At 40.2% G+C, this 242,984-nt stretch overlaps 6 protein-coding genes and 2 long non-coding RNA genes across 17 annotated transcripts; 4 read left to right on the top strand and 4 right to left on the bottom strand.

Moving 5' to 3' along the window:
* Positions 1-4,969: 4,969 nt before the first annotated feature.
* LOC119872892 lies at positions 4,970-21,130 on the top strand. The gene is made up of 4 exons (XR_005363487.1): positions 4,970-5,070; positions 18,249-18,682; positions 20,662-20,803; positions 20,894-21,130. It is a non-coding gene; the product is annotated as an uncharacterized LOC119872892 (long non-coding RNA).
* TTC9 (tetratricopeptide repeat domain 9) lies at positions 14,186-48,271 on the bottom strand. The gene is given in 4 exon segments (XM_038545106.1): positions 14,186-18,610; positions 20,773-20,955; positions 47,859-47,935; positions 47,937-48,271. Coding segments are annotated over 4 exon segments (675 nt in total). The 3' UTR covers positions 14,186-18,530.
* Positions 48,272-50,798: 2,527 nt separating this feature from the next.
* LOC106559176 lies at positions 50,799-83,163 on the bottom strand. Of its 5 annotated transcripts, none has more exons than XR_005363489.1 (8): positions 82,669-83,163; positions 79,435-79,667; positions 75,851-75,935; positions 73,166-73,958; positions 72,408-72,619; positions 55,971-56,047; positions 53,137-53,198; positions 50,799-52,468 (listed from the first exon to the last, which is right to left on the bottom strand). It is a non-coding gene; the product is annotated as an uncharacterized LOC106559176 (long non-coding RNA). The 5 variants fall into 5 exon arrangements; XR_005363490.1 differs by having other exon boundaries at positions 50,799-53,198; positions 73,166-73,335; positions 73,768-73,958; positions 82,669-83,148; XR_005363492.1 differs by having other exon boundaries at positions 50,799-53,198; positions 73,166-73,335; positions 73,849-73,958; positions 82,669-83,147.
* Positions 82,640-103,003, top strand: MED6 (mediator complex subunit 6). The gene is made up of 8 exons (XM_038545105.1): positions 82,640-82,788; positions 85,004-85,163; positions 86,422-86,513; positions 88,589-88,671; positions 88,994-89,102; positions 90,314-90,429; positions 101,957-101,984; positions 102,589-103,003. Exons 1-8 carry the CDS (start codon positions 82,767-82,769, stop codon positions 102,717-102,719), a joined length of 741 nt encoding a protein of 246 aa, XP_038401033.1. The 5' UTR covers positions 82,640-82,766; the 3' UTR covers positions 102,720-103,003.
* A 32,258-nt stretch (positions 103,004-135,261) lies between these two features.
* Positions 135,262-166,131, top strand: ADAM21 (ADAM metallopeptidase domain 21). 4 transcript variants are annotated; one of them, XM_038545099.1, is made up of 2 exons: positions 135,262-135,401; positions 163,591-166,131. In XM_038545099.1, exon 2 carries the CDS (start codon positions 163,732-163,734, stop codon positions 165,889-165,891), a length of 2,160 nt encoding a protein of 719 aa, XP_038401027.1. In that variant the 5' UTR covers positions 135,262-135,401; positions 163,591-163,731; the 3' UTR covers positions 165,892-166,131. The 4 variants fall into 4 exon arrangements, with proteins under 4 accessions (XP_038401027.1, XP_038401026.1, XP_038401029.1 ...); XM_038545098.1 differs by lacking the exon at positions 135,262-135,401 and adding an exon at positions 161,534-161,683; XM_038545101.1 differs by lacking the exon at positions 135,262-135,401 and adding an exon at positions 161,801-161,818.
* On the top strand, positions 138,228-141,052 carry ADAM20 (ADAM metallopeptidase domain 20). The gene is made up of 2 exons (XM_038545976.1): positions 138,228-140,404; positions 141,004-141,052. Exons 1-2 carry the CDS (start codon positions 138,228-138,230, stop codon positions 141,050-141,052), a joined length of 2,226 nt encoding a protein of 741 aa, XP_038401904.1.
* Positions 165,974-193,246, bottom strand: LOC119876501 (peptidyl-prolyl cis-trans isomerase A-like). 3 transcript variants are annotated; one of them, XM_038545102.1, is made up of 4 exons: positions 193,112-193,246; positions 185,702-186,059; positions 185,303-185,418; positions 165,974-166,529 (listed from the first exon to the last, which is right to left on the bottom strand). In XM_038545102.1, exons 2-4 carry the CDS (start codon positions 186,024-186,026, stop codon positions 166,413-166,415), a joined length of 558 nt encoding a protein of 185 aa, XP_038401030.1. In that variant the 5' UTR covers positions 186,027-186,059; positions 193,112-193,246; the 3' UTR covers positions 165,974-166,412. The 3 variants fall into 3 exon arrangements, with proteins under 3 accessions (XP_038401030.1, XP_038401031.1, XP_038401032.1); XM_038545103.1 differs by lacking the exon at positions 193,112-193,246 and adding an exon at positions 191,910-192,059; XM_038545104.1 differs by lacking the exon at positions 165,974-166,529 and adding an exon at positions 184,308-185,081.
* A 19,756-nt stretch (positions 193,247-213,002) lies between these two features.
* LOC119872999 (rho GTPase-activating protein 20-like) lies at positions 213,003-234,122 on the bottom strand. The gene is made up of 8 exons (XM_038545096.1): positions 234,048-234,122; positions 224,416-224,476; positions 221,462-221,650; positions 219,738-219,913; positions 218,262-218,423; positions 216,388-216,497; positions 214,366-214,476; positions 213,003-213,396 (listed from the first exon to the last, which is right to left on the bottom strand). The coding sequence occupies exons 3-7, from the start codon at positions 221,622-221,624 to the stop codon at positions 214,464-214,466; spliced, it is 624 nt and encodes a 207-aa protein (XP_038401024.1). The 5' UTR covers positions 221,625-221,650; positions 224,416-224,476; positions 234,048-234,122; the 3' UTR covers positions 213,003-213,396; positions 214,366-214,463.
* Between the last annotated feature and the right edge of the window lie 8,862 nt (positions 234,123-242,984).

Below are 242,984 nucleotides of genomic sequence, written 5' to 3'. Positions count from 1 at the left end.
CACCCTACAAGGGGCTTGAACTTACCAACCCTGAGATCAAGAGTCGCATGCTCCACCGACTGAGTCAGCCAGGCACCCCTCCTTCTTCTTTCTTAATTGGCCATCATGGTACATGTCCCAGCCCTACCTTTAGGGGAGCCTGACAGTGAAGACAAACATCTCTATATCCAAGGACACATTTCCTGGGAAAACAAACCTGCCCCACTGGGGTCAAGTTTCTACCCTGGCCCCTGGCCTGAGGAGTTGCTGGTGTGTGCCTGATAACAACATGCCAGCAGAAGCCCACCCTTATGGGTAGATGGAAGGTTCTCAGAAAAGAGAAAAAATAGGGTTGTGGTCTCTTAGCATCAATTTTGTCATGTAAAAATGGGAATAACATTACCGATTTCATAAAAATTAAATACTCTACCAAAAACACTTAGCATCACAATTAATACATAGTAAGTTTTGTTATTCATTGAACAATTGCTCTTATTCATGGTAAGGTTCTCTGGACTTGGCAGGTGGGTTTCTGAGCTGGGCTGGTCCTGTGTGGAAAAGGAAGCTCAGAAGGCATAGGTAAGGGGAGGGTTTTGAGTATGGGGACTGTGTCTCCATTCATCTTCTATTTGGGGAGACAGAGTTGTAAAAATCTAGGGAAAAGGATGCTTGAATGTTCTTGTTTGAGGAGGCCTGACTCCTAATTCCCAGCTGGAGGGCAAGTCAGCGCTACCATGTCAGGGGCTTATGCTCTCAAAACATGTTTTCATTCCTTTTCTCATTTAACTGACATCAGTTGAATACCTACTGTGCGCTAGGTACTGTTCTGGTTGCTGGAGGTCTAGCAGCATCCTGCATGGTATTTGTGTTCTAGTGAGAAAACAAGATAATAAGTAAGATAGATAAGTAAAATACGTCATATGTTACAGGCCACTGCTAAAGAGAAGAGAATAAAATGTGAAAGAAGTATGTGAAATGTCAGGCAAGTGGAGTGAGTGTTGACATTTGAAATGGAGGTAGTCAGGGAGGGCCTCACTGAAAGGTGTCTTTTGATTAAAGACCTTGAAAGAAGTGATAGGGCTATCCATGTTATGGGATAGGGGAGAGGATCCCAGATAGAGGGAACAGCCAGTGCAAAGGACCATGAAGGAATCACAGGGAGGCCAGTGTCACTGGAACAGATGGAGAGTTGTAGCGATGAAATCAGAGTATTACAGGACCAGCTCTTGTAGGATCACATAGTTCATAGTAAGGATTTCAGCTTTTATTCTGGGTAAGAGGGAAGCCATTGGAGGGCTTTAAGCAGAGGAATGACATGCTCAGACTCAAGTTTTAACAGAATAATTTTGGAATAGACTGAGGAGGTCAAGGACAAAAGTAGGGAGTCTAGTTAGAGTTTTGCTAGGATAGTAGAGTTCATATTTTAGACTGGAATGGTCATAGTAGGAGTGGAAAGAAGTGGTCAGATTCCAAATATATTTTGCAAGTAGCACTGATAGGATTTTCTCAACTTAACTACTGCTTTGTTCTACTAGCAGTGACATAAATTCCAATTCTGGGCCCCAAAACATAACTTGGCACATGGTCCTTCTTCCTGCCAGCAAATCCTTCCAATCCATGTCACTGCAGACATGTTCAAAGGTCACCCCTTTCCATGGAGACCTGAGGCATAGAAGACTTTCTTTCTTCTTTCTTTCTTTCTTTCTTTCTTTCTTTCTTTCTTTCTTTCTTTCTTTCTTTCTTTCTTTCTTTCTTTTAGATTTTATTTATTTATTTATTCATAGAGACACACAGAGAAAGAGAGAAAGGCAGAGACACTGGCAGAGGGACAAGCAGGCTTCATTCAGAGAGCCCGACGAGGGACTCGATCCAGGGTCTCCAGGATCATGCCCTGGGCTGCAGGTGGCGCTAAACCGCTACGCCACCGGGGCTGCCCCCATAGCAGATTTTCTAAGACCTCTAAGGTCACAGCCATGGCTCCTGGGGACTGGAAGCTCTAAATCCAAGTCCCCAAAGAGGAGATGTGAAGAATCTTCACAGTGGTGGCAGCTATCTTTCTTTAGTGACCTGACAGTGAAGCCCAAAAGTCCTTCCCTTCTTAGTTTTGAGGTACACATTTGGGGATCCCAAGACTGAGTTTCCATTCCAGGAAACAAATTGCCAATTTATCAAGACATGGAAGAACTAGCACCATTACAAAGAACTGAACTTGGACTCCAAAGAACTAGATTTGAGTCCCAATCCTCTCGTTATGGGCCTCAAGTCTCTTTATAAGGGGGTTCAATTAGATGAGCTCCTTTTAAGCTCTAAAGGCCTGTGAAATTTGTGCAATGAAAGTATTTTGTTTATCTGAGATATTTACTTTTCCAGATTTGGCTTCTTCGGAGTCTTCACTCTTTTAACTTTAACCTACTATAATTTAAGAGAGATAGGTGAATGACGTTTTTGCAAAATGGCCTGATGTCAGAAAGGGTGCCTTTAAGCTAGGTGACCAGGCTATGACCTGGAAATCTCATCACCCTCCTGTCAATGGGCCTCACTTGGGGAGCCTGAGCTAATGATCCTCATCTCTGAAGGGAGAAGGAGTGAGTCAGCAGAAATGAGGGGTGAGAGAAGGTGACACTGCAGAGTTTACTTTCTTTATTCTCATGTTTCTTGCGAGTTGTCTTTCAGAAAGCAAATGAAACTTCTCTGTAAGCTCCAGGGCTATACACATGACATCTAGGTGACAAAGGGGCAACTCTCAGTTGCCAAGATGCAGACTTATCCACTTCTTGGGTGTCACCCTTCCCTCATTAGCTTTGTTGGGGGCCACCAGCAGGGGCTGTAGAAAAAGAATTTGAGCTCTCCTCACTTTGGACAGAGGGGGAGTCTCTATTCTGTGGTAACACAGGACCTGCCAGCTATCTTTAAGCCAGCATTGGAGTTATTCCTTCAAGCCAGTGATGTGAAAGCCCATATTCCTTTTCTCTTTTTTAAAAGATTTTATTTATCTATTTGAGAGGGGGCAGAGCAGAGGGAGAGGGAGATAATCTCAAGCAGAGTCTCCAGGGAGCAAAGAACCCAACAGGGGCTCAATCTCATGATCCTGAGATGATGACCTGAGCCAAAATCAAGAGTTGGCCATTCAACCTACCAGGTCATCCAGGTGCCCCTAGAATAGCTAGTTCTTTGGTCACTGTCCAAACATTCTGTGGATGAGAACCTTTCTTTTGTTTATCTGGAAAGATGCTCTACTGGTTCAAAGACTTGGTTCAAATATTTGTGATGCTCTTATCCCACACTTGTTCAGACTTTTCCTTCTAAACATCTGTGCTAACACATTCATCTTGCCCTTTGTTCTTATACATAGGCTCTTACTGGTGAAGCATCTCTGGTTCCCAATCCAAGAGATAATGGGGAAATGTTTCAGGAGATGTTTCTGAAGATGATAAGAAGGGAACTGACTGTTTGTCTGGGCCCTTATTCCTTGGCCCATACATATGGTCCTAGGGCATCCCCAGGTTCCCATTCTTCACACTTCTATCTTCTATTCTAGTCTAATATACTTCTACTCAGAGGTGCAAAGGCATAAACTAATCCTGGATCCCTCAAGCTGTCTGAAATTCGCCTCAGAGCTGACTTTGCTACTATCTTATTGCTTGCTTCTCTCTTAGAGGAGCAGCACAGGTCCCCGTAACTCACAGAAGCTAAGGAGTTAGAGAGTGAAGGCAAGAAAAATGAGCTACAGAAAGAAAATGGAGGGAACTGCCAGGTCACACATTGTGTTGTGTGCCCTCCCCAGCTGTAAGTTCCGATTCCCATTCTTGATAATGCCCAGAGGTCAGAAGCCAGACTCCAAATGACTATACAGCAATCCTAAAAGGAGAAACTGTATAGAGGTCCAAGTAACTGAATGAACTGGTGGGAGGGTAAGGGAACCTACACCAACTAGTTCTGTTGATATAAGTGCCTTTTGGTTGAAAGTCATAGATTTCCTCTTCTTTAAGTAGTATCTGGTGTAAGTATTACTTTACTTTTAGAATATCATTTAAGGAAAAATCAATCTATAGGTCCAGGTGAAGAAGGAAGACACCACATATGAACCTTTTTTGTCCTGCTCTTTCTCTTAGATTTGGACAGAAAGACTCAGGAGGGGAGGCTAGGGTTTTTGCAGGGAGATCTCCCCCTGATCCCAGTGGACGTAAATGTGCCCTTCTCCTCCTCAGTGTTTCATCCACAGACATTTAATGAGTAACGATGACATGCAAGAATAGGTCCTCCTGCCCAGAATGTCCTTCCCACTTCCCTTTCCAGCTGGGGCCTAATGAACAAGCATTAATCTTTTGGACCTAAGTTCCCTGAGACTTTTCTCCCTTGGTTAAATGATAAGGCTTATAATGCAAACTGCCTCAAAAAACCGATGGATGTGGAATCACTAGTAAGTGTTTTCAGATCTTTCTCTAAAAGCCACTTTCAAAGCGGAAGGAAAAGAGAATAGAGAACAAAGAGAGACAGAAGCTCCTGAAGAGAGTAGAGGAGGGGGCCATAAAGTGGTCCTATGGAGGGTAGCAGGTGACTCGGTAAGGGGAGCCTAGGGTTCTTGGAGATCACTCTAGCCAATTTCTCATGTGCTGAAGATGCTCAATATAGGATGGGATTGTTTTGGAGGGAGAAAATGAGGAGTGAATAGGCTTGAAAGAATGAATTATAAGGGATGGATTGGGGTGCCTGTGCAAAGAAGGATTTAGGGGTTAGCAGAAGGGGTTGGAGGTAGAGGTGGGGCATGGAGTTCTTATCCTGATTCTCAAGATGTTTGGGGTGGTGGAAATACCCTAAAGTCTCAGTAACACTTAAGAATATAGTGGTTTATTTATAAATAATACATGGCTAGATAAAGATATGGTCAGTGGAGGTCTCTGAATACAGAGTTGGGAACTATTTGACTCTGCAGACTGGCTGCCTCTACTTAGCAGTGGGTTCTCTGTTCTCTCCCTACTCAGAGTGTGGTCCACACATCAGCTGCATAGCATCACCTGGAATCTTGTTAGAAAGGCAAAATCTTGGGCCGTGCTCCAGACCTACTGAATCAGAATCTGTGAAGATTCCCAGGTAATTTGTGGGCATATGACAGCATGAGAAGCACTAGTGTTCTGGTGCTGACAACCACCCAGCTCAGTCCCAGGCTGTCCCCACAGTAGGATATGTGAGCTGCTGGGATTTTTAAACTCTTTGTTCCAGGATAGAATGGCATCACGTGAGGCTAAGAACCAGATTCCATTCTAAATTTAAATCGGCTTTATACTTTAGTGGGCTCATCTTTAAATAAAGTCTTTGTATATATGGTAAGAAGGGAACCACATCACCAATAAGCCTTTGACATATCAAATACAAACTTGTGTATATAAGCCTTCCTTGGCTTATATACACAAGTTAACATCAGCAATATTCAGTACAAGCTTTTTTTAAAATCACAAAACATGGGATCCCTGGGTGGCGCAGCGGTTTGGCGCCTGCCTTTGGCCCAGGGCGCGATCCTGGAGACCCGGGATCGAATCCCACATCGGGCTCCCGGTGCATGGACCCTGCTTCTCCCTCTGCCTGTGTCTCTGCCTCTCTCTCTCTCTCTCTGTGACTATCATAAATAAATAAAAATTAAAAAAAAAAAAATAAAATAAAATCACAAAACATAATTTCTCTATTAGTGGATTCACGAGACATTCCCTAATGGGTAACTTCTATAAATAGTCTTATTTGAAATTCACCTATTGCCACCTGCCAGTGGATGCAGGAAATCAATTCAAGCAACCTGTAGTAACCCTGAAGGGAGACCTTGAGGTCTCTGTGTAGTGAATCCCTGAAGGAGCAAAGGTCAGGTTGGCAATGCTCTTGCTGTGTCCATCATAGTTCCTTGGACCCATCACTGCTCTGTGCCTCAGTTTCTCACCAGCAAAATGATCAACATGATTGACCAAAAGAGCCCATTAAACAGCTCTCAGCTCCTTTTCTGCTTTCTTTTTTGGGTCTCAGAACAAAACTAGAAGCTGATAGAAATCTAAGCAAGTGCATGATGAGACCTAGGCCAGGACAGCCGACTTAGTAACTCCAGAGGTAGCTGTGGTCACAAGGAGTGGAAGGGAAATGAAGGAAGCTAAGGAATGTTTCCCTTCTAACAAACTCAGGCTCAGTTCTGATGGTACCTGAGAGCCCTGGGTTGCCTCGGAGGTTACACAGTCCAGTCCACTGGCAACGAGGTATCAGTACCTTCCTTACATTGAATCATGTGCCAAATAGGAGCACGGGCAATGCCTTTTTAATCTCTTCATTCCCTTATTATAGAAATGTCTACCATGCCTGATGGTCAAACACTCCAGTGTCTTTATTTCTACCCCTTGATGTTCTCTCAAAAAAAAAAAAAAAAAGCCTTTCCTATCTTTGATTAACAAGCTTATTAATTCAAGCAAATACAGGAAATAAGCACATGGATCAGAAAGGACCAATTCTGTTTGGAGTCAGCAAAGACACCCTACTACATATTTATAGAATATTAACACAATTCAGTGATTCCCAAATATCAGTCTATGGACCAGTAAAGAATTTTAGCTTTTAAAGAAATGTAATTTCCTGAACCTCTCCATCTGTATTTTTTTAAAAAATGCTGGCTGGGTGATTCTGAGACCCAGAGAGATTTTTGACCCACTTCCACCCATTTATAGATGAGGATGAGGTAGTGGAGGCCTGCCGCAGACTCAGGGTCCGGCAGCCAGTGAAGGCAGATCCAGGGAGGGTCAGGTCTCCTCGGTCACAGGTCTTTGTTTATCTGCATTTCCAATCCCACATGTATGTGTCAAAGAAACAGGAGCCCTATTGTGCTGAATCCAAAGTAATCAAAAAGTAAACATGCAAGTAACATTTTGGTAAGGTGAACTCTATTGTGGCAGAGTTGTCCCCTGGCTGAAAGATGAGAAGAACCACCATGTTCCAGTGTCCTTCCCCTAGTCCCAGCCCCAGCTCTGGCCCTCAGCCCAGGCCCTCAGCCCACATGCAGCCTGGACCCAAAGCCTCACTTACTGCTTTGGAGCTGAGGGAATGAGAGGAGAGACGAAGAGCTCCCTGTGGTTTTCGCAATTTCAGCAGATTCTAAGTCTAAGAAAATAATTTTCCTTGTAAGCTGCCAGACTCCACTGAGAGCTTAACAAAACAAATAAAACAAAACATAAAACTAGACCTACCAATAACATTAGCCAGGACCCCTGAGGCGACCATGGAAAACATCCTGGCTCTCTAACCCCAGGTGACTGGCCTGGCCCTGGGATCTCCTCCCTGTGAGCTCTTTTCCTCCTTGGCCTCTGTGCTCAGAGTTATGCATGTGACCCGGATCAGACCTTCCCAGGCAGCTCTGCCCCTTCCCAGCACACATCCCGCTGGAATGTCTTGTTGCCACCTCCCTCTTTCAATGCATTCCAAGCAGAACCCAGTCCTCCCATCACCATGGATCATCTCCCCATGCCTTTTGTTGGCCAATGCTTCCACAATGCTTTCCATCTCCTAAGCTTGAAAACCAAAAGGAGGTTTCTAGTTGAGTGCTGCTATACTCTACATCTTTGTTCTTATTTTTATGTTGGATTAAGGACAGAAGGAATTGTTGTCAAACCTGTAGATGACACAACGTTGGGGAAATTAGCAGATATGGGTAACAGAACCCAGATGAAAACATTCAGCACAAACTATAAAGGACAGACTGAAATCAATGTGGTTAAATTTATTAGGAATAAAACTGTGCATTAAGATAAAAATACAATGTTACAGTACTGTATTATTCCATTTATATGAATTTCAAGAACAAGTTTTGTTTTGCAAAACTTATCTATGGGGCTAAAATCAGAACAGTAGTTACTTCTAGGGTTTCAGGAAGGAGACTGATGGGAAAGGGGCATGAGAGAACTTTCTAGGATGAAGGCAATGTTCTGTATTATGATTGTTGTATTAGTTGAAGGAACGTATTCATGTTTAAGATGTGTCAGCTGACACTTGAGATCTGTGCATTTTATAAGTTACAGAATTATAACTCAATAATAAAAATTTTGAAATCAGTGGTATGAATGGAAGACGAAGCCACACGTATACTACAAACCAGCTGTGAAATAATCTGATAAAAATGCTAGGCACCTTTGCAGTAGAGATGCACAGAGACAATGTGGGTCCCCTGTTTTCTTAGCTGGCAGGTATGGTTCTGTGTGTGACATTTTAGGAGGAAAAGGAATAGATGGAAAAACAAGGGCTAGCGCTGGAAAACCTGTGAGGGAAGAATTGTTGAAGGAACTGGAACATAGAGGCCAGAAAATAGAAGACTTTAAAGAGAATCCAGATGGAGGAATGTCATGTTGAAGAGAAGGCCTGGCTGGCTCCGAAGAGTGCCACATGCAGGTTGTGGATGGAAGCTACTGGAAGACAGGTTCTAGTCCAATAGAAGAAAGTAGATTCTAACAAGTATTACTACCTAAAAATAGAATGGGCTCTTTGATACAGAACTTCCTTTCCAGTCCTTAAGCAGAGAATCTACTGTTGGGGATACCATAGCTCCTGGTGTAGAGAGGTATGGCTTCCTGTGCGTATGTTATATCTGTTAGTATCTGCTGTGTGCCAGGCACTCCGCTAAAACCTAGAGACAAAATTAAGAATAGTAATTTCCCTTCCCCACCAAGAGAATAATTTTCTTCTTATTATTCCTGTTCTCCTCCTCCTCTTCACTATTATTATTATTATTCAATAATTAGTTAATACTAAACAATGCTTAATTTGTACCAGGCATCATCCATAGCAGTTTATATACATGACCACTTTTAATCTTCATGATAACCATATGAGAGTGGTGCTATTATTATCCCCAGTTTCAGAAATGAGGCACACATCTAATAGGTGTTAAAGTCTGAAGTTGAACCCATAGGACAGGACTTGACCCACAGGACAAAGGGTATATGACCACCATGGGGTCAGAAGTAGAGGCCCAGGGAGCAGATGACTGAACCCTCTGCTCCCCTGGCCCTCTCCCTCCTGCAATCCTGCAATCTTTGCTCCTCTGCCTTGGTTCAGTGACAGTAGCTGTGGAAGATCTAGGGGTGGGGACATAGAAACCCCATGAAGAAGCAGGGTTCAAAGAACCGGAAGGTTAATCTGGTGGCTGATCAGATAGGATATTTCTTGAAGCTCTACAACTCTGCTGTGCATTATAGTCACCATTAGCCACATGCAACTTTTGGATAATCAACAATGTAGCTAGTCCAAATGGAGAAGCACTGTTTGTGTAAATGACACATTGGATTATGAAAAGAGAATGTAAAATATATCATGAATAATTTCTGTGTTGATTATATAGAATCGACATAGATGGTAATGATCTATGTAATGGTAATGATATTATTTTAATAGTTTTATTGATATAATTCACTCATTTAAATGGTAATTATATATTATTTTAATAGTTTTATTGATATAATTCACTCATTTAAAATGTACACATCAATGGCTTTTATATTCACAGACGTGTATCCATTACCACAATTGATTTTAGAACATTTTCATTACTTTTCAACATGAAACCCTGTACCCTTTACCCATCAGCCCCCATCTTCCCACCACTACCCCCCATTTCCTGGCTCTAGGCAACCCCTAATCTACTTTCTGTCTCTAGATTTGCCTATTCGGGAAATTTCATATAAATGAGATCCTACAATATGTGGTACTTTGTGACTAGCTTCTTTTCACTTAGCATAATGTTCACAAGGTTAATCCATGTCATGACATGCATCAGTACCTAATTTGGTTCTACGGATGTACCATATTTTATGTATACATTCATTAGTCGCTGAACATTTGGATTCTTTCCATTGTTTAGCTATTATGAATAATACTATTATGAACATCATTGTGTAGTTTTGTGTGGATATGTGTATTCAGTTCTCCTGAGTATATATCTGGGAGTGAAATTACCAGGTCATAGGATAACACTATATTCAACCATTCGAGGTACTGCCATCAGCCTATTACCAACAGCAGTGTATGAGGATTCCAATCCTCACCAGCACTTATCTGTCTTTTTGATAATAGCCCTCCTAGTGGGCATGAAGTGGTATCTTGTGATTTTGATTTGCATTTCTCTAGTGGCTAATGATGTTGAGTATGTGTCAATGTGCTTAGTGGCCATTGGTATATTTCCTTTAGACAAATGTCTATTCAGATGTTTGCCCATTTTTAAATTGGGCTATTTGTCTTTTTATTATTGATTTGTAATAGTTCTTTATATAGTCTAGATACAAATATCAGATATATGATTGCAAAAGGTGGGAGATTCTCTCCCATGTTGTGGCTTGTCATTTTGCTTGATGGTGTCCTTTGAAGCTCAAAAGGTTAATTTTTAATAGATTAAAAAGTTCATTTTGTCTATTTTTTCTTTTAAAAATAAAAAATTGTGCTTGTGCTTTTGGTTTCATATCCAAAGAAACATCACCTAACCCAAGATCACAAAGATTTACACCTATGTTCTCTTCTAAGAGTTTTAAAGTTTTAGTTCTTACATTTAGGTCTTTAATCCATTTGAGTAAATTCTTTGTGTGTATAATGTAAGGTAGTGATCCAAATTCATTCTTTGGCGTGTGGCTATCCCATTGTCTCAGCACCATTTGTTGAAAAGACTTTTTTCCTCCACTGAAATATCTTAGTATCCTTGTTGAAAATCAATCTGCCATAAATGTGAGGGCTTATTTCTTGACTATCATTTCTATCCCATTGATCTATTGTCTATATGCTAACACCACACTGTCTTGATTACTATAGCTTTGTTGTAAGCTTTTGGGAATTGTGGGTCCTCCAACTTTGCTCTTCCTTTTTAAGATTGTTTTGGCTATTCTGGATCCCTTGAATTTCTGTATGCAGTTTAAGATCAGTTTGTAAATTTCTGTGAAGAGGTCGTTGGGCTATTAATACAGATTGTGTTGATCTATAGATCAATTTGGGAGGTTAACATCTTAGCAATATCAAATCTTCCAGTTTGTGAATATGGGTTATCTTTCCACTCAGTTAAGTCTTTAATTTCTTTCAGCAATGTTCTGTGGTCTTCAGAGTTTAAGCTCTGTACTTCTTTTGCTAAATTTATTCCTGAGTATTTTATTCTTTCTGGTTATTTTCTTAACTTTATTTTTTTAGAATATATTATTGAAAGTAATTTTTCTGCCTACTTTTACTTTTTTAAATGTGGCTGCTAAAAAATTTAAAATTATGTAGGTGGCTCACATTTTATTTCAGATAGATAATGCTGTTCTAGAATAAAGAGGCTGAGATCAGAGGAAACAAAGGAACACAAAACAATGGTATATATCCAAGGCATTCATGATGCTATGCCTCTGGAGCTACATTTGTGAAACTTTGTGTAGAATTTTTGCCTATTATGGAAATCACTAGTCTTAAAGAGCTTCTGACTGCAATCAGAGACAACATGTGTAGTCACTTGTCCTTGTTCCACACAGAGGGGATTTAATCGGGTATAACCTGCAAGGTCTTCTGTGACTTCTCAGCCCTTGGGCCTACATAAATGGTAAAAGTGACATTGCCTGAGCCCAGGCTTGAAAAACTAGGAAAGGGGTAAGAAAAGATAGGTAGGTCATGATGACTGTCTCAAATCCTTTTATGTTACATCCAAGAAAAGGAGTAGCAGAGCCTTGCCATTGACCTTGACATTCACTCATCTCTCACCTATTCTGCTCTACCAATTGGTACCCACTCAGGAAAGTCTTCACTGATCTTCCAGGATTGATAAAGATGCCTCTTCCTTCTATGCCCTTGGTGTTTTGTAGCATTTATTACACAGATTTGAAGTTGCCTGTTTATTTTTCTTCCTTCTCTACAGACTCTGAGCTTCTCAAGCAGAGAAAATACTTTATTAACCTTTGACAAGTGAGGCAATGAATAAATGAATGTGAATGGGTGCTCTGTTCCTTCTTTCTCTAGAAGAGAATAATTTTACAGAATCACTTTTTTTTTTTTTTTTTTAAAGATAGGTGTTGTTTAAGTGTATTTTGGCCTCGGGGACAGAATATTACATTTGTTGTCAGTAAACTCACCTCGTTCCAGTTCTGGCTTTGTTACTGACGAGCTGTGCGACCTTGAATACTTACCTTCTTGGGACTTGATCCCTCAGAGGTAAGATGAAAGGTTAAACTAGTGAGCTTTAAGATTCTTCCCAGCCCTAATCTGCTGTGAGATGCTGAAAACAGGGCATACTGCTTTCAGCTGCAGGCTTGCTTCCAGACAAGCAATTCAATTGAACAGCTGAGATCCCCAACCTTTTGCAGGGGCCTCCTCCCCCTCCCCCTCCTCCATGTCTTCACAAATATTAATAGCCAAGGGCCTCACTGAGTGTGGTTTTTAATAGAATCCAATTTCGGTCCATTTAGAGTGGGACTTTTCATGCTGACTTGGTAATTTGAACTCTGTCATGCCTGATGGGCTGAATGTATTTTCCCTGGCTATGTGGCCCGCCCTGGGCTGGGTGGAGAGGGCAAGTAGGTATTAGGAGCAAGATACAGGGGCACCTTCATCAGAGCAGCTGCAGATCAGCTGTTTCAGCCTTACAGCCAGTTTTGTCTTTCCTGCCCTGAGGCATATAAGTAGGATCCCAGGGCATTGGGAGGAAACAGGCTATGACTACTCTTTCCTGATGGTCACCTTCCTCCTGCAGCCCAGCAGCCACTGGCCTCTGCATGGAACCACAGGAAGAAAACTGGGTTGATCTTTGGGTGTGACTAGAAGACACTTGGTTCTGCATACCAGCAGATATATTCCATCTGATTGTTGTGGAGTCTCTGACATGTTAGCAGAGTGCATGTGAGAGAGCATGTGTCTTCCTCTGCCCCAACCTCCTAACCAAGTACTCATCCTGTTTGATGAGAGAGTCCTCTGAGGGCCTACAGGAAGTTCCTTCCTTCTAGAGTGCTGGGTGGGAGAATGGAGGATGAACGTAAAGATATTAGCCATAACATCACTGAGGAACCTGGGGCTCAGGAGGAGAAGGGAAAAGAATGTTTATCCTGTGCTTATTCTGTGCAGGGTACTGAGCTAGGAGGCAGTTATTTCTTAATCCTCCCAATGGCCTTTTAAAGAATATAAAATTATTCTCATATATGCGGGAGGAAAATGAGGATCAGAAAAGTCAAGCAATGGCCTCAAGGTCACACAGCTAGTGGATGTCAAAGCTGGTATTCAAACAAAGCTCCATCCGTCCACTCCAGGAAATCACGTGTTTAAAAATGGTGGAGCTGAGTGCTCTGATTTGTCAGCTGGTCTACCTCACAGCATTCCTTCACTTCGCTGGTTGTCAGAAACACTTTAGGAAGTCAAAAAAGCTATAGTATGTATCTTGAGTATTATCCGTGGGCGTCTGATTCAATGGATCTAAGGCAGAGGCTGAGATTATGTATTTTTAAAAAGCCACTTCAAGTAATTCTGATGTTCTGGAAAGCACAGCCCTGGAGCACGTGGCTTCTCTTAACCCAAGTCTCCCAGGGCTTCTTGGTTCTCAGAAGCACAGAGCCAGTCCAAGCCTGCATTTTCTCCAAGTAACATTTGCCACTGAATCCATTGTTCATTCTATTCCAAGTTCAGGGCTCAGCATTTATTGAGCATTTACTGTGTGTCATGCACTGTGCTCAGCATTCTGGCTGCAAAGAATGAATAAACCCCAGTGTCTGCCTTGAGGAACATCTAGGTAGCAGACAAGACAAACATAAACAGGAAGTTCCAATTCCTTGTAGCAAATGCTAGGTAGAGGCAGGTTCATGTTGCTTTGGGAGTACAGACCATGGGGTCAAGGAAAGCTTTCAAGCAGTGATGCCAACTGCTTGAAAACTTGGCCAACTAGGCAGAGGGAACAGCATGGAAAGGCCCAGAGACCCAGAGTAATGGGTTTGGGGAATCTCAAGGGGTTGTGCAACAGTGGATTGCAGGGTACTTTTGGAAGAGGATCAGGAGGGGAGCCTGGAAGAGTCAGTGGGAGAAATTACATGGAGGACCTGTGTGTTATGCTGAGCTTAGGCCTTTATTCTAAACATGGTGAGGAGCCACTAAAGATGTTTAAGCTGTGGATGACATAATGAGATTGTGTTTTAGAAGGGGAACTCTGACGGAAACAAGAGGGTGAACCATAGACAGAAGGAGCTGGCAACAGAGATACAAATTAATTGCAGAATTAAGAATTTATGTGTGTCAAAAAGCACCATAAACAAAATTTGAAAGCAAAGCACTTGGAAAGCATTATTTGCAATGTTTCTTGACAAAAATAATATTCTTAATAAAATTACATATTGATAATAAAGGTAAACATACCAATATCAAATAAATAGAAAAATCACAAAGAAACAAGTACAAATGGTCAGTAGGCATTTGAGGATGTTATTCACTAACAGTCAAAGAAGTGTGAGTTCAAATAACATTGACATACTATTATTTTCATACCGGACTGGTAAAGATTTGGTAAGTGACAATACCCACTGTTAGTGAGGTTGCAGGGAACAGGGCACTCTCAAGCCTGAAAATAGGAGAGTGTAAAGTTTAGTACAAACTTTCTGAGGGCGGTTGGCAACATATATCAAAATTCTTAAAGATAGCCAAGCAATTTCCTTCTTGGATTTTATCCCAAGGAAATAGCCATAGGTGTGTGCAAAATTTAGCTATAAGAATGTCTGCTGCAACATTATTTACAATAGAGAATGGGAACAAATGAAATAATCACTAGAAGGAGACCAATTACAAAATGAGAGTCTATCCGCATAATGAGGATGCTGTTGAAAAAGTTTGAGAGACGCACAAAAAATGTTTCGCTCATGATATAGTAAGTGAAGTAGCAAAAGGTGCAAAAAGTGTGTCTGATATGCTACCATTTGTGACAAAAGAATATATACACATATATTTGAAAATGCATAAATGTTTCTGGAAGGATGTACAGTACAAGTAATTGGAGGGAAACTAGATGCTGGCAGACAGGGTGGGAAGGAGATTTACTTCTTACTGTAGGGCTTTTTGTCCTTTTTGAATTTTGTATCTGTGTATGTACTACATATCTAAAATATAAATACACATTTTGAAAAGTAAATTACTAAAGAGTATATACAGTGTAATCCAGTTTTTGTAAAAACAAAGCAAAACAAAACTGCATGGCATGTGTACATTTATACCAAAAAGAACTGAAAAATAAGTCCAAAAGAATAGCAATGTTTGTCTTGGGTGATAGGATGACGGGTTGGGGTTTGTCTTTTTCTTCCCCCCACTAAAATTTCTACAATACACATGTGAAGCTTTCATGACAATAGCAAGAAAAGTATAATTTTTTTCCCCAGAGAGTCTATCACAAAAGTCCAAGCAGGAGATGACAAAGCAGGTCAATTCCAGGATTAGTGCTCCAGGTATAGTTCAGCAGTGACATCTGCAAACAAAGCGTGTAATTAAATCACAGTCCCTGTTTTGGAGAGGGATGGGAAACAGGAAGCTGGAAGGTCTGCTGAGGTGAATAGACTTGATTTTGCTTAACAGCTTTCTGAAGTCTCTGATGGACAAACACAGCAAATTCAATCACTCCACCCCAAATATCGAACAATACCCCCCAGGCAACTTTTTACTTTGGGATCACTTAACTTTGGGTCACAGTGAATGGATTCCAGTAAGCATGTGTAAGTGAACCACCAGATGGGCAGATGGCCTGTGCCCAGGGTTGTCCTCACCTGGTGCTGGTTTTCCACCTTTCTCTGTAGAGGGATGTTGACAAACTTATCCCCATCTGTCCAGCTCTGCCTCAATTTACTAGCTGAGGCAAGACCTCTCTCTTGCTCCATCTTGGGAATAGCCTGATCTTTCCTGATGGTATGAAGACCAAAGGAAACCCTATTACTCTGAACTGGTTCTGCAGTCCGCCTCTGACCTACCTCATCCTCATCCTTCAGACCCTGACAAGCAGTTTGTCAACTCACAAGCTTTCTGGGCTGGAGGCTTGGGAGCGGGGGAGGGGCAGGGGAGGTTTGCACATCTGCCTATGCTATGTATGCTGCAGGAGGGTTCTGAGTGGGGGACGTGTGGAACCATTCTGGAAGAAGAGAGCAGAGGGAAGGATATGGTAGGGGTGGGGAGAATGTGGCAGCTATAACAGCATTTTCCTTTTCCTCTTCCCCAGAAGTGAGCTATAGGCAAGCAACTGTGGGCCCCTGGATATTTCTAGCACCTTCTTGAAGCCCCGTTGGAAGCCTTTCAGGAGCTATGTGAATATAACCTGGACTGCTGGCTTCTGGGTCCCTCAGCAGTGATTAACTCCTGCAGAGGTAGAACCTCTGATTACACAAAGAACCCATAATTAACTTTGTGTTTCTTTTCAATCTCTACCTATAATTGTGAACCTTCCCCAATGCTGGGGGGGGGGTGGGGAACCTCTAGGTGGGTTTGGATAGGCGCTGACATCAGAAAGTAGAATGAATAATACACAGAAATAACTTCTAGGTCTCAGTTGTCTTTTTCCTGGCCTGTCACTGCCCTGACCACTAGCGAGTCTGGTGTTAGGGATCTTTTTTAACCTTGGGCTAAATACAGAGGCAGCCCACGTATCATCATTCGCATAGTCAAGGCTCTTCAACTTAATATGCACTGTCCTGCTCTCCAGTGATTGTAACGGCTCAATATAATACTTTGTAGAGCAGCAGCTAACTTTAGCATAGTTAGTAGCTAGAGCTCTGGAGTCAGACAGACCTGGTTCAAACCCTAGCTATGTCACTTAAGGCCATATAACCTTGGGAGAGTTAATGTTTCTGGTTTTCAGTTTCCTTATCCACCTAATGGGAATAGTATCTCACAGGGTAATAGCAGGAAAGAAATGAGATTATACATGTAAGGGTCTGAGGATAGTGCATTTAATAAATGCTAACTATTAACATTATTGCATCTGTATATATTTTAATTTGTACAATATTGTCTCACTAATCACACAAAAAAATACACGAAAGTGCTTTGAAAAATTTAAAGCATCATATAAATTAAAGGTGTCATTGGTGATAATCTCATATGAGTATTTCTCAACTGTTCCATCTCCTTAAAGACCGGGACTACATCCTATGTCCCACGGCGTATTGCACAATGATAGGCAAACAATAAGCCCTCAGTAAATGTTTCGTATTTGACTGAAGCAACATGGCAGAGCGTAAAGAGTATAGATATCAGGAGACTAGGCTGGGATAAAATTAGTTTAAGGCAGGAGAGCCAGTCTGCAGTATAACTTATTCATTCAACAAATATTTGTTGAACACATTCTATGTGCGAGATATTGAGTCCAGATAATTTCATCAAAGGGAGGCTGTACAAGTTCCCACAAAGCCAAGTCCCTGGGCAGTCTCCACAACGCCAGCCCACTCTAATGCACAAAGGCAGCAGCCAACATTGTTTACCACTGGACAAATGGCCCCTTGCTTTGGGGGAAGCCCCGTCCTGCCTGGCTGTAAGTAGCTCTGACTCAGAGTTGGGGGAGGGAGTGACAGTGAGGGAGCGGGCTGCTTCCCACAGAAATGACAGGAATTGCTGCCTGTTAATTTATTTTTATTTACACTCACTCAGTCCACAGTTCAAAGCCCCAGGCTATACAATGCTCCTTCCCCTAGATGTCCTCTCCCCTCCCCTGCGTCACCTGTGTACGCGCTCAGGCCTTGGCCCGCTTCACCCTGCCCCTCCGCTGTCACAGCTGCCTGCTGGGTGGGAGCACGGGGAGATGGTATGTGTGGTCACCAGAGGGCACTGAGAGTGGGCTTCAATGGCATGTGAATCCTGGCAGTCTCAGATCCCCGAGTGGGGGAGAAGCCAGCAGGGGCGAGACAACAAGTGGAGGGAGGGAGGCAGGGGGTGAGGTTACCGGGGCTGGGCGTGGGGAATCCAGTGTACAAATTCACAAACACCAATGCTTCTGGTGTTTGTCTCATCCCTGGATTTGTCACGGCTGCCTTGAGATGCTCTGGTGTGTCCGGAAGGTGTGGAGGGATCCGGCCCGTGGGCCGCAGCCTCTGGGGTGGTTGTACCTGTCGGGCTCTGTCTCTGTCGGAAGCACTGGCCAAAGTCAAAGCTGCAACAGCACGCTCAGCCCGAGTAAGAGTCCTCTCCAGCTGTCCCTGAAGAAGTTAGGTCCCTCTCTGCAGCGGACTCCCTACCAGAGAGGGGGAGTCTCCATGGCAGGCCACCCGCCAGACCCCAAATCTGCACGTCTCCTTTTCACACAGGGAGCGGACAGATTGTTGAGGGCAGCAGGAGGAAGAAGGAGGAGCCGGAAGAAACGGGGAGAAGGGAACAAACCCCAGGAGAGGCCCTTCACCAGGGGCCGCCTGGAGGTCCCCGCCCTGGCGCACGGCTGCAGCTCCAGCTCTGGCTCCAGCTCCAGCTCCGGCTCCAGCTCCGGCTCCAGCTCCGGCTCCAGCTCCAGCTCCGGCTCCAGCTCCGGCTCCGGCTCCGGCTCCAGCTCCAGCTCCAGCTCCGGCTCCAGCTCCGGCTCCAGGGAGGTGCTGTTACATGGCTTCCTTCTCTCTCTGGGAGCATCTGCTGAGCTTCATCTCCGTCAGCTGGATGTACCGAATCACGTTGGTGTCTGCGAGGAGAGAGAAACCTTAGGGAACACCCGTGGGGGCAACTGTTGGGTCTACGCAGAGTCGGGTCGGAGGTACGTCTGCAGATGGTGGCCCGCTGGGTCCAGGCACGGGAGGGGGCCGCCAGGACTCCGGCCCTCTCCTCCACCGCCCCCTACCAGCTGCAGTCGCTGGGTCCCAGGGGGCAGACAGTTAGGAGAGGAGGGCGGGACTCTGGCTTCCGTCGCTGTAGCAGCCTATACCCCAGTGGCGCTCCATGTGCGCAGCCGGTGGGGACCCTGCTTGGGCTTCGACCTCAGGCACGTCGCCCACTTCTCCGAGCCTCCATTTCTGAACATCCACTTTGTGCTTGTTACCTTCATCCCCTACTTAACCTCATCACAATCCTGCAAGTACGGAGCCTCATCCTGGCCGGGACAGAAGGGAGAACTGAGCCCTCGGGGAGAGTGAGACGCCAGGGAGACGCACGGTTAAGTGGTGCAGCGGACTCTGCAGCCTGCCTCTCCGGGGGAGCATAGCACCTTCTTCATAAAACTGCTGTGAGGATCAGACCAGAAAAGTCTAAAAGGGCTTCATGCCATGAGCAATAAATATTAATTGAATGTAAATTTTTTTAGTTGAAGAGTTTAAAATGACTTTGCTTCCTTGTCTTGGTTTTGTCCTTATCAGTAAGGTCAGGCAACCACCTCACCAGAAACGGAGGTGTTTCCTCCAACTCTAGGCATTAAATTAGTGAGTAGGGCATGGCTGGGTCAGTGGCCTAGCTCTACACACACCCGAATATGAGGGTTACGGGGCTGCCTGGCATGTTATACTTTGGGAAGCAGAAATGAATGCTGGCTAATACTCAAAAATGCCAGGTGTAGCATCCAGAACAGTGCTGGCATATATAGGAGGTGTTCAAGAAAATTCTGTTAAATGAGTCCAGTGCTCAGTCCTCAAGTTGCTTATGTAGAACATAGAACAAATCGATGACACATAAAAACAAAGATATGGGCATTCGTTAAGGATATAGAAATGAGTAGACATTCGGATATTTTGCAAACTGATCCTGAAGTTCTTAAATTCTTCTTGGAAGGATAATTACATTTAAAAAAAATCACCTCTGTGAATAACAATGGTAACACCAAGTCACACTCGTTGTTTAAATATTACCTCCTCTGAGGGCAGCCCGGGTAGCTCAGCGGTTTAGTGCCACCTTCAGCCCAGGGCATGATCCTGGAGTCTCAGGATCAAGTCCCACATCGGGCTCCCTGCATGGAGCCTGCTTCTCCCTCTGCCTGTGTCTCTGCCTCTCTCTCTATGTGTGTCTCTCATGAATAAATAAATACAAATCTTTAAAATTAATTAATATTAAATAAATAAATAAATATTACCTCCTCCGAGAAGCTGTTCCTGACCACCTGGCCTAAAACAGCAGCCCCTTTACTCCTGACTCTTTTACTCGGCTTTATTTTCTTCCTAGCACTTACCACGGCTAACTGTAACATTATCTATCTCTCTGTTTGTTTACTGCCCATCTGCCTCCGATATAACATAAACTTCTCGAAAGTGGGAGCTTCCTTTAGTTCACTGCTATCTACCCAGCCCCTAGAATAGTTCCTGACCCATGATAATGACCCCGACCATGATTATGACCCTGCTCATAAATGTCTGTGGAATGAATGAATGGCTGAGCTGGTGGATATGACTTTGAGTGAACGGTCCAGGTAATGCAGACTCTAAGAAACGGGACCTGACCAGAGAAGTCAGAGCATGCCTTCTAGAAGATGCTAAGCTTAGCACCAAGAGTAGCCATTCCTATTCTGTCCTGCCAACTGGAATGTGAGATCCTTACAAGTTAGGGGCTCCATCTTCTCATCTATGTCCTTGGTGCCCAGCACAAATCACGGCACCTAAGAATTCAATATGTAGTTATTAAGTGGAGAAAGCTGGATTCTGGATTGGAAAAAAAACACAAAGAATTCCCTATTCTCTCTGAAAAGGGGTACGCAAGCCCCCCGGGACCCGGACCCCAGGCAGATGCATGGACTGTTGACTCTCCTCATTTCAGGTCCCGGCCCACGCCTGGCCCTGCTGGCCATGACAGCATGCACCACAACGGGAAGGCCTTTGGAGCTGCCAGAGGAGACTGGTGGTACAAAAACAGCAGTTGCCACCTTACCTGTTGGCTGTCGAGTCCTCGCTTCTTTCAGGTAGTAGAGTGCTTTGTCATAGTCTCCCAGGTGGTAGAAGGCCACACCGGACCGGTAAAGGGCCTTAAAGTTCTCTCCTTCCTTCTTCAGGACTTTGAGGCAATACTCCTTGACTCGCTCGTAATTCACCAGCTCAGCCTGGAGCAGGCACGCTATGGACGCAGGGAGAGAGAAGGGAAAATGCTATCAGCACGCCAGACTCTCATTGTCTTTCTGTGGGTCTTTCTCCCTGCCCAGAAAAGATTTAGTAGTGTTGGGGCTTTATGCTGGGGGTACATGCCATGGGATCTGTCATCAAATAAACCAGGGTCTGGGACCCACCTTCAAGCTGTGTGACCTTGAGTGAATTATTTAGCCTTGTATTATAGGTTGAATTGTGTCCTCTCCAAAAAGATGTGTTGGATCCTAACTCCCAGATCAGAATGTGACCTTATTTGGAAACGGGATCTTTATAAAAAGATAATCAAGTTAAAGTAAGGTTGTTGGAATGGGTCCGAATACAATATGAGTGGCATCTTCACTATAGGGGCGCCTGGGTGGCTCAGTCGGTTAAGCGTCTGACTTTGGCTCAGGTCATGGTCTCAGGGTCCTGGGATGGGGCCTGCAACCTGGAATGGGACCTGTGACCTGGGATGGGGCCTGTGTCATTGGGCTCTGCACTCAGCAGGAAGTCTGCTTCTCCCCACCACTCTCACGGTGAGTAGGTCATGAGGGCTGAACTGTCATGATTGGGATTAGCGCTCTTTTAAGAAAGACCTTAGTGAGCTCCCTTTCCCTTGCGCCATGAGAGGACACAGTAAGAAGACGACTGTCTATGAACCAGGAAGCAGATTCCCCCCAGACTCCAAATCTACTACCTTGATCTTGGACTTTCTAGCCTTCAGAACTGTGAGAAATAGTTTGGTTTGAGCCTCCTAAGTCTCTGCTACTGTCATAGCAGCCCAAACAGACTAAGATAAGGGAGAAGTTTGGACAGAAGACGGAAGTACACAGGGGTGACACGATGGGAAGAAACACAGGAAAAAGATGGCCAGCTGAGGCTGGCAGGGACCCATGGTGGGGACCCTTCCTATTTTCTATCAGCCACCTTGGAGTAAATCATCTCTTGTTGAAGCTTTCTCTCACCAGCAATCAGCTACGGGGCCAGGAAGCTCGCGAGACCCTGGAGAGTGATGCCCTCTTCCCCTGTGTGCCCAGTGGCCTCCCCTACTTCCCCCAACTCCCCGCCCTGAGCTACGTACCCCTCCATGTGATCACACACATGGTTAGTAGGGATTGAGCAAAGATTGTGTTATACACATTGGAAGGATTACTAGAAAGGAGGAGGGGGAAAGGCAGGGAAAGGCACTTGTCTGCTTCTTCGAAGTGAATAAAAAGGGACATAGGTGGCATGGGTGCCGGGGTGTCTCAGTTGGTTGAGGTTAAGTGTCTGTCTGCCTTAGGCTCAGGTCATGATTCTGGGGTCCTGGGATCGAACCCTGCGTCAGGCTCCCTGCTCAGTGGAGAGTCTGCTTCTCCCTCTGCTCCTTCCCTTGCTCATGCTCACTCTCTCTCTCTCTCAAATAAATAAAATCTTTTTTAAGAGAGAGAGAGAGAGAGACGTAGGAGGCGAAAGTGCTCTTCCCGCCAAGACCAGACTGGGTGGTGGGAGAGAAGGCTGATGCCCGCTCCCTGTGCTCAGATTCCTCCCACGTGGAAGGAGCCGTTCTCTCTTTGGGATAGAAGCAAGTCACTGATTTAAATCTTCAGAGGTCTAACTTCAGCTGTTTTGATCCTTTAAATAACTCCCAGAGATAAGAATTGCTGATTAGGAGATCAGACCTTTCATTGGACATTTTGGGCAAGAAAAAAATACCCACCCACATCCTTTTTGCCGACTGAGGGGGAGGTGAACCACACAGTCTGAAGTTGAAGGTGTGAGAACCAGGAAGTGCAAGAGAATCAGCCCAGATCTAGAAACTGACCCATCAGGTTTCACAGGCCCCAAGGGAGAAAACCAAATAAATAGACAGAAGTGATAGGCTGCTACCCTCCTTGGGCGTGGGCATCTGTGGTCACAGAAAACCCGGATGGGCTGGCAGCCGAGAGTCCATCCCACTGAGCCGATGCCACCAGTTCCCTTTCTTTCCTCTCCTCCCCTCCCTCCGCTGTGGGGACCCCTCCCACCCCCAAGCCCTTGGAGCCCACCCTGGGGCTCCACACAGCTCTGCGGATGGGAAGGGGTTTCTGTCAAGAGGTTCTTGTGCAGCAATCTCACTGCTACCTGTGTGGGACTCAGCTCTAACACCTGATCCCAGAACTAAAGGATTTCCTGTCTGGGCTTCCATGTGCCGCATCTGGTGTCCTCTCTGCCCAGGCAGGGCAAACCTCTTCCTGTCCATCTTCAGACAGACACTTCTGTTTGCTGACCTGAGCAGTATAGGAAATGGGCCTTCATTTCTTTTAAAAACAGCTTTCAATTGCCTAAAATGAGGGTGGGGTGGTGGGGGAAAGGAAGCAAAGAGGCCTGGAAATGGAAAAGATCTTCCTCTCCCAGGGGAAAAGAAAGGCTAGCCATCAAATTCTGGGAATCCTTTATTGAAAATGTTTTGAATTCCCTTGTAGATCCAGATCCTGTGGGAACTGTGATACCTGGAGGTGGACCAGGTTTCAGATCTCATGGGAGGTGGGGCCAGGCAGGTTGCAGGGTGTGGGGCCCCTGCTGACACCACAGGCAGAGTCCAGGAAGATGGACAAATCTAGAGTCAGCCTGGGTCCAAATGGGCTGCCGTCCTGAAAGCTGGGCCGGGGGTGGAATCCAGGCAAGACACCTGTGGTGCCAGCCAGAGCTCTTAAGAGGGTCTGAGATGGAGACGGTAAGAAACAATCTGGAAAGCTACCCTCAACCCTACCTATAGGTGATTTTTAGATGCCCCTGTAGTTTGGGTGGGGAACTATTTGGGGTTCATGTAACAAGCCCAAGGGAGAGGTAAGATGGGATGTTTATAGGCACATCCTTAGAGTGGAGAAAGTTCAGGAGAGGTTGCCTGGCAGTCTCCTGATGTTCCTTCTGCATCCCTATGTCCACTCCCCAGAGCCCATGGGCTGTGGTCACATAATCCCCTTGCCCTTGCTTCCCCTCACTGGTTAATCCCTCAGCCTATGTCAGAGGTGGTGCTCAGTACCTTACTTGTACTATGTCTTTGCATCTTCACGGTAACTATGAAACAGGTTCTATTTTGATGCTTCTTTTGTAGATGATGAAACCCATTCCAGAGAATTTAAGTAACCTGCTCAAAGTCACTCAAGTAGGGTGGAAGAATTATGATATCTATCCCTTTCTGCCAGGATCTCCAGACTATTCTCTTGACCATGGGTATCTGTGGATCTGTGCCTGAAGCCTTCCAAAAGCCATGTAACCCCCGGTGAAAGCCACATCACCTGCGTAAACTTTCTCTGTGTTCCAGGGTCGACAAAGTGAAAAAGCAATAGCTAACTTCACTGGGACCCTGTACAGAGTGCTGGGGTCAGTCAGTGTTGAGCCGAAGGCTCCGTTCTGTCCTGGAGCTAATAGGCTGGTGGGGAAGGTAGATGTTCTATTATCTCGAATATTCCCATGTGCCAAGACTGAGAAGAAGGGAAGAGAGGGAGTATACTGAGGAGGGGCCCTCAACCAACATAAAGTATCATGGGAGGGCATCATAGAAGAAGCGGTATTTAAGCAGGGCTCTGAAGACTGAATGTTTCTCAACCTTAGCACTCTAAACATTTTAGGCTGGGGAACTTTTTGTAATAGGGGGATGCCCCATGACATCCCTGGCTTCTATCTACTAGATGCCAGTTGTGACAACCAAAAATATGTGTCTAGATATTGCAAAATGTCCTGTGGGGGGACAGTGATCTAGGTGGAAAGGAGCAAAAGATTTCTAGGCAGAACCAATAGAGAAAGAGGTTGGAGCAGGGGGCGGGGGGTAGAATGACTTATTCAAGGAGTTTTGAGGAACCATGCCTGACTGGAGCAGAGAGACTGAAGGGAAGGGTAAAAGGGAGGGAAGTTGGAAAAACAAGAGGAGACCAGGACACCCAGACCCCTCTGGTCCATGGTGACGATCTAGGACTTTATTCTTAGTCACTCTGAGATGATGAAATGGTTTCTCTAGGTTGATTCAAGTGGAGGCAGAAAGACAGGAGAGAGGCATAGGTTTAAGAGGCATCTAGGAGACAGAATTGACTAGCATTAGGGAACCTCTGAAATATTTTCCCTCCACTGTTACATTCATGTGGTTAGAGCCCTTCATTCAAGAGGGCTTACTTAGACTGCCATTTTGGATTCACTGATGATTCAGAAATTTATTCCACATTGTTGTAACCTAGTCTGTATTTGAATTAAGGTTTATGTACACAGTCTATGTGCTCTGCTATATGGAATGGATCAATATTTTAAAGAGTACTAGGCTGGGAATCAGAAGAGCTAAATTCTAGCCCCACCTTTGCCACTAGCCAACAGTATGAAAATCACTTTCCCTTTCTGGGCCTCAGTTTCCTAGTTATAAAAGGGGGGACCTTCACTTGGCTGAATAATCTCTACTCTCCATTTCAATCTAACAGCCTATGAATACAAATGCTGGCCACGTAATAGAAGGACGACATTGTTTCACTGGTTCCCTTTCAAAAGGAATTCTGTTCTCCCTACTACTTATGGTGAGGCATCTTCTGTTGGGGATGACACTCAGAACTTGTAGGGTAGTGATCAAAAGGGTTTCTGTAAGACAATTTTCCCTCTACATGGAGCCTGTTTTTGGTATTGGTTTTGGTTTTGGTTTCGCATAGAGATTCCCAAGGCCAGGCTCTGGGGCAAGATCTTCCCAGAAGGAAGTAAGCTCTGCCTCTGTCAGTGTCTCAGCAGAGGAGGCTATGAATTTGGGAAGGCAGGTCTCATGCTGGATGGAGAGGGAGCTTGTTCTCACGTATGGCCTCAACTTTGGGTATATATATTTGGATTCAAAGATGTAGTCATTCGGTGGCAGAAGGGGTACAAAATGGGGAGACATGTCCACAGCGGACATGTGAAGATGGGCCTGGGCTTCCAGACAACCATATTTGGAAGCCCTTTTGAGAGAAATGTTATTAACCTTCTGGTCTCTGGGACTTTCAATGTGTTTAAATAAATGCTACAGCTTGGAATCAGCCAAGCTATGAAGAATTCAGAGAAGCTTACAGTCATGGGTGAGAAAAGGTCCTAGAAGAGAAAAGCCTTCCCCAAGCTTGCAATGGGGACAGACATGGTGGACAGTGAAAGTTACAGGAGAAAGTTAAATTTGGGGCAGCCCCGGTGGCGCAGCGGTTTGGCGCTGCCTGCAGCCCGGGGTGTGATCCTGGGTACATGGGATCGAGTCCCACATCGGGCCTCCTGCATGGAGCCTGCTTCTCCCTCTGCCTGTGTCTCTGCCTCTCTCTTGTTCTCTCTGAATAAATAAATAAATAAATAAATAAATAAATAAATAAATAAATCTTTAAAAAAAAAAAAAGAAAGTTAAATTTGGGGGCAAGAATTGGGCTGTAAATGTCTAATGATCCTTTGTACATGGAGAATCTTCCACTGTGAATCTTGGGTGGTTAGGGTATGGTTTTATGAAAGGAGCTGGTGGTCTTCCTTAGCTCCACAAAGGGAATCCATGGTAGGAAAGGCTAGAGAATCAGCAACTGAGAACCCTGCTGCACAGTCATGTACTCGGGACAGTGGAAATCATATGTTTGACGTTCCCCAAAGTAGCCACACTGAGACCTCAGGCTAAAACATGTCAGGTTCTACTGGCTCTGGCACCTGCTTTGTTTTTATTTTTCCTGGTACACACAAGGCATAGTGACTGCCTGGGCAAAATGCCACTCACTGGCATGAGATGAAGGGAAGCTGGATGAGAGGAGGAAGAACAAGTTCATGCAGCCATTGGTTTTCTTCTTACAACTGATTCGCTATAGTTGCCCCGCTGCCCAGAAGGGAAAAATGAGCTGGATGGGCGGGAAGGAAAGACCAGACTGGGGCCAGGAGAAGGAGGTTGCCTCATTTTGCGGGTTGAATTGTGTCCTCCCCAAAAGAGATGTTGAAGTCCTCATTCTCAGTATCTTAGAATATGATCCTATTTGGAGTAAAGGTCTTTACAGAGATAACGAAGTCAACATGAGGTCACTAGAATGGGCCTTAATTCAATACAGTTGGCTTCTTTATACAAAGGAGAAATTTGGACAGAGACACACACATATAGGAAAGACGATGTGAAAAGACATAGGTAAAAGGTGGCCATCTATAAGCCAAGGAACACTAGGCTACCAGAAGCTAGGAGAAAGGCATGGAACAGACTCTCCCTCACAGCTCTCAGAAAGAACCAGCCTACATACCTTGACCTTGGACTCCTAGCCTCCAAAACCGTTAACAACAGCCTTCTGTTATTTTAAGCCAGTTTGTGGTGCTTTATTATGGCAACCTTAGGAAACTAATACACTGTGCCGGTTATTCCTTCGAGAGGTGGGCTCAGGAAGTGGCTATCACATTACTTGGGGGAAAATTTCTCAAAAGTGGGTAAAATCTTTGGTTTTCAGTTTTATTTTAAGGAGCAATGGCATAGTAGTAAAGTGGATGGAATTTGAATCTGGATGTAGGTAACACTCAGAATATTTAACAACTGGAACAGGTCATAGCCAAACCAAAGAGGCATATAATATTGTGCCAGTTCTGGGGTGTCCTGGCTGAACATCAATTGCGGATCTGGAGATACAGTCCTGGGCTGTGGTCCAAGCTCTGCCACCTACTAGCCCAGGCCGTTGGGCATGTTACTTAATCTCCCTTGGCCTCATTCTTCTCATGTATTAAATAGAGATAATAATACCTATTTTCTGGGAACTCTTGTGAGGATAAAATGAGATAATTCATGTATGTTATATGCTTCACACAGTGCTGGGCACAGAAACGGATTCTGATAAATGCTAGCTCTTTAGGAAACCATTTGTCAAACATGGTTTCCCCAGCAACAATGTACATTCGCAGGAGAGAATCTCCATTTTGAGTCCTACATGTAGTGTGTGATACATACACAGAGCTAAAGCATGATTTAAAAGCAAATTTTCAAGAATAGGTCAGAGACATTGTGGTGGGTGATTTAGAGGGTCTTCCTATGGCAGAGCAATGGGAATTTGGCCTGTGTGGTGAAATGACAGAAATTATACTTGTGAGGCTCCAAATCCAGGACTGCAATGACCCACCCATGAAAGTGCTGGTTTTCCCCTCTACACACATAAATGATTGCATTCAGGGTTCTGAAAACAACTCTCTTCTTTTGATTTCTCATTTTTGTTTCATGATCGAGGGTGTACATAAACTCACATTTGCTCCAAGTGTTACCCAAACCTAGGTTTGATGCTTAGCATTACCTATCAGTTTTCTTTTCAAAGGTGTATTTTTTCTATTGGGAGCATGTGGGTACATGCAGAGAATATGACAAAAGTAGCTTTGCAGGGATCCCTGGGTGGCGCAGCGGTTTGACGCCTGCCTTTGGCCCAGGGCGCGATCCTGGAGACCCGGGATCAAGTCCCACATCGGGCTCCCGGGGCATGGAGCCTGCTTCTCCCTCTGCCTGTGTCTCTGCCTCTCTCTCTCTCTCTCTCTGTGTGTGACTATCATAAATAAATAAAAATTTTTAAAAAAGTAGCTTTGCAGCCAGAAAAGTGGACTTAAAGGAAGGCATGAAGAGGGGCTCGGGTCTATTCTCACTTACACATGAAACAGCCCTGAGTTAACAGGTGGTTCTACCCTCAGCTCTCTACACCCCCCAACAGCAAAGAGTAGTGCTGCTGCCCACACCTGCACCTGCTCCCTCACTGCAAACAGATGAATGGGCTCCATGGTCAGTAACTGGCTGACATCTTTATGGATGGGGAGGGGATGGACCCAAAGTAGCTGAGCTCCTCTGGGGTCCTAATAATTCAGGAGAGGAAAAAAAAAAAAAAAAAATTCAGGAGAGGTAGGAGCTCTAAACACCAGCAATGGCAGGAAAGTTAATAGGCCTAGATCTTGACTCTATAGGGCGTTAGAGAATCTGGGAGGGAAGAGGAAAGTATTTTTAGCAGAGAAATTGCTGGCCAGTTTCAGAGCCTCTGAGCTAGCTGATTCAAGACAATGTCCCTGGCACTGGCATTCATGCGAGTGTCCTTGGGTTAAGACATCTCACCTCTCAGGACTGAACTTGCAAGTGCATAAACATAAAGATCATTATGGTTGCTATCCACCTTTTCCTTGAAGGCTTGCTAGCAGGATGAAAAAAGTCTGACATCTGAGGAGAACCCTCGAGACAAATGTTTCACATTAAATCATCTGTGGAAACTTGTTTAACACGGAGATCCTGGACCATATGCCCAGTCATGCAGGTTCCAAAGGAATAGGGTGGAGCTCACTAATACACATTTTTCATTAAGTCCCCAGTGGGCACCTGCAGGGGCCCTTTACCTCCTGAGCTGGTAGTTTACGTTCTAGCATTTTGGATATTAGTTTCTTAAGGACCATGTAGTTGGTTAAAACTTGAGAACCCAGCACAGCCGTGAGGAGTTCGAGGATTACCCACGAGGCCAGACAGGTCCCAGATGGCCAAGTCCTAGAGCTGGAAAAAATCTGCACATGTGGGAAAATAATTGTTCTCAGACAGATGATCAGCTGGTGACATTTTGTTTTTTTCTCTTCCTAGTGATTAGAGATTTCTGACTGGAGGACAGAAGCCCAGGCCAAGGAAATGGGGAAACACAGCAGAAGGCTAAGATGCTCCATGATGAGCTCAAGAGAATCTAGCCTTGTACCAGTGGGCAGTGTTCCTCAATCTTTCTAGAAAGATAATAAGAGTAAGAGCAGAAAACTTTTATTAAGCATGAATGGGCCAGGCACCATTCTAAGCATTAACTCATTTCTTCTTGATAACAATCTAAGAGGTAGGTTCTAGTATCTTGTCCATTTTCTAGATTGGGAACCTGAAGCCCAAGGAAGTTCAGTCACTTGCTCAAGGTCACAAAGTGACTAAGTGTCAGGGCCAAGGTTTGAACCTAAGCCATCTGGCACCTGAGACTGTGCTCCTGAGCATTACACACACTGCCCTCCTAGTATGCTCAGCTGCCTGTAATTTATTTTATTTTATTTTATTTTATTTATTTATTTTTTTTTAATTTATTTATTTATGATAGTAACAGAGGGAGAGAGAGAGGCAGAGACACAGGCAGAGAGAAGCAGGCCCATGCACCGAGAGCCCGACGTGGGATTCGATCCCGGGTCTCCAGGATCGCGCCCTGGGCCAAAGGCAGGCGCCAAACCGCTGCGCCACCCAGGGATCCCTATTTTATTTTTTTTTAAGATTTATTTATTTATGATAGACATAGAGAGAGAGAGAGGCAGACACACAGGCAGAGGGAGAAGCAGTCTCCATACCGGGAGCCCGACATGGGACTCGATCCCAGGACTCCAGGATTGCGCCCTGGGCCAAAGGCAGGCGCGAAATTGCTGAGCCACCCAGGGATCCCCTGTAATGAATTTTAACTCATCTCCTTCATTGGACAGATTTAAGGCATGAGTTTTGCTTCTCATGAGACATAACTGTGAGGCCTTGACAGCGCCAAACTGTGCTCACTTGATATGTCTACTTCTCATCATATCACAGTTATATCACAGTTATATAGGAAGATTGCTGGAATCTTCCTATATAACTCTCTAGATCTAGAACACTCTACACTACTTGTTTCTCTGTATCAAAAGGGAAAACAAACAAACAAAACCAAGTGCAGAGTTTCCACCAAGGCTTTTTTTTTTTTTTTTTTTTAAGTTCTAAAACCACCAGCATCTCCAATTCCATCGAGAGCCTACTGTTATCCTAATACGGTTGACATGACAGGTCTCTGGTTTCTTCCTGAAACAACCCCTACCTTAGCTGGTGTTTGTAAAACTAATCCCCACAGTATTATTTTTTAATTGAAATTTTTGTGGAGAGAACTGTAGATTCACATACAGTTGAAAGAAATAATACAAAAGCTCCCCTGTACACTTTACCCAGTCTTTCCCAAATGGTAACATCTTATAAAACTATAGTGTAATATATTAACATAACATTGACACTGATACAATCCACAGGTTGATTTTTACAGCTTTATTTGTATGATTTTTACAGCTTTACTTGTATTCGTGTGTGTGTGTTTAGTTATATACCATCTTATCATAAATGTAGATTCCTCTATATACCTCCAAAGTTAAGTTATGAAGCAGTTCCATTACCTCAAGCATCTCTCCTACTGCCCTTTTAGAACCACATCCATGTCCCTCCTGTATCCCTAACTCCTCTTTAACCCCTGACAACCACTAGTCTATTCTCCATCTCGAAAATTTTGTCATTTCAAAGTATTACATAAAGGGAATCGTACAGTGTGAAGCCTTTGAGAACCAGCTTTTTTTTTTCACTCTGCATAATCCCCTTGAGATACATCCAAGTTGTTGCATGGATCAATAGTTCATTCCTTTTACTGCTGAGTAGTATTCCACACTGTGGGTGTAACCATCGTCTGACCATTCACCTGATGAAGGACATCTGGACTGTTCCTGTTTTTTTTTTTTTGGCTAATGTGAATAATGCTGCTACGACAGCTTTCATTTCCCTGGGACAAATGCCCAAGAGTGCAGTTCCTGGGTCATGAGGGAAAGCATTCAATCTGTCATCATTTAGTATGGTGTTAGCTTTCGTTGTTTTGTAGATGCTCTTCATCAAGATCAGCTAATTTCCTTCTATTTCTAACTTGCTGGGAAATTACTGTTTTCCTAGTACCTGATGATAGTGGTTTCATGTTGGGTAGTCTTTTTCCAATGAGGTCAGATCTACAGGTACAATCATCAAATTAAGCCTTTAGTTTTCCAAAGAATATAATTATTTTTCATAGTCACAAACTCAGATCATGCCTATCATTGCAGTTATTCATGAAATTTGTCTTCTTTGCCCTTCCAGACAAGCATCTGTAGGGCATCTTTTTGGGGGTTTTTTGTTTGTTTTTTTTTTAAGTAGACTCCATCATGGAGCCTAATGTGGGGCTCGAACCCATGATCCTGAGATCAAGACTTGAGCCAAGATCAAGAGTCGACATTTCACCAACTGAGCCACCCAGGCACTCCTTGTAGGGCATCTTTAAATCACCACACAGCAAAATGGCATCATTGTGGTTTGCATACATTGTATGCTCAATAAGTAGCAACACCTAACATTTGTATATTGTTTTCTAACTCACTTGACCTTCATGATGACTATGGGAAATAGATATTATTAGCCCTGCTTCTAGAAGCTGAGGCTTAAGGAAGTTTAGTGACCTGCTAAGACCATCTAACTTGTAATGAAAGAGCCAGTGTTATCTAAACCCAAGTCCCATGTTGGTTCCACTCCAGCTGAGCTGGTGATAAAGAATGGAAACCTGGACTCCATGATTTCTAAGGGTCTTTTCTGAGTCCAGTGCCCCGAGAAGCTCTAAGAGCAGGAAGACGGCAGTATCCATTCATACCAGACTTGCCCAGCCTGGTGCCCAGGCAAGAGTTCTCTACTGATGCCTCAGCTCCCCCTTCCAGGAGTCATGTGGCTCTGTCTAGTGGGCTAAACCTCCTCCGATTCCATTCACATTCACTTCTGACCTTCTGTTTTTCCAGTCCATCACATGCTTATTTGATTCAAACAAACATTGCCAATGATTTCTTTTGTTTTCCTTGTTTAGCAACACTGTTTTTGGAGATGTCTACTTTGCCCACCCTTTGAGTTCATCACATGGATGTCGCCAGCATTCAAGAACCAGGGATGCTGCATCCCTCCGACCATCACCACACAATGTTGGGCAGAGGCTCTTAGTAAACTTATTTGATAAAGAGTCATTCATCATGGCCTATGCCTGGGGCTTCATAAGGAAAACAGAGAACGTTGAAAAGATACTGATATTTTTAAGGAACTAATATTCTTCCTTTTCACCCTCTTTTGGCCAGCACTGAGGTGGCAAACTGGCAGGTGAGAGAGTTAAAGTGAAAAACCCACTGAAGATGCTATATGTTGAAGGCTCATGTTGACAGTCCTTTTGGAGATATCAGAGTCTGCTCAACAGAGTTGTAAAGCCAGAGCCTGAGGTCCCTTCCTGTTGTTGATGCCCATCAGATGCCACTGTTCGTGAAAGAAGCACCTGGGTGCTATGGCAGTGTGCTTACGATTTTTCCCCCCTGGCCCCAAGCTCTCACTCTTGACCTCATTGTGATACACACAGAGACAAAGAAGTAGAAGGAAGAAGGTAGGACATGATTACTGCATATTGGAGTCTTCATTAATGCCCTTTTGTTGGGTTAGAATTGGAATGGGAGATGGCCAGCTGGGCCATTTGTAATGTGATGATGAATATATACGCAGCAACAGAAGAAACCCATTGCCCAAAATTATCTTTATGTGGCTGGCTCTGGCCAAGATACATGTCATGCTTACTGGCAGGAATTCTCAGACAGGATGAGGGGAAATCCCAGAAGCCAAAATCCCATCCTGTTCTCCTCTGGACTTTAAAGGACTCTTTTCCTGGTCTAATCACCTCTCCCAACACCCCTTTGCGACCCAGCAATATCTCTCCTATTCCTATTGCTTTTCCCAACATCCTCCCATGACACCAGTGTAAACATCACATCACTAGATACTTTGGGGGTAAGTTAGTTAACAGGCACATATGTAATAGAAAGAGCACCTCTGTGGCCTCTCTGTGGCAGCACCATACGTAACAGCAAAGTGTGGGAAATAACCAAAATATCCACCAGTAGGAGATTGGTTAATCTCCTTGGCCAATGGACCATGACACAGACATTAAAATCATACTGAAGAAAAATACTTTATGACACCAAAAAAATGTTTTTAGTGGAAAATATTGGTGGAAAAATAAAAATTGTAAACATTTGTGAAGCACAAATAAATTTTGTGAAAAATAAATGTGTGTTTATATCAGGGTGAGGAATTTTAATAGCAGGCATCAGAGTTCCTCTTAGGGAATAAATTATTATTGTTTTAAGAATACCCTCATTAACTGCTGTAGTGGGTAAGGTGAAACATCGAGATCAGTGAGAAGCAAATAAGGTAGCAAAAGATGCAAAAACTGCTCTGCTTTTGAAATGACTCGCATTTGAGAGTGGAAGATCCTAAGAAACAGAGAAGAGCTAGAGAGGGGGTAAAAAAAAGAGCCTGAGAAGCATGGTAGGTTGTTGCAACCTGCCAAAAATGTTCAGCAGTCACTAAGAAACTCCTGGTAGTCCAACAGCCAGGTGAGTTTTAAGAAAAAGAATTCTGAATATTCAGTTTTTGAGATGTAAACTCCTCTGTATCTTGTAACCGTCAGGAACTCTGCAGCCTGAAGTGGTGGTACCATGGCATGTGAAAGGGAAGAAGCAACAGAAGGAAGCAGATCTGCCCCTCAGCTGACACTCAGGGAGAGTGAATGGCATCCTGAAGGATGGGGGAAGGAGACTAGGGATTCCTGGCAGTGGCCCCAATACATATGTCACAAACTCCTTGTTTCCTAAATAAACTGGAAAAAGGTAGACCTCAAAGGGAGCTAGCTGATACATGTTTATATGGACACAGAAGAAAGACTGGAAGGAAATAAACCCAAACAGGAAAGAGTTGGCTGGATGACAAGTGAGTTTTACTTTCTTCTTTGAATTTCTTTGCAATATCTCCTACAATTACAATGTCTTATTTTTGTAATAAGAAAACAATGTTAATCCTCCCCCCCCCCCCCCCCCCCGCCATTATGTCTTCAAAGAGAGCAAGGGTGGAACTCTGAAGAGATGCAGAAAAGGCTGAAGGGTTTCCTGAGCAGAAAGCACCGCCTGTTCCCTGAGGCCCTGCCTTGGGAAGACCTGGGGACATAAGAGGGCTCCGGACATCACGGACATCACGGCAGAGGTGCACCTCCAAGAGCAGGATCACAAGGAGGGGCCAAAGGACATACCTTCTAGTGCTTTCACTCTTGGATGCCTGAGCAAGCCAAGGGCTTTCCTCATCCGACACCAGGGCAGAAGCTCAGGAAGCTGGCCCCGGCATGTGACACAACAGGGCAGACAAAGCAAGCGTGAGGCTGCCACAGATATCTCCCTCTCAGAGAGGCCTTGCTTTCCTCCATTTCCCCTCCCCACCAGTAAGCTTTCTTGCTCATTAAGCTCCTGAAGGAACTCAACTGATCACCACACATATCTTCTCTTCTGGCAAATCCTGTACTCAGCTCTCAGATTCTGAACTGGTCTTGCTTGTGAGAGACCCCGGGTTCTTCAGCTACTCAATTGGTTCAAATAGAGGGCAAGAGGATCCTGAGGCAGAGGATGGAAAGTGGCAGAGAATAGACTCTAATTGAGGCTTATTCGCTTGCACAATCTCAGGCCAGAGACATGTCTGCCTAGAACCTAGCAGTTTCTAAACATCTCCTGGACCAACTTGTATTCTAAGAAGCTGGAAGTAGGCACAGACTCCATGGCCCAAGGGCCCGTGGTTGTGCTGGAGTTCTGCTGCGCTTCAAAGGAAGCCGGATGGGTTACCGGTTCACTCAGCCTCCTGGGCCCAGGAACATACCAGGTAGGCAACACCCACACAGAAGGCTGTTAGTTTACACCTTCTCACCTCCCCTGCCTGGAGCCACTGACCTCTCTTTTGTCCTCTTCTGTTTCCTCCCTTGCTTCCCAGATTCCAGAATAACCTCCTTTGTGGAGTCCTTTTTTTCCTACCGTCTCACATGCTTTCCTGTCTTAGTGCCCCCTGGAGTGGGAGTTAGATTCACATAAGCCATCACTTATTAAGTGTCTGTTGTGTACCAGGCCCTGTGCTAGGCATGTGTGCATGTATCGCTTCATGTCAATCACCGTCACAATCCTGTGTGGTGCATATTATTGCTCTTATCCTATAATGGGAACAAGCTCAGAGAGGTCGGGACCTGTCCAAGGTTAATGATAGGGTCAATAGGAAGTCAGGACTCAAACCTAGTTCTGTTTATGCTAAGTAAATTTCTCTCCCATTAGGCCACATTGCCCTGCAGGTTTTCTGCCTGTCTGTTCCTCCGTGTTCTCTTCCCTCCCTCCCATACTCAATGGCAAACACAGGTGGCAAGCCCTTCTCCCTACATAGGTGTCAGGGAAGAGTCCACACATGTTCCCAATGACCCGATGGCCTCCACAGCCTGAGGGTGGAGGCCCATTCGAGCAATGAGCTCAGTTCTGACTCAGAGTGAGCAATAGGCCCAGAATCAAATTCCAAAATGCTTGGATCTGGCCCAGACTCCTGAGGGATCTTTAGCTTTGCGGCAAGAGTGGCAACTATCTGAGACACTACAACTTAGCCACCTGTTGCATCTTTCTCTCTTTCTCTCTCTCTTTTTTTTTTTTTAAGATTTATTTATTTTTAGAGAGAGAGAGAGTGGGGGTGGGGCAGAGGGAGAGAGAATCTTCAAGCAGACTCCACACTGAGCACAGAGCCTAACTCGGGGCTCGATCTCTCGACCCTGAGCCAAAACCAAGAGTGGGATGCTCAACCCACTGAGCTCCTCAAGTGCCCTGACAGTCTGTTTCTTAAAACTTTTTATTTTTCTTGCCACCAGGACTTCCTAACCTAGTATGACCAGCATTGCTAGGTTTCTGATGGTGAATGACTGCCTGCTCAGAATCCAAGTCTGAATTTTGGAATAATCTGGAAAGATCTAGCAGTAATAGGTAATATTTGGTGACATTGTTTTAGATTCCAGAGCCCAGATATCATTTGAAATAGGCTTCACTCCTTACCCTGGTTTTTTTCAGAGACCCTCTTTTGGATTCTATCATCCTGGAAGGCTGTGAGGTGCTTTATTTTGGTTTACCCCACATTTGCAAGGGTTGCCTTGGAAATCTTAGTTGGGATGTTTTATGATTATTTGTCAGCACATACCAGTAAACTAGAATAAAAGAGAGCTTGTTTCTTGTCTCTTTCCTAATCTGGCTGCTCCCAGAAAGAGAGGCTGGGGGAGGCGGGTAGCTAGACGGCCTTCAAAATCCTAGACGGTTCAGTACTCGTGAAAGGACACTGAGAGGGCACTGACCCAACCCCGCTGTTTACGTTTGGGGAAACTGAAGCTCAGAGTGATATGACTCGTCCAAACTCAACAGAACAAGTTAGCGGTAGACTCTGGACTAGAACCCCAGTTCCCACTACCCCCATGCCATAGCGAAGGCTTAGATTTGGGCTGTAAGGAGCCATGGCAAGTGTACAGTAAAAATTCAGTGAATAAGTGAGTTCCCTTCCAATGTTGGGGCTGCTGTGTCTGAGGTACCAATGGTCAGGATTTCTGAAATTCAGGTGCCAATCAGAATCTTGGACACTAGGTACACATGCTGTTCCTCAACACCAGAGGCACATTACTCATGTTCAGGATCAATTTACATCACAAGCTCTAACTGAACTCTCTTTCCTACCTCACCGGCAGATTCAAACAGTCACCAACATGCTGAGTCCAGAGGGACAGGCATCCTTCTACTGGGGGTTCCACACTGTCAGGATCTAGTTCTGTGTGTGGATAGGGGCGGTAGGCACTGCAGAAAGGGGGATGAATCCTACTGTTGAATATTAAGAGAAGTTTGGGGGCTTGGGATTATTTTGCTTGACATCTTTGGTGTTACTGTCTGACAAGGCTAGACAAGACATAGATAATATGCAGAATGGCACTAAACATTATGTTTATAAGGTGGGTTTTCTTCAGGAAAATAAAAAGAAGAAAGCAAAACGACCCATGATTTCTCTAACAGATAACCCTGTCATCATTTTTTTTAAATAAAAGCAATCATGCCTATAGTTAGGAAAGTCCAATAGTATAGAAAGATTTAAAATAAAAAGTTAAAAAAGACATGGAGGAACTTTAAGTGCGTATTGCTAAGTGAAAGAAGCCAATCTGAAAAGGCCACATACTGTATGATTCCAACTCTGTGACATTCTGGAAAAGGCAAAATTATGGAGGCAGCAAAAGACGAGGGGTTGCGAGGGTTGTGGGGTAGGGTGTAAGAGATGAACAGGCAAAGAATAGACGATGTTTAGGGCAGTGAAAACATTCTGCATGATACCCTAATGACAGATACCTGTCATTACATATTTGTCTAAAGCCATAGAATACACAACACCATCAGTGGACTCTAATATAAACTGTGGACTTTGGGTGATTACAAGTGTCAACATAGGTTCATCGTTTGTAACAAATGTCCCACTCTGGTAGGGGATGCTGATAATGGGCGAAACTGTGCAGGTGTGCAGGCAGGGCTGTATGAGAAATCTCTATACTTTCCCCTCCATTTTGCTGTGAAAACTGCCCTAAAAACAATGAAGTCTTAATAACTAAAACAAAGAAAAAGTTAAAGTCTCTCCAACTCCTCTGTCCAGTCCCCTTTTCTTTCTTTCTTTTTTAAGATTTATTTATTTATTCATGAGAATACACAGATAAGAGAGAGAGAGGCAGAGACACAGGCAGAGGGAGAAGCAGGCTCCATGCAGGAAGCCTGACGTGGGACTCGATCCCAGGTCTCTAGGATCACGCCCTGAGCTGTAGGGGATGCTAAACCACTGAGCCACCGGGGCTGCCCCCAGTCCCCTTTTCAAGTGAGGTTAACAGCTTCACTCCAGGGGCACCTGGGTGGCTCAATCAGTCAGTTAAGCGTCTGCCTTCTGCTCAGGTCATGATGTTGGAGTCCTGGGATCGAGCCCCACATCACGCTCCATGCTCAGTGAAGAGTCTGCTCCTCCCCCTGCTCATGCTCTCTCTCACTCACCCTCTCTCTGAAATAAATAAGTAAAATCTTAAAAATAAAACAAAACAACAGCTTCACTGGAATGATTTCAGATAATCTTCTTGACACCTATACATTTATGCCAGTTTATCTTTTCTTACACAGGGAATCATATAAAACACTGTTCTGCATTCTACCTTTTTATGTAGTAACAGCTTCTGGAGACTGGTCTGTATTTGCTCCACAGAACTACCCCATTCTGTATAAAGGCCACACAGTTCAGAAAGAATGGCATGAAGACAATCTTTCTTAAGAGCTGGAAAAGACCTTGGAGACCTTGAAATCCAACCATGGTCTTTGTAAGTAAGAAAACTGCAGAAGAGAAGACTCCTTGAGCCAAGGAACCAGCATGTAGAGAACTTGGAATCCAACTCCTTGTTCACCAAGTCATGCTTTCATTGTGTTCTCAAAGGTAGGGATGTCAGAAGAGAAGCAAGGAAATCTCAGCCTTGAGAAAACACCCTTCCCATTCTCTATCATTAGATGATTTTTTTTTAAAGCAAGTGTTTTTGTGTGTGTGAACTATGAAGCAACCAGCATTTGGGGGACTGTTTTAGTATATGTGTGCTTGAAACAATATGGGAGAGTCAGTGTGGATAGATATTTAATACAGAAACCGGGCATCAAGAGAGTTTTCCTCATGGATTCTATTCAAGTATCCCTGTTATCTTAAAATTGTTAAAGTTGGAGATGAGCATTTTCCTTCATTGGGTAGGTCCCACTTTCTTTCTATTTTTTTCCCTCCTACATATCCCTATCCATTTACAATGCTAATTTACACTTCTAATACTTTATAGTTTAGGAAATACATTCACATACATTATCTTCTTGTTCCTTGCCTTTATCCTGTGAGTCAAGCTAGCATGATTATACCCATTTAATAAGAGAAGAAAACCAAGGTCAGGGATCTTGTGAACAGATTAAGTTCACGTATGGTGAATGAGCCACCAGCTGTCATATAAGTCTACCTCAATTAATGTTCCAATACACACAGGGCCAGCTGGTCTCTTTAGCACTGGCTTTGGACATTCTTTGTTTTTGATTCTTGAGAGATGAAGTCTTTGCCCACAAAGCCAGAACCTAGTATCAGCCAGTCATAAAAACACAAACTAAAAAGTAAATATTACTTTCCAGGATGTTAGGAGAGCAAATGTTCCACACCACACAGAATAATATGTGTCCAACTTCACTTGGCACTAAAACTGAATAATATTTTTAAATGATGGTATATCACTCTTATGACATTAAAACGGACTAGGTCTAGGGTAATGTATTTGGGGTATTCTAGATTTTATCATCTAGTGGGTCATTTCTCATCATTGAGCCTGCGATGATTGAGACAGTAGTGGCTGAAGTGAATTCTCACTCTCAACACTTCCACTCAAATTTCTCAGGACCTCTTAACTGGAATTTGCATGAGCTGAAGCAAGGGGGACAGAAAAGAGGAGGAAGTAGGGTGGAGCTACTGAAGCCTCTTAGGCTCACTGGAAATTGTGACTCACCAGCTACTCACACCTCTCTGTCCATACAAATTCAGGTCACCTTCCTAGTGACAAAAGGGAAATTCTGACCTGGTTACAGAATGCAGGACACTTTCCTCTTACCCACCCAGGATGGTCATGGAATGGGACTCCTAATCATACAAGGCACAATCACAGTAAAAGGACCTGCAGAATATAAGATGGGAGGATCTGCAAGCGAGTTGCCCTAGAAATGCCAAGGCTTGTCCTTGTTACAAGGCTGATGAGATGAGGTCTGTGAGATGAGATGTAGTCTATGCTGCCGCAAAGGGTATACCTGAGTGGCCTTTGATTTCAGCTCAGGTCATGATCTCAGGGTTGTGAGATGGAATGGAGCCCTACGTCAGGCTTCTGGCTCAGTGCAGAGTCTGCTTGTCCCTCTCCCTCCTTCTCTGCCCTGCACCTCCTCCCTGCCCCACCGCCGCACATGTGTGCTCTCTCTCTCAAATAAATAAACAAATAAGTAAGTAAGTAAGTAAGTAAATAAATAAATAAATATAATCTTAAAAAAAAAAAAGATTGATCCATATAGATGGATCAATGAAAATTTCAGGGCGGCAAATTTTAGTATTTTAAGGAAGAAACTCCTAAAAGTGGAGGTCGCGAGGTGACTGGTTAAGATGACAGGCTTTGGAATTATAGAGTGGCAGATGAGAAATCCCAGCTTGCCACATACTGCTTTGTGACCATGGGTGAGTGACTTAACTGTTCCAAGTTTGAGTTTTCTGTCTCACAAGGTGAGATCAAATGAAGTTATATATATTAAGTATATATATTTATAATATATTATAAATTAAATATATATAATATAATTTAAATTATAAATTATATATAATTTATATAGATTGTTTATATGCTTATATACATATATGTAGTATATGTGTATGCATGTGTATATATATTCATTAAAGGCAGTGACCTTGTCCTTCATAGTCAGGCTTCATGCCCAGGGTCTACCACTTATTAAATGCATAATTAATATTCATGGAATGATAGAATTTACTGGATTCTTAATATGAGACAGCTGTTGGAATAAGCATTTTCATTCATTTCTAACACATTCATGAAACATTGAATGGGTGCTAGGAACTGGGTTTGTCATGGTAGACTTTACTGCCATTACTGCTACTATGATCATTATTATTATAGTTGTTTTGTGGTGGTGGCTGTTAAATGGGTCACTTTAGGTGGTGATGAGTACCTCTATTGTTGGACATGCCTAAGCTTATGCTAGATGACAAGCTGGTAATGTTAACAAGAAAATTCACACACCTGTGTAAGGTTTGGGGTCACATCAAGTCTGAAATTGCAATTCTGATTTTACATAAATCTTGTCTTGAGACAGCTAGTTAGCACCACTTCTCACTTTTGTTCTTTACACACAGAAACATGATGGGAGGGAAGCATTTGTCCCTTGAGCTTCCTCCATGTAAACCTTGTCTATAATTTGAATGCTCTTTTAAAGTCCTTTTGGCAGAATGGAAAGGGAAGATCTGCTTGGATACATTTCAATCTGAGATTCTTCTAGTTAAAGTCAACCTTCTTTGGCACTACATATCCTGCTTTCTTTTCAAAAATATCTAGGAACTGTTGGTTTGGGTCCTACTAGATATGGCATCATTTTACTGCTGATATGAAAATATATATGTACAAAAGAAATATAATGAGTTTTACATTGCTAATGAATGATTTTGAGGCCACATGAATACCACCAGGATGGCTAAACTCCTTTAATCTTCGATAGCTTTATATTTGGTTATTTTATGTCTGATACCATGGTCAGTGCTAGAGGTTTTTGCTATGTGGTTGGGGCAGGACTAATTATCTTGGTGAAAATGGAAAACTGTCTCCAACATGAATATCTGACTTCCTAAAGTCACTTGGGAATTAGGAACTTGATGACTGGTTGGTTGAAACATTTGGTTTTGATCTTAGCTATCTGGAGTAGGCATAATCTGGTGGTAAAAGAGAAGAGCTGTAAGAAGAGAATGTCCCATCTGGAGGTCACTCCCAACTTGCAAAGCTCTGGGACCAGCCTTTAACTGTTCCAGATCTTGGCCTTCCTGTCCTCACTGCAGCTGAGTCCCCTGGCCTTTGACACTCCCATGTATTTTGGCTGTAGGGACTCTGACTGTAAAGCATCCTAAAGAGTTTCTGGCTAAGAGCCACCCAACTCATTTCCCTTGCAGGTAGATGAAGGACCTTCAGAATCTACTTTAGAAACTCAGCCCAAAGTCTACATTCAGAATGTTCTTTCCTTGAAAGCACCCTACAAGTTTCAATTCTCACATCATTTCTTGGAAAATGATCTTAGAAGCCACATTTACAGGCAGAGATTAATTGGCAAAGGTGCTGCCCAAGGAACAGCCTCAAAGCAACAACGGCTTGGCCAGTCAAGCTCTCTCACCCAGATGGCAAGCTCTTGGCTGAGCATCTCAGCATGAAGCCTCTCTTCTTTCCCTTTCCTTTGATCAAGTCTTACTCTCCAAACTTATCTTCTGGCTACTGGGTTACCAGTTGTCTCTAGGTATTCATGTCCTTTTTACCACTGAGCTCTTGGATTTGTAATTTATTGATCTTTATGCTTGGTTCTCTGGTTCCACATCCATTTCTGTTAAGTACCCTTTGTTTTAGAACCTGCCTCAGAGTCTATATCTAATTTTGTCCACCTTAGATGTATCTACACAGTCATCTTCTGGTACCCCATTGAGGGTGACTTCAAGAGTGGGTGACATATGTAGTCAGAAGGGTCCTGTATTTGGTTTAATGCTCTGTTGTTGCTCCCTTGAAATTCCTAACAATTTTTATCTTTGGAATAGTGTTTTGTAAGTGAAGTTCAATGGAACAATGGAACATGAACATGAGCAGAGGAGACAGGCACAACCTTTCTTTGCAGCCCCTCTTGCATACAGCATTCATGATGCTCCATGAGCACAAAATTTTGTGGACCCACAATGCGTGAGAATTCAGCAAGACCCAGCTTGAGGATAAGATAAGATCGTCAGGTCTATAACTACGTAGGCAGACATGCTGACAGCCCCAAGAGGCAGGCTTCCCATTCAACCTAGAAATTGCTTCAAATACAGAAGGAAAGCAAAAAGAAGCATGAATGACCTAGAGCCCCATCATATCCTTTCTTACTTATGTTACCATGCTGTACTAGCCAACCACTTATGCTGAAAATGATGACATGGAAGGAAAGAGTAGGGTAAAAGTAGGGAATAGTTTCTTTTCCTTCCCTTCCTCACTAAAAAGCCAAACTTGGTGGAAAGTGCACGCAGACAGAATGCATATAAGGAAATGAAATAAAAATAGTTGAGTTTGTTTTGTCAGCATTTTCACTGTTTTAGTAAGAGTAAACTACATATGCCTGTATAAGCTACAAAATGTGAATTGTGTAATTTACGTGATTTCACATACAAGGTAAGTACTTTCACATTTCCATTTAAAATTAGCATCGTGCAACATGAGGATGTACAGTAAAATTCTTGCCAATAATTTAAATTTTTAATTTTCTTGTAATGACATTAAATAGCAAATAAAAGCACCATGTCAAATCAAGAGAGAGAGAAATCATGAAAGGAAAAAAGCTTTATCTTCTAACACCTTTAATGATATTCCACCTCCACCCCCACTTTTTGAATAAGGAGCTCCACATTTTCATTTTCCACCAGGCCCCACAAATCATATAGCCAGCCCTGGTCCCATGGCTTTAACACATGTCCATTCCAGGCTTTTTCCCAGTGTGTCCTCTCTAGGCCTTGTCATACCTCTGTCCTGGGGCTTCAAATAAAATCAGTGGATATTATCTGCCCCTTTGGTAACATAAACAACAACAACAAAAATCTCTTAAACACAGCTCTAAATGGATGGGAAAATGGGTAAGTGACGTGGTAGGGTCTTGACCAAAGTCACAGGGTATGCCAAGAATAGAGGCACAAGCTGACTCTCATCTAGCCTTCAGATCCAATGCCACGGCCTCTTGGCACTTATCTTCACTCCTGGCATTTGAGTCTTGACTGTCATTTGAAAATACCAACAAAGTCATTACATGTTGCAACCTTTTGATCACAACCAGCTGGGACTACCACAGCCCCATAGAAACCATGTGGAGCAAAAGGCTCTGCCTTTCAAGAGATTCTGCATGAAACATTCCAGGGCCTCAGGGGAGTCCTGTGTCTTGTTCAAGGTCAACAACAGTCTATCAACAGGGCAATACAAGTTTCCTTTGCAGCTTTGGTAGGGATTAGAGTCCTACATTGCCCCAGGCAGGTCAGAATATCTTTACAATCACTATCAAAGTCATATGAAATTCTGAAAGAATAGAATACCTCACATCTTTTGTTTGTTTGTTTGCTTGTCTTAATTCCTTAAAGAATGAGACAGGTAAAATCAAGTCTAGGGGTCTTGCAGTACTGGCCAGATCCCTCCTAATCAGGAGGAACTCCAAGCCAGAACAGACCACAACCATGGGCACTTTGACAACTGCCTGCACACCCTTCATGTGAGCCTCTCAAGTCATCCAAATGGATTTTTAGACTAACGTCTTTCGGCATGATGCACATTCTAGCTGCCCCCTTGTTATTCATTTGGAGCCTTCGGTGAAGAGTACCAGACCTAGGTTTTCTCCAGAAGCCTCACAACAGCCTTTTGTTTGGTGCTGAGATGGCCTTAGTAGCATAGCCTAATCCTCTGGCTCCTTCTGAACTAGTCCAAGTTCCTTCCAAACCCCAAACATCTCTCTCTATGGACAGCTGCGCAGAAGGACAGATCTCTGGGAGCACAAACGTCTTCAGATTGCTTCCACCAGGAGCTGGCTGGGCTGCTCAGCTGGCACTGCAGCCGGGATGGAAGGGTCAGTTGCCTTTCTGCCAGAAAGAATGTGCAGCTGCTGTCTCCTTCCTATCAGCAGGCACCAGGGGAACAGGGTATCTTAGGGACTACACTGCACTGTTCTGGCTCTGACAACAATAATAGTTTTTCTTCCCTTTCTATCAAACGATAATCATAAACACACACTTAAAAAATTTTGTGTCGCCATTTCAAATAATCTTCACTAAAATATTTTAATAGGATGTAAAAATGCTTCGGATATAATGGTAAGTGGGAATAAAAGTAGGATACAAGAGGTCCTTGCTTTGTGAACAGTTTACATTTATGCACAAAAAAAATACAAGGAGGAAATACATCTTTAGTGGGATTAAGAGTAATTTTGCAAAAAAAAAAAAAGTAATTTTGCATTTCTTCCTTAAACTTTTTGATATTTTCTGAAAGAAAATACATTTTAAAGGCATGTATTACTTTTGTAATCCAACAAGAAAGGATATTATTTCTATTAGCTAGGATTTCTGAGACAGTAGTAAAGATTTTCTACATTATCCCAAAGGAAACCAACATCAAGCTTCTACTTCCTCTCCAGGTGACTTCCAGGATCCCTTCTCCCAATTGAATTTTGCATACAGGATACAGATTTTGGCTTTGACACGACAGCTCAGCTTGTAATTACTCTTCTTTTCTCTTTCATTGAAACTTGAAAATATTGAGAAAGAGCCCTATCAGAGTTTTGAACTAAGGTAATGTATTTCTTTCTCCTGGTTACCAGGGCTCAGAGCTCCAAACAGAATTTTCCAAGTGTAGAGCTTTAGAGCCCGCTTGAGACTGGATTCAGGGAGAGAGAGGCCTAGAGACAGTGACTTTGTGCTCAAAGTGTGATGTGCAAGAACCTTGATTTTGGAATTGAAAGGCTCTGGAACCTTGGGTTTTTTGGGTTTTTTTTCTTTGCCATCTTTTAGCCAGTTGTTTTAAAGACGAAAAAGTGCATTGTATGTAGAGTGCCTAGCACCATGCTCACAACAAATTATTAATACGAAGAAGGGGAGAGTGCTGGAGAAGATAGCAGAGGGGAAATGTACTACTACTCTCCATTCTCTCCCCACCGAAGTTTTCCGAAGTGCCTCTGGGGTGGGAGTGGAGGTGGAGGAGTTGGCTGGATCCTAGCCCCACCCTGACTGGGCTTGCCTGACCAAGGACACATCTTTGGTTTCACCATGGAAATGTAACCACTCCTCGGGTAGGAGATAGGCAGTGCTAGCCACAGGCCAGCAGCCAAAAGCCTGGGGTGAAGAGCAACCCTAGAATGCCCATGGACAGTACTAAATATAAGACTCCGTTACCACTCTGAAATCACCGCATTAGTGATCCAGAGTGCCTCTTCCTCCACCCATGGCCACTCTCCCCTTTAACTATTCATCAGGCAGAAGCAAGTTGCCAGAGGCTTACAGGAAATAAGGAGAATCAAGCTGTACATTATGATGGATTGAGATAGTCCCCCTTTGCTATACTACTACTTTATCTACTGCCGTTATTACTAGCACTGCTATCGGCACCACCATTTTTACAACTACTACTACTAGTCTATTAATCCCTTACATTTGTAAACTACAATTGATAAAGTGGATGGGTTTTGCCCAATTAAAGATGATACTGGGCATGGCATTATGGGAACAGAGAGGCAGGCTGGCACTAAAAACCTCAAAGGTAACAGAGCAGAATTACTGATATTTTTTTTTTCATCCCCCAACTTCCTGTGCCCAAAACACATTCACCATCCCCGGCCACACCCAGTCACTCTCCTGAAGCTACTCCGCTCCAACTGTCCAGAGCTAGTTTAGGCAACTTCAAGGGTTAGGGACACTAGGAGTAATGGCCTTTTATTGGGCCAGAGGAGCTGGAGCATGCCCCCAAATCCCACCAAACGAGGTGAGAGAAGAGTACAGAATGCCTTTCAAATCTAAGGCCACTGCACCTGCCAACATCTCCCACCTTCTCACAGGAAGGCCCTGGAAAGAACCAAGCTCTTCCTGTTTGTTTTTTGATTTTTTTTTTTTAAAGACACTTTACATTTCCTGTGCCAAAGTAAATTCTTAAAAAAAATGCTTGACTTTAACCTAAATCCCCGAAGTGAACTCTGGAATGTACACCTCACTTTCTCATCCCCACCTTGGGTCCCCTTCCTCCGCAGGCCCGGCAGCCAGCTGGGGAGAGGACCAGGGCTTCACCGAGCGAGCGAGCGCGGATGTTGCCCGCAGCTCAAGCCCAACCAACTAGGTTCCCTTTGAGATCGCTCTTCACCTGGCAACCGGGGGCCCCAGCAAAGCTCAGAGACAAGAAAGTGGCGTTCTGGAATCCATCTTGCTCAAGATGCTGAAGGCATCGCAGCAAACTGCCCTTTGCCACCGAGGCCGAAGGAACGTGGGGAAGGGAGGAGCGTACCCGCTGGGATGCGGTCAGCTGGGGGCAAGGTGAGGGCGAGCTCTGGTGCCAGTGATCCCGGAGGAGAGCGGCCGCTGGCACGCGGTGGGTGGGGGTCCCGCATGTGGACCCAGGCTCAGCGGCGAGCAGGAGCAGCGGCAGACGCCACCAGGCCAGCTGGGGCTCCTTCTGTCTGTCCAGTTATTTTTAGGTGAGATTTACGCCGGATGAGGGGGAAGGGACAACGGGATGACAACCGAGTTTGGGGAGCTATCACCGCCAAAGTCACTTTTTCCGAAGCGCCCCCCTCCCGGGCCTCCTTCCCGGAGCAGCTCGGGGCGGGGGGGCGGGGGCCGGGGCCGGGGCGGGGGCGGGGGCCGGGGCGGGGGCCGGGGCGGGGGCGGGGGCCGGGGCGGGGGCCGGGGCCCGGCGCGGCGCGGCTCACCTGCCAGGCTGTTGTAGCAGTCGATCTCGATGGCTTCCACCGTCTTGCTCTGCTCCTCCGAGAGGCGGCCGGGCGGGGGGGGCCGCGGGCGAGTCCCGCTCCTGCTCGCCGGGCGCCGGCAGCAGCCCCTTCAGCTCCAGCAACGCCCGGTGGTATTTGCCGATGGCTTCGCGGAATTTCTTGTCCTTGTAGCACTGCGCCCCTTGGCTCTTGAACTCGTGCGCCCGCCGGATGAACTCGGCGGGCTCGGCCGCCGCCCCAGCCTGGCCGCGCGCCGGGACCCCGCCGCCGCCGCCGCCGCCGCCGCCGCCGCCGCCGCCGCCCGGGGCGCACATCGGCGGCCGCTGCGCCTCGCCGGGCGCGGGCGGGCTCGGGTTCCCCTTGGCCGCGGCCGCCGAGCCCTTCCTCTCCATCCGGCCGCCGCCCGGCGCCCCGCGAGCGCCGCGATCCGCCCGCCGCAGCCGCCGCGCCCTCCCGGGTTTAAAAGCGGCGGGCGCCGGCCCCGGCCCTGACACCCCGCGGCGATCTGGCGCCCCGCACTCCCATTCTCCGCGCCGGCTGCCGGAGGCTGCTCCCTCCTCCCCCTCCCCCTCCCCCTCCTCCCCCACCCCTCCTCCTCCTCCTTCGCCTCTTCCCCCTCCTCCCCTTCTCCTCCTCCTTCACCAAGCCTCCTCCTCCTCCCCACCCCTCCTCCTCCTCTCCCTCCTCCCCCCTCCTCCTCCCCACCCCTCCTCCTCCTCTCCCTCCTCCCCCTCCTCCTCCCCACCCCTCCTCCTCCTCTCCCTCCTCCCCCTCCTCCTCCCCCCTCCTCCTCCCCCTCCTCGGATTGCCGTCCCCTCCCTCCCTCCCTCTCTCCCTCCCTCCCTCCCCCTGTCGCGCGCCGCCCGCCCTTCTCGCCCTCCTCCCCTCCGGCAACCTGCGGGCGGTGGCGACCTGGTCCGCGCGCGCGGGGCCAGCGGGATGGGGGACCGCGGGCCCGACCGGGGTGGCGGCGACTGTCGCTGACCCGGAAGGAGCTGGGCTCGCCCGAAGGAGGGGAGGATTAATGACAAAGACGGCCCGGTTCTTGCCCATTCAACCCAACCCTCGGAGACGCGCCTAGTCTGAAAGAGACGCAGGGGGGAAGGGTGTGTGTGTGTGTGTGTGTGTGTGTGTGCGTGTGTGCGCGTGTAGCGAGGGGGTCCACCAGCGAGCAGACGCATGCAGACTCACCCCCGATAGACTGAAAACTAGAAAGAAAGGTGCGGCCGGGAGCAAGGGGCGTAGGCACAAGCCCTAGCCGCTTGCTCGCGGCGGTCGGCATCAATACGTGTAAGGGGGCAGAGGCTCCCCCAGGTTGTCGCCGCCCAGGTGTGTCTCCGCGTGCGGCCGCCCAGGCGTCCGGGACACCGTGCACAGGAGGGTGTGGGGCGTTGTCTTCTGGGAGCCGCGGACACCTCTGTGGGCGGGCAGCTGTGCAGAATGAATCACAGATACTGGAGATGGAAAACACCTGTTACCGTGGGTCATCAGGCTGGGCTGCATGCGACCCGGTTCCCATTTACAGGACCGTTCCGTGCCCTTCCTCCGGAGGGTCCATTCTTTCATTCACTCTTCCAGGCAGCCTGAGTGCCCGCTGTCTGTCACATGCTGGGAACTGGCTGAGGTCAAGGGGCAAAGATACCTGAGAGACTCCTAACTCTGGGAAACGACCAAGGGGTGGTGGAGAGGGAGGTGGGCGAGGGGGAGGGATGGGGTGACTGGGTGACCGGCACTGAGGGGGGCACTTGACTGGATGAGCACTGGGTGATATGCTATATGTTGGCAAGTTGAACTCCAATAAAAAAATAAAATTTAAAAAGGGGCAAAGATGTTAGAGGGTTAGAAGCATTGCCCTAGGTTTGCAAAGTCCAGAAACCATGGGGAGAAACCCCCAATCCTACCCCATCACCCAGATATATTCTTTGCCGCTATTTTGCTGTAATTCCCACCCCTTGTTTTCTCCACATCCTTATTTGTACAGTGTTTTTTTTTTTTAACAAACATGAGTGGTATGGGGTGATATATACAGTTGCCTGCTTTTTACTTTCTATGTGATTAAATAGTATTTTAAAGCCTCGTTTTTAATGACTTTGTAATATTCATTTTATGTGTGTATCATGGTATTCTTAGCTGTTTTTCTATGGTCAGATACATTGATTCCAACTGTTTGTTATTATAAATAATGCAAAGATAATAAAAATAATAGATCCACTTATATATAGTGCTTTCTTTGTGCCGGGCACTGGGTTAAGTACTTTACATATAATAATTCATTTAATTCTCATAACAACCCAGTGAAATAGGCACTATTATTACCCCCAATTTGGACACCAGGAGACAGAGACTTTCCCAAGGTCACACTGCCAGTAAGTAGTGGAAGTGGGATTTAAATCCAAGCAATCTGGCTTCAGAATCTATGCTCTCAACTATTTTTATACTTAAAATTTTGTCCTAATTTATTTTTCCTTACAAGAAATTATGTCGATTTTTTAAAATGTCTCAAGCCAGGGCGCCTGAGTGGCTCAGTGGTTTAGCGCCACTTTCAGCTCAGGTTGTGATCCTGGAGACCTGGGATCGAGTCCCATGTCGGGCTCCCTGCATGGAGCCTGCTTCTCCCTCTGCCTGTGTCTCAGCCTCTCTCTTTGTGTCTCTCATGAATAAATAAAATATTAAAAATAAAATAAAATGAAATGTCTCAAGCTCCCACCAGCAAGGTAGTAGTTTCACAACATCATTGCCAACACTGAGGGTTAAACTTTAAAAAGTATTTTCTAATTTGATGAATGAGAACTGTACATTGAATGACCTGGGGTAACTTTAGTTACAAGGGTGAACATTTTTTACATGTATAGTTGCCATTTGTATAGTACCAAGGGCTTTTATTTGGACATGATCTTAACATACTAAATTATACCTTATATGTTACAGTATCTTACTTTTCTAGGTGCGTTAACATCTTTAATCCCATTTAATCCTTACATTAGCCCCAGAGAAGGAAAATGATTCTTTACCCACACAGGGAGTTCGCAGTGTTTTTTGACAACTGAAACATTATATTATTGTAGTGGTTGAGAGGCTTTGTACTTAAGATGTACGTGGGGTTTTTATCTTTGCTGCTTCCTGGGTAAGTTACTCAATTTCTGAAAACTTCAAATTCCCTCACTTGTTATATGGGGATACTACTTACTTCATAAGGTTGTGGTCAAGTACATTATAAGTGCTCAGCAGATGGTAATTTAATCATTATTCATTAAATCCTGTCATTATTGGATCCCCTAATAATATGATGACAGACTTGTTAATCCATAAATGTTTGTCAGCCTGTGGCGCTTTTTACTATAAGGTATTATATCAGGTAGAGCAAAGAGAGGAAATTGGGAGTTGAGTGCTCTTCCTACTCAGGCAAATGTTGGACAAAGATCCAGGCCTGGGATTTTGGTACTGTTGGAACTAAGGTATGCGTTGGGTCGTGACAGTCACAACTATTTAAAGGTGACAAATACTGCTGTGCCAAATTGCTTTTTGTTATCCTACCATATCCTGGCTTAGTGGTGCAGTATCTCATTCTTAGATTTTGGGTTTGAGGACTGGGCTGCAAGAGACATGTGATGCATGTGGTTCTATACTGTGTGTGAGACAGAGCCCAACACAAAAGCTTCTTAGTAGCTTGGATGAAGGAGAGCATGAGTGAGGAAGGGAGAAAATATTATGGGTGGAGGGATGGAGTGACAGGAAATTTACTATGCCCATCTGTCCTACTCTGCGGAGCTGTGTGTGTGTCTACAACTGTTTTGTTTGCTTGTCTTCAGTGTGCTTCTGTCTCTAAGCCACTCACTGGTGAACGTGTGCTGGTTTCTCAGAAATGAGCTTCTCCCTTCACATGGAATTAAATAGGTGCCAAAGAGAATTTCTCAAACATCCTTTCATTAACTCTTGACCATATGCGGAGCAATACTTTTGGAAGCAAGCAAAGATCAAGATGACAATTTGGGCATGGATTTAGGATTCGGAAACTCAATACTTCTCAAGCTTTAATGTGCATGTGAATCCCTTGGAGATTTTATTAAAATGCTATTCCCAGATTCCGTTCATCTAGGGCGAGGCCCAAGATTGTGCATTTCTAACAAGCTAGATGATGCTGATACCGCTGGTCCAGGGCCCACATTTTGAGGAGCAAGTATTTAGAGAAAAGAGCACTCTCATCTCTCCCCTTCTCTCCGGACCTTTGTCTTCTCCCAGGGAGGACTTGTTCATTAGATTGGTCAGATTCCAGGAAATTAATTGGGCCATATTGAACAAGGGCAGGGCTAGGAACCTCCATGCAGCTTTTTCTTCGACTTCCTGCAGCAGGAATAGGTATGCTAAACCAAGGCCTGCTCTTGGGGATCTGGCCATCTTGTTTTCTCTTCTTCAGTTGCATAGATGAGCATACTTTTTATTGCTTCCATTTCTGATCCAATATGGCAGGACAGAGTGTGAGAAGATTTTGGTGTGTAGTGGGGAAGGAGAGGCTTGGGCAGGCCTTTACTGTCAGCTGCTTGCTCTGACTTTGTTTTCACAAGAGAGCTCTGCACTAAGAAATTCAGCATCTATTCAGGTGAAAATAAAGTAGTATTTTGACTTCTCATCTGTCGATGGCTCTTGAACGTACTGTGTGCTGGTGAACCTCACAGGGGAGAAAGGTAAGTGACCCACAGTAGGTTTCTACTACTTGAGGTCCTTTGGCTCAATGTCATCAAAACCTCCCCTTTCATCCCTAACAGGTAAGCTCTGGGCGAGAGCCAGTGAATCCTATGGATGACCTTACCACTAATGGAATAGCTCATTACTGCTGGGATACGTAGGGAGGTTTCTTAGAGAAGATGTATGTGGAGCTATTTTGTGGCAAGCACTTGGTATGGTACACAGCAGAAGGCATGGTGCTCCTGCTGGCTTTATGGGCCTCAGATTCTGTCCTGGGTTCTGACCTTGTTTCTGCTTCTCTGAGCCTATGCCTTTCTCACTGCCTACTGGTCTTAAGAGACTAAAGCCCCTTTCCTGCTTTCACCATTTCAGGCTCTGAAGCTTACATAGCTCCTAAACAGATGGCATGTGCTGCTTCCCTCTCCTTTCAGCTCAGTTTCCTAAGCATATGCGAAAGACATATATTTGAATCTCTTTTATACTAATCTAAGCTGTTCAGGGTTTGGTCACATGCCAACCAAACCAAAGCTATTTTGGGGATGTTTTTCTAATTGCATTCAACTTCACAATTTACCTGAGAAAATTACAGCATTTCCATCACCAGAATTTATCCATATTGAATCTTCAATCATCCCCCTATGGAAAAATGGGAGATATTTAACCACTTCATGCCCAAATGTAGCATTAGCCATAGGAGGCTAATATGAGCTTCGTATTTTCATTCTTCCCACATCTGTCCACTCACCCCCAACCAAACAACAAATTTCTCCAGTCTAGACATTAATAATTAATTTAATAATTCCAATCTGGCCTTATTTAGAAAAATAAGGCCTCTCTACCTATCCCTACCTTTTCCTACTGCTCAATCCACTCAGCATGCCACAACCTTCTCATACCCAATATCAATTTTGGCCCTCTGTGGGAGCCAATATGTCAGCTTTTTGGATCCACTAGCATCCCTTCCTTAGGGGACCCTTCCTTCCCCTATTCCATATGGTCCTGGTGAAGCTATCAGTCATGGTGTCTGAGGTTTGTCTCCCCTCCCCCCAACTTGCTACCACTTATTCCAGGCTTGGCCAATCATATTATTTCATCTCCCTGTTCCACAGTGATTGGTTAAGGAAGGGGAATCAGATCCAAATAGAGACAATCAGTGATTTCCAGGAGATTTACATCCAGTCCTTGGGAGAGAAAAGTTCTTTAAGTTGGGAGGATTTGAGGTGGAAGCTATCAATGGCTATCTCTCCCACCACCTGGAGGAGTATCTGAAAAATGAACAGAGGCAAAAGGATATGAGGGTAGACAGAGCTCTGGTGGTATCAATAGAGTTCTTCGATCCAGTAGTTTTTAAGGCCAGGTACACCCTGTGCTCCCTAGTATGTGAACCAATGAATTCCTTTTTATATTTGAGCTAGTTTGAGTTGTCATTTACAGTTAGAAGACTGTTGATTTATATATTCCTTGTCAGGTATTTACCTCTCTCTCTCACGCCTATTGCCACCCCAGTTTGGCTGCTGCTACATGTGGCTGGTAAATATAGCTATGCCCCCCTGCTTACAGCACATACATTTTTAAAATTCTTTTATACTCATTAAAAAGAGTTTAGTTATTCATTGACTCTTAACTTCATGTTATGGAAAATTTTAACATAAAGAAAGAACAGTATAACAAATCCTCAAGAACCCATCACCCAGCCAACATAAACAACTACCAGCAACCAATATTTATGGCCATATGTTTGATTCTGCATATATACATTCTCTCTTATATCTCTGTGCCTTGGGACTTGACTTTCCTGTGTGTTTCATCTCTCTGTATTTCATCTCTCTGTATTTCTTGTTTGCTTGCTCTTAAAATATTAGGTCTTTCAGTCAAAGGCACTAGGCTTGCTTCAAGATTTGTCATCTCTCCTGTGAAGCCTTGCTGACCTCCATATACAAGTTCAGTGGGTTTTTTTTTTAAGATTTTATTTATTTATTCATGAGCGACACAGAGATATAAGGCAGAGACACAGGCAGAGAGGGAAGCAGGCTCCCTGTGTGGAATCTAATGAGAACTCAATCCCAGGACTCTGGGATCACAACCTGAGCCAGAGGCAGACACACAACTACTGAGTCACCCAGTTGCCCCAAGTTCAGTGTTCCTTATGCTTTGCTCTGGTAGTTCCTTTTTCATGCTTTTATGTTACATAGCAATTATTCTTTCAACAAACATCTACTGAAAAATTTCACCATTTTAGGCATTGGAGATCTACCAATGAACAGAACAGGCAAAAATTCTCATCTTCCTGGAGTGGAGGGAGTCTGACAATAAACACCACAAATAAACAAGTTATGTAGGATGTTAGAATGTGATAGATGCAACCAAAGAGGGGGTAGTTTAAGTGTGTGTGTGTGTGTGTGTCTTTAAATTTTAAATAAACACTTAACTACTCTGCATGATGATTATCCGCCTGCTTTTTTGTCCCTGCAACTGAACTGTGGCCACTTGAAAGCAGGGGTGGTATTTTAATTTTTTGGAACCCTACACCTAGTATAGTAGTAAGCATTTTAGTAAGTAATAGTTGTGGAATAAATGGAATAAGCAGCAGAATATGAGACACAGACTAGGAAGACTGTTGGTGTCAAGGGAGGTTTTTTTTTAAGATAGTACATATATATGGAAAAAATTCCAACAGTACTTTCCATAAAAGAGCATATAATAAAAATTAATTTTTCCTTCTTTTTTTTTAAAGATTTATTTATTTATGATAGACACAGAGAGAGAGAGAGAGAGAGAGAGAGGCAGAGACATAGGAGGAGAGAGAAGCAGGCTCCATGCCAGGAGCCCGACGCAGGACTGGATCCCAGGACTCAATCCTGGGACTCCAGGATCACGCCCTGGGCCAAAGGCAGGCGTCAAACTGCTGAGCCACCAGGGACTCCCTTAAATTTTCCTTCTACCCTAGACTCATTCCTCCAAAATTCTTCCCAATGGGCATTCACTGTTACTTGTTTCTCATGCATCACTCCCCAATTTGTCTACCTACCTACCTATGTATATTAAATTATAAGTATTATAAATCTCCTCACCTCTCTGGATATTATTTAATTTTACCATAACCCTATTAGGTTATCATGATGCTCATGTTACAAAAAAAGAAAACTGAGATTTTCAAAGGTGAGGTAATTTGCCCAAGATCACATAGTTTGGAAGGCTGGCTGGACTCCAAAAGCCATGCTTTTTGCCACCTTTGGAATTTTTGGACTTCTGCTCTAGGGATGAAACTAAGAGAATTTACACAGGCTGGTGGACTGGCTTAGATGATTTTTAAGATTTTTTAAGAGTCTGAAAATGCTCTGCTGCTGTGTTACCCCACCATCCATTCTCTGCTGTTTTTCTGTCTGGCTTTTTCCCTGGAAGACTGACCTCATGTACCAAGTGGGCTCCTTTGTCCTCTTGCTTCCGGTCAGCTTTGCCCAAAGGAAAGCATCCACATGATGAGACTGGAGGATGAGAGTAGAGAGAGATTAATACATTTCTTTCCCATTTCCTTCCTGCCTTGACACCATGGTTCTGGGGTGGCTATGTCCTCTTATTACAATAGTTATGACTGGTCGCCCCCCTACTTCTGGGTCCACCTGTCAGTGGACTCTCCTAACACAATTTCTTGCCTTTTGCCCAAATACCTTCCATAGCTGGCTAATCTCTGGAAGCTTCAACATTCTTTCTTGGTTCCTATAACCATGCCCACACTTTTGTAAATAGTCTCCATGTTATAAATCTCTTCAGATGAATCATTAGTTAGCTTTTATTCCCTGTCATGACCTTATGGTGAATGCTATTTTAAGATGTTATGCTTTCCAGAAGACTCTCAAAGACCTGATACTATAAGACCCAGTGAAATTTATCTCTACTGGTAAAATTTCAGGTTAGTAGGGTAAGCTATTTGGAACTAATCTGGACCTTTTTACTCTCAAAAATCTACCTATTTGGCAGCAGCCTATTTGATCAAGTGCTGAGAGGGGCTCTGCTTTTGGTATGTGAGATTATGAGTATGCATTTTTTGGTCATTGTTCCATTTCTCATAATTTTACATATGTGTCAGCAAGCATTTAATATTTTAACAGCTTTTTCTGAAACACACACACACACACACACACACACACACACACACATTTCCCTTACAGAATTGCTGGAGAGATGTACTGGCTATGTACAGCTGCATAACAAATTATCCCAAAACTCAGCAGCTTAAAATATCATTTATTATTTTTAAACAATTCCACAGTTTCAGTGGGAGCATCTTAGTTGGGTATTTCTGACTCAAGGTGTTTCAGAAAGTTGCAGTCAAGCTGTTGGCTGGCACTGAAGTCATTATCTGAAGGCTCTACTGGAGAAGTTTTCAGTTCCAAGCTTACTCACATCCATGTTGGCAGGCCTCCATTCTTTGCTATCTGTTGGCTGAATATCTTCATTCCTTACCAGGTAGGTCTCTCAATAGGATTCTTGAGTATCCTCATGGTATGACACCTGGCTTCCCCCAGAGTGAGAGATTTAAGAGAGCCATAGTCTTTTAAAATCTAATCTCAAAAGTGACATACCATCATGTCTGCCATATTCTGTTGTTCACACAGACTAACCCTGGTACAAGGTGGTAGGGACTACACATGGGCGTATATATTAAAGGAACATTTTGAGGGCTAGCTACTTCAAGAGAGAAGTAGGTATTATTTTTTTTTTTTATTGTATGTAGCTACTAGCTAGAACTTCAGAGGGTGTTTATATTATGTTAAAAAAAATGAGTTAAGCTAACTATTGATTACGATATGTATAAAAGCATGCATTTTTATCATAAAGGTCAGGTGAAATTCAGGTCATTGAAAGGAATTTGAAACTCAAAGCTCTTTAGGTTTTCGGGTTTTTTTTTCTGTAAATTTAACCTCCTCATTGTAAAAATGAAAAATATTATCAATGCATGTTTAAGGTGTTACAATATCATTAGTTCCTAGAACATTGCTTTGAAGCTAATATGCTAATAAAATTATTTTGTTGATTGCTACTTTATGGTTCATTTGGTTCCTAGTCTTATGGGGGGACAAGGTGTGGACTGCTTTTGACAAGTGTTGTCAATGACAGAATCTAGTGGTAGGGGTCAGGTGGCAGTATCCAGTGCCTTGTGCTGCCAATATTGTTCATTTATTTCATGGCATGAGTTGGGGACATTGTTCTTGCCTGTGTAGCCCTGAATCTAGCCCTGGTGATTCTGTAACCTACCCAATAGCAGTTTTTTGGGCAGTATTTCATTCATTTCTATTGGCAAATCTTTGGGAATATTATGTAATGGATTGTGAATGTGCTATGCCAGGGAAAGTGGAACACAATTTAGGTTGAAGTGTATTCATTGATATAATCACACTCATTGGTTATTTTGGACTTAGTGCATTTTTAAAAATTGTGGTAAAATACACAAAACATAAAATTTACCATCTTAACTATTTTTATGTATACATTTCAGTGGCATTAGATACATGCACATTATTATACAACCATCACCACCATCCATCTCCCAAATCTTTTCATCTTGCAAAACTGAAACTCTATTCCCAATAAACACTAACTCTCCCCTCACCTCCTATAGTCTTTTTTTTCTATTGTGGTAAAAAATATAAAATATACCCTCTTAATCATTTTAAAGTCTATTTTCAATTGTGTTAAGTATATTCACATTGCTGTGAGACAGATCTCCAGAACTTGCTCATCTTGCAAATATGAAACTCTATACCCATTAAAAGACTCACCTCCCCCCTCCTCCCAGCCCCTGGTAATTACCTTTCCATTTTTAGTTTTATGAATTTGACTAGATATCTCACAGAATATTTTATTTGTGGCCTCAGCAATTACATAAAACATCTTAAAGTTATAGCATTCTATTTTAAACTCATAACAACTTAACTTCAATTGCATATAAAAATTCCACTCCTTTACAACACCACCCCTCCACTTTTACTTTGTCACAACTTCTATTTTTATTACTGTATATGAGTTCACATAAATTTATAGTTATTTTTAAATATTTTTGTCATTTAAATTCTATGTACAATATTATAATAGTACAGGTTTCTATATTTGTCCATGCATTTACCTTTACCAGAGAATCTTATATATTTCACTGCAGTCTACTCTCCTTTGATTTCAACTCAGACTCTTTTTAATAATTCTTGTAGAGCAGGTCTAGTGGTAAAAATCCTCTCAGTTTTTGTTTATCTGAGAAAGTTTTAATTTCTCCCTAATTTTTGAAGGACAGTTTTTTTTTTGAATACAGTATTCTTGGCTGACAATTTTGTGTTTGTTTGTTTTCCTTTCAGAATTCTGAGTATATCATGCCACTCTGTTCTGACCTATAAACTGTCTGCAGAGAAATCCATTGATAATCTTATAGAAGGTCCCTTGTAGGTTACAAATTACTTTTCTGTTGCTGCTTTCAAGATTCTGTCTTTGATTTTAAACAGCTTGATTGTAATGTGTCTTAGTGTGGTTCTCTTTGGATTTATCATAGTTCACTTTAAAAAAAGATTTATTTATTGAGAGAGAGAGAGCATGAGTTGGGGGAGGAGCAGAGGGAGAGAGAATCTCAAGTAGGCTTCATGCCATCTGGAGCCTGATGTAGGGCTTGATCTCACAACCCTGAGATCATGACCTGAGCTGAAATCAAGAGTCGGACACTTAACTAACTGAACCACCCAGGTGCCTGTTCATAGCAGGATTCTTTAAGCTACTTGAATCTGTGTGTCCATTTCTTTCCTCATATTTGAGAAGTTGGGGCCATTACCTCTTCAAGTAAGCTCTCAACTCCGTTCTCTCTTCTTCTGGATTCCCTAATATGTGTATTAGTTCTCTTGATAGTGTCCCATAAGCACCTTATGTTTTCTTTGCTTTTCCTCATTCTTTTTACCCCTCTGACTCAATGATTTCAAATGACTTGTCTTCAAATTCACTGATTCTTTCTTCTGCTTTATGAAGTCTGCTATTGAGCTCCCCTCAATGAATTTTTAAGCTCCATCTTTTCTGTTTGGTTATTTTTTATAGTTTACATCTCTTTGTTGATATTCTCATTTTATCCATTTCCCTGATATTTAGTTGTCTGTGTTCTCCTTTGGCTGATTGAGCATCTTCATGACAGTTATTTTAAATTCATTGTCGGACAGCTCATAGATTTTTTTAAGGGGTCAGTTTCTGGGGTTTTATTTTTGTTTCTTGTTTGCCTTATAATCTTTTCTTGGGATTTGGGCATTTAAAGAAGCAGCCACTTCTCCCAGCAGTGCTGGTCTTTGTCTACTCATTTTGTGCAGGAGAAGACTTTCACCAATCAGCTCAGCTGCAGATTCTAGGACACCTTGAACCTTTTCTAATCTATTGCTCTCCATGGTGTCTACCCGTGGTTCTGCAGCTCTGGCATGCTCTCATCTCTGTTTTCAGTGGCTTCTAAATGAGTACCAGCTTCTTAAATGGTCCAAGTCAGGCAAGATAGAAACCAGTCACTCAGGCAACCCCTGGACAAACTAAAATGTTGGGCACATGGTCCACTCTTTTGTTTCTATCCTGATGGTCTGAGGGATTTCCTCCCAGTTGCTCAGCATTATTCTGCATGAGGGAAGGGCGAGTCAAATACTGCAAATTTCCATACCCTTTATGTTGGAACTCTTTCTTGGTTTTACAATGCCTTGAGTGCTGTAGCTTTTTATCTGGTCTCTAGAGTTGTCATAAAAGTATTGTCAGTATATTGTTAATACGGTATCTCTCTGGGGAAGGATGGCCTGTAGCCTCTTAGTTCATTATCCTGCTGTTGTCTTTCTCTCCGTCCATAGCCTTTAATGAACTCTTTTTACTCAAACCAGTTGAATTTGAGTACCTGACTCATATGATATTATTCCCTTGGCATCATAATGTTAGAACCAAGGAACTATCACTTTTTGATGAATGAGTTGGGAATTTCAGGCTGAGAACTTTTTTTGATCAGGTAACTCTTTTCATGCACTTCAGATAACACCTTTGACCACCACAAATGTTTGGAGTGGGACTGTGCTAGTTTCCTTATGATAACTGTGAAGTGTGGGTTTATAATTATGGAGCTGCTGAAGACAGCCAGAGTTTCTTTCCCTTCTCTTGTACTGAAGAGCTCTTCAGATCTGCAGAATTGCATTTAAACTCCTGCAGATTCTGCTGCTGTTGCAACTATATGTCACCAGCCAAACTTATCATCCATTATTTATTTCCTTTCTTTACATTCTGCCCCAGCCCTCCCACTCACAGGCTGCAGAGGTTTTGTCAGTAAATGCAGGGCTTAAGTGAGAGCCTGGGAGGAAGGTATTTTAACACAGGGTGGGTAGTGTGGAGAAAAAGAATGAAGATGAACATACAGCTTCATATACACTTGTTTCCCAGATAATCTTGTAATGGGAGTATAATATATCTACCTTATCAAGACCAAAGATTCAGGGCTCTGAACTTTCTCAGCAGAGCTCAGGCTAACTGGTGGGGACTAAGGCTTCTTAAGCCTAATATTAAGAGAGTAACAGATGAAAGCACGTATCACACCACATAGAGGAATTTACTTTCCTTTTTCTCTCTTTCCTCTTCCTTTATTTCTATTTTCCAGCCACTAAATTGCACTATAGTTGATACATTTGTTCCACAGCCAAGTACCTTTTTTGCTGAGAAGGTAAGGTATTACATTGTTTCAAGTTGGCTATTACTGGCAAAGTGCTAGCATTAACAGGGGTGCCTTGGCAGAAGGCAGAAGACAGGGAAGGTCTGGAGAAGAGTACAGAATCAAAATAGATAGGCCTGAATTGGGGTGAGGGAGGGGATGGAAGGGCAGGACAAAAATATTGTCGAAATGGAGGATGATCAGATAGCTAGAGTACAAGTACAAAAAAAAGCATGCCAAATGTACATTTCCAAGTTTAGTGTATTAGCTTGGAGACTTGGGGGGCATCATACTCAGGATCTATCTTAAAAAATTTTTGGAATTATAGTTGCCTGTTACTAATCCTTTCTAAGTTAAAAAAAAAAAAAAAAAAAAAGCCAGGGGCAGCCCTGGTGGCTCAGTGGTTTAGCTCCACCTTCAGTCCAGGGCCTGATCCTGGAGACCCAGAATCGAGTCCCATGTCAGGTTCCCAGCATGGAGTCTGCTTCTCCCTCTGCCTGTGTCTCTGCCTCTCTCTCTCTCTGTGTGTGTGTCTCTCATGAATAAATAAATAAAATCTTTTTTAAAAAAGCCAGAGAAAGGTAAAATATTGTCTCATTTTGTTTGTGCCTTTTTTTTTTTTTTTTTTTTTTTTTTTTTTTGTCCTAGTAAATCTGGGTTCTCGTGTTCCTCCTGAGCACTGAGAATAAAATCCAGTCTCCTGTTTCTGGATCTAAAAGAAGAGCCAATAGGATATTGTTTTGTGAAGCAGAGACCCCTGCTGGCAAAGGTGGCTTCTATTATATGGTGAGGCACCAGGCTGTCTCCCAAGCTGTGGAGTGGGAAGCCCTATCTCTGCACCTTCAGGGTTGAAAAATCTCACTACCTCAACTTGGCCCTGGGCCAGCCTATTTCTGGCTCTATCTGCTTCTTCCTTAACTACTTCCAATGCTTAAGCTAGACAAAAACCTGTTAAACCAGAAAACTCAACACAACCATTCAAAACCATACTTTTAATGGTGTAACTTATGTGAAATAAAATGTGATAAGGCTCCATGGTACAGAAACAAATCACTGACTCTTTGAACAGGTGGCAGCAGGGGGTTGGGTGGTGGGAGAGGAACCTGAGAGGTTACCCCAACCAGAGTGGAGTGATCACAGAGAGGATTCTGAGGTCAGGCTTTTGTGTTCAAATCCTGGTTACCTGTGTGCATTCAGCAGGTGCTAACTTCTCTGGGCTTCAGAATCCCCATCTCAACAGTGGAGACAACAGTGCTTTGTAAAACTGTTGTGGAGATTAAATGCCAAATCTTTGCAAGATATTTTGAGTTTTGGGGGCATAATAAATGTTCGATACATGTTAGTTATTTTTTGTGGTAATTATTGACACCATCAAGATTAAGATATTAGACAGAAAACGGGAGCCAATATAGCACTGTTGCTAAAGAATGTGGGCTCTGTGACCTTGGGAAAGCTATTTAACTTCTCTCATCCCCAGTGTCCTCTCATAGGATTATTGTGAGGTTTACATACCAAAAAGAAAAAAAAAAAAGAAAAAAAAGTCTCTCCTTAGCTCAATCTCTGACCAATTGAGTTAGATACAGAGACGTTTGTTGCCAAACTAGAAAATCACTTCAGTACTCTAAAAAGGAGTGGGGGATGTAGAAGAGGTTGGGGTTTCAAGAAGCTCAGCATGCTTTGAATTCAAAGGTCTAATATGTTTCAAAAGCCATACACGTCAACCTAACTTATGTTTCTGCAAGAGCTACCATCATTCTAGTCTAGGCTGGACCTTCCCGGGAGAACACCTAAGTTTGCAGGGATGAGTTAGGGTTCCAGGAGGCACTTATGGAACTGTTTGTGTGCCTGCAGCAGCTATACAGGACATGAGACATCACCCTTTCCTAAATACTTAAACAGTTAGTTGTCATTGTTTGTATTGTTTTCAACAAGCATTATGACTTCCATTACTACTGTCTTCCAGTTTCCTCTGAAATGTAGCCCAGGGAGATGCCTAGAAAGAAAAGGATCTGGATTTTAGCAGTTGTAATCTGCTTCATGACAAACACCAGGTTTTGATGTTCAGCAAGTATGGCCAGGAAGCCAGGACAGAAGATTAAATCAATGTAAGCCCATGATGGGACCATAAAAAATATCTACCAAATCCATTTCCTCTAGCATTTTTAACACAGCCCCAATATTCTACTATAAATTCAGTGGCTGCAAGGGTACCTAACTTTACATATGTCACTCATAGATTTTCCTTAGTTTTATCTGCCCTATACACTTCTTCACTTGTATCATTCACCAGCACTTCAAACACAACTAAAACAAAACCCAACTAGTCTACCCCCTTCCCCAAACTGCTCTTCCATATGTTTTCTATCTCCGTAAATCATCCCACCCAACTGCCAAACTAGCTTTCTTAAATTCTCCTTCTTCTCACCCTGGGCTCTTCACCAATTCCTATCAATTGCACCTCCTAAATATAGTTCATTTCTTTCTATCATTTGCTTAGCATAGGTCATCATCTTTTCAGGCTTAGATTATGATAATATATCTAAATCCAAATCTGACTTTGTCACTTGCCTCCTTAGAATCTTCCTCTAGCATCCCACAGCTCTCAACCCCTTGATGTAGTTTTTCAATAATCTTGCTCCTGATTTCCGCTCTAGCCTTATCTCTCCCAACCTTCTTATATATTCTGTGCTCCAATCATTCTGAACATTTTTCAATTTCTTGTTCTCTCTTGCCTCTTGGCATTTGTTCATGCTCTTCCTTCTGCCTTGCATTTTCTTACCTCTCTTGTTCATATGGTAAACTCCTACTTCTCTTTCCTGTCTCTGCTTAAATATCTCTTCTTCCAGGAAGCCTTCCCCCATTTCCATCATGTGTTTTATACACTCTTTTCATGCTCTTAGACCACTTCGTTTCCTCCATCATGGCTCTGACTCAATTACCACATTCTTATTATCAGGTTCACATTAGACCAAAATGTTGAGACTATCTTTATCTTATTCAGTGTTATTTCTCTGTCACTTCACACAGTGATTGGCACAGGATGTTACATTCTAAATATTTTTAATGAACTATGAATAATAACACAAAAATGTCATTTTTGTATACTGTAGCTGTCTTAAGTTTAAATCACCTATATTTGGTGAAATCAACATGTAATAGAAAATTGAAAGATCCTGAAGTTCTCTCTTGATCTGCATCTTTGGCAAGTCCATCTTTGGGACTTTTCAACCCATCACACGCTCAGGCCAGTGCATGTAGTCTAGAGAAAAGAGTGAGCCAGGTGCTTGATTTAGGAGTGTTGAAATTCTGACTATAGTAACAGTCAAAAGTTTTCATGCCTTACAGATTCAAGAACCTATAAAGTCACTGGACTTCTCATTGAAATATTTAGGAATGACATTTGACACACAAAACACACTGAACAATCAACAAATATTTACTGAACGCTTACTATGTGCTGGACTCTGTTCTGAACATCAGACAAAAATGCTTTCAGAATCTCTCATTCTTGAGGCTTACTTAATCCTCTAACAAACTAAACCTGCTTAGCCCTCATTACTAATCCTAGAGTAGCATCTGTGAGAAACACTTGGTTAAACTTGTGTGTTTGGTTGGCATGTGGATTGGATTTCTTATAACCTGGAAAAAGGAAAATTATTCCTGTATCTGGGACATTTGTGCAGCATAGCTAAACTGACAGAGGATATCTTTCCAGGAAATTTCCATTATTATTCTTTTTTTTTTTTCCTGTTCCTTCTATGAGGTCCACTGAATTGGTTTCTGATAAAGAATTCAGTGGTGCTTTCTTTTCCAAGAGACAGAATATAAGTAGAAAAAGGAAATGTGGCTGAAAAATAGAAGTTTAATAACCAAAGCAGCCCCAATATACCTGTGTAAGGTAGAATGGTAGGCAGTTGAAAAGACTTGAGATTCTTCCCCAAAGAAGACAAGGAACAAAACTGCAGTCTATCTTTTAAACAAACCTTACTATGGGAAGCAATGGAAATCTCATACTGTGCAGGTGGGAGTGTAGAGTAATAAGTTACTTTGATAACAATTTGGTATTTTCTTCCAAAGTTGAACACATGTGTACCCCATGACTCAGAAATCCCACTTGGAGGTTTATACACTACAGGACTGCGTACACATGTGCACCAGGACACAGGTTTAAGAGTAATGCATAGCAGTGTTACTCAAAATAGCCTCAAAATGAAAACAATCCAAATGTTTACCAAGAACAGAAAGTATAAATTATGTAATATTAATACAACTGAACACTATTCAGGAGTAAAAATGAACAAAATACAACTATAAGCATTTAGATCAACTTAAAACATAAAGTTAAGCAAATAAAGACTCAACATGTAAAAAGAGTTATTATATGATCTCATTTATATAACACCCCCAACTACCAAAAAAGGCAGATCTAATCAATTATGTTTAGGAATGCATTGTTAGGTGGCAAAAATAAAGACAACCAAGGAAGCCATTATCATAAATGTCAAGACTGTGGTTACCTTCAATGCAGAGAAGGAAGTTGGGATAAGAAGAAACACAAGGGTAGCCACATTCTATCCTTTCACCTAGGTGGTGGTTAAATGACATTCACTCTGTAATCATTAAGCTTTGTAACTTTTTTTATACACACATATGCAAATACACACACACACACATATATATATTCCTCCTCTCCAATAAACAAGGTTAGGAAGGCAGTCTTCCGTGGTTTGGGGCAGTCAGTAGTAGTGGTTAAGAATGTAAGCCTTCCGAACCTTGGATTATTGTGAACTTGGCTATGAAAATCATCTCTAAAGTCCTTATTTACAAGACTATTTGATCCAGACATACTACGACAGTTGGTACTATTCTGATAAGTTGGGGATGGCTGTTTTTAAACGACTTTTCCAAGGACTGATAGTTAGGAAAGAAACCCTGGTCAGGGGGTTAGACTGATATTAATCAGGAGTTTTGAGTTCCATTTTCAAATGAATCAAAACAGGTACATTCCTTTCTTCCTCTTAAACTGTGCTTCTCAATCCCGGTTATATGTTGGAATCACCTGGGGTTGCTTTAAAATGCTGATGCCCAGGATCCATCCTCAGAGATTCTAATTTAATTGGTTGGGGTTGTAGCCTGGGCATCAGGATTTTTAGCCTAATTAAATTAAAATCTCCAGGTGATTGTAGTGTGCAACTAGAGCTAATAATCAGTGCATAAAGCCTAATTTCATTTTGAGCACATAAGTCAAAGTACACGGTATTCCTCATTGATGAATGAACCATATAGAGTGAGAAATTCTGAATATTATTTCTTTTTTTAAAGATTTTGTTTATTTATTCATAGAGGCACAGAGAGAGAGAGAGAGGCAGAGGGAGAAACGGGCCCCATACAGGAAGCTGGACGTGGGCCCCATACAGGAAGCTGGACGTGGGACTCGATCCTGGGTCTCCAGGATCACACCCCAGGCTACAGGTGGCACTAAACCGCTGTGCCACCAGGGCTGCCCCCTGGATTTTATTTCCAGACTTGCTCCTAACTAGCTCTGCAAGTTCTTCCCTTTCCTGTGCCCTAATTTACTTATCTGCAGAGCAGGGAAAATGGGCCTCATGACATCTAAGGCTTTTTTCTATCCTGACTTTCCTTAGTTAATACTAATGGTTTCTTCCTATTTTAAAGTTACAAATGACCCTTGAAACCTTTGTAGGATTTTGTATGTTAGATAAATAAAATGAAATAATAGTGCCACCATTCTTCTTTGGCCACTTAATTTTCACTGAACAACTTTAGAAAAAATATATTTATCAACTAAGTAATAGGTGTCAGGCACTGAAAAAAATTAATATTTTTTCCCTCTTAGAGTCTGTTGGAGATAACACAGGAGGAAGAAAATGGTGAACAAATGGAAATATTTGTAATCACTGATAGATGCCATGCAAACAAACAAACAAGCCCAGCAGGAAGCTCATGTAGAATTAAAGGGGGGAGGGAGGCTGCCCTCAGATAGTGTGATCATGGGGATCACAATGAAATATTGACAGGATAGGAAGTGTTAATTCACTCAACATTAACAAATATCTATTGACCTCTTCCTACAGGCCAGGCACTACTCTTGGTCTTAGAAATAGAGCAGTAGGAAAAACAAAAACAGAAACAAAAAAACAAAGTCTGGGCCTCAAGGAGCTTGCATTTTGGAGGTGACAAGAAGGGAGAGAAAATTTGAAGTCTGTATGTGTATACAGGAGTAGTGAGTGGGATGGGTAGGTATTTCAGGTCAAGGAACTATCTACTGTAAAGGTCCTGCAGATGGCAGCTGGGTATTTCAGGAACCTAAAGCAGGCTAGTGTGCCTGGAGCACAGAAAGGGCAGTGAGACTTGTTTGGAGAGGCAGACTGGAGCTAGTTTGTAAGAGGTCTCCCAGGCCAGGAAATGAGTTAAGCAAATATGGTTTATGCAAAGCACCTAGACTGAATTTGAATGGAGTCTGCTGAATGTAGGTTTAAAATCACTGTTCTGGGTTAGTATCTTAGCTGATGATTGAGCCCCACATCCATTCCTTCATCAGCTATATTCTGGAATCTGAAAATGCAAGAACTACTGCAATGTCTGCATATTACCCATGGGGCTGTTATTTTACCAGTTACTTGGTGGGGTCATGGAGTGGTGCGTATGTGTGCATCCCTGGGAGGGAGGATAGGGCTGTAGCCTGTCTGGATCCTTAAAAGTCAAAGATCTGTGACCCATAAATGAAGAGGCTTCATGAAAAGATTTGGGCCAAAGAGATCTACAATAACACCAAGAATATATTGGTCATATATTCATTTCTTAATTCCACAATGGACATTTATTGAAAACTTATGACCACAGGAGTTACCCCAAAGAAGAGAGACAGACAATCTGATTATTATAATATAATGTGGAAAGTGTTGCAGAGATGGGTACATGGAAGAGAGCTACTGTTATAACTCACAGTGGTGATGGGAAGGGTCTGGGAAGAATTCCAACTCAACTAACTTGAGTTGCTTCAACTAAATTTTGAAGGGTTTTTAGGAGTTGGCTGGATAAAAAAACAGAAGGGTATTCTAGGTAAAGAGAACTCCTAGGGCAGAGGGATCAAGATGAAAGAGCTTAAAGTGCCTTGCTAGAGACAAAAGGTAGAGAGATGGGGTTGGAGAGGAAAACAGAGGCCAGGTCATAAAGGGCGTTGTAATCCATGTCAAAGAATCTGGAATTCATCCTGAGGTCATTGGAAAACCATTCCATAACTTTAAGGAAGGGAGTGACCCATGATAACTTTAAAAATGAATCATAATAATTAACAATGATTGATTCCTTATTGTGTGCCATGCAGTCTTTTGAGGCCTGCCAATGTACAATGACTCACTTAATCTTCTCTAAATTCCTTTGAGTTGAGGACTATTATTAGCATCATTTTGTAAATGAGGAAGCTGAGGCACACTTAATGCAGGAACTTCTCTCAGGGTGGCTCAACTAATAAGCGGTTGTACTAGAATCCAGAACCAGGCTGTTGGCTCCAAAGAGAAGCACATATAAGTACTATGCTATCTACTTAATTCCTTGTCACCAAAGTAGGGTTCCTGGACCAGGGGTGTTAGCATTACCTGAGAACAAATCCTGGGCCTCACTCCAGAACTACTGAATCAAAATCTGAATTTTAGTAACATTTACCAGGTGGTTTGTATGCACATTAATGATTGAGAAGCATCAGCTTAACCCACATGAGGCAACTGGGCCAGAGATGATGAATTGGAAGCCAAATACCCCATCTAAAGAGAAATACCGTTCTAGATCCTGTTGATTGGTGAATGCTGAAAAGTACTGAGCACCCCCACTCCTACTGCAAATTCATTTTTCACATTTTGATGGTGGGGAAGGGATATGGATTTTTTAGAAAAGCCATTTTGTGGGGGCATCACTGTATTGGCCGGCAAAAGATGTTTGCAAGTAGAATTTGGCTAGCAGCTGCCAGTGTAAAATCTCTGGCTCACAGTTTAGAGATTTAGGGGCAGGGAGAAGCTTCTGTCCCCTTGGGTCACTTTAAGTAATTTCTTTGTCTCTAAGCTGACAAATATTTGAGAATAATGACTAGGAGTAATAAGTCTAGGAGTAAGGAACCAAAGAAGCCCCTTCATCTGTGTTTCGCCTAAAGTTTTGAGAGCTGCCTGTTCTAGGTGGTGTTTATGTTGGTTTGGGACCAAATCCATAGTTGGTAAGAAAAAGCAATTATTTTCTTGGTGTGTCTTATGGTGACAGAGGAAGACAACTTGTCAAGAATATAGGGTTGGGGATTTTGACTGTCTGTCATTGTCTTTCCAGAGACTAGTCAAAATGCGTATGGGTTTGGGAACCCAGGTACCTTGGGAACTCAGATGAGCTTCTAAGTCAGTGGGGTGGCCATGGGTGAGGGAGGTCCTCTGTGTCTGAAGCTGGGTACCAGAGGGGGACCTGTGGTCTGCTTGCCTGCCACAGGAAGCCCAAGCGGCAGGTTCTAACCTGCTGTTCTCCCCCAGGTTAGACCCTCCCTCTGCATCCAGCTGGCGCTCCCCAGAGGTGGGTCTGAACCCTCCTGGCCCCATGTCTGTGATGCAGGCACAGTGGCTTCAACTGGGGACAGGGGGCATGGAAAAAAAAAGTACCTTTGGAATAACTGTACAATAGGTACAATAATGTACCTTTTATGATGTATGCTATAAAAAACAGGTGTTTTTTAGTGAGATTGCACTGTTCTCTGCCAAGAAACCTAAAGTAAGCAGCACAGATTTTCTTTTGCAGACTTGTAGGTAGCAACTAGAAGTTTTAAGTGATACGATATATATAAATTTTATTTTAGAAGTATCATGGGAATATGGAGAATAAGCTGGAAAGGGTAAAGACTGATGACCAATAAAGAGGCTATTTGAATGGTCCAAGAGAGGAGTGAATGATATCCATGCATTCACTCAAGTCAAATAACTGGGAGTCACCTTGGACTTTCTCATTCCCACAGCCATTCAGTCACTGAGTCCTTCAAATTATACTTTCTTGATGCCCATCACATTCATTCCTTCCTCTTACTTCCATTGCTATTTTCCCTATTCAGGTCCATGTTCTTTTTTTACTTAGACTGTAGGCAGAAGTGTCTCCAGTCACTCTACTTTACAACCTGTCTTTCATGTAACTACCAGAATGGGCTTTCTAAGACAAAAATCTGACTTTTTCATTACTCTAAGTAAAAGAATTCTCCAGGGGCACCCAGATGGCTCAATCAGTCAAGCATCCAACTCTTGATTTCTGCTTAGGTCATGATCTCAGTCAGGGTGGTGAGACTGAGCCCCACATTGCAGCAGCCTTGGCACTCAGCTGGGAGTCTGCTTCTCTCTCTTTCTCCCTCTCTCTCTCCCTCCTTCTGCCCCTCCCCCACGCATACACACCCTCTCTCTCTTTCTCTCTCAAATAAATAAATAAATAAATAAATAAATAAATAAATAAATAAATCTTTTTAAAAAGTTCTCAGGGCGTCTGGGTGGCTCAGTCGGTTAAACATCTGTCTTTGGCTCAGGTCATGATCTGGGGGGGGGGTCCTGGGATTAGCAGGTCTGAGGCTCCCTGCTGAGCCCCCTGCTTCTCTTTCTCCCTCTGCCCTTTTCCTCACTCATGCTCTCTCTGTCTCTCTCTCTCAAATAAATGAATAAATATTTTAAAAAATAAATAAAAATTAAAATTAAAACATCACAAATTAAAAATAAATTTCTCCAGTGGAATATAAGCACTTCAGGGACTGGGCTACAATTTGCTTCTTTGCTGTATCTTCTACTCATTCATCTTACTCATTACCCACTTAACCCCCAACATCCAGATATTAGAGAAATGTTTGCAAAACTTTGAATATGCCAGGATGCTTCATGTTTACATTTTTCCATTTCCTTTCCTTTTTCCTACCTTCTCCCATCTTTTCTCCCCTTTCTGCCTCATTTGGAAAAACATGTTCATCTTGCCAATCAGCTTTTGCTGAAAACTCCATCCCAATGCCTTCATTATTTCCTGGGAAGAATTTCCTAACTTCTAGTGTGTAGCAACAGCATAATAAATATTTTTAATAATTATTTATTGAATAAATGAAAACATGGGTGTGTGCTTTTTTCCTAATTCATTAGTGTAAGAGTTTGGTGGTTGTTTCCTAATCCCACATCACTGTTTAGGAGAGCTTGTTCATTCCCATGGGCTTCAATTATCACCTCTACAGAAGTAACTTCCAAAGAGGCTTAAATTCTGTGTCCCTTATTGCTTCCTAGATATTCTAGTGGGAAAAATAAGCCCCAAGCAGGTCAGTGACCAGAAGTCTATTACAATAGTCTAAGTGAGAGGCAGTGAGAATGAAAATTAGGCAACAAATTGAAGAGACATCTGAGATGTAAGTTGCATCCAGGCCAGATGGGGAGACTCTTGCTAGTGTTCTGTAATGACACAATATGTGCTGTTGTCTGCTTTTCCTGTGATGAAGGCTGACACAGGGAGTGCTTGCAGGACTGAGGAAGGACAGACATTGTCAGAGCACCCCTCCTTTTTCCTTCCCTTTTTTTCTCAAAGTCGGATTTACAGATGAGTGAGAAACCAATGGAGTTGGTTACCAAGAAGGGAAAATTCTAGTTTCTCCTCTAAGCTCTAGGTCTAATCTTTGGTCTCATGATTCCCAGGTCTATAAAATCAAGACTGCCAAGTACTTTTAGTAATTGCATGACATTAGACCAAAAAATGTCCTTTATGCCCTTTATTCACAATTTATGGCTTTGGCAGATTGGCGTGGTGGACAGCTGAATCTACCTCAATTGACTACCAGATCTGCTGTCTCCTGGATTCACCTAGAGGACTGTAGCTCCAGGACAAAAATCCAGGCAATTACAAGGCTTTGCCTGGCAGGCATCCTGGGGGAAGCTGCTCTTCCCACACCAGACTTGGTATGCCGCCAGTGCATCTGGAAGAAGTTGCAGTCAAGGACTCAAGCCATTTTTGAGCCAACCATACTCATGTGCCTATCTGCATTCCCAGTCTAGGAACCTCTATTTGGAGGCCCCTTTATGGTGAGGCTTTTGTTGATACACTGTTCAAGCACTTCCACCAAGACCTTGGCCAAGGCAGTTTTCTCTACTTGGACTCAGTACCTTTTCACACCATGCTCTTTCCCCTCTTCCTTCCTGTGGTCCCATAAATCCATAAAAAAGCAGGAGCTTTTTTGTTGTTGTTGTTCAGAATTCCTTGGCAGTGAGATGATATCCCCATTCGTGCTTCCGTTTGATATATGCCTCATGCCATTCCATGGGGAGAAATAGAACACTAGTGAGTTAGTGTCTTCCTCCTTTCCCTCTTGCCTGCACTGTTGTAGAAAGCAAATAAAAAGGTTTGCTTGTTATTTTCATTTTTGGCCTGTTATCCTAATGAACCACCTCAACACCTGGCAGCTTGGCCCACATCTGTTTAGGAGCCCTGTTGTTTAAATAGGTGTAAGAATATTCCATCCCAACTCCCTTCTGCTAGGGCTCTGGGCTCTTGAAATAAGAGCTTCTTATTATACATGCTATAGATTCTGTGTTTTTCCTTTCACTATAGCAAGATTCAAACATGTTGAGAAAAGGAGAATGGATAATCCAGATGCACATTAGATTGCATTAGAAAAAATATTGAAACTTCTGAAACAAAACTAGCATTTTTGCTTGGCCTACAAAATAATGTGACTAATTTTGGCCAGATGGAGCATGATTATGAATTAGCTACATGTAGACTGGATTTGAGACACTAAACAATGACCCACTACATTGCTTTAAATTACACAGATGAGACTCTTTGCCCATGGTAGTTTAATTATTTTCTTGGAAGGCATTACAATTCTTTATCCAGAAAGCCTAATGAATTTTATAATTACCTTTTCCTCCAAAGTCCACAAATGATGATTCCCCATTTGGATTGGTAAAGAAGAACCCTCAGTGGGAAGCATTACTGATGTGTAAAAAACTCAGGACAGCATTCCTTTGCTGACCATTCCCATTTTTTACACATATCCAAGAGTCAATTGAGGTCTGTGCACCTCTGGGCCTGGGGGAGGAGCAGAGCAAATTTCTTTTACCCCGCCAAGGCTCGTATCTTTATTACTTTCAGAGCTCCTGCCTTGGATTAGTCCAGCACTTTTGTCTGGATTGTTAGGAGCTATTGCTTAGTAGGCATCCAATTCGCCCTCCACATTGACATCTGAGTTCCCATTATCAAATACAAGCCTCTATTGACTAGCCAATGCCTTTAGGATCAAATCAAAACTCCTAAGCAAAAAACAAACAAAAAACACCTAAGCAAATAAGATCTGGAACACCAGTCTCATTTTCCAGCATCATCACATTGTATGCTCAAGGCATCATATCCCTGCTCTCTTTGAACAAAATCCCTTCTACTTCTGTGTCTTTGTACCAATTATTCCCCTGGCTAGAGCAAAGTGCCCATTCTCATTCCTCTTCTAGGAGCCATCATACTCACCTTTTGATTCCAGTTTGAATTTTAGTTGTTATGTTCAATACATTAAAGATGGAAGAGCAAAATGGGAGAGAGTAAGGGTACCTAAAGCTTGGACTGCACCACCCATCGCTGTGAATTTGAGTGACTTGTTTATCTTCCCCAAGCTTCTGTTCTCTCAAAAGTAAGTTGGCAACTTTTTCCTCCCAGCTTCACTGAAGTAAAATAGACAAAAAACTATATATATTTATATTGTAAAATGTAATGGTTTGATATATGTATAGATAATGAGGTATTTACACAATCAAGTTAACACATCCATTACCTCAGTTACCTCTGTGTGTGTGTGTATAGTGAAGACATGTAAGATCTACTCTCTTAGCAAATTGCAAGTATATAATACAAATTATTAGTTATAAACCATCATGCTGTACGTTAGATCCCCAGAACTTATTCATCTTACAACTGAAAGTTTATACCCTTTGACCAACATCTCCCTATTTCCCTCAGCTCCTGGAGACCATTCTACCCTCTGGTTCTGTGAGTTAGAGATTTAATAGTCACTACGTATGAGACTGTTGGGAGAGCTAATTGCAACAACCTTTTAAAACTGCCAAAAAAAAAAAAAAACTGCTTAACACTGTGCCTGACATATAGTAAGTACTTCATATGTAAACGCTATTATGTCTATTTGCCGACATTTTCTCCAATTCAGTTGTATTTTGACTTGTTATGCTTTAGCTTAACTAGCTTTTATGCTTAGAATTGTATTAGTTTGCATGAATTGAATGACCAAGGTAATAGTCATTATCACTTCTAGTTTATTTAGGCCTTAACATTTACCACAGCTGTATCTTATGAAGTATGGTTGAAGAACTTGTATGGAACTACCATGTGATAGTGATATTGTAAATTTAATTCTATCAAGAACTATTAAGCCAGGATCAAGTTTTTGTATATTGGGGATTCTTAGAGTCCAGTCAGGTATATTTAGTACTTTGCATTAATAACAAGCAACATTTACATAATCAAATAACTTAAAGACTCTACCTTTGTAAATTCTTTCTATTTATGTTCGCTATGCTTATATAAAGAAAAGTATTTTTACTGAATTTATACACACGAGTGTTATTTTGAATACCATTTTGGACTTATTCATTCTAATTTCAAATTTGACTTATTTCAATTACACAGCAAGGTCGAATTTATTTCCATTCTATATCAAATGCCCCAGATTTAATAGTGATTTCTTTAAAAAAAAAAGATTTTATTTATTTATTTGATAGAGCCAGAGAGCACAAGCAGGGAGAGCAGCAGAAGGAGAGGGAGAAGCAGACTTGCTGCTGAGTGGGAGCCCTTTGAGGGGCTCGATCCCAGGACTCTGGAATCATGACCTGAGCCAAAGGCAGATGCTTAACCGACTGAGCCACCCAGGTGCCCCTTATTGTGATTTCTAAACTAGCTTTTGAGATCTGATCAACTTTTATATATAAATAACAATTTTCTGCCAAGAGGGGTAATATAATTTGCAGTAAAAATTATTTTTGAATGACTAGCTTCATTTTTGAGTGTATACATGTGTACAACTATGTTTCACTCATCTAAAATTACAAATTTAAATGTGTTAAGAATAGAAACTCTCCCCCATTATTCCACAGCTCCACAGGAGCTTTACAGTTACTGACTTTTCTTCTACAAACCTATAATAACTTGTAGTACCTCACTTTTCACTTTGTATCACAATATTGGTTCACAAGGCCATTCTGTGCCCATCCACAACTGACAACTGAATGAATAAATAAAAATGAATAGATGAGTGAATACTTAAAAGCCAAATTGTTTCTTCGAGTGATCTATCCATGAATCAGACAGATGTTCTCAGGTTAGGCTATGGCATATTAAAATACAAAGTCCTGTTTGACTGTTGTACCTGATCCCCTGCCCGATATCCTTCACCCAGCTGAATATGACAAATTTTGGGAAACTATGGAAGGGCACAAAGCCAAAGTTGGCCTAAGATCCCCAACTTAAACAGTAGTACCTGCTCTGGCACAACGACCCCAGCCACCAAGGGCTCAGTGAAGATCCTGTCTTGATCAATACCTACCCTAATTTCAGACCCGCTTCTGAGACCTCATTCTTAGGAGTTCAGGTTGGAATCTGGTCCCTCTTCTCCTGGTATGTTTTCAAAACTGACAGAGATAGAAAAGAAAAACTTACTCAGGGAAGAAAATTGGATCAAATATTTAACACCGCACATTAAGCCTGGTAATAATGACTAGATGTATCACTGTCCAAATAAATTTTATATTAATCATTAAGAAATAGCAAAATAAAATAAAATACAAAGCAAAATAAAATAAAAAATAAAAAATACAATAAAATAGCAAAATAAAATACAAATGTGAGCACATGTATAATATGGTTTCACATTTTACATGGATATACTGTATATCCACATGGTATATGCATTGGTACTCTTCAAGTCCATGTAATTTGGGAATGACTCATATCAGGAACTGGTGACAAGAACAGGCACTGTATTACAAAGTCTGGCATTTCAAACATTTTTGCTGTTTTGATTTTTAAAAAATTCAAAAATATTTTATTTATGTATTTGAGAGAGAGAGAATGAGAGGGAGTGTGAGAGGCACTCTCCCTGCTGAGCAGGAAGCCCAATGTGGCAACTCAATTCCAAGACCCTGGGACAATGACCTGAAGCCAAGGCATCTGCCTGAGCCACCCAGGTGCCCCATATTTTCTATTTTTCAAGTCAATTTTTAATCTTTTTAAAATCTGGATCTGTGAAATGACATTGAATCTTACGTTTGAGCACGGGAAAGTAAAGAATTAGCTCACATTATATGCCAGGTTCACATAAATCCATACTCACAAGGACAGAGCTCTGTTAAGGAACGGGTCATTTTATCTGGCAGGAGATAGAAAATGAACCCAGAAATTTTCTTTCTACCAATAAGTGTTTGGTAATGGTAACATAAATATATTCCATATGTGGTGCTAAGAAAATAAAATTACTTTTTTTTTGTCCATGTATTTTAGATTTAGAAATAAAATGCAAACCGCAGGAAAACTCGGCAGGAGATAGTTACTGGAGAATACAAAGAGCATAATTATTAGGAAGGCAAGCCTGGTATCAAAGTTACCAGGCAGCCAATCCCAAGAGAAAGTAACATGAAAGTGGATTGGGAGGGTCATCCAATCATCTAATCCGACCTTGCTGTGTAATTAAAATTGCCTGGGCAATTAGGTGTTTGGGGAGAAGTGGAAATGAACCTCTTATTTCATGGGGACTTAAGAAAATTTCCTAACAAGTCAGCAGAGAGCAAATGAAGAGAAGGGGACTATTTGCCAATATAGGTACTATTAACCATAGCCTGCCTTCTCCCAACTCACCTGCTGTCCTCCAACTAAAGTCACATTAGTCCTAAATTGTCAACATCTGCAGAACAATAAACTTAAAAATACTTTCTCCTTCATCCTGATATTGCTTACAAAGGGGTAGGCCTTTCCAGAGGGGGTGTGTGTGCATGTGCATGTGCATGGGCATGCATATACATTTGCTTTCCTAGATATGGAGCTTAGGGTGTGAGTGGGGGAGGAAGAAAATAGCATGCAAAGTTTTCATGTGGAACCACTTCCAAGGGCTCAAAGACATAACATCCTGTGCAGTTCCAGAATCCATGAGAAGCTCAGTGTTGTAGGGGTTCAGTGTGTGGGGTTCTGGTTTGGGGTTGGGACATAAAGCTGAAAAGAAAGCTGGGTACCACTTATGCCCTGTGGGCAAAAAATAAGGAGTCAGTAGAAATTTCAGAACAAGAAAACATTTCTTTTAAGATTTTATTTATTTATTAATGAGAGATACAGAGAGAGAGAGGCAGAGACAGAGAGAGGCAGAGGGAGAAGCAAGCAGGTTTCATGCAGGGAGCCTGACATGGGACTCAATCCCAGGTCTCCAGGATAACATCCTGGGCTGAAAGCAGCACTAAATCGCTGAGCCACCCGGGCTTCCCAGAAGGCACCTTTAAAAGCAAAGCTCCTCTAGCAGCAATGTTGAGGCAAGACAGAATGGATGTTGGGATTAGAAGAGCAGCAGTGGCAATGCCAAGGAGGAGCCTCATAGGAGCTTGAGGAGAATGGACAGGACTTGATGCTACACTGGATGCAGGCAGTAAGGAAGAGGGATGGCAAGTCTTCTTAGCTAAGAGCAAGAAAACAGGCAAGAGAGAAAGTCTTGCAATCCAGGGCATAGAACAGCCAGTTGGAGCTGTCTAGTTGGCCATTGTAAATATGTTTCTGGAACTCAGAAGAGAGGTCTGGATGAGGCTACTTTGTAAACCATGATAACACAGATGGAAACTGAAGACCCAGGATGAATTAGATCATCTAAAGAGGAGAGTAAAAACCAGAAAGATAGAAAAGAAGAGGCATGGAACTAAGGATTAGAGAATCTGTGGGTAAAACAAAGGAAGAGAAGCTGCTGTAAGAGATAGAAAAGGAATGGTCTGAGCGGCTGCTGCTTCTAGCACAATAGAGAACAGGAAACACAATTTTGAGAAGCTGGGGTGTCTCATGCTTCCAGATTCTGTATTCAACACTTAATGGATACATACTCTTCTTAAGTACAGATGATCATATAAGACATAAAATAAATCTAAACAGGGCAGCCCGGGTGGCCCAGGGGTTTAGCACTGCCTTCAGCCCAGGGTGTGATCCTGGAGACCTGGGATCGAGTCCCATGTCAGGCTCCCTGCATGAAACCTGCTTGCTTCTCCCTCTGCCTGTGTCTCTGCCTCTCTTTCTCTCTGTGTCTCTCATGAATAAATAAATAAAATCTAGAAAAAATAAATCTAAACAAATATTAAAGAATAGGCATTATGTAGAATACGTTTTCTGAGAACAATGTAATTAAGTTAGAAGTTAATCACAAGAAGATAGGTTTAAAATTCTACATGTTTGGAAGTTAAAAACACACTTATAAGTAATTTTTCAAAGAAGAAACCGAATTAGAACTTAATGAACACTTAGAGCAAATGATAATGAAAACACTGTACATCAAATCTTGAGGTTTACAATGGAAATGTTCCTCCAAGGAAAATTTATAGCCTTGCATGCTTATTTTAAAAATGGACAGAGGCTGAAAATTAATGAGCTAAATATTTATCTCAATAAATTAGGAGAAGATTTACAGAATAAAATCAAAGAAAATAGAAGGAAAAATAAAAATACAAGCAGAAATAAGTGAAATACAAAAAGATACCATAGAGTGAGTTGATAAAACAAAGTTTTTCTTTAAAAAATTACAAATTAAAAAAATAAAAAATACAAATCAGACAAACCTTTGGTAACATTAATCATGAAAAAAGAGAAGAAAAAATTATGGCTAGAAATGAGGATATATGGACAGAAATAGACTAGATTAAAAAAACTATATGAGAATACTATGAACAATTTCGTTACTAATAAGATCTAGGAATTACTATTTTCTTCTTCCCTGTTATCTTATTTAGGAAGCCATCTAATCCTCCATTTGAAGAGCCCTAAGAATAAAGCAAGGTCTGCCAGCAGATTTCCAAGCTATTGCCACAACCACCCCCCTCCCAAAATTTGCTGGGGTTGCCACTTGAGATTTAGCAATTTGACTTTCAGCATCACTGTTGGGGCCCTACTTACCGTATCAGTAGTCAGTCAAGGATCTTCCTTGGGATACTTCCTTTGCTTCACGCTGGAATTAGCCAAGCATCCAGGGGCATACACAACCCAAAGGGTGTGAGGATTCTTAACTGTCTTTGAATGCCATACGGGAATCTGATCAATCTAGTCCACCTTTGCTATTGCTTTTTGATGCATCATGGAGTCTTACGAGGTTTAGTGCTACACAATCTCATGAATACATGGTTACTGTCCTGCAATGAGAATAAAAATCCAATGAGAGGTTCTTGGAAGGATTCTGTGTCCCTCTGTGTTAAGCTTATCTATGTTTGGGATTCTAGGATTGAATTCTTAGTAATTAGATTTTTTGAACTGCTGCCTTCAGAGGTACTAACCCAGGTCAGCTTTTGGTATTTGCCATGAAGGGTGGTGTAGATTTCCTCACAATCCTTAAACTATAAAATATTTGGTACCATATCTCTCCCTGGACCATCAAGGCCATTCTTAGGGGTTCCCGGGTAACTTTTCAAAGATACCCCCTAAGTAATTCTGAGGTAATTTTCTGCCCTGGTCTACATTATAAAGTAGCTGGCTTTTTCCTCATTAAATAAGAGAGAGAGAGAGAGAAAATTCACATATTTAATACTTGCTAAAACACTTTCCTGGTAGGAAACCACACAAAACATAGTCATGTGTTTATCTTTTTAGTCTATGGATTTCCAGAACATTAGCATACAAAAAGAAGCAGTTGGTCTACATTGTTCTAAGATCAAGAGAGATTTTAAGGAGTTTTCTTGTCATTTCTCATAAATCCATTTCCATTTCATAATCATGCCCAGGAGCTTGTGAGGCACAATGTCAGGAGTAAGGAAGGAAGCTCCGATGCCCAGTTCCAAGAGATAAACCAAATCATATCATCCCACCCTCTCTCTGCCCAAAGGCTGTCCTTTTACATAAATAGAACAGCCCCAACATTGTTACAGAGATACGTGTGTAGAACAATATTACAGCCCAGATCTTCTTCCAACCCCTTTGTTTTAAGCTTCTAAGAGATCCTGAAGAACCAGGAAAAAAACTAGAAGATAGAGATGCTGCTAAATATCCTACATGGCAAAGGACAGCTCTCCATATTGCCAGTAAAGAATTGGCTGGCCCAAAATGTCAACAGTACAAAAGCTGAGAAACCCTAGTGTACAGAATATCTTGCAGAGACTTCATGTACAACATTGTTATGGACATGCTCAAAAATGAATCGTTATTCCTTTTTTTCACCTACTCACTTTTGTCACTTGTCATTCCTAATCTGATTAATGGTATCTAGTCTTATGAATGCATATCTTGAAAATAATTTTTATTTTCTCTCTCTCCCTCATCTTGCTTATGTTAGTTCCCTTCCCATTTTATCTCCTAAATATCTGCAATCCTTCCTCCTCCCTCCGCTACCAATCCTTTGTGTGAGTGTAGGCATCCTTTAGTTTGCAACTGTCTCCTAAATGGACTCCCTGCTCTGAGTCTTATAAATGCCTCCAACTCATATTCCTTGAGTATTCTAAAATGGAAGCCTAACTGCATTTCTCTCACTGTCTACAAGATAAAGGCTGAGCTCTAAGGTCTGGCTTACCATGATTACCATGTGTTTTATTATCTGCAGATCCATGTTCTAGTGCTTTTTCCCAATCTCCTTCCTTTCTAGTAAAACCCAAGAAAACAAAACCAACAAAACAAAAACCTTCACACTTCTGTTTATTGGACATGATGTTCCCCCTTTTTTTGGAATGCCCTCTCCACTAGCACCCCCCCTCCCGCCCCTCCTGAAAGTTTCCTCCTGGAAAAATGTGTCTTTTTAAAACTCTGCTCTGTGCATGTGCATACTTCTATTGGGACACATACCACCTCAGGTATAACATCCTAGTTCAAAAGTTGAAATGTGACAAAGCAACATGGTCTATTTTTATTCCACTCAGATTTTAAAATTTTGAATTTCCATGATATAAGGTGAAACAGTCACAGTAAATTCATGGTCCTCTCCCTTTGCTCCTCAGTTGTGGTTAAATTCTGGGGGAGCCCTCATAGTATCTAAGTTTTGGAGGTGTAGGCACTCACGCCTCATCCCTGTACATAGAGCTCCTTCAGATTTGGAGGTTCTTTTCTTAAGTCAGTGTCTTGCTTGTTGATAACCTCATCATTTTGCTTTGAGAATTTTTCTGAGGCTTTCTACGGCTTCCTTATACCACACAACTATTCCCTTCACAGGGCTGCTTCCTACCCCAAATTACCTGGACATTAAATCCTTAATCAGAGACCTAGAGGTATTCCTTTTCTTATAATCTTGTTAAAAATCTTCCTTCAAAAATATTTCCTGTCTTGTGAATTTTTTGTCTTAGAGGCATCAAATACTTTCTTTCATGGGTTTAGACTTTTAATAGGTTTAGTCCCTTAAAAGCTAATGACTCTCAAATTGTTTCTGCTTAGTTCTGTAGCATCCCATATTTGAGGCAGGACGAAAAACAGAACAGAGTAGCTCCTAAATCTAACAGCCCTTTGGATACACCCGGGGGAACTTTTAAAATTGAAGATGCGGGCAGCCCGGGTGGCTCAGCGGTTTAGCGCCGCCTTCAGCCCAGGGATTGATCCTGGAGACCCGGGATCGAGTCCCACGTCGGGTTCCCTGCATGGAGCCTGCTTCTCCCTCTGCCTGTATCTCTGCCTCTCTCTCTCTCTTTCTCAAGAATAAATAAATAAAATCTTTATTTAAAAAAATAAAATTGAAGATGCTCCCCTGCAACTCTGCATCATCAGAATGTTTTTTAAAAATCACAAAATCTCTCATTGGTGGGAGTGGGGCAGGACTCCGCTCAATTCCTTTTTCCTTAAAGTCTCCAATTATTTATTTTATTATTATTTTTTTTTACCTACAATGCTTACTCCCTGCAGGTTCCCCAACCTCCACAACCCGGCTCCTCTCCCTCCTCCTCGCCCCGCCCCTCACCTCTGCGCTTCCAGTTCACCTTCCAGCCCCGCCCCGCCCCGCCCCGCCCCGCCCCAACCCCGCCTCCCCTCCCGGCTCCGCCCCTCCCATTCCCAGCCCCGCCCCCTTTCCTAGCCCCGCCCCTCCTCCCCGGGCCCGCCCCTCCCGCTCCCAGCCCCGCCCCCGGCCGGCCCCGCCCCTCTCCCAGCCCCGCCCCCTCTCCCAGCCCCGCCCCCTTCTCCTTCTCAGGCCTCTCTCCAGGCGGCGCAGTCTCCGCCCCTCCTTACGTTCCCGCCAGTCCCTGCGGTCCGCAGCGCGACGCTTCCGTCGTCCGTGTTACGTTCACGGGGCGCCGGAAGGAGGAGCCGTGAGCGCTTTTGGAATTATGGCGGCGGTGGATATCCGAGGTAACCTGCGCGGTTACCCGTTGTTTCCTGATTGGCTGGGGGCCTGGGCTGGGGGTTTATAGCTCTCGGGGGCAGGATCCAGGTTCCTTTGTGGTGACTCCCAAGCGCGCATGAGTGGTTTCTGCAGACGACCCAAGGCTCCAATCTGGCGAAAACTCGTTTTCCCCGGCTCCTCAGGGGTCTCTTACAAGCTTCAAAACCGAGGAGTTGGAAGAAGCTCTGGGTCCCGAGCCGCCAGGCCTGCAGTACTGTGGCAGACACATATCTCTACGACGATACGGGGTGGTTCTGCCTGGGTGGAGGGACGGCCTTTGGGCCGAGAGTGGGGCGTGATGACGTGATTGGTTCATCTCCGGGGACTGGGCGTGGGGGCCGCCTTACTCCTGACCCTGCGCCCCCCGCGTCCTTGGGCAGGAATCCCTAAGATTTTCTTCTGTAAGTTTTATTTTTGAGTCTGTAATACCTTCCATCGAACACCCACTATTGAGGGCAGGGATCGGTCCTTTTTCGCAGCTGAATTGGAAAGGTGCCCAGTTATTTGTTTAATCAGTAAAAAAAAAAGAAAAGAAAAGGAAAAAAAAATACAGAGTGGGCAGCCCGGGTGGCTCAGCGGTTTGGCGCCGCCTTCAGCCCAGGGTGTTATCCTGGAGACCGAGGATCGAGTCCCGCATTGGGCTCCCTGCATGGGGCCTGCTTCTCCCTCTGCCTCTGTCTCTGCCTCTCTGTGTGTGTCATGAATAAATAATACAATCGTAAAAAAAAAAAAAAAAATACAGAGAGGCACAACCCGTAAATTGCTACTCGATTTCCGTATCCGGCCATACGTGCACACGCATCTTTTTCAGTGCATTCGTAAAAACAACAACAAACCAGCCTAGGAATTGTGCTCTGTGATTCCAAAGAGTGAACGAAAGGGTATTTAAAATATAGCTTGAAGCGTGAGAACTTAGTTTCAAACAGTCCAGGTTCCTCCAGGTTGGGAGGAGGTATCGTGGAAGTGACCTGTTAACGAGAGTGAGAAAAATTTATGAGACTGAGAGAGCGCCTGTGAATATCTTTATTTTTTTACTGTTGTGGTGGCTCCCACAAAGCTTATTAAACTTGTATCAAGACTCTTAACCTGTACTTGTTTCTATTTTAATTCTTATTATTTCTAAAAAGTCGGAACACGTTTGTATTTCTGGGTTATAATATGATGAGTATTAATAAAAGCATAAAAATTGAGAACTAGAGAAAGAAGCCATTATTTTTGTCTTTCAAAGTAGAGAAAGGCTTCGTAGATGTATTGACATTTGAAATGAGTTCAACCTAGCATGACTAAATTTTCTGCTAAACTTACACCTTTTTGAGAGTGAAAGGGTTCTCTACTTTTTTAAAAAAAGGCATAAACTGTACTAGTGGGATTTAGTACTGTCAGTGATATGAAACATTGCAGTCAGTAGCCAATAAAAGCTCTTTAATTAAAGCTCTCTAGTTCCATTTACCATGTCTTTTTTTTCTTTTTGCATTTTGAAAAATTGAGTTAATTCTATTCTGAAGTATGAAATTGTATGGATGTAATTAAGGGCATTCTACTTCTCATTTGCTTTATAACTTTTACACCATTATCTCCTCTATATAAGCTTCCTAACTGATTTCTGTCCCTAATTGGGAGGTCTCAAACTGGTGGCTCTGACTGTGTTTCCTTTGGGATACATGTTTGAAAATTTTTGAACATATGAAAACTCAGGATTTTCTTTTTTCTTTTTTCTTTTTTTTTTTTTTGAGATCTTTCTAGGTTTCAAGTCCTCTCACTTCACCTAATCAAGCTATTCTCTAACCATATACATCTGTATTTCTCTACCTTTGTATGTGCATTCTCTCTGCTTGGAATGACTTTGCCCCCTTTTGGTACATGATGAGCTTCTATTTATTTTTTAGTATGTAGTGCCAAAACCTGCCTCCTCCTTACCCTGTGAAAAATCATTCCTATTCCTTCAGGTAAGGTGTTCTCCCTCAATTATGCTCTGATAACACATTTATTCATGCCTTTGTTATAACACTTGTCGTGTCATCTTGTCATTGCTTTCTTGCACACTTAGGTCTTCTGTGAGAATATGTAGGTTAAGATCTATGTCATTTTTATATTCATAGTGCCTCCTGCATTAGATGCATAAATAATGTTGGATTGGCTTTCTTTTTTCTCATCCTTTATCATTTTGTTTCTTTCCTATAGATAATCTGCTGGGAATCTCTTGGGTTGACAGTTCCTGGATCCCCATTTTGAACAGTGGAAGTGTCCTGGATTACTTTTCAGAAAGAAGTAATCCTTTTTATGACAGGACGTGTAATAATGAGGTGGTCAAAATGCAGAGGCTGACATTAGAACACTTAAAGTAAGTTATTGTAAGAAGGTAGCAAGCATCTTTGCCAATTAGAGGTTTTGAAATGAATGGTTCTTTCAAGCTATGGATAGTGAAGTACAGAGCAGAAGTTTTGGAAGAAATGGAGTTTTGGGGAGGTTTGTACAAATTTGACATTCAACGAAGTTAATCACAGGCACTGATAACCTGGGAAGGCTTTTCTGATAATTTCATATATTACTGTCCAGTTAAAATATACCTATGAGGTTTAGATGCGGATCCAGTTAGTGATCTTAGCAATGCAACTGGTCTCTACCAGATGACCATACTTACTGTCTCTCTCTTTTTTTTCCCCAAAGAGTTTAGTCATTCATTAGAGAGTGCACACAAGCAGGGGGAGCGGCAGGCAGAGGGAGAGGGAGAAGCATGCTCCCTGTGGAGTAGGTATCTGGTGTGAGGCTCAATCCCAGGACACTGAGATCACTACCTGAACCGAAGGCAGACCCTCAACCCACTAAACCACCCAGGCACTCCCTTATTGTCTCTTACATCAAATTTAATGTCTTAAACCATAGTCTGACTTATAGTAGATTTTTCTTTGTATGACAAAGTTTTAGCTTGACGATTGCAAAGTAAGAGTCTTCAGACTTCAGATGCTAAATAATAAAGAATTTATTGCTATCACAAAAGTTTCTGAAGCAATTGTACAATAGTTTTTCATTTGTCACCTAATATCAGGGAGGGGTTCTTGATAAATTTCTGAGGTATTTTAAATAGCTTTTCTTAGGAGGCAAATATTTATGATTATTAGGACAACTGGCTTTTAAATAATACATCAGGTCAAAAAATTTGTCGGAGGCAAGGGTAAGGTTTTTGATGTTTTATAGTTGAGTATGTATAGTTGAAATACATGGTCAAAGCATGTATAGTCTTCATGTACTATGTATTTTTAGATTTTACATATATTTATATGTCTCAGGAAACATTGCAGTATTTTGGTTGTCTTTTTTGAAAGGTACACTCTTCAACGTACTTTCATGAGTGAATACTCAGATTTAAGTTTATTGTGAATTTTTGTAGAGAAATTTTGTTGTTTAAAAATCAAATCTTACTTTATCTATATTCCACCTACCTGGGAAAATAGCCAGTTTTATTGGACAGCTAGTTCTTAATATCAAACATAGTTTTAATCTGGTTTACAGTGTTGCGTACTTTTATATAATAATCTGAATGTTCTACACAATTGTTTGTAGGGCATTCATAGATCTCTGGATGTCTGTTCTGTTTTCAGTCAAATGGTTGGAGTGGAATACATCCTTTTACACGCTCAGGAGCCCATTCTTTTTATCATTCGGAAACAACAACGGCAGTCCCCTACCCAAGGTAAAAATGTGTAAACTTGAGGCATAATTTTCTTCTTAAAATACCATGATTTATTTAACCTTCTGAGCTACATGTTCTTACTTTTTTGGATTGGGTTCTGTTTTGGGGATCCCTAAGACCACATACACGTTCAGTGCTTTGCTAAGAGGACTCCGCAGATTCAGCATATGGGTCTGTTAGTTATACCTGAGATTTGTTATGATAGCACAGTAAAGATCCACTGATGAATCAGTAAGGGAAAAAGCTACATCAAGTGGGACTGTAGGAATCCATGTGTAAGCTTCCTTTGCTTTCCTTTTTGCAAGGGGACACACCAAGTGCATTCTTCTTCCAGCAGCCCCCACACACATATTAGGTGTGTAACCTATCTGTTTAGGGAAATCCTTTTGATCCTCGGAGTCCAGAATTTTTATGAGAGCTAATCTTTTTTTTTTTTTTATAACAAGTTAAGGAATTTATTATCTTGTATAACAAAAAGTCCAAAGGAAAAGCAGTTCCAGGATTGGTTAATTCAGAATCACAATTAAGGTGCTTTCTATCTGTGCACCCTGCTATCCTCAGTATGATGGCTTTCATCTTTATGCTTGTTCTCTCTCAGTTATCATCAGATGGAAGAGGAGATGACAAATGTACTATATGAGCACTGACCCCAACCCACTGAGAAGATATGGTCTAATGAGAATTGGTGTGCCTAATCCAATTGTCTACCCCTCTGCTCTTGGGAAATAGTAATTAGGGAATAAAGATAAGGAACCTTCAACCAGCCCTTCTACACATGGGGAGAGAAGCTGAAAGTCCTCTGCCTACCAAAATTCCAGACTCTCAGAAGGAAATGAAGTTTCTACTACAATATCGTTTGTACAAATTGTTGAGGCACACTAGTAGAGCAGGCATAAATTTACCACTTAGGAAATGTTTCAGAAGCCAAGTTCCACTAGTTCTGTGCTTGTACACTAGAGTCTAGGGACAACTCTCCAAGCACTAACAAAGTAACTCACTACATTGAAGCCATCTCTTCTGTGAGAATATCTGTTGGGAACCTCGAACATCCCAAGTAACTTCTTATCTCAGTCTACTATGTCTAATTCTATTAAAAAATGCATGGTAGATGCAGTTGTACCAAATTCATAGAGGATCCATTGAAAATCCTCATTGACATATTCAGCCAAAATTCTTACCTGACTTATGTTATCAAACATAAACTTGGTTTAGAAATCACACTGAAGAGTATAGAATTCAGATTTGACTTTGAATCAAAGAGCTAGTTACTATTCCAGAAATGACCAACTGCATTTCCTCATTAGATAACCTCATTAAGACATTTAAGAAAAACCTTCAGCCTGGTACTGATTCCAGGGAATGACTTGATAGAGAAGCTGTGCTTCCATAGTTAAGAATCCACATTTAATTTCAAACACAAAGGATCTAGAATCCTTGCCCAGAGGGAAAAAATAACCTTAGAACAAAGGCAAGGCCAGGAACAAGATTTCCATGATGAGAGGGTTCAGGTCATGGGAAGTGATACAAGGTGGTACCAGCTTTACTAGCAGCTGGTTTATTCCTTAGGACCCAGGAACGGGGCACAGAGGCAGGTTTAGTGCATCTGATATCTTCATCCTAGGTGCTAAATCTCTCACTCTGAGGTCTTATTCCCCAAGCTGTAACTGACTAATAACAACATTGGATGATCTGGGAACTTGTTAGAAATGCACTATCCCTACTGAGTAAGAATCTGACTTTAACAAGATACTCGGGTGATTCAGATATACATTAAAATTTGAGAAGCATTGCTCTAGTTGGCAAACTGTTTCTGTGATGGTCCAGAGAATAAATATTTTAGGCTTTGTGGGCTTCAGAGTGTCTGTAATAGCTATTCAACTAGTGTCATAACAGTCTTAGATAATATAAATGAATGATTATGGCTGTTTTCCAATATAAATTTATTTACAAAAATAGGAATTGCCAAACCTCGCCTTAATATGGGAAAATACCAAATTTTAGTTGTTCTTTTTATGAAAATATTTTTATTTGTGGCATAGCTATATTCATGAATATTTTTATTTTCACTGCTTCAGTTATCCCACTGGCTGATTACTATATCATTGCTGGAGTGATCTATCAAGCACCAGACTTGGGGTCAGTTATAAACTCTAGGGTGGTAAGTGTCTTCACATTCTTGAAACACTAAAGAAAACTTATAATCGAGCTACTTTGTTTCCAAGAATTCAACAGAAGCTTCTCTCCCTTGTATATGTTGGCATGAAGTGTTGATTATTAAAATGTCTTGAACACTATGGGCCAAGTCCATGTTGAAAGTACGTATTATAGCCCCAGCTGTGTAGTGATTCAAGTTCTGGGGGGAAAAAGAAAAACAAAATTGGAAAATTGCTGCCCTCGCATATGTAGTATTTCGTGGGTATTTACTTTGGAGATTTTAGTTGATCTAATGAGAAATTCAGAATTTGTGTTCTTTTTAAAAGCTTACTGCAGTACATGGCATTCAATCAGCTTTTGATGAAGCTATGTCATACTGTCGATATCATCCTTCCAAAGGGTATTGGTGGCACTTCAAAGATCATGAAGAGCAAGGTGGGTAGAACACCTAGACCTTCTAAGAACCCTTTTTGGTAATTCTGAGACTGAAGCTGTTTTCTTTAGGAAAACAGCTATTGATTTCTAGGTGTGTTTTATTTATTTATATATTTTATTTGATTTTATTTCTTTAAAGACTTTATTTATTTCTTCATGAGAAACACACGGGGAAAGACAGAGGCAGAGGCAGAGGGAGAAGCAGGCTCCTTGTGGGGAGCCTGATATGGAACTTGATCCCAGGACCCTGGGATCACAATCTGAGCCAAAGGCAGACGCTCAACCACTGAGCTACCCAGTGCCCCTCTAGGTGTGTTTTAGATAAGAAAACTTCATAGGATGGTGACACTGTCATAGCTACAGTTCCTGTAACTAGATGTGGTAACACTAGTTTTCCCATAGGAACAGAAATTTTAATGTGTAGGTAACTGGTAATCTTTGGTAAGTTGATTCAAGGTTTTAAAATATTTGGAACATAGGATATTAGTGATTAATGTATCCTGCTTACCTAACTGTTGAGTCTTTTAAAATCTGGAACCTCAATCTCCCTAGTATTTCAAAGTAGGGGAGATGCTTTTATAGCCTTATCTCCAGATGACCAGTTTATTTTCTGATCTTTCCATGTTATTACCTGTTGTGATGCCAGGACCTCTAGTTTCCATAGCTGCTAGTCTGCTATTGGTTCTGCACCATATTTTACAATAAAAGTATTCTGTACTCTGGAAATGTGTCTGTGGCAGTATACCCATATTCTGAATTTCCTTCTTTGAGAAATAACAACTCAGAATAAATTACTGAGGGAAAAATAGCCTTTAAATGGAATTCAGACCTGTGAGATGAATGATCTTCCAAATATATTTATTCTTAATAGTAGGTACAGGGGTAACATCATTTGACATAGGATTTAGGTAATTATGGAAAACTTTAGCCTTGAAAATTTTAATGTCTATCTATGCTTACATATTAAAACTGAAGTATCCTTAAAAAACTTAATCAGTTTTTTAAATGTTAAAATGTTAACTTCATTTAAGAGCGAAGAGTTAAGAACACTTGTTTCTGTATGTTGTGTTTAATTTATTTGGAGGGATAATCTTTGGAATAGCAGCCATTAAAAATAATGACATTTGAGTATATTCATGGCAGATAAAGATTTGTAAAATGTAAGACACCAAACTAGGCAGTGTTTTGATTTGGACTTCATATTTTAATAGATAAAGTCAAACCTAAAGCCAAAAGGAAAGAAGAACCAAGCTCTATTTTTCAGAGACAACGTGTGGATGCTTTACTCCTAGACCTTAGACAGAAATTTCCACCCAAATTTGTGCAGGTAATGAAAATGCATGTGGTTAACTTTGATTTGACACTTTTTCCTGGAATATTTATTTTTAGTTGAGAACTGTTTCAGATGTGGCCTAAAAATAGTTATTTTCTTCATTAGTTAAAAATGGTCTCTGGGGGAGAGAAAAGGGTCTCTGAATCAAAGGAAAGGTTTTCAAAGACTTAATGGAAGAAGTGGGCAAAGGAAATGGAATTAACAGTTTTATGCTCTTTAAGGTTATTTTCTCGTTAAATCTTCATAAAGACTGCATTCTCATTCCAAAGTTGCTAAAAGTGTCACAGATGGTAACTAAACTAGAATATGAAAAAAACAAAACAAAACTAGAATATGAAACTCATGCTGTTTTTATTCTGTATGCTGCCTTTCAGCCTGATGTAGTAGATATCTAAGTCCTTAAATGATAGACTAGTTAAAATTTTTTTAACAAGTGGTGCTTAGCTGGCTCTGTCAGTAGAGCATGGGACTCTTGTTCTCAGTGTTGTGAGTTTGAGCCTCACACTGGGTGTAGAGATTATAAGTAAACTTAAAAAACAAAAACTTCTGTAACAAAAAGAACAGAACATTTGAGGTGAAGGGTTTGGCATAATAAATGGAGGAGTAAAAAACAGACTTCCATTTTTTGGTGATTAAGTTATATGAATTCTAGTATGTTATTTAGCGTAATAGTAATAGCAAAGCCACCTGCCATTCTACTCAATGAGCTTCTGAAGTGAAGTAAGTATGAGATGGAATATGTGTACGTTATTCTCCTAGTTAGTCTCAGTTCATATATACAGGGCTGTACGCACAAGATCATGTATACTATTATTCTTGTGGGGGGAGGGGACTAAGATTTTCAGGTTGGTTTTAGATTAAATGAGATTTTTCACACTTTGGGATGACTTTAGAACAGGCCTCACCTTCTCCTTTTCCTGACTCCACTGTGTGAGTTATGTGCTGTTGGAGTGGTGATGTGGTGAAGGGAATGGAGGTCAGAATGGAATGTGTGACAGGGAAGTCAATTTAGAGAATTCTCATGAATTGCATTTGAAGATAAAATAGTGTCTGTTGAATAAGTAAATAAATTATAGTGTGTGTAGGGATATGAGTAACCATGATAGTGTGGGAGGTTAGTTGTGGTTGACCATTCAGCGAGTACGTAGTTTATATGAGGGAGGCTGAGGGAAGAACATCTTGACCTATACAGTACAGTATCCATTCAGCACATGTGACTATAGAACATTTGAAACACAGCCAGTCTAAGTTGAGCTGTGATAATAGTGTAAAATGCATACTGGGTTCAAAGACTTGGGGGGCAGGGTGCAGAGTAAAAAAATGTAACTACCATCTTGCATTTGTGGCTCACATATTTCTTTTGGATAGTGCTCATCTAGAAAATGGGAACAGCACACAAAACCAGAAATATGAAAGAGTATTAATGGAGATATTAGTATTCATATTAATTAGTCGACATACTAATAATAATAATGGGTAGATTTTTCAGAAACCAGAAATCCTTAGTTTGTTGTTCTTTTTCTAGTTCCTTGATCTGTAAATTTAAGATTACTTATTTGAGAATTTTCTTTCTCTTTAATGTGGGCATTTATTACTATAAATTTTACTCTTAGTACTGCTTTTGTTGCATCCCGTAAGTTTCGGTATATTTTGTTTTCATTTTTATTTCTTTCCAGATAATTTCTGATTTCCTTTTTGATTTCTTCTTTGACCCATTGGTCGTTTAGGAGTGTGTTGTTTAATTTTCACATATAAGTTAGCAAAAGGAAGGAAATGAAAAAGATAAGTTGAAAAACAAATGAAATAGACTAGAAAAACTCTAGAAAAAAATGAAACTGTTGGTGTTTTGTAAAGATAAAATTGACACTTTTTTTTTTTTAGATTTTATTTATTTATTAATGAGAGACAGCGGCAGAGACACAGGCAGAGGGAGAAGCATGCAAGGAGCTCGACATGGGACTCGATCCCGGGTCTCCAGGATCATGCCCTGGGCTGAAAGTGGCGCTAAACCACTGAGCCACCGGGGCTGCCTAAAATTGACACATTTTTAACTAGATTAACAAAGAGAGGAAACTCAAATCAAATTAGAAATGAAAGAGGAGATGGAAACAAAAGAATCACAAGAGACATATCTAATTATGTGTCAAAAAAATGGAAAACCTTAAGAAATTCCTAGAAATGTACAACTTAACCCAGACTGAATCATGAAGAAACAAAATCTGAACAGACCAAAAATGAGTAGGGAGATTAAATTAGTAATCACAATCCTCTCCATGAAGAAAGGTCTAGGACCAGATGACTTCGTAGGTAAATTCTACCAACATTTAAAAACATGAGAATTAACACCAATCCTTCTCAAACTCTTTTTCAAAAATTGAAGAGGAAGGGAACATTGCCAGATTCATTGTGTGAGGGCATTAATCTGATACCAAAGACAAAGACACTACAAGAAAAGAAAGCTACTATATTTAGTATCTATGATGAATACAGATCCAAAAATCCTTGATGAAATACTAGCAAACCAAATTTACCAGCACATTAAGAGAATCATGCACCATGATCAAGTGGGATTTATCCCTGAAATGCAAGGATAGTGCAACATAACTGAAATCAATCTTGATGGTATACTGCGTTATCAGAACAAAGGTTAAAAATCACACGATCATCTCCATAGATGCAGAATGAGCATGTGACAAAATTCAACACTCTTATGATAAAAACATTCAACATACTCAATAAGAAAGGAATGTGCCTCAACATAATAAAGGCCATATGTGTGATAAACCCACAGCTAACATACTCAGTGATGAAAAACAGTTTTTCCTCTAAAATCAGAAAGAGGACAACAGTATCCACTTTGCACAGTTCTAGTCAATATAGTACTGGAAGTTCTACTAGAGAAATTAGGCAAGAAAAAGAAATACAAGGCATTCAAATAGGAAAAAAAGTAAAAGTGTCTCTTTACATGACCCCTGATATGATTTTTTACATACCAAACCTTAAAGATTCCACTAAAAAGCTTTTAGAACTAATCAGCAAATTCAGTAAAGTTGCAAGATGCAGAGTCACTCAAAAATGGGTTGCCTTTCTGTATACTGACAACAAATTATCTGAGAAAGTTACCTGAGAAAGATATTAAAGTTGGTAAATTCCATTTACAGTATCATCAAAAAATACTTAGTAATACAGTTTTTGTGGTAAATTCCATTTACAGTATCATCAAAAAATACTTAGTAATAAAGTTTTTGTTTTCATCTTTATTGAGATATAACTAGTATATAGCATTATGTACATTTAAGATACAGTGTGTTGATTTGATACACATATATTGCAAAATGTCAGCTGACCCCATAGTATTAGGTAGCCTCCATCACATCACGTCACATAATTACCATTTCTTTTTTGTGTCAAGATCATTTATGATTCACTCTTTTAGCAACTTTTGAGTATATAATATGTTATTAACTATAACCACCATGCTGTAATTGGATCCCCAGAACTTATTTATGTTATCAGTGGAAGTTTGCACCTTTTGACCAACATTTTCCCATTTCTCCTGCCAACCTCCACTCAAGCCACTGATAGCCATCACTTTACTCTCTTTATGAATGTGGCCTTTTTAGATTCCACATATAAGTGATACATAGAGTATTTCATGTTCTCTTTCTGGTATATTTCACATAGCCCTCAAGTTTCATCTTTATTGCAAATGGCAGCATTTCCTGCTTTCTAATAGCTGAATAATATTCAATTTCATACCACATTTTCTTTATCCATTCATCTTTTAATAGATGGTAGGTTGTTTCTTTATCTTATTGTTGTGAATAATGCTGCAGTAAACATGGGAATGCAGTTATCTCCAATATCTTGTTTTCATTTCCTTTGGATACTTGTAAGTGGACTTGCTGGATCATGTATTTCTATTTTTAATTTTTGTGGGAACCTCTGTACTGTTTGCCATACTGGCTATACCAGTTTACATTGCTACCAGCAGTGTGTCAGGGTTCCCTCTTGACATCCTCACCAATACTTATAATCTCTTGTCTTTTTGATGATAGTCATTCTAATACTTGTGAAGGGATATCTCATTGTGGTTTTGATTTGCATTTCCCTGATGATTAGAATCTTGAGCACCTTTTAATGTACTTGTTTAATGTAATGTAGGTCTTCTTTGGAAAAACATTTATTCATTTCCTCTGCTCATTTTTTAATTGGGTTGTTTGGGGTTTTTGTTTTGTTGTTCTGCATTGAGTTGTAGGAGTTCTTTATATATTTTGGATATTAACTCCTTATCAGATATTTGTAAATATTTTCTTCCATTCTGTAGGTTGCCTTTTCATTTTGTTGATGGTTTTCTTTGCTGTGCAGAAGCTTTTTAGTTCGATGTAGTCCCACTTGTTTATTTTTGATTTTGATAGGTTTGCTTTTGGTATCAAACCCAAAAAATTATCTCCAAGACTGATGTCAAGGAACTAATAGCCTGTTTTCTTCTAGGGTTTTATGGTTTCAGGTCCCATGTTCATGTTTTTAATCCATTTTGAGTTAATCTTTATGTATGGTGTAAGATAGTGGTCTAGTTTTATTCTTTTGCACATGGTTGCCAGTCTTCCCAACACCATTAATTGAAGAGACCATCTTTTCCCCATTTTCTCCATTGTATATTCTTGGCCCTTTGTTGTAAATTAATTGACCGTATATGTGTGGTTGATCTTTGAACTGTTATGTTCCACTGATGTATGTGTCTGTTTTTATGCCAAAATCATACTGCTTTGATTACCACAGCTTTGTAGTATAGCTTGAAATTTGAGATACAAGCATTTTTACATTTATTGCAGCAGTATTCACAATAGCCAAGATGTGGAAACAACCCAGATGTCCCACCACAGATAAATGAATAAAGAAACTGTGGTGTATACACATAGTGGAATATTATTCAGCCTTTAAAAAGAAGGAAATTGTACCATTTGTAACATCATGGAAGGACCTGGAAGATGCTGTTAATTGAAATAAGTCAGTTGCAGAATGATGAGTATCATATGATTCCACTTATATGAGGTATATAAAATAGTCAAACTTTAGTAGTCAAACAGATGCAGAAAATGTGGTGGTTGCCAGAGGATGGAGGAAGGGGGGGACATAGGGAATTGTTAAATGGATATAACGTTTCAGTTATACAAGATGAGTAAGAAGTTCTAGCGATCTGCTGTACAACATAGTGCCTATAGATGGCGTTAAACACTTAAAAACTCTGTAAGAAAGTGGATTTTTTGTGACATGTTCTTAGCGCACAATAAAACCTAAAATCATAGGAATATAAAGAATCTTTTGGAAGTAATGGATGTGTTTATTACCTTGATTGTGATGATGATATCACAGGTATATGTGTATGTACTCATCAAATTGTACACATTAAATAAGTGCTGTTTCTATATATCAGTTATACCTCAATATACCTGAGTGGAGGGTGAGGTAGAAACAAGAAAATACTCTGAAATTTTACTCTATGTGATTGTGGTAGGGAAGAGTAATGAAAAAATACAAGACATGAAAGATGGTTAGGGTTAGATTGAAGATTTTGTATGCTAAACAAAAGAATTTGTGGTTAATTCTGTAGCCTAGTACTTAAATATTTGCTATTTTAAATCCATAACCACTTGGACAAATATAACAGGTTTCTAGCTGCATTAAGTAATTTGAAGTATTTGAACTATCATCACTACAGACAAACCAAAGCAGTAGCAATTTTTGTATATTCATTTTAAAATACATGCTCTCTAAGGGTGCCTGAGTGACTTAAGTGCTCTAGGAGTGCCTGAGTCAATTAAGCATCTGACTCTTGGTTTTGGCTCAGATCCTAATCTCGTGGTCATGAGGTGATGGAGCCTTGTCTTAGGCTTTGCACTCAGTGCAGAGTCTGTTTACATTCTCTGTCCCTCTCCTCCTGCTCTTGCTCTCACACTCTTTCTCTCAAATGAATAAAACCTTTAAAAACCTTTAAAAAAAAATAGATACACCCAGTGCTCATTACATCAAGTGCTCTCCTTAATGACCATCACCCAATTATCCCATCACCCTTCACTTCCCCTCCAGCACACCTCAGCACTTCCCCTCCAGCACACCTCAGTTTGTTTTCTGTAGTTAAGAGTCTGTTATGATTTGTTTCCCTGTTTTCATCTTATTTTTCCTTCCTTTCTCCTATATCCATCTGTTTTATTTCTTAAATTCCACATGTGAATGAAATCATCTGGTATTTGTCTTTCTGTAGCTGACTTATTTTGCTTAGCATAATATGCTCTAGTTCCATCCATATCATTGTAAATGGCAAGATTTCATTCTTTTTGATGGTTGAATAATGTTCCATAGTATGTGTGTGTGTATACATATATATGTACTCTGTATACACACACATATACATACTCTGTATACACACACACTACATTTTCTTAATCTATTAATCATCAGTCAGTGGACATCTGGGCTCTTTCTGTATTTTGGCTGTTGTGGACATTGCTTCTATAAACATTGGGGTGCATGTGTCCCTTTGAATCACTATTTTTATATCCTTTGGATAAATACTTAGCAGTGAAATTACTGGGTGGTAGGGTAGCTCTATTTTTAACTTTTCTAAAATAAGTTTTATTTGTCTGTTGGCTATTTGCATGTCTTTTTTTTTTTTAAGATTTTATTTATTTATTCATGAGAGATACAGAGAGAGAGGCAGATACACAGGCAGAGGTAGAAGCAGGACTTGATCCCAGGACTCCAGGATCATGCCATGAGCCAAAAGCAGATGCTCAACCACTGAGTCACCCAGGTGTCCCTGTGTGTCTTCTTTAGAGAAATGTCTGTTCGTGTCTTCTGCCCATTTCTTGACTGGATTTTTTTGGGGGTATTGAGATTGATAAGTTCTTTATAGATTTTGGATGCTAGCCTTTGATCTGATTAGACATTTGCAAATATCTTCTCCCATTCAGGAGGTTGTTTTAGTTTGGTTGACTATTTCCTTTGCTGTGCAAAAGCTTTATATCTTGATAAAGTTCTAATAGTTCATTTTTACTTTTGTTTCTTTTGCCTTTGGAGACCTGTGTAGCAAGAAGTTGCTGTGGCCTAGGTCAGAGAGGTTGCTGCCTGTGTTCTCCTCTATGATTTTTTTTTTTTTTTAAGAAAGAAGCTCTTTTTTCTTTTTTTTTTAAGATTTTTCTTTTTTTAAAAAATTTATTTATTCATGATAGACAGAGAGAGGCAGAGACACAGGCAGAGGGAGAAGCAGGCTCCATGCTGGGAGCCCGATGCGGGACTCGATCCCAGGACTCCAGGATCGCGCCCTGGGCCAAAGGCAGGTGCTAAACCGCTGAGCCACCCAGGGATCCCCGTCTCCTCTAGGATTTTGATGGATTCCTGTCTCATATTAGGTCTTCCATCCATTTTGAATTTATTTTTGTGTATCTTGTGAGAAAGTGGTCCAATTTCATTCTTCTGCATGTGGCTGTCCAACTTTCCCACCATTTGTTAAAGAAACTGTCCTTTATCCATTAGATATTCTTTCCTGCTTTGCCACAGATTAGTTGACCATAGAATTGAGGGTCCATTTTTGGGTTCTCTATTTTGTTCCACTGATCTATGTTTCTGTTTCTGTGCCAGTACTACCATTCTGTCTTGATGATGCAACTTTGTAATACAACTTGCAGTTCGGAATTGTGATGCCTCCAATTTTGTTTTTTTTTTCTGACACTGCTTTGGCTATTTGGGGTCTTTTCTGTTTCCACACAAATTTTAGGATTGTTTGTTCCAGCTCTATGAAAAATGTTGATGGTATTTGGTAGGAATTGCACTGAATGTGTAGATTGCTCTGGGTGGCATAGAAATTTTAGATCCTTTACCTCTTTTGTTAGGTTTATTCCCAGGTATCTTACAGTTTTTGGTGCAGTTGTAAATGGTATCGATTCCTTGATTTCTCTTTCTTCTGCCTCATTGTTAGTGTATAGAAATGCAGCTGACTTCTGTGCATTGATTTCATGTCCTGCGACTTTGCTGAATTGCTTGAGGAGTTCTAGCAATTTTGGAGTGGAGTCTTTTGGGTTTTCTACATAGAGAGTATCATGTCTGCAAAGGGTGAAAGTTTGACGACTTTGCCGATTTGGATCAAGCTTAGATTTAGACTTGGTTTTGATTGATAACTAAAATTTAGAATATAGGAAAAGAAACAGGTTGTGCTTTAAATATTAACTGTTAAGGGTTCTATTTTCATCAGTCAGTCTCCATAGCATTTAGTAGCTTATTGCTGTGCCTGGGTTCTTAGGTATTTCCAGCCAAATGGCCTCTTTTTTTTCTGACCTTAAATCCCATATGCTTTCATATCCTGATGAGCTAGGCTGGACCGTGTAGAAAACTCAAAGACTCTCTTGAATCTTAAACAAAGCAAAACATTTTTTGCTTTATAGAAATTTAAAATAATATATGAAAGAATAATTAAGAACGAAACCCCCATATGCCTGTTACCTGGCTCCAACAATTGTCAAACGTGGCCAGTCTTGTTTTGTGTCTTCTTTCTCTACTTCCAATTATTTTGAAGCAGGTTGTAGACTGCATATCATTTTAGTGAGGTTTTTATGTTTTATCTTTCATTTATCTTTCAAGATTTATTTATTTATTTTAGAGAGCGAAAAAGAGCATGCATTCATGTACATGGACGTGGGGTAGAGGGTTGAGGGAGAGGGTGAGAATCTCAAGGAGACTCCCCACTGAATGTGGAGGCTGACACAGGGCTTGATCTCACAACCCATGAGATCACTACCTGAGCCAAAGCCAGGAGTTAGATGCTCAGCCCACCGATTCACCCAGGTGCCCCCATTTTTCTTTTAAAGTTTTAGCCGGAGTCCTACGTCAACTGTCATTTTCTAGAGCCCCCACCTTCTTTTAACCGTCCAAGGGCCAAAGCCAACTCCCAAAGAGAATGTCTAACTCTATATAACAGAACTAGGAGAAAGATAGCTCTCTCTAGAATTGTTAATCCCTTTGCTCCTACCCAAAACATTTCTCAGATCTAGAGAAGAAAATAGATTCTTGGTTTACTTGAAGTCTCCTACAAACTCTATTTACCCATTGTATCTCCCAGAACTATTTGTAGCTCAGGACTTCTTCTTACTTATCTATTGTATTTGACAGTTGAGCTTCTGGGTTACCCCTATGAGGAGTGCTTAAAAGAATATTAGAAAAGTCTTGCCTGCTTCCTTGGAATTCCTTTTTCCATATTTTAATTCTCATTACTACTGAAAGTTACACTGATACTGATGTGATGGGAGTTCAGGTCCTTTTACAGTGAATGTCTTTTCAGTGCTATTTTCAGAAACTGCTAGAATACCGTAGTGTTTAGCTAGGTTTATCACAAGGTTACTAATTAAATTTTGTCAGAAAGGTGCCCCCATTCTGCTTTTCTATCTGAAATCATATCCTATTAGTTTGTCTGACAGTATTCACTAGAAAAGATGAGAGAGTGTATTAGGTACATAACGACATTATTCAAATGTTCAGATAAAGTCCAGTGTCCAGTATAGTTCACATGATTCAGTAGCAGATAATAAAACTCCCTCTCAATTTCTCACTTCCTCAGTGTTATGCCAGGTATTTCTCTCCTGTTATAAAGTAAGAAAAATTCTTTGTTCCTTCAGATTACTTTAGACATGCTTAAATCCTAATATGTTCATAGGATATGTGATAAGGTAGGTGTGTTGGAGGTTACCATGAGCACCTTCATGTTTGGAGATTTGCTTAAAGGACTCACTGGATTTATTACAGTGACATAGTAAGGATATACAGCCAGATTTAAGGAAAAAGACAAGTAGAGTCTGGAGGAGCCATGTGCAGGCTTATATCCTCAGTTTCCCATTAGGGATTACACAAAGTGCATTCTTCTTTTAACAGTGAAAATGAGGCAATATGTGTGTGGTATTTTTGCCCAAGGAAATCCAGGAGAGACTTGGTGCTCATGTTTTTTTTGGTAGAGGGAAGAGGGTTCATCACGTAGGTACTCTATCTAGCTCATACCAAAATTCACATTCCTGGAAGGGAGGTAAATATTCAGCATTAACAGTGTTGTACAGTCTAAACACAGTGAGCCACCACTATCAGGGAATGATGGGAACCTTCTGAAATCCAAGTTCCTAGTCATTAGCAAGAGCCAGCCTTGCAAGCTGGCCTAAGGATAGCAGCCTTGCGCTTTCTATGTTAGTCTTTTCTATATAGTGGATAATATGGAGCTGAATTTTGTTCTTATTAAGTGTAATGTTCCCAATAAGAGACAGCTAACTCTGGGAAATGAACAAGGGGTAGTGGAAGGGGAGGCGGGTGGGGGCGATGGGGTGACGGGGTGACAGGCACTGAGAGGAGCACTTGACAGGATGAGCACTGGATGTTATGCTATATGTTGGCAAATCGATCTTCCATAAAATATATATATATATTTAAAAAAAAAGTGTAATCCCAGAACTTGCAGTTGGAATGGGCTGGTACACAGTTGATAGCATGAATCTGGAACATATGATATCAGGAGATTTTGTAGTCTTTAGTCCTAGGAATTGATGAGAAAGCTTAGGGAGGGCATGTAAATTCAGAAAGAAATTCAGAAAATACCTGGAAACATTAACCTTAAAAATAAAACATTTTTCTTTTGGGATGTTGGAGAAGTCTATAAAGCTACTGTGTGTGTGTATTTATGTATGTGTGTATGGGTAAAGGAATAATAAGTTTGAAGGAGTTAGATGGGAGGGAACTTGGGGTGTTGACATTCTTATTTAAAAAAACGGGATATAGAGTCATTGGCTGCAAGTGAAGAGTAAGTTGTGATCCTTGAGGATGGAGGAGGAGGACAGTGTTTTAAAGCATTTAAGTTAGTTAATAGGAAAAAGGAGATGACAGTAATCGGATAAAAGAACTGCTCTACAGAATGGGAGGATCTGATCTTTTTCCTGACTCATGATCCCCTCATCATTTCTTTCCTATACTTTGATTTTTAATAGTACTTTCATCAGAAGCCTTATGTTCATAGAAAAATACTTTTTTTTTTCCTCTTTGCTTCCCATACCTGCCAACTTTAAAAGTTGGAGTGTTCTTCTGTATTTCATTCTGCTTTCTTCAAGTTCATTATCTCCTAAACAAATAAGCCTCTGGAATTTTGAAAGACTCCATTATTCTCTCCCATTGGATTTTACTTACTTTTTGTAAAGCATTACAGCCTGGGTGCAGAGGCACAGGGCTATGTAGATAGATGTCCAAGGGAGGATTGTTTATGTTTGACTCTTTTTGTTCTAGTTATAGTTTTGTGTCTTTTCTGGAACAAAGAAATAAGTAGAAAATGATAAATTGACTCTTTATGGTATGGGAATAGTAGTTTCTCTTTATGGAGTCATTTTTAATATACTTTAAATGAATGTATAATTTTAATAAGAATTATGAAGTCAAGAAGAAGAAAACTTTGCTAATCTGCCCTATTTTTTCCTCTCCCCTCCTTTTTTTAAAATTATAGCAAAAGTCTGGAGAAAAGCCTGTCCCAGGTATGGTTCCCGATATTCTTATTAAACTTGAAATAAAACCAGTCTGTTTAACTCAGTAACAACTGTAGCATGTAAGATGAGCTGTGGTCCTTTTGTCCTTCTAGACCTTCATGGTAATTCATTAGTCCTAATTTTTGAGATCTGCTGAACTACCAAAAGATGGTGCTTCTGTGATAGTGGTATTAGTATTTAGAAGATTAATTCAAGTGGAAGAGTAAGTATTGAGCAGGTGTGGAGAGGCCGAGATGATTTGAGTTTGTTTTTAGTTCAAATCTCAGTATGAAAAAAGGTGTTCTATTTCATCATTGAAAACAGGTATTGAAATATCTGTTCAGCCTGGGAAAGACTATATATCTTGTTTATGCATATTGTCTTATTTAAATGTCATGTGTTTCTGTCTACAATCACAAATTTTCCTGGGTTATCAGGTTTTTAGGTTTGTAAATAGGTTCTTATATATTTGCCTGATGGAACAGCTAAATTTAGAACTTGAGATAGGCAGTTCTAAATGAACTTGAGCCTGAACCGTTCACATTGTTGTCTAAATTGATCTCATCCCTTCACTTTCCTCTCCCTTCCAAAAATACCTGCTTTTGATGTCTAGTGGATCAGACAAAAAAAGAGGCAGAACCTATACCAGAAACGGTAAAATCTGAGGAGAAGGAGACCACAAAGAACGTCCAACAGATAGTGAGCACCAAAGGCCCCCCTGAAAAACGAATGAGACTTCAGTGAGCAACGGATAGGAGAGAAGCTTGCAAGACTCCTCTTGCCCATTATTGATACCTCATTACTGTGACAGGCTCTTGAACTTTAAAATTCTTTACCACAATCCTTCCATTTGTATGAATGTGTTTGTTCTTTAAGAAAGGATGTAAGGATCCTCATGCTTTTGATATAAATATTTTTTATGTATGTTTTGTAACCTTTCCCCTACTGGACTTGAGCAGCCTCCTTACTTAAATGTATACTGCTATATACATCTAAAAACAAAATAAAGATCTTTGTATAAATCACTTTATCATGACTTCTTCCCCTTATTTCTCTTGCCGAAATGTTTCTGGATGCACTTTGTAAACACAAAGGATTAACGTGAAAGGAGTAACTAAGCTCATTTTTTCTTTTATTAGTTGTGTACTTCTCAGTATTAAAATAATAAAGTTACTGACAATTTGAAAGATAAAAGGGAAAAACGTCCCCCTACTAATACTATAACAGTGTTGTGAAATTTCTTTGTGCACATTTTTAAAACTGTAGTTTGTAATTATTCTGTTCATGCAATTTTACTTTTATCGTATAACTATGTCTTTTGTAAGTACTTCTCCATGTTTACTTAGTTTTCATAGACTTTTTAGTGACTGAATAGTTTCCATGAGTGACTGTTTTCTTTAAGCTCTCCCTGTATCCTACTTAGGACTATAGTGATCACATTTGTGTATAATGACTTTTCAGTATTTTTTTTTTAAACATTTCTTTTAATTTATTTATTCATAGAGGCACACAGAGAGAGAGAGAGGCAGAGACACAGGCAGAGGGAGATGCAGGCACCATGCAGAGAGCCTGATGTGGGACTCGATCCAGGGTCTCCAGGATCACGCCCTAGGCTACAGGCAGCGCTAAACCGCTGCACCACCAGGGCTGCCCGACTTTTCAGTATTTTGTGTTTTTCCTTTAGGATAGAGTCCCACTAGTAGAATCATTGGAATTTGAAATCTCTTCTGTCTCTCTCCCTTTTTTTTTTTAACTCTTCAGTTCATATTGTCAACTGGTTTTTCTCAAAAGATTTGGAACCGGTTGTCATTCAAACAGCAAAGTATGCAAATGCCAACTTCTCTAGAATCTGGCTACTACTGAATATTGTCATTTTTGTTTTTAGTGTCAATTAAGTAGCAAAAAAATATTTTAAGTGATTGAATAATTTCTCATCTTTGATTTTGCTTTTATGAACTATCTGATTTTTTGGTTTTTTTTTTGTTTTTTTTTGTTTTTTTTTTTTTTATTGGTGTTCAATTTACTAACATACAGAATAACCCCCAGTGCCCGTCACCCATTGATTTTTTTGTATGGTAAGATTTTTAGCTTCTTATTTTGACATAATTTCAAGCTATAGAAAATTTGCGGAATAGTATAAAAAAATCCTACATATATATCTTTTGCCCACATTCCCCATATATTAACATTTTTCTATTCGTGTTTTTTCTTTCTTTCCTCTCTTACTGTTGATTGCTTTATCACTGCCTTTCTATTTATTGCTCTCTCTATATATTCCTCTCTCTATATATATATATATAGTTCACCCATATATATATATATAGATATATACACATACATATATATAGATTACACATATCATAAGGCCCATATTCCCTAAGTGCTGTAGTGTGCATATCCTAAAATCAAGGACAGACTCTTACATAACCACAGTACAATTATCAAAATTAAGCTGGCATGATATTACTACCTAATCTGTAGATTATTTAGATCTTGCCAGTAGTGCCAAGAAATTACAGCAAAATAATAAATTCACAGCAAAAGAATATCTTGAATTATGCATTGGATTTAGTTGTCTTATGTATTTAGTCTCCTTTGATATGGACCAGTTCTTTAATCTTCCTTGTTTTTCATGACTTGATATTTAAAGGGTTTAGGCCAGTTATTTTGTTCACTGTCTTTCAATTTGGGTTTCTTTGATATATTTTCATGATTAAATTCATTTCACTCACTTTTGTCAGGAATACCATGAAAAGGTACTTATGGAGGCACAGGCTGTCAATTTGCCCCATTTTGGGCACTGTTAACTTTGATCTCTTGGATAAGGTAGTGTTTGTTAAGTTACTCCATTGTAAAGTTACTATTTTTCCTTTTGTAATTCATAGGTATCATGTGAGGGAAATAGTGTAAGGCTCATAAATTCCCTATTATTCCTCAACCTTTTACCCAGTAAAAGCATCCATTGGTCATTTTTCCCTGAGTCATTTATTACTGTAATGGTTGCCAAATGTCCATTTTCTAATTCCATCATTTCTTCTATATTGTTTTGTTTTTTTAGTTTGTTTTTTGCTATAAAGAATAGCTTTCCTTTCTTCCCAGCTTATTTACATGATTGTGGGCTTGTGGACTCTTTGATTCTTAACATATTCAACAAGTTATATTTCTTTACTATGATTATTTGCATTGATGCTCACGTTGTCTCAGATTGGACCAGTAGGTGCCCTTTCAGGCTGATTCCTCTGTCCTTTTGAAATGACCCTGTCATTTATTGAGCGTTTTCTTTATCTTTTGGCACAGTAAGATATTTCAGGCTTACCCCAACCCTGTAGTCAGCCATTTCTCTAAAGATGTCTCAGACCTTTTGGTGGAAAATGCATTTGGAAACCCAAGATCTGTGTGCTCTGTGTGCTCATTTGCTACTGGCATGTCGTTCATACTAGGTCTTCTCAGTTGACAATAAGGAAATAGATATAGACATACATATGTGAGTGAATATGCAGTACATCCACATACATCAGTATCTGTCTATTGTCTGTATATAAAAAGCCATTAATTCACATTGATACCATCAATTGCAGTCCATGACCACTGAGTTCATTGTTCTCTTCCATATTTATAATTCTCTTCCACATTGATAACAATTCTGGTTTCTTTTCTTTGTAATGTTCTTAATTTGCTTAATCCTAGAATAACAAAGTTTTAGAATTGCTAACCTATACTACTGCAAAAAAGAAACCTAATGTAAGAGCTCGGTATTTGCTTAGCGTTCTTTTTGTCTTTAGCTCAAAGATTATATATATAGTTCAGACATTGTGTTTAAAAATTATTTGGGTTAATTTTTCCCCCTCTTCATTGTGGTTACATTAGTCACTCATTAAATGGTTCATTTCATTTGGTTCTGTTTTGAATTCCATTTTAGTTTTCCCCTTCATCTTACTGATTCTTTCTGCTTTGTTGTTGTTCTAGTATTGTTTTGAGGTGTCTGAGATAATAATGTGGCTCTAAATGTCGGAGCTGTCCAAAAGAGATTCTCAGTACCACACCCCTTCTTTCTCACCCCCCATTCATTTCTTCTGTCTTTTCCACCTCATTCCTACTGCCCTAGAATAACCAGTTAGCCTCTAGTTTACCTTTACCAGATTTCTTTTCTACAAAGGAATAGATATTTTCTCATTTCCCCTCTTCTACAAAAGGCAACATGTTTTATAAAATTTTGCACTTTGCGTATTTTCCATGTATTTAAAAGTGAATGAACTTGTAACATAAAGATATTCTTTGTCATATTTGCTTCAGGTATTTTGCCAGCAAAGCTCCTTTTCTTTCAACTACATTATGAAATATCACTTACAGAAAAGTAGTCCAAATAATAGAGTACAGCTTATTATACCTGTGTGAATCATCATGCGAGTAAAAAAATTTGAACTTTGCCAGTACCCCAGAATCTCCATTATGTCCTCTCTTAATCACAACACTTGTCCTTCTGATCAGAGTTCACCCTTATTCTAGTTTTATGGTTAATCACTTATTTTCTTTAAATTTTTACCATGTAACCGTCTCTAAATAAGTGTATATTTTTGATTGCCTATTTTTTATTTTTGATGTAAATAGATTCAGTGTTTCGTGTATGTCTTCTTTTGTTTAATGTTTGTGAGGTTCATCAAAGTTGTTTCATGTTATTTTCATTTCTGTGTAGTAGTCCTTTACATAAATATATTACAGCTTTTAAAGTGTATTTTGATGGTAGTAGACATTTGGATTGTTACATTTTTGGGCTATTATGAAAAATTGCCTTTATGAATTTCTTGTACTTTTGTATATCATCGGCTGAATTGTGTGTCTGTCCCCCAGTACCTCAGAATGTGACCTTATTTGGAAATAGGGTCATTGCATATATAATTAGTCAAGATGAGGTCATGCTAATCGTAATTAGGCTCAGCCCCTAATCCAATATGACTGATGTCCTTACAAAAAAAAACAAGAAGGCCATGTGAAGAGACAAAGGGAGAACGACACCATGTGAAGATGAAGGACTGGAGTGATTCATTCATCTACACGTCTAGGAATGCCAGAGCTTGCCAGCAATTCACCAGAATCTAGGAAGAAGCAAGGAAAAATTACTCTATAGGTTTCAGGAGGAGCATGGCCCCATTGACACCTTGATTTTGGACATGTAGCCTTCAGAACTTTGAGACAATAAATTTATTTTGCTTTAAAGTTTGTGGTACTTTGTTTTAGCAACCCTAGGAAACTAGTAACTGTACATATGCTGCTCATGTTATTGTTTTACTCGAATTGCTGCGTTATAAGTATGCCATTATATACTACTTATATTGATAATGCTAAAATATTTTCCAAAGTTGCTGTGTCAGTTTATACTCATCAGCAGTTTATGAGAGTTTCTGTTGTTCTCCACCTTGGTTGACCCTTGATACTGTCAATTAAAGAAAAATTTGGTCATTCTGATGTGTGTTGTTGAGGCTGAAAATTGTATTCCCTGGTATTGATGGCATTAAGCATCCTTTCGTTATTATTGGTGATTTGAATGTCTGTTTTTGTGAAGTGTGTCTTTTGTACGTTTTTTTGGTTTTGTTTTTGGGTTTTTTGTTGTTTTGTCTTTGTCTTATAGAGTCGTAATCATTCTTGGTATGCATTGGATAAGAGTCTTACTTTTACCCCTTATGTATATTGTATTTAAATGTATTTTTTTTCCATTCTGGCTTGCCTTTTTACTCTCTTGATGGTAGCCTAAAAATGAACAGAAGTTCTTAATTTTAATGTAGCCCAGTTCATCAGCTTTTTCCTTTGTTAATACTTTTTTGTGTCTTATTTGAGGTTTTTCTTCTCATTTTCTTCTCATTCATCACATATGGAGATGTGATCCTCTGTCTATTTAGAAGCTCCATTATTTTACATTTCACATTCAAGAGTGTGGTCTATTTGGTAGGGAATAACCAACAGATCAATTTGGGGAGAACTGACATTTTACCAGTATTACATCTTCAGAACCACAGACATGCTATATTTCTTCATTTAGATTTTCTTTAATTTCTCTCTTGTGCATGTTTTGTTAAATTTATTCTGAGACATACATTTTTTTATACTATTTAAAATTTTTAAATAACTTTTAAAATTTACTTGGAAGTTTTAATTTACATTTGTTTGCCTTACTGTATAGACGTATAGGTGGGTTGTTTGTGTGTGTATTTGACCCTGTAGCCTGTTACTTTAACTTTACTAAGTTCAGTTATTAGTTGTGGTGGGGTTTTTTTTGTACATTGCTTAGGATTTTCTATATCCATGATAATGTCATCTGGGAATAAACAGTTTTGTTTCTTTTCAGTCTTATACCTTCTTTAAAAATTATGGTAAAATATAAATAACATGAAATTTACCATTTTAACAGTTTTTAAGTATTTGGTTGAGTGGCATTAAGTTCATTCATGTTATCATGCTACGGTTGCCATCCATCTCCAGAACTTTTTCATCATCCCAAACTGAAACTCCATACTTGATAAACAATAACTCCTCTTTTCCCTTTCCCCCAGATGCTGGCAACCACTGTATTACTTTATGTCACTGAATTTGGCTACTCTAGGTACCTCATATGAGTGGAATCATACAATATTAGCCTTTTTGTGTCTGGTTTATTTTAGCATAAGATGTTTAATCTTCATCTATGTACAAGTAAGTATCAGAATTTTCTTTTTAAGGCTAAATAATACTCCATTGTATGTCTGTCTGTCTGTCTGTATATACGTACATTCTGTTTATCCAGTTGGTGGACATTGAGTTTCCACTTTTTTTTTTTTTTTTTAGATTTTATTGATTTATTTGAGAGAGAGTAGAAGCATGAGCAGTGGGAGCGGCAGAGGGAGAAGCAGGCTCCCTGCTAAGCAGGGAGCCTGATGTGAGGCTCCATCCAGAACCCCAGGATCATGACGTGGGCTGAAGGCAGCTGCTTGACCAATGCAGCCCCCCACCCACTCCATTTCCATGTTTTGACTCTTGTGAAACATGCTGCTACAAATGTTTATGTACATATATCTGAGTCCCAGCTTTCAGTTCTTTTAAGTGTGCACCTGAAAATGATAATGGGGTTTTTTTTGAGCAACTGCTACTATTTTCCATGGCAGCTGCATCAGCTTTATATTCCAGCCAACTATGTGAAAGGGCTGTTTTCTCCACATCCTCACTAACATTTGTTATTGGGTTTTGTTGTTGTTTTTTTAATTAGCTATCCTAATTGATGTGAAGTTGTTATCTCATTGTGGGTTTGGTTTTTATTTACCTCATACAGTTCTGCCATCAATTCCAATGTGTATATTTTTTCTACACCACCAAGCAATTCTGAGACACCAGCTGGGTGTCCTACAATTCACCTCAGTTCTGACACCATCTACCTGGACACAGTGTCAGATCCCACAGGTTAAGGCTTCAGTCTACAAAACTACCCACTTTGGGTGCCACTTACAAGTCCAGGTTGTCTCTTGGGCTCTGACTGGCTGTAAGAGGTGCCCATGACCACCTCTTCTAGTTAGATTAATTTGCTAGAGTGGCTCACAGAACTCAGGAAAAACTGCTTAACTAGATTACCAGTTTGTTTTTGAAAGGTGACCATATAATTCAGCAACCACCAGTTGGAGGAGATGTGTAGGCCAAGGTATGTGGGAAGGGGTACAGAGCTCGTATGACCTTCCTGGGTGTGCTGCTCTTCTTCCCAGATCTCCACATGTATACTGCCAACTTGGAAGTTCCCTGAACCCTGTCCCCCTGTTCTTTTGGGTTTTTATGGAGGCTTCATTACATGGAGATGATGGGTTAAATCATTGACCATATAATTTCCATCCCCTTTACTCTTAAGGGTAGGGGTGGGACTGAAAATTCCAGCCCTCTAGTCACATGGTTGAATATTCAGGTAACCAGCCCCCATCCTTAGATGACCTCAGGGCCTTCCAGAAGTCACCTCATAACATCACAAAATGCACTGTTATGGCTCTCCTCACTTAGGAAATCCCAGGGTTTTTAGGAACTCTGCCAAAAAGAGAATGAAAATCAAATAAATATTTCTTAATAAGAATCACAATATCCCACCCATCTAATGATCAGTGATGTTGAACATCTTTTCATGTATCATTTGTGTATCTTTTTTTTAATTGAAGTATTTTACTAAAAATCTTACAAAATGATAGGGAAGTTTCACATTTTTTAATTGTTTTTTTATGGAGTTGTAGGAGTTCTTTATATATTCTAGATATCAATCCTTTGACAGATACATGATTTGTAAGTATTTTTTCCTATTCTGTGGGTACAACCTATGCCCACCTCAACATGGAATAACAAAGCTCCCCTTCCTATTCATCCTAGCCCTAAATAAAAGAAATCCACTCACCCCCATGGGAAGTTATTCCCTGTGATCTCATTTGTTGCAAATAAAGTTTCCTTTGTGTGACAACTCCACCTGGCGTAATCTTTATCTGTAACTCACCAAGTAGCAAATTCATGTTAGTTGGTCATAAAATCACATCCCTATACATGTAATCCTGTGTTCTGTTAATGAAGTTTCTGCTCTTTCTTGGGCGGAGACTTTAATGGTATAATGAACTAGAAGTAACTGTCAGACACTTCATGGTCCATCTGTTCTGGTGTGAGTCAGTGGTCAATCTCAAACTGGTCTAGGCCTGTGGAGCTCTTCCTGTTGTTTCCCTCTAAAAGATAAGATTAAAGAGGTATTGGTAGGGGTCTCCCTGGTAATAGTTTTAACCTCATTAACCCTTTGGGGCACAGTTCTTAATTTCGGTGTCATTTCAAAGAAATCATTACCAAATCCAGTGTCAAGTGTTTCCCCTGCGTTTTCCTTGAAGTATTCCATAGTTTTAAGTTCTTACTTAGGTCTGTGCTCCATTTTGAGTTAATTTTTATATTTGACATTAGATAAGGGCCTACAACTTCATTCATTTGCATGTGGGTATACAATTTTCTGAACACCATTTGTTGAGAAGACTCATTTCCCCACTGAATAGTCGTAGCACTCTTGTTGAAAATCATTTAACTCTATCTGTGAAGGCTTATGTGAAGGTCTGGGCTCCCTATTCCATTGATCTATTGAGACTTCACTCCTTGGTGAGTTACAGATAGATATTATACCAGATAGAGCTGTCACATAAAGTAATCTTTATTTGCAGCAGATGAGATCATGGGGAATAGTTTCCAAAGTTCTGACTCCCCCAGCAGGGGGTAAGCAGAGTTTTTTTTTTTTTTTTTAAATTTAGGGTTTAGGATGAATATTCAGAAAGGGGAACTTTGTCATCACATATAAAGACAGGTGTAAGGCTGTGCAGGCTTACTTAGAAAACATGCCTATACACACATCATATGTTAATGAAGCTTGCGTTTCTCTTAGGTGGAGACTTTTTAACATAATGAAGCAGAGGCAGCTGTGGAACACTTGGCTCATCTATGGTAGCAGTGATTTGATGGCTGAGCTTAGGCTGGTTTTTGATGGCTTAGGGAGCGTAGCTCTTCATCTGCTAGTAGGCAGTCTGTTCTGTGGTCTAAGACCATTTAGGCTAAGGGATTTAGACCTTGCTTGTTCATAAGCTAGAACCATATTAGTTGACCTCGAGTCCAGGCTACTGCAGAGAAATCTAGTATAATTGTTGGTGGGGTCTGAAAAGAAACAATAGCTAGCTGATTAGGGAGAGACGCTTCTCTGGAAAACAAGCTTTAAGTTTTTTGCTAACTTTTGCCTCATTAACCCTATGCGGTGCAATTTCAAACTCAGAAGTATCAGGCCTCCAAACTGTTCTTCCCTTTCAAGATTTAGGCTATTGGGGATCTCTTGAGATTCTATGGGAATTTTAGAGTTTATAGTTTTATATTACCCATATTCTGTGGTCTTTTAATATCTGCAGGATCTGTAGTTAGGTCCCCATTCTTGATAGTTATAATATTAATCTTTTCAAAGAACCATTGTTACCAAAACCCAAATTCCGCTGCTTGTTGCTGTAAAGTCCAATACTCAAGAGACAAGTTTTGATTGGAAAGGAATTATGAGCTTTGTTCAGGAGGCTGGACACCTGGGGAGAAGGTGGACTTTTGTCCAAAGGCCAGCTCCAAGGTTTCTTCCTAGTTCCGGGATTATTAAAGGGGTTTAGGGCAGTTAATCAGTAAGGGGAACACAGGGATTTTTAACACTTTATGATTACATGCATATTCAGTGGTGCCAGCTACCGACATTATCTCACTGTTGGAGATCGTGCAAAGGGGTCTGGTTCCTTTGGTAGCCAGAGGTTGTCCAAGGGGGTCTGGTTTTGTCTTTTTTAAAAAAATATTTCCTTATTTGACACAGCACAAGCAGGAGGAGTGACAGGCAGAGGGAGAGGGAAAAGCAGGCTCCCTGCAGAGCAAGGAGCTCCATGTGGGGCTCGATCCCAGGACGGTGGGATCATGACCTGAGATGAAGGTAGATGCTCAACCAAATGAGCCACCCAGGTGCTCCTGTGCACACTGTCTTTATAGCATTTATCCTACCAGTGTAATTTTGTATTCTCATGTCTACTTACCCAGCTAAGGGGAGGAGAGTCCCCACAATTCTCTACAGTGTACTTGGCACTACACACACACACACACACACACACACACACACACACAAATATGTTTGAAAGGTAATTCATCAGTACTATTGCCCACAGACATCCAATTGGATGCTAAAGGCAACCAGGGTCACCAGGATTCCTTTCTAGCAGCCAGGATAGTAACTATACTGTTTGGCCTATATATTATTTTTATTTTAGATTACATTTTTCCTTACCAGATTCCTTTGTAAAATAATTCACTGGAGACTTTTTCAGGCCATTACCTGCTTCCATAAAAACCATAAAAACAGATTTTCCTTTGCTTTCCTTTGACTCATGACTTTTGCTTTTTTTATATCTCTTTATGAAGGATTTTTTTTCTTTAATCTCTTTTCTGGCTATTTTATGTATTAGCCCCATTCTTTCCTCTGGTTTCCTGTACTGTTTCTCCCTCAGATATTGCAAAGGGAGCCTGGACCATTTAATGTTTTGTCTCCATGATTAAGCCACACAGTTATTTCCTATGCCTGGTTAGAGGGGGTTAGCTACAGTGTTAATATGAAGGCATTGGGACACATTTTCAGGGTTTCCTACTGAATGTCACCTTACCTTAACTTAAATGAAAAGAACTGAGTACTTACAAAGGAAAGGCAAAAGACATTTAATTTCAGAAGTTAACTGCCTGTTAATCTTTCAGTTAAACACAAGGAACCAAGAAAATTTGCTTTTGATCAGACTTTCTAAATTAGAGAACTGTGCGTCATTGGATGATGATTGGACAGTGACCATTCAGTTGGTTTCCCTTTCAAATACGTTTTTCTTTGTTTTGTTTAAGATTTTATTTATTTATTCATGAGAGACACAGAGAGAGGCAGAGACATAGGCAGAGGGAGAAGCAGGCTCCCTGTGAGGAGCCCAGTGTGGGACTTGAACCCAGGACCCCAGGATTGCAACCTGAGCTAGAGGCAGATGGTCAGCCACTGAGCCACCCAAGTGTCCCAAGATGTTCTTCTTTGAACCAGTGAATATTCTCTAATCCTATTTCTTTTTTAAGTTCTAAGAATATTTTCTTGAGTAGGGACTCCATTAAAATCAGTGTTCTGATAAAAGCATAAGTTATAAGGCAAAAGAGTTTGAGTAGAATTAATGTGTCAAGAATTGTTAAGAGCAGAGGAGGGATCTGCCTCTTGGAGGTGGGCCACTGTCTGAGCTTCATCCATAGCTTGTAAATTCATGCCACCTATAAGTGCTATGATAGTTCTTCATTGTTGCATACTTCTCTCTTAGAACATTTTTCTAATTTGCAGTTGTAGTTTAGGACCCAATAATTGACACAGCTCCTTCTTAAACATATACCTTGCCTAGACTACAAAAGATGCCATCTTTTACTTGTCTAGTATCAGCTATATCCCTCCCAAAGTTGTAGTTGGTTCCTCAACACTTGGTACCATGAACTGATACCTGAATTATGGCATTCTGTTTTTTTATATAAATTTATTTTTTATTGGTGTTCAATTTTCCAGCATATAAAATAACACCCAGTGCTCATCCCATCAAGTGCCCACCTCAGTGCCCATCACCCATTCACCCCCACCCCCCGCCTACCTCCCCTTCCACCACCCCTAGTTCGTTTCCCAGAGTTAGGAATCTTTCATGTTCTGTCTTCCTTTCTGATAATTCCCACTCATTTTTTCTCCTTTCCCCTTTATTCCCTTTCACTATTATTTATATTCCCCAAATGAATGAGAACATATAATGTTTGTCCTTCTCCGATTGACTTACTTCACTCAGCATAATACCCTCCAGTTCCATCCATGTTGAAGCAAATGGTGGGTATTTGTCATTTCTAATGGCTGAGTAATATTCCATTGTATACATAAACCACATCTTCTTTATCCATTCATCTGTCGATGGACACCGAGGCTCCTTCCAGTTTGGCTATTGTGGACATTGCTGCTAGAAACATCGGGTGCAGGTGTCCTGGCGTTTCATTGTGTTTAAGTTTGGGAATTGTTTGTATATTCTCACACTGCACTCTCCCACACAAAATATTTGAAGGGTGGTGTGTTTTGTGTGTTAAACCATACCACAGTGGCCAAAATGATCTTGCATGTTAATTGTCTTACAGCAGCTCAGGGAGGCATTCCTTGCTGTTTGGCCAAAATATATTGACATTGTTTATTGTGACTGTTGCCCATTTTGTGTTAACAGTAGGCACTGTTACCACAAGGCATCCTCAGGGCAGCATCTTGAATTTCCCATTGCACCACTTGAGAAGGCCACACTCACTGATAGATGCTCTACAGAGCTTTCTGGAAGAAGCAAACTTACATTTTATACATCAAGGTCCAAAAGCACATACCACTTAAGGTTTCAGTTTATAATTAGAGGTACAGCAAGGATCCTTTCTGCAGTGACATTCTGACTGGCCATTATACCCTTCCTCACCTTTCACTACCTTGTTACCTCATTGTTCCAATGGGATAACATTTCCAGAAGCAGGTGTATTTATCACATAGACTCCCCTGTGGTTAATGAGGTTAAAATAATTTCCATAACTGTAATTGCTAAAAGCTCTAGTATTTGTACTATAAGCATCCATGGTGCAGAGTTTTTCTGCATAAACAGAATTCCTTTATGTGAGACATACCAAGATTATGGTCCAGTTGGTGAGCAATGACTACTGTAAAATGGAAGAAATTCTCTTTGAGGAATTTGCAAACTGCTGCCCCCAAATGAGGGTAGCATATTTCTGAGATCCAAGCCAATCCAAATATATTAGAAAAATCCTAGCCCACAAACAGATGCCCAGAATCGTGTGGCAAACGAGGATCAAGATGAACACTTTACCAGTTACTGAAACTGTCAAGAAGTTGACTTGTTCAACATTGATAAATTTGACTGGTTCCAGATCTCAAAGTGAATTAAAGAAACACGAAGGCTGGCCTACATGTGGACAGATGGAAACTACTAAATTGATCACATTTAATATATCTTTTTCACCCTTGAGACATTTCTGTTCAACTAGTTGTAACTAGAGCTGTCCACCACTATAGCTGACTCCATGAAGGACCAATGGGTCCCCCAGCCATGGGAACTTTGGGGCAGTTGTGAATTCTCTGCCTTGACATCAGCTTATGATGTTATCTCCTCTTTTCATTAAGCTGCATTTCATGGCTGTAAATTGAGTCTCATTGCTACCTGTCATATACAATTACTCAAATGTGGTAGAGTGCCTTGTGGCCATTTATCTGTAGCATCCCTCAAAAGGTCCCTAAACAGGTCCTGAGGACGATCAGGGACCTCCAGCAGGCTCTTCAACATAACCACGATGGTAGCAGTCATCCTGGATGAAGGACTGATCCGTGTAGAGGGCACGCATCTCCGTGTGGAGGACCACTGGTAGGTCCTGGAAACCAAGAGCTTCTTAGGCTATAGACAAAGGACAAGGGTGTGGGCCTCCAAGCATAGGCTGTAGGTGATCCCCCAAGAGATAGGTGGAAGGCTTGGCCAGTGCTGCGGGCTGGGTGGTGGCCTTCTGAGGAATCACCACTTGGGTGGGGCTCAAGTGCCAACTGGATTCCCTCTAGAAAGACTAAGAGGGTGTTGTTGCTTTTTGTTAAATTCCTAGGGTAAATATTAAATTGTGTGTGTGTGTGTGTGTGTGTGTGTGTCTGTGAGAGAGAGAGAGAGAGAGAGAGAGAGAGAGTAAATTCTCTAATATGGTATACTTTTTTTAACCTAATTACTTTAAAATTTTATTTTAAAAAGTTTTATTGCTATTTATTTGACCTACCAACAGACTGCACATATTTAACTTGTGTGTTTTGCTAAGTGTTGACATATGTGTATATAGTTGTGAAATCCTCACCATGATCAATAGTGAACATATGTGCCACCCCTAGAAGTGTCCTCCTGTCCCTCAGTAATCCTTCCTTTCAACTATTGATCTGCTTTGACCAATACAGGTTAGTATTTTCTGGAGTTTTATATTAATGGAGTTAGGCAATATATACTCTTTTCTTGGCTTTTGATTCAGCCTAATGATTTTGGGAATTATCTATGTATTTGTGAATATTAATAGTTCACTCCTTTTTATTGCCGTGTAGTATTCCATTGTATGTATATACAACAATTTGCTTATTCATTCTCCTGTTGATGAACATCTGGTTTGTTCCAAGTTTGGAAGCTACTGTGAACCTTCATGCACAAATCTTTGTGTATGCCTGAGCTTTCTTTCTCTTAATAAAAACTTAATGAATAGAATTACTGGATCATATAACAGGTGTATGTTTAATATTTTAAGAATCTAAAAAAAATAAATAAGAATCTGCAGAGCTGTTTTTTCAAAGTAGTTGTACCATGTTACTTTTACTTTTCTGTCAGTAGTGTTTAAGATTTCTAGTCCCTCTATCCTTGCCATAAGTTGGTATAGCCAACATTTTTTATTTTAACCATTCAATAAATATATAATAATATCATAATATGGCTTTAATTTGCATTTTTCTTACAACTAGTGATATTGAGTGTCTTTTGCTGTGCTTACTATCATCTTTGTATCTTCTTAAGTGTATTTTCAGATCTTCTGTCCATTTCTTCAGGGGTTCTTATTGAGTGTTGTGGTTGTTATAATATTCTGAATAGCCTTTTCGCTCATATATACTTTGCAAATATTTTATTCCAATCTGTGTCTTGACTCTTCATTCTCAAAGTTTTGTGAAGATAATTTTGTAATTTTGATAAAGGTCAACTTATTTTGTTCTTTTTATGGATATTGTATATCCTCCATCATATCTAATAAATCTTTGCTTAACCTTTATATTTAAAAGGTTTCTTATAACCTTTCTTCTAGAAGCTTTACAGTTTTTGGTTTTACATGATAATCTATGATCCATTTTGGATTACTTTTTTAATGTGGTACAAGTTATTGAAGTTCTTCTTTTGTTTTCCATTCAGTTGTTCCAGCACCATTTGTTAAAAAGACTGTCCTTTCTTCAGGGATTTATTTGCCTTTGCACTTTTGTCAAAAATCAGTTGTCCATATTTGTGGGGGTCTATTTCTGTTCTTTCTCTCCTATTCTTTTGATCTTTTTGTCTATTATTACACAAATACCCCACTATCTTGAGTGTTGTTCCTTTATAGTAAGTTTTGAAATCAGACTGGTAGTCCTCTAGTTTTTTTCTTTTTTAAAGTTCATTTGGCTATTTTAGATCCTTTGCATTTCTATGTAAATTTTAGAATAAGTATGTCAAGTTCTGTAAGAAAAATACTGGATTTTGATCATTTTGGAGAAAATGGTTATCTTAATGATGTTAATTATTCAGATTAGTGAATAAGGTTTCTCCGCATGTTTAGGTTATTGTTAATTTCTCTCAGTGATATTCTGTAGTTTTCAGTTAGATCTTTCACAACATTTGTCAGGAATATTGCTAATTATTTATAAAAATAAAACATTTTGGGGATCCCTGGGTGGCGCAGCGGTTTAGTGCCTGCCTTTGGCCCAGGGAGCCATCCTGGAGACCCGGGATCGAATCCCACATCGGGCTCCCAGTGCATGGAGCCTGCTTATCCCTCTGCCTGTGTCTCTGCCTCTCTCTCTCTCTGTGTGACTATCATAAATAAATAAAAATTAAAAATAAATAAAACATTTTGTGGGGGGGCGGGGCAAGATGGCAGAAGAGTAGGGTCCCCAAGTCACCTGTCCCCACCAACTTACCTAAATCACTTTCAACTCATCCTGAAAACCTACGAATTCGGCCGGAGATTTTTAAAATGAACAGCTGGAACGCTACAGACAGTTGCTTTTCTAACAAGGTAGGAAGACGGGGAAAAAAAAGAAATAAATAAAAACAGAATCAACTGGGGGAGGGGCCCCGCGAGGAGCTGGGCTAAAGGGGGTGCGGCGAGAGCCTCCAGGACAGGAAAGCCCAGCCCCGGAGAAGCAGGAGCTTTAAAAATCTGCACCGTCATGAATAAATAAATAAAATCTTTAAATAAATAAATAAATAAATAAATAAATAAATAAATAAATAAATATAGTACAGCACAGTAAAAAAAAAAAAAAAAAAAAAAATTCTGCACCGGATCCTTCCCGGAGGGAAAGGCGCTCGCAGGGAACTCCAGCAGGATCCCAGGAGGGGCAGTGGAGCCCCGAGGCTACCAAGGTCACTAACAGGAGGGGCGCCCGGGGAGCACCCACACCCTGCCGGCTGAGCTCCCTACAGGGCTGGAGCACAAGTCGGGCGGGGCTGGGGAGCCGGATTTCAACGGCGCAGGCCCCAGAGCCCAGGGCGCAGGGGACACAGCCAGGATCCTGTGCTCCCCCCAAGGCGGAGGCGGGGAGGGCACAGGACAGCGAGGACACACCTGCTGCTGGGCGCCCCGAGCTGTGCAGGTCAGCGCCCCCCCCACCTGAGCATCCAGGCCCCTGCGGACTGGGAGCTGCGGGAGTTACTGCGGGAGCTGACTCCAGGGCTGGAGAGCTGGCCACCGCCAGTGGGGTTGTTCCTCCTGGTGCCACCTTGTGCCAGGGACGGAGTGGGGCTGCCAGGGAGCAGGGGCCTCACGGGTCAACAGCTTCCACCGAGCTGTGTACCTGGCAGGGGACGGGGAAGCTCCCCCAGGTGCATACACCTGAGAGTCAGCACAGCAGGCCCCTCCCCCAGAAGACCAGCTGGAAGGACAAGGGAAGAGCAAGTTCTTGACCAAGCAGCACTGGAAAGCTCTAGGGGAAGTCGAGGGATTTACAGTATATAGAACCAGAGGATACCCCGCCTTGTTTTTTGTTTGTTTGTTTTTATTTGTTTTTTCTTTCTTTTTTTTTCTTCCTTTTTCCAGTACAACTCGTTTTTAGCCACTCTGCACTGAGCAAAATGACTAGAAAGAAGAACTCACCACAAAAGAAAGAATCAGAAACAGTCCTCTCTCCCACAGAGTTACAGAATTTGGATTACAATTCAATGTCAGAAAGCCAGTTCAGAAGCACGATTATTAAGCTACTGGTGGCTCTGGAAAAAAGCAAAAGGATTCAAGAGACTTCATGACTATGGAATTTAGATCCAATCAGACCAAAATTAAAAATCAATTAAATGAGATGCAATCCAAACTGGAGGTCCTAACGACCAGGGTTAATGAGGTAGAAGAACGAGTGAGTGATATAGAAAACTGGTTGATGGCAAGGAAGGAAACTGAGGAAAAAAGAGAAAAACGATTAAAAGACCATGAGGAAAGGTTAAGGGAAATAAATGACAGCCTCAGAAAGAAAAGTCTATGTTTAATTGGGGTTCAAAAGGGCACCAAAAGGGACAGAGGACCAGAAAGTGTATTTGAAGAATCATAGCTGAGAACTTCCCTAATTTGGTGAGGGAAATAGGCATTCAGATCCAGGAGATGGAGAGGTTCCCCCCCTTAAAATCAATAAAACCCTTCAACACCTCATCATTTAATAGTGAAACATGCAAATTCCAAAGATAAGAGAAAATCCTTAAAGCAGCAAGAGACAAGAGATCCCTAACTTATATGTGGAGAAATATTAGATTAACAGCAGAACTTTTCACAGAGACATGGCAGGCAAGAAAGGGCTGGCAGGATACATTCAGGGTCCTAAGTGAGAAGAACATGCAGCCAAGAATACTTTATCCAGCAAGGCTCTCATTCAGAATGGAGGGAGAGATAAAGATCTTCCAAGATAGGCATAAGCTGAAAGAATATGTGACCACCAAAGCAGCTCTGCAAGAAATGTTAAGGGGGACTCTGTAAAAGAAAGAGGACACCCAAAGAAATAATCCACAAAAACAGGGACTGGATAGGTATTATGATGACACTAAATTAATATATTTCAATAGTAACTCTGAACGTGAATGGGCTTAATGATCCCATCAAAACACATGGGGTTTCAGACTGGATAAAACAGCAAGACCCATCTATTTGCTGTCTACAAGAGATTCATTTTAGTCCTAAGGACACTTACAGCCTGAAAATAAGAGGTTGGAGAACAATTTACCATTCAAATGGTCCTCAAAAGAAAGCAGGGGTAGCAATCCTCATATCAGATAAATTAAAGTTTATCCCAAAGACTGTAGTAAGAGATGAAGAGGGACACTATATCATACTTAAAGGATCTATCCAACAAGAGGACCTAACAATCATGAATATTTATGCCTCTAGTGTGGGAGTGGCCAAGTATATCAATCAATTAATAACCAAAGTAAAAACATACTCAGATAAAATACACTAATACTGGGAGATTTCAACATGGCGCTTTCTGCAAATGACAGATCTTCTAAGCACAACAACTCCAAAGAAACAAGAGCTTTAAATGATACACTGGACCAGATGGATTTCACAGATATTTACAGAACTTTACATCCAAACGCAACTGAATACACATTCTTCTCAAGTGCACATGGAACTTTCTCCAGAATAGACCATATACTGGGTCACAAATCACATCTTAACTGATACCAAAAGATTGGGATGTCCCCTGCATATTTTCAGACCATAATGCTTTGAACCTGGAACCCAGTCACAAGAAGAAATTTGGAAGAAATTCAAACATGTGGAGGTTAAAGACCATCCTGCTAAAAGATGAAAGGGTCAACCAGGAAGAATTAAAAAGATTCATGGAAATTAATGAGAATAAAGATACAACCATTCAAAATCTTTGAGATACAGCAAAAGCAGTCCTGAGGGGAAAATACATTGCAATACAAGCATCCCTCAAAAAATTGGAAAAAACTCAAATACACAAGCTAACCTTGCACCTAAAGGAACTGGAGAAAGAACAGCAAATAAAACCTACACCAAGCAGAAGAAGAGAGTTAATAAAGATTCAAGAGGAACTCAATGAAATAGAGACCAGAGGAACTGTAGAACAGATCAACAAAACTAGGAGTTGGTTCTTTGAAAGAATTAATAAGATAGATAAGTCATTAGCCAGCCTTATTAAAAACAAAAGAGAAAATACTCAAATTAATAAAATCACGAATGAAAAAGGAGAGATCATAACCGATACCAAGGAAATACAAACGATTTTTAAAACACATTATGAGCAGTTATACGCCAATAAATTAGGCAATCTGGAAGAAATGGACGCATGTCTGGAGAACCACAAACTACCAAAACTGGAACAGGAAGAAATAGAAAACCTGAACAGCCCAATAACCAGGGAGGAAATTGAAGCAGTCATCAAAAACCTCCCAAGACACAAAAGTCCAGGGCCAGATGGCTTCCCAGGGGAATTCTATCAAACATTTAAAGAAGAAACAATACTCATTCTACTAAAGCTGTTCCAAAAGATAGAAAGGGATGGAATACTTCCAAACTCATTCTATGAGGCCAGCATCACCTTAATTCCAAAACCAAAGACCCCCACCAAAAAGGAGAATTATAGACCAATATCCCTGATGAACACAGATGCAAAAATTCTCAACAAGATACTAGCCAATTGGATCCAACAATACATTAAGAAGATTATTCACCATAACCAAGTGGGATTTATCCCTGGGATGCAAGGCTGGTTCAACACTCGTAAAGCAATGTGATTGATCATATCAATAAGAGAAAAAACAAGAACCATATGATCCTCTCAATAGATGCAGAGAAAGCATTTTACAAAATACAGCATACTCTTCAGAGTGTAGGGATAGAGGAAACATTCCTCGACATCTTAAAAGCCATCTACGAAAAGCCCACAGCAAATATCATTCTCAATGAGGAAACACTGGGAGCCTTTCCCCTAAGATCAGGAACAAGACAGGGATGTCCACTCTCACCACTGCTATTCAACATAGTACTAGAAGTCCTAGCCTCAGCAATCAGGCAACAAAAAGAAACAAAAGGCATTCAAATTGGCAAAGAAATCAAACTCTCCCTGTTGCAGATGACATAATACTGTACATAGAAAACCCAAAAGACTCCACCCCAAGACTGCTAGAAATCATACAGCAATTCGGGAGGGTGGCAGGATACAAAATCAATGCCCAGAAATCAGTGGCATTTCTATACACTAACAATGAGACTGAAGCAAAAGAAATTAAGGAATCAATCCCATTTACAATTGCACTCAAAAGCATAATACCTAGGAATACCTAGGAATAAATCTAATAATCTAACCAAAGAGGTGAAGGATCTATACCCTAAAAAATACAGAACACTTCTGAAAGACATTGAGGAAGCCACAAAGAGATGGAAAAATATTCCATGCTCATGGATTGGAAGAATTAATACTGTGAATATGTCAATGCTACCCAGGGCAATTTACACATTTAATGCAATCCCTATCAAAATACCATGGACTTTCTTCAGAGAGCTGGAACAAATCATCTATAATTTGTGTGGAATCAGAGAAGACCCCCCAATAGCCAGGGTGAATATTGAAAAAGAAAACCAGAGCTAAGGGCATCAGAATGCCAGATTTTAAGTTACACTACAAAGCTGTGAGCATCAAGACAGTGTGGTACTGGCACAAAAACAGACACATAGATCAATGGAACAGAATAGAGAACCCAGAAATGGCCCCTCAACTCTATGGTCAACTAATAATCGACAAAGCAGGAAAGAGGATCCACTGGAAAAGGACAGTCTCTTCAATAAATGGTGCTGAGGAAATTGGACAGCCATATGCAGAAGAATGAAACTAGACCATTCTCTTACACCAGGCACAAAGTTAAACTCAAAATGGATGAGAGATCTAAATGTGAGACAAGAATCCATCAAAATCCTAGAGGAGAACACAGGCAACACCCTTTTTGAACTTGGCCACAGCAACTTCTTGTAAGATACATCTATGAAGGCAAGGGAAACAAAAGCAAAAATGAATTATTGGGACTTCATCAAGATAATAAGCTTCTGCACAGCAAAAGAAACAGTCAGTAAAACCAAAGACAACCTACAGAATGGGAGAAGAGGATGTGGAGAAAGGGGAACCCTCTTGCCCTGTTGGTGGGAATGTGAACTGGTACAGCCACTGTGGAAAACTGTGTGAAGGTTCCTCAAAGAGTTAAAAATAGAGCTACCCTACGACCCAGCAATTGCACTACTAGGGATTTACCCCAAAGATACAGATGTAGTGAAACACCAGAACACCTGCACCCCACTGTATGATTTATCCTTAGATAAAGCCAAGCTGTGGAAGGAGCCTCAGTGTCCATCGACAGATGAATGGATAAAGAAGATGTGGTTTATGTATACAATGGAATATTACTCTGCCATTAGAAATGACAAATACCCACCATTTGCTTCGACATGGATGGAACTGGAGGGTATTATGCTGAGTGAAGCAAGTCCATCGGAGAAGGACAAATATTATATGGTCTCATTCATTCAAGGAATATAAAAAATAGTGAAAGGGAATAATGGAGAAAGGAGAGAAAATGAGTGGGAAATATCAGTGAGGGTGACAACATGAGAGACTCCTAACTCTGGGAAACGAACAAGGGGTGGTGGAAAGGGAGGTGGGTGGGGAGATGGGGTGACTGGGTGATGGGCACTGAGGAGGTCACTTGATGGGATGAGCACTGGGTGTTATGCTATATGTTGGCAAATTGAACTAAAAAAAAAACATTTTGTCAGAATTTTTTTGTTGTGGTGTAATATTATTCTTTAATAAATATCCCCTCCAGTTGCTTGTTGTTAGTATATAAAAACAAAATTGTTATATATTCATCTTACATCCTTTGAGCTTTCTAAACTAATTTATTTAGTAATTTTTTTGTAAATTCTATCAGATTTCTACATAGCGATCTAGTATTACCTATAAATAAAGGTAATCTTAGATCTCCCTTCTAATCTGGATGCCTTGTATTTCTCTTTTTCACCTGATTGCACTGGCCAAAATCTTTAGTAGTATAGTGTTCAATAGAAGTAGTGGCAATAGACATTCTTTTCTTGTTCCTGATCTTGGGTGGGGGTAAAAGTGGTAGCTTTTAATGGTAAAAGATTTTTTCCATAGATTCCCTTATTGTATTGAAAAGTTCCCTCTGTTGCCAGTTTTCTGAAAGTTATTAGGAAAGGATATTGGATTTTGTCAGATGATTTTCTGATCATTTGATTTGATCATATGATGATTCATTTTGGTTTGTTAATATTAATAACTTACATTACATTAACCTTTTAATATATTGTTGAATTCAGTTTGCTAGTATTTTGTCGAGGACTTTTCCCCCTATGTTCATCAGATATATTGGCCTGTAATTTTCTTTTCTTGTAGTGTCCTTGTTTGGTTTTCGTACCGGGTAATGCTGGTCTTGTATAATGAGTTTGGAAATGTTCCTTCCTCTTCTGTTTTTGGAACACCTTGAGAAGGATTGGTATTCTTCAGATGTTTGGTAGAATTCACCAGTTAAGACATCTGGTCTTAGACTTTTCTTTGTTGGGAGGTTTTTGATTACTGATTCAAACTTCTTACTAGCAATTGGTCTGTTCAGTTTTCTATTTCTTCATGATTCAGTCTTTGTAGTTGTATGTTTCTAGGAATTTATCCATTTCTTCTAGATTGTCTAGATTGTTGGCATATAATTGTTCATAGTAGTCTCATGATCATTTGCATTTCTGTGGTATTAATTGTAACATCTCTTTCTAGTTTTACTGATTTGAGTCATTTTTCTTCTCCATGAGTTGAGGTAAAAGTCTGTATGTTTTGTTTATGTTTTCAAAAACTCGGCTCTTCATTCCATTTATCATCTGTTGTCATTTTAGCTTGCATTTCACTTATTTCTGCTCTGATCTTTGTTATCTCCTTTCTTCTGCTAACTTTGGGCTTAGTTTGTTTGCTTTTTTTTTCTAGTTCCTTGAGGTGTCAAGTGTGGTTGTTTAAGATTTTTTCTTGTTTCTTGTTTTTCTTTTTTTAAGTAGGCACAGTATTTGAATTCATGACCCTGAGATCAAGACCTGAGCTGAGATCAAGAGTTGGATGCTTAACTGACTGAGCTACCCCAGCACCCCAATATTTTTCTTGTTTCTTAATGCAGGCATTTATTGCTATGACTCTTCCTCTTAGAACTGCTTTTGTTTCATCCTATATGTTTTGGTATGTTTTATTTCCATTTTCTTTTTTTTTAAAGATTTTCTTTATTTATTCATAGAGATGCAGAGAGAGAGAGAGAGGCAGAGACACAGGCAGAGGGAGAAGAAGCAGGCTCCACGCAGAGAGCCAGACGTGGGACTCAATCCAGGGTCTCCAGGATCATACCCTTGGCTGCAGGCGGCGCTAAACTGCTGCGCCACCAGGGCTGCCCTTATTTCCATTTTCATTTGTCTCAAGATATTTTTTTTTAATTTCTCCTTTGATTTCTTTTTGACCATTAGTTGTTCAGTAGCTATTGTTTAATCTCCACATATTTGTGGGTTTTCCACTTTTCTTCCTGTAATTGATTTCTCCTTTCATACAACTGTGATTGGAAAAGATGCTTGATATGATTTCAGTCTTCTTAAATTTATTAAGACTGGTTTTATGCCCACTGTATGATTTATCCTTAGAGAATGTTACATGTGCCTTTAGGAAGAATGTGTATTCTTTTGCTTTTGGAGGAATGTTCTGTTACTGCCTGTTAAACCTATCTGGTCTAATGAGTAGTTTCAGCCCAGTGTTTCTTTATTGATTTTCTGTCTCAATTATCTATCCATTGATGGAAATGGGGTATTGAAGTCCCCTACTCTACTTTATTGCTGTTTTTCCCTTTTTTTCTTAATATAGACATTTAGCACTATGAATTTTCTCCTAAATACTGCTTTAGTGGCATCTCACATATTGTGATTTATGTTTTTATTTTCATTCAAAATACTATCTAATTTGGGTTTTATTGTTGTTTAAATTTTTAATAAACTTTTTTCACAGCAAAATTGAGTGGAAAAGTACATTGTTCCTGTATACCCACTGCCTCTACACAAGCACGGCTTCACCCATCATTGGTATCCTGCACATGAATGGTACATTTTTTACAGTTGATGAACTTACATTGCTGTTGTTCTCATCCAAAGTCAATAGTTTACATTAGGATTCATTCTTGATGTCATAAATTCTTTGGATTTGGACATATGTATAATGACATATATTTACCATGTAGTATCATATAGATTAGTGTCTCTATTCTAATAATCCACTGTGCTCTAACTGTTCAGTCTCCTCTCTGACCTTGGCAACCACTGATCTTTTCTACTGTATGAAGTTTTGCCTTTTCTAGAATGTCATATTGTTGGAGTTATACAATATACAGCTTTTTCAGATGGACTTTTTCACTCAGTAATATGCATTTAAGTTCATCCATGTCTTTTCATGTCTCTATACCTCTTTTTTTTAAGGCACTGACTGATATTATGTTGTTTGGATATAACACAGTTTATTTATCCATTCACTTACTGTAGAATATCCTAGTTACCTCCACATTTTGACAGTCATGATTAAATTACTATAAACATCTGTGTACAGGTTTTGGTGTGGATATGTTTTCAACTTTTTGGGGAAATATCAAGGAGCATGATTCCTGGATTGTATCATAAGAATATGTTCATTTTGTAAGAAACTGCCAAACTGTCTTCCAAAGTGATTATACCATTTTGCTTTCCCACTAGCAATAAATGGGAGTACTTTGTGCTCCACATCTTTGCCAGCATTTGGTGATGTCAGTGTTTTGGATCTTGGCCATTCTAATAGAGGTACAGTGAGTGATATCTCGTTTTAATTTGTGATTCCCTGATGACATATGATATTGAGCATCTTTTCATATGTTTGTTTGTCATCTGTATATCTTCTTTGGTGAGATGTGTGTTTAAATATCTTGCCTATTTTTAAATTAAGTTGTTTTTTATATTTTAATTTTAACAGTTGTGTATTTTGAATAATATTAATTTATTAGATACGTATTTTGTAAATATTTTCTCCCAGTCTGTGGCTTTTCTTCTCATTTCCTTGACAAGCTCTTGCAGAGCAAAATATTTAAATTTTAATGAAGTTTAACCTATCAATTCTTTCTTTCATGAATTATGCCTTTGATGTTATATCTAAAAAGTTTCAAGATCACCAAACTCAAGGTTATCTAGGTTTTCTTCTATGTTATCTTTTAGGAGTGTTACAGTTTTGCATTTTATATTTAGGTCTATAATTCACTTAGAGTTAACTGTTATATATATATATCTAGATTCATTGTTTTGCATGGGGATGTCTAGTTGCTCCAGCACCATTTCTTCAAAAGACTATCTTTTCTGCATTGATTGCCTTTGCACCTTTGCCAAATATTAGTTGACTCTATAGTTGACCCTTGGACAACACAGGTTTGAACTGCACAGGTCCACTTATATACAGATTTTTAAAAAACAAATGCAATATAGTACTGTAAGTGTATATTATCTTCCTTTTTATTTTCTTAAAACACTTTCTTTTCACTAGCTTACTTTACTCTGAGAATAAAGTGCATATTATGTATAACATACAAAGTATATGTTAATCAACTGTTTGTGTCATCAGTAAGGCTTCTGATCAACAGTAGACTATTTAGTAAAGGTTTGAGGGAGTAAAAAATTGCGTATAGATGTTCGACTGGTCATGTTATTCAAGGGTCAGCTGTATTTGTATGGCCCTTTTTCTGGGCATTGTATTCTGCTTGTTTGATCTACTTTTCTGTTATTTTACCAATACCACACTGTCTTGATTACTATGATTTTACATAAGTTCTTGAGGTCACGTAGTGTCAGTTTTCCAGTTTTATTCTCTTCTCCAACACTGTGCTGGGTATTCTGGGTCTTTTGCATGTCCATGTAAACTGTTGAATCACTTGTTGATATCCACAAAAAATTTTAGGGGATTTTATTGGGGTTGTGTTGAATCTACAGATCATTTGGAAAGAACTCCCATCCTGACAATATTTCAGTCCTATTTATAAACATGGAATATCTCTGCATTTATTTGGTTCTTTGATTTCATCAATTTCATACTTTTCCTCATATAGATTATATATATATTTAGTTGATTTATACTTCAGCATTTCATCTTGGAGGGGGGCTAATGTAAATAGTATTGTGTGAAATCTCTACAAATCTGAGATTTCCAGTTACTTTGTTATTAATTCTAGTTAAATTCTATTGTTTTCTGAGAGTATGCATTATATCATTTCTATTCTTTTAAATTTGTTAAGATGAGTTTTATGACCATGAGATTTGGTTTATCTTGGTGAATGTTTATGTGAGCCTGAGAAGAATATGTGTTCTGTTGGTGTTGTTTGAAGTGTTTTATGAATGGCAATTATATCCTGTGGATTGAGTATTGTTAAAATTCAAATATGTCCTTACTGATTTTCTACCTGCTGAATCTGTCCATTACTGATGGAGGGACATTGATGTCTCCAACTGTAACAGTGGATTCATCTATTTCTCGTTGCATTTTATCAGCTTTGCCTCATATTTTAATGCTCTGTTGTTAGATGCATACACACTAAGATTTATTATGTCTTCTTGGAGAATTGACCCCTTCATCATTAGGTGATGTCTCTCTTTATCCCTGATAATTGGGATCCCTGGGTGGCGCAGCGGTTTGGCGCCTGCCTTTGGCCCAGGGCGCGATCCTGGACACCTGGGATCGAATCCCACGTCGGGCTCCCGGTGCATGGAGCCTGCTTCTCCCTCCGCCTGTGTCTCTGCCTCTCTCTCTCTCTGTGTGTGTGTGACTATCATAAATAAATAAAAATTTAAAAAAATATATCCCTGATAATTTTCCCTGCCCTGAAGTCTTCTCTGTCTGAAATTAATACACTTTTTGATTGTTTCTTAGAGTTTCCATTTTTCTGCTTATATTACTTACCTTTTTAAAAAGATTTTATTTATTTATTTGGCAGAGAGAGAGAGAGAGAACAGAAGAAGGCAGAGTGGCAGGCAGAGGAGAGGGAGAAGAAGGCTTCCCACTGAGCAGGAAGCCCAATGCAGGGCTGGATTCCAGGACCCTGGGATCATGACCTGAACTGAAGGTAGATGCATAACTGACTGAGCCATCCAGGCACTCCGCTTATTTCTTCTTGTATATTATCCACTTTTTTTGGTTATACCCCTTAGCATATTAATAATGGTTATTTTATTTTATTTTATTTATTTTATTTTATTTTATTTTATTTTATTTTATTTTATTTTATTTTATTTTAGTAGAAGATGATCTGAATTTATTCAAACCCCAAAGCTTGATTTAAAAAATTTTTTTAATTTAAATTCAACTTAGTTAACATATACTGTATTATAGTTTCAGAGATAGAATTTCGTGATTCATCAGTTGCTTATAACACCCAGTGCTCATTACATCAAGTGCTCTCCTTAATTCCATCACCCAATTACCCCATCCCCCCATGTCCCCTCCAGCAACCCTCAGTTTGTTCCCTATAATTAAGAGTCTCTTATGGTTTGCCTCCTTTTCTGTCTTTATATCATTTTAATTTTCCTTCACTTTTCCTATGTTCATCTGTTTTATTTTCTTAATTTAGTTTCTTAAATTCCACATAAGTGAAATCATATGGTATCTGTCTTTCTGTGACTAACATATTTCTCATAGCATAATACCCTTTAGTTCCATTCACATCATTGCAAATGGCAACATTTTGTTCTTTTTGATGGCTGAGTAATATTCCTCTGTGTGTGTGTGTGTGTGTGTGTGTGTGTGTTCTTTGTCCCGTCACCTGTCAATGGACATCTGGACTCTTTCCATGTTTTGGGTATTGTGGACTTGCTGCTATAAACATTGGGGTGTATATGCCCTGTTGAACCACTGTATCCTTTAGATAAATACCTAGTAGTGCAATTGCTGGATCATAGGGTAGCTCTATCTTTTAATTTTTGAGGAACCTCCATACTGTTTTCCAGAGTGGCTGTACCAGTTTGTGTTCCCACCAACAGAGTAAGAGGGTTCCCTTTTCACTGCATCCTCGAATCATGGTTATTTTAAATTCCCATTCCAAAAACTCTACTATATCTGAGTCTGGTTCTAATGCTTGCTTTTTCTTTTCAGACCGTGAGATGTTTTTTTCCCTCATTCAAGTTTAATAGCTCTCAATGTTAAGAAATGCTTCTTTATATTTATCCCAAATCTTTCACATTAAAGATAACTCATTTCTCTTGTTTTGGCCTCTGGAGACAAAGGACAATTGGTTATGCCTTTGAAGACAATTTCTCAATCACCCCACAGTCTGTTCTTCTCTAAATTAAACAGTCTCAGCATCATTGATCTTTCTTTAAAGGTCTCATTTCCAATTCCCTTGTGGCTTTCCTCAGGATGCCCTTCACTCTCCTTCATCCACCTTTAAATGTGGAACCTAGAACCAGATAAAATCCTCTAGTAAGCATTGAATACAATGAGAGGCTTCTTTTCCAGTGATCAGGTGGTTTTGCATAAGGTTTTTTTTTTTTTTTTGACATTTATGATAATGGCCACATTCTTGTTATTGGTCACTAAGGTTGTTTTCCATATTTTAAAAATTCAATTAGCTAATTTTTGTACATCATTAGTTTCGGGTGTAAAGTACAGTTATTGGTTGCATATAACACACTTAGTGCTCATCACATCACATGCCTTCTGTAATGCCCCTCACCTTGTTACTCCATTTCCCCACCTACCTACCTCCCTTCCAGCAACCCTCAGTTTGTTTCCTATAGTTAAGAGTCTCTCATGGTTTGTATCCCTCTCTGATTTCTTCTCATTCAGTTTTCCCTCCCTTCTCTTATGATCCTCTGCTCTGTTTCTTATATTCCATGAATGAGTGAAACTATATGATAATTGTCTTTCTCTGATTGACTTACTTTGCTCAGTGTAAGACTGTGTTTTTTCTTGCATTTTAGCATGCTTTGTAACTTTTTGTTGAAAGCCAGACATGATGTATCTGGGCAATAGAAACTGAAGTAGATAGGCCTTTAGTGTTTATCTGACCAGTAGTTAGGCTATGTTTACTTTTTCTTGTAGCTGCAGATGTCAGAGGTTTCAGTTTCCTCTAGTATCCTTTTTTATTTTTATTTTTTTTATTTTTTATTTTTATTTTTTGGTCTTCTACATTGTCTTAGGATTTCCTGAGAAACTCCATCTTTAATAGTGTTTTATAGTTTGTTCAGGTGTAATCCACTTATACAGAAGCCCTTTTGATGTAGTGAAAGAAGTGGGAGAATAGGAAGCATTCTTTGGTTTTCAATTAGGTCTCAGTCTAGTAGTGGTCCTATGCCCCTGGGCTGTAAACTTCACATGGGCATTTAAGCTCCCCTATCTCCCACCCTCGAATTTAGGTGATGTAGAAAAGTTAGAGGGGGCTGGAGTTGGGGAATTCCACTTCCTTCAACTTGAATAAGGCTTTGGTGAAATCTTTCCTCTGGCTGGTTTAGACCTTTGTTTTGGGGACAACTTGGTGTGTTTCAAGATGGTTACTGTTACCTTCACCATATTTCCAAGAGTCACTTTTCTCCTCTTCTTGGTCAAACATGTGGTGATTTTTTTTTCTTTACTATGAGAACATGGTAGGGCTTTTGGAGATCAGATTTATGACAGTAAAAAGACTGCCCTTAGAGCCCCCAAGAGTTTTTAACAATGAGGTTAGTCGACACTCCAGGAATTCACCAAAGTCACCATTTAAGTCTCATTGGCTCAAGCCACTTCTGCTTCAGAGAAGCTCATCCATATCCTCTTTATCAACCTGCCTCTCTATAGTCTGTCCTGTGGTCTCATTTGTCAGATGCATCTAAGAAGATCATTGATTTTTTTCAGTTTGTTTAGCCTTTTGTTTTTACGCAGGTGGGAGTGATGATTTTCAAGCTCTTTACATGCCAGAGCAGAAGCCAGAAGTACATCTGTTGTACAATTTGCATTCTTTTAGATTTGCCTTATGGCTATGAATAGCCATCAGTTTTGGTAAATGCCCTACATGCATTTGAAAATAGTGTATAGGGATCCCTGGGTGGCGCAGCGGTTTGGCGCCTGCCTTTGGCCCAGGGCGCGATCCTGGAGACCCGGGATCGAATCCCACATCGGGCTCCCGGTGCATGGAGCCTGCTTCTCCCTCTGCCTGTGTCTCTGCCTCTCTCTCTTTCTCTCTCTGTGACTATCATAAAAAAATAAAAATTAAAAAAAAAGAATGAAAATAATGTATATCCTGCAATTTTTAAGTATAGTGTTCTGTATCAATTAGGTCAGTTTGATTAAAGGTTGTTTAATTCTGTCTTATTTTCTACTTGCTTGTTCTGAGTAAACATCTGCAAATATGATACTGGATTTTTAAATTCTTCTCTTTGATCTCTCAACTCTTCATATATTTTGAAGCTCTGCTATTATGTGCATATGAAATACTGTGGAATAATCCTCATATTAAATATATTCTTTACCTTGATTAATACCTCTTTATCTTTGCCAATACTTCCTTTATTATCTTTTTTTAAATTAAAAAAAATTTAATTCCAGAGGTGCCCTGGGGGGCTTAGTCAGTTAAACTGTCTGACTCTTGATTTCGATTTAGGTTGTAATCTCAGGGTCGTGAGATCAAGCCTTGCCTCAGGCTCCACACTGGGCATGGAGTCTGCTTAAGATTCCCTCTTACCCTCTGCCTTTGCCCTCCCCTGTTTTTCCTCTGTCTCTCAAAAAAAAATTAATTAATTCCATTATAATTAATGTAGTGTTTTATTAGGTTGAGGTGTACAATATAGTGATCCAATAGTTCTGTTCATCTTGTCATCTTCTAATATGTTTTCATCAGATTTATTTTTGTTAATATATGCAGTGTTTACTTTTTCATATCTTAGAGATCATATGACTTATCTTTTTGCTTTTAACCCTTAATAACTTGCTACATAATAGATTTGGCTGTGTTGGGTTGTTTAGTAAAAGAAATCACAACTGAAATAGCAGGTGTAATTATAATCACCTCTGTTTAGTTTAGGAAAATTAATAATCATTCTTCAAGATAAACACGATTGCACATGCAAAACAGGTGAGTTAAATATGGATGTGATTGGTTATCATTATCTCTGTATCTTTGAAGCCTTTGAATGGCACAAATACCTGTAGTGCCCAAACATTCCGTCATTGCTCTTAGGTTACTACAGTTGAAGCAATTGTTGAACCTGAATTAGTAAGGCTTGATTAGGATATATCTCTGATTTATTACTATCCAGTCATTTGTATTACCTCAGAAACACTTTGAAAACCCACTGTGCCAGAGATTTTGTGAAAAGGTATATTGCTTTTAACTTATATTTTTTTATATAGATTCAATGTTCGTATAGATTCAGCAATTCAGTAATGTTGAACTATTTCGTTTTTCTTACTTTTTAAAGTTTTGTTTGGTTTTCTATGGAATTTTCCCATGTTGCTTAAATTTTCAAATTTACTGATGAATTTATTCCCATGTTTAAATTTTCATTATTTTTTTATGCTAGAAACTATTATGGGGGCATCTAGGTGCCTCAGTTAGCTGAGCATCTGACTCCTGATTTTGGCTCAGGTCATCATGTCGGGGTCATGAGATCAGCACCATGTCAGGGTTCTTTTTCCTATACAATTTTTAAAAATTCTGTAGTTAAGGAACATATATTATGCAATTTTTATTTTTACCATTTGTTGAGACTTCCTTTATGATCATGGATATTATCCATTTTGCTAAATATCTCATGTGCAGTTGAACTTAATAGGTATTCTGCAATTGACTGTACTATTTTATATGTCAGGTTAATTTGATTAAGTCTTCTTTTTCCTATTAATTTTATTGTCTGATTTTTCTCAGTCACTGAGAGAAGTATGTTAGTATCTGCAAGTAGATTTTGGGTTTTTAAATTTATTTTTGATTTCTCAATGTTTTCTTTAGGTTTTGAAGCAATTTACTAAATAAATACAAATCCTGGTTGAATTTTATCATACTAAATATATCTTTATCTCTGTAACTATCTTTTCTGCTATTGATATCGTTTGTTTCCTCCCCCCCCCCTTTTTTTTTTTACTAACATAAGTTAGTAAGATACCATTATTTTGGAGTAGAGGTTCCTTCCTCTTAGTTCAGATGCTGAATTTGTTCCTCTGGAGCAGATTGAATTAGATTCTGATTTGTATCTAGAGCCAATAGAGGAGGTAGGAATATGTCTTGAGGAGACTAAGTATCTCCTTGCAGGGTAACTTCCCCAGAAGAGAGAATTACAGGGTATCAAGCTCTAGCTGGCTAGGCTTTTCAGACGGGAGAAGTCTGGCTTCTCCCCCTGGTAAAGGAGACTCAGGAATACTTGGGAGGATGGAGATAATCAAATACTCAGATCTACCTGAAATTCTTTTTTGCAAGTGTCAAGGTTTTTTCCCTTCTCCGTCAATGTCCTACTAACTTTCCCACTAGAGTATTGGCAAATCTATGTTTTCAGCTTACATTGTGATTCTGTAACTCCACAATTAAAGTCTGATATTTTTGTAAAACTGGCTCTGTGGCTAAAATAAATGAGAAATTCTTTTAGGTCTAACATTATCAGCCCTCTGAGCTGAGAGCTTAGTCTTGAGCTTTACTGTCTCCAGTAGACCAGTCCTTGAGGTACTTAATGGTCATTATCACACTTAGTCCTCCACACATTTGCTTCAGTAGTGCACTTCATCATAATAAACATTGAGTGGTAATTTAATTCATTGTGATGCCACTGTATGTCCATTCCCTATTGGACAGGAGTTCAACAGTGTGTAAAGCCATGGACATGCCCGTACAATCTGAGTCCTATTTTGTCTGTCTCTCTTGGCAGTACTCTTGGTACGAAGTCCTGTATCTGTCAAGATCCAGTCCAGGAAAGAAAAACCCACCAAGAGTAATTAATATAAAGAAATTATTGAAAAGGTTTTTAGAGGACCAAAAAGATGAAAAGAGTACACCAAGGTACTTAGAGGTATGAGTTGCAAGAAAAAGCTCTACCCCTAAGATTGGGGGGGAAAGGGAAGAGGTTGGGGTTATCATAGCTAGATACTTTGATAATGGGCCTCATATAGATCTGGACTGTAGAAGACAGGGCATTGCTTAGGTCATGTGGGTTACAGGAAATCAGAAAAGGGTTTCTGTAGAGCTAATAGCTGTACTTACAAGGTCATGCTGAACTGGTACTGGTTCCTTAGGAATTTGGAAGAAGGTCCTCCAGAATTGTGACTCACATTTCAGAGACACACATGCTACACACATGGGGCTTATACTGAGGTTCTTTGTGGTGTGCCCAGAATACCTGAATAAAGGACACTGGCTAGCTGGTATAGGTTGCCCAGGGTACTGGAAAATGGCTCTGAACATCTGGTACTCAGACTTCTGAGTACGGCACACTGTTCATCAAGTACTCATACTTTTGTTAAGGGCTGATGGAGCTGGTTCTGGGAATGTGGTAACCAACTCTCACCACCAGAGCAAGACACCAGAGTTGGGGATTCATAGAAAGTAACAGCAGGCAAATAGATAATCACAAGTCCCTTATCCTCTTTTTTATTTTATTTTATTTTTTGCATTTTATTCTCTCTCCTGTGTCCTTTTTGATAAAATTTCAGGAAGCCAAATAACAATGGAAATATAATGTGCAGATTCCCATTTCTAGCTTCATAGACAAAGTATAAATTTTAGTTTTGGAGTTCAGGAAATAGCTGATAATCAGCATAAGAAATGTCAGTAGAATGCTACTAGAACTTCTATGGTAATGGGTAATAGCAGATGACAGTGATCTGTGTGAAGCTCTCTGATATGTAGTAACATTTTAGTATTGTTTCAATTAGTTGTGGCTCACTAAATTGATTTTATGACCCTGTGTGGTTTGTGACCTAAGTTTGAGAAACAGTGAAATGAGGTTGTGATTGAGCATGAGAGGAGACTTGGCAAGATACAGATTTGAGAAATTTGAAACAGTTGCTGGAAATAGAAGAACTAAGGATTCATACAGAGGAAAATCTCACACTGCTTGAAGTGCTGGTAATGGCAGAAAGGAAAGGCTTTGGAGAGACAGCAGTTCACATAGTTCATGGTCATGCAGTGTTCCTTCAGGGCTTCTTTTTGGAGCCATGCAATGGTTACAGACTAGTATGTCTCAAAAATTCTCAGCTATGAACTTTTCTGTTATTACCACGTCATATTTCTGAGAAAACTTAATATAGGTTATTTTCCTCTCTGTAATGCTTTAATAGTCCTCTTCCAAACCACACATTCTCGTTTTAATAGTCCCAGATCTGTAGCATATACCAAGGATATCATGAAGAAAGAAATGGAAAGGAAATCCAGTAATTAGGATTTCACCTCAAGCAGAGCTACTTCCCCTAAGAAGATTAATCTAATATTATTGGCTTCCAGTAGCTATCTATTAGTTCTAAAAAAAGTATCCAGGTGTATACAAGTGTTCTCAACATTATAATGCTGAAGATATTTCTCATACTCTATACTACTGATCCTATTTGTGTTGTGTTCTGAACCAGTATGTGTTCAAATGCGTCTCCAAATTTGTTTTAACTTTTGCTTTCAAATATTAAACAAATTGATACTTTAAAAAAGATTTTATATATTTATTTGAGAGAGAGTAAGTGGGAGAGAGAGCACAAGCCAGGGGGAGAGGCAGAGGGAGAAGCAGACTCCCTGCTGAGCAGAGAACCTGATGCAGGGATCATGACCTGAGCTGAAGTCAGACACTTCACCAACTGAGCCACCCAGGCACCCCTAAATTATTGGTACTTTTAACTTAAAGTCAGTGAGTAAGCAAAATTAACTTTTAATTGAACTAAAACTTGTGTTTTCAACATAAATGGCGTAAGTCCATTTGAACTGTGGGCTTTTGAACATTTTAATGAACTGACTTTAGGTATGAGCTCCTCAATCCACCCTTCTCTGGAGAACTCAGCTAATTTGCCAGACATGAAAAATATAGACTAGAATCTATATTTACACATCTAAAATGAGTCTCTTTTGATTGAAAACATGATGATGCAACTGGGCTGGGTAGAGAGAAGGTTGCTGCCTGCACACTGTGATTTGGGGCAATTGGGCTATTTGCCTTGCCCTCAAATAGCAGCCCATTCCCTGTTTCTCCTTCCTATGGCTGCCTTTTATGGATGTCCAGAGTTTTTCTACAGATAAGAATGAATTATAAAATAAAAATTTGGCTTGTTTGAAAGAGGCATACCAAAATTAATATGTCCCTTAAGTGAGGCTTACTTTGAGTGCGAACCTTAGGCAGAATGGGAGCTCAATAAGATGTCCCACACAGGACAGGGGAGGTACAATAAAGAATAAAGAGACTAGAAAACAGTGCTTTTTGGATGGGTTGTCTACATGCTTTTTGAAGATGGTAGGGTACTGGTCAATTTTTGAGAGGAGAAGCAATGTGGAGGTCAGATACCAGTCTTTTTTAATATGGAAAATTTTATGTCAGTTTACATGTTTAGAAAACAGTATATAACCATTACCCATCCATAACCAACCTCCTTCATCTCCTTCTCTGGGGACCTGTGCTCCTCTAACCCTTTGTCCACATATATATGTATATGTACATGTACATGTACATGTACATGTATACAACAGTCTCAGGCATTTTATTAATTCTAGCCTCATTCCAATTGAAGAATCACCTTTGCCTTACTTTCTTTTCTGTCCCACTCTCTCTACCCCACCAACCCCATCCTAGCTCTTTTTTTGTATCTTCACTTGCAGCACTACAACTTTTATGGTCCATCTCTTCCAGGACATAGATCCATAAATGTCAGCCCTGCACCCTAAGCAGCTCACAGGGAGGAGCCAGACCAGCAGCACCCCACACCCTGCCCTCTCTTCTGCCCTGGACAGATGGCTCCATGATGACAGCTCCATAATGGCACTGGGTGAGGCCCTGGTGCACATCACGGTCACTCTTCTGCTACTCTGGGTAGGAATGTCTCTGTTCATTTCTGGCCACTCTCAGGCAATGCCCTCCCAGCACTTCTCCCCAGAATTGGTGATCCCCTTGAAGGTGACTGGCAGGGGCAGAAGTGCAAAATCTCCAGGCTGGCTCTCCTACAGCCTGAAGTTTGGGGGCCAGAGACACATTGTCCACATGAGGGTCAAGAAGTTCTTGCTTTCCAAACACTTCCCAGTGTTCACCTACACGGACCAGCACGCCCTCCTCCAGGATCAGCCTTTTGTTCCTGATGACTGCTACTATCATGGTTATGTGGAAGGAATCTCTGAGTCCCTGGTTGCCCTCAGTACCTGTTCCGGAGGTTTTCGAGGAATGCTACAGATTAATGACCTTGCTTATGAAATTGAGCCAATTAGTTTTTCTGCCACATTTGAACACCTGGTGTATAAGATAGACAGTGGTGATACACAGTTCCCACCTATGAGATGTGGGTTAACAGAAGAGGAAATAGCACGCCATTTGCAGTTGAGGGCATCATATAATTCTACTCTGATGCAAAATTCTTACTTGGGCTGGTGGACCCACTTGCGGTTTGTTGAGCTGGTCGTAGTTGTGGACCATTTTCGATACCTTTACTGTAAAAGTAATGTGTCATTAGTACAGCGTGAAGTATTTGATACTGTCAATATAATTGGTATCTTATATAGCCCTTTGGAGGTTGAAATAGTTTTGAATGGGATTGAAATCTGGAGTGAAAGAAACCTGATTTCCACTGATACTATAGAACAGATTTTGGGGGATTTTTCTGCTTGGAAGTTTTCCAATCTTGATGACCGACTGCCCCATGATACTGCCCATCTTTTCATTAAAAAAAATTTTGGTATAAAGCTTGGAGTTGCCTACGTTGGAGGAATATGCCATCGTCTTTTTAATAGTGGAGTTGATGTCTTTGAAGAAGACCGTCTGTATCTTTTTGCACTTACTGTGACCCATGAACTTGGTCATAATATGGGTATGACTCATGATACTAAAGAATGTAAGTGTGGGCTTCCGTGGTGCATAATGTATGACTCCCAGAGTGTGACAGCTCGGTTCAGCAATTGCAGTTATGCCGAGTATTGGAACAATATTCTCACTAAGGGATTATGTATTCACTCACCTCCATATCCAGGGAATGTCTTTAAGGTACAGTACTGTGGGAACCTAGTGATTGAAGAAGGAGAGGAGTGTGATTGTGGGACCACAGACCAGTGTGTAAATGATCCCTGTTGTCTGTTGAACTGCACTCTGAAGCCTGGAGCTGCTTGTCAGTTTGGAATTTGTTGCAAAGACTGCAAGTTAATGCCATCAGGGACTTTGTGCAGACATCAGATCAGTGAATGTGACCTTCCAGAATGGTGCAATGGGACATTTCATCAATGCCCAGAAGATGTATATGTGCAGGACGGGATTCCCTGTGGTGACAATGCCTACTGCTATGAAGGGAGATGTAATAACCATGATAAACAGTGCAGGGAGATTTTTGGCAAAGATGCAAGGAGTGCATCTCAGAGTTGCTACAAAGAAATCAACACCCAAGGAAATCGATTTGGTCACTGTGGTATCACCAACCTAGTATACGTGAAATGTGAGGGCCCTGATATTCTGTGTGGGAGAGTGCAGTGTGAAAATGTAGAAATGATTCCTAATCTGATCCAACATTCTACAGTGCATCAGCTTCACATCAATGATACCACTTGCTGGGGCACTGATTTTCATTTAGGGATGTCCATACCTGATGTTGGTCAAGTGAAAGATGGCACAATATGTGGTCCAGAAAAGATCTGCCTCCATAAGAAGTGTGTCAATATGACCTATCCGCCACGAAAGTGTCATTCTAATGAGACCTGCCACATGCATGGAGTCTGTAATAATAAACAGCATTGCCACTGCAAGCATGGATGGGCACCTCCCTACTGCAAGGACGCAGGCCTTGGAGGCAGCGTGGACAGCGGGCCACCTCCTAAGGAATACGTGGCAATGCTCGAAGCAAAGGCATTGTTGGGTTACCTGTCATTATTGTGGCTTATTCCTTTTACTGCTTTCGTTTTATTTTGCCTTCTCGTAGTTTGTATGGAAAAAAAAAGAGAAGAAGAGGAAAACTAAATCTCTTGCCTCGGTAAACAAATCCTTAGTTCTTCTTGTAATAGTAGAAAAACATTAGGGCATGTCTGACTGTTTAAAGAAAAATTCAAGGACCCCTCATACCAGGATCATAAGCATTAATATCACACCAAAGGATTTCTTACTCTTCAGTGTTAATAAGCAATATTAAAACTTTACTCCCCCCCCCCGGATGTTGTCTATTTTCTGGGCAAAGGCACACCAGAGAGACATTTTTAAGCTGATGTCTAGCAGTTCTAAACCTCCTCCCATTTTTGTACTTTAGGATGTAAAGTACAAAATCTGCTGCTGCAGATCCCGTTTCTGTTTTGCCTATTCTCTTCAGGGTAACTGTGCCTAAAGGGGGCAGTAGAAGTAGAGGGGAGAAGGCAGTTTACTTTCCTGTGTGCTAAAAATTACTCTCTGTCATTTTGGCTGGGGCCATTCACTCTGGCAGCTGTGTTTGTTTTGGACTCCAGTTTTGTTGGCTCTTTAGAACCACCTTCATTCTTGCTGAGAAGTACCGGCACCCTCAAGAGATCTGACTTGTAGCTCTGAGGTTACCAGTTCCTCATTTGAGTTCTGCCCAGCAGCTGGTCACTTGTGCTCCTTGTAAGTCTTGTTCCCTGCTCTGCAGAGGGTCTCCTTGAATCACCAGCACTCTGATAAACTCACTTTCTTTCCTGTGTTCCTCTTGCCCTAGGGCTATCAAGTGCTTTCAGTAGTTATTTCATTGTGATAGTCTGAGTTCTGTAGAAGCAGACGCTGAGAGTTTAGAGTACAGGATTTTGATAGGGAGGAACCACTGTGAAAAGGTGAGGAAGTCGGCTGTGTGATGAGAAATGGTACTACATTGCAGCCTTGGCCACCTAGCAGCCAGTTCCTCTGGAATAAATATTGCCTGAAATGGGCCAAAATGGCCTGATCTTCACACCTTCCCTTGCTCATTCACTGTATCTGGAGTCCATGGGAATGGCAAGAGGTTGGCCACACTTCTTTGCAACTGAGGCTATTCCAAGGAGCTGACATCTGGAGGCTCTCTGTTGATTGTAATCCCTGCAGCTGTGCTCAGCAAACTTTCCTTGAAGGAGAATCCAAAGTGGCCTATTTGGATATTCCACGGTCTAGGCTTTGTACTGCCCTGATCCACTTTTCCATTTATGTTTTGGGAACAGCTCATCCAGGATTCTAATAGGCATCTCTGCCTATGAGGAACCTTACAAGAGGGAGGTTAATGAGATGAAACACAGTTCCTACTGCTGTGTTTGGTATTGGGGCTGAAATTGATACTTATTATTTCTTTTCTCCACTATCCTTTCTAGTTTTCCTCTCTTTTACATTGCATTCTGCTGGCTTTGGATGATAACCGTATGTCATTACTCAGGTCCTTGTTTCCAAGGCCCCTGAGTGTCTAGTCACCATTCTCAGACTGGGATTGCTGAATCTATCTATTTACAGTCACAATGGGACTGGAGAATACCAAGAAGCATTGAGGGAGATCACCTGGGTTCTACACATATTCTTTGTATCTCATGATATAACGGCAGCCCTACCTCTTCTCAGTGATTAGGCACGGTTACACCTGCCAAGACCATTGACACTGCTTCTTGCTATTGATGAAGGGACACAGGAGCCCAAAATGCCCAGGTAGCAGCTTTAGCTTATAATTCCATTGGGACTCTTTGTTCCCTGGTGAAAATGTGACTCTTTTGGGGACCAGAACCTCTAACCCTGGAGAGTTGAAGGGGACAGGAAGCACAGACCACCCTAATGGGTCATAGAGAATAGTGGTATGTAGTGCCACTCTGCTTCTAGTCCTTGGTTCCCAGACCCAAGAAAAGATCTTTGGTTCAGTGCATACAACCCACCCTGGAATGGTGTCTGTATTAGGGTTCCCCAGAGAAACAGAACCAGTAAGATATGGCATTTACATATTTACCCCTTCCCCAGAAGAAAACGTAAAGCCCTTCAGTGATTTTTACTCTTCTTGATATCCCATAACTTAAATACTATGATGTGAAATTAACAATATCCAAATGCTATGATATAAATTCAATTATCCCATGCTACATGATAAGGGAATAAGGAAAGAAAGAGGAAAATGGAAAGAAGACAATAGGATATATGAATACAAATGTATTCATGACAAAATAAAGAGGAAATAGTCATGATACTTACAGCCCTTGTTTCTATAACTGGCCACCTGGTTGCAGCTGGTATTTGTAACCATCTTTTACTCTCCACTCTATTCCCTTTGCCTTTGGCAAGCACTTCATCTGATCATAGCTCTTTATCTGATGGTGTGACCCAGACATTCCCTCTTAAAGAGTCTGGGCCATTAGTAGTCCTGCCTGGATTGGGTTGTTAAGAGTTTTCCACTGACCTTAGAAGCAGGGCATAGTAGTACAGAGAGACACACTAAGGGAGCTATATTCCAGATTCTCTTCTTTACCTTTTTACTCTGCCTTCCTTGCTGTGAAGTAGTAGTCCAATTTCCCTTTCGTTATCAAGGTCAATCACCCCAGCCATCACCATAACTCCCTTCACTGCCTGTTGATTCAGAGACATGAGGAGCCCAAAGTGGTCAGGTGGCAATCTTAGCTTCCAGTCGGTGGAATCATTGTTTGTCTCCTGGCAGAAGTATTCTTCCCTCCAGGACTAAGACCTCTAAGGCAGCAAAGCATGGAGTCATAAGGGTGGGAAGCAAAAGTTTTGCTAGTGAGTCATTAGGTTTAATAGTAAGTGGTGCCACTCCTATTTCCAACTCTTGATTCCTGGACCCATCCATGAATCTTATCTATGGAAGAAACAGCATCATATATTGGACACTAATTCAGGGCATATACAGCTTTCTGGAGAGCCTTGCCCTAGCCTTGCAAGATATTGCCACCTAGCTGGCACTGTCATTAGTCTTGAAAAGGCTTTTCCACCGTTCCAGTAAGACAGCTGCTTCAAGGTGGTGGGGAACGTGGTAAGACCAATGAATCCCATGACCATGGGCCCAGTGCCACACTTCTTTTGCTGTGAAGTGAGTTCCTTGATCAGAAGCAATGCTGTGTAGACTACAATGATGGTGAATAAGGCATTCTGTAAGTCCATGGATAGTAGTAGTTTTGGCAGAAGTTATTGTGTACAAGGAAGGAAAATCTGTATCCAGAGTGTCTAATACAGTAAGAATAAAACGTTGCCCCTTCCATAATGGAAGCAATCCAATATAATGAATCATCTTCTGACATGCAGGTAGCTGGCTGATAACCCCAGAGAATGGTGACATACTGGTGACTCAATGTTGGTCTCTGCCCCTGCAGATTGGTCAGTTAATGGTGGCTGTAGTCTGGTCATCCTTGGTGAGTGAAAATCTGTGTTGCTGCTTCAAGTGTAATTGCCACCCTGTAACCATAGCTACTTTGTTCATGACCCATTGGGTCATGGTGGGTGATTAAGGAAAGAGGTTGGTACCCACAGAATGGGTCGTTCTGCTTATTTTTTAAAAATTTAAATTCAATTTATTTAGCATATACTGTATTATTAGTTTCAGAGGTAGAATTTAGTGATTCATCAGTTGCATATAACATGCATTGTTCATTACATCATGTGCCCTCCTTAATGCCCATCCCACATTTATCCCATCCCCCTCCTGCCTCTCCTCCAGCAACCCTCAGTTTGTTTCCTATAGTTAAGAGTCTCTTATGGTTTGCCTCCCTCTCTGTTTTCATCTTATTTTATTTTTCCTTGTCTTCCCCTATGTTCATCTGTTTTGTTTCTTAAATTCCACATATGAGTGAAACCATATGATATTTTATTTTCTATGACTGATTTTGCTTAGCATAATACCTTCTAGTTCCATCCACATCATTGCAAATGGCAAGATTTCATTCCTTCTGTTGGCCAAGTAATACTCCATTGTACATAGTCTATCTGTGTATTAAAATCCTCTTCTGGGGTAACCCTTTGGTGACTACATGGGACAAAAATATGTTTGTGGTTTGTTTGGTTTTTTTTTTTTTTTGAGATCTTATTTATTTATTCATAAGAGACACAGAGAGAGATAGAGAGAGAGGCAGAGGGAGAAGAGCTCTCTGCGGGGAGCCGGATGCAGGACTTGATCCCAGGACCCTGGGATCACACCTGAGCCAAAGGCAGATGCTCAACCACTGAGCCACCCACGCATCCCTGTTCATGTTTTTTGGCCATTCAGAGAGGTCTATCTATATACCCCCTTTCCAAATTTCTTTGTTACTAATTTTCAAATCAAGTCCCTTCTATGTTCCTGATTATGCAGTCACAGCCCATGAACTGTTACGTAATTCCACATCTGGCCATTTCTCCTTCCAAGGAGAAATGCACTGCCCCAAGTTCTACCCACTGGTAGGATTTCCCTTCACCACTTCCTTCAGGGATGTCCTTGAGAGGGGCTGCAGTGCTGCAGCTGACCACATCCAGGTGTGCTTGTATATATCATACAGAACCATCTGTAAAGCAGGCCTGAGTCTTCTCTTCCCCTGTCAGCTGATCACAAGGAATTCCCCATGAAGCTATATGTGTAGGCTGGCAGAGAGAAGACAGTGGAGCAAGAATGGGGACTTTGGACATTTGGGCCACTTCTTCATGTAAGTGACTTCAGGGCCTGCTCAGGCCTGATTTTGAATATATACCTTCTATTTGGTGGAATGTTGGTGTGCAAGCCCACTTTTGGGTTGGTGAATACCCAGTTCATGGTGTTATCTCAGGTCACATGGTAACTTGGTAGCCCATGAGCAAGCATTCAGCTTCTACTGAGGCCCAGTAATAGACCAAAAGTTGTTTCTCAAAAGGAAAGTAGTTTTATGAAGGTGTTGGCAGAGTCTTGCCCCTAAATCTTAAGAGCCTGCATTGCAGTTCATCTCTAGAAACCTTCCCAAAGCTCCAAACAGCATCTTATCTGAAACTGACACTTCAAGCACCATTGAGTCTGCTGGATCATAAGGCCCAAGTGGAAGAGCAGCTTGCATAGTGGCCTGGACCTATGGCAGAGCCTTTTCTTTTTCTGGGCCCCACTTAAAACTAGCAGCTTCTCAGGTCACTTGGTAAATGGACTAGAGTAACACTCAAATGAGGAATATGTTGCCTCCAAAATCCAAAGAGGTATTGTGCTTCTTTCTTGGCTGTAGGAGAGCCAGCTACAACTTATTCTTCACCTTAGAAGGGATATCTCAACACACCCTACGTAACAGGACCCCTAAATATTTTGGGGTAGAAGTGAATTTTAGATTTATTTCCCACCCTGATGTGCAAGTGTCTTACTAATAAGCCTAGAGTAGTTGCTACTTCTCACTCACTAGGTCTAATCAGCATAATGTCATTAATGTAATGGACCAGTATGATATCTTGTGGGAGGGAAAGACAATCAAGATCCCTGCAAACTAAATCATGACCTAGGGATGGAGGGTTGCTATAACCCTAAAGAGGTATTTGTATATGTATTTCTGGCCATACCAGCAGAAATCACACTGCTTCTGGTGGGCCTTATGGACAGGTATGGAAGAAAAATGCATTTGCCAGATCAAAAACTGCATACCTAGGACCAGGGGATGTGTTAATTTGCTCAAACAGTGAAACAACATCAGGTACAGCAGCTGCAACTGGAGTCACCACCTGGTTAAGCTTACAATAAAATAATCCATTGGCATTCTCTAAGATTCATCTGTTTTCTGCACAGCCCAAATAGGAGAGTTGAATAGGAATGTGATGGGAATCACTACCCCTGTATCTTTCAAGTGGTGGCACTAATCTGCAATCTTTCTTGGGATGTGGTACTTAAATGGCTTCCAGTTGGCCTTTTCCACTGTAATAGCCCATATTCCACAGGTCAGGGAACCAATGTGAAGATTTTGCCAGCTGCTAAGTATGTCTATTCCAATTATACAGTCTACACCTGGGCAAATAACCATAGGATGGGTTCAGGGAGCCACTGAACCTACTGTGAAACAGACCTGGACCAATAACCCATTAATCACTGGACTTCCACAAGCTCTCCTACTGTGACTGGAGGGGCACAGTGACATTATGGGTCTTTTGGAATCAGTGTCAGTTCAGAGCTAATGTTTAGTAGTCTCTGAAAGGTATGATTATCTCCTTTTCCCCAATGTACAGCCCTGTTAAAAGGCCATAGGTCCCTCTGGGAGGCTAGGAGAAAGATTAGCCATATAAATTTTCATTGCTGTATCAAGGCCTTCCTAAAGGGTACCTGGCCTCCCATTCATTCAAGAGGTTCTTGGCTTCTAAACTGATTCAACTTGGGAATTGATTGAAGGACTGTCATTCACTGCTTTTATGACTTGAGTTAGACTCTGTTGACTTGACTTAGAACTTTTTGCTTATATAGATCAAATAAGAATTTCTGTTTCACTTCTAGGAATATCATGATTAACTAGACAGCACCATAGCTGTGCATGAGTCGGATTATTGTGATTGCTGCTTTGACTCTTTTGTTTATTATGGTAACCATGCCTACCTCGTCTTTGGTGGTTGAGTGCTGCCACTTGACTCCTGTTGCCCGTTGCCCTGGGATCCATATGTTCCCAATCTTTAAGGTTTTCCAATTGAGTGTCTGTGGTTCCCACTCTAAAGCCTAGCCTACAGAGAAGAGCCCCTGAAGAGCCCTCTTCAAGGGGCTCTTCAAGGATGCTGGACTCCCTTCACAAATTTATTCCTCAAAGCATTAGTCCTGTGGACCCTCAGTGTGGGTGAGTAGGTCTTAAATGAGTACACTGTAACATTACAGTCTCCCTACACCTCTGAACTCCTTCCTCTATATTAAAACAAAGCAGGTCAGCCATTTACAATTGGCCTTCTTTTGGTCCATGTTTCAGCCAATTAATCAACAAACTGTTAGAGCCCTTTCTAACTCCCCTGCAGCATTAAATGCAAAATCTCTGGTTAGTGATCCCATATCAATAAATTTGGCCTGACCCAACTTTGTGCTTCTTTCATGTTATCCCACATCCTCAATATCAATCCATGTTCCCTGGAGTCTGTTGGTATAAATTAGAAAACTTAAATAGTTCTTTTGGAGCATATTGTACCTCCTCATGGGTCATGTTTTGTATCTCACCATTAGGGGTCCTCTGGGATTTGACTCCAGTTATAGGTCTAGAAGCAAAGTGGGATGATGGGGATGGATCCTGAAGAGAATCAGCACTGTCTTGCATGCTGGTTATATCAGAAGAAATCATTACTGTTTCCTCAGGTAATACCAGGTTAGCCCCTCAAATGTAGATGAAGAAGCTGCTACCACCTACAGTGGAGGTAGAAAAAGCTCTTCCCCTGCAAAGAAGACTCATCAGAGTACAGGGGTTCAATGTTTCCAGCTTCATCAGAGTCTTCCCATATGTCCCTAGTCCCACTTACAGGATCTCATTCTTCCCCAATCAATGCCTTTGCTATAACAGTAAACACCTTGTGAAGCTGGGAGTTCAGCTTACATTGTAATACAGCTAATAACAAAATGAGGTTCTGTGTTTGATTTTCACCAGTTTCAGCCCTGTGGCTGGAGGAGATAAGATTCTCCTTCAGGGCACACATAGGAGCTCTTAGGTCATTTATGGGATGCTTGAGCTGAGAAATGGGATCCCTTAGTTCATCCTTTTCTTTCACTACTTGTCCAACAATGTTAGAGGCAACCAACCAATGGCATTATCCCTTAGTTTCCAAAAAATGTTCAGAAGTATCATATACAGCATCACTTATCTCTTTGCTTCATATAGTAGTTGATCAGAAGTACCTAGTGCAGATATTTTATGTATCTCTATACATAGCTCGCCATGGACTATTAGTCTTTATATAAGATTAGAGAGCCAGTTTCAGAAACCCCAGAACCAATTCAGAAAACTCATTCTTAAAATTCTGTTCCTCTAGAATCACTCCTGGTATCAAATCTGTATTAGAGTCCTTCAGAGAAATAGAACCAGCAGGCTATGTGCTTACATGATTATGGAGCCTAAGAAGTCTCATGATCTGCCATTTGCAAGCTGAAAGCAAGGGAAGCTGGTGGTATAATTTATTCTAAGTATAAAGGCCTAAGAATCAGTGGAGCATATGATTTAGGAGTCCATCTAAATCTGAAGGAGCAGTGATATCCAAGGGCAGGAGAAAATGGGGATGTCTCAGCTCAGAGAGAGAGAGCAAATTCACCCTTTTTCTGCCTTTTTGTTCTCTTTAGGTCCTCAGTGATTGGATAATGCACACTTGCATTAGTGAGGGTGACCTTCTTTACTCAGTTTATTGATTCAAATGCTGATCTCTTCCAGAATCAAATGCTAATCTCACCAGCACAGACACACCCAGAAATAATATTTTACCAGCTGTCTGGGCATCTCTTAGCCCTGTCAAGATGACACATAAAATTAACCATCACAGGGATGTTATATAGACTCCACGTCTCGAGGGGAGGAATGCCAAAGAATTTTCAGCCTTCTTTAATCTGCCAAATGTAGCATACTTTGTTGGTGAGATTAAAGAGAACATAGATTTGCATATAGTGCAGGGGGTAATGGCAACTGGTGAAACCGATATGGAGTCAAATTGGTTAATAGCCAGTGAAAACACATGCATTTAGCTTTGGACCCAGCAGTTCTTCTTCTGGAACTCTATCCCAAAGATATATTTCAAAACTATGAAATTACTTTGGTGTAAGGCTATTTATGGCATTATAATAGCAAAAGATTCAGGAGCCACACCAATGCCTACCCATAGAGGACTGATTGAATAAAATACGGTATTTCCACACCATGGATACATACAACTCTAAAAACAAATAAGCAAGATTTCCTTACAGTGATATCACATGATCTCCAAGACCTGTTCTTAGGGATAAAAAGCCAGATTTATGATATTATATATATATATATATATATGTATATGTATATGTATATGTATGTATATATATGCTGCTACTCTTTTTTGTAAGAAAGAGGATTGATTCAGAAAGGCACACTTAGGGCAGCCTGGGTGGCTCAGCGGTTTAGCACCACCTTTGGCCCAGGGTGTGATCCTGGAGACCCTGGTTTGAGTCCTGCGTTGGGCTCCCTGCATGGAGCCTGCTTCTCCCTCTCCCTGTGTCTCTGCCTCTCATTCTCTCTGTGAATAAATAATAATGAATAAATCAATAAAATCTTTTTTAAAAAGGCACACTTATTAGTTTATATTTGCAAAAAAAGATTGGAAAAATAAATCAAAATCTAATAACATGATTACTTAGAGGGGACTAGAGAGAATAAGATAAGAGACAGTCTAGGATACAAATAAGACTCGGTTATATGCTTTCAATTTAGGATCATGTAAATGACATATAAGCAAACATTGATTCCCAAAATACCAATTAATCAAAATGTATATTATGAACTTAAATGCATATCATGTTGATGACATAACCATACATATAAAAGAATTGTTTCAAGTGACTTTCAAATGCTGTTTTTTTATTTATAAGTGATAGTAATATTGGTATAATTATTTTAATTGTATTTGATATATAATATAAGGTAAAGCAAAAATAGTCACGTTAATGTAAGAGAAAAAAGTTACAAGTAAACAAGCCAAATAAAAGTTCATAATCTTCCATTTTGAAGGAAAATGTTAATATGAACTCATGATTTGTAATCAACTTTATTCATGCATAATTTACATATAATATCAGGAATGCATTCATTATAAGTGTAACAGTATGAAGAGATTTGACACATGTATACACATATATCAAGATATAGAACAATACCATACCACCCAAATTTCCTTGTGCGCCTTAGCACTACTCTTTTCTGCTTTATGCAGCCACTGATTTGATTTCTGTCACTATACAATATTGCCTATTCTAGAATTTCATATAAATTCAATCGAATGGTATTCTTTGGAGTCTTGCTTTGTTCACTCAGTAATTTCTTCCCCCTAAGATTCAACCATGTTGTTGCTCATAGCAGTAGTTTGTTCCCTTTTTTTTTTTTTTTTAAATTTTTTTTTAAATTTATTTATGATAGTCACAGGAGAGAGAGAGGCAGAGACATAGGCAGAGGGAGAAGCAGGCTCCATGCACCGGGAGCCCGATGTGGGATTCGATCCCGGGTCTCCAGGATCGCGCCCCGGGCCAAAGGCAGGCGCCAAACCGCTGCGCCACCCAGGGATCCCAGTTTGTTCCCTTTTTATGCTGAGCAGTATTCCATTATATGATTCTAACAAAACTTGTTTTTTTCAGCCATCTGTTAAAGAATCTTTGGGATGTTTCCAGTATTTTGGCTGTTTTATGAATAAAGTACTGGACATGCATATACAGGTGTTTTGTAGAACATGTATTTAATTTCTGCTAGGTAAGAGGAGGATTATTGGACATAGAATAAGCCTCTATTTAATTTTGTAAGAAACTGCCAAAAATGTATTGCAAAGTGGTTGTAAAGTCATCAGCAAGGGATGAGAGCTCCAATTGCTCTATCCCCCAGACTTCTGGTACCCTCAGACTTCTAATCTTTACCATTTTAATTAGTATGTAATGGTATGTGATTGTGGTTTAACTTGTATTTCTCTGCTGACTAATGATGCTGAACATTTTTTCATGTGTTAACAATTTTTATGTCTTCCTTTGGAAGTGTTTTTACATTATGTATAGTTGAATATTTTCGCCCAACCATTTTCTTAGCAGTGTCCTTGGAAGAACAGAGAATTTTACTTTTGATTAAATCCATTTACCAGTTATTTTAAAGTTAGTGCTCTTTAGACACTGTATTAAAAGTCATTGCTAATGTTATCTTGATTTTTTTAAGAAGTTCTATTTTTTTTAGAAGTCTTACTGTTTTAACTTTTATAGTTGCATCTGTGATGCATCTTGAGTTTACTTCTCTATGCTATGAAAGATGATGGCAATTTTTTTTTCAATAAGAATATTTAGTTGTGCCGGAGTCACTATTAAAATGATTTTCAGGGACATCTGGGTGGCTCAGCGGCTGAGCATTTGCCTTCGGCTCAGGTCATGATCCTGGAGTTTCGAGATCGAGTTCCCACATCAGGGTGCCCGAGGGGGAGCCTGTTTCTTCCTCTGCCTATGTCTCTGCCTCTCTCTGTTTCTCATGAATGAATAAATAAATAAATAAATAAATAAATAAATAAATAAATAAATCTTCTTAAAAAATAAAATGATTTTCATTTCCTCATTGAATTACCTTAGCAAATTTGCCATAAAAATCAATGGAGTATTTATGCATGGACCTCTTTCTCAACTCTCTCTTCTGTCTCATTGATCTGTGTGTCTTTGTTTATGCTGATGTTATACAGTCTTGATGAATAGGTAACATATTACCTATTCATAGATAAATCTTAGAATATATGCTGAGTGTTGATAATGCTGCTACAAATATTGCATGAATCTCTTTGAATTAGTATTTTTGTATCCTTTGAGTAAAAACTTAGTAGTTGCAGTTGCTGAGTCGTTCTTTTTAACTTTTTGAGGAATGTCTATACTGTTTACCAGAGTCGCTGCACCAGTTTGCATTTGTACCAACAGTGTTAAAAGGATTCCCCTTTGTCCACATCCTCACCAACACCAGTTGTGTCCTGTGTTGTTAATTTTCACCATTCTGACAGGTGTGAGGTGATATCTCAGCCATAAAAAAAAAAAAGAAAGAAATCTTGTCATTTGCCACAACATAGAAGGAGCTAGAGAGTATTATGCTAAGCGAAATAAGTTCATCAGGGAAAGACAAATACCATATGATTTCACTCATATGTGGAACTTAAGAAACCAAACAAACATGGAGGTAGAAAGGAAAACCATGAAACAGACTTTAAACTATAGAAACAAACTGATGATTACCAGAAGGACGTTGCGGGGGGGGGGGGGGGGGGGGGGGGGCGTCGGAAATTGGTGAGAACAATCAAGTAAACAATCAAAGAAGCCAAATAAAATTTCATAATCTTTCATTTTGAAAGAAAATGTTAATATGAACTCATGATTTTTAAAACTTAAATTCAATTAATTAACATAGAGTGCATTATTAATTTCAGAGGTGGAGCTTAATGATTGATCAGTTGCATATCACACCCAGTGCTCATCCCTACATGTGCCCTCCTTAATGCCCATCACCCAGTTACCCCATCACCCACCCACCTCCCTTCCAGCAACCCTCAGTTTGTTTCCTATGGTTAACAGTCTCTAATTGTTTGTCTCCCTCTCTGATTACATCTTGTTTTATTTTTCCTTCCCTTCCCCTATGATCCTCTGTTTTGTTTTTTATTTATTTTTATTTTGTTTTAATAATGAGGTTTTTTTTTTAAAGATTTTATTTATTTATTCAGAGAGAGAGAGAGAGGCAGAGACACAGGCAGAGGGAGAAGCAGGCTCCATGCAGGGAGCCCGACGTGGGACTTGATCCTGGGTCTCCAGGATCACACCCCGGGCTGCAGGCGGTGCTAAACCGCTGCACCACCAGGGCTGCCCCTGTTTTGTTTTTGTTTTAAATTTTTTTTTATTTATTTATGATAGTCACAGAGAGAGAGAGAGGCAGAGACACAGGCAGAGGGTGAAGCAGGCTCCCTGCATCGGGAGCCCAACGTGGGATTCGATCCCGGGTCTCCAGGATCGCGCCCTGGGCCAAAGGCAGGCGCCAAACCGCTGCGCCACCCAGGGATCCCATGTTTTTTAAATTCCACTTATGGAACTCATGATTTTTAATCAACTTGATTCACGTATAATTTACAGACAGTGTTGTATGGGAAGTGTTGAATCACTAATTTCTACACCTGAAACTAATATTACACCGATTTTAACTAATTGGAATTTAAATAAAAACTTGAAACAAAATGTGCTGAGTGAAAAAAGCAGCTAAAAAGAATACATATTATTTGAATTTATATGAAATCCTAAAATGGGTAATATTCTAGAATGACAGACATATCAGTAGCTGCGTAAGGTAAGGTGTAAGGAAGGGGGTTAGCTGCTGGAGGGCATAAAAATTTTTGAGGATAATTGTCTAGTTCCTTTCAAAATTGTTTTGGTTAAGGTAGGTCATTTACATTTCCATAAGTTTTTTTAAATTTATTTTTAAATATTTTATTTATTTATTAGAGAAAGTGCAGAAGTAGGGGGAGCAGTAGGCAGAGGGAGAGAGAGAAGCAGGCCTCCTGCTGAGCAAGGAGCCTGATGCAGGGCCCCATCCCAGGACCCTAGGATCATGACCTGAGCTGAAGGCAGACACATAACCCACTGAGCCACCCAGGCATCCTTCCTTGTGCTACTTATAGTTATATCCTCTTCCAATCCAGAACTCCCGTTAATTACGGATCTATTTTGTTATTGTAGTTTTGTCTCTTCCAGAATGTCATATCAATGGAATCATAGTGTGTAAGCTTCTGCAGCTGACTTCTTTCACACAGCATAACATCTTTGAGGTTGCTCCACACTGTTGACTGTATCAAGAGTTCACACCTCTTGTTGCTGAGTAGTATTCTGTTGTATAGATGTGCCACTATCTGTTTATCGATTCACTCTTTGAGTGGAATCTGGGTTGTTTCCAGTTTTTGACTATCACAAATAAAGTTGCCAAGAACATTAGTTAGTATACAGAATTTGTGTAAACATAGACTTTCATCTTTCCAGTCCCACCCAGGAGTGAGATTTCTGGGTTACATGGTGAGCAAATGTTTAAATTTACAAGAAACTGTCCAACTGTCTTCCCGAGTGTACAACTACATTTTCACCAACAATGAGAGTTCCAATTGCTTGGTATCTTCAACTAGCACTTAGTATCGTCAGTTATTTTTTAACCATCCAAAAGGGTGTGTAGTAGTATCTCATGATAGTTTTAATGCACATTTATAGCAAGAAGTTGCTGGGGCTGAGGCCAAAAAGGTGTTCTCTAGGATTTTGATGGATTCCTGTCTCACATTTAGGTCTTCCATACATTTTTAGTTTATTTTTGTGTATGATATAAGAAAATGGTCCAGTTTCATTTTTCTGCATGTGGGTGTACAATTTTCCCAGTACCATTTGTTGAAGACTGTCCTTTTTCCATTGGATAGTCTTTCCTCCTTTGTCTAATATTAGTTGACCAGAGTTGAGGGTCCGTTTCTGGGTTTTCTATTCTGTTCCATTGATCTTATGTATCTGTTTTTGCATCAATATCATGCTGTCCTGGTGGTCACAGCTTTGTAATATAGCTTGAGGTCTGGAATTGTGATGCCTCCAGCTTTGGGTGTTTTTTTTTTTTCTTTCCAACATTGCTTTGGCTATTCGGGGTCTTTTCTGGTTCCATACAAATTTTAAGATTGTTTCTTCCAGCTCTGTGAAAAATGTCAATGGTATTTTGATAGAGATTGTACTGAATGTATAGATTGCTCTGGGTGGCATAGACATTTTAACAATATCCTTCCAATCCATGAGTATGGAACGATTTTCCATTTCTTTGTGTCTTCATCAATTTCTTTCATAAGTGTTCTATGATTTTCAGAGCCCAGATCCTTTACTTCTTTGGTTAGGTTTATTCCTTGGTATCTTAGGGGGCTTGGTGCAACTGTAAATGGGATCGATTCCTTAATTTCTCTTTTTTCTGTCTCATTGTTAGTGTATAGAAATGCAGCTGATTTCTGTGCGTTTTATATCCTGTGACTTTGCTGAATTGCTTGCTGTAGGAGTTTTAGCAATTTTGGGGTGGAGTCCTTTGGGTTTTCCACACACAGTATCATGTCATCTGCGAAGAGGGAGAGTTTGACTTCTTTGCTGATTTGGATGACTTTTATTTCTTTTTGTTGTCTGATTGCTGAGGCCAGGACTTGTACTATGTTGAACAACAGTGGTGAGAGTGAACACCCTTGCCATGTTCCTGACCTTAGGGGAAAAGCTCTCGGTTTTTCCCCATTGAGAATGATATTCCCTGTGAGCTTTTTGTGTATGGCTTTTATGATATCGAGGTATGTTTCCTCTATCCCTACACTGTGGAGAGTTTTAATCAAGATAGGATGCTGTATTTTGTCAAATGCTTTTTCTGCATCAATTGAGAGGAGCACATGGTTCCTGTTCTTTGTTTTATTAACATAGTGTATCACATTGATTGATTTGTGGATGTTGAGCCACCCTTGTATTCCAGGAATAAATTCCACTTGGTTGTGGTGACTAATCCTTTCGATGTACTGTTGGATCCCATTGGCTGGTATCTTGGGGAGTATTTTGACATCCATGTTCATCAGGGATATTGGTCTATAATTCTTGTTTTTGGTGGGGTCTTTGTCTGATTTTGGGATCAAGGTAATGCTGGCCTTATTCTATTTGGAAGTTTTCCTTCCATGTCTATTTTTTTGAAACAGCTTCAGAAAAATAGGTATTAATTCTTCTTTAAATGCTTGGTGGGCAGCCAGGGTGGCTCAGCGGTTTAGCGCTGCCTTCAGCCCAGGGCGTGATCCTGGAGACCCGGGATCGAGTCCCACATTGGGCTCCCTGCGTGGAGCCTGCTTCTCCCTCTGCCTGTGTCTCTTACTCTCTCTCTCTGTCTCTCATGAATAAGTAAATAAAATCTTAAAGAAAAATAAATTCCCCTGTGAAGCCATCGGCCCTAGACTCTTGTTTTTGGGAGATTTGTTTATTACTGTTTCAATTTCTTTGCTGGTTATGGGTCTGTTCAGGTTTTCTATTTCTTCCTGTTTCAGTTTTGGTGGTTTACAAGTTTCTAGGAATGCATCTATTTCTTCTAGTTTGCATAATTTATTGGCATATAGTTTCTCATAATGTGTTCTTGTAATTGTATTTCTTTGGTGTTGGTTTTGATCTTTCCTTTTCATTCATGATTTTATTAATCTGGGTCCTTTCTCTTTTCTTTTTGCTAAGTCTGGCTAGGGGTTTATTGATCTTATTAATTTTTTCAAAGAACTAGCTCCTGACTTTATTGACCTGTTCTTTTGTTTTCTGTTCTGTTGATTTCTACTCTAATCTTTATTTCTCTCCTGCTTGAGTTAGGCTTCATTTGCTCTTCTTTCTCTGGCTCCTTCAGGTATAAGGTTAGCTTGTGTATTTGGGCTTTTTCTAATTTTTTGAGAGGCTTGTATTAAAATATACTTCCCTTTTAGGACCACCTTTGTTATATCCCAACGGTTTTGAACAGTATGCTTTCACTTTCGTTAGTTTGCATGAAACTTTTTAATTTCCTGGTTGACCCATTCATTCTTTTAAAAAAAAAAAAGATTTTATTTAGTTATGAGAGAGAGAGAGAAAAAAAGAGAGAGAGAGAGACAGAGACAGAGAGGCAAGCTCCACATAGGGAGCGCAACGCGGGACTCGATTCCGGGTCTCCAGGATCAGGCCCTGGGATGGAGGCGGCGCTAAACGGCTGAGCCACTCAGGCTGCCCTGACCCATTCATTCTTTAGTAGGACGCTGTTTAGCCTCCAACTGTTTGAGTTCCTTCCAAATTTCCTCTTGCAATTGAGTTCAAGTTTCAAAGCATTGTCGTCTGAAAATATGCAGGGAATAATACCAATCTTTTGGAATTAGTCGCGACCTGATTCATGATCCATTATGGGGAAAGTTCCACGTGCACTCTAGAAGAATGTGTATTCTGTTGCTTTAAGAATGGAATGTTCTGTATGTATCTGTGAAGTCCATCTGGTCCAGTGTGTCATTTAAAGCCCTATTTCTTTCTTGATCTTATGCTTTGATAATCTGTCCATTGTTTTTGGCAGGTCTGTGACAACTTCTCTTAATTTTCCTTCATCTGAAAATGTCTTGATTTTTTCTTCATTTCTGATGGATATTTTTACTGTACATAAAATTCTGGATTAATATTTTGTTTTAGCTCTTGTGGAATATTTTGATATTTTCTTCTCACCTCTGTGGTTTTTAATGAGAAATCTACTATTTTTCAAAACATTTTCCTCTGTAGGTAAGCATTAGGCAGATGTTTTTCTCTTAAAATCTTAAAGATTTTTTCTTTGTCATTAGTTTTCAAATGTTTTATTACGATGTGTTGCTCTCTGGATTTCTTTGAGTATATTCTGTTGGTTCCCTCAGTTTCTTGAATATGTTATTACTTTTGCTAAATTTGAGCAATCTTCAGCCATGATTTCTTTGGGAACTTTTCAACCTTGCCCTATTTTTCTCTTTTTCTGCAACTGTGATGACATGAGTGTTAGATCTTTTGTTATAGCCTTCAGGTACCACAGGCTCTTTACATTTTTTCCAACCTATTTTCTCTCTGCTTTTCAGAGTTATTACCAAATCTATGGTATGACAGACTATGATCATAGCTCTCTATGATCAAGTTCACCATTTATTTTTCTCTATTTTGTTGTTAGGCCATCCAGTGACTTTTGGCTTTAGGTTTTATATTTTTCAGTTATAAAGTTTTCATTATTTTTTCTTTCTTATACTTCTGTGATGAGACTTTAAATTTCTGCAAATTTTTTCAACTGTTTTGACCATATTTGTTATTGCCCATTGAAGCATTTTTATGATTGCTGTTTCAAAACCCTAATCAGAACATTCTAACTTCTGCATCATCTCAGAGTTGGCATCTACAGATTGTCTTTTCTCATTTAAGTTGAAACTTTCTTAGTTCTTTGTATGACAGGTAAATTTTCATTTGATTCTGAACATTTTTTTGGGTGCTGTATTTTGGGATACTGCACCATCAGAGGAAGTATTGCATTGTTATTGCTAGATGATGGTAGATGTCCAGGTTTAAGCTGACCTGCCAAGAGGAAGGAGAAGCTCATACTGTTAAGCTGTGGGAGTTTACTCTTGCCCCTCTTGGCCTCTTCTGACGTCACTCTTGCTGGGAAGTTGAAGGATGCCATATTATTGCTGCCCAAGTGGCCTCCACTAATTGTTGAATGGGGGCCTCATTACTATATGGTGAGAAGGAAAGTCTTGGAACTCTATTTGACCTTCTCTGACACTACCTCAATCAGGGGCTTGAGGCTCCTCATTAGAAGTGTGATGGATATATATTTTTTAATGAGTTTTTTTCTTTAAGATTTTATTTATTTATTCATGAGAGACACACACAAACACAGAGAGAGAGAGAGGGAGGCAGAGAGAGAAGCAGGCTCCTCGCAGGGAGCCCAATGTGGGACTCGATCCCAGATTCCAGGATCACGCCCTGAGCTGAAGGCAGATGCTCAACCGCTGAGCCACCCACGTGTCCCTGTGATGGATATTTAAGCCTCATGTGGCCTATGTTAATGAGAATGCATGTGGGGTTACAATTTTTCTCATGACATTTGGCTGGAGTAGGACAGTTATTCTCTAAAAGATTCCCAGCTAGGCTAATCATTTCTTGGTCCTCTGGTTAGAGACAACAAACTTGTCTTGCGGCCTTTTGGGGGCCTTTTATTCCTTTTTTTTTTTTTTTTTTGGTCTGTGTCTATTTCATTTTAAGGTTATAGGTTTCTCCACACGCAATGGGGTTAAAAGAAAATGCAGAGAAATCACTGCTATATATTCCTTAGGTCCCAATATCCTTAGCTGATTTGTGTTCTTTTTTGCACCTTTCTGAACTATCTTAGTTTTGTATATAAAATTGGTGTTTTAACTTGAAGTGAGCAAGAGCAATAGGGCTAAGAGTGTTTATCTTTTCTAGAAACAGAAGTCCTTAATGATATTTTAATTTTTAAAAAAGATTTTATTTATTTGACAGAAAAACACAAGTGGGGGGAGTGGAAGGCAGTGAGAGGAGGAGAAGCAGGCTCTCTGCTGAGCAGGCAGGCTGAAGCGGGGCTCAATCCCAGGACCCTGAGATCATGACCTGGGCTGATGGCAGACACTTAAGACAGCCATCCAAGAGCCCCCTTAATGCTATGTTTTAAAAGAAATGAACATTACTGCTTCTTTCAGCAAGAGAGATCAAGTCAAAACTACTTTCGGAAGCTTTCACTCCTTCCCCACCTTTATTTTTCCCAGGATATTTTTCTATCAGAAGCAGGCACTCTGGTCTTTGCTACTAAAACTTTTCCAGGATTGAGCTCCTGTAGTTTTCTTGTCTCTCATTTCTTGGGATAGGTTTTCCTCATTGTTAATCATCTCTGGTATAGGAGCAAAGTTTACCACTGAGTTCAGTTGTAGACAAGACTTTTTAAATGTACTTTTCTTTCTTTTTTTAAAGATTTTTTAATAATAAATTGAAATATTTAAGAATATTTATTTATTCATGAGAGACACACAGAGAGAGGCAGAGACATAGGCAGAGGGAGAAGCAGACTCCCTGTGAGGAGCCTAATATGAGACTTCATCCCAGGACACCAGGATCACAACCTGAGCCAAAGGCAGACGCTCAGCCCCTGAGTCACCCAGGTCCCTTTAATATATCTTTCTTAAGATGGAGGTTGTCTCCCGGTCAGAATGGCTAAAATTAACAACACATGAAACAACAGGTCTTTGTGAGGATGCAGACAAAAAGGATCCCTCTTGCACTATTGGTGGGAATCAAACTGGTGTAACCACTCTGGAAAACAATATAGAGGTTCCTCAAAAAGTTAAAAATAGGTTACCTGGGTTCCAGCAAATTCTTGGTTTCAGCTCAGGTCATGGTCTCAAGGCCCTGGGATGGAGCCCCACATTAGGCTCTATGCTCAGTGGGGAGTCAGCTTGAGGATTCTCTCTCTGCCCCTCTTCCCACTCACACTCTTTCTAAAAGAAAATAAATCTTAAAAAAAAAAAAAATAGAACTACCATGACCCAGCATTGCACTACTAGGTATTTATCCAAAGGATAAATATGTTAACTAAATTGCCTTTTTTAAAAAAATATTTTATTTATGTATTCATGAGAGACACACAGAAAGAGAGGAGGCAGAGATATAGGCAGAGGGCAAGCGGGCTCCTCACAGGGATCACGCCCTGAGCCGAAGGGAGACGCTCAGCTGCTGAGCCACCCAGGCGTCCCAACTAAGTTAAATATAAACAAAGAATTAAAAAAAAAAAAAAAAGAATCCTCAATACTGAGAAGGTGTTTTGAAACAGAAATGAAGGAAGACATTCCATACCATTTACACAGGGGGTTTTATTCAGGGTAGCTTGCTGACAGGTGGATTGAATAGGCAACGATCCTGGCACTAAGCAGCTAATCTCCACAAAGTCAAGACCATAACCCACAGATTAATAGAGTAAAGGGCGATTATCTAAAGTGGTGCTATCTGTGCACCAGAGGAACGATCAGAAGGCTTCCCATATTCTGGTCAGGGCATACATTAATCTATACAAGACCTGGAACACAGAGCCCAGGGGGAGGTCATTGCAGAGACATAAACAAGATGTGGGCCAAAGATAGAGTCAGTATTGTCAGCACTCCTACAGGAGATTTCTGAGAAAACCAGCATGAATCAAAGAAACTTTCTGAGAGGAAACAGAAAAGGATTGTCATTAAAAATAGTTCCACTTGCTAGTTATAGAGCTCTGAAGCTACTAGTTAAATTGGCAGGTAGCAAGATTCATTGCCAAGAATCCTTTTAAAATAGAATCTACTCAGAGTTAGCTGTAATCTTTTATTGAATTTTTATTCTATGTAATATTTATATAATTAAAGTCATCTAATAGATGATATACTTTGTCAAATATTGTGTCATAAATTCTCTAGCAATTTCGAGAATCTTTTTCTCAAAACCAATTTAATAGGAGGTAAAATTTTTAACACTTGTGTAATAAAACAATGTAAAGTAACAAAGTTATAAACTATATAATAAAAATTATTGAATATGATAAATATAAAGGGAATTACAGTATACCAATGTTGTCTAGATTATCCCAAAAATACTTGATACTGAATGTAGAATCTGATCTTGACCTACAAAATTACTATAGAACTTAGTTCCATAGTGAAAAGTGATTACACAGTCTAGATCAACACAGTAGCATGAGCAAAATCATGAAGCAGAAATGAAGCTACCTTGTATGAGGACAGAGAATGGAGCTGCGGAGGCTATCCAATTCCAATGATATTGAAGTTGTATAGAAAATAGTGGAGCCAGAGCAGGTTATCCTTGACAGCCAATTGTTTCTGAAGTGAAAAATTCTTGTTGCTAAGCAACTAAATCTAGAACTTAGCTGGGAAATAAAAGGAAGAGAACTTCTGTTTCCCTTTGTTATGTGAGGTCAACTACCAATCTTTTTCACTGAAAAGTATGGTACAAACCATCACAAAAGAAAAGGCCATGGAAACAATAGCTTCTTCTGTTGGTAAGTCATCTGTTAAGTTTGGCTCTCTGCATGAGTTGGTGGTCAGAGCAGTACCTTGGATAATGTGAATTTTCTTAATTTTTGTTTTGTTTTCCTTTTTGAGCATGGCCAGGGGGTGGTGGTAAGGTGCTTCAGGTAAAGTGACCAATTATTCCAGTTTGCCTCAGAGTAAGGGAATTGCTGGGATGTGGGGCTTTGAGTTTTAAGACTGGGACAATCCTGGGTAAATTAGAATGAGTTGGTCACTCTTACTGCCAGTAAGGAACAGATGAAATAGAGCTGAAAGAAGGGACATTAAAAGAATCCGTCTGCATGTAGGTAAGAGATGTGATGTGAACAGAAGATGAGAGGCTACCACCTGAATCTATAGAGAAGGATTACTTTTTTTTTTTTTTTTTCTGAGACTGGAATATGGAGTGGAATAGAAGAGATGTAGAAATGGCATTGGGTTCAGATAAGTTTGTAATGTTGAAAATCCTACAAAGCATTTTGTCTTTAGATTTGGCATCACTATAGATATATATTTTTTACTGGATTGAAGAGTAAGAAATCCATTTTATACTGTGATCCAGTGGCCACACATACGCAAACACCCCCAAAACTTTACATATGAATTGCTATGGAACTTCTAGGAATGTCCTCCGATATTTTTATTCCATTTCTTTAAAGAAAAAACTGCAGGTCAGGATCCATTAAATTGATTTCGTGACTCTCTAATGAGTCAGACACTGGTGACAGATGGGAAAACTGCATATTGCACGATGGAGTAAGAGGAGAGAGGCACAGGTAGAGGTCTTTAGGAATTTGAAATAGCTGTAGGGAAAGAAAGAGTTGATAAAACATATAGAGGAGGGCTGTTGTTTATTTTGATATTCCAATAATGTTAAAGAATTTGGACTTTTTAAAGATTTTATTTATTTATTTATGAGAGACACAGAGAGAGAGAGAGAGAGAGAGAGAGGCAGAAACATAGAGAGAGAAGCAGATTCCATGCAGGGAGCAAATGTGGGACTCGATCCCCGGACCCTGGGATCACACCCTGGGCCAAAGACAGGTGCCCAACAGCTGAGCCACCCAGGTGTCCCAAAGAATAGGGATTTTTAATGACACTACCACACAATATTAATGCAGGGTGATGTTCTTGTAGGAGTTTGGGTCTCTGAAGTCCTCGGAATAATAAAATGAAGACAATGAGTATGGCTCAAAGATTCTAGCAGAATTTTCCTATTGTTGTCTGCTCTCAAGATGAAACATGGTTTATAGAGCTTAGCAGCAACACTCTATTTCTATTGGCTCTTCTCACTTTCCATCCTCCCATTCACAACAATTCCCACTCCATAATAAATAACAAACACACAAGAAAGCTATAGAGAGCAAATCTGGAAATTAGGATCTCACCCAATTCAGAAATCTTTGTCCTTGGAAGTTTTCATATGATTGAATTTGTCTATGAGCTTTGCTGTTCCCTTGTGGGATACTTGCATCTTGGAATAAAGTGCCTATTACTCAGGTGGATCTAAGTTCTCTAGGCAGCTTTGATAGTCAAAGAGGCAAGTATCAATAGTTATGCAGGGGCAACAGGCATAAACCAACATGGTCTTGGACAAATTGAGATATAGAGTCCCCCTACTCTGAAGTCTCTTTAACTTTTTATAGTGGAGATTTTTCATACCACCTATATGGATTGAGATAATTGTATAATGAAAACCCCCATACCTATCGTCCAACTTTCACAATTATAAACATATGGCCAATATTTTATCTATACCCTTCTAAATTCTCACCTCCATTTATTGAAAGTCCAAAGCATTTTCTTAATTCACTAATCACTTTTTTGCTGTTTGATTTTTTTCCCATTTTCCTTACCCAATCCCATCACACCCCCATCCTTTTATTTTCACTTTCAGCTCTGCAGCTTTGATGCCCAACTCTGCCCAAACACAGATCCTTAAAGGTCAACTCTACACAATGACCAATGCGGAAGAAGCAGACCAGCAGTGCCTCACGGTTTTTCCCTGGACCGATGGCTCTGGAATGGCAGCTCCATAATGGTGGCTGGTGAGGCTGAGGTGCCCATGAGAGTTCTCTTGCTGTTCTGGGTTGGAATGTCTCTATTCCCTTCTGGCTTCTCTCAGGCTGGGCCCTCCCAATACCTCAGATCTCCAGAAGTGGTGACCCCTTTAAAGGTGACTGATAGGGGCAGAAGTGCAAAATCTCCAGGCTGGCTCTCCTACAGCCTGAAGTTTGGAGGCCAGAGACACATTGTCCACATGAGGGTCAAGAAACTCTTGGTTTCCAAACACTTCCCTGTGTTCACCTACACGGACCAGCACGCCCTCCTCCAGGATCAGCCTTTTGTTCCTGATGACTGCTACTATCATGGTTATGTGGAAGGAATCTCTGAGTCCCTGGTTGCCCTCAGTACCTGTTCCGGAGGTTTTCGAGGAATGCTACAGATTAATGACCTTGCTTATGAAATTGAGCCCATCAGGCACTCTACCAAATTTGAACACTTGGTTTATGAGATAAACACTAATGAGACACAGTTCCCAACTATGAGATGTGGCTTAACAAAGAAGGAGATAGCACTCCAACAGGTGAAATTTGAAGAGGTTAAGAAGTCAACTCTGAAACAAAATTCTAATGATAAATTATGGACCCACTCATGGTTTTTGGAGCTGGTTGTGGTGGTAGATCACAATTTCTTAATTTATTCTCAAAGCAACTTCTCAATGGTGCAGGAGGATGTATTTCTTGTTGTCAACATAGTGGATTCCATTTATCAGCAGTTGGGTACTTATGTGATTTTGATTGGGATTGAGATTTGGAATCAAGGAAATGTTTTCCCAATGATAAGCATAGAACAGGTTCTGGAGGACTTCTCTAAGTGGAAGCAAATCAGTCTTTCCCAGCTACAGTATGATGCTGCACATTTTTTCATAAAAAACCCACTTATAAGTGTACTTGGTATAGCCTATGTTGCAGGAATATGTCGTCCTCCTATTGATTGTGGGGTTAATAATTTCCAAGGAGACTCTTGGTCTCTTTTTGCCCTCACTGTGGCCCATGAGTTAGGACATACTTTGGGTATGTGGCATGATGAAGAATTCTGTTTGTGTGAGCAAAGTGGTTGCATCATGAATGCTATGAGAGTACCAGCAGAGAAATTCACCAATTGTAGTTATATAGATTTTACAAAAACCACTTTAAACCAGGGATCATGTCTACACAATATTCCACATCCAGGGGAAGTCTTTACGTTGAAGCACTGTGGGAATGGCGTGGTTGAAGGAGAAGAGGAATGTGACTGTGGATCTATAAAGCAATGTGAACAAGATCCTTGTTGTCTATTGAACTGCACTCTGAGGCCTAGGGCTGCTTGTGCTTTTGGGCTTTGTTGCAAAGGCTGCAAGTTCATGCCATCAGGGGAACTCTGTAGACATCAGGTCAATAAATGTGACCTTCCAGAGTGGTGCAATGGGACATCCCATCAGTGCCCAGAAGATGTATATGTGCAGGATGGGATTCCTTGTGGTGACGATGCCTACTGCTATGAAGGGAGATGTAATAACCATGACAAACAGTGCAGGGAGATTTTTGGTGAAGGAGCAAAGAGTGCATATCAGAGTTGCTATCAAGAAATCAACTCCCTGGGAAACCGTTTCGGCCACTGTGGTATAAGTGGCACGACATACCTAAAATGTAATATCTCCGATATCTTTTGTGGAAGAGTTCAGTGTGACAATGTGACAAATATTCCCCATCTGAGAGATCATTCTACTCTGCAGCAAACTCACATCAATGGTGTCACCTGCTGGAGTATTGATTATCACTTGGGAATGGACACACCTGATGTTGGTGAAGTAAAAGATGGCACCATGTGTGGTACAGGAAAGATCTGCATACGCAAGAAATGTGTCAGTTTGTCTCTCTTGTCACAAGTCTGCCTGGCTGAGACCTGCAACATGAGGGGCATCTGCAATAATAAACATCACTGCCACTGTGGCTATGGGTGGTCCCCACCCTATTGCCTACACAGAGGTTATGGAGGTAGTGTTGAGAGTGGCCCAGCATCTGCCAAAAAAGGTTTTTTGCTACTAGTTGTGAGTCTTATTTTATCTGTTTTGCTTTTATTGTCAACTGCTGTATTTATATACCATAGAAAAACTTTCGGTCTCAAGGAGACTAAGGCTCAGTCTTCAGGTTAGGAAACTGCCTCCATTTTAATATCCTGTGCAATATTAAGTTTTACTCTCTTGGCAGTGAAAATGTTACTACATGCCTGGAACTGAGCACATTTCTGACTATACAGAAAAATGCAGGGACCTTCCCTTTTGTCAGTATCAGAAACATCAGAAACATTGCCATTAAGCAAAGGTAATTCCTAACGTCTTCCTGTCAGTAGACAGTTCGTTTTAAGCAGCAAATAAAGCTCCATTTCCCCTAAATTGGTTGTGTGTGTGTGTGTGTGTGTGTGTGTGCGCGCGCGCGCGCGCGCGCACAAATATGACTCATGGGAAAGGCAGGAAACAAGTATCTGAGGATCCAGACTTTACTTCCAAAGTAACCTTTCAAAGGTGCAGAGAATGTATTTCTTGTTGTCAACATAGTGGATTCCATTTATCAGCAGTTGGGTACTTACGTGATTTTGACTGGGCCTTGGATTGGAATCATGGAAATATTTTCCCAATGATAGGCACAGAATAAACAGGCTGCCAAACTCATGCCATCAGGGGAACTCTGTAGGCATCAGGTCAATAACGTGACCTTCCAGAATAGTGCAATGGGACATCCCATCAGTGCAGGATGTGCAGGATGCGATTCCCTGTAGCAACAGTTCCCACTGCTGTCAAAAGGGATATAAAAAGGAGAAGAAATTACTCAAATTGTTTCTAACATTCTGCTCCAAAATCTGAAAAGGAAAATAATAGTAATAATGTTTATCCCACCCAACCTCTTGGGTTTATTTGATAATCAAAAGAGAGAAAGAAATGTTTAATAAAAACTCCTGACCCTGTTTCTTTTGTGCTTCCTACCCAGTCTTGTCTGCTCTCTTGGCTTTAATTTGGCAGTTTGGGTATGCTTGTGAAGTATTTTCTTTGAATATCAGAATGTGATCTCTGTGAGGTCAAGGTGGTTTTTATCTGTTCTGCTGTTGTATTCCAATACACAGAACAATGCCTAATACAGAGTAAATATTTGAATGAGGTAATTAATTTGAATGGATTAATCACATTAAATTAATTAGGAAAAGTAAAAATGATACTTTGGTTCTCTTTTTAAAACTATTATAGTTCTTGCTCAAAATTCAACTTTGATATTTAAAATATGTGCATTTATAATGCTCCCTTTGGTACCTGCCCAGTTTTTTCCCCAATTTGTCTTCTCAGTGTTTTTGGAAATCCTGTCTCTTAAAAACACATGTCTCATCAGACACCTTCTGTATATGGTCCAGATAACTTCTGAATGCTGCTCTTTGTAAATTGAGTCAAACAACATTTCTGATATCATTTCCATTATGCTTTGCACGAGTTGCACCCACTGGCTATTTTCTATTTTGAATATATGTGGCTCTGCCATGACTGCACATCTATATGTGCAATTCTCATTCCCAAAATGCTGTTTACCACCCTCCCCCACTCCCTTGCTCTGGGAAACTCCTGTTTTTCTCTTAACAGAGGTCAAACATCTTATCTTTGGAAAAGCACTTCCTTGTGAAATATTAGGTGTTCTACTTGTGTGCTCCTGTCACTTTGTGGTCATTTCTTTAATGCACTCCAGGAATAGATGGGGAGAGAATCTAACAATGTATCAGGCAGGGACAAAAAGAGGAAAAGGCTATCTTTTTTTTGTGTGTGTGTGTGTGTGTTCAATTTGCCAACATATAGCATAGTGCTCATCCCTTCAAGTGCCCCCCTCAGTGCTCGTCACCCAGTCATCCCCACCCCCCGCCCACCTCCCTTTCCACCACCCCTAGTTCGTTGCCCAGAGTTAGGAGTCTCTCATGTTCTGTCTCCCTTTCCGATATTTCTCACTCATTTTTATCCCCTTTCACTATTTTTTATATTCCCCAAATGTATGAGACCATATAATGTTTGTCCTTCTCCAATTGACTTATTTCACTCAGCATAATACCCTCCAGTTCCATCTACATCGAAGCAAATGGTGGGTATTTGTCGTTTCTAATGGCGGAGTAATATTCCATTGTATACATAAACCACATCTTCTTTATTCATTCATAGGAAAAAGCTATCTAGTGGAGCCAAAGAAATGGAACGATGAACCAAAAAGACAATCTGACTAAACTTGATTTTAGAAAATAAGTCAGAGAAAGATTCACAGGTTTTAAACACAGATATCCAAATAGAGACAAAAGGCAGCTGCTCTAATTAATTGGTTCTCTTTTAAAATTGTTTTTGTAAAAACAATGTTACATTTTATTATAGTCCAATTTATCAATCTAAAATTCTATTTACTAGGTTTTATATTTTTGCTTGAGATTACTCTGAGAGAATCCTTTTTATTTCCTCTGATTATGTTGACTTCAGTTTTAATGTTTAAATCTAAAATTTATTTTGTTGTAAGGAATGAAATAGGAATCCAACCATATGTTTTTTTCAATTGGCTAGTCAGTTGTTCCAATTTATTTTATTTTTATTTATTTTTTTATTCATGAGAGACACAGAGACAGAGGCAGAGACACAGACAGAAGGAGTAGCAGGCTCCTCACAGAAAGCCCGATATGGGATTCAATCCCTGCACCTGGAATCATGCCTTTAGCTGAAGGCAGACACTCAACCACTAAGCCATCCAGGCGTCCCCCAATTTATTTTATTGAATAAGTGACTGTTCACTGTTTACTGGTAAATTAAGATTCTGTGTTATATTTTAAAATTAATTTGACAATCACATTATTTTACTCATACATTTTTATAAGAAGTCACACCTTTTGCAATATTTCTATCTTAAGGAAAAGCTACACTGCCATTTTAGGTTAGTTGAGTTCACTAGGGCTGGATCAGTAAAGATTAGCGTGTAGAACTTAGCCTCCTTATAACAAAGATATAGTGTCTTACCTACTATCTTAATTTGGGTCCTCCAAAAAGCAGACAGTGAGACCAGGATTTAGGTGGAGTTAGTTTATTTGGGAAGCACAACAAGGAATATGCTAATGAGCAAGTTTCCACTCTGGGGTCATCCCCTGTGAATTCTCTAAGAAGTCATGTGAAACATGTTTTGGAATATTCCTCCATGGTGCAAGAGAAAGCATTCAGGAAGAGAAGTGAGATAAAGCTGTTTTACTTTATTTCATTTGTGTGTTCACTAGAGTAACACTTTTAATTTTCTTTAAGAACTTTTCCTTTGCAGTTACAACTTGATTGTTCCGCACAATAGGTCTAGCTTTTGGTCTATCTCAGCTTTCAACACCAAGCCTAACCATTTCCAGCATTTGATTTAAAACGAGAGGCATGCAACTCTCCTTTCACTTGAACACTTAGAGACCACGGTAGGGTTATTAATTAGCCTACCTTCAATATTGTTGTGTCTTAGAGAATAGAGAGACCTAAGGATAGGAAAAAAGATAGGGGTGTGGCTGGTCAGTGGAGCAGTCAGAAAACACAAAACATCATTAGTTAAGTTCCCCATCTTAAATGGTCATGACACCTCAAAACAATTACAACTTTAACATCAAAGATTACTGATCACAGATCATTATAACAAATGTAATAATGAAAAAGTTTAAAATACTACAAGAACTACCAAAATGTGACACAGGAACAGGAAATGACCAAATGCTGTTAGAAAAATGGTGCCAAAAGGCTGGCTCAGTTCAGGGTTGCCATAAACCAATTTGTTAAAAAAAAAATGTTATCTGTAAAGTGCAATAAAGCAAAACAAACAAAGAAAATGAACTATGCCTGTATACATCCAAAATCTTGCTTCAAAGGTATGATAATTCTTCTTTTCACAGTACAGTATGAAAATAATTTGATCATCGTGACACTCCTCAGGACCTCACAATGGTCTAGCATATTCATGGAAGCATGCTAACTAAAGCTAGAGAATGGGAAATTCCAAGTATTATGAATGCATGTCAGAGTATGGGAGAAAAGCTCCATAATATTTAGAGGCATGCCATACTCGGGATATTTTTAGGAGTCTGGGAGTACACTAAGACATTCCCTTTGAACTAAAGGACAAATTAAAAAACTCAAATCTCCTACCACTAATAAAGAAGCAAAGTGCCTGATGGGTAAGTCACTCTGGCCCTGCCCTTTCTCCTTTTCTGCTTCCTTATCTTTTTCTCTCACCTTCTTTTCCTTTTTTCTCTTAGATTTTCAGTATTCATTTGAAAATAAATTTGTGAAATCACCTATACAAATTTCTAGGTCTTTAAAAATTTATTGAAATGTTCCTGAATATTTCAAATATATATAAAAGTTGAAAGAGAATAATTATGAACTCCTATACTCCCACCAGCAACATTCAGCACACATCAAGATTTTGCAACTCCTTTGTTTATCCCAATTTTGCTATTGTAGTATCTGTAGAACAAGCCCTAGCAGATCCTTATATTGTATGTCAAGTGATAATAAATAATATATTATTTGAAAACAGAATGTAGTAAGTTAATGATGTATATTATAAACCCCAGAGCAACAACTAAACAATTTTTAAAAAGAGGTGTTAGTAGTAAGCCAGTGGGGAACACAAAATAAAATTCAAAGAAATATTCAACCAAAGAAGGCAAAGAAATTGGAAAAAAAAATATTATGAAGAACAGACGACACAAACAGAAAACCAATAGCATGATAGTCACATTAGATCCAGCTATAAAAATAATTATAAAAATTTATATAGTCTGAATACACCAATTAAAGGCAGAGATTATCAAACTGGTTTAAAAAATAAGATGTAATCATATGGTGTCTACAAGAAACATTCTTTAAGCAAGTCATATAGATTAAGATACTAGGATGGCAAATGCTAGCTACATAAACACTAATTGTAAGAAAGAAGAACTGCTAAACTGACATCAGAGAAAGTTGACCAGAAGACAAAAAAAAAATACTGTTACATTTCATAATGATAAAAAAGGGTCACTTTATCCAGAAAACATAACATTCCTAATTGCATAGGCACATGATAATAAAAATATAATAAACATAAAAGACTGGCAGATAAAAGGAAAAATAGGCAAATCCATTATTTGTGGATTATTTCAACACTCCTCTCTCACTAAGTGATAGAACAAGTAGATAGAAAATCAATAAAGATACAGAAGACTTGAATAGCAGTATCAACCAACTTATGTGACATTTATAAAACATTACACCCAAGAGTAGCAGAATTTTTTTTCTTTTGAGAGAGAGAACATGTCTGCATACAGGCAGGAGTGGGAAGGGGAAGAGGGAAAGAGAAGCTTAAGCAGGATCCACATCCAGTGTGGACCCTGAGATCATGACCTGAGTTGAAACCAAGAGTCAGTCACTTAGACATTTAACCAACTGACCCACCCAGGTGCCCCAGAATACACATTCTTTTCAAGTACACATGGAACAGTCATTATGCTGGTCTATGAAGCAAGTCTCTAGAAATTTTAATAGGTTTAAAATTATACAAGGATAATTCTCCAAACCAAATACAAGTAAATTAGAAAACAATAATGAAAATGTATTGAGAAATTCACCCAAATATATGGATATTAATCAATGCACCTTTTACTTATGGGTAATGGAAGAACTCATGAGAGAAATTAGAAAATATTTAAACTGGACAAGAATGATTTTTTTAAATATTTTATTTATTTGGGAGAGAGAGCACATGAGCTGGGGGAGGGGCAGAGGGAGAGGGAGAAACAGACTCCCTGATGAGCACAGAGCCCAACTTGAAGCTTGATTCCAGGACCCCGAGATCATGACTTGAGCAAAGTTATATGCTTAACTGACTGAGCCACCCAGGTTCCTGGAAAATAAACTTACTGCATGCCAAAACTTGTGAAATGTAGATAAAGCAATACCAATGTAATTCCTAGCTGCATTTTTTGTAAACATAGACAAGTTAATTCTAAAAATTACATGGGAGGACAAATGAACTAGAATAGTCAAAATAATTTTGAAAAACGAGAAAATTGGGGGGAGGCGGGGCAAGATGGTGGAAGAGTAGGGTCTCCAAGTCACCTGTCCCCACCAACTTACCTAGATAACTTTCAAATCATCCTGAAAACCTATGAATTCGGTCTGAGATTTAAAGAGAGAACAGCTGGAATGCTACAGTGAGAAGAGTTTGCACTTCTATCAAGGTAGGAAAATGGGAAAAAAATAAAGAAATAAAAAAGCATCCAAGGGGAAGGGACCCCGCGAGGAGCAGGGTTAAGGCCGCACAAGGAGCGCCCCCAGGACAGGAAAGCCCAGGCCCAGAGAAGCAGGAGCTTTACCAACCTTCCCGGATGGAAAGGCACTGGTAGGGAGCTCGCGCAGGATCCCAGGAGGGGCAGAGATGCCCTCAGGCTCCCAGGGACACTAACAGAGGAACTGCGCCCCAGGGGAGAGGGCACCACACACCGCGGGCCAAACTCCCTAAAGGGCTGCAGCGCGTGCCTGGTGGGGCCCCGAGAGCAGCTCAGGTGGCAGCTCAGGCGGCGGCTCTGCGCAGAGGGGGCTGCAGGCCGGGAGTGCAATTCCAGGGGTGCAGGCCCCAGAGCCCAGGGCGCTGGAGGACACAGCCCTGGATCCGGTGCTCCCCCCGGGTCAGGCAGAGGCTGGGAGGACACAGGACAGCAAGGAGGCTCCTGCCCCCGGGCGGCCCGGACCTGTAAAGATCTGCGCCCCCTGCCCCCAGAGCATCCAGGCCCCTGCGGACTGAGAGGTTACTGCAGGACCTGACTCTAGGGCTGGAGAGCAGGCCACCGCCACTGTTGTTGTTCCTCCTGGTGTCACCTTGTACCTGGAACTGAGCAGGGGCCACACAGGATAAGCAGCTCCCACTGAGCCGTGCACCTGGCAGGGGGCTGGGCAGCTCCTCCAGGTGCACACACCTGAGAATCAGCACAGCAGGCCCCGCCCCCAGAAGACCAGTTAGAAGAACAGGGGAAAAGCAAGTTATTGACCAAGCAGCACTGGAAAGTTCCAGGGGAAGTCGAGGGATTTACAGTATATAGAATCAGAGGATACTCCCCCTTGTTTTCTGTTTGTCCCCCCCGCCCCCACCCCCCGTTTTTTTTCCTTTTTTTCTCTCTTTTTCTCCTTTTTCCAGCACAACTTGTTTTTGGCCACCCTGCACTGAGCAAAATGACTAGAAGGAAAAACTCACCTCAGAAGAAAGAATCAGAAACAGTCCTCTCTCCCACAGAGTTACAATATTTGGATTACAATTAAATGTCAGAAAGCCAATTCAGAAGCACAATTATAAAGCTACTGGTGGCTCTAGAAAAAAGCATAAAGGACTCAAGAGACTTCATGACTGCAGAATTTAGATCTAATCAGGCAGAAATTAAAAATCAATTGAATGAGATGCAATCCAAACTGGAGGTCCTAACGACAAGGGTTAATAAGGTAGAAGAACGAGTGAGTGACATCGAAGACAAGTTGATGGCAAGGAAGGAAACTGAGGAAAAAAGAGAAAAGCAGTTAAAAGATCATGAGGATAGGTTAAGGGAAATAAATGACAGCCTCAGAAAGAAAAATCTACATTTAATTGGGGTTCCCGAGGGCGCCGAAAGGGACAGAGGTCCAGAAACTGTATTTGAACAAATCATAGCTGAGAACTTCCCTAACTTGGGAAGGGAAACAGGCATTCAGATCCAGGAGATAGAGAGATCCCCCCCTAAAATCAATAAAAGCAGCTCAACACCTCGACATTTAATAGTGAAACTTGCAAATTCCAAAGATAAAGAGAGGATCCTTAAAGCAGCAAGAGACAAAAAATCACTAACCTTTATGGGGAGAAGTATTAGGCCAACAGCAGACCAATCCACAGAGACCTGGCAGGCCAGAAAGGGCTGTAAAGAGATATTCAGGGTCCTAAATGAGAAGAACATGCAGCCAAGAATACTTTATCCAGCAAAGCTCTCATTCAGAATAGAGGGAAAGATAAAGAGCTTTCAAGATAGGCAGAAACTGAAAGAATATGTGACAACCAAACTGGCTCTGCAAGAAATATTAAGGGGGACCCTGTAAAAGAAAGAGGAATTCCAAGGAAACAATCACAAAAACAGGAACTGAATAGGTATCATGATGACACTAAATTCATATCTCTCAATAGTAACTCTGAACGTGGATGGGCTTAATGACCCCATCAAAAGGCACAGGGTTTCAGACTGGATAAAACAGCAAGACCTATCTATTTGCTGTTTACAAGAGACTCATTTTAGACATAAGGACACCTACAGCCTGAAAATAAAAGATTGGAGAAGCATTTACCATTCAAATGGTCCTCAAAAGAAAGCAAGGATAGCAATCCTCATATCATATAAATTAAAGTTTGTCCCAAGGACTGTAGTAAGAGATGAAGAGGGACACTATATCATACTTAAAGGATCTATCCAACAAGAGGACTTAACAATCATGAATACTTATGCCCCAAATGTGGGAGCCACCAAGTATATCAATCAATTAATAACCAAAGTTAAGACATACTTAGATAATAATACACTTATACTTGGTGACTTCAATCTAGCGCTTTCTACAATCGACAGGTTTTCTAAGCACAACATCTCCAAAGAAACAAGAGCTTTATTTTTTTTATAATAAATTTATTTTTTATTGGTGTTCACTTTGCCAACATACAGCATAACACCCAGTGCTCATCCCCTCAAGTGTCCCCCTCAGTGCCCATCACCCATTCACCCCCACCCCCCGCCCTCCTCCCCTTCCACCACCCCTAGTTCGTTTCCCAGAGTTAGGAGTCTCTATGTTCTGTCTCCCTTTCTGATATTTCCCACACATTTCTTCTCCCTTCCCTTCTATTCCCTTTCACTATGATTTATATTCCCCAAATGAAAGAGAACATATAATGTTTGTCCTTCTCCGATTGACTTACTTCACTCAGCATAATACCCTCCAGTTCCATCCACGTTGAAGCAAATGGTGGGTATTTTTCATTTCTAATGGCTGAGTAATATTCCATTGTATACATAAACCACATCTTCTTTATCCATTCATCTTTTGATGGACACCGAGGCTCCTTCCACAGTTTGGCTATTGTGGACATTGCTGCTATAAACATCGGGGTGCAGGTGTCCCGGCGTTTCATTGCATCTGAATCTTTGGGGTAAATCCCCAACAGTGCAATTGCTGGGTCGTAGGGCAGGTCTATTTTTAACTCTTTGAGGAACCTCCACACAGTTTTCCAGAGTGGCTGCACCAGTTCACATTCCCACCAACAGTGCAAGAGGGTTCCCCTTTCTCCACATCCTCTCCAACATTTGTGGTTTCCTGCCTTGTTAATGTTCCCCATTCTGACTGGTGTGAGGTGGTATTTCATTGTGGTTTTGATTTGTATTTCCCTGATGGCAAGTGATGCAGAGCATTTTCTCATGTGCATGTTGCCCATGTCTATGTCTTCCTCTGTGAGATTTCTGTTCATGTCTTTTGTCCATTTCATGATTGGATGAAACAAGAGCTTTAAATGACCAGATGGATTTCACAGATATTTACAGAACTTTACATCCAAACGCAACTGAATACACATTCTTCTCAAGTGCACGTGGAACTTGCTCCAGAATAGACCGCATATTAGGTCACAAATCACATCTTAACCTATACCAAAAGATTGGGATCGTCCCCTGCATATTTTCAGACCATAATGCTTTGAAACTAGAACTAAATCACAAGAGGAAGTTTGGAAGGATTTCAAACACATGGAGGTTAAGGACCATCCTGCTAAAAGATGAAAGGGTCAACCAGGAAATTAGGGAAGAATTAAAAAGATTCATGGAAACTAATGAGAATGAAGACACAACCATTCAAAAATCCTTGGGATACAGCAAAAGCAGTCCTGAGGGAGAAATACATCACAATAGAAGCATCCATTCAAAAACTGGAAAGAACTCAAATACAAAAGCTAACCTTGCACCTAAAGGAGCTAGAGAAAAAACAGCAAATAGATCCTACACCCAGGAGAAGAAGAGAGTTAATAAAGATTTGAGCAGAACTCAATGAAATCGAGACCAGAAGAGCTGTGGAACAGATCAACAAAACCAGGAGTTGGTTCTTTGAAAGAATTAATAAGATAGATAAACCATTAGCCAGCCTTATTAAAAAGAAGAGAGAGAAGACTCAAATTAATAAAATCATGAATGAGAACGGAGAGATCTCTACCAACACCAAGGAAATACAAACAATTTTAAAAACATATTATGAACAGCTATACGCCAATAAATTAGGCAATCCAGAAGAAATGGACGCATTTCTGGAAAACCACAAACTACCAAAACTGGAACTGGAAGAAATAGAAAATCTGAACAGGCCAATACAAGGGAGGAAATTGAAGCAGTCATCAATAACCTCCCAAGACACAAAAGTCCAGGGCCAGAAGGCTTCCCTGGGGAATTCTATCAAACGTTTAAAGAAGAAACCATACCTATTCTACTAAAGCTGTTTGGAAAGATAGAACGATATGGAGTACTTCCAAATTCATTCTATGAGGCCAGCATCAAGTTAATTCCAAAACCAGACAAAGAACCCACTAAAAAGGAGAATTATAGACCAATATCCCTGATGAACATGGATGCAAAAATTCTCAACAAGATACTAGCCAATAGGATCCAACAGGACATTAAGAAGATTATTCACCATGACCAAGTAGGATTTATCCCCGGGACACAAGGCTGGTTCAACACTCGTAAAACAATCAATGTGACTCATCGTATCAGCAAGAGAAAAAAAAAGAACCATAGGATCCTCTCAATAGATGCAGAAAAAGCATTTTACAAAATACAGCATCCATTCCTGATCAAAACTCTTGGAGTGTAGGTATAGAGGGAACATCCCTCAACATCTTAAAAGCTACCTACAGAAAGCCCACAGCAAATATCATTTTCCATGGGGAAGCACTGGGAGCCTTTCCCCTAAGATCAGGAACAAGACAGGGATGTCCACTCTCACCACTGCTATTCAACATAGTACTGGAAGTCCTAGCCTTAGCAATCAGGCAACAAAAAGACATTAAAGGCATTCAAATTGGCAAAGAAGAAGTCAAACTCTCCCTCTTTGCCGATGACATGATACTCTACATAGAAAACCCAAAAGACTCTACCCCAAGATTGCTAGAACTCATACAGCATTTTGGCAGTGTGGCAGGATACAAAATCAATGCAAATAAGTCAGTGGCATTTCTATACACTAACAATGAGACTGAAGAAAGAGAAATTAAGGAGTCAATCCCATTTACAATTGCACCCAAAAGCATAAGATACCTAGGAATAAAAGTAACCAAAAGGTAAAGGATCTATACCCTAAAAACTATAGAACACTTCTGAAAAAATTGAGGAAGACCGAAAGAGATGGAAAAATATTCCATGCTCATGGATTGGAAGAATTAATATTATGAAAATGTCAATGTTACCCAGGGCAATTTATACATTTAATGCAATCTCTATCAAAATACCATGGACTTTCTTCAGAGTTGGAACAAATTATTTTAAGATTTGTGTGGAATCAGAAAAGACTGAAGACTATTCCCCGAATAGCCAGGGGAATTTTAAAAAAGAAAACCATAGCTGGCGGCATCACAATGCCAGATTTCAGGTTGTATTACAAAGCTGTGGTCATCAAGACAGTGTGGTACTGGCACAAAAACAGACACATAGATCAATGGAACAGAATAGAGAACCCAGAAGTGGACCCTGAACTTTATGGTCAACTAATATTCGACAAAGGTGGAAAGACTATCTCTTCAATAAATGGTGCTGGGAAAATTGGACATCCACATGCAGAAGAATGAAACTAGACCACTCCCTTGCACCACACACAGAGATAAACTCAAAATGGATGAAAAGATCTAAACGTGAGACAAGATTCCATCAAAATCCTAGAGGAGAACACAGGCAACACCCTTTTTGAACTCAGCCACAGTAACTTCTTGCAAGATACATCCACGAAGGCAAAAGAAACAAAAGCAAAAATGAACTATTGGGACTTCATCAAGATAAGGAGCTTTTGCACAGCAAAGGATACAGTCAACAAAACTCAAAGACAACCTACAGAATGGGAGAAGATATTTGCAAATGACATATGAGATAAAGGGCTAGTTTCCAAGATCTATAAAGAACTTCTTAAACTCAACAGCAAAGAAACAAACAATCCAATCATGAAATGGGCAAAAGACATGAAGAGAAATCTCACAGAGGAAGACATAGACATGGCCAACACGCACATGAGAAAATGCTCTGCATCACTTGCCATCAGGGAAATATAAATCAAAACCACAATGAGATACCACCTCACACCAGTGAGAATGGGGAAAATTAACAAGGCAGGAAACCACGAATGTTGGAGAGGATGCGGAGAAAAGGGAACCCTCCTGCACTGTTGGTGGGAATGTGAACTGGTGCAGCTACTCTGGAAAACTGTGTGGAGGTTCCTCAAAGAGTTAAAAATAGACCTGCCCTAGGACCCAGCAATTGCATTGCTGGGGATTTACCCCAAAGATACAGATGCAGTGAAACGCCGGGACACCTGCACCCCGATGTTTATAGCAGCAATGGCCACAATAGCCAAACTGTGGAAGGAGCCTCGGTGTCCTTCGAAAGATGAATGGATAAAAAAAAGTTGTGGTTTATGTATACAATGGAATATTACTCAGCCATTAGAAACGACAAATACCCACCATTTGCTTTCACGTGGATGGAACTGGAGGGTATTATGCTGAGTGAAGTAAGTCAATCGGAGAAGGACAAACATATGGTCTCATTCATTTGGAAAACATAAATAATAGTGAAAGGGAATAAAGGGGAAAGGAGAAAAAATAAGTGGGAAATATCAGAAAGGGAGACAGAACATGGAAGCCTCCTAACTCTGGGAAACGAACTAGGGGTGGTGGAAGGGGAGGAGGGCGGTGGGTGGGGATGACTGTGTGGCGGGCACTGGGGGTGGCACTTGACGGGATGAGCACTGTGTTATTCTGTATGTTGACAAATTGAACACCAATAAAAAATAAATGTATTATTAAAAAAATACAGACACTAACTTTATAGTGGAGAAACCTAGTGAACCCCACTAACCAAGTTTTTAAAATTAATATCATCAACACTAGGGTAAACTAATATCACGTGTTTCCTGATAACACATGCTGAGAATACTATGAGTATTTAATAAAATATATATTTAGTCTTTGTCCCAGGTTCCTGGCACAGAGCTCCTAAAACCTATGTAATTCCCTGAGAAATAGGAAAGTCTTTTGATAGTCATAGCAAGCCCCGTTTAACCATACCTAACTTCATTCTAATAAGATGAGTCATAGGGAGTGGATCCCGGATAGCTTCCAGATGGGGACCAGAAAAAACAAATGAGTTCTTAGAGGGTTAGAACTTTGAGCCCCACCCTGACCTCTAGAGAACAGAGAAGGGGCTGGAAATTGAATGTAGACATCAATGGATTTAATCAATCATGTCTACATAATGAAACCTTGATTCTGGGTTGATGAAGATATCTATGTACTGGGATGGTGGTGCACACCCTGGAAAGGGCATGGAATTTTTGTGTCACCCACCTCCCATTCCTTGCCCCAATGCATCTCTTCCATTTAGGTGTTCCTGAATTGTATCCACTATAATAAAACTGTAACTGCATATGTAATGCTTTCTTGAGTTCTGTAAGTCATTCTAGCAAATTATTGAACCTGAGTGAGAAAATCATCTAATTTGTAGATAGACATAAATGTGAGTAGCCTAGGGACCCTGTTGGTGACTGGTATCTGAACTGGGAACTGGGGACAATGTAGTGGGACTGTGCAGTCTGTACTACCTGGTAGCAGTAGAGTGTCAGAAGTTAGTTACTAGTGGTCGTTAGTGCTAACTACTAGTAGTTAGAATCAGAATTGAATTGGATTGTAGGACACCCAGCTGGTAAAGAAGTGAAGAACTGACTTGTTTGGAAAGCCAAACAAGGTCTCAACATTGACATCGGTGGTATTTCCGCCCAAAATACCTTACTTGAATCTCCTCAAAAAGACATTTTGCAAAATAACTAGCCTGAACCCTCAAAATATACATCACGAAATATAAACACTAAAAACGATTCCAGATTTAAAGGAGACTAAAGAGACATGACAGGCATATGCATTATATAATTTGGGATTAGATCCTTGATGAGAGGAAAAATATAACTATAAAGAACATTAATAGGACAATAGACAAAGTTTGACTATGGCCTATTAGGAAATAGCATTATATCATAAAATTTCCTGATTTTGAAAAATTATTATAATTGTATAAAAGAATATTTCTAGAAAATATTCACTGAAATATCTAGTAAAAATGTTTCCAACTTATTAAGTGGTTCAGAAACATAATATGCATAGGGGCGCCTGGGTGGCTCGGTTGAGTGACAGACTCTTGACTTTGGCTCAGGTCATGACCTCAGGGTCATGAGATTGAGCCCAACATTGGGCTCCACACTCGGGGTGGAGGAGCCTGCTGGAGATTCTCTCTCCCTCTGACCCTGCCCCTACTCGTGCTCTCTCTCTCTAAAATAAATAAATAAAATCTTTTAAAAAAGAAAAATAGTATGCATATATTGCTTACATACATTGTATATAGAAAAAGAAAATGATAGAGCAAATGGGGCAAAACAAACAACTGGAGAATCTGGGCAAAGTGTATATGAAGTTTCTTATACCAGTCTTACAACTTTTCCGTAAGTTTGAAATTACATAAAAATAAAAATAACAGAAAACAACACAGCAGTCTTACCGATTTAGGGGCTAGTTTTCTTCCACAGAGTGGCATTTTTAAGATAATCCCAAAAGATTATTAGAACACTAAAAGACAGATATACCAATTCCCAAACTATGTTCCCTGGGGCAAATTAGATCATGACAGATTAGCAGATTTATCAAAACTAAAACAATTTATCAAAATTAAAACAATTGTTACTTCTTTCTCCTAAAATTCACTTTGGAAATCATTTTATTCGTCAGATGGAGAACTCATACTCTCATGTGAGAGAGCTCATATTTCTTTAGGAAAACATCTTGACAAAGTGAGATGTGCAAAGTGAGCTTATTTATCTAGACAAGGAATACAAAAGTAGGAATAAAGTCACCAGGGTGGGAAGACTAGCAGTTACATGGTAAAGGTCACATGAGTAGCAATGAGACCCCTCCCTAAAAACCTGCAAGTCTTCTCCTTAGAAACCATGGTACGACATGCAGTGCCTGTCCTATGGAAACAAAACGTGTTGCATTCCTGTTGACCTGGGAGGAAGAGGAGTGTTTTGACAATATAAATCCTTTGACAGGAAATATTGGGGAATCTTAAGGCTTCTGTAGGACATGAAACTAAGGTGTTCAAGGCAACCTGAGATGGTCAATTTTAAGTGTCAATTTGACTAAGCTAAGGAATGCCCAAATAGCTCATAAAGCATTGTTTCTGGGTTTCTGGGTATGCGTGTAAGGATGTCTCCCGAAGAGATTACCATTTGAATCATTAAACTGAGCAAAGATCTTTACCAATATAGGTTGGCATCCTCCAAATCATTGAGGGCCTGAACAGAACGAAGAGGCAGAGGAAGGACAAATTCATTCTCTCTGCTTAAGCTGAAACATCTGTCTTCTTCTGCTCACCTCCCTCCATTGAAGTTTCTGATTCTCAGGCTTTTGGACTCAGAGCCACACCAAACTCACACCACTGGCTACCCAATTCCCAGACCTTCAAACTCTGAATTATACCACCAGCTTTCCTGGTTGTCCAGCTTGCAGGCAGCAGGCAGATCGCAGAACTACTATGCCTCCATAATTGAGTCAGCTAATTTCTGTAATAATCCTCTCCATATGTATATTTATATATTCATATATATATATATATATATATGTATATTTCTATACTCATGTATACATTTCTCTGAGTAACCCTAGATACTGGATGGTATCTAGTTTTCATATAAAAGGAGAACAGCAAACACATTATACAGTTGTTCTGATTACATGTTAATATCTTATCATCAGGGACGCCCGGGTGGCTCAGCAGTTAAGCATCTGCCTTCAGTCCAGGGTGTGACTCTGGAGAACCGGGATGGAGTTCTGCATCAGGCTCCCTGTATGGAGCCTGCTTCTCCCACTGCCTCTGCCTGTGTCTCTGCCTCTCTGTGTGTGACTCATGAATAAGCAAACAAAATCTTTAAAAAAAAATATCTTATCATCAATAAATGGGTGCCATATTCAAGAAAGTTACATGAATGATGAGCTGATGCAGGAGGAGATGATGTGTGATTGAACTTCTACATATAGGCAGCAAACACCCTGTCTTTGGTATTTGTGGTCTGATTGAGAATCGCTGGTTTAAGTTGTGGATCTTGTTTTGTACTTTCAATATAGGAATGTGCTATCTTATTAGTAATTAGTAATAATAAATTGGAGTTGAATTCTCCAATTTATATCATTCTGTCACAAGGTTTTAAAAAAATGAATCAAGTGTTGACCACTTCTTATAATTGACTTATCTATGAGACTTTTTTTTTTCTTAGCTTCAATCTGACCTTGATTATTTGTCATGGCCACCTCGTGGTTTTCCACTGCTACATTACAACTAGGCAAGGGTTCTGTGGTCAAATAGGCTTTAAGAAATACTGCTATGGGGTGTCATTTTTACAGATGCCAATTTGAAGAGGCAGGACTCAGAAAACAGAATGCATTTTCCTGTTCTGGCTACTTTCACAAAAAGCTCTGAGGCACTCCTGATTATTGGAATTATGGGTGGGGCTGAGTAATGAATTATCCATTAGCCAAGGGATTTCCACTGTCAACAGCAATGTAAACTGCATGTCACGGATCAACTCCACACCTTCGGAATGAAATTCCTGGGACACGATTCACTTCAGCAAGGGCCACTATAAACACAGATCAAGGGTTCTAAGGGGGAGTCAGCAAGGATAAGGGCTTCACCCCGGATCACTGCAAATCAGGGACATGGGCCTCTTTCAGAAAGCAGTGCAAGAATTAGATCATTACTGCAAAACGAAAATTATGCTGTCAAAACTTTTAAAGTGGTAAGCATATTAACCAAAATGCATGTGAGTGAAGAAATTCTCAGAGCTGCAGCAGCTTAGAACCACACAGACAAATGAAGGCTTTCTCAGCCAAGCTGAAGCCTATTTACGGTCCTACTGTACTTGGGACTATCGTGCCCTTGAAACCCAGCTGTCACCTAAGACAGGAAGGGAATTCTGCAAATTTGGCAGCAACCCTTCAGCTGTGTGCTTAATACCCATCTTGTAGTATGCTACGGTGTGACGTTACTACAGGGCTTGCAGAAGACATGGAGATAGCTCCACAAAGTATCAAATTGGAAGAAATGGATTGTACATCCTTGTACAGAATGGATTCTGAAAAATACCTCATGATTTCGCTACCTGCACTATCATATCTGTCCCCAAATCCCTGCCCTCAGTGTTCTTCACTAGTTACCATATTTATTCACCCAGGTTCAAACCCTCACTTATCCCTGACTCCTCCAACCCCCTCACTCCCATCTTGGCTGCCACCTCTGGCAGATCCCACTTCTTCACTGGAAATCCATTCCCTTCTTTTGCTCATTAAGGCCAGTGCCCTGGTTCAGGTCCCCACTTCCTCATACTACTAAGTTGTTTATCCTCCCAGTTTCTAGCACTTTTCATTTTATGACCACTGTAAAGTTCATCTGGTAAATCAGTCTGAATCATAACGACCTTAATCTAACCACCATAATCTAACCACCTTCAATTATTCCTCATGGCTCTGGACGGCAGACATATCCCTCAGCCTGGCATCCAAGACTCCAGTAATCTCCAGGCTCTGTCCCCATAACCCCTCAATGTATACACTATTACCCACACATGTCCATACAAGCACCACATGGTGGCTTCTTTCAACTTCTATTTACGTCTGGATCTCACCTTGCACACAATCTATTCAAATCCTATCTATTTTCCAGGGTCCATATCAAGCATTCCTTCCTCAAAAAGACATTTCTCTGCTCCCCAAGTAATGTCATCTCCTACATCCCTGAACCTACCACATTTTTCTTGGCATCTATTATGATCTGCTTTCTATGCTTCTTATCTATCTTATCTACTCTATAATTTTCATTCAATCAATATTTATTAGGACTTGACTATGTGCCAGGCCTTGTATTAAGCATCAGGAATACAGGGGTGAATAAGACAGCAATGACCCCTCAAATCACACAGAGGAGTATGCAAGCCAGGATCACCACAGAGCACTGAGACCGTACCATAGAGAAGGTAGCTAGGCCAACTGTTCTATCAAGGTGCTAGAAAATCCTGATAAACAAAGGGTCATTCAATTCAGATGCTCTGTTTAAAAACCATAATTCTATTAATAAAAAAGATCATTTTAAATGGGAAATTTGAAGAATCAGATAGTATAATCTTTAAGTCCATAATTAAAGACCCATATACAATTACAGCAAAAGTGGAAGGATGTCAAATATCCCTGCTGAAATATTTTACAGCAACAATTACCATTTTTTAAAGACATATTTATTTGTCAAATACAATAAATCAAAGAAAGGATGAAAGGAAAGAAAATCAGATATTGGTGTCAATGGGACTTCAAAAGAATGTAAAAAGACTACCGGTTTGGTTTTTTGACAGTTTTGGATCGAGTGCTTTAGAATCTCAGTAATATCCCCAGAATTTCATGTGGATATAACATAGATAAGGATATGTATATTTGGGAGGTAAAAAAAGAAGAGAATACAACTATGAGATGAACTATGTTAAATTATCATAAGGAGAAAAACAAGACAGGGACACCGGGGTGGCTCAGAGGTTAGGCATCTACCTTCGGCTCAGGGAGTGACTCCAGAGTTTCAGGATTGAGTCCCGCATCGGGCTTCCCATGAGGAGCCTGCCTCTCCCTCTGCCTTTGTCTCTGCCTCTCTCTGTGTCTCTCATGAATAAATGAATAAAATCTTTAAAAAAATAAAAAAGGACAAGATTTCTCTATGGCCCATATCCTTGACTCAACCACCAGTAACGAAACTCTGGCATTTACAAGATGGGAAAGTTGCAGCGTGCCTGGGTTGCTCAGTCAGTTAAGGGTCAGACTCTTGGTTTGGGCTCAGGTCATGATGTTGAGGTCATGGGATCAAGCCCTGAGTGGGGCTCCGTGCTCAGCACAGAATCAGCTTGAGATTTTTGCTCCTTCCTTTTCTTTCCTCCTGTTCTCTCTCTCTCTCCTAAATAAATAAGTAAAATAAAATAACATTTCTTAATGAATAAATAAAAGATGGAAAAGTTCTTTCCATACATTCTAGTTCTAAGTATGCAAATTACTACATTTCAGTGATTCTATTACATCTCAGTTTGAAACATTGCCCACGATTCACATCAAGTGTCCAACGTTCCACCCCATTTCTCTCCTCACCCCACTCACCCGTCTCAGTGATCCCCTATTTACCTCATAAGCATCTTTGATGTTCAAGGGCTCACCAAGTGCTGCCACATGTCCCACAATGCCTTTGTTCCATTCTAAGAGGATACGGTTATTTGAAGCTTCTTCCAGTGTTGAACCTTCTGCATCATCAAACAGGAGGCTGATAAGAAACTTGGTGAAACTCAGGAAGGGTCTGGAAGTTCAGATAAAACAGGAGTTAGAGGGATCCCTGGGTGGCGCAGCAGTTTGGCGCCTGCCTTTGGCCCAGGGCACAATCCTGGAGACCCAGGATCGAATCCCACGTCGGGCTCCCGGTGCATGGAACCTGCTTCTCCCTCTGCCTGTGTCTCTGCCTCTCTCTCTCTCTATCATAAATAAATAAAAATTAAAAAAAAAGAAAAAAGAAAAAGAAAAACTGGGAACCGTTGGTGTTGGGTCCAGCGTTGGCCATGGACAAGATGCCAGGCCCCGCGGGCTTCAGGGTGAAGTTCTCGTCATCAAACTTCTCCCCATAGATGGTCTTGTCGCCAGTGCCATCGTGGCGCGTGAAGTCCCCACCCTGGCACATAAATCCTGGGATAATCCTGTGAAAGCAGGAACCTTTGTAACCGAATCCCTTCTCTCCAGTACTCAGAGCATGAAAGTTCTCTGCTGTCTTTGGAACTTGGTCTGCAAACAGCTCGAAGGAGACGCGGCTCAAAGGCTCGCTGTCCACGGGGATGTCAAAGAACACGGTGGGGTTGACCATGTCTGGACGTCGAGGCCTGCTCCGGGTATACTCCTGGTATAAAGGAAGAAAATTAAAAAGTAAGCAATAGCTAATTCTAAAAATTTAGTTCAAGCAAATTTAAATTATTTAAATTATGTGAAAGAGGGATCCCTGGGTGGCACAGCGGTTTAGCGCCTGCCTTTGGCCCAGGGCGTGATCCTGGAGACCTGGGATCGAATCCCACGTCGGACTCCCGGTGCATGGAGCCTGCTTCTCCCTCTGCCTGTGTCTCTGCCTCTCTCTCTCTCTGTGTGTGCCTATCATAAATAAAAAATTAAATAAATAAATAAATAAATAAATAAATAAAATAAATAAATAAATAAATTATGTGAAAGAGATCCATCTGAGTTGAAGGCTTCACTGTACGTGATTTTTTTTAAACAAACATCAGATTATACACATCAAAATGACTGTTCAATTCAAAGGATTCCGTTTCAAAAAATGTTTCATATCAATGGATAGTGCCATTACTTTAAACATTTTTGGAGCTCTTCTTTTGAAACTAACTTCTAGGAAAATTCATAAGATAAAAAAAGGATATTAGTTTTCTCCAAAAGTTAGATCTTCTTCTTCACTAAGCCCTTCTCTCAAAACTAACACATAAAACCAAAACCAAAAAAAAAGCTTGCATCCCAATTTTGTGTTTTTAAACACAAAAAACCCTAGAGTAACAGCTAACTTAGTAACTCTTATGCATAAGATTTGACTTTTCCCAAAACTCAAATTTACCTTCAAAAGACAAAAACTTACTAACACTAACAATGTTTAAAAGAATATGCCCATAATAAAAGCAATGCAATCCCCACTCTATAAGGACATATTGATTATTTTCACTAAAAGGCCAGGACAAAAAAAGTTGGACTATGCACTATTTTGGAGAGTGTTTGTATACAGGCATTCTTCAATCTTTTTGTCTGTGGTAAAAATTGTGACCACCTTGATGGAGGGTAAACAGGCAACATCTAACCATTTTTTAAATGCATTTATCCTTTGTTCCAGATGTTTTACACATGTGGCAAAAGAAGTACAAGCATATTTCCTGTAGCACTATTTTTTATAGCAAAGTTAATAAGCTACCTATACCACAACTGGAAGGCTGGTTAAATACATAATGACACATTTATACAATGGAATACAAGACAGACATTGAAAAATAGTTATTTCACTTAATAAATCTCCATAATTTATTAAGTGAAAAAAGAATACAGAGTGAAAAAAGAAGAGGCTGCCTTATTTCTGAATCTCTACTAAGTTTTCCATTTTTGAGATATTCCCTTGATTATTTTATTTTGAAGAACAAAGTATTATTTGGTAAATATCTATTATTCTGAAATAGTACCAGTCTAGAATGGAATGGGTAAAAAAAAATAATAACACAGATGATATTATCAGGATGACCACAAAATTTCAAGTGCTGAATACAGATATAAAAGCCTTTCAAAGACCCCTTTAAGAAGAAACACTTCCATAACCCCCCCAAATTGCAGTAGTGGTGCCAAAGACACTGCTGTCAAAAATGCATGTGAAGCTGTCAAAAATGTACAGAAAGGCAGCCCGGGTGGCTCAGCAGTTTAGCACGGCCTTCCGCCCAGGGCGTGATCCTGGAAACCCAGGATCAAGTCCACATTGGGCTTCCCAGCAAGGAGTCTGCTTCTCCCTCTACCTGTGTCTCTGCTTCTCATTCTCTCATAAATTAAAGAAAAAAAAAAAAAAAAGATGTATAGGAAGTTTCTGAATAAAATTGTTTTGTAAGAGGTAGATATAAAAAAAAGCACTATATTTAAATTAATATATTTTATGTGATTTATAGATATGTACATGTACCTTAAATTGCTAAATCAATATAAAAATAGGCATTTGGGGGATCCCTGGGTGGCGCAGCAGTTTGGCGCCTGCCTTTGGCCCGGGGCGCGATCCTGGAGACCCGGGATCGAGTCCCCCGTCGGGCTCCTGGTGCATGGAGCCTGCTTCTCCCTCTGCCTGTGTCTCTGTGCCTCTCTCTCTCTCTGTGACTATCATGAATAAATTTAAAAAATTTTTTGAAAAAAAAATAGGCATTTGAATTATTTCAGCTACCAACCTAAAATTTAGTCAAATGATTCTTATCTTATTGGAAAATGGTAATAAACTTTTTTTTTAAATCAAAACACCTACTTGACAAGCCCATGTGGATATCTAAACAGACAAGTTAAAATGGCAAAAAAACAGAATTCCTAATGATACTCATTATCTTACTACAATCTCACTCCCTGCCAGTTTTCCTTATATTAATAAAAGCACCATCACCTCCCTAGTTACTCAAATCAACATCTAGGAATAATTCTAAATTTGTTCCCTTCAAATCTCACATCCAAGCCAAGCCCCATCTATGTGACTCCCCAAAGCTTGTATCCCAATCTGGTCATTTCTATCTCTTATGTTACATCCTGGTCTAAGTAAGTCCACTATGGCTACAGCCTCCTCACTGGTCTCTCTGTATTATACGTGCCCCCTTTCAATCCATTATCCCCATAGCAGCCCGAGGAATCTTTAAACAAAGTATATCTTAACGTCATAATTATCCTACTTGGTGTCTCAGTGACTGAAGAATAAAACTCAAACTCTTTCAATCCCCTACCATCGTTCCACTTGCCCAGGCTGGCCTCCCTGGTGCTCCTCAAGCACGCCAAGCTCTAACTGTCCTCAGTCTGGAATGTTCTCCCCTCACCTACATCTGGCTGATCACAGCTTCTGCATCTCTACTCAGACAAGTCTTCCTTGATCGTGCCACCTAAAGTGGCCTTTGACACATGATGGTCTCACTTCACAGAACCTAAATTCTTATTAGTTGCTCTGTTGTCTTATTGTCTGTCTCCTCCAACCACATGTAAATTTCATCAGCGCTGCGGGTCTGCCTTGTTCCCGGGCTGAGAAAATGCCTGTCTCATAGTGTGTCTACAACAAATAATTTTTGAGTGAAGTGAATGGATCAATAAATAAGGCTCCTAAATGAACTACAACAAAAGGGAGGGCAGTCTTTGATGATCTAAACGCTGGTATGTCTGTTGCATAAAATTAACACTGCAGTTTAACTATGAGTATTTATCACCTCTTGGATGTAAGCCTAGTAACTAACTATGCTTAATTTATCCTCATATAACCTACAGGGCCTACTATATCTCTTAAATAGAGCCAGGACTTAAAAATTCTGTTATATGGTTTTTATTACTATAGTTGTCTCACAACTGTTTTGTTTCTAATTATTTTCTTGGAGGGATGAACTCAGTGTTAAATTATACAGGAAAGCAAATCTAGTATATTTGCTCATTCAGTCAACAATTTTTAACCAGCAGTTATCAGGGAAGGGATTTCTCATGACACATTATTGATTATCTGAGTCCCTGTAGTTAGTTATATGCTTATGTAGCTTAGCTCTGTGTTTTATGTATGCTTAGCTCTGTGTTTGAAGATAAGTTATAACAAACAACGTAATATAGCAGCAGAAATCCTTTCAAGGTCAACCAATTTTCACAGGCATTTATTTATTTTTTTATTTTTTTTAAAGATTTTATTTATTCTATATATATATATATATATAGAGAGAGAGAGAGAGAGAGAGAGAGAGACAGGCAGAGGGAGAAGCAGGCTCCATGCAGGGAACCTGACTAGGGACTCCATCCTAGGGTCTCCATGATCATGCCCTGGGCCAAAGGCAGGCACTGAACCGCTGAGCCACCCAGGGATCCCCTTGGCAGGTATTTAAATAAGAATTTAGGAATGCCAGAAACCTTCATCCTGTTCAAGGATTACTTCTGAGTACAGATCATTCAGTCTGGGGATAGGATAAAAAAGCATGCATGAATGTCAAATGACAACAATTAAATCAAATAAGGTAGAAATATTCCATCAACATGCCTGTTTACAGGCACAGATGCCCAATCTAAGTGAATCCAAATTTATTTTAAATTTTAAAACATGTTAAATGTTTCTACAGAACCATCTGTTTCATGGGGTCCTGAATCACAGACTCATTTTACACTTACAGCGTGTAACAAAAGGGAAAAAAGCAAAGTAATGTGAGCTTCTAGTTAAAAAAAAAAAAAAATCCTAGCTCTAAAGTCAAAATGTCTGCAATAAGTTTTTGCCACAACCATATGAATCACACTGGGTTTAGAAATTTGGAATTTTTATAATCAACCACTGTTTAATCTCTCTTAAATCTCCAGTTAATGGGGATCCCTGGGTGGCGCAGCGGTTTGGCGCCTGCCTTTGGCCCAGGGCGCGATCCTGGAGACCCGAGATCGAATCCCACGTCGGGCTCCCGGTGCATGGAGCCTGCTTCTCCCTCTGCCTGTGTCTCTGCCTCTCTCTCTCTCTCTCTCTGTGACTATCATAAATAAATGAAAAAAAAAAATCTCCAGTTAATGCCACCAAATATAAGCCCAAACCAGAACCCCTGACTACACACAAGCTCTTAGATTATATTCTTTAAACTGACAGCTTCCAGCGCTTTATAACTCTTAAAATTAATGGCCTGTACTACTCTTTAAATATTTTACACTTTCATTTTCTGACTTTTACTCAACATGAACTCTTACAGATATATAAGAATATATATACACACATACGTTTTAAAGAAGGTGGTCAGTCTATTGTCAACAACTATAATATAATAACCATAGCTAAAAAAAAAATAAAAGTCTTTATATAGGGTTTCAGATGACCTACATTTTACACTGAGCCGCAACTCTGAGAAATTAGGATTTTAATTCTATGCTACTTGGGAGAAAAAGTAATGCGGAAAACAAAGTAAATTTAACTCTTTCCATTTGTTTCCCAATAAAAAGTTACTAGCAAAGTTTTGGCAGGCTCTGAAAGAAGTGTTCTTATGTATTTAACTGTTTAACAACGACCACCAAGCTACCCTAAGTGCCTATGTTTGGGGGGGGAGAGAGAACATCTATGCTGATTTAAGTAAGACCCCTCACTTTTTTCTTTCAAATATTAGTAACCTGCCTACAGAACACCTCCAAAGAACACCCTGACCCACTGAAAAAAAAAAAAAAAAATCAGCCCAGTTCTCCTGCCCACTCCCCATTCAATGTGACAGAGAGGGGGAAGTGGGCCAGGGAGAAAGGGAGCTGGGGACGGATGGCCTGGGAGTGGCTTGGGAGCCCTGGACCCGGGCCCAGCAGGCAAGAATTCCGGATCGCGGTGCCTGAGTGCCCCGGCCCGGCCCAACGCGCACGACAGCGTCCTTCGAACACACGTCACTCTCTTCGGGGTTGACCCTCTGGTGGCTCCAGGTTCAGGACTTTTTTTTTTTTTTTTAATTTATGATAGTCACAGAGAGAGAGAGAGAGAGAGAGAGAGAGAGAGAGGCAGAGACACAGGCAGAGGGAGAAGCAGGCTCCATGCACCGGGAGCCCGATGTGGGATTCGATCCCGGGTCTCCAGGATCGCGCCCTGGACCAAAGGCAGGGGCCAAACCTCTGCGCCACCCAGGGTGCCCAGGTTCAGGACTTTTGAAGGAAGACTGCCAAGGCGGGCAAGGAGACTTTAAGGGAGAGCGGAGTGACTAAACCCTGGAGATCAGATTTGCCCTAAGCGGTCGGCTCCGTCCTCAAACCCCCACAGTGATGACGTCCACACCGACTCTTTAGGAGAAACAGCCTTTTGTGAAAAAACAAACAAAAAAACAAGAGCCGCTTCTAGGATCCCAAAGTACCACTACACCGGAAGAGAATAAAGGCGGAGAAACCTATCAGGCCGGTTCCAGGGACGCACCCCCCTACCCCCCGCTGGCGTGACCCCGACGCCCCCACCCCGCACCCAGCCCCGCGCCCCCAAGGGAAGTGGGGGGGGGGATGCTCAGCCAACTACCTTGCTTGGTCTCCAAAGGGCAACACAGCGAACATAGGATGCTGGAGGCGCAGCTCCCGCGGCCTCCGCAGGCCCTGGGCTGGGGGGCGACGACGAGCCCAGGTGAGGCGGCCCCTGAAGCCTGTCGCGGGCTCCCGACCCCGCCGCCGTCCGCCGCCCGCCCTGCGCCGCCCCCTGGCGGGAGCGCCCGGCACAGCCGAGCCCGCGCGGCCGGGGGGGCGGTGGGGAGCCCGGGCCGCCCCATCAGCCCCGCCTGGCGCGCGTCGCCCCCGACGGCCGCCGCCTGCAGCCAGTGCGCCCCGGAGCCCCCGGCCGCTCCTCGGGCTGCGGGGACGCCGCCGCCCCGCCCCGCCCCGCCCCCGCCCGCCGCCGGCCCAGCCCCAATCCCTCCCGGCGCAGCGGCGAGCGTTTCCCACGCGCGCGGCGCTCCCCGGGCGCCTCCTCCCCGCCCTCCGCCGCCGCCGCCCCGGCGCTGGGCTCAGCCGCCCCACGGGACCCGCCAGCCCCCCGCCGGCCGCCGCCGCCGCCCGCCCCAGCGCCTCCGAGTGCGCCGCGGAGCCCTGGGCGCAGCCGGAGAGTGGGAGGAAGCGCGCGAGCCCGGGAGGGACTGCGGGGGGCGAGGGGCGACCGCGCGCACCCCGGGAGGACGCCCGCCTGCTCCGCCTCGGGCTCCCCGCGCTCCCCCGCGCCCGGCTTCCCCGCCCCCCGAGGGCCGGGCCGGGGAGGGGGGCCGGGGCGGAGCGGAGCCGCCGCGACCCAGCTGGAAACGACGCTCCCGGAGGAGCTGCAGGGAAGGGGCTCCAACACGGTTTGGGGCTCGCTAAGATTTAGGGGGCCCTGGAGGCTAGAGGGGGGCCGGGAAGGCCTCTGAGCGCGGGTGTCTGTGAACGATCCTGCCCTTGGGGATCGCCAGGGCAGCCGGGTGGGGGGCGGGGCGAGGGAGGGGGTCCGGCAGGTACATTGTCGTATCTGAACTCTGTGAGCAAGTTGGACCGAGCCCCACGCTTGGGCGCCTCGACTGCGCCGGCCGCGGAGTCGCGGTCTCTGCGCCCCAGCGGGACCAAAGCCCTCCTCCGGAAGCAAAGGGCCTGGGAACAGAGCGCGTTTAAGGGTGAAGGAAGGGGGGAGGTTCAGGAAGGGGGCGAGCTGAGCCCCCAGGTCACTGTCAGCGCTCGGCGCGTCCTCCGGGGTCCCCTCCTTACCTGGTGGCTTTCCTAACAAAGTAAGAGACGGTGAAGTCCCGGTGATCATCCAGCCGCGCTTCCGCGGAGGCCTGATCCCGCCGCAGCCCCCCCGCCCCCCGCCCGCGCCGGGGCTGCCCCGCTCCGGGGCCCACGCGGCGTCTGGCAGCTGGCTCGTGCCGCTGTGCGCCGCGGCCGCGGTCCCTCCGCGAGGAGGAGAGCTCTGCCCGAGCCGCTCCCCCTCCGCTGCGCTCCCGGCCCCGGGCTGTGGGCGGCGCTGCTCGCCCCGGGCCAGCCTCTGGCCGCGCCCCGCCTCTCCCGGGCCTCCCCGCCCCCAGGTGGGGCGGGTGGGGCAGGCGCAGCGGCCGCGCCTCCCCCCGGGTCCGCCGGAGACCGGGGCTCGCAGACGCTCGGGCCCCAGATTCCCAGGCGGCGACGGAGGCAACTGGCGAGCTCCCCGGAAGCTCAGTGGCCGCCGCTGAGGTGCGCTGGGGCTGCAAGGGCTGCAGGGGGGCGCACAGAGGTGACGGGGGCGGGGGGGCTCGCGGAGTGCCCCGCTTAAGAGAGGGACGGTCGCGATGAGTGCGCCCACCCCCAGGTCCTGAGAGCCGGAGGGAGGGGCAGTTTCCACCAAAAATGAGAAGTGCTGTTACCCTGGGCACTTTGCCTCCAACCTGGGTGAACCACGACCGTCCAGCGCCCTGGGCTTGGGTCTGGAAGGAGCGGCGACCCACCTTCCTGCGAGCCCAGGCAGCCCGCGGGTGTGGGCCACAGATTTGTGGGTCCTGGTGGGTGACTTCCAGCAGAGGCATTCCCCTACTAGTATGCCCATGATAACGCCGATGCTAATTATGAATTAGGCGTCTTTGCACCAAACACTCCCTTTGCATGACTGCAAACAAGATGTTCTGGAAAAAGGAGAAGGTAAACTGAAATAACCGTGATGGTTTGGGGATGAAGTCAGGAAACAAGGGCACCTCTGCACAATCAGGTTAACTTGAGAGCAAAGGCACTACCCGGATGCAATGCAAAGCAGGCCGGTTAGCCCACGTTTAAATTAATTCGTCATCTACATTTAAGTGGGATTAACACACTTTTAAAATTAGTATGTCATCTGACCTATCTCAAACATTTATCAAGATGAGATACCGTTTCCTTTGTTTCTTCTGACCTAAAATGTGGTGAGTAAACAAATTTCCGACCTAATTTCCGATGGAACCCGTCTCAGGGAACAAAATATTTTGGGAAGAAAATGATGAAGTCTAGATGTGGGTGAACCAACTATCTCCTCTGGAGATGGAAGAGTCACATTTGGCAGGGAACCCTCAGTCGACTGATAGATCAGGCAATTGACAAAGCAGGAAAAGTGCATCTGGTGCATTATTAAGTATCAAGATGATGGACATAGGTCATAATGAAGCTTGTACTTCAGCTCATTGACTTGAGTCATAATAACAATGACTTTATAAAAGCACCCTCCTATCTTTTTTCTCATTGTCCTCGCAAAGAAATTTAACAATGTCTGTGTTGTCATTATCAGGAAAATATGTCAGCCTTCTCCTTAATTAAAGCCTTCCCTGTAGTCTTCACATTAAAATTTTATGTTTTCCATTTTTAAAAATTATTTCAATTGCTCTTTGGAGACAAATCACTATATAAATCCCCACATACAAATAAATAAGTCAACCTATTACATGTTGTAAGACAGTTATTCATTTATATATGTCTGTACATAAGAAGCAAAAGATTTTTAGAAACATTTCATATGAATGCTATATTTTGAGGGATGGAAACACTAAAATGAATTATGTAATAGAAATAACATACACAATATTCTGTAAAATCTGTATTACATCATCATATATCTTTGCATGAAGATTGAGTGATTGTATGTCTCACCTGTCAGATGAAAGAAGAGGAATGTACTAACTGATAATTAGAAATAATATTATACAAGACTAGTATGTCCTAATTTATTAAAAGAGAGGGTAAGATTTGAGTTAAGGTTAAATAATAAGGAATTAGAATTCCATATTCAATGGAAATAAAATGTGTCTGATTAAATAAGAAACTAATATACATTAGAAAAAAATAGCTGACAGAGGGTGATTTTAATATGGCAATTAGTCCCTGACCAAATGGACAGTAAAAAATTGGGTTCTGTGAATTTCACTGTATGTAAATTTCACATGATTTTTCAGGGAAAAGTTTTTTTTTTTTTAAGATTTATTTATTTATAGCAGCAATGTCCACAATAGACAAATTGTGTAAGGAGCCTCGGTGTCCATCAAAAGATGAGTGGATAAAGAAGATGTGGTTTATGTATACAATGGAATATTTCTCAGCCATTAGAAACGACAAATACCCACCATTTGCTTCAATGTGGATGGAACTGGAGGGTATTATGCTGAGTGAAATGAGTCAATGGGAGAAGGACAAACATTATATGTTCTCATTCATTTGGGGAATATAAATAATAGTGAAAGGGAATAAAGGGGAAAGGAGAAAAAATAAGTGGGAAATATCAGAAAGGGAGACAGAACATGAAAGACTCTTAACTCTGGGAAACGAACTAGGGGTGGTGGAAGGGGAGGTCAGCGGGGGGTGGGGGTGACTGGGTGACGGGCCCTGAGGGGCAGTTGACGGGATGAGCACTGGGTGTTATTCTGTATGTTAACAAATTGAACACCAATAAAAAATATATTTATTAAAAAAAAGATTTATTTATTCATGAGAGACACACAGAGAGAGAAGCAGAGACACAGGCAGAGGGAGAAGCAGGCTCCATGCAGGGAGCCTGATGTGGAACTCGATCCCGGGTTTCCAGGATCATGCCCTGGGCCAAAGGCAGGCACTAAACCGCTGAGCCACCCAGGGATCCCCCGAGAAAATTTTTTTTTAAAGATTTTATTTACTTATTTCACACAGAGACAGATCACAAATTGGGGGAGTGGTAAGCAGGGGGAGAGGGAGAAACAGCTTCCCCACTGAGCAGAGAGCCTGATGTTGGGCTCCGTCCCACGGTCTTGGGATCATGATCTGAGCCAAAAGCAGATGCTTAACCAACTGAGCTGCCCAGGGAAAAGTTTTTGATCTATACCACAAATCAAGCATTGGACAGCAGACACATCAGAGTTGTGGACCTCACATTTCTGAACAATTTAGGAAGCCCACAAATCCATAGTTATTAATATTGTTATTTTTTGCCACTATTGTTGTTATTGTTTAGTTGAAATTCCAACATAACTGCCCCTTCTGTAGTCAAGTAATTTATTTGTCTGGAACAATGCCAGTCTAGTGAAGCATGTGATGCGTATTAAGATCTACTTCTCTGATTATCCCTAGTCCTCATACAGTGAGAGCAGTTGTTGGGAAGAGTACCAGTTTTACTCGCTCTAGAGTCTCTATCTTCACCAAGATTCAAGAGAGCTGTTAAGAGAAATGCATTTGTCTAGACAGAGAGGGAAAACTATTCTCTATCATTTCCATTTCTAACTTCTTTTCTTCTTTTGATTAAAAAAAAAAAAAACTCCACCATTGTAGGAAAATTTTACTGATAGGTAAAAGAAGCCCCAGAAGATCCTTACAAATCTGAAATGGGGCCTTTTCATTTAAGTATAATAGACTTGGATGAAGATATGAATGTGAAGGGTGAAGCTTGAATAGTCTTCTGTCTCACGACATTTATATCTTGCTATCCACAGCATATTCTTGTCTATGTATATGATATAGGTGAAGAGCAAGGACTTTGGAAAAAAGTCTCGGTTTGAGTAAAAGCCCAGGGCAGATGGCTTCACAGGCAAATTCTATCCAGCATTTAAAGAGTTAATACCTGTTCTTCTCAAACTGTTCCAAAAAAGAGAGGAAGAAAAGCTTCCAAGTTCATTTTATGAGGCCAGTATTACCCTACTACCAAAACCAGATAAAGACACTACCAAAAGGGGCAGCCCAGGTGGCTCAGCCGTTTAGCGCCGCCTTCAACCCAGGGCCTGATCCTGGAGACCCGGGATTGGGTCCCACGTTGGGCTCCCTGTGTGGAGCCTGCTCCTCCCTCTGCCTGTGTCTCTGCCTCTCTCTCTCTGTGTCTCTCATGAATAAATAAATAAAATCTTAAAAAAAAAAAAAAAAGAAAGTAAAGAAAAAGAAAGAGAACTACAGGCAATTCATTGTTTCTGATGAATATATGCAAAAATCCTTAACAAAATATTAGCAAGCAGAATCCAACAGTACATTAAAAAATCATTCACCATATCAAGTAGGATATTATTCCTGGGATGCAGTGGTGGTTTAATATTCACATATCAATCAATACCATACATCACATCAATAAAAGAAAGGATGAAACCCATGTAATAATTTCAGTAGAGGGCAGCCTGGGTGGCTTAGCAGTTTAGCGCTGTCTTCAATCCAGGGCATGATCCTGGAGACCTGGGGTCGAGTCCTATGTCAGGCTCTTTGCATAGAGCCTGCTTCTTCCTCTGCCTGTGCCTCTGCCTATCTCTCTCTCTCTGTGTGTGTGTGTCTCTCATGAATAAATAAATAAAAAATCTTAAAAAATAATAATAATAGGGCAGCCCGGGTGGCTCAGCGGTTTAGCGCCGCCTTCAGCCTAGGGCGTGGTCCTGAAGACCAGGGATCAAGTCCCAAGTCGGGCTCCCTGCATGGAGCCCGCTTCTCCCTCTGCCTGTCTCTCTGCCTCTCTCTTTCTCTCTGTGTCTCTCATGAATAAATAAAATCTTTAAAAATAATAATAATAATTTCAGTAGATGCAATGTGTTTGATAGAGTGCAACATAAAACCCTCAAAAAGTAGGAACAGAGAGAACAAAACCCTCAACAAAGTAGGTACAGAGAGAACATACCTCTCTTCTCTCACAGTTTGCTGATTTCTTTAGTGGATTACTTGGATTCATTTCTCTTTATTTTTTGCATATGTGTTGCCAGTTTTTGATTTGTGGTTACCATCAGGTTTACGTATAACATCTTATGCATAAAGCAGTCTATATTAAGTTGATGGTCCCCTGAAGTTTGCATCCATTCTAAAAGCACTTAATTTTTACTCTCTCCAAACCATTTTAGGTGTATGGTGACATACTTTATATCTTTTTATTTCATGAATCCCTTGACTAGTTTTTGTAGACTCACTGCTTTTTGCTTCTTACTTTTCTTACTCCTGCTTATGGTCTTTCTTTTTCACTCAAAGCCTCCCCTTTAACATTCCTTGTAATGTTGGCTTAGCTGTGATCAATTCCCTTAACTTTTGTTTGGGAAACTATTTCTCTCTTTTTATTCTGAATGATAGCCTTGTTGGTTAGAATATTCATGGTTGCAGATGTTTTTTTCAGCACTGTATATATATCATGTCACTCCCTTCTGGCCCACACAATTTTTGCTAAAATCAGCTTATAGTGTTATGGGGTTTCCCTTGTTTGTGACTATTTTCTTTTCTCTTGCTGCTTTTAAAATTCTTTTTCCCACTACTTTTTGCCATTTTTAGTTGCTGTATGTCTGGTGTGGACCTCCTTGAGTTGATTTTGTTAGGGGCTCTCTGTACCTCTTAAATCTGGACTTCTGTTTCCTGTTTCCTTCTTCAGATTTGGGAAGCTTTCAGCTATTATATCTTCAAATACATTTTCTACCCCCTCTTCTCTTTCTTCTGGGATTCCTATTATGCAAATGTTGTTATGCTTGATGGTGTTTTTGAGTTCCTTAAATCTATTTTCATTTATTATTATTTTTTTCTCCCTCTTTTTCAGTTCGATTGCTTTCTGTTACTCTGCCTTCCAGGTCACTGACTTCATTCTTCTGCCTCCTTGAGTTCTGCTTCCTCTCTTCTATCCAGTGTGTTTTTAATTTCAGTTATTGAGTTCTTCATCTCTGACTGGTTCTTTTTTATGTTCTCTCTTTGTTTAGTGTCCCATTGAGGTTCTCTACTCTTTTCTCAAATTTAGTGAGTATCTCTATGACTATTTCTTTAAATTCTCTATCAGACATATTATTTGGATTTCATTTAGCTCTCTTGTTTTGATACTGTACTGTTCTTTTATTTGGGACATATTCCTCTATCTCCTTATTTTGCCTAATTCTCTGTGTCTGATTCTGTGTGTTTGGAATGTCAGCTACATATCCTGCTCTTGATGATAGTGACCTTTTGAAAAAGAGGTCCTGTTGTGCCTTGCAATGCAATGTACCCTGTTCCCCAGAACTTGATGCTTCACAAGTGTCTCCTATGTGGGTTGTCTGTACCCTACTATTGTGGCTCACTTGTGTTTGTCTTTAGTCCAGTAGTCTGCAATGGTTCTCTTTGTCTGTCGTGGCTAGGGCTTGGTCTCTGTGTTGTTAATAGGTCAGTCTGGGGCCCACCTTGGGCTTGAGTTTACTCAGACCAGCAGTTTCCCAGAGCTTCAGTCTCACTGAACTGCAGGGCAGGCTCCCTATGTTGTCCCCTGGGAAGCTTTTGTTGGTGGGTGGAGCCTATAGTCAGAACAGATGTCTGGCCCCAGCCCACTGCTGGGGTTGCAGTCAAACTGGTATGAGTGGTTTCTTTCCCTCTCCCCAGGGCAGGAGTCATTGTGAAGTGGTCCTGGTCCCTGTTAGGGCTGGTTGCACACTGCCAGTCTTGTGACATAGTTTTGATGGACTCCTGCCGAGGTTGTGTTGAAGTGGACAGGTCCGCAGGAGAATACTGGGGTGAGGCATGAAGTGTTAGCAAGCTAAATGGAGAGTATTCATGCTGAATCCTGCAGTTGTCCAGATATACAGGCTGAGGGGTAGGGGAGTGCAGTTGCACCCATCAGCTCTTTTGTTCTTGGAGAAGTCTCCTGAAGATCCCTACACCCCCAGCACAAGTTGTGATATCAGGAAACCAATCTGCTTGGTGTGTTTCAAACTGCTGCTCCATGGGATGCCTGGGTGGTTCAGTGGTTAAGCATCTGCGTTTGGCCCCACATGGGGTTCCCTGCAGGGAGCCTGCTTTTCCTTCTGCCTATGTCTCTGCCTCTCTATGTGTGTCTCTCATGAATAAATAAGTAAAATCTTAAAAAAAAAAAAAAAAGCTGCTGCTTCTGTGCTATATTTTGAGTCCATTTCTTGAGGCATTATTAGAGTTCCTGGTACAGTCCTTTTCATAAGGCTCTGAAACTGCCCTACCTTATAAAAAACAGTGTTTGGCCTCTGCCTCATGTCATAGGTTTTGGGCTAGCAAGAAAGGAAATCAGTATTACCTGTTGAGGATAAGGATGAACTATTATGGTTAATTAAATCAGTAACCAACAACATCAGAATGGAAGAAAGTAAAACTCTATTTTTGGGTATGATACACAAATGTTATATAGGGATTATATCAGTTTTCCTTTAGGGTAGTAACATGTTGTGTGTGACATATGAGTACTTTTCTATAAAGTATATAATCTCAGAAATATATTTAGATTAATAACATTTTTACCAGAACGTAACAACCAATAAAGTTGAAACTTGTCTGATTTCATAATTCTTCTCTTGTAGCTTTTGTGATAGTACTGAGCTAATAATGAAATAGAATACACACACACAAAAAGATTATTTCTAGTAGTATTTCCTACTGTTACTGTTTGTAAGGTAAGAAAAAAAGAAAACAAAATAGTTTAAAAAGATATCTTGGATTTATTCATTCATTTACCCTTGATTTTTCTAAATTTTGTGGCTGGCTTTGAGAAGACAAACTCAAGGGATCCCTGGTGGCGCAGCCGTTTGGCGCCTGCCTTTGGCCCAGGGCGCGATCCTGGAGACCAGGGATGGAATCCCACGTCAGGCTCCTGGTGCATGGAGCCTGCTTCTCCCTCTGCCTGTGTCTCTGCCTCTCTCTCTGTCTCTCTCTCTGTGTGACTATCATAAATAAATAAAAATTAAAAAAAAAAAAAAAAACAGAAAGCTATTTAAAAAAAAAAAGAGAAGACAAACTCAAAATCATTAGCAAAAGAGATTAGTCACTTGACTTTTAACATAAATACCTGAGAACAATGAATGGTTGTAGCTTGGTTTCTTGCTAATTGAAATGACAACACAATATTTATAAATAAACATAAGAAGTTAGGGTAACTATAAGCAATCTTAGCTGTCTCAGAAGTAAGAACTTCTGGGTTTTGTTTTTTTAAGTAATCAAGACAAAACACAGTAGCATAAGCACAGAAAGTTAATGTGGTGAGAAAGAATCTCACCTATCTGGGCAGATTATGCAGAAAGTATAAATTATATAATATATTCATGTATAGTGCATAGACACATAATATATATCAAGTATATGTCATATAATAACAGGATTATTATATATTATGTATAAATGTAAAGTTATAGTGGAATATATAGTCAAATATCTTTCATATATAATTCTAATATTTATTTGTATATATATTAGATACATATCTTTCGATCTTAAACATATATTATAGACTTATATAATCTAATATATAATTAATGTACATATATTAAATGCATGCTATATAAGTAACAGGATATAGATATACGATATATTTATGCCATTAATATATATTATATTTTTATATTAGCTTATATATGTATTATGTATTACATATATAGTACATATATTAAATATATATTATTAGAACTTAAACTGCTTCAGAAAATAATTCTATCTTAAGATCTATTTGCCTGATATTAATAGAGCCAATATTGATATATTAATCATATTACATATTAATATACATAGTAGAGTAAAAAGTAAATATTAATAAGAATAGATAGGATATACGATTGATATATAATATAAATATTAATATATTAAGATGTATCTAATACATAAATATATGTATACAGATACATATGTATATACACACATAAATACACAAATACAGAGATTGAATCTGTGTGAATCTAAGCTTTCAATAAAAGAAACTAGAAAAAAAGGAAGAATATACACAAAGTGGAATGGAGGAAATAAATTATCAGATTAAGGAAAGATTAATTAATATAGTCTAACTTCACTTATAAACACTAGAAACAAAAATACTGAATAAGATGTCAAGCCCAGCCCAGCAATATGTGTGTGTGTGTGTATAAATATATAAATATAATGTGAAAACCGTAAGTGTTGGTAAGATATGGAACAACTGGAACTCTCATACACTGTTGCTTGGAATAGAAATTGATAAAACTACTTTGAAACACTTTAAAACTTTAATAGAATCATAAATGGAAAAAATACATCTAAACCACGAAAAGCCCTAATACTGTACTTAAGAACCTTTTACTAATTTTCAAAACCATTACTCTAGGATCACCTGAAATTTTCTTCACATTTTCCTGAGCTGAAATTTCTTTGTTTACAACAACAAACATGTACTAAACGTCAGTTATCAATGAGAAATTGTCTAGTGTGCTAGAAAGACACAATTATGAAGAAGACCTGTTTTTTGCCATAAAGGGACTTATCAATACTTTGGATGACAGACCTGAAATTACTAATAGAGCGGATCATAAAAATACTAGATGGTTTTACAAAGTGATATGATGAAATATAAATGGAAAGTAAAAAATTGCTTCTGCTCAAAGAGGTAGAGATAGAAAGCACATAGGGAATACTTGCCAGAGGTGGTGATATTTAAATCAGGTTCTGCGAGATAAATAGAAGTTTTCCTTGCAACTTACGTGAGGGAAGAGATAACATCAAAAAAAGATGCAGCGATAGGAAAGTGTGTGGTATGTTGGAAGGATAGATGTAATAGTTAAAGAAGAACTTCAGGAAGTATAGGGGGACTAAATTTCTCAAGATATACATTACAAAAAGAAGTAAAATAGCTATTGTGACTTCCCAGTACAAATTCCTGAAAATCTGGCTCAAATAAATGATATACATTTGCAAAAGTATGTCACTGCTTAAAATCCTAGAGTTTATATATATATAAATTACTAATATCACAAGAATATTGAATATTGACTATTATAAGAAACTCCTGTTCTTTTAATTCAAAAGATTTAGGTCATTTTAATGAGAACATAATTTTGGTGAAGGTAAAATTAAATCTGAAATGCTTTGTATGTGCATGTTTTATATGCCCCATTACATTGAGAAATTCACTGAATAAGAGTGTTTTTCTTCACTGATTTTTTTTAGAGGCAGTTAACCCTACCTGTTGGCTCTTGAAACAAGTAGATGAGTTTTTTATAGTGAAAAAAATGTACTAAGACATACAGAAGCCTAATATATTGATGACCAGTTTAATATTCTTAAAAGTTTTAAAATTTGTTTTAAAGTTGGATTCTTTAGTATATATGTAACAGATACCCACTTATGCTTGCTTACGCCCCAAGAGGGAATTTGCAATAAGAGTACTCTGGTATGTTGAGAATCTAAGGAGATTTGAACAATACAGCCTCAGGTTTTTACCACTAAAAACCAAGTTAAAGAGAAGAGTTCTGTGGTTTCTCAGGTCCAGTTGATTCTCCAAAAGCCAAATGGCTACAGCCAGTGGGGGCCTGCTTCACACTCAGCACACACAACTGAAACTATAACATTTCAGGAATGATTCTTCCTCCAGATAGATATTCTGAAGCATTAAACATTCTGTTCTGTACGCAGGCCAATAAGTCTAGGGGTCTTACATGCTCTATCTCCCTAAACTTACACGTTGTCTTTATTGTAGCACTTGTCTATCAAGTAAAAGTATGCAAAAATAGCACAGGCTGAGTTCAAACACTTTATGTTTTGTTTGGGCAGATATCTAATATGTTGTTTATCAGAAACAAAATGTGGAAGTTTCCAGGGAGCCGCAGTCAGTGGCTATAAAAAGATTAGGGCAAGCATTGTATTACATGTTAACTCTTAGCCAGCTAAAGAAGAGAGTGGCAAATGAGGAGGACATTCCAGACTGATTCTACAGAGGATATGTGAAAGTCGCCTCTCTGGAGAAATCACAAAATCCCTGTTTGAATTTTAAAGATTGTTTGATTTATGATAGACAGAGAGAGAGAGAGAGAGAGAGAGAGAGAGGCAGAGATGCAGGCAGAGGGAGAAGCTGGCTCCATGCAGGGAGCCTGATGAGGGACTTGATCCCGGGTCTCCAGGACCACAACCTGGGCCGAAGCTGGCGCTAAACCGCTGAGCCACCTGGGCCTTATCTAATACAGGTGGCCTTATCTAATACAGGTGGCCTTATCTAGCCACCTGTACTCTTATCTAATTAATATTTTCCTTAAGTAAATTTAAGGCTTTTATCTAAAATTTTATTTATGATGAAACTATGTAACTATTGCAAATCAGAAACCAGAACTAACTGCCTTAAGTAAGTTGTAGAAAATGTATACACTGCCAACAAAGTCTGGGTTTATATTCTTACCTGCCCTTAAGTGAAATAAGGAGACAGAGAGAGAGAAGAAGAGAGTAGCAATTACTGCGGGACCAATAAATACAAACTGGCACCATTTTGAGACTTTATCCTTGGTGTAATAGAGTTAATTACAAAGAAGTTTTAAAGGGAATAATTTTTTTTTTTTTTTTTTTATGGTCTGATGCTGTTGTGACTTAATGCCACTTTGTTTAGTACCCATAATCATCTTGTTTATGGCCATGGCCTACTTTGGGAACATTTCTTATAACATGGTCCCCAAAAAGAACACACAGCAGACCTAAATTCCTAATTGTTTGATTTTTCACAAGTTACTTCATTCCTTTAAGCTTTGATTCCTCATTGTGAAAAAGGGATAATATATTTACATTTCAGATCACTTTGAGAATTAAATGAAATGTCCACAATGTGTCTAGTCCTGTGCCTGGAGTTTATTAAAATACATGAATACCTTGGGGGCACCCAGGTGGGCTAAGTGTCAATTGGTTAAGTATCCTACTCTTGATTTTGGCTCAGGTCATGATCTCAGGGTCATGAGATGGAGCCCCATATTGGCTCCATGCTGAGCATGGATTTTTCTCTCTCCTCTCTCTGCCCTTCCCTCCTCCCCCAACCATGCATAAACTTTCTCTCTCTCTCTCTAAAACAACAAAAACAAAACAAAACTATGTGCCAAGTACACCTCTTTGGGGCTTAGGATCTAGAAGAACATGTGACAGAAAATGGCTCTGCTTTCATGGAACTTACAGTCTGTTGAGATAAAAATCAACCATAAACTCAACAAAAGAGCAAGTCATTCCAGGCAATATCGATAAAAGCTCTATAATAAATAAAATGAGGCACTATGAAAGAAAGTGGTGTTTATGGAATGCTCATTTTCATCCTGATTTTCAACTGTATATGATTGGTATTCCATATATGGAGAAAGAGATGAAGGCTATTGAGAATATGCTTGTCAAATGAGATAAGCAAAGGGCAAAAGATGGAGAATGAGTAAGAACTGCAGTTTAAAACATAAATACATGGCCCAAATTTTAAATGTCTGTACTGCTCTAAGATGTGCCTTCTTAAATGTTGTTCTTTTTTTATTAAATTATGTTCTATAGAACATATGATCCTCTCAGAAACAGAGAACATTCCATTGTTCATTGTCATGGAAAGGAAATACAGTTGGGGCTTTATCACTTGCTTTTGTTGTGGTTGTGCTTTAAAAAAAAAAATAAAAAAAACAACTTCAGAAATTACTCTATTATGTGTGATGAGTTTGATTTTAGTAAAACTAAGAACATCTTGTCACATAATTCAGGCCCCTAACTACACTTTCAGTCCGCAAATTCTGAGTTGAGCTGGGCTCGGAAGTCAGCATGCTGATGAGGACAGAATGGGAATAATTAGGTGTATCTAAAACAAAGGATGGATTTATATAGAGAGAACCAGTTCTGAGATTTCTGAGACCTATTTTCTGGCCCATGAATGATAAATGAACTCATTTGAGGCACTGCAGAATAACTTTAGAGGGCCAGGAAAAAAGTTTCCTGTTTTCCAATCCCTTCATCTCCTAGCCACTCTAGTCATTTGCAGTGACTTTGAATCCTGTTGCTCTTACTGGACTCTGTTTAACATCCTTCCCATGTCTAAATGGCTTAATTACTGGAATTAGATATTGAAGAATCAATTAAGAGTATCTTGTTGGAGACAGGATACCCAAACAGGAAGTACTGAGAAGGCAACTACTCTGCTCCCAGCATCCTTCATCTCAGTCCTAATGGAATTCTGCTTTTCCCTCTCAAATAACAATAAATCTTTTGATCTCTGTGAAAGAAGCAAAGATCAAGCTGATCCTCAGAATGAATCTCCTCTTCTACTTCTTCAAAGATCTAGTCAAGTTTGAGTTGTACTTATTTTTTTAATGTTTTCCAATGCAATTAACAGACACAAGAGAAAATTACTTCCTTTATCATAACTGAAAACACCATTTCTTTTTTCTTCTAGTTTTTTATGTTACATTTTAAATCAATGAGAGTCATGTAAATTTAACTTTTTTCTCTGATAGTTCACAGTAAGAGACTTTCATGGTAATGCCAGAAATAGTTGCTTTTTTTTTTTTTCTTGTGTAAGAACTCTTACCTCTAACACAAGTCGTTCGGGGCTGTTGGTTCATAATTTACTTTAGAAACATAATGATTTTTATTTCCCAGAACAGCATTTGAGAATGTTTAACAGACTAGATGATGTAGTGGAAAAAGCTGTGATCTACTTCTGACCCAGTATTTACTATTTGTTTTCAGCAAGTGAAATCTGAATTCTGAATCCCCAGTTTCATATCTGTGGAACAATATTTGTCCATGGTGCTATTTGGAGGACGAATCAAACGTGGAAATACATATGTGCTGTTTTTAAACTGCCAAGGCTTGGGAATCCCTGGGTGGCTTAGAGGTTTAATGCCCACCTTCAGGCCAGGGCGTGATCCTGGAGACTGGGGATCGAGTCCCACATCAGGCTCCCTGCATGGAGCCTGCTTCTTCCTCTGCCTGTGTCTCTGCCTCTCTGTCTCTCATGAATAAATAAATAAAATCTTAATAAAAATAAACTGCCAAGGCTGCTACAATGAAGTTTTATTATTACCACGGTGCTAGAAGAAAAACATGAAAGGGCTCATAAAGCATAGCAATAGTTAATCTCAGTTTTTAGTGCTTACTTTATGCAGCTATTTGCATTCATTTGAATGCTTTCAAATGTCATTTTGAGAGTTTGAAATGCTGCTGAATGCTGTATCAGTTCTGCTCTAAAAAATTCAGGAGATGACTACTGAGATTCCAAATACAGAATGAAAGAGCAGCTCAGATCCACCTTTACCTAGCCATACCCCATCAGTCTTGACATATGGATCAGGGTACAGGTTTAAAGACTTCATGAAATTTTACTTCGAGCAATAATGACACAAATGATACACCATCCATGATGTGAATTCAGTGGCAAATGTGTATTAACATTTTAAGATCGGCCTGCCTCCCATACATTTGCTTCTTTCACTCATTGTCTCTTCCACCAAATCTACCATGCAGGAAAACCTCTGATACGCAAAGCTGTTGGGAATTTGGTCTTTGTGGCTGTGTCATCTAGAGAGCTCTTTGAACTCCTGATTAGTTCAGAGATTTTAGGTCTGTAGCAGATTGGAGACCCTTACAGGGCTGAAATCATATTGCATTTTATTTGGTGGAGTAAGGTGAAACTAAGTAGAGAAGAGTGAGGGAAACAGGTAAGAAAACAGAGCCTAAGAGATAATGACACACTGTGATGGTTAATTTTATATGTTATCGTGGTTATGCTATGGTGCCCAATAGTTTGGTCAAGAACTAGTGTAGACGTTACTGTGAATACATTTGTTAGATGTGAGTAACTTTTAAATTAGTAGGCTTTGAGTAAAGCAGATTACATTCCGTTAGTGTGTGAGTGGGCATCATCCAAACAGTTGAAGGCCTTAAGAGCAAAGACCAGTTTCCTATTGAAGAAGAAATTCAGCTTCGAGACTGTGCCATAGAAACCTTGCCTGAATTTCTCATTTGCCTGTGCAATTTGGGCTCAAGACTATAACATCAATTCTTACCTGAATTTCTAGACTGCAAGCTTGCCCTATAGATTTTAGACTTGCCAGCCTCCACAATTGTGTGAGCCCATTTCTTCTTTTGAAATAAAGATTTTATTTATTGATTGAGAGCATGCAGGAGAAGGGGCAGAGGGAGAAGATAAGAAGTTTCTAGATAAAAGTTGTGGTTGTTTTTCCTTCCAAATTCTAATCTTAATACTTTTTTCTTAAATTATAGCCATTCACATATTTTCTTAAAGTCTATTCCCGTGCTTTGGAAAGAAATCTAAAATTTGCTGTCTGTACAGAAATACTAACGCTATAAAATTCGTGTTCATTCTGGGAGGCCTGGGGACACCATTTTTTTTTTAAATAAAATGTTAGAAGGGAACTAACATTTAGGAGATTGGCACAGAATTGTTTGAAAAGATTAAGAGGAGTGATGACTATGGATGTAGTCTGCATGTTTGCACACAAAACAATCAAGAATAAGCTGACTTAATTATCTAGACATAACTGTGCCGGTCTCTTTGAGTGCAGAAGCCTGTGTTCTCCTAAGAGAGACAAAGCTAAAACAATTATACCAATATTTTTCGGTTCACAAAACTTTTTGCTCAGATCCATAAATAAAATAATAAAGCAAAAAGTATATATATATATATATAAAAGAGTTGAGCTGCTTGTTCAAGGCTGTAGGAATGACCAGAGCACGGCTCCACTGGTTTGCTTAAATTTCCCACTTAAAGACTACATGTCACAAAAATTACAGGAGAATGATTATAAGGCTATGGAATTTCAAAAGAGAAAATGCCAACATGACTGAACAGATCAAGACAGACTTTGTTGGCAAGCTGACACTCTATAGGTCGGGTTTGGACGGGAAGAAGACAAGAAGGGAAGTGTCTAGGGGTAGCAAGAGCATGAGCACACGTGCTAGAGCAGAAATGACAAACTGAGAAATTAGAAAAGTTGAGAATTTTTCACATCTTTGAGTCCTGACTTCCTTTTACTTAATACCCTCAACTCATTTCTCTCTTCTTGCATTTTAGTATAAGCAGTCAGGAGGAAACGAGCTTCTTTAAAACTTCCCTGAGCAATCTACTCAGATAAATATCCGATTTTACGGTTTCCAAGTTCAAACTTCCACAAAATACTAGAACACTCGTTAAGCCAAGTTTCTGCCATTTTATGACAAGGTTCTCCTTTTTTATGGTTTCCAAAAACAGGTTCCTTATTTCCTTCTGAGATCCCCCAGAAAGATCTTCAACATCCATATTTTGAACAACCTGTTTCTGATTAATTATGTATTCTCCAAGAAGATAGAGTCTATCTCTGAAGCTCTTGCTTTTATTTCTGAACTCTTACCAGAATCGCCTTCAACATCTATTACTTCTACCGTTAGTTCCTTCACAGCAATGTGGGCTTTTCCCAGCATGGCCCTCCAAACTCCTACAGCCTTATTACCCCTTACCCAGTTCTAAAGCTGCTTTGAGGGATCCCTGAGTAGCGCGGCGGTTTGGCGCCTGCCTTTGGCCCAGGGCGCGATCCTGGAGACCCGGGATTGAATCCCACGTCGGGCTCCCGGGGCATGCAGCCTGCTTCTCCTTCTGCCTATGTCTCTGTCTCTCTCTCTGTGTGACTATCATAAATAAATAAAATTAAAAAAAAAAAAAAAGCTGCTTTGACATTTTTAGGTATTTGTCAGAGTAGGACCCTACTTCTTGGTACCAAAATCAGAGGGGAAAATGAATGAAATGATCTTTTTGAAGATTTTTGTTGAATTAAGAGAGAGAGCATGAGCGAGACAGAGCAGGGAAGGAGAGAGGGAGAGAAGGGATCTCAAGCAGACTCCCCACCCAGTGAGGAGCCCCATGTGGGGGCTCCATCTCGTGACCTGAGCCAAATCAAGAATCGTATACTCAACCGACTGAGCTACCCAGGGGCCCCTGAAATGATCTTTATTGAAAAAATATAAAATTGTATGAATAGGAAAAAGATCTGATTAGTAATCTCAGAAAACATATACGTGTGGAAAAAAGCAAAAAATATGAAAGTAAAAGAATAAACTCTAGAATGACCAATGTTAAGGAATTAATAAACTGGAAAAAAGAACTGAGAATTTTACCCAGGATGCAGTACAAAGAGAAAAAGTGAAAAGGTTGTTCATATTGAGTGTTCTTTGAGAATCACTGTTTCATAAAATTGTAATGGATTCTAGTAAAAGATAATAGAGGAATATTGGAACAAAGTGGTCAAAGACATAATAGCTGAAAATTTTTAATATAAATCAAAATTGCCCCTTTTATTTTGGATTATTGACATTTAAAAGAAATTTCATACAAACATGCCATTATTCCCAAACATATCACACACCAATATCATGTTTTTTGTATAATGAATAAAAATAGTATATCAAAGAACATGTGAATCAGGCTGTGAAGTCATATCTAAAACAAATACTCAAACCTATGTCTTATTGTTGCCCCCTAAAATTTCATGTGCTGTGTTCTACAGAACTCTTGTTTTAAAACTTACTGTTTCTACCAATCTCTATAAAATCTCTATACTCTTAGAAAATTTAACATATTCATTTGTACATTTTTTTTTTTTTGGTAGACATTTGGCCAGGCTTTAAAAGTAGTATAAAACTAACACAAGATACAGTTGTTTACCACAGGAATTTGGATTTTCTGGATAACGTATGAGCACATCAGTGTAATTCCTGATGGTCAAAGCAGCATATGAACTAATGTCTAGTAGGGTCAAGTGCTCATGTTTTACAAAGAACAATTAAAATGACATGAGGGCACTTGGCGGGATGAGCACTGGGTGTTATTCTGTATGTTGACAAATTGAACACCAATAAAAAAAAAAAAAAAAAAAAAGGGAGACAGAACATAAAAGACTCCTAACTCTGGGAAACGAACTAGGGGTGGTGGAAGAGGAGGTGAGCGGGGGGGGGGGGGGTGACTGGGTGGCGGGCACTGAGGTGGGCACTTGACAGGATGAACACTGGGTGTTACTCTGTATGTTGAAAAATTGAACACCAATAAAAAAAGAAATTAAAAAAATGAGATCAGAAAGGCTTTGAAATTTCTGGGAGTGGAGAACCCAAATGGCTAACCTACTTAGTGTGTGGCAATGCAGAGTCCAAGAAGAGATGAGAATTATAGGAGAAAAGTGAGTGTGATTTGTTCAGGAACCAAGGAAATGTTTGACCCAGATAAAGTAAAGGATTTGCACTGGGAAAGAGTGAAGACAATACTCATTACTAGAGCAGGCTGCATTGTGGAGGATCTTAAAGAGGACATTTTTTTCACGAAAAAAGCAAAAAAATAAAACAAAAACCAAAGATATATTGAAATCCATTGATGGCTTCTTGGCAGGGAGTGAAATGTTAAACTATGAGTTAAGAAATAAATTTAGAGAAATGTTTAATAATGTTCCAATTAATGATCATTAATTAATGGGGTCACTTCAAAAGGGTCAAATAATGTCAAACAAATGTGGACAAAAAACTGGAGCATTAACTCTGGGAAACGAACTAGGGGTGGTGGAAGGGGAGGAGGGCGGGGGGTGGGAGTGAATGGGTGACGGGCACTGGGGGTTATTCTGTATGTTAGTAAATTGAACACCAAAAAAAAAAAAAAAAAAGCTGGAGCATTTGACTTCCAAAAGGAAAATATGAATTTCCCAAACCTATTTAACAAGGGAACCCTTTCTGGGAAAGGGAAAACAATGTACGGATTATATATTCTATATGCACTGATAACAATCTCAGTCTATACACTGGCATATGTAAGAAATGTACAGTTCTGTAGTTCTAAATGGCTCACTTGATGTCTAGTTTGATTCTCTCTTCCAAGACTGGTAGAGATTTAGGATTTCTTAATTGCCCCCATGAGTGTGTCTATGTTCCAGAGTCTTCTAGTACTGGGGAGGCTGTAAAATGGTGAAGTAGCACTTATGTGGTTGCTCTGTGTCATTGATGTATACTTATAGCCACTGAGGTGTCCAAACTGCTATCTGGTCCTGGGAATTTGGTCTGTACTTCTGTTGCTGAGACATGTCTTTCAAACCCAGTGGCTTTCTATTTCTTCCATACTATTCTAAGACTGATGGAGATACTTTTACTAACTGATCTGTTCCATGTTGAGGCATAAAAAACTCTGCGTGGACATAGAGGGCCCCATCTTTCTTAGACATGTCAGCTCACTATTCTGTGAGAAATTTCTGCTTCCGTTTGGTTTCCATCCAGGAAAAGGTGCAGATATCTCATGTACCTACCTAGTAGTTTTGGGCTTTCCCCATGAGATTGCCACTTAAATCTTCTACTCTATGCCATGAATCATTTTTGTTTCCTAGAAAGCTAACTCCGTACAACTCATAAGCAACATAGAGCTCCCTTTCCCTCATATTCTCCTATTGCTTTTATTCTCTGAGGAGAAGATTTACTTGCCTCTTAAGGCAGCTTAAGACAGGAGGAAGGATGAGGGAAGGAATACCTGAGGTAAGAAATGAGTTATTATTTCAAAGATACTTCCTACCATACTTGGAATACCCCTTAGGAAATGCTGGTGTACAGAACCGAGGATTAAAAGCCAGTGAAGAAAAAGGTATGTGTAGTAGTGGTGCTGCCATGAGTTGTATTATGTGTGGTCTCAGTAAATAATGCCTCCTTGTCTTGTAAACCACCATCTTTGGCGTGGTCCTTTGCACAGTCCTCTCCCACATTAACTCTTAAAAAGTCTCTCTTGCTTCTGGGAACTCTTTTTCCACCATATGAAAGGAGGAGAAGCTACCTTATGGAAGACATGGGGACCAATCGAGAGCCAGAGCCAATAGACAGATACCTAGGTTAGCTCCAGATGAGCTGCAGGCTAACTGCAAGTGCACAAGTGACCTCAGCTGAGACCAGAACTGCTCAGATGAGCCTCCACTGAAGTGCTATGTGAATCATAACCAAGTGAAATGGTTGTCTAACCTACTGAGTTATGGAATGATTTTTATTATCCATATAAAGACATACAACACAACACAACACAAAAGTATGTAATATGATAGATATGGTAGACATTGAAGATAGAGGAGATATTCTGTAGGAAGATATCCTCAATATGAATATATGGGACCCAGGAAAAAGCTTTAAATGGAAATAGCTGGGTCTTGGAAAGGGTTCATTTTCATTCATTGGCAAAATAAAGAAAAAGGAAGTGTCAAGTGTCATTATGGAGATTCCAGTCTTCAGTGAGTTAGTAAACTGTAGACATGTAGGTGGATGGACCCATGCCAGATGGGGACTTGGTATCATTCTGCAGTTGTGCCTTTTTGGAAATCACTATCACTCTCACTGGCTGGATTCAACAGGTGGTTTTTCTATCACTGATGAAATAAAAAAAGCAAACATTTGTCTTATATCAGAATACTCTCAGAAATGACACTAGAATCATCTTAATTCCTGATGACATGGCTTACACTAAAGAAAAAACGAAGACATGTCAAAACTATGGAGGGATTGATGATATGTGTCTCTAGGTTCTGAATCTAAACTCTGTTTTACAAAATGGGGTGTTGCCAGTTAGCAGCGATTATCTAGGCTCCAATGATACTCACACTAGTCTCGGGGGAATTTTTCCTAGTTCTATTAATTGCTTTTTTAGAAATGTCTTTTACACAAATTATCTTATTTAAACTTTAGAACATTTCTAAGATTTAGACATTATTTTTATCCACATTTTAGGGATGAATAAACTGATACCGAGCTGGAGTAATTGACCCAAGGTCAAATAGCTGATACAATGGGGCACTGGAGTTTGTAATCTGGAGGTTGTTTGACATCAAGTCAACCTCAAGTCAAGTCCTTTTCTCTCAATGATGCTGGTTCTTTTCAACTCATTTTACAAAGCACATGAATCCTGTGGTGCCTCTAGAGCCACTGATTAAAGAGAGGAGGGAGGAGGAATAAAAGCCCTGCGCTCTGGTTTCAACCAGAACACATTTATATATTACAAACAAATAAATAATTGCATATTATATGCTTAACTACCTATAGAATATCATATATATGTGGGATCCATTTAAAATCTTGTTAGAAAAAATTCCCAAACACTGTATCATACCATGCTATCCCCTAATACTGCTAGAAACTTCTTGAAGTTTCTATGCTTTCTTTGGTCTCCAACAGTGTGAAACCACCCTTGACCTGTGAGCCAGGCTTCAGAAGAAGGAGCAGCTGGGAATCATTGCCCTGGGGATGTTGTGGGCTCCAGAACAGGACTAAGTATCTGCCAGACCCCACCCCCAACCTTGCAGTCTGCCTCTCCCTAAAGCCAATTAAAATATTCACAGTACCTGCAGCCTCTCATTGTTATCACAACTCACTGAATTCTCTCCAAAGAGACAAATGATATCTTCTCCAAATATCTTGAGGCAATTTTCAATCAAAAACTTTACAAGAGAAACCTGTAATGCAAAAAGACCACAATGGGGTGCTCTTTTCCATATGGCATTGCTATAAGTCACATTTTGTGTATAAATCTTGGATCTAACCAAAAATGTGAAAGACTTCTAAGAAGAATTCAGAGTTGATAACAATATATAGAAACCCGAGTTCTCTAAGAAATATAACATAGAGTGATACTTTCCAGTGTACTTTGGGTATAGATTTGAAATACTACTCGTCAGTGGGCTATAGTTCAATTTGTGGCCTAGTTTTATAACTTACACTGTGATACCAATAGTTACATCTTTAAAACTAGGGTAGTTTTCAAAGTAACCTAATTTATTAAACTTTACTTATTTTTTAAAATTTTGTTTCCAGTACATTTTGGGTTGTGACTTCTGTTTAATATCTTATTAAATGTATAAAGCATAGGCAAAAACTTATGAAATTCATTTCATCAATGAGAAAATATCTTATTTGAAAGTGGAGATTCCTGTGGAGTTTTTCTTTTTTTTTTGAGGAAAAACTCACATGGCTGCAGAGAAAAACATGTCTGTCAAACCGCAGTCCCTTCTCATGTCTTGCTTTTCCTAATGCTGGCTCTCAACATGAGTTTGGGGAAATGCTATCTTATTAGGCATGTGTAGCTCCATTAGGATGTTCTGGAATATTCTACTAGTTTCTGTCTGATGTAGCAGAGGCAAAACAGTAGCCAAGTATTTTTCTAAATGAGCCACAACTTGCAGATGAAGGCCAATGTGTTTGGAGCCATGGGTGCTCATAGTGCCCAAGTCACCTAGGAAGTGCCAGTAATGACCAGAGGAGCTGGGTGTTGTTACAATTGTGTCATGAGGAATCCATGGCTTTGCACAAGGTTACAAGCTCTCCCCTCAAGGATCAGCCTGAGTTGAACCTTGGCTTGTCAAACTCCAGAGCCAAGGTTCTTTCCTACCATGTTACACCACTCTTCTCTTTCTTTTGTTTAGTCAGTCTAGTATTGTATCTCCTGGATGGAAAAGAAGCGACTCAACTGCTCTGCATTTCCCACATTAACAACACCCCTTCCCGTATTCCATCAGAGTAGGGTAAATAACGCTGCCATTCCAAGGTCCCTATGAAAATGTGCACTTTTCAGAACTGATCCATCCGACTTACTACTAAACATTGAAGATACAAAGCATGGATTCTAAAACCCAGGGGACATGAATGAGAGCTCTCTTAACTTTTTTATATACTTGTCTTCCAATTCCAAGATGCAGGACTTAGGTGGACAAAGAATGCTTGGGGCTATACACACTGATATATTATAAGCTGTCATCTTATAAGGATAAGGATTGTTGCTTAATGTTGTATAACACTCCAAAAAGGTATCTCAAGAGAACAACATTCGCTTTTGGCAGCTGGGCTAGAAGCCTAAAGTCAGAAAGATGCACTTTTGAATAAGGCAAGTCATTGTACTTTGGAAGCTGGAAGTATAGAGACGGAGAACAGAGAACATCCTTCTAGATCTAGTACACAATATGCTGTAGCAGAATTCCAGGCAGGAACGTATACAAAAATGTTTCACTGAATTCAATTTCTGAGCTAACCCACTCTGGTTAAATGTTTGACAAACTTAAGGTTATACCACTGGCTGTTGATGCTCTAGCATCTGTCTTAGGCCACTGAATTTTGTCTACCAGTTTCATATATTGAGAAGGTGTACAATGGCTAAGGATTTCACATTAATAAGGTCAGGAGTAGAACAATAATAGCCATAAGGCATGCCTGTATTCTGAAACTGGCCTCCACGGGTGTGAAGAATTGAAACTCTTTGGCACCGATCATTATTTTAGTGGACAAAGTGGCAAAATGTATGCCAATATTTTCCTAATAGTATATTGGTGTATTTCTGAGAAATTACCAGAGTAGAGTAATTATTGCATCATTACCTCTGGGCTGCATTTATTTTCTCCTCCTCGGTCGCTTCATCAATAACACCAAGCCATTTAGCATAGAGGTCAGATGACAGTATACTTCCTTGGACATTTTGAAGAAAATCCTTATGTAGATAAAAAAAAAATACACACACACACGTATATATTAGAAAATATATATTGGAAATATTACAGAGAAAACACTTAGTTGAAAACTTCAGTTCACTCCCTACTGCCTTTAGATACCTAAACTGTGACCCACACAGAGCTCACCTCTGACTGTCCATTGATTTGCACATGCAAAAGCAGGTGTGTGGATTTCCTTCAACAAAAACAAAAGCATTAAAGCAGAGCCTAGGCTTCAGTGGAAAGGAAGACAAAGCTCCCTTTCATTATATGGCAGTTACTCTTTTGTGTACTTTTTTGCGAAGTACTACAAAAGCTACTCATAATTGCATCATTCTTCATTTCCTTAACTGTATAAAAGTAGACGGTCTAATGGCAAACTCATGATGGCCCTGAGGATATATTCGTTTCTAGTGTAGGCCAATTCTCCAGATAGTTTGACATAATACTATCCAGGCCAAGGTTGCAGAGTCTGATTCTCCACAAAGAGTAGTCAATTTTAGGAAGGGAAAACTTCAGAAATGTCTAAGAACTCTATGCTCACGTGGTCACCATCTTCATAGTCTGTGCTTATAACACGGAAATAGAAAAGACCCTACTAAGTCTTGCTAGAAACATCAATTCCATGTGTGCACCTTAAAGAGGGCAACACTTATCATGCTATTCGACTAACTAATGTATCATCATTCTTTCCCCTGTCTCTGTATGCCTATATATATTTTAATAGTGTGTTTTACTGTCGCCCAGTGTAGTAATGGTCAGGGACTATTGTTACTTATTGCATAGCTGAAAAGTAATGGGGGACAAGGAAAGACCAAAGGTGAGAAGGAAGGACCAAATATGACCTTGATTCTAAGAGTGTGGTCATTACTGCATTATCACAGTTTTGTCGACAGCTGTTAGCAAGTGCCAAGGTACATGGATTAAATTATCTGTTCTAGTTCTCACTTCTTTCTCCATTTCCCTTTTAGCAATAGAACTGGATATCTGTGATTCAGCTGTATAATTTCAAAATTAATCTATTTCTTAGGTCGATCTATTGATTTTTCAGAATTCCAAACTACTTTTGTCTATTGCACTTACTCCAAAAGTTAACGATTAATCAAAAGAGGCATATAGCAAGAGCTGGTTACCATGTCATTATAACCTTGGGTGGTGGGCTAGACATCACAAATATTAACAAAAGAATGCTTAGGATGTGGTGAAAGGAGACAAAAATGGTGGAATCCTTCCTCCATGACTTACAAAGTAAAAGGAATTAAGAAACAGGAGACAATGATGGTTAAGAATAATCTGGTCGCCTTACTGAGCTTTTTTGGATTCCTCATAAAGTAAACATGTGCTTACTACTGTAAACTTCTATACGTATTTTCAAATGTTTCATATAATTTTTCTTTTGTAAACTGCTTTCATTAGCAGGGTGGTGAGGATGTCGTCAAAAGCAGGATGTTTGCTTTGGTAGACATTATGTATGTGTCAGTGTATATTTTGAAATTTATTATTATTACTAGTAGTCATATTGGTATTAGTATTTTGCATGGAGTCTTCAGGTGGGCGGTGTGTGGTGAAAACAGAAAGTATTTCTAATGTATGGGGCTTTTAACTCCTACAGTAGCTTCCTTAAATTTTGATTTCATGAAGTGTTTTCCAGTGTGTCAAGTTCTTCACAGTTATGCCTATGATGGTTCTTGGGCAATCATAATGAAAGACACCAATCACAGCTTCAGTTACTCACGCGTGGATAAAGCTAGAACTTTCCCCACCTTTAAAACAGATGCTACCACAAGAACAGATTCGCTCTCCAAGTTCACTGTGTCCCCAGAATTTAGTTTCTCCTTTAGGATGGTGCATGATTTTATACTGGCTGATTTTCTGAAGATGTCTTCCATGAGTGGTCCTTTCCGATTAATAAAGGAAAGCATATCCTGTAAGATAAAAAGGAAGAGTATATGGCATTTCGTATCCCAAGCCCAGAGCAAAGCTTGCTTCCTTTTTGAAAGAGTTAGGCTATGGGATGGTATACGGTTTTAGAGCTGGGGGGACAAAAAGTCAATTTAGATTCTTTAGTTAATGTCTCTCTATAGTTTCTACGCAAAAATCCACCTTACAGTCATACCCTGAAACACTGTAATCACTTATTTCAATCAGATTTTTTTTTATTGAATTTACCCTTTTACATCAAACTTCCGTGTTTCACGGCCTTTGTGGAATCCTCACCTGTCTCCTACTTTACCAGTCTTTTATCTTTATTCCCTTACATAGATGCTCTTCCCCAAGTATGGAAATCTTTTTGCCATACTCATTTCCCATTTGTTGATTCGTCTTTAAGTGATTGCATCCTCCATTCCTACTATGCCTATTTCCTTTCCTCTTTTAAAATCGAGCTCAAATGCTCTCTTATTCTCTCATTACATTCCCTTCATGAGTCTTTCACTGTCCTTTGCTCTATCTTCATGTCCTCTCCCTGCAGTGTAGAAAGATAATAAGGGCTGGAGTCAGATAGACCCAGGGATCAGAAACCTATTATGCTTCTGATCATTTGTGTGACCTGGGGCACATGCGAACTGTATTGAAACCTTTCTAATTCATTTGTAAAGTGTGGAGGATGATAGTTCTAGCTACCCCCTAAAATTGCTGTGATGCAAGGACTAGGATAGTAGTAGCATGTAACTAACGTGGTAAATTTCTTCACACCTAGGATAACATTCCCAAATATAGTGCAGGGCTTGCAGAGGTACTGGATACTCAGCAAATTTCCACACTGACCATTCAGTACTCCGATTTGAGATAACAGGCCAAACTCTGTGGCTGTCATTTAACATACTCTGTTAGGATTAGTGGATTCATATTTGCCGCAGGAGGAGTCTTTATGCTTAGGTAAGATGTTTTCAGTTGTTAGATTAAGTAGACTCAGTTGAAGGAGACCTGAGACTACTGTGAGCTCAGGAAGACAATGGCAGAATGTGAAGATGATTCATGCAGACACAGTCCATTTTGACTGATCTGAACAGGCCTACATTTGTCTCTGTGGAAACAAGTGGAATGGACAAAACGTTGTCCTGTTGTATTGGCCTCATGACTCTGCAGTACCTAAATCAAATGACACTACCAAAGCTTCTCAGCCAAAGCCAGGGGATGTCTAATGATTTCTCCATTTGGGGGTAGGGTTACATGAGAACATTTGGCCTCTCTGAGCTCCCCCTCCTCAGGAAGGCAAAAAACACCAAACTGAGACCTACCAGAATTGGGAAGAGCAAGCTGTCATTATCACAGATATCTGTGAGGGAAACTCCAAAGAGCTGTCCTGGTTTTTTAGAAGGTGCAGCTGTGCACTGGTTGTTCTGGCAAGTGCCAGCAAATAGGCAAAAGGCTGAGTTTCTGAAGGCACTGCTTTTCATGGTCTTCTGGCCTGAATCTAAGGAAGAAGGGAGATTAGTGTGTTTTAATTCACTTAGCCTTATTTTCACCATTGCCATTATACAGCATGTTCAGTGTTGTGGCTAGAAGAGGGAAACTGAGTCATTTGTTGTGTAGAACTCCCCGTGTTCCGATGTTGGCTAACAGCATCCTCATGGCGTTGATGAGTCCTTTCCCATATCCTTCAGACAGATGGTTAATCCTAGAGACTTGATCAGACTCAAGGTAAGTATTTCCTGTGCCATCAGTTGGTTACACTGCATCAGGAGGCACTGAACCTGTTTGTTGTTTACTACTGGTGTAATCAGTGGGTTCAGGTGTCAGATCTGATTTTAAAAGCTAGAAGGATTTGATATGCAAATCGAGCTGAGTTTGGTAATCCTCTGCTTTCACAGCCAGGCCCCCCTCAGCCTCAGATTTCCTCTTTGGCTTAATGAGTGCTCAAGTTTCTACCATCCAAAATATCTGCCTCTCAGGACACAATCTGACCCTACTTCTCTGGTTCCTCTGCTCTGGGCCATCTTCAAGGATGATTTTCTGCAGGCAGGGTCCTTGGGAAGTTGTCATTACATGCTGGCTATGTGGTGGCTGTGTTTTCTTGTCATACCCCACCAACCCACCCAGAGATGATGTTTTCAGTTAAATATGTTTAACATTTACTGAAAAGAGCGTAAACCACAATGAAGTGTGGAAACACACTTCCTCACATACAGACACACTCAGACTTACATGTATATATACATCTACACACAAGTACAAGGCTTGAAAGAAAACATAGAAAAGGAAAAACAATGAGAGGTTATGAATGCATTTATTGACCACCAGTTTTCAGAGATGATTTTTAATTACTCAACATTCCCTATCAAAAGAAGAGCTTTCCAAAGAAAAGGTGATCAGCAGTGGAAAGCTGAGTTGAAAGTTTCTACTGCTCAGCTGTGAATGTTGTCCTTTGAAGATACCTTAACATTGCTTAAATAACTGAATTCTTTAAGAGTCAACAGATGAGCCAAGCTGTCGAAGGATAAACAGATGAGCAACATTTCACCAAATAACCTTTAACACCTGGCCACTTGGCTTTTCTGGGAAAAGCACTCCACTCATGTGAGTGCCAGCACTGCACCAGAAGTATCCTGGTTCTGCTACTTAGGAAGCTCAACATTTTAAAACTTCGGTTTGCTCAACTTTAATATAAATGATGCTGCCTACAACGCATTAAACTAAATATAGAATATACTACTCAGCACAAGACATGGCTGAGGGCAGCCTTGAAAGTGCTCTGGGGATATAGAGAAAGAAAGGAGTAATGGTCTACCTACAAGATTTCAAACAAGCAAACAACCTTCATAGAAATGAGTTGGGTCTTGTTGTCAGACTTTTGAGTTTTTCCAGGCTTGATTTAGGGTAGGTTTTGCATTCTTGCCTATACTGTTCCTCCTCATCGATGACAATAGCTCACCCAGAAAGAATATTCTGTGTGTCATGAATTGTTTTTAAGTGTGGAGACATGAGCCAAGAGAAGGCACTTGAAGAAAGGCAAGTGGCTCACCTCTCCCTTGCTTGCTCTGGGCTCGATGCCTGGGCTTCAGGATCAGCTGGCTTTGCATCTCTGTGATCCTCTGCTCCAGAAGGAGGGACTCCTGAGTTGTGGAAGGAGAGGTGGAGTCCTCTGGTTCCTTTGGCAGCAGTTTAGTAGATGGAAGATGGCTCATTTTAATTCCATAGGGATGTTCATGTCCTGTATGGAAAGAAACCTGAATATTCAGGCTGATGGTGATGGCTGTCCTCAAACCTACCTTATCATGAGTGTAAGCATCACCCTGGTATATTTTGCTATTTTTCTGGGACTTCTAGATAAAGAAGGCTGTGCCTCCTGAGGGAGCATCATAGGCACCCTTGTCAGGAACACTCTACACAAAGTGTGTGCCCAAGGGAAAGATTTTAAGAAGAGAAAAAACTTTAAAGCATGTTACTTTGCTTGGAATACATATATTCATGAGTGCATTAAACAATGCTGACTTTTGCTTTGTTTCTATCTGAGAATATTTAAGGTTTTCTAGTTTGTGCCTTGATACTAACTAGATCTATACATCTTAGCCAAATTACTTGACCCCATCGAGCCTTACATTCATTCTTTGGAATGCTTGTCCACACACAAACTTATCAGAGTGAATCTATTAATAAGCATTGGTGGTTAATATTTTTTATTTTTTATTTTTATTTTTTGGTTAATATTTTTTTAAATATTTAGAGTATATATATTAAAAATTGCTATCTTCACTATTCTCTCCGACATAATGTCAGTTGAATAGATTTTTTTTTATTTCCTTTTGTCAATTCTCGAGCCAGAGCTACTCTAGAGTAGTGGGATGGGTTGCCCTTATGCTTTATGGTTCCCTCCCACTGATGCCCTCCCTCCAAGGCATGTCCAGCCAGGCAATGATCAGAAGGAAGGCTGCAGAGCTGGAAACCCAGAAGCAAACTATAAAACGATGGTTAGAGAATAGAAAACCATACCCAGAGCCATCCAGAATTGCCTGCCAAGTGATTTGTTTTGCTCTTTTTTGCTTTAAATTGTTTTTCCTCTCTAGAGAATTCTCAAAGACCCTATGCTATAATATGGATTTCATTTTTTAAGAATAGAATGAAAATTCTCATTCTGTCATTTCAGATTTATTACTGAATGTACCTAAGGGCGCTTTTGCTGTTCTTTTCATCTGTCATAAATGCAATGTTCACAAGAATCACAGGGACTTCCCTCTATTAAGGAAAAAGAAGCTTCTATGACAGCAATACAACCAAACCTAGATAACCAGGAGTTAATCCACAATTGAGAATTGAGAGTACGTTAAAAAAAAAAAAGCATTTTTAATGCTGCTAATGGATCATCATGAACGACAGCCTCTTCTGATTTCTTAGAGCTGCTTTCATGTGTGAAGCTATTCAAAGTCTAAAAAGTTACCATCTACATCATTTTATCTAAATTAATGCACTTCATTAAAAAATATATAAGTATTTAGCTTTTTTCCTTTTTACTGCTAACCAACTTTTTTTAGATTTTATTTATTTATTCATGAGAAACACAGAGAGAGAAAGAGGCAGAGACACAGGCAGAGGGAGAGGCAGGCTCCATGCAGGGAGCCCGAAGTGGGAGTCAATCCCAGCTCTCCAGGATCACACCCTGGGCTGAAGGTGGCGCTAAACTGCTGAGCCACCAGGGCTGCCCCGAACAACTTTTACAAAGATGTCAACATTAATTCAAAACAGGAAGTGTGTCAGAAAGGTAGACAGAAAATGAGAGACTCCTAACTCTGGGAAACGAACTAGGGGTGGTGGAAGGGGAGGTGGGCGGGGGGGTGGGGGTGACTGGGTGACAGGCACTGAGGGGGGAACTTGATGGGATAAGCACTGGGTGTTATGCTATATGTTGGCAAATTGAGCACCAATAAAAAATAAATTTATAAAAAAAAACAGGAAGTGGTACTGGGGGATTTTGTTCTCAGTGATGTGCTTTGTGACTCTATAGTCTAATAAGACTGGGAATATATACTTTACAGAAAGAAATTGTTTAAAGAAAAAAAGAAATTGGATGTTTACATTTCCAGATTATTTGAAAAAGAATCATAGCCTCACAGGTTTATTAAAAGGATAAAAAAAATTCATGTAAGAAGGAATGCTTTAAGGTTTCTAGAAGAGATCATTGTCACCATTAGCATCCATTACTATACTTCAAGGTCTGCGACAGATCCTGTCTTATTTTTCTTTTTTTTAAATCTGTCCATTACTGGAAACACTAAACAATTTTGTTAATCCAAAGATTTTTTTTCAGAGAACTTGTGCTAATAACTATTTTAGAAGAGGTGCAATCTGTTTATCAATAACCTTAGAACAGTGATGGAAAAAACCTGAGAAACAACAAAGTGCAGGTGATTTCGTCAGTGAAGACTAGAGGAGTTTAAATGTGATTATCTCATTTTCTTTTTTTTTTTTTCATTTTCTTTATTATGCAGAGAAAACTGGGCACAGGGCAGGGGTGTTAAATACATAGCTATACCTGGATTCAGGGACATAACTGAATTTTAGAGGATTCTCACAAAATAGAGGCTTCTTAGTAGTTAGGAACTAGAATTCAAGATTGAAATATGAAAAATAAATGTATGGGGAAAATTCCAATCCATTTTGCTTTCATACCTAAGTGAGTAAATAAGTAAATAATAAATAATCACACTTTTTCAAGACAGCTCTGTTTGTCAGGTAAAAAGAAGTAGAAACAAAAATTTACATTTCTATCCCTCACTAGATGATAGCTGCTGAATGAAGAGATGTTATCAGTGCTTGGGAAACAGTACCTGGTAATTATTTAATAAACATGTGAGTGAATAATGCATGTGATTTTCACTTTTAAAGATTTTGAAGCTTAAGAAAGAGCAACCATTACTTTGAAACTTAGAGTTATAATTTTGAACCTAATCAATCCCATCTTAGATTTTCCCTGACACTTACCAATTAGTGGAAGTTTTTCCTTGCCAGAACTCTCCCACAGCTGGTAGTCTTTCTCAGAGCCCTTGGAAACAAAAAGAACTAGGTGTCATAACAAATCTTTCACAGTACTTGAAGAACACATTTCCTTAGCATATCTGTGTTTCCAAAAAGAAAGAATTGGGGCCAGGATAAATGGTATTTGGTCCATGGAGGTAGCTATAGTACTTGTTAACTAGTTCCCCTCACAGCTTCCAATAGACTGTCCCAGATTCTTGTCATTTTTGATAAAGACCGGGAAACCACAGTACAGTCAGCCCCCCACATTGTGGGTGGCCCATGGCATAAGAAATGAGATTTGTGTCCCTTTACTAAGAGGAAAAGTCTCATCTCAGAGTCCTCTCTTCTGCTGTCTCTAGACTCCTTGGATAACATTGGCTTTTGTCTCCAAATGTCCCTGCCCAGAGATGCATATTGTCCAGAGAGCCATATACTCTGCTATGACCATTCCTGAGCAAAGTAACTTGAGAGGCATCAATAGCTCAGCAGCCCTGAGCAAAAGGAGACAAATGCCGAAGAGACCTTGAGGAGATAGTGGACGGAAGTCAGCCACTGGCTTTGGTGCAGGCAAGCCCCACTTTACGGAGAGAAAGGAGGAGGACTCTAGACAACAGGTCAGATGCAGAAAACGATTACTCCCAGCAGAATTATTGCCCAGTAATAATAGAAATCCCACTTGAAACAAACAATTCTAAATTATAAAAATTGCTGAACTATTTTAAAGAGTCTTCCAGGAGACTAAAGCAAAAAATGTTTGAAATGGAATTTTTGGTAATAGTTTCCATGTTTGCCCTTGACTTTTTTTTTTTTTTTAAGATTTTATTTATTTATTCATGATAGTCACACACAGAGAGAGAGGCAGAGACATAGGCAGAGGGAGAAGCAGGCTCCATGCAGGAAGCCCGACGTGGGATTCGATCTCAGGTCTCCAGGATTGCGCCCTGGGCCAAAGGCAGGCGCTAAACCGCTGCGCCACCCAGGGATCCCTGCCCTTGACTCTTTTTTTTTTTTTTAATTTATTTTTTATTGGTGTTCAATTTACTAACATACAGAATAACACCCAGTGCCCGTCACCCATTCACTCCCACCCCCCGCCCTCCTCCCCTTCTACCACCCCTAGTTCGTTTCCCAGAGTTAGCAGTCTTTACGTTCTGTCTCCCTTTCTGATATTTCCCACACATTTCTTCTCCCTTCCCTTATATTCCCTTTCACTATTATTTATATTCCCCAAATGAATGAGAACATATAATGTTTGTCCTTCTCCGACTGACTTACTTCACTCAGCATAATACCCTCCAGTTCCATCCACGTTGAAGCAAATGGTGGGAAGACATAGACATGGCCAACATGCATATGAGAAAATGCTCTGCATCACTTGCCCTTGACTCTTGATTAAAAATCATGGCCTTCACCTTATGAAGGAATGTCATGGGCACAGGCACAGATACACACACACACACACACAGAGAGCTAAATCTGCTCAAAACTGTGTTGCAAATAAGAAGTAAGAGCTAATAAGGTAGGGTAGGGTTTGAAAATGCTATGCTGGAATCCCTTAAATCAGGTATACATAAAGCCAAATAGCCCCAGTTCTTCATTAAAATAGAAATTCTTTGCCTAGTGACATTGATCACTTGAAGCAAAGAAAATCACAAACACGAAATAAAATGAGTTATATCATTACTCAGTCTCCCCAACTTCATCCCTCAAACCACTCACTCTCTTTTCCAGGATTTAATTCTTACTTAGGGTTTATATAGCACACAGGTTAGAAAAGTATGTAGAGATGTCCTTTAGTCAGTACATATAAATTCAATTTTATTTTGGATGTATTATTAAATGTTGTTTGTACAGAAGTCATTGATTTCTTCTGCCAAATTCTAGTTGCTCTGAAATTTTAAAGGGCTTTATTATACCATTGGGTCAGATAGAATTTACAAACAATCTTATGATTATGTCATGTCACATTTAGAGAGGATTTTAGATAAGAAGCTGTGCTTTCCAAGTGCTCCCTTTGGTTCTCTCCATCTATCACTGTCCCTCTTTTTTCCCTTATAAAACCTCATCCTCAAATATATTTCTCTTTCATAAAAAGATATCAGCAACTCACACAAGCACCATCAAAACATAAAGGTGAACAGACAGTTAAAACCAAAACAAGATGAAAGTGATATGTACAAATGCCCCAGATCCATGGTCTTATTCAGAACTTGTCTTCGTCTTTACCAGTTCATAAAGGGTATGAGCTGCCTCATCCTCAGGATCTGCATCAAAAGGAGGTAGCTTGTAGCCATCTAGTCTTTATGTCAAAATGTACAACAGATCATGTAATTTAGGATTCATTAAACAGATTGAGTCCTTCCTTGTGTGATAACTAGGGCCAATAGGCATGGGGACGTATCAGAATTGAAGACACAGAAAGAAGAGTCCAAAAAGGAGGAAATATTTAGAAATTTAGAGGCATTTTGATTGTCTGTATTTAAAATATATACAATAAACTGCATGTTGTTATTATCACTCTAAAATTATAGCCCAATTTTAGGCTATGACTTTGAATTTGCAGAAAATTTAAAATGGGAATATAAGAATAGCACTCATGTATAAGCTAATACTATAGCTTTGCTGCCTTCAATCTTTAAATTTGAAAGGACAAAATATGACTATGTTATCTACAATAATCAGCTGTCTTATGATGGGAGGTGCACAACACACACACACACACATGAATCTCAAAAGTCAAAGTTGGTTCTTAAACTAAAAATAGTTTGTAGGCAACTTACTTCCCAGCATTGGTAGTAACATGTTGACAGTGTCATTTGCCCTGTCTGTATTTGTCACTGTTACAGTTACAGACTGTAAAAATAAATAAGAAAAATTGCTACAAACTTTTTAAAATCTAAAGCACGTGACCAAATCATTGTTGTCAAATTATTACCCATACTCCAAAGGTGAAGCTTGTTTTCAGGTAATGACAAAGTAAAGCATATGTAGAACACAATCCCTTAATTATATTTTCATTTTTTTTTTATATAACATGGAGCTAGTAGGAAACATGTCAGTAAAACATATATTTCCCTCCAAGAATTTGTGGCATACAAAATACCGCAGCTTAAGCAAGGAAGAGAAAACCTGAGAATTCCAAGAGGGCACATGGGGTGACCCTCAGCTCCATAAGGCTATTTCCAAAATGGAGGTGGGGGGTAGTATTAAAGGAAGGCACTAGATACTATTCTCTCTTACTGAGTTGTGTTTTTATAGTATGGCTCAGTTCCTTTGTAATTACATAGTCAGTTTCAGTAAAATCAGAGTAAGAACTGGCTATGAAAGACACTTTTTAAAAACTACTATTTAGTCCGTATTTTGTGTCAGGCATCATGGTTACTAAGACTTCCATTGCTGAAATCTGTTAAGACAAATAAAACCAATGAGTCTAGGAAATGAGACTGAAAATGTTAGAAGTTTATGTTCCATTCACAACTCTGCCAGCAAGTAGTTACTTATAATAGCTCTCTATCAGACCATACATTGAAAAACTGCTCCATACAACTAGGAAAAGTTTACAGAAAATTTTCTGAAAGGGGTTAATAGGAATCTGAGATGATATCTATAAAACTATCTGAATTCCAAAAGTCATTTTAAGATAAGAGAATATGTAACCAGAACAGTTACTATGCATACAGTTTTTATAACATTTTTAGGTAATGGGGCCTGTGTCCTTTGGGAAACAGTGCATAAAGACAAACAGCACAAGTGGACACCCACAGGCCTTGAAAATATTAAAAACAAAGTTAAAAGAAACTCTTTCATAATTCATTCCTTGTCCTTTCATTGTATTTTTCTTCTTATGAATTGAATGCAATCACTGGATATGACAGATGGTCCAAAGTAATTCAATAGTAATTCAAATAGTAATTCAAGGGATGTATGTATATTTTCCTGCATGTTGTAGGTTCTCCCAACAGACAAATTCCATTAGATAGAAGTCTCTCTAAACAAATAACTTCAGAAAAATAAACTATTTTTTGAAATAATTCAAAAGAAAAAGTTAGTTTTTGTTCATGAGTCAAACTGTTGTTACTTAATATGAAGAACCAGGAAAATGTGATCAATTTTCAAGAGCTGAAGGCACACCTGAGATGATCTAGATGCTTTGACTATTAGCCAAAAACAGGTGTTAAAATAATGCTCAATGATACAAATGAAAATATGCTCACAATAAACAAAAATAGAGGCATCTTAGTATAGAAATAAGTATTTATGACTTTTACTTTTTTGAGAGGAAAAATATTTAAAAATAGAAATTTTTATCTGAAAAATATTTTTAAAAAATTTACTGACTAGGCTACACTGCATAATGGAGATGACGAAAAGAAGTCAGTGATTTGAAAATAGATACTAGAAATTACCCAGTCTGAAGAAGAAAAGGGGGGGAAGATTGAAAAAAATAACAAAGCCTGAGGAATCTGTGAACAATGTGAAAGTGTCTGATATACAAAGAATGGGACTGTCAGGAGGAGAGAGAGAGAGATAATGAGGAAGAAAATATTTGATTTAATAATGATTAAAATTTCCAAATTTGGTGAAGACAAATATATAAATTCAAGAAATTCAGAATATGTCAAATGGGACAGATTCAAAGAAAACCATGCTAAGGTACTTCATAGCCACACTGCTAAAAACCAAAAATAAAGAGAAAATCTTGAAAGCAGCTAGAGAAAAAATGATAAATCACCTACGGAGGATTAATGTTTGAATGATCACAGACTACTCATCAGAAAGCATCAAGACCAAAAGACCAGAACATCTCTAAAGGACTAAAAGGAAAAAGTTTGCAAACAAAATTCTACATCCCCAAAAATATCCTTCAAGAGTCAGTGTGAAATAAAGCCGTATTCAGATAAAAGAAATTAAGTAAATCTGTTTGCACCAGTTCTGCACAACAAGAAATGCTAAGAATCATCTCTCTATGATGAAATGAAACAGTGCAGTGGGAAACCTGGATCTTTAAGAATGGGTGAAGAACATCAGAAATGTTTATTTCGCACAAACTATACCTCAATAAAGTTGATTTTTAAAAATTTCAAGGTAATTTTCCAAGGAAAATCCTGAATGTAAATCACTGCCACAATTGATTTCAAAGGCAGAGACAAGAATGCACTCTGCTACTAGAGAATTCTTTCTCCTTTATGCAGTGCATCTAGCCAGCACTTAGAAACAGATAAAAATATTTGCATATTTTTTGCTTTAGCTGGGAATACCTCTTTTTTCCACTTTCAAATACTGTTTTGTGTGATCTAGAGCTACTTTAAACTATAACAACCACCACAAAAAATACCACTTAAAGATACCCAAAGTATCTTGTTCATCATTGTAAATGTCTTGGCTACTGTACTACAATTTCAGAAATCAAATTTTACACACAAAACTGGGCCAATTGGTTTGATTTTTTTCTCCCAACGGTATAAAGAAAATGAAATAGAAATATGCTGATCCCTTAAAAGTGTCATCCCCTTAGTTCAATTCAATCCTGATATTCCTTGGAACAAAAGACTTTTCAAAACTCCTCTTCATTTGACATAACTACTAAATGAAACACCTGATCCTTAAGTGGATCCTGTACTAGAAAGGAGACATTATTGAGGCCAACTGACAAAATGAGAAGGGAATGGCAGAGTAAAGTATTATACCAAGGTTAAATGCACTAAAGGTGATAACTGTAGAGTATCTTTATTCTTAAGAAATGCTTAGGTTTAAGGAAAAAGGGCCATAGTATATGTATGACCCTCAAATGTAAGTATACACATACATGTAATAGACACAGAGAAAGAAAACAAATGATAAAGCAAAATGGAATAAAGTGTTACTAATAGGTGAATCTAGATAAAGAGTATACGGGGTGTTTTTTATATTACTTTTATATTTACAACTTTTCTCTGAGTTTATAGTTATGCCAAACAAAATATCTGGAGGGGAAAAAGAACTGTGGAGACAATCCAGACCATTCTGTATGTAAGTGGTGGATATTGGGGAAAAAAAAAAGGGTTGATTCTAAATCACTGTATTACAAGCCACTATAAGCAATTAGATGGATCCAGAGAAATGTTATAGACACTTGACATCCAATACTCTTTCCTTGGTTAAGCACTGTAGTATGTATTCCTCTTGCTTCATATTACCTAGGATGCAGTTTTTAGGTCTATAAAGAAGTACATGGAGAGGGGGAAAATACATTTTTCCACATGGTACATTTCTAAATATTCTTTCTCTCTTCCTATCTTTTTGTTCTCTCCTTCCTCTGTCCCCAACTCACTGCTTCCTCCCTCTCTGTCTCTCCACCTCTATCTCCATCTGTTTCATTCAGTCAGAATTAGGAACTCGGAATTTAATTGTTGGTCTTAAAAATACATAGGCACAGTTCTTGATGTTCTCAATGAAGATTTTGAGGGGAATGCTTTTTGGCTGCTCCTCCACTTTGGCTAGCATGATATACCTAATCGAATTTGATAGTAACCCAAAATAAAGTAAGATAAATTACATTACTTTCAAATTGATTTATATTGCTCATATTTTCAACATACTTCGTTATTTTTAAATGCATATAAATAAGCTCAGCAAAACCAAATTTTGGGTTGGAAGGAAACATGCAAAAATATTTCAGGAATATAAGCTGTGACTTGGAAAACAATAGATCACTCTCGTCATGTGAGATTTGACCAGCAGATCCAGTCACCAAAGCTTTCCTGCTCAGACCCAAGGGCCTATTAGCACCTTCAAATGTAGGAATGAGAAGTTGCTTTGAGCATTACTCAGTAGGGTAAACTGCACTTACAGAAATTTAATATATGTTTTGAGAATAATGTTAACTATAATCGTGAGGTTGGAGAGTGGGGGAAGATGAGAGTGATAACCAGAATTTCATCAAAAATAAGCAATATATGCATGTAAAGGAGAGCAGGTTATTTGTAGTAATGGCCAGGGTACAGTTAAATAAGGAATTATTGGAGGATAGTGTAACAATTTCTACTAAGGGGAGGGAGCATAGTTTGGGGGCACTGCTTTGAAGAGATTTACATGTTTTCATCATGGGTTAAAGACTTTTAATAAGTATACTGACAAAATACCTTTGAAGGTAAGAACACCATTTTTCCTTTCGTTCCAAAGAACTGCAATTTAAAAAATGAGAAGAAAAAAACTGAGGAACGTACAATACTCCTACTAACATATTAAGATCACCATTCCAGATTAAAAATATCAGCAGCCCGTTCTTAAGGGATGTGGATGTGTAAATTGTACTCCCCTTAGAGTTGGGCTTTTGATGGACTCCACTCTTTTGAGAGTGGTATTAAAGCAATGGGAAGTAGATCCTAAAGAGGAAGAAAAGTTGATTTCAAATCTGAAAACTTAATTGTGACTATGTGATGCAAGCTATGGGATCACAGGCACGTTGTTAACCACTTTGATATTTAGTTTCCAGAACTGGAAAAGGGTTAATTTATAGCTCAGAGTGTTCCTGCAGTTGCAAGGGCTATTCAGATATAAAGAATATTACCATTCAAATTAAATCACATTTAAGAAATTTAGCAATTTGATGGAACCGTCTTGGATCAGAAACAAGAATATCTTTTTAGGAAAAAACACCTGTAATATTTTTATTTCTTTTTACATATGGCAGATTGTAATATGTTAAGTTAGTTCCTAAAAACCTTATTCTTCATCACAGTGATCTTCTGAGAAAGATCAATCCACTGATGCAAAATTACTAAAGATCAGTATTTTCTCTGCTAAAATTTTCACAGCATTTAATATCCAAAGTTGCAAATGTCTTAAGGCTCATTAACACGTGGACTTATCACTTACCAGCATTTTTTTTATTGTGGTAAATTATACATAAAAGAAAATTGACCATTAGTGACAGTTAGTATATTCACCATTTTGTGCAACCATCGTGACATTTTTATCACCCCAAAGCAAACATGTGTCTATTAAGCAGTCACTCTCCCTTCCCTCCTGTCCCTAGCTCCTGTACCACGTTTTGTATATTTGTTGATAAACACTTGGTTTGTTTCTTCTCTTTCTTTCTTTCTTTTTCTCTCTTTTCTTTCTTTCTTCCTTTCTTTCTTTCTTTCTTTCTTTCTCTTTCTCTGTCAACAATGCTGCTACAAAAGTTTGTGTATTAATTTTTGCGTGGACATATGCTTTCCTTTCTCTTGCATATATGTCTGGAGGTCATATGTAATTCTGTTTCACTTATTGAGGAGCCATCAAACTGTCCACGGTGGCTGCCACATTCTATAGTTCTACCAGCAACACTGCTCCCCACCCCCTCCAGCACCATTTCAGGACCTGTCACATCAAGAAAGTAGAATGCCCATTTAGTGTCCCCACCTGCTTAGGTGCGTAGACACAGCTTCTAGTTACCCATGCCAATCTGCAGAACAGTAATAATAATAACAAAAGCATTAGATGCCAGGAGTTGTTATAAATGCCTTCTATGTATTTATACAGGCTTTGTTTCCACATTTTCCTATTAGGGGGGAAAAAATTTCTTGGACACTCCCCTACCAAACACTTTATATATTCCCATTTGAAACTGTTTCCTTCCACTTACAACCTGGAGAAGATATTAAGCAATGGGAACTGATGATCTTTATGGAAAAGAAGACATGCAGAGAAGATATAAATACATGTTTCTTCTCAATAATCTTTGAAAATTTTTCATTAAGTCAACAGCTGCATTATAGGATTAATAAATTAACAACTTGTAAACATTTTTGTTGTCGTACCTTTATGATGACGTGTGAGATTTTGGTGGAGTGGGGTGAGGAGAAGAAAGCAGTGTGTTAAGTGCAACTGCATAAAACAGGAATGAAGCTTGGGGTGTGGATGTTTCAAACAGAGATGCAAGTGTGGCATGATCCCTATAAACTCAGAGGTGGCTACTCAGGATATCCAGGGTCAAGAGCCACATTCCCCATCCTCATGTCAGCCTAAGAATGTGTCTTACACAACTAACCTCTACTCAATGGAATCATATTTTTGTTTTAGATTGTCACCAACTGAGATAATCTGTACACAGCAATTCAGGCAACCTAGTATTCAATGACATGATCAATTTATTTGTATAATTACATACTATTGTTAAGGGAATTAACTTGGGAGTGTAAAAGCAATCTTTCAAATTTAATAGTACTTGCTCAAGAAATCTTTTCCAGTGATTTAAAAATGCAGATACTCCCTGGGAATCAGAGGGCAGGATACAGGAGAGGAGACCTTGAACCTCACTCTGTTGATTCTCCTTCCACATAACTAGAACACCTAACTCCTCAAGTGGCTACTAGAGCCCATTTGAAAAACCATTGATCAAAACCGAAGGAAAAAAAAAAAAAAAAAAAAACCGAAGGAAATTACTCCAGTAGTTCCCACTATACATTATCTACTTGTTTCCATGTGGATATAAGCACCTTCTTAGGCAGAGTACAAGGCAAAACAAGTGTCATGGGAGGTCAAAAAGTGAGTCACCAGCTTGGTAGACAATAGATTACAATGTTATCCTTTTCAAGCCACGTAAATACAGGACACCAAACCATTGGTCTTACCTGAAGGTGGCCACGAAGTTTACTGTGGGCCAGCCCAACACAAAGGACCTCCCAGAACGGATGCTGGCATCTCCCACTATATCCATGCAGTTGGCAATCCACATGGTGTTCAGTGGTATTTTCTTTTTTATCTTAAAGTTTTTATTATACCTAGAAAGATCCCAAACAAGACCTCTGTTAGTTGATTTCAAAAATGTTATGGGAGCAGCTGTGCTCATTAGAGACCAGTTCTCACTGCTCCAGGGCAAATCATGCCTCCTGCATCTCTGTTACCCTCTGTGCACACACAGCAAATGGTTACATGGGCCTTTGCAATGTGTGTGTTGAGCCAACTCTGGCTTGGAAACCTGAAAATACTTACTCTAATATGGCAGCAAATAGCCATATTTTTGAATGGTGAGTGTTGAGTAACCACTGTATATTTTAGAGCTTTGTAAGAAAACCATTAATTCATTTGCTATTGCTGGATTTGTTACTTATTACACATAATTTTTATGGCTATTATTGCAGTTAATTATTCATTTATGACTTGCATACTTCAAAAAGTGTTTGAGGGGCTGAACAAAGGTACCTGATACATGACTTATAAAAATAGTTATACAATTTTTTTCTTAAGAGAGACAAACCAGGGGCACCTGGGTGGCTCAGTCAGTTAAGCATCCAACTCTTGGTTTCATCCAACTCCATGGTCTCAGGCTCTTGAGATCATGCCCCTGTGTAGGGCTCCCCACTCAATGAGGAGTCTGCTTCCTTTCTCCCTCTGCCCCTCCCCCTGCTCATGCTTGCTCTCTAAAATAAATAAATAAATATAAAAAGATAGATAAATAAATAAATATATAAATCTTTTAAAGAGTGTGAGGGAGAAATAAATAAATATAAATAGATAGATAAATAAATAAATAAATAAATCTTTTAAAGAGTGTGAGGGAGAGAGATGAAATCAATCAAACAAACACAAACAAAAAAAAGCTCGGATCAGAAAGATTTAAAAATTACTTTCAACCTTAATTAAAAAAAATATTTTCTAGCCTTTAAAGCATAGGTTATTTTCAATTTCCCTTCTTAAAATTTTGTCCATACCATTTTCCCTTAGATTCTGGCTAAAACGAAAAAACTGTTAGCCTACAGACTGAGCCCGACTGAAAAATCATCCATCCATCCATCCATCCATCCATCTGTCCATCAGTCAATCCCAGATCAATGGTCTGGAGGTCTTATATGTAAGTCATGGATACTTCCCATTTCTCTGAGGAGTCAGAAGGGGAGGAACAGGTTTTTGATAATTTCTGCCTAATCTTCTTTGACCTCAAAGATGAAAACCACCATTGATTTATTTTGGTTGATAATTGATTAATTTGGTTAATTCACAACTTTGACTCGCAGGTGTGCTTGAGATTTAAATAGTTACAAGTCCTATAAGGGATGCCTGGGGAATTTGGATCCTCCACTCTGGAACTCCTTACTATTCAGAAACACATGTGGAAAACACTGAACTGAACTGAGATGAAAGACACTTCATGTGCAAAAATCCCTATGACTCCACTGATTCATGGAACAATTAAAGCTAAAACTCTTCAATGGGATTTATGAAATAAAAATAATCTTTTAGGAAGCCCACTTGAAGGATAATCTAGATTCAAAGCTTAGGACACAATGAATATAAATATGATGGATACCAACATCTTTCCACATTTTTTTTATTTCAACATTTTTTTTTATTTCAACATTACACCCAAGTACCTGTACCTGTGTGCTTGAAGATTTTTATGGAACATAATCAATTAACAGATAAAATCATTTTTTAGAGAGTAATTCCAAAGGCATTGTCACGTCAAAAATATATGGCCAAGGGGAATGACAGACAGATATCTGCTTGTTTTTACAGATTTTTTCTTTCTAATATAGGTATCTGTGTATATACAGACACCTAAGATCCTGTGTGGAAACTTCCAAATACATTGACCTGGAAAAAGCCATCCAATAACCTTAGTTCAATAAAGCACAAGGATTAGTTGAACCAAGGAATTATCCTAGAGCCCAGAGCGTGGTTTCTACTCTCCTATATTTTGAACACTTATCATATGCCAAGCTCTATTCTAAATATTTTATAAATATAAATATAAAAAATTTAATCTTCAAGCAACTACACTAGATGGTCTCTATTAGCTCCATTTTGCAAATAAGGAAACTCACAGAAAGTTTAAATAAGTTGTCAAACGCAGGAACACAGACAGCCTAACTCATAAGCCCATGTTTGTACCCACTTGGCCATGAAGTAACCTTTTCATCTTTCCTACCCTCAGCCTCATTTCTGTCCCCAGAGCCATCAGGCTTTCTCATAGGATTTATCTTGGGAGTGAGAGGATAAATCTCAAGGCATTATATTAATAAAGCCAGTTGCTAGCTTGGAAATATTTAAAATGTGTTACAACAAAGCTTTATACTTCAATAGATTCTTCTAAGGTCTTAATGTGTTTCTTTAATTTCAATCACTGACCCAACTGGATTATCTCAGCAGAAATTAGAAAGTGTTAATCTACTGTAAACTGACTCAAGAAGAAGGAAGAGGAGGAGAACTGCAGTTTTTATTTCTAAAAATTGTCCTTTATTATAGTTGTATTAACATGATAGATGTCCTTGCTTTCCACTACCTTAAACTTTATGCCAGATGTTAAGCCCCAGTGAACTGTGGAGTTTTGCGGGATTCTAAGGAGATTTCCTCTGTTCTAAGATAGAGGTATTCTCTTACAAATGTTGGGAGCAGGGGTCACAGTCTATTCTGTAACTATTTGTCATTTCACTGACAGTGAGTTAATAGTCATCTTCATCTTTTGGCCAAATTAAATTCATTTTTTATTTCATTTCTACGTTCTTTAATAACTAAGAATGAGGAATGTGATGTCTAAAGAGGGTGTGAGCTAAGTTCAGTCCCTTTTTCTAAATTCTTCACGGGTTTCTACTAGTACAAATATCTTAATATTTTATCAAATAGATACTATTCTTTCTTTTTTAAATATTTCATTTATTTATTCGTGAGAGACAGAGAGAGAGGCAAAGACATAGGCAGAGAGAGAAGCAGGCTCTCTGGGATCCCTGGGTGGCGCAGCGGTTTGGCGCCTGCCTTTGGCCCAGGGCGCGATCCTGGAGACCCGGGATCGAGTCCCACATCGGGCTCCCGGTGCATGGAGCCTGCTTCTCCCTCTGCCTGTGTCTCTGCCTCTCTCTCTCTGTGTGTGTGACTATCATAAAAAAAAAAAAAAAAAAAAAAAAAAAAAAAAAAAAAAAGAAGCGGGCTCTCTGTGGGGAGCCTGGTGAGGGACTTGATCCCAGGACCCCGGGATCATGACCTAAGCCAAAGGCAGACACTCAAACACTGAGCCACCCAAGGGCCTCAAGAAGATACTGTTCTTAAAAATAAAGTAATTTTTATTTTAATTTTTAAAGTACTTTAAAGTACTTTAATTTTTAAAGTAATTTTTATTTGAAAAATAACTTATTTAGTATTCTATGAATATCAAAAATGATAAGGAAGGTTCCATTTGACTTCAATTCTTGTGAACACAAGTTTCCAGTGTATGAAAAAAGTGACAAAAATCCCCAATTTTCACTATTATTAACATCTTGTACAACTGGAGAAATAGAATTTCTTTGTGAAGAAACAAATATTTAATTCCCCTCATTATTTCACAAGCCAAAACTCACTAATTCTGACCAAAAAAATAGGTAGAAAATAATCAACTATTTATTCAATTTCTGTTAAGTTTTGTAGTGTCAACCTAAAGATGAGACAGTCTCCAGCTGAAGCCTGAGGGTGAGCTGAGGTAAAATGGAACCCTACCCCCTTTTTATAGCTAATTGGGAAAATTAGGCACTAAACTCAGACTATTAATTTGAATAGATTGATTGAGGGTATTGATTCCTCCATGTAAGAGCAAGGCATGACAAGGATGAAATTTGTTTGGTATTTCAGGGGCTATTCCTTTTTAGTTATTTCCTTCTAGAAAAAAAAAAAAAAGCTATTTTTTTTTAATATTAACAGTGATCATAAATATACCCAAATATTTACTATGGGAATGATCTCATAGTAGTTTTGTAAAGATTGTGGCAAGCATTAAGTGCTGCTTGCTACTGCTATGGATGAAATTGTGTCTCCCTCCCACTGTTTTCCCGCCTTCTTACCATAAAGCCCTCTCTGCCAGTATCATCATGTTTGGAGATAGAGCTTTTGAAGGTAATTAAGTTTAAATGGGATCATCAAGGTAAGGTCCTAATCCAGTAAGATGGATGGCCTTGTAAGAAGTGGGAGAGATCTGGGGATCCCTGGGTGGCGCAGTGGTTTAGCGCCTGCCTTTGGCCCAGGGCGCGATCCTGGAGACCCGGGATCGAATCCCACGTCAGGCTCCCGGTGCATGGAGCCTGCTTCTCCCTCTGCCTGTGTCTCTGCCTCTCTCTCTCTCTCTCTGTGACTATCATAAATAAATAAAAATTTTAAAAAAATTAAAAAAAAAAAAAAAGGAAGTGGGAGAGATCTGTATGTGTGTACATACATAAATTGAGGAAATACCTTGGGGTATACAGTGAGAAGGCGGCCATGTGCAAGCAGAAAAAGAGCTCTCACCAGAACCTGACTGTGATGATATCCCGAACTCGGAATTCTAAAAATCTGTGTTCTCTCTATATCAAAGATCTTGGCTTAAAAATGAAATTCAAATGCCTTTGATCACTTACATTTTCTAATATTACCAATGTATATATAAAGTATATAAGATAATCTTTTGGGAGCTGAGTCTCTTTCAAAGAACATTAACAAAAAATTGATAAAGATTTTGTCACATAAAAACCCTTGAGTAGACATAAGGACATATCTCAAAAGCAATATGTGAAAGAAGAAAAATGTTCAACTTGTTTTGTCATAATGAACCACTCGAAATAAAAATTCAGCCCTTCAATAGATGCAACTCTCTAGTGGAAAAAGAACACTGTCTTTATATAAAAATCTTTTTAGCAGAACATCGTAGGCTCTGTAAAACCCACTGAGAGGTAAGCAGCACCCAGGACAATAAATGGTTCTAGTAAGAAAAGGAAAGTCTTCTCCTCTCCCTAAATGCTATAATTACAAAGATGAAAAAAAAAAATGAACATATTCCTCTTATAAATTGAATATGAGTGGTCTGCAAGGTCCTAACAACCAGGAAATGAGTTTGCTATTTGTTAGCATGTCTCTTGGGCTAAGGATGGAAGGGTACAACATGGTATGGGAGGAGGAACATGGCCTTGTGATGAAGGCAGGCCTGGGTTGGAATCTCTTGTACGATTTCCCTTTGTATGACTGGGCCATTTCTGAGACTTCCTCTGTTCCCATGTTCATCTCTGCAGCCTGTGGATGATAAAAAATACTGGCCTCGGAGGGCTGTGAGAAGAATTTTATTTATTCATGAGAGATACACAGAGAAAGGCAGAGACATAGTCAAAGGGTGAAGCAGGCTCCCTGTGGGGAAGCTGATGTGGGACTCGATTCCAGGATGCAGGGATCACGACCTGAGCCAAAGGCAGATGCTCAATCACTGAGCAACCCAGGTGGATGAGGCATCTGTGACGTACCTAGTGTGGTTCCCAGCATGCATCCCACATATTTTGGTCTCCCATACTCACCTTGGTTAAATAAAGAGAACGGTAACTAGTCTGCATTTTTAAAATAATGACTTGGCCCTCTGTCAGGAGGAGTAGAGTCTTTCATATGGACCTCATGCGAAGGCCTGGACATTCTTTTTCTCTTTGTCCTCCTTATGACATCACCACCTTCAAGGTTACATCTATGGGCAACTTCCCTAATCTCAAATATATTTTACTGCTATCTTTGCCTCTGATTTTTTTGATACCTATATTTCCTTCATTTTTCAATTCACTAAGCATTCTGATCTATTTCTTACCAAGCAGATTGGAGTTAGTTGTTCACTCAATGTAAAGGAAGGGTTAATTTCAATAATGAAAGAATCTAGGTGTTCATGGAATGTTCTATGAAATTCAGGAGAAAAGAGAATAGAAGTGGTAGCACCACCTAGTGAATAAAAGCCTGTGCTTTGAAATAAATAGACCTAATTTCAAATGTAGACTCTGTCAATTACTAATGTGGTAACCTGGGCAGCATTAGAACTCTGAGCATCAAGGTTCTCCAAAATAAAAATAATCCCATCTCGCAGGGTAGTTGTAAGGTTGGACATAAAGTTTTTTAGCATAATATCTGACATGTAGTAAGCCCCTGATAAATTATTATTAATGTAACTCAGATGAGTATAGCATTTTGCCAAATTATTACTAGCATGTCTTACCTATGACAGGGCATAACTGGGATCGAGGGTGAAGGCAGTAAAAAAGAGGGGGTTAGTCTTTTCTCATGACCAAAACACTTCTTGATATTTTGTTTGTGGGAGTCTTGTCTTCCATGTTTTGTGAATAATGCAAACAGAGATGAAGTAAGTAAACAGGGGACCTTCCATGACCTGCTCCCACACGTTTACTGAGCAATCATCATGTTCTAGACTGGATATTTGATGCATTTGTGTTCAGGGTTGAGAGGAAAGTGCACACAGTTGATTCTTTCTCCTACATTCCATCTATCTGCTCCATCTTTTTTTTTAAAGATTTATTTATTTATTCATGAGAAACACAGAGAGGAGAGAGAGAGAAGCAGAGACATAGGCAGAGGGAGAAGCAGGCCTCCTGCAGAGAGCCTGACGTGGGACTCGATCCCGAGTCTCCAGGATCAAGCCCTGGGCTAAAGGCAGCGCTAAACCCCTGAGCCACCCGGGTTACCCTGCTCCATCTTTCCTTTTTACTAAACTGCTAAGATAGAGCCCTGATACCATCCATCAGGGCTATTGCCTCCCCTAACTAGTCTTCCTGCTTCCACTCTTGCTTACCCATCCATCTATTATCTACCAACAGTCAGAAAAATTTGCTAGAAATATAAATAAGATTTGGTCAGTCCCCTAGTTAAAACTTTGGCAAAATATTTCCACTTTTTTTTACCATGGCCTGTGAAGACCCTGTGTGACTAAACCCCTGAGCACAGTATCATATCTGATAGCATGGCCCACGCTCTGGGCTCTAGTCAAATCAGGCTTCCCTGAGCCCCTCGCTCTGAGGGGTCAGATTGTACCTATGTAGGCCTGCAAGTCCCTCAACCTCGACGGCTCAGGCACATTGTCTGGGAATGTGGCTGCTTCTCCTCTCATAGATTTGGTTTTAATGCTCCACCTCAGAGAGGCCCTGCTAGACTATTCCTCTCTAATACGTTCCCACCCTCTCTGCACAGCCCCCTATCCACCTTCTATCAGTAGCACTAATCATTATCATTCCCCTTCTTATTTTTATCATTTGTAAGTCGCAGGCAGGAGAGACACTGGCTTGTCACATTGTCAATTGCATTCACTGCAGGGACATGACACAAAACAAGACCTCCAGAAGTACTCGTGGAATGAAGGATTCAAGCATTGGCAAACACAAAAGGAAAAAAAATGTAATGTTTTCTTATACTAAGGGTTAATGGGAATGCAATTTTTTTGAGAATCACAAGAGCACGAAACATGGTACACCTACTTGGTATTAGACATCAGCAACGAATCGCTGTACAAGAAAAGCTGCCGCTTCTGCCTCCACCAGCCTTTCTTGAGCTCAATGGGGCCATGGATGAGCACGGTACAAGTGGCACCCTCAGATGATGTAGGGCCTTCGCTGTGGGTGTCCACCTCCACAGACGAGCTCTTCCTGCAACACATCAAACACAGAGCAGCTAGTTACTAGTCATATACACAATATAGTTTAATGCCAAGTGACAAGGTTCACACAACACTAAAATTTAGTCCCAACCCCCAAAGCAGAGCTCCAGAGCTCAGAATCAGGGATCCCTGAGTTACAGAAAGCTATAGAAAGAGGTGAGGTCACTTGGGGAACTGATGCAGAGGGAGGACAGTTTCAAGGATGAAGCCCTTGGGCATGCCAACACTTAGAGGTGTGGTGGAGAAAACTGCCAAGCTAATTGTGAGCCATTAGGTAGGCGAGAGCCAAGAAGCCAAAGGTAGAGCAGATTACAAGAAGGTGAATGAACAACAAACTGGACAACTTGTGGCCTAATACAAAATAAAGCAATGTGTGAAGAATTAATTACAATTTGCTTTTATGTTAAGATAAAACTGAAGATAACTGAAGATCCTGGATATTGACCCCCATCTTATCTAATTCAATATTCAAATTGGGTAAAAATTCTCAAAGATCAGCAAACATACTGGAAACCTCAGAAAGTTTCTGAACACAGGAGTTCAGCCATTGCTTGGCTGAGCTCTGACAGGATTTCCTGGTCAAAATAGGCAAAACGACTCAATTGAACAGAATGTAAAAATTCTTTCATAACTAGGACAGGTATTTTCATAGACCCGCTGAAAATTCTGTCTCATGGAGAGAGAGAGTTGGCTCTCTCCTGGAGCCAAGAAAGTGCCTCCGCCTCCCCCAAGAATGTATAAAGCCTGTTCCCTTCTGCTCAGCAGCACTGAATCTTCTGAACAGGAGCAGCTTTTCAGGAAGCTGGTGCTGAAGTTACTAATTAGTTTCTATGTATTAAAAGAAACAAAAAGAAAACACACTTCCTGTTATTGCCGGTCTGTCTGGATGATCAGAAATACTGTATCAGAAGACTACCTCATGCGGTGAAGCCTTGAATGACCCCCTGTAAGTTCAGCATGCTTTTTGATTAATGGGAACATCCTTTTTTCTTCAATTCGTGGGACGGGAAACCGAGTGAGTCTACAGCACTTGGCAGAGTACTGTCAAATGCTTGAAGCCTGAAGATTCTGCAGTGCTCCACGATCACTGCCATTATGATGTCACAGATTCAAGGCTCATGTCATAACTGCCAAACTGACATACTGGTTTCCCTATCTT

This window comes from Canis lupus, chromosome 8 (genome assembly GCF_011100685.1).
Source record: "Canis lupus familiaris isolate Mischka breed German Shepherd chromosome 8, alternate assembly UU_Cfam_GSD_1.0, whole genome shotgun sequence".
Taxonomy (NCBI): domain Eukaryota; kingdom Metazoa; phylum Chordata; class Mammalia; order Carnivora; family Canidae; genus Canis; species Canis lupus.
Note: the sequence above shows the minus strand (reverse complement) of the source record. Positions and strands in the feature narration are given on the sequence as shown.

Coding starts and splice junctions, on each gene's coding strand:
- MED6 (XM_038545105.1), top strand. CDS start 82,767: ATGGCGGCGGTGGATATCCGAG. Junction 85,164..86,421: donor CTGACATTAGAACACTTAAA/GTAAGTTATTGT, acceptor TTCTGTTTTCAG/TCAAATGGTTGGAGTGGAAT. Junction 88,672..88,993: donor CAGTTATAAACTCTAGGGTG/GTAAGTGTCTTC, acceptor TCTTTTTAAAAG/CTTACTGCAGTACATGGCAT.
- ADAM20 (XM_038545976.1), top strand. CDS start 138,228: ATGTCAGCCCTGCACCCTAAGCAGCTCACAGGGAGGAGCCAGACCAGC. Junction 140,405..141,003: donor ATGCTCGAAGCAAAGGCATT/GTTGGGTTACCT, acceptor TTGGCTCTTTAG/AACCACCTTCATTCTTGCTG.
- ADAM21 (XM_038545099.1), top strand. CDS start 163,732: ATGGTGGCTGGTGAGGCTGAGGTGCCCATGAGAGTTCTCTTGCTGTTC.
- LOC119876501 (XM_038545102.1), bottom strand. CDS start 186,026: ATGGTCAACCCCACCGTGTTCTTTGACATCCCCGTGGACAGCGAGCCT. Junction 185,419..185,701: donor CGCTGGACCCAACACCAACG/GTTCCCAGTTTT, acceptor TTGATGATGCAG/AAGGTTCAACACTGGAAGAA. Junction 166,530..185,302: donor ACATCAAAGATGCTTATGAG/GTAAATAGGGGA, acceptor CCCTTTTGACAG/CAGTGGGAACTGTTGCTACA.
- LOC119872999 (XM_038545096.1), bottom strand. CDS start 221,624: ATGAGCCATCTTCCATCTACTAAACTGCTGCCAAAGGAACCAGAGGAC. Junction 219,914..221,461: donor CCAGAGCAAGCAAGGGAGAG/GTGAGCCACTTG, acceptor CTTCTTCCTTAG/ATTCAGGCCAGAAGACCATG. Junction 218,424..219,737: donor GCTTGCTCTTCCCAATTCTG/GTAGGTCTCAGT, acceptor TTTATCTTACAG/GATATGCTTTCCTTTATTAA.